This window comes from Mesoplodon densirostris, chromosome 19, assembly GCF_025265405.1.
Source record: "Mesoplodon densirostris isolate mMesDen1 chromosome 19, mMesDen1 primary haplotype, whole genome shotgun sequence".
Classification (NCBI taxonomy): Eukaryota; Metazoa; Chordata; class Mammalia; order Artiodactyla; family Ziphiidae; genus Mesoplodon; species Mesoplodon densirostris.
The window spans coordinates 55,555,209-55,843,566 of record NC_082679.1 but is presented as its reverse complement, the minus strand read 5'-3'; the positions used below and the strand labels follow the sequence as shown (position 1 = coordinate 55,843,566).

Below are 288,358 nucleotides of genomic sequence, written 5' to 3'. Positions count from 1 at the left end.
GGGCCTTTTATGGGATGAGAGAGCAGGAAGTAATACACAGCTTCTTCTGAGTTACACTGTTACGTTAAATCATCTCCATCCATTTAATTCAATTTAAATTATCAAGAGAAAGAGAGTAGACAGTACTGGCTGGGTTTTCAGACTCATTTCCCAGGAGAGGAAACAAAAGTTTCTACTTTTTTTGACCATTTGTGTGACCTACAAGAATATCTTTACTAACACTTGACGTACGTTATTCCTAATCCTCAGCACAAACGTTTGAAGAAGTATCCCTGTATCTACTCTACAGATAAGATTCAAAGGGAATCAGAGAGGTTAAGTAACTTGCACAGGATCACACAGTAGAGTTGCTGAGATTCAACCCTGGGTCTTTCTGATTCTAGTCGACCATCCCAGGCTGCTCTTGACGGTTCTCACTCAGCATAAAATGATCCCCTCATGGTCCAAACTCCACTTGGTTAATTCACAATTTGTCTTCTAAGTAATCTAATGATCCTTCTCTTATATTTTACAAAGTTTGATATCCTGAATCAAAAGGAAGAAATTCAGGGTGACAGCAAATCTCTCTGCCTGCCTACCATCTCCTTATTCTGCTGTTGCCCAGCATTTATTCCATTGTTTTTCTAGAAATAGCCTGGCATTATATTATATATTCGCTTATTTAGTGTCTGATTCCCTACTTGAATCTATGCCCTTCAAGAGCAGGGGTTTCGTATCTTCAGTTCCTAACAGAGGCAATTGATAAATATCTCTTGACCCTGGACCAGGGTCTCTATCTGGGCCTCAGTTTTCCTATCTGTAAAATGTGTTGGCACACCCATCAGGAATGTCAGTCACATAACATGGAGCTACAGGCTCGCTTACTACTCACATTTCGTTTCTTGCCCTCTTTCCTCAACCTTATTCTGACAGCAGAGTGTGATCCTCCTGACAATAGACCTCACTGATCAGCCCTTGAGATCTGCATTTCCTTTACTCTTCAGACTTGAAACTCAGCACCGTTGTCCCAGCAAAAGGACCTTGGCTCTTTCGCTTCATCTGGACAGCTCTTCTGGCATTCCACCCTGATGACATTGCCCAAAGCATGGAGATGAGCGCCCCCTCCTTGTTCATCGGGGCTCCCGGACCCCATGCCTGTGTGCATCTCCATAGCAAAGCACACGCATTCACCTCTGGTCCCCCGAGTGGAAGTCAGAAATGGCATCTCCATAATTTCTCACATCCATCCAATTCTTGCCATCTTTATCCTACCAAATCTCCCGCCATCCTTTAGTTCCCAGGGCAACTAACTCTAGTTCAGGTCCTAAGTCCTATCCCGCCATCCTCCTTCTTTGTCTTCCTGCATTCAGTTTCTTCCTCTCAGATTCTCAGGGAGTTAGTTGGTAGTCTACCTAGGCACAAGCGAGAACCAGAAGGATCTGGGTGTAGGGAGGCCCATGTGAATCTCTCTGTGAGCAGGAGGTCCCAGGAGCAGGGCAGCACCTTGCAGGACACTTGGGAGGTCTCCTCCCCCTGGAATGGGCTGTTCTCCACCCCATCTCTGGCTGCGTCCCCCCACGCTCCCCAGGGTCTAGCCACCCTGGACCACAACTGCTCCTCTTCTTTGCTCTGATTGTTTTATTTCGAAGGGAAAAGATAAATAAGGAACCCCTCACACCATGAGTCCCCACCCTCTGAGATCTTAGCCATATTTCAGGACCCAACTCACTGCCACTTTTTCCATAGTGCCTACTCTCATCTCTGTGGTCAAGATCAGTCTTTCTCCCTCTCCCTCTAGGCTCCTATTACATTTTCTGCTTTCCTTAGACGACAAATAGCATCTGCTTTGTATCATGTCTGGGGTCTGTCTGCCCCACTAGACCAGCAGTTCTCAGGTGAGAGCCTTCAGTCCTTTGCCAAAGAATCCCTCGGGGGCAGGGGAGGGTGCCTGTTACAATGCATATTCCTCAGCCTCCCTGCAGATGTGGTTACCTGTTCTTTGTGCTGCCCAGCATTTATTCCCAATCTTTCCAGAAACAGCATCCTAATTTCCCCGTGGGACGTTTCTCCTCCCCAATTTGCATTCAGTCTTGGCCCGGTAATCATGGAAGATGCTTTGCCGTGTCTCATCGAGGGACAAGAAAGTGACACATGTCATTCTCTTTCTGGCATTCTGAATATCAGGCAACAAAAGGACAGAAAAAGTTCCCTGAAGTTTCATCCATTTGTTCCTAAAATACCCACTGCTTTTTGCCTAAATTCCATTTTAAAAGGAAAATATGGAAAGAACTTATAATATCTCATGTCAGGACGACCTCTGTTATCTCATCTAATAGAAGGACAGCTGAACATCCCAGCCTCCGAAAAGACAGCTACCAGAGTCAGGTTTTGTTGCTTCTAATCTAAGAAATGAAAGATAGACTTACTGCAGAATTTTCAGGATGAGAACTAAGAGGAATGCATTTGTATCAGAACTTCCCCAGTGTTTTAAAAAACATACTTTTTATTTTGATATAGTTTTAGATTTTCAGAAAAGTCTTAAAGATAGTAAGAGGTTTCCCTTATACTCCACGCTACTGCCCCCCACACTGTTAACATTTTTCTTCTCCATTAGTTCCTGCAAGTTAAAACACCCACTGCAGTGCATTTGTCACAACTAAGAAACTGACATTGACCTTACTGTTCACTAAATTCCGGGCTTGGATTTCACCGGTTTTTCCACGAATGTCCTTGTTCTGCTCCGGGATCCAATCCAGGGCACCGTGTTGCATTAAGTCCTCATGTCTCTCTGGCCTCCTTATGTCTCTGACATTTTCTCAGCCCTTTCTTGTCATTCATAACCTTGGCAGTGGTGAGTTGCACTGGCTGGCTATCCTGTTGAATGTCCCCTCCTAGTGATTTGGACACCGAACCAGGCTCTGAGCATCTTGAGGACAGGGCTCACGTCTGCACCATCGCTATTACGTGCTGTGCGTTCTGTGTGTGCCTCGTACAGGGTGAGAGCTCAGTGGGTAGGTGTTGATGGCATGAACATGACTGCCTGTCTGGCCGCCCTGCCCCGTGCTGCCCTGAGTCAGGAACCAGACCTCGTGCATCCCTGCATCCCCGCGCCCCTGCCTGACCTCCGCGTGGTTTGTGATGGGACTTGGAGAAGCTCCCACTCTTCCTCTGATGGAGCTGACCGCCTTGACGTGGGTGGGGTTTGCAAGACAGACATAATCACACCATTACAGAGGGAAACTCTAATTGCAATCATCAGACCGCGTTTTGACATCTCTCTTCCAGTTCATTCATGAAAGTCTTGCTTGCAGCCCAATCAGATAAAAAGAAAGAGAGAGAAAGGGGCAGCTGGCGAGCTCTCATCAGACCCGGAAAGACATGCTTTTGCTTTAGGCATGTTTATAAATTTAAAAATATTTCAGATGCTTTGGCGATGCTGCTTATTCTGGTTCAGTGGGCAGGGGGAATGCGTGGTGGGGGGATGGTGCTTCATCTCGTCGAGCTGCTGTTGGATTATGGGTGCTCTTTGCTCTGCCAAAGGGGAAACGCCATGTGCTTGGTGTTGCATAGACTTAAGCTGAACTGACTCAATTCACATACTTTCTGAAAACAACAACAACCAAAAGCATTTATTGGGTAGAGCTTAGTGGATCTTCGTAACCGTATTAAGTGTGTCCTGTACGTAAATGTCTAATGCCAATACCATTCTACAAAGCACATAATTAATTTTAGTTCTGCTTTATTGACAAATAGTAAATGATGACAGAATAAAGGCTTAAGAGACCAGGAGAAAGCCCAAGATCAGAAAGCTCTCTGTGGCAAAATTGGGTTGGAAAACTCAAATCCTTATGGTGCTCAAGGCAACACTTTTGTCATTCCTCTTGAGACCCCCGGAGGCTGCCTGTCCCCTCTCCGGGTACACATGCACACGTGTGCTCATCTGCATCCCATTTATTACTTTTACTATAAAATAAACAAAATCAATATCTTTGCTCTTATTTTTGCAATTAAGTGCACTTCATATCCAGTATTCTAGAGAGCAGCAGTCCTCAAAATTTGGTCCATGCGACCGTTGCATCAAAACCCCGTGGGGAGCTTGTTAGAAATGCCTATTCCTGGACCCCAATCTGGACTTCCTGAATCAGAGCTCTGGGGGTGGGGCTGGAGCTTCAAAAGCCAGCCCTGCAATTGACGCAAAACTTATTAAAGCCTGAGAGCCTCCACCGTAGGGAAGGATGCAGGTGGGGGAATCGGGGTGGGGGGGGCGGCTTGTGTGGTTTCAGTTCTGGGAATTTCTAGCTGCTTGACCTTGAGCAAGTCAGCGCCTCCGCTGTTAAATGGGTAATTTCTCACTTCACACTGTTACTGTTAGGATAGTTAAGAGAAAATGTGGACCTGAGGCTGCTTTCCCTGAGGCAGGAGGCATCTCACAGTTCTAAACATACGAGAGAGAAGTCCATGCCAGGATACCGTGATACGGTGACGTTTCTCATCTGATGGCAAGCAGGCTCGGAGGTGGCTTCATACAACCATGTGTGGTCCAGTGGGATTGAAATAAAGCCTAGAGGGATTTGTGCTAAAAGGAAAAGATTGATAGGGAAACAGAAAAGCCAGATGGAATGTAATATTTCACAGCACAGCCTCTAAACCAGGATTTCTCAGCCTCAGCCCTGTTGATATTTAGGGCTGGATGATTCTTTGTTCTCGGGGGCTGTCTTGAGCCTGGTAGGATGTTTAGCAGCATCCCTGGCCTTAACCCACTAGATGAAAGCAGCATCCGCCCCCCCAAATATCTCCAGACATTGCCAAATGTCCCCTGGAGAGGTGGGGCTGGATTGGCCCTGGTTGAGAACCACTCCCCTAGAGGGAGGTAGAACCGGTCAAATCCTGGCCCTAGCACTTACCATCTGCGTGAACTTAGGGCAATGTGTTTAATCTCCCGAAGCCTCAGTTCTCTTAGCTATAAAATGAAGGGAGGATAATACTCTTAAGTCCCTACCCCACTGGGTTGTTGTAGGGATTCCACGAGAAAACGCACATCAAGAGCGTAGCAAAAATTATTGGCTCTGTGTTGTGTCTGTGTGTGCATACATGCGTGTGTGAGTGTGTGTGTGTGCTTTAAGAAGTCTTGGAATTTTGCCAGAGTTTAAAAATTTGAAATACACACTTCTCCTTTTCCTCCTTTTTGCAGAAAGTGGTTTTAAAAAATCTGAGAATTCTTAACTTCAGGCCTGAAACCAAGGATGTTATTACTGGGGTGGGAACACTGAAATGTCTGAACTGAACCACAGACAGGTAACTGTTGACACCTGATGTTCTATAGAATACTGCCATTTGGACCCAGCTCACCCCGAAACTTTTCTTCCTCCTGCAAGTGAAAAATCCTTCATCTCTCCTCATTGGAACATGCTGGTGGGACCCAGAGACAGAGGGGAGACCCAGGAGATGTTTGGGTTAACTCTCCCTGGTCTGGCTGTTTGAACGCTGATCCTTCAAGAGAAGGAGAGGGTTTTAACATTTGGGACAAATTAACCAGTTTGACAAAAGCAAAACAGTTCCCTCTTTTAAGATGAAGCACTCCTTAAGTGCCTATACTGTTTCCAGCCCAGACCGGACATTTGTCTGGTCTGAAGGGGCATTGGAACCCAACATGTGAGCCGATAATCAGCCGCCCTTCTCTTGTGGGCCCAGCTCTGCAGAGTTGAGTGATTAGGATCCGATAACGATCTCCGTCGAGACTGAACTCGGCCTGAACCCAGAGCTTTCCGCCTTTCCTGCCATTCCTGCGATGACTTTGGTGCGTCCTCCTACCTCCCCTCCTCCATTCATTTGAGCAGTTTCTCTTCTGTTGTTTCTCCCTCCATCACCATAATCTACACTTGATAATTTCCTGGCACCAACCCAGTTTTCGTGAATAATAATCAATAACCCAAATCCTTTCTTCCAGAATCTCTCCTCTAGCTTTGGGGAATGTCCCACCCTGCCTCCAGTTGAAATGAGCATCACAAGGAATCAAGTTGATGGATTTCTGCTTCCCTCGGCCTTTAGTGGCTTCCCATTGTGGCAGGATCATCTGTGGGTCACCCACCCTCTGATTAAATACTTCCAGAGGCGTGAAGCTCATTACCTTACAAAATGATGCGTTTCCTTGTGGGACAGTGTCAACGGCTGTTCTCCACTGTGGCAGCCTGATTATGTCCTTCCTAACACTGATTAGCATCTGCAACTATTTACTGTATTTACTTGTTCATTCGTTGACTATCTGGGACCCCTCTTCCCAGTGGTGGTCCACATGGACAGGCAACGTCTCGATCCAGTGCGCATTTGCATCCTCTGATGCACTCCTTGTATACTAGCTGAATTAAGAGATGAATCAGTTTTGTTTTGGTTTTTTAACCTTTCTTTCTTTATTTGGCTGCACCAAGTCTTAGTTGTGGCACGAGGGATTTTCGTTGCCTTGTGTGGGATCTTTAGTTGCAGCATGTGGACGTCTTAGTTGCGGCACGCATGTGGGATCTAGTTCCCTGACCAGGGATCGAACCCAGGCCCCCTGAACTGGGAGTGCGGAGTCTCAATCACTGGACCACCAGGGAAGTCCCAGAGATGAATAAATTAATTAAATAGTTCACTGCGTGAGACAGACAGATCTCCTGGTGGGCAGAGTTTATGTCTATATTCATATTTTACCTCCAGCATTTAGCCTAGGGGTAAAGACCTAGTACACGTGATGATGTGCGGGGAAGAATATAGATTTAGGAGTCAGATAAATCTAATGTTAAAATCCTACCTTATACCACTGGCAAGTGTCTTAGGCAGTTAACATTTCTGAGCTGTGATTGCTTTTATCTGTGAAGTTAGTTTTACTATAGGATATTACCTAACTCAAATATGAAGATTAAAAGACCTTTAAAAAGTACTTGGCAGTGCCTGGCACATACCAAGTGTTGGGTCAATGATTTGAATCACACTGAGAAGCCCAGGTGATTATTACCAGCATGGTCAGGAGAGACCCAGGGCCCAAGGGGAAGGGGTGTGGCCCATCCATCTGTCTCCTCTAAGCCAGACTCTGTGTCTTTCCAGAGATTAGCAGATTGAAATGACCCACTCATTTATTATTGAAAGACGTTTTAGTCTACCAGGCATCTCCAGAAGTGAGCCCACAGATGTGGTAGCATCAGAAAGGTGGGACCCCTCTGCTTTGGCCAACTGCCCCACTTAACTCATAGTATAATTGATTTCAAATGTGCATTTAGTTTCCTTTCCCTCCAACTTGTGGCTGCCTGGATTTTTAAACTATTTACTCCCCCAAATGTGCCTGGATCCTGGATGCTGTACAAATACAACAGACGCACACGCACACACACGCACACACACACATTTCAGGCATTTGTCTGTCACTGCTCTAAATTAAGAACAAATCACAGTCAGTTTAAATCTCCCAATTTAATAAACACCAGATCCCCTAAATGTCAGAGAGTCTAGTCTTTTGCAAAGCCTTTAACTTGTGGCTCATATTTGAAACTAAGGAAAAAGTGATAAATGACATGAAATAAAGAGACGGGGGTGTGGTGGGAGCATTTGGGTTACTCATGAGGCCAAGAATGTGAGGACAAGTGGTCTGGACGACATACAGGCCTTCTGGTCTCTGTGGATGCTGCCAGGGGTCTTCAGGTCCTATTAGGACAGCACGGACTTCTTCTGTGTTATGATGAGCGGTTAGCTATTGAGCAACCGGGATTTTCTTTACTAAGATGTTTCCAGAGTGGAAGGCCTTCCAATTCATAACAGGATGTCAGCTTTCCAGGACCCAAGGAAACCTCATGTATGTCTTCATTTTGCAAAACTCCATGGCAATTCTGACCATGGCTTGTACTATACCAAAACTCTGCTGCTTTTTTATCATTGTTGGTATTGTTCACGGGAAGAACTTTTACAGTAGTGTGTTTAGGGGAAAGGGCAAGGGACCAGGAGTCGATCCTAATCCTAGATCTTCCATAAAATTGTGTAGGTCCTAAAATAAGTCACTTCCTGCCTCTGGACTTTTGTTTCATCATCCAGGATCTGAGGAAGGGCTCCGATCAGTTTCTTTAAAATTGTGGTCTGTGCAGCATTTCAATGTTTCTAGATCTTAGGGCTCTCCATCTTCCACATGTGCTCCAACCAGGACAGTCTCACTGTGGTAGGATGAATAATGGCCCCCCAAAGATATCTACCTTCAATCCCTGGGCCCTAGGAATATGTTTCCTTACATGGCAAAAGGGACTTTGCAGATGTGATTGATCTTGAGATGTCAAATGATCCTGGATCATCCAGGTGCATTCAGGGCTCACAAAGCTCCTTCTTTTTTTTTTTTTTTTTTTTGATGATTCCTCCCACTTTATTTTTTTCAAAATTGTTTTGTAATTACTAGTAATAAATATATGAAAATTGTAACTGAAAATACATTACAAACAATTTAAATTACATATACAGTTGACTTTTTAAATTTATCTTTTACCTTGCAACTTTACTAAGCTCAGTTATTAGCTGTGGTTTTTGTAAATTCCTTGAATTTTCTATATAGACAATCATGTTATCTTCAAACAGGGGCAGGTTTATTTCTTTAAAAAATTTTTTTTTAATTTAAGTTTAGTTGATTTACAATGTTGTGTTAGTTTCTGGTGAACAACAAAGTGATTCAGACTATATACATATATTCTTTTTCAGATTCTTTTCCATTATAGTTTATTACAAGCTATTGAATATAGTTCCCTGTGCTATACAGTAGGTCCTTGTTGTTTATCTATTTTATATGTAATAGTTTGTGTCTGCTAACCTCAAACTCCTAATGTATCCCTCTTCCCCTTTCCCCTTTGGTAACCATAAGTTTGTTTACAATGTCTGTGAGTCTGTTTCTGTTTTGTAAATAAGTTCATTTGTACCATTTTTTAGATTCCACATACAAGTGATATGACATTCGTCTTTCTCTGTCTGACTTACTTCACTCAGTATGACAATCTCTAGGACCATCCATGTTGCTACAAATGGCAATATTTCATTCTTTTTAATGGCTGAGTAGTATTCCATTGTGTGTGTGTGTGTGTGTGTGTGTGTGTGTGTGTGTGTGTGTGTGGTATGCCACATCTTCTTTATCCATTCATCTGTCAATGGACATTTAGACAAAGCTCCTTCTAAGAGGGAGGCTGGAGAGCCACAGTGAGAGGAGATGTGGTGCAAGATGAAGAGTGAGAGAGAGATTTGAAGATGCAGAGTTGCTGGCTTTGAAGATGGAGGAAGGCACCATGAGATGAGGAATGTAGGTGACCTCCAGACGTTGGAAAAAGGCAAAGAAACAGATTCTATCCTAGGGCCTTCCGAGAGGAATCCTCCCTGCTGACACCTTCATCCTACGACTTCTGACCTCCAGATAATACATTTGTGTTGTTTCTAGCCACTAAGTTTGTGACAGTTTGTTACAGCAGTGATAGAAAATGAATACACCCACCTTTATTTGATGTACACATCGCGATTTCATCTAAGATTTCACTGGAGGAAGGATTGCAGTGGTTAAAAATGTGCGAAAGCCACCAGGACAATTGATCCCTGAGATTCACTTCCTTTGAAACAACTACGACTGGCTCCTTAGTAGCACAGGGTAACACTGGGGACAAAGAATGTAAATGCTTGAAGTCCACATGGGGAGGAACACGCCGTCCTTCAATGGGCGATGCCATTCTGTCACATCCCTCTCCATCATCAAGCCCGCTGTGCCTCGGGGACAGCTCTTCTCCTCCCTTATAGTTCAGGACATGGGAAGGACCTTTTGTTCTTCCAGGATGCCCTCCCTGAAAGGATAATGTAGGGAGCTCTTTTCCAGTCCTCTCTCAGCCATTTCCTGAAACAGCTCCAGGAAGCAACTCCTCTTTCAGGATACCTTCTCTGATAATCTCTAGCAAGTTCCCTGGGAGACTGCAAACTCCAGGAGGGCAGGACCGCTTCTGTTTTATTCACCATGGCATGCTCAGTGGCTGTTTGGGGAATAAATGGATAAAAGACCACTGGCCCTGGTGGGAATGCAAAATGGTACAGCCACTTTGGAAGACAGTTCGGCACTTTCTCACAAAACTAAATTTAGCCTTAGCCTAAGACTCAGCCATCGTGCTTCTTAGTATTTACCCAAAGGAGTTGAAAACTTGGAAGCAACCAAGATGTCCTTCAGAAGGTGACTGGACGAATAAATTGTGGTACCTCTGGACAATGGAATATTACTCAGTGCTAAAAAGAAATGAGCTCTCAAACCATGAAAAGTTTAAATGCATATTACTAAGTGAAAGCAGCTAATCTGAAAAGACTACATCCTGTAGGACTCCCAACTATATGACATCCTGGCAAAAGACAAAATTATGGAGACAGTAAGCAGATCAGTGGTTTCCAGGGGCTACAGGGGAGGGAGGGATGAATAGGCAGGGCATAGGGGATTTTCATGGCAGTGAATACACATCATTATCTATTTGTCCAAACCCAGAGAAGGTACAACACCAAGGGCAAACTGTAATGTAAACTCTGAACTTCGGGTGAGGATGATGTGTCCGTGTAGGTTCATCCGTTGCCACTCCGGACCACTCTGGTGCGGGATGCTGATACAAGGGAGGCTGTGCACGTGGGGACAGGGAGTATGTGGGGACTCTCTGTAGTTTCTGCTCAATTTTGCCGTGAACCTAAAACCACTCTAAAAAATGAAGTCTTTTTTTTTTTTTTAAAGCTGAAAAAAAGGACCTCTAAAGGCCATGGGTCTACCTGCAATTTTCTAACCAGACCATGCTTTTTGTGCCGTTCTGCCTTGTAAAAACTGTTACCCTAGGAGGGAATTCCCTTCTCTCATCCTCTCAGCTCTTCTGAGCGAGTCCCTCTTATTATTCAAGATTCTTCTGAAGACTTTTCTGATTCTCCCTCCTCCCCCCGCAGCCAGTCTTAGTTCTGTGCCCTCATTTGGTCCCCAATGCCCAATCAATACTTCCTGAGCTAATCTCTGCACTGTCATTATCAATATTTATTCATGTGACATATTAACCTGTGAGTTCTTGAAGAGCTAAAAATGTCCCCCGTTTCTGCATTCCATAGGTCCAACATGGTTCTTCACACAGGCCAGAGCTCAGTAAATGTTTGTTGATTGAATAAGCGAGGTTAAAAGACTTGAATGTGAAGATGTTTACCCTATATCTACGTAGCAGTTTAAATTCAGCTGACTGTCTTAATGTTTAGAGATTTGTAAATAGATCCTTTAAAAGAAACTTGGGGGGAAACATGGCAGGGGAGAGATAAATTAGGAGCTTGGGATTAACATACACACACTACTATATGTAAAATAGATAACCAACAAGGACCTAGTATATAGCACTAGGAACTCTACTCAATATTCTGTAATAACCTATGTGGGTAAAGAATCTGAAAAGAATGAATATATGTATATGTATAACTGAATCACTTTGCTGTACACCTGAAACTAACACAACATTGTAAATCAACTATACTCCAATTTTAAAACACTTAGAAAATGAAGTAATAATAACTGAAAGTCAAGGGACTTCCCTCGTGGCACAATGGTTAAGAATCCGCCTGCCAATTCAGGGGACACGGGTTCGAGCCCTGATCCCGGAAGATCCCACATGCCATGGGGCAACTAAGCCTGCATGCCACAACTACTGAAGCCCGCACGCCTAGAGCCCATGCTCTGCAACGAGAGAAGCCACAGCAATGAGAAGCCTGCGCACCGCAACAAAGAGTAGCCCCCGCTCGCCACAACTAGAGAAAGCCTGTGCGCAGCAATGAAGACCAACGCGGCCAAAAATAAATTAATTAATTAATTGAAAAAAATAACTGAAAGTCAATAGAATCAGTCATGTTAAATGAATTCTGCCTTCCTTGTTTCAGAATATTAGAGAGAGAAAGCTAAGGTTATAATATCTCTGGTTTTCAGCAAGGCATATGATAATCACTGAGAGAAATCAGAAAAATATGGCTGGATTATAATATATTGAGCGAGAAAGTTGGTATCCAAACTGAGGTCGATGGGCCACAGGTAACTGTAGGTGTTTGATCAACAGAGAGATAATAAAAGCACTCAGTTGGACCATTGTAGAAGGGAAGAGAACACCAGATGGGATATTGGACCAGTTAAGTTTCTTAATCTTCTCTCCATTCTTAAGAGTCTGTGATTCTGCATAAATGTATATTCAATCCAGGTACCAGAATTCTCAGATAGAAAAAAAACAACTACTTGATGCTCATAACAACAGCAGTTCTTTAGTCTTTTAGGACTTTATTAGCTTAATTCCAGCCAGTTATTTTTGTTATAGCTTTCATGAATCTAATTCAAAACACATTGTAAAGCGAAACATTTGCTGGGCTTGAGAATGTAACTAATAAAAAGGCAAATACACCAAGGTTGCCAAACACTGCAAAAGAGAAGTATATGACACCAGCTCTAATGTGAGAAATCGTAGAGCCTTATTTTTGTTCTCCTTTTTGATAGGAAACATAAGGGTTGTCTCATACTCTTGGAGAAAGGCCCTTGTGATACTTAGCGCTGACTTTACAAATTTCATTATTATCAGTTGAGAAGACCCTTCACACTGTGGCAAGGAGCTGGGTATAATCCAGGCACTGCCCTTGTCTCCCGGGAGCCCCATGCAAGGTTTGCCTCTCAAATTTAGTGTCCTTTGGCAGCCAGAGAAACCTCAAATCCTGTTGAAAAACCAAAACCTCACGTCACAGTCCCCAGGGTGATGCCAAGGTCATGCAGGTGGCCACAGAAGAGCAGTCACGAGGGCCAGAGTAGGTCTTGGGGTAAATGACCTCCTCTTCCTTTTCCTTGTCTGGTGCCCACTTCCTCCGTGGCGGCTGCCCCAGTCTGTGCACATACAGGCAGCCAAACCAGCACTCCCTTCTCAGGAGACCCTGGCGGATGCCCAGCAGACAGAGAACCCACCTGCCCATTCCTTTTGCAAGTAATGAATGGTTTGCCAAGTGAGCAATGGCCCCACTAGTTTATCCTTCTAAGTGAGACCCATTAAACATACTCAAAAGTATATCTTATTTTATCTTAAAAATTCAGTTGTGCAGATTTCAGTGCCCTTTCCATAGCTGGGGCACAATAGGTATATGTTGGATCACATTTCCTTGTTGAATTTCACTGGGTTTCCTGGAGGATGACTTTTCACTACTCCCAGTAGGAAGACAAAGCTCCTTAATATGGCTTCTGGGTCATAGTCTCTTCAAAGCATCTTTTTTTTTTTTTTTTTTTTTTTTTTTTTTTGCTGTACGCGGGCCTCTCACTGCTGTGGCCTCTCCCCTTGCGGAGCACAGGCTCCGGACACGCAGGCTCAGCGGCCATGGCTCACGGGCCCAGCCGCTTCGCAGCATGTGGGATCTTCCCGGACCGGGGCACGAACCCACGTCCCCTGCACTGGCAGGCGGACTCTCAATCACTGCGCCACCAGGGAAGCCCCAAAGCATCTTTTAACCTCTCACACCTGCCCTGCTCCTTCCGCCTGGAATATGCTGCTTTCCCTCCTCACCTGGTCAACTCCAGCACATTCTTCAGATATCACTCAATCGTCAGTTCCTCAGGAGAGCCTCTCTCCCTTAGTCCCGTTCACATACACACATTGTGTTCTAGCATCACTGTGCACCTCTGCTTTTTAAGCACTTAGTGATGTTCTAATTTTCCATTCATCTGGGTGATGACTGATCAATGGCCATCACTTGAACTGCACTGTAGTTGACATGAGGGCTTCTGTCTTTTTGCGTATTTTATCTCTAACATGTTACATAGTGGTTAGCATATCTTGAAAACTCAAGCAGTCTTTGTTGAATAATGAATGAGTGAATGAATGAATGAATTTGCTTTAGTTGCTGCCATCGACTTGTTGTGCACACCTCTCTGGGTTTCAGTTTTATTCTATGGTGTCAGGATAAGAATGCCTATACTTCCTACCTTATAGGGTTTGTATTAGAATCATATGCAATACTGCACAGCATTTGGCATTTTGTAGGAACTCAAATATTTGCTGAAATAAATGGCTATATTTAAAACATTTGGTAACATCTCACATTTGTGATGTACCTGACATTTTGTATTTTCTCTTGACCCAGAAAAATCTCATCCTGGATCTTCCTTTTCCTTTTCCCACTATAAGTTCACTGCTTGATATTTTTCTCCCAAGGCCTCTGTGTCTGCTAGGTATGGCTTTACAGCAATGATAATAATATCTTACATTTGTATATTTCATATAAGTTTATGAAGTGCTTAGCAGCACTGTTATACATTCCCATCAACAGAAGTGGATTAAAAAGAAAACAACCCAGTATATTCACATACGGTGGCTCTCCCTATCTGCAGGTTCTGCATCTGCAGATTCAACCAACTGCAGAACAAAAATATATATTTTTCAATTCCAGAAAGTTCCAGAAAGCAAAACTTGAATTTCTTGCATGCCAGCAACTATTTACATAGCATTTACATTGTATTAGGTATTATAAGTAATCTAGAAATGATTTAAAGTACGCGGGAGGATGCGAATAGGCTATATGCAAATACTATGCCATTTTATATAAGGGACTTGAGCATCCGGGGATTTTGGTATCAGCATTGGGGGTGGGATCCTGGCACCAGTCCCCTTGTGGATACTGACGGACGACTGTAATGGAATATCGCCCCCAAATGAGAACAAATAGTTAACGCTACTCAGGACCGTGTGGTTGAATGTAACAAACGTGATGTTGAGTGAAAGAGAGGGGCACAAAATAGTACACACCGCGTGATCCTCTTCATGTAAAGGATAAAACGGGCACAGTTCATCTTTGGCATTGGAATCGGGGTAGCGGTTACCCTTGAAGGGAGAGTTATTGGACCGGGGGTGAGGATGCTTCTGACTCAGGCTCTGTTTCTTGATCTTAGTGCTGGTTACACAGGTGTCCTCAGTGTGGGGAAATCACCAACAGGTACACTTCTGAAAGGCACACTCCTCTATGTGTATATTTTACATCAATAAAAAGTTCATGAATTGCTTTTCCATACGTGATCGAATTTCTCAGTTGACTTCAACTCTGAAACTGACAAGTATTTTTTTTTTTTTTTTTTTCGGTATGCGGGCCTCTCACTGTTGTGGCCTCCCCCGTTGCGGAGCACAGGCTCCGGACGCCCAGGCTCCGGACGCGCAGGCTCAGCGGCCATGGCTCACGGGCCCAGCCGCTCCGCGGCATATGGGATCCTCCCAGACCGGGGCACGAACCCGTATCCCCTGCATCGGCAGGCGGACTCTCAACCACTTGCGCCACCAGGGAGGCCCCTGACAAGTATTTTTAATTGCATTTTAGAGGAGAAAATGACACTTGGAGTGTAAACACTTTCAAGAAACTCGCATCTGTCACACGCGTTGTAGCTGAGATTGAAACCCAACTGTTCTTAGTCTAGAGCTCTTTCCCTTAGACCATATTATCCTCAGCAGGTTACAAAATACTCTTTCAATGTGCATGTCTTCCAAAGGCTCATAAGGAGTAGTGTATGCAGTGGTGGAAACCTTAGGTCGTTGCTGAGGGTCTTATCTTGGACAGGGGGTGGGTCTTTCTGATACACCCAGAGCCCACCACGTTGGTGGCCGCCTGCTTGGCTGGCCCCTACTTCTAGTTCAAGTAGAGTCGAGGGATATTCGATTATGGAGAACTCTCCCACATCAGCTGCTGATGGCTATGTAGGGAGGTCCTAATGAGTCCCAGAGATAGGGGCAATGACCTTGAGGACAGAATATGACACAGTGGTGCAGATGTTAAGCAGCTGGAACTCTCTCTAGCACATCCAGTCAGGTCCCAGAAGAAGCAGCGCTCTCTGTTCTTCTGCTTGGCATCCCCTGTGCTAATCCTTGAAATGGGAGAGGCGGAGTCCTGGCTTACACCTTATCACAGAGGACATAAGGGAGGAGAAGAGATTTTGCAGGGTTCTTTAAAGACACAAGGGGATTGGTGGTTGACAGGAGGAAAAAAGGTTTCAGATGTCAGTATACTACAAGAGTGGTCGAAGTTCATGGGAAAACTGGCTGCAGGATTCCACGGGTGTGGAGGACTCATAAAGGGACAAGGAGACATTTGAAACGTTTTCTTATGAAGATGGCAAATGTACAAACCTCATGAGATTTTATCTTAAGGTGTAGAGCTTATCAGCTATCAGCTCCCGGACTAGAACCCAAGGTTCTTTGCTTCTAGACCGGTGCCTTCTGTTTCAGTCATCTGCTGTGTGACCTTAAGCAAGTCCATGCACCTCTCTGAGCAGGATTATGGTGCCTGATACTAAAGTTTGTGGTTGTGCCCCTGATGGAGTTCAACCATGCATCCTAGCAACCACAGCCCCTGTTTGTAGATGAAAAGCAGAAAAAACAAGTTTGAGGGATCATAAAAATATGTTCCATTGAAGGAAAAATGAACATTCCACACTTCCCTTTGCAAAAACAACGGACACATACCTCAAAATATTCGACAGATCACATCGAAAGAGACTCCTTATTAAAGATAAATGCATAGCATTCTTTGGACTCCCTCTTTTCAGGAATTGAGATGATTTTTATTTGCTTTTGCATTGTTTGATTTTCTTACTATTTTCTCAAGTTGCATCATGTCATGGAACACAACTTGGACCTATTTTTGTGTTGGCTTTGCAAAAGAGCAATATTTTTCTTTTGAAAATTGAGGTTTCCTGAAATCTGGTTTTATTTTCCCAACATAAGCACAAAAGTCCCTATTTTGACTTTTTAATCTACCTTTTGCTTCTTCGTGGAGGTTAATATGAGGTTCCCTATGTCATTAAAAATAATGTGCTGATGCCCCTTGCAGAAGTTCACTAATCAGAGTTCATATTCCTTTCACACAAATATACCAACCTGTCAGATTTTCAACCTATTTAGAGAAGTCCAGCACTCATTCGTGGACATTCATCTTATATTTTGAGTAGGACGCCTTAGCTGTCATCCTTAAGTTTCAGCATGTCTTGACGCTTATGTTTTTACCTCTGGATGGCTTCAATCAGCATGATAGACATGAAACACTGGCTGTTGAAAGTGGGTTCTACTCCGGTGGACTACTGCTTATTTTGGCTTTGTCTCTCTCTTGCAATCTCATATTTTATTGAGCGCATAATTTCCTATCAGCTTCAGACACCAGAGTCACCAGCTAAGACAAAGTTGGGAGGCTAGTCTTTGACAGTGGGAAATTTGATTGTGCTTTAAAAACTCCAACCAACACACACCATATGCTGTCATCCAAAGGAAGACTTATGTCATGGTTTCAACTTCATGGTCTTCAATTTCAACATGACATGAATGATGTGGAAGGGAAGTCCATTTAGATGATAAGAGGAGGATAATTTGTACTGAGAAATTATTCACCATTGTGATAAATAATCCCTGGCACATAATAACAGAAAATCTCAACCCTTGAACTGAATTATATATAGATGTGTGCCTCATAAACAAGGTAGAAAATACATTTTTTAAACTGCTGTGTTTGCAAAATCCTTTCACATCCAAGCCATCCTCATTAATAATCATAAAGAAGCACATTTCCAAGCTCAGAATCACATTAATCTCTCCCCACGTGACCTGATCATGCACTTGAGGGAGAATTGCCTTCATGTGCACTATGTGTTTTTTCTTGTGTTCCTGGTGGACAGCTTGGAAATGCAGAGCAACGTGGGGTTGGGAGCAGAAGGAGAAACCAGTAAGATAAAAAATGAATTTCAAGAAAATTGGACTTTTTCTGATTCATCACTGAAGCAATAATGGAATGAAGAGATGAGTGGGTTTTTTCCCTTCCTACACTCAGGGAAGGTGAGAAGGGAATAATGTTTCTTTTCTTACTGATGATCTGTACCATCGTATCTGGAAAAGTTGATGGGGAGACTTAACAGGATTTTTCTTTTGAAAGCCTGTGCTTATAATTGTTACAGAGTTGGATTTTCCAAGGGAGGGAGGTTATCCAAGGGTTGGGAGACAGGAGAATGGCTATATACAAAACAGAATGTGAGGATTCCTCAAGAAGGGGGTAGGGATGGTGGTGGGGCAAGGAAGCGGTGGAATGAAGCAGAGGAAAAATAAGATGAACAAGCGAGATTGCCTTGTGTCTCTCTTCAAGGCTGCCTTCTGGAGGAGGATAAACCTTGGATGGTACATGATGACTAAGTGATACCTATGAAGGTTGGATGCCCACTTTGAGAGAAGTGAGGGGAGCTCCCTGGGGTCAAACAAATAGTCAGTGGAGAAATCTGCAAAGAATGTCTTCTTCTGCCAGGTGCTGCCATGTTGGGCTGCCTACAGATGTTTGGTACCCAATGATGGCATGGATGACCTAGACAAAGGGGCAATAGTAATAATGGAAACCCCCACAGTGGATCAAAATCAGGCCCCCAATCCATCTTCTTAGAACTGCACACACACTACTACCCTTCCCCCCATGTCAGCTCTGCTTCTGTTTATTATTTTAAGATGCTGTGTAAGATTTTGTTTGAAGACAGGATCCTCTTAATACAAACCAAAGTTTGAGAACCATTGAGTTCCACCTCTCTGTTTATCAGAGGCAGAGAATGAGTCCTAGAAAGTTAATCCCCATAATCTCCCCATGTAGGAGAAGGGAATACAAACCTGCTAAAGCAGGCTCTCCAATCATCTCCACTAAGACACCAGACATATGAATGAGCCAATTGGATTTTCCAGCCCTATCAAAGGCCCCAATGACTTCAGTCCCATAGGACATCGTGTGAATTAGAAGAATCACCCAGCTGAGCCCAGTCAACCTGAAGTATCTTGAGAGATAATAAAATTGCTATTTTAAGCCAAAATAATAATAATAATGCCAAGAGGTGGGAGGAGATACAGGGGAGGGTCAGATAACATTGTCCTGACTCCTCAGAGGTTATCACAAGGGTCAAATGAGATCAAGTGTCTGAAGTCATTTAGCATATACTCAAGCTTTATTACCCCTGTCACCTGTTGAGTAAGCACATCCAATATGTATTTTTTAAAATTTTTATTGGAATATAGTTGATTTATAATGTTGTGTTAGTTTCAGGTGTACAGCAAAGTGAATCAGTTATACATACACATATATCCACTCTTTTTTAAGATTCTTTTCCCATTATAGGCCATTATAGAGTATTGAGTAGAGTCCCCTGTGCTACACAATAGGTCCTTATTAGTTATCTATTTTATATATAGTAGTGTGTATATGCCAATCCCAATCTCCCAATTTATCCCTCCCCCCTTATCCCCACAATATGTATGTATTAAGCATTTATTGACTATTGCATCATCTGTTCTAAAACCTGACACTAGGACTCCTCTTTCAGGAAAGTTATGGTGAACTGCTGTCAGGTTGACTCAGGTTGAATTCAACAAAAAAGAGAGATTACCTGGACCTTGATACCAAAAGAAGGCTGTAGGATTTCATAGAAAGAGCTCACCTATGGATCAGAGGGCAAGGAACGTATAAGGGAACCAGGGGAGGAGAGGAGGATTGGAGTCAAGCCCTGAAGAACTGGCTAGAATCTAGGATCTTAGGACTAGAAGAAAGTCTGGGGACCTCCAATTCAACTTCTGCTCCACTGGAGGAAATTCCTGGGTGTAATCGCCACAGGGATTATCTGCTTGAGTTCTCAAGGATTCTTGCCTTATATTATCTTCAACACGTGCAACTTTATAAATATCTCCATTTCCAAGAAGGACAAAGCTCAGGAGTATTCAGTGAGCTAATGGGTCTACCCAGGCAATATGGTGAAGCTTTGCAAGTGGATGTGGACAGTTAGGAGCTAATGCTTTGCAATCACACCATCCAGAGTTTGAACAGTGACTTTGCCGCTTCACAGTTGGGCAGTTGATATAACCCCTCTGAGCCTCAGTTTCCTGGTGTGTAAAATGGGGGCCATAACCGTACATCCCATGTAGAGTTATCATGAGAATTAAAACAGAGTTACTAGACAGTGTTGTGAAGCACTTCGAAAAGTGTCCTATGTGTTCAGGACTTGACGAATGATGTGTTTTCAGTATCAGGGGAAAGAGAGGAAAGAAACCTAGTCTGGAGGCTGAGCATACACGTGGCTTTGAAGAAGGAAGTGCCATGATGAAAAATAGAGGATTCAGGATCAGATGCAGGCTCTGGGTGTTCAGTCTTGTGATGGACTTGGATTTCTTCGTGTGTTGCTCAGGGTTTCTTAGTCTCAACACTTTTGATCCTCGGGGCTGGATAATTTCTTTCTTGGTGGGGGGATGCAGGAGCGGGGCTGTCATGTGCATGATAGGAAACTTAGCAGCATCACAAACATCCTTTGGGGAACAAAACCGACCCTGGTTGAGAACCATCAGCCTAGCCATTGCCTGGGCTCGTTCACTGCAGCGATGCATGGGGCTCTCCTGTGGGAATTTTGGTGCAGACTTTCCTGTAGCAGCTCACAGCTGGAAAGTCCTTGAACGACTTCACCAGGGATATATAATAACTCAGCCCAAGACTGTCTTTCCCCTCCACCCCCCTTAATTCCCATGATTGTACAGTGTTTCTTTTCAGTTTTCAGCTCTGGGAATTTGTCTTTTCTCACTCGCCAAAGCCACAGCTCAGAGCAACCATCAGAAAATGATTAACACTGTCTGTCTGTGCTATTGAACAATCGCAAGGTAGATACGTCCCGGATACGGTTTGAACTTACTCTATGACCCCAGTGAAAGACAACGTGGTTTATATTTTTTAACTGTGAGAATTTCATGGGGAATATTTTTCTTCATTTTGTTTTCTTTTTAGGAAAACTAACTTTCTTGGTCTCCCTGCCCTGTCGTTCTCCTCTTTGTGTCATTTTAAATCATCACTTGGAATTTCAGTGAGGGGTTAGGGAGGTCTTAAAGAGGTCACCTGCTTTAGACGTGTTTGTATGGACGTTTTGAGTTTGGTCTAGCTCCTGGAGGAGTGGGGTGTGCTCCTTAGGGTCTAGGTTCCTGGATAGTATTCTTGGTGGGAAGAAGAAAGCTTGGGTATGCACTTGGGGAGGAACTGGAGAGCAGGGTGTTCATTAAGCACCAAGCTAAGCATCTCACTGCATTGTCTTACTCGACCCTCCCAAAGGTATTATGTGAAATAGGGATGACGGTAATTATACTACAGAGAAAGTGAATGAGGCTCAGGTAAGTGACCCGTATCACTGACCCTTTATCATATAGTTTGTAATCTTACCCAGGGATCCAGGCCCATGTTCTCTTATGCTACAACCTGTGTCCATTTCAGCAATCAACACGACCTCCACACTGCCGGGTGCTGATGTGTTAGGGTTACACATATCCTGTTCACATCCTTACTTGCCTTGAATATTAATGCCATTAGAGCCTTAAATCCATGAATAGACTCCCTTGCAAAGTCTGGCTGGGAGGACCAGGCAGTGAGTTTGGCTGAACTGCAGAAAGCCTGCAGGTGACCTTGCCTCATCTTGACGTACACACTATATACTCCAGCTCCAGGATTTACTAATAGTGGGCAGCTGTGGGAAGTGCAGAGGCAGACAGAAAATCCATTGGGATAGAATCCCAATTCTGGGATTCAAATTCAGATCTGTATGACCCTGGACAAGTTATCTCTTGGTTTTCTCTTCTTTGAAATGGGAATGATGATCGCAATTCATGGGCAAAGGGAGTACCTGGGAGAAAGGAAGTGCTCCATACATGGGTCCTTGTCTCTTTCTGCTCCACCTTTTTCTTGTTATCAGGCATCAACAGAGGTTTCTCCACCCACCTCTCCATACCTGTGGCCTGGACCTCATCCCTGAAGGCCAGTGATGATGCATCGCTCCCTCACTGCATCAGAATGAGCTGAGGTCCTGCCAATTTCTATGGGTGCTTCCATGAAGCAGGGCTCTTTTCCCACCACTCACTGGTCCTCCCAGACTTCGTCACCTTCTAAGTTTGGGGGACTCTCTCTCCCCGAGCTCTCTCCTTCCCTCTGCTTCCTGTCTGAAACAGCCTTGTCCACTCTGTTGTGTGGGTTCCAAAAGTCACCATGTTGTTTTGTCTTTCTTGGGGTTTGGGGTGGGCAAAAGAGATGCTGACCACTGTTGGTTCTTTTTCCTTTTATTTATTTATATTTGAATGAGCAAACACCTTTTTTTTAAGATGTTGGAGATAGGAGATTATTAATTAATTTATTTATTTTTGCTGTGTTGGGTCTTCGTTTCTGTGCGAGGGCTTTCTCTAGTTGTGGCAAGCGGGGGCCACTCTTCATCGCGGTGCGCGGGCCTCTCACTATTGTGGTCTCTCTTTTTGCAGAGCACAGGCTCCAGAGGTGCAGGCTCAGTAGTTGTGGCTCACGGGCCTAGTTGCTCCACGGCATGTGGGATCCTCCCAGACCAGGGCTCGAACCCGTGTCCCCTGCATTAGCAGGCAGATTCTCAACCACTGCGCCACCAGGGAAACCCAAACACCTTTTGTTGTTTGTTTGTTTTATGATGATAACTGCAGACAGTTGGCTCTGAATGCAAACATGAGGAGGCGTGGTCTGATCAAGAAACGTTTCCACCTTATTTCTGTTTAATATAGAAAACATTTCCACAGGGCATATTCTTTTTCTAGGCACTGTTCTAAGCACCTGACACATTTTTTTTTTTTTGCGGTACGCGGGCCTCTCACTGCTGTGGCCTCTCCCGTTGCGGAGCACAGGCTCCAGACGCACAGGCTTAGTGGCCATGGCTCATGGGCCCAGCTGCTCCCCAGCACGTGGGATCCTCCCGGACCGGGGAACGAACCTGTGTCCCCTGCTACGGCAGGCGGACTCTCAACCACTGTGCCACCAGGGAAGCCCTAAGTATGCCATCTTAAACACTGTGTTCAATCCTTGTGAAGATAGTTGTATGAAAAGTCTTCAGCACGGTAGAAAATCCATTAACCTATTACCAGATGTAAAATATGATTTAACTGCTTATTAAAAAGGATAAAATTGCATGAAATTGAGACCAGGCTGTTATTATTCTATTTCTAAATAAGTATACTTCTTAATGTGTGTGAGCCAGCTCCAAGAGCTTCTACCGTGGGAGCAATTAGAATTTGCAGACAACTGGTGAAGTTCCCTTTAGCACCACGTGTCTGGGGAAGGAAACCAAGGCAGTTCATACTGGTGGCCTTACTGAGTGGTTCCCTTCTTGACGCCTTTCTTTTCGTCAGGCTTGAAGTGGAAGCAGAGGACTCCTGTTCTCATCCCTCTGCGCCTCCCCTGAACATACATATTCAGAAATAATCTTCCCACACCTCCTTTATTCCCCTAACTCTTTCTGCTCTACAGACCTGGCAAAACAGATCCAGGGATTTTGTCTATTGATTTCATCGGTCAGTCATTTAACAAAACTCTCAAAATGAAACTCCCAAATAAATTTCATAAGAATTAAACAGGTAAAGATAAAAAATAAAATTATAAAACAACAACTTAGTTTTTAATTGAAAAGTGATATATGCTCATTGTAAGTTTGGGGAAAAAAGCAAAGGGTCTAAAGAAGAAAATACAAATTAACTATAATCCAGCCAATCAGAAATTTTCACTGTTAACATATGGGTGTCTTGTCTCCTCCACTCCCCAGGAAATGTATTCATTCATCCATCCACCCACCCACCCACCCACCCACCCATCCATCCATCCACCCATCCATCCATCCATCTTTCTATCTATCTATCAGTCAATCAATATGTCTCCCTCTGCCACACCCCATATGTGTATCATGTATTTGTATAATTTGATTGGTATCCCATTGTATAAACTAGTTTGAAATCTGCTTTTCTTCATCCACCTTTTTATCAGTAACACTCTTTTTAAATCTTCTGGTTATGTTTTTATTTATTTTGTTGAAAACCCCTTGAAATGTACAAATTTAAAAAATTTTTACTTAATAAAATGCTAAAAGTATCAATAACACTTTCTCATTTCGTGAAACAGTCTCTTAAAACACCCTCTTAGCTGGCTACCTGAATGAATGGGCCACAGTTTTTACACTGTTCCTCTCCTTGTTCCATGTCTAGCTTATTTCCAATGTTTATGCCAAAATAATAAACATTTTTCTATATATATCTCTGTCTGAGCTTTTTCCCTTTTTTTTTTTGTCTGTGTGAATATTTTTGTTACAAAGTACAGAGAGAGATGTAAGTTTAATTTTCTTAGGATAGATTTGGGAAAATCCCTGGGGAAAGCAAGGGATATTTTTTGAAGGATTTTATGCACATTATAAAATTATTTTCCAGATAATTTGTACCAATTCGCACTCCCATGAGAAGGAAATCAGAGTATCTGTTCCAGCTCTCTTTTGTCCAAAATGTTTGACTTTTAAGTTTAGTTTATTTTATAAGTAAAGAAGAAAATCTCATTTCAATTTGCATTTTCTAAAAATTCCTGGACACATACTCATGTCATTAGTCACTTTTGATTTATATTTTTAGGTGTTATTTAAAGTTTTATTTCTTTTTTTTTTTTTTTTTTTTTTTTTTTGCGGTACGCGGGCCTCTCACTGTTGTGGCCTCTCCCGTTGTGGAGCACAGGCTCCGGATGCGCAGGCTCAGCAGCCATGGCTCACGGGCCCAGCCACTCCGCGGCATATGGGATCCTCCTGGACCAGGGCACGAACCCGTATCCCCTGCATTGGCAGGCGGACTCTCAACCACTGTGCCACCAGGGAGGCCCTAAAGTTTTATTTCTTATTGGCAACTTGTATGTCTTGTGTGAATTGTCCACATTTTTTTTTAACATCTTTATTGGAGTATAATTGCTTTACAATGGTGTGTTAGTTTCTGCTTTATAACAAAGTGAATCAGTTATACATATACATATGTTCCCATATCTCTTCCCTCTTGTGTCTCCCTCCCTCCCACCCTCCCTATCCCACCCCTCTAGGTGGTCACAAACCACCTAGCTGATGTCCCTGTGCTATGCGGCTGCTTCCCACTAGCTATCTACCTTACGTTTGGTAGTGTATATATGTCCATGCCACTCTCTCACTTTGTCACAGCTTACACTTCCCCCTCCCCATATCCTCAAGTCCATGCTCCAGTAGGTCTGTGTCTTTATTCCCATCTTACCCCTAGGTTCTTCATGACCTTTTTTTCTGGTCCACATTTTTAATCAAATTTTTCCATTGGAATTTTGGGGCTTTTCTCATAAATTTTTATGAGCATATTTCCCAGTTTACTTACCTTTTAATTTTATTTATTAATTTTTAACACGTCTTTGGATAGAAAGTTCTGTCAGTGATCTTCCATAGTTACTTTAAAAAGGTTTATGCCTAGGCACATCTTGGTGAAATTTAGAAACAGATAATTTCTAATCCTTTTGAAAATACTGTAAATTGAAACTTCTGTGTTGGTACTCCCATATTTCTCAGAAAATATATGTCTCGTAATTCCTGTCTCTCTGTTTTTTCAGTTTGTTTTCTTGGAGATTTCCTCAATCTTTCTGCAAACTTTTCTGCGTTATTCTTTTTTGTACATGTTTTATGGATAAGTTTTAAAATTTCTTCGAAAGCTTAATAAAAATTTGCTCTTTAATTATCTTCTGTTCCGTGCGTTATCTCTATTTCCTCCAGGGTCATTTTTTTTCCTATTTATCTTGTCTTCTCTAATTTTTGTATTGGACACTTTTGTCAACTATCTACTGATTGGTATTTAATATTGAACTAGGGCTCTGTGTATCAAGGTGGGGTTTGTGCATAGGTGGGTTTCACATTTGGGTGATCAGAGACCTCAGTAACATGCTCTTATATTGGTTTTTCCTCTTTCTCTCTCTCTCTCCCTGGTCCCTCACTGCTTCTCCCTGGATTTCAATCTATCTCAAGTTCTTGTCTCAGGCTTTACTTTCAGGGCAACCCAAGATTCCTCAATAATTACCCTTCCATCCTCTTCTTTCTTTGTTTTTCTGTGTTTTCTGAAGACCCCTCTTCCATTCTCTTCCGTATTATGGAAGTACATTTAGAGACAGCATTCACTATCGTTTTGGTGTAAACTCAGTAAAGAGAGTTTTTTTGTTTTTTTTATTGTTTTGTTTTTTTCGGTACGCGGGCCTCTCACTGTTGTGGCCTCTCCCGTTGTGGAGCACAGGCTCTGGATGCGCAGGTTCAGCGGCCATGGCTCACGGGCCCAGCCGCTCCACGGCGTGTGGGATCTTCCCGGACCGGGGCACGAACGCGCGTCCTCTGCATCGGCAGGCAGACTCTCAACCACTGCGCCACCAGGGACGCCCAGTAAAGAGAGCTTTGAATATGTTATTAAATCATTGATATTTTCTATCTTCATTTTTAAAATTACTTTTGAAGGACTTCCCTGGTGGTCCAGTTGTTAAGACTCCATGCTTCCGATGCAGGGAGCACAGGTTCAATCCCTGGTCAGAGAACTAAGATCCCACATGCCACGTGACCAAAAATTAATTAATTAATTAATTAATTTTAAAAAAGGAATGATCTTATTGTAAAAGGAATATGAATTATTAAAACTGTATTTAAAGGAAATAAAAAATTTTTAATTGCTTTTGAGTTTAGAGTATGTGTTGCTATACACCTTTTGAAAGTAGGATTTATATCAGTTTCTGCCTGATTTATATTCAGTCTGCCTGATTCAGAAAATGTGTGTTGAATAAATGAGCATAGTCTCAAAGTCCTTCGGCCAAAGACCACCAGAAATATACCTAAAGTTGAACAGAATAGGATTTATTAACTGGCTATAATGAACTAGAATGCACACTGTTAGCAACTGTGGATTTTCTCAGTAAGAAGGTGTTAGAAGGCTTGTGTTATTTGATGGTGGGGAAAGTTCTAGGAAGCTAGAACCCTCTTCACAACTAGGGCTTTGCCCTAGATTGGATGCTGTCAGAATGTAAAGATAACTCTGTGATTACATGTCTTAATAGTTTCTATCTAGAAGATAAATGGACCAAAGCAAAGCTCAAGCTGTACTTGTAAAGAAGTAGCAGTCCCTTGTATTTGCCAGGAAGGGGTGATATTTGGTTTTCTTAATGAATGAATGAATTTTTATTATCATTTTTTGTTTGGAGAGTGTAGTTTTTTTGGTCTCTCTGCTCAGCCCTGATTATGGAGTGATCTTGTATTTGTCTTGCCCCATCACGATCATTTCCCCAGTGTTGGTGTTCTGTGAAACTGTTTGTGCTCAACAAGAATGTATCACAACTCGCTGCCAGTGCCAGGAGGCTCTTACCGACACCAAAGCATGGCTGATAGTACCAGCCCCGTCCCCAGATGTAAGGAGCTGCTTTTCTCTTTCTCAGCCTTAACGAAAGTTCTTTGCAAATTGTGATGTGATGTAATTTCCATGCAAGTTTGCTAGAGCAGTATTATATTATTGACATCAGCAGGCTTTAGAATCTGTTGTACTTGAGTTTTGAACTCCAGTTTTGCCACTTGCTAAATGTGTCTTCTTAACTCTCCTAAGCCATCAGGCTGTTCCATCCCATGTAAATGGTGATAATGATCCTCATAGAAATCTTGTATAAGGTAGTAATTGATAGAATATGTAAAGTATCTGGAAGACTATTTGACCCCTAATAGGCACATACACAGTATATGTTCTCTTCCCATCCTTTCTTTTCCCAGTTTTGATAAGAACATTTTCCTGAAAAGCCGTTGTCCATCAAGGACCTACCTGCACCTGAATAGCTATGAATACACCCCTCCTCCCAAACTCAAGTAAACATGTCCTCCTGTCTACCCCTCCCCCATCACCACCATTTTTCTTCATCTTCCTCTTAGTCTTGTTTGTGTGGTTGGTTTTCACTTTGACACATGGTTGGAAATCTGAGATCTCTTTTTTCCCCAGCTCAGATTTGTATTACATGTGAAATGTTTTGGATCTTTATTTTTCCTTTTTTCTTTAGAAGGCTGGTTATAATTAATCCTGCTGTACTTGCAACAATGGAAAAATTGATAGACATTTTAGGAGCCGCAAAAACCCAAACACAATCTCAAGTATTTTCTCAGAACGATGTACTTGTGACAATAATGTGTTATATTTAACTTCGAGCATCAACTTCTTGGGCGTAATTTTAGCTAATTAAAACAATACAGAAGGGTTTAGAAAAACGGGTGTGATCCTACAATTGTGTGATGGAATTTATGAACAGAATGTGCACATAACACCAAATTTGCTCTGATGCTTTTGGGAGGCACCAGAAGCAGATTCTGAGCAAGGATTTGAGTTGTTAAGCATTTCACGTTGGAGAGGAGAGTTGAGACAGGAAAGGGAAGACAGCTAATAAAGTACACGTTACCAATAACTCTCATGACCAGTGGATCTTTATCTTACTGGAAACCAGTGTAGAACAAATGCCTCCATGTAGCTTTCCTGGGATGGAAGCAGCTGGAGCACTTATTCACTAACTTCCTGCAGTCATTGGTTAATGTATGCTCCTGAGAGTAGCAGAAGCCAGTACTAAAGTGATGAGCCAGGACATAGAGTTGGAAGCCAAATGCTACAACATTGAACACAAATTTAAATTTGAGTCAGAAGTGACCTAACTGAAATGTCTTATTTTAAATGGCCCATAGCTTTTGAAGGCACATTTTCAGGGAGCAGCCATGATTAGTGAGAAAGATGAGGGCCTGAAGCCAGATGGGCTTGTTTCCAGCTTTCTCACGATGGCTATGTTGCTTGACTTCTTTGGGCTCTGGTTCCCTTCTACCTTCTGTGGTCATGGCCAATGTCAAGTGCAGGTACCATGCCTAGTGTGGGGTGAGATACTTCCCAGGCACTCAAGAAATTGTGATTTATTTTTTAATTTCTTCTCAGTAAAGAAAATTTATTTGCCATCAGGCACATGAAAAGATGTCCCACATTGCTAATTATTAGAGAAATGCAAACCAAAACTACAACGAAGTACCACCTCACAGCAGTCAGAATGGCCATCGTCTAAAAGTCTACAAATACTAAATGCTGGAGAGGGTGTGGAGAAAAGGGAACCTTCCTACACTGTTGGTGGGAATGTAAGTTGGTGCAGCCAGTATGGAGAATAGTATGGAGGTTCCTTAAAAAACTAAAAATACAGGGCCTCCCTGGTGGCGCAGTGGTTGGGAGTCCGCCTGCTGATGCAGGGGACACGGGTTCGTGCCCTGGTCCAGGAAGATCCCACATGCTGTGGAGCGGCTGGGCCCGTGAGCCATGGCCGCTGAGCCTGCGCGTCCGGAGCCTGTGTTCCACAATGGGAGAGGCCACAACAGTGAGAGGCCCACGTAAGGCAAAAAAAAAAAAACCCTAAAAATACAGTTCCCATATGATCCAGCAATCCCACTCCTGGGCATATATCCAGAAAAGACAAGCAACCTAAATGTCCTTTGGCAGATGAATGGATAAAGAATATGTGGTACATAGATACAATAGAATACCACTCAGCCATAAAAAAGAATGAAATAATGCCATTTACAACTACATGGATGCACTTAGAGATTATCATACTAAGTGAAGTAAGCCAGGCAGAGTAAGACAAATATCATATGATATCACTTATGTGTGGAATCTAAAAAAAAATACACACACAAAAATACATATCAACTTATTTACCATACAGAAACAGACTCACAGACATAGAGAACAAATAGAGAGTGACATGGACTTATATATACTCCCAAATGTAAAATAGATGGCTAGTGGGAAGCAGCTGCACAGCACAGGGAAATCGGCTCGGTGCTTTGTGACCACCTAGAGGAGTGGGATAGGGAGGGTGGGAGGGAGACACAAGAGGGAGGGGATATGGGTATATATGTATATGTATAGCTGATTCACTTTGTCATACAGCAGAAACTAACACACCATTGTAAAGCAATCATACTCCAATAGAGATGTTAAAAAGAAAAAAAAGAAAAGAAAACAAATGTATGGTTGCCAAATGGGAAAGAGGAAGGGGAGAGATAAATTAGGAGTATGGGATTAATAGAGACACACCATTATATATGACATAGATGAACAACAAGGGTTTACTGTATACCACATGGAACTATATTCAGTATCTTGTAATAACCTATAATAGAAAAGGATCCGAACGTGCACACCTGAAACTAACACAATATTGTAAATCAACTATAGTTTAATAAATAAAAGTTCATTTGGCCCCATTTGCTTTCGGAATTGGTTGAGAGAAAGCTAAAGGGGGAAAATGGAGTTTGAAACAATTGTTTTCACCTGTATTGGTTGCGCTTGTACGGTAGCATGCTGCTTCCCCAGACGGTACAGAGAAGGCTTCTAGGTTGCCCGAGTTGATGAGCCCCAAACTGCTGTCTTTTCTGCCACTGTTTCCAACTGCCATGGGTAGAATCCAATGACTCTTTGGGCCTTCCTTTCTTCATTAGTGGTTTCTGATTATTGAAATAAGACATATTTTTTTTCTCCCTCTGAAATCTTTTCTGATCAGGTGGTCTCAGTGATACTTTCAAACACATCAAACCCTGAGAAACTTTTACCTTCCTTTGCTCTTTGCTCATGTTTATTGCTGGACAGTCATTCCCCTTTTTCTTTCCATGTCACTTGATTGATAGATCATCACGTTTTTGTTTTTGTTTTTTGATCATCAAGTTTTAATTAGCCATAGATAACATCTATTACTACTACTGCTATTACTGTGACTGTGATTATGATGACAATGACTGTTACCAGTATTATTGCTACTGTTACAAAATGCTACTACTACTATCACTGCTGCTGCGGTCACCATTACTACTAGCAGTAGTACTAGTAGTACTATTGCTACTAATGCTCTGCTAGTACTAGTACCACTGCTGCTAGTTGTCCTTTAGCATTGTTATCACAGCATCTGGCAGAGATAGTGCAGCTAATGTATGCACATTGTTTGCAGGCTTAAAATGCTTATCCTCACAGCAGCATGAAACAGGCACTGTTCTTACTGCATTTTACAGATGAGGATTTTAAGACTGAGCAAAGTTAACTAACTTGTCCAGCAAGTTAGTCAAGATCAAGAGTCAGTAAGTGCCAGAATCATAATTTGATTTTAGACCCAGTTGACACCCATACTTCACTCTTTTTTAAAAAAAAATTTTATTTTTATTATTATTATTTTTTTTTTTTTGCGGTACGCGGGCCTCTCACTGCTGTGGCCTCCCCTGCTGCGGAGCACAGACTCCGGACGCGCAGGCCCAGCGGCCATGGCCCACGGGCCTAGCCGCTCCGCGGCATGTGGGATCCTCCCGGACCAGGGCACGAACCTGCGTCCCCTGCATCGGCGCCACCAGGGAAGCCCCCATACTTTGCTCTTAATCGCTACCCTTCACCCCTCTTTTTGAACTCCCCCTCTTGTGTTTTCCATTCTTTGTAGAAGATCAGGCTGCACTAGTGCAAGTCAGAAGGACTGAGTTTGCTAACGTGAATGTTGGTGCGACACTATTCAATTTAATACCTATTTAATAAAGGAAAAGGGCAACGGGAACACCGCATGACTTAAAAGTATGGTGAAGGCACATCGCTCCACATTCTCTGGAACAAACCTGTTAACCTCTCTGAAGCCCAGGTTTCCAGATCTATCATGCTGAAATAACAATAACACCTAATTTCCAGAGTAGTTCTAAGGATCAAAAGAATGGTCTCTTTGTGAAAGCCTTTTAGAAATGATAAGCCTATTCAGTCATAAGCTATTATTACTATAATAAAAATTGAGGCTGTGTGATGATCAGACAAAAAATGTTAAGTAAAGCTCATCAATAGAGGAAAGTAAGCAGTAATTTTAAACAAATTATTTGGTTGTTTTCTACTTCATTTTTTGTTCTGTGATCAATGGTCACATGAAAAATATGGAGGGAAGCTGTCCTTTGGCATTGCTGATGGTCACAGGCAGTGTGAGGATGACTAAACGGGCCAAAAAAAGTGCTGCATCTTCACTTCCAACTCCTGGCTTCTCTCATCCTTCATCTCGCCCACTTCAATGTCTAAGGGATGAGGTTGTCTCCTCCAGCTCTGTCTTGCTGGCTTCTTCCTGACCTGGGAAGGGCTTCTGACTCTTTGCTTTCCCACTCCTCCTGTGTTAAAGAATTTTCGAGCTTAAGAAAGATTAGGGAAGGATAAGGGTCAGAGCTCCTGGTGTTTCTGGCACTTTTCACAAATTAAGCATTATTTGCTGAATGAATGAATAGCTCTTGCGTTTTTACTTTAAGCAGGGACTTAATTACCTCTCCCTTCCATAATTAAACAAACATATTACAGATTAAGTACATATATGGTATCTCAAGAGCATAAAATATAGTCATTTATTTCAAGTTCAGATCTTGTCTTCTAATCTATACAGAATCTATGATGAGAATGTTTCCTATACTGTCTTCAACTTGTCCTTCTCCCATCCTTTAATGGACATGGCATATGACGTGGTCAGTAGAGACACTCTTCTCCTGGAATATTCCCCATGGTCAGTAGAGGAACTCTTCTTCTGGCATGTTCCAACTTCTCTCCCTTTTCCCTCCATGGCCAGTTGGATCACTGAGCTCCTTTGTTTCTCTTCTTATAGTCCCACTCCTAGTTGGGTTGTCCATCATTCTGTCCCACTTTGGGTAAGACTGAGTTGGGGTGGGAAGTGAGGCCTATGGTCTTCTTCATCGTATGCAGGATCCAATCAAATGCCAAGACTGACCTCCATTGAACAATCCTATTTTTACTTTCGGGGCTAGAGGAATCATTGATTTGCTTCTGTCTCAGTTATTTGCATTCCCTTCTCCTCCACTACTCCTTGAACTTAGATTTTGTCTAATGAAAGATGCATATTGAAGCTTGAAGAAGTTTAGTAGCTAATGCATAGTGAGTATTGGAAAATTATTTGCTGAATGAAGAAATAACAGTGTAGATAAAACTTAAGTAGTAAAGGTTTAGGACATTCAGCAGTTCCCATAAAGAGGAGGCTTTCTATCCTGTGTTTCCATCCCCTAGAGGGGTCTTTCTTTATCAGCCTATTATTTCAGTCATATTTGAGTGATTTCTTTTTTTTTTTTTTTTTTTTTGCGGTACGTGGGCCTCTCACTGTTGTGGCCTCTCCCGTTGCGGAGCACAGGCTCCGGATGCACAGGCTCAGTGGCCATGGCTCATGGGCCCAGCCGCTCCGCGGCATGTGGGATCTTCCCGGACCGGGGCACGAACCTGCGTCCCCTGCATCGGCAGGCGGACTCTCAACCACTGTGCCACCAGGGAAGCCCAGTGATTTCTTATTTTGTTGAATTCAGATCATGATTGAACAAAATGAAGAAGTGATTTAAACTTTCTTAGAATGATTTACCATATTGTTCTTTTCAGGACAGATGTAATTTCTGTTAGACTTGGATAGTGTATGGTCATGGGGCATATTTAAAGATTCAAGCTCAGTTTCCTCATTCTCATCCAAAAAAGGTGACCTGTCACTAGGTGGACTTTGGCCACCATCTAAATGTTGTTTATAGAGTCCAGAGATTGAACATCCCAGAGTGAATTGAGAAGATGGACCAAAGTGTCTTTTATACCCAGCCCTGAGATCCCTCTCACATGATTTTCCTTTGTTGTAGGAAGATAGGCCCAGATTTTTCATCATTAAGTTTTGTTTCATATGTGTTCAAGCAGATATTTAACCACAGAACTAAATTTAAGAAAAAAATTTTAACATCTTTATTGGAGTATAATTGCTTTACAATGGTGTTAGTTTCTACTTTATTACAAAGTGAATCAGCTATACATATACATATATCCCCATATCTCTTCCCTCTTGCGTCTCCCTCCCTCCCACCCTCCCTATCCCACCCCTCTAGGTGGTCAAAAAGCACTGAGCTGATCTCCCTGTGCTATGTGGCTGCTTCCCACTACCTGTCTGTTTTACATTTGGTAGTGTATGTATGTCCATGCCACTCTCGCTTTGTCCCAGCTTACCCTTCCCCCTCCCTGTATCCTCAAGTCCATTCTCTAGTAGGTCTGCATCTTTATTCCTGTCTTGCCCCTGGGTTCTTCGTGACCAATTTTTTTTTTAGATTCCATATATATGTGTTAGCATACGGTATTTGTTTTTCTCTTTCTGACTTACCTCACTCTGTATGACAGACTCTAGGTCCATCCTCCTCACTACAAATAACTCAATTTCGTTTCTTTTTATGGCTGAGTAATATTCCATTGTATATATGTGCCACATCTTCCTTATCCATTCATCTGTTGATGGACACTTAGGTTGCTTCCATGTCCTGGCTATTGTAAATAGAGCTGCAATGAACATTGTGGTACATGACTCTTTTTGAATTATGGTTTTCTTCAGGGTATATGGCCAGTAGTGGGATTGCTGGGTCATATGGTAGTTCTATTTGTAGTTTTTTAAGGAACCTCCATACTGTTCTCCATAGTGGCTGTATCAATTTACCTTCCCACCAACAGTGCAAGAGGGTTCCCTTTTCTCCACACCCTCTCCAGCATTTATTGTCTGTAGATTTTTTGATGATGGCCATTCTGACCAGTGTGAGATGATATCTCAATGTAGTTTAGGTTTGCATTTCTCTAATGATTAATGATGTTGAGCATTCTTTCATGTGTTTGTTGGCAATCTGTATATCTTTTTTGGAGAAATTTCTATTTAGGTCTTCTGCCCATTTTTGGATTGGGTTGTTTGTTTTTTTGATATTGAGCTGCATGAGCTGCTTGTAAATTTTGGAGATTAACCTTTGTCTGTTGCTTCGTTTGCAAATATTTTCTCCCATTCTGAGGGCTGTCTTTTCATCTTGTTTATGGTTTCCTTTGCTGTGCAGAAGCTTAAAAATTTTTTTAAATTGAAGTATAGTTGATTTACAGTGTTGTGCTAAATTCTGCTATGCAGCTAAGTGACTCAATTCTACACATATATACAGGATATTGAATATAGTTCCCTGTGCTCTACAGTAGGACCTTGTTGTTCATCCAGTCTATGTATAATAGTTTGCCTCTGCTGACCCCAAACTCCCACTCCATCCCTCCCCCACTCCTCCTCCCCGCTTGGCAACCACAAGTCTGTTCTCTATGTCTGTGAGTCTGTTTCTGTTTTGTAGATATGTTCATTTGTGCCATATTTTGGAGTCCACATATAAATGATATCATATGGTATTTGTCTTTCTCTTTTTGACTTCCTTCACTTAGTATGATAATCTCTAGTTGCATCCACGTTGCTGCAAATGGCATTATTTCATTCTTTTTATGGCTGAGTAATATTCCACTGTATATATACACCACATCTTCTTTATCCATTCATCTGTCGATGGACATTTAGGTTGTTTCCATGTCTTGGCTCTTGTGAATAGTGCTGCTATGAACATAGGGGTGCATGTATCTTTTTGAATTACAGTTTTGTCTGGGTATATGCTCAGGAGTGGGATTGCTGGATCATATGGTAGTTCTATTTTTAGTTTTCTGAGGAACCTCCATACTGTTTTCCATAGTGGCTGCACCAACTAACATTCCCACTAACAGTGTAGGAGGGTTCCCTTTTCTCCACACCCTCTCCAGCATTTGTTATTTGTAGCCTTTTTAATGATGGCCATTCTGAGTGGCATGAGGTTGTACCTCATTGTAGTTTTGATTTGCATGAAATTTAAAAATTAATTGTTAGGCTTCTACCTGTTTTATTTTAACCTGAAATGCAACCCATCTCTGTGTAATTAGGAAAAATCAGATAATATTAAGGAAAGCATTTTTTTTACTTCTCTTATTTAGACAAACAATTTATGGTTTAGTTAAAAAATATCATCTTCTTAGCTAAGATGTAATTATGTCCTGAGATCTTCTGGTGAAAAAAACAGTTAAATCTTTTTATAGAGAAAGTTAAGAAGATACATGAGCACCTTTAGAATAATAATGAATGAACAAAAGATTTAACAAAATGTTTCTCAAAAGCATCAAAATTGCTACCTTCTTCCCAAATTTTGAGATCTGGAAGAGTCCAGTTTTGAAAAGAAGTATATGAACTTGACAACAGAGAAGAAGCGTATAAGAGCTACAAAAATATCTATTGAAGGTTTTATTTTTTTCCTATCAATTACTTTCGCAGCTGAAGTTTCAGGCAGTGTCCAGCATGATTTTTAGGACTAACAGACAAAACTGGTCGTGCACTTTTGCAGCTTTTCCCACTCTATTTATGTATGTTTTATCATGTATTCCAGAGATCTCCTCTGTAGCATCTCTTTAGTTTTCCTAGCTTCTGCTTCTGGCAAACAAAATAGCAAAGTGTCTCTGGTGTGCGCAGCTGCTTTGTGGTGCTTCTAGTTTCATTTGCAGCATGTACTCACCCAGCTCCCTTCCTCCTGAATTAGAGCCCTACCCCTCTGTTGGGCTGTAAATCACTGATGGACTCGTTAAAGGAACACAAAATGTAACACACGACACTCCTCTCCCTCACTTCTCACTTCTCTAAGCTACCAATTTGTCTTATCCTTTATTAGGAGGTACCGTGATGGGAAATCATCTAAGATGCTGCTGAGGTTTGGGGGAGTAGTTGCAGGAGGCTGAAAGGCCTGACTGCCAAGAAGGGGACCAGAGAAAAAAGTGCAATTTTATGACTTGGCTCTGCTAAGAATTTAAAGTGGGAGGACTTTCTGAAACTCCTGCATATTTCAGCAGGTAAGAATTTGGCTTCCAGTTATGACTAGGATCAAGGGATGCTTGGGGTCTTAGCAACCTTCATGCCAAGGCATGGCTTTCTTTCTTTCTTTCTTTTTTTAAAAATTTTTATTGGAGTACAGTTGATTTATTTATTTATTTATTTATTTTTATTTATTTATTTTTTTGCGGTACGCGGGCCTCTCACTGTTGTGGCCTCTCCCGTTACGGAGCACAGGCTCCGGACGCGCAGGCTCAGCGGCCATGGCTCACGGGCCAGCCGCTCCGTGGCATGTGGGATCTTCCCAGACCGGGGCACGAACCCGTGTCCCCTGCATCGGCAGGCGGACTCTCAACTACTGCGCCACCAGGGAAGCCCGGAGTACAGTTGATTTATAATGCTGTGTTATTTTCCGCTGTACAGCAAAGTGAATCAGTTATACATATACATATACATATATCCAATCTTTTTTATTCTTTTCCCATATAGGCCATTACAGAGTCTTGAGTAGAGTTCCTTGTGCTATGCAGTAGATCCTTATTAGTTATCTATTATATATATAGTAGTGTGTATATGTCAATCCCAATCTCCCAATTTATCCCTCCCCCCACCCTTACCCCCTGGTAATCATAGGTTTGTTTTCTACATCTGTAACTCTATTTCTGTTTTGTAGATAAGTTCATTTGTACCCCTTTTTTTTAGATTCCATGTATAAGTGATACCATATGATATTTGTCTTTGTCTGACTTATTTCACTCAGTATGACGATCTCTAGATCCATCCATGTTGCTGCAAATGGCATTATTTCATTACTTTTTTATGGCTGAGCAATATTCCATTGTATGTATGTACCACATCTTCTTTATGGCTTTCTTAAATGGTGGGTTTCCAGGTTCTGGTTAAATATGACCAATGGTGAGAGCTCACTCTTTCCCCAAACATCCTGAATGAGTATCATGCTGACTAGTCCTTGCTAATCATAAATATAGTAATAACAGCAAACAACTAATATTTATTATGTGCATTTTTAATGTGTCAGACCTATCCTAAGCTTTTTGTTTGTATTAAGTTATTTGTACAGAGAAATGTACTAATGTCATTTCCAGTTTACAGACAAGGAAACTGAAGCTCACAGAGGTCAAGTTACTTACCCAAGGTCACATAAGGTCAGATTTCTGAACGTAGCCTCTAAACTGGTGGCATGTATGACCCAAATTCCTACTCATTCTTCCAAGCGAAGCCAAACTTCTCCTTTTCATCCTTGCACGTCCCTTCTGTGGGTCTGCTCTGGGGTTACAGGGATTAAGCCCATATACCTCTTTTCTTACTTGTCTTCCTCCTGAGAACATTTATAGGACACATCTGTGTTCTGACCCCTTTACATAGAGCATCTCGTTGAACCGATATGGCTATCCTATGAAATAGGCGCTAGTACTTTCATATTGCAGAAAACTAACTTATAATACTTTCTGTGGTCCCAGTTCTCTTCAGAGATGACCAATGGCCCTTTGACTCAAGCTTGAGTTAATCTAAGGAAAGGACTCTCCTTGGCACAGGAGAAAAGATCCATTCCCATCTCTTCCTTTGTTAAATATTTGATTTATTTTCTGGACAGCCTATGATAAAAAAAACCTTGGCTAATCATCTCAGAGTTGATTAATTTTTTTTCATGCACTTTGGGTTTTATTCATTTGGCACTTAATACACAAAGATATGCTTTGCCAAGAACATATGTGGAAGATACAGGCAACACCTGATTCGTTTCTCGGTTATGATTTGTCAGACCCTGCTGTGTGAAATCGTTGTATTTCAAGGAGTACACGTTAGGTTTCTAGAGGTGTCTTCGATTGGGGTGAAGAAATGAAACAGCAAAATCTGTTTACCTCTGGCTCCTCTTCAGCACTCCTCGAAGTTCATTTTGGATTTTGCTGCTGAATTATATTCTACCAGTTCCTATCTCTAGCAATGAACTATCTGTACAAGTTTCAGGTCAGTGTGCAGAGGTAGTAAGTCATTTTTCCTGCTTTTCTTGGATTCCCCCAGTAGGCCAAGTGAGAGGAATTTCCCCTGAATGCATAATTTACAATCTTCTCACAGATGATGGATTTACACTTTCGTGGTGAAAATGAAGCTCTCCTCCCAGCTACCAATTGTTTGGTGGTTTCACTCTTGAGAAAAGACATGTATTTTAAAAAACGTTAAGCTTATATTTAACCTAGCTTTGAGTTTCAGGAATTGCGAATTGTTTATGCTTACAGTTATAATATTGGATTAACAAACTGTTAATATTTTAAATATTTTGATAACTCCTTTACTATGGTAAAGAGAAATTGTTCAAACAAGAAGAGTCTATCAGAGATTCCCTTTTCATAGGACACGGTGATTAAAAAAAAATTCCTGAGAAATGTACTTTGATCTTAAAGTTTAAAAATCTAGCATAGACATCATTTTAAATGATTTTTCCCCCTTTGATGTTTCTTGTCATTAATTGACTTATGTTTATTTTTCTGTGTTCATCATGAGATCAGGAGAACAGCTCATGTATTCACTAGTATATCATGGATAAACACATAGTGGATACTTTATCATTCAACATTCAAACAATATTAAGAGTAAGTGCCTTCTGAAACAAAAGTGAGCTGCAAAGTGAATTTCTGTCCATTGATGTTCATTTTCTTGTATATTCTCTGCATAAAGCAGGGACTCTCTCCTAGCAAAATGCTAGGAGTCCCTTCTTCCCCACCCACCGCCCAGTCCTGTAGGCAGAGCCGCTCATAAGGTTGGAAGTAGCTCACCCTACATAGTGCTAAATTATCATGTGCCAATGGGAAAAATTAGCTATATTCCTGCCTTTTTCTTACCATCCCAAGGACGATTCTTCTACGTCAGAGTTTCTCAGCCTCGACACTGTTGACATTTGGGGCCAAATAAGTCTCTGTGGTGGGAGCCTGGTCTGTGTATCGTAGGATATTTAGTAGCACCCCTGGTTTCTACCTGCTGAATGCCAGTAGCAACGTCCTCTCCAGTTGTGACAACAGAATGTCCCCAGACATTGCCAAATGTTCCTTGGGGCACAAAATCACCCTTGCTCGAGAACCACTCATCTAAGCTCTTGTTTCCTTCACCATTTTGAGTTAGTAGGGGCAGCATTAAGAAACTTCTGGATTGCTGGTAAGCTGGACTTCCGTGGTTAGGGTCTGTGTGTCAGTTATTTCTCTTGGGCAGTGGCTGATGAGAGAAGGCAGTGTGGTACAGTGGAAACAGTACTGTCCTTGGAGTGGGTACCCCCATCTTTTCCTTGCAAAGTCTCTAGCAGTTTTCCTGACCTTTCTGAGACTAAGTTTCTTTTTATGTAACCTGGAGATAATAATCACTGCATTAATATGCCTGACTCATAATCCACTGTAAACATGAAATAAAATAATGCATATGAAAGGCCTTTGCAAACCCCAAAAGGTTGCATCAGTGGGTCCCTTGTCCGGCAATATAATGTTAGATTATTAGCGCGAAAGAGGTAGTGACAACACATTTGTCAAGTCCAATACTGTCTCTTCTATTCTGGCAAAGCCGTGTAGAAATTATTCACATGCCCAAATTACACTACAGCTTTGCTGTAGCATCAAAACAAATGTGCACATATGAGTGCATATAACTTGATGAATATGTAACTTGGATGACTATTTAGAAAATTGGGGGAAAAATGGTAAAGCCTGAATTTAACCATTTCTAGCAACACTTCAGAGAGCCCACACAGGGCTTTTATATGTCCAGAAGTGGAGAAGACAGGCTCGTTTTACATCAGAATGAGCTCCCAATGTAAATTGGTGCAACCTCTGTGGAAAACAGTGTGGAGGTTCCTCAGAAAACTAAAAATGGAATTACGTTATGATCCAGCAATCCCACTCCTGGGCATATATCCAGACAAAATTATAATTCAAAAAGATCCATGCACCCCCAGTGTTCTTAGCAGCACTATTTACAATAGCCAAGACATGGAAGCAACCTAAATGTCCATCAACAGAGGAATGGATAAAAAAGATGTGGTACATATATAATACAGTGGAATATTACTCAGCCATAAAAAAGAATGAGATAATGCCATTTGCAGCAACACAGATGGACCTAGAGATTATCATACTAAGTGAAGCAAGTCAGATAGAGAAAGACAAATACCACATGATACCATTTATATGTGGAATCTAAAAAAATGATACAAATGAACTTATTTATAAAACAGAAATAGATGCACAGACAGAGAAAACAAACATGGTTACCAAAGGGGAAAGAGGAGGAGGAGGGATAAGTTAGGAGTATGGGATTAATAGATACATACCACTATATAGAAAATAAACAACAAGGATTTACTGTATAGCATGTGGAACTATATTCAACATCTTGTAATAACCTATAATGAAAAAGGATCTGAAAAATAATATATATACATATATATATATATACCTAAATCACTTTGCTATACACCTGAAACTAATACAACATTCTATACTTCAATTTAAAAAAAGACTTTTACTCCAAAGTTAGTCTCTACTGCTGTTTTCCTAAAATAACTGAAGGGAAAATGGCTTGGATTTTGCCATCTCCAAATTACTTAAAACTGATGGAAAACTTCTTGACAGGGAATGGTTGACATTGTGAAAACACAGTTTAAAAAAATTCTGGGTTCAAATCTTGTCTCCTGTTAGTACTAGGAGGATATGAATATGAACAAGTCACGTAAACGCTATAGCCATCAGTTTTCTCATTCATTAAATGGAGATACTAATGCATATTTTGGAGGGCCGTTGGGAGGATGAAAGGAGAAAATAGCATTAAAAAACAGATGACTAATATAATAATAAGCTACTCCTCAGGCACCAGACTGTTGGTGTGAGAACACGATTTTGAACTCTACACAATTGTAAAGGCAAATCTGAGTGAACTTTTTTTTTTTAATCCCAGGCTTTCTTCGTGTGAGCAAGAGAGCAGAGAACAGTCCACTCTAGTTGTTCATCACTATTAACTGCAATGGTATGAAAAAATAATCACGACCGCCCCCCTTGACCATCCATGTCCCACATAGCACCAAAGATGAGAAGGAGCCTCTCAGATGGGAGGGGTTTGGAAGATCTTGTGGAGGAGGCTGGCTTGGAGGGGCAGGGCGGGCATGGCCCCTGAGTGAGACACTTCCCATGCATCAGGTGCTTCGGGAAGCATTCCTGTGTGTTTTTTCTTTTTTTTTAAAATTAATTAATTAATTTTTGGCTGTGTTGGGTCTTTGTTGCTGCGCACGGGCTTCCTCTAGTTGCGGCGAGCGGAGGCTGCTCTTCGTTGTGGTGCACGGGCTTTTCACTGCGGTGGCTTCTCTTGTTCCAGAGCATGGGCTCTAGGCACGTGGGCTTCAGTAGTTGTGGCACGCGGGCTCAGTAGTTGTGATTTGTAGGCTCTAGAGCGCAGGCTCAGTAGTTGTGGCGAATGGGCTTATTTGCTTCAAGGCATGTGGGATCTTCCCGGACCAGGGCTCGAACCCGTGTCCCCTGCCTTGGCAGGTGGATTCTTAACCACTGAGCCACCAGGGAAGCCCTTTTCTTGTTTTTTGAAACAAGTGGTTGTTGCATTTTCTTTGCAGAGCTCTTTGATGCAGAAAACATGACGTGCAGGAAAAATTCAATGTGTCTATGCCTCACCTAGCCAATAGACCAGGACTCCCTTGAAGACACATATTTTCTGTGTGTGCGGGCATGTGCACCTAGTTGGTATAACATACAGACCCTGGTATCAGATGGCCTGGGTTCAAATCTTGACTTCACCTCTTACCAAATCTGTGTCTTGTTTTAGTTATTTCATCTTCTCCACCCTCTGTTTCCTCATCTTTACAAAGATATAATAATAGAACCTACATTATAGCCTTTTGGGTGAAGATTCAATGCATTAGGATATGCAGAGTATATGGCACAGAGCCCTGAATAAATGTTTGTTGTTATTATTGCTTCACGTGGCTTTGTTGTTCATGTTCCCGAAATGACCTCCTTCCTCATATAAACCTGCCAGATTCCTGCTCATTCTTCCAAACCGACCTTGACTCTCACCTCCTGAGAGAGGTCATTTCCATCCCGCCTCTTCTCCTTTGGCTTCCAGAGCACCCCGGCTCGTTCCTCTTTATGGCTCCCTGTGTTGGATCGTGAACTTGAGGGCATTAAGCCCTCAAAAACGCGCCTGGCACAGAGTAGGGAGGCAACCAGTAAAAGCATGGAAGAGTGAGTGTGGAGGAGCAGCTCAGTGAATTTTGTTCAGTTGATTTCATCAAATGGGAGGAAATGGGTTGAAGCTAATGAGTGGGCAGTTACACCAACTAACTTTGAAAGAGTTGAAGAAGTTGGCACGGAAAAGGTGTGTAATTTTTTTACATTCATGTGCCTTTAAGAAAACGAGTCAGCGGAACCGAAAGCAACAAGGCTGTTAATTAACTCTGATTAGAGAATTTATTCTCAGTACTTTGTAGAGGGATAGATAATTGTAATGTTTGTAGTGAACAAATTACTTATCTCTTTGAGGCATTCCCACTTGGCTAAGCCCTCTTTGATCATGGAGACATATACACACAGGCGATCATGTATTCGTTTTACATATGAAAGCCTTGGGTTCCTTTAATCCTTATGGGACAGAAAGATTTATCAGTGAAAAACAGATCTGAACCCTACTGACCTCACCTCGACACAGAAATCCTTAATTCGGGTATAAGGACAGGCTGGAAAGAGCAAAATGCTTTTAACTAACGTCAACACACTCTGGCACTCTTTGTAATTAATCAGGGCAGAAAATTTGCAGACAAGAGAGTAACATAGGCCTCTGCAAGTCATATTCCTGTCTAATCAGCAATAGCACACACTTTTTCTTCACTCCACTTGGCGTTTCAAAAGGACCATCATTTGAAAATGACAACTGCTATTGTTGGGAATCGCTGGAAACTTGGTCAGCCTTTGAAGACCTAGTGTTTGTTGTTGCAGGCAAGGAATGGTAAATGCACTTTGGTTTCAATTAGTTATCCCAAATAATTCCCCCCCCTAGAAACCACTAAATCCAGACCTCTTTCTGTGACAAAGCCTGTCTCCATTAAATCTATGTATTATTTTATAACAAGAGAGTATAAAAGCATGAGAAAATGATGGCTGAGAATATAAATAAAAAACATGAATGTAAGAGTGGGAGTGTAAAAGTGAATGATTTTATTCGAGTGGTGCTTAAAGGGGGTGACTCCACATTCCCAGCACGTGGGATTACAGTCCCCACTGTGGTGAGAAGTGGTCAGGCTCTTGCCAGGCTAGAGTCTGGATACTTTCATAGTTTTATCATGAGTTGGTAAACCCATTAAAGATGACATCTTACAAGGAGAGGTGGTTAGCATTTTTAAGTGAATTGGAACACTTGAGAATGGTTCTCGTAGTTTTAATTGAGAAGTTATTTTTAAATGGCTTCCATTACTCAGATCAGGAAAGACAATGAGGCATGGTAGAAAGACTCAAGATAAAAGAGCCCCAGGGCTTCCCTGGTGGCGCAGTGGTTGAGAGTCCGCCTGCTGATGCAGGGGACACGAGTTCGTGCCCCCGTCTGGGAAGATCCCACATGCCGCGGAGCGGCTGGGCCCGTGAGCCATGGCCGCTGAGCCTGTGCGTCCGGAGCCTGTGGCCCACAACGGGAGAGACCACAACAGTGAGAGGCCCGCGTACCGCAAAAAAAAAAAAAAAAAAAAAAGAGCCCCAGGGCTTCCCTGGTGGCTCAGTGGTTGAGAGTCCGCCTGCCGATGCAGGGGACACGGGTTCGTGCCCCGGTCTGGGAAGATCCCACATGCCACGGAGCGGCTGGGCCCGTGAGCCATGGCCGCTGAGCCTGCGCGTCTGGAGCCTGTGCTCCGCAATGGGAGAGGCCACAACAGTGAGAGGCCTGTGTACCGCCAAAAAAAAAAAAAAAAAAAAAAGAGCCCCAGATGTTGGTTTTGAGGACATTATTTATATTTATATTTTGTACGAGCCTCAGTCTCTTAAAAACGTGAGGGCAAACATGCCCACTCTATAGGTTTCTTTGGGGACTAGATGATATTGTGCCCATAAAGAGAATACAGTAGGTACTTAGTGAATGATAGTGGCTATTATGTTTTTTATAACCATGAACAGCTCACTTATATTCTAGGTAAGAGGTAGTGTCTATAAGAATAGAAAAGAATACGTGGGCCAGAGATGTCAAGGAAATAGGTAGTGTGAAATCAAATGTCTTCTAAAAATTTTCTATAGAAGGTGGTGATGGTTACAATATTTAACAACTGGTATGACATGGGCACCAATCAGAATGGATGAAGGTCACACCTCTGGGGAGTGGGAATCGTGGGGGCCATCTGTGCCAGACTTCAAGCCTTTGGTTGCTGGATCACATGGAGATGTTGTTTGGGGCAGCTGGGGCAGCTAGAGGCTCTAGAGTGTGGGGGAAAGCCTTGGAGGAAATGGCTCTTTATCAAACTGTTTGGTTTTCATCAGGTACAGAAGTATTTCAATACGTAAAAAACCAGTGCAGACTTATCAATGCCTACTGGCTATCAGCCTTGTCTGTAGAGAAACTAATCATGAAAATACTGCTAGCCAGGTGCTGTAAGGATCCTGTGACATGTGCTCTGTTACACTGAAGTACAAGCATAACTCCACGCGGGGCTGGTCGGGGATGGGGGCAGCTTGTGAAGGGTAGGGACCAGGTTCCCAACTTCTGCTTATAATGAGGCCAGCCTGGGACTCAGATCTGACTCTGCTGTGTTTTGCTTTACTGTCAAGTAAAGTCAGACCTCCGCTGAGCTCTGATTCCCTCATCTGTATGGGGTCCTTCCCAATCCAGAAGCTCATATGATTCGGTCTTGTGGCAGCGCCACCTTCAGGAATCACGGTTTATCATGCACAGGCATTACTGGCATCAGCTGAAGGACACTGAACAGAACCCAAATACACAGCCCACAGTTATACTTACTAATCCTGTTTCCTCTTCCAGTCACTCTCCTTTGAACACTTTAGCATCCTTCTCTTAACTCCCCTCGTTGGGGGTCTATGTGTGTGTGTTGTATATGTGTGTACGTGAAGGAAGGCATGCACTGTAGGGAAAGAACCCTTTACTATCCCAAATATGCTCAGCACTTTTTTTCTTTCTAGCTCTTTCCTTTTAGCCCTTTATCATTTAACTCAAATTAACCTCTGATGAGCAAGAAAAAGGGGAAGAGGATATTAGGCTGATAATCAAAATATTTTCTTTGGCTAGTGGGTTGAAAAAGGAAGACTGGGAGTGTAAAATGGTGCAACCACTTTTGAGAACTGTGTGGCAGTTTCTTGAAAAGGTAAGCATGCACATACCCTACGACCCAGCAATGCTACTCCTAGATATTCACCCAAGAGAAACACAAGCATAGGTTCACACAAACACTTGTATATAAATGTTCATAGAAGCTTTACTAGTAACAGCCCCCCCAAATGGAATTAACTCATCAACCCATGAATGGATAAATGAAATGTGGAATATCTATGTAATGGAATACTGTTCAGAAAGAAAAAAGGGATGAAATCCTGAGACATGCTACAACATGAGAGACGCTCAACAACAGGACGTTAAGTGAAAGAGGTCTGATGAGAATGGCTACCTACTATATAATTTCATTTAGGTGACGTGTCCAGAACAAGTGAACTTATATAGCGAGAAATCAGGTTAGTGATCACCAGAACATGGGGTCAAGAGAGTTAACTGTAAATGGAGAAGGAGGGAAGATGCTGGGGTGATGAAAACGTTGCCTGTCATGATGATAGTGATGCTTACCTAGATGAATAACCTAATCAGACGCAGCATTTTATGGTATGTAAGTTATAGCTCATAAAGTTGATCTGAAATATTTGAATAAATAGCGAGTAGTGAACCAAAAGTTTAATACTATAGGTGGTTAAGTGAAGCCATGTATATGTTACCCAGAAAGTACCTGGAAGGTAGTAGGCTCTCAACCCGTCTTTCCTTCCCTTCCTGTTCCTGCCTGTGTTCCCAGCCCGTCTCCCTTTCTCTGTTCTTCCTCCCTCTTCTCCTTTCCTCCTCCATTCATCCCATATTATTTTCTGCTTGACAGTTCACCAGTGCTAATCTTTGCTAAGGTGTGAATGGCCAATAGGATGTAAATGTGTGGTTGCTCTCCAGGGTCCCTTAGGCAGGAACTCTTGAGTTGGTCTCTCCATGGCCGTTGTGAGGGATTGGTCCCTGGGGATAGAATTTTTTTTCTACATAGTAGACTTTGAAAGAGGGCTGTTATTAATTAGCCCAGTGTATTCTTGGCTGGGGAAGCGTAACCATTTATTTAGTAGAAAAACAAAGATAAATCTCCAGATAGGCACTCTGCATTAATCAGACAAGTGGAATTTCAGGCTTTATTTCTCATGTCGGCTCTTTGTTGCTGTAGGAGAGGGTAGCATTTGTGGAAAGACCATCACCTTTTAAGTCAAGCAGATCTCCGCTTGAGTCATAACACTGTTCGTTAGCTAAGTGACAGGGCGCTCTTAGCTTTAATTTCTTACTACGAGTTGACATTTGGAAACCAGGCATGAAAGAGGGATATGAGCTAGGCTAAAAGAAGTTCACTGTGAAATGAAGAGAAGTTTCGGTCTCCTGGGTGAAACTGGAAACTCATGACTGGGGCGCTAACTAGTCAGGGGACATACGGTTATACTAAAGGAATAGTATCTGAATCTGTTTGTATTTTTACTTCCTATTATATTCTTTAGTAAGTATGGTAATACAGACACAACCAAAAGTGAATTATAGCTAGGTTAGGTAACTATCTGGTTAGTTGCTGTGGGCTAGAACTAAAGATCCAGAATGTATGTTAAAAATTCTCAAACCTGACGGTCATAAAGCACTACTTTGTTCTTCCAAGTGTGTCTTTACATATATTATTCTGATGATCACAAAGGCTCAGTGAGGAAGGGGTCTGATGATACCACTCATCTGTGTTTTAAAGGCAAAGGAACAGGAGCCTTGGTATGTTAAGTGGTTATTCAAGATTCATAGCTGGTTCGTTGAAAAGGCTGGCCCAGTCTCCTCATCTTCACTGTGTGCTTTGTCATTGAGTGATGCTGTCCGTTCCCCCAACAATGCTGTTTTCAGTGTCATCCCTTGTTGTAGTCTTTGCCATCATCACCTGTGGCCCTTTGGATAGTGTTGGACTTTACAGTTCTGAGTCATGCGTTACACATTAGGTCACCTTTGCCTTCAGATGCAGAAACCTCTTCATAGGGGTCACACACCAGATCTTCATGTAGGCAGCCTGGTTCAGTGAAAAGTACATGGGGCTTGGGGATAGAGAGTCCTGGGTTGACCTCTCTGTCCTGATGTTCTCTATTTGTATAATTTTATGCAAGTTTCTTATCGCCACTGAGGCTTCCTTTCCACATCCTTCAACCAAATTCCCCTGAGGAATGAAATCACATATGCACAATCCCTGGCCTGGAATAATCCCCAACAAATGATGACTCACCTTTTCTTCCTCCCTGCCTACGCATTCCTAGCTGGGCTTCATCCTACAAGAAAAGTAACCACCAAGAGCAGAAGGAATGGAGCCAACAGGGAACCGACAGGAACCTACTTCTGCCTTCTTCTCGGGTGCTTTGAGAGATCTCTGCAGTTTACTATGGTTAATTTTCTGCCAGTGTTGATCATTTTGAGGAGTTTTTTAAACCCAAGAATGGCTTTCTAATTCTCAGAGGAGAGGCTGAGGTGGAAAATGAGGCAACTAGTTTATTTTCAGTTCTCCATCGAAACAGAGCCCCTGTTCCTTCTTGCTGTGTCTGAGGAAAGGTTTTGCTCTTCTGTTCACATAAAGATCAGAATTTAACCATTGATTTCTCTCCAGGGAAGACGTAGCAGAATTTCTAGAGGGTCTGGCTTGTAAGCATTCATTGTCTCGTGAGCTGCATGGAGCTTTAGAGGTTATATGGCACAATCCTCTTACTTTACAGATGAAGAAACTGCCCTTTGAGAAGGGGAAATGTCTTGTCCAAGTTCATCCAGGGAGAAACTCGTGTAACCTTTTGGCTCCCTTGAAACTTCTCCTGTAGACTTACTTCCTCTTTATGATGCAATAGTGAGAATAAAAATCCCAGAGGTGACTCTTTACATCATTCAAGAAGCCTTTTTAGCAACTTTATCAAAATGGGAACTTATCCATAAGAAACAAAACTATTTAGAAGAAGTTTAGAGACAGGAGTTTTACTTACTTCAAAGAGTGCTTGCTATACACAGTTAATTTACTTAACAAACCTTTTCTTTCTAGAGGAAGGTCCGTGGATGCACTTCCAGGGACTACAAACCCCTGAAATTAACTACAAAACTTTCTGTGTGTTTCCTGATGAGAGGGTCAGGTAGATTCTGCAGCCCCCGGATTCAGCCAAACATAACCTTCCTTCAAAGTCTGTACTACAGGGTAACAAAGGAATAATCTCTTGAGTATCTTTGGTTTTTAATTAGAGAAACTTCTAGATGTTTTTTATTAGATAAGCTTAAAATTGTGTGTGGTCATTAGTGGAAACTGGGAAACATGCAGTGGAAACTCCAATAACTCATCTCCTCTCCTGAAGTTTGGTTGGGCAGCAGAGAAGAATCTAGTAGAACCTTCTGACCTTCCCCTTCCCCCCTCGCTCACTTTCATCCGGGCGCCTTGTCCCTAATGGTCAGCAACATATCACTTCCAAGCCCGGCTGCATGACATTACTTCCCCTCTTACTCAGCCTTCTCTTTCCTTCCTTCTTTAGGAAGTTTTTCAACGGTAATTTTATATCACAAGTGATTTACTTACATGATGACTTTAAAAATCTTACACTTGAATAATATGTGACTTCAGTGTGTGTGTGTGTGTGTGTGTGTGTGTGTGTGTGTGTGTGTGTGTATGTTCGTCTTATGGACCTCTCTGATGTTCAGACTTGTTCCTGTCTCCTTCCCCAGGAAAATCTTTATCCAACTTGCCCTGCTCTTTTCAACATGAGAACCAATGCAACATGATATACTTTGGGAATAGTTAATCCACAGATATTTTGGATACCTCATATTTCTATCAGCGGTGGTTGGACCTGTGAAAAATAAAGATGGGCCAGACATTTTTTTAGGCTGCCATAGGGATTACAATTCACTTCCTGGCTCCCATCATTTGCCAAGCACCCACTATGTTCAACGTGCTGGGAATACGAGAAAAAACTCCACAAGACGTGCCTTTAACCCAGTGACCACGTTCTATGTATACACGTTGCAAAACAACCAATTTAGATTGTTTCGGTTTCTCAAGTCTGAAAAGTAATGAACATTTCTTATTTGAAGGTTTTAAAGTGTGAGGAACAGGGCGACCTGTGTGCCGGTTCTGATGAAAAACCCTTATAAGCTGGAGGTATCAATGAGGAACCTTCCTCCTCCGGAAGCCTTGGCCTCTGAGTGTCTGCCAAGATCCCCAGAGATCGGGTCTCATAAACCTTTGCTGTGTCATCCCCGCAGTGTCACCCCAGCTCCCCAAACTGGCAAGCCCATTTTCCTTCCCCAGCATCAGCCTGCCAGGAGCACTGCCTGTTTGCTGAGCTAGGCATCTGTTTTCACGCAGGCTGCTGGGAAGAGGCTGGTGCTGTGTGGCTTGTCACAGGTCCTGTATAAAGTCCAGCATTCTTGTTCATTTTTCTTCATTAGGTCTTTTGGCCAAAAGGCCTGGTAACCATGGATCAACTTTACCAGGAGAGCATTTCTATTTGCCAAAGTGTGGAAAGTCAACTTCATAGCAGCAGCCTTCACAAAGAAATGGAGCTCTTTATAACCCGTTAAGCCACTGGAGAGAGATTTTAGGGGGTCGATGTGAGAAGTAGGATGTCGGAGGAAGGTGAAGCATGCAAGGAGCTCCCTGACCCAGAAGAAGAGCTCTAAACACCCCAGCCAGACACATCCCTTGGTTGTCTGGCCCCTGCCTACCTCCCATCTCACCCCTGCCTTCTCCCCTCTTTGCTCTCCAAACTTCATTCATTCTTAACTACGGTTATCCCTGGGGGGTTCATTCCAGGACCACTCAACCCCATGAATACCAAAATCCACAGATGCTTAAGTCCCTTGTATAAAATGGCATAATATTTTCATATAACCTACACACATCCTCCTGTATATTATAAATCATCTCTAGGTGACTTGTGATACCTAATAAATGTAAATGCTATGTAAATAGTGGTAAATACAATGTAGGTAGTTGCTGACACATGGCAAATTCAAGTTTTGCTTTTTTGGAACGTTCTGGAATTTTTTTTCCGAATCATTTTGATCCGCAGTTGGTTGAATCCGCAGATATGGAACTACAGATAGGAGGGCCGACTGTACGCCCATCACGTTTGCTCTCAGTGCTAGGACTTTGCATGTGTGTTAGCTTTATCTGGACTGTTTCCCTCTTCCAATTTGGCTAACTCGTGATTCTCTTTGTATGTTTTCTGTTAGCAGGCCTTCTAGAACCTTACAGATGAGATAGATATGCCTCCTCTGTGCTCTCATAACCCTTTGTTCTTCCCCTTACGTAAAATGTATTCATCCCACCTAAGGTAATTGCTTATTTTTCCTCATAAACTCAGCGGAAGAGCCTGTTCTCAGTACAGAATTCAGGACGTGCCTCTTGGATATGTATGGAAGTATGATAAGATACTAGCAAATATCTTGGGATATAGAGTCAGAATTTGAACCCTTTTTTCTAGCTGTGTGATCTTGGGTAAGTTACTTAAAGAAGTCTCTAAAACTGCTTCCTTGTTTTTAAAATGGTGATGGCACCACGATCCTTGTAGGACTGTGGTAAAGATTAAAAGGAAACTCTAGGACGTGATGGATATGTTAATGGCATACACTGTGGTGATGGTTTCACGGGTATATATTTATCTCCAAACTCATCAAGTTGTACGCATTAAATATGTACAGCTTTTTGTATGTCAATCATACCTCCATAAAGTGGTTTTAAGAAGATTAAAAGGAGATAATGAGCATAATATATTTGATAGATATTATTCATAAATATTCAAGGTCAATTTGTATGGAATGGGCAGCAGCAATTTTAAAGAGTGTACCTCACCTTCTACAGGGATAAAGGAAACAAGATCCTCAAATGTGGGCATTATGAAAGCTCATCATAAGTCTTAAAAAATAAGTTCTTTTTTTTTTTTTTTTTTTTTTTTTGTGCGGTACGCGGGCCTCTCACTGTTGTGGCCTCTCCCGTTGCGAAGCACAGGCTCCGGACGCGCAGGCCCAGCAGCCATGGCTCACGGGCCCAGCCGCTCCACGGCATGTGGGATCTTCCCAGACTGGGGCACAAACCCATGTCCCCTGCACTGGCAGGCGGACTCTCAACTACTGCGCCACCAGGGAAGCCCATAAGTTCTTATTTTTATAAGTATGTACTGAGCATCTTCTGAGGACCCACATGCAATGTGCTTTGCATGTATTATCTTGGCACAATTACCTTGCAAGATAGGAGTTAATATCTCCATTCCATACATGAGAAAGAGTTTCAAGGAGAGTGTGTAACTTTCCCAAAGCCATGAAAATTGTAGACTAAGAATTTGGACCCGTGTTTGTCTAGTTTACTGTTTCACAATTGGGTGATATTCACCAGCCCCCTCTCGAGGGATCTGTGGCAATGTCTGCAGGCATTTTTCATTATCACAAACTGGGGGAGGAGGTGCTTCTAGTATGTGGGTGAAAGCCAGGGATGCTGCTAAACATCCTGCAATGTGTATGACAGCCGCCCTCCCGCAAAGAATTATCCGGCCTCTAAAGAAGATGAGGCACATATATACAATGGAACATTACTCAGCCATAAAAAGAAACAAAATTGAGTTATTTGTAGTGAGGTGGATGGACCTAGAGTCTGTCATACAGAGTGAAGTAAGTCAGAAAGAGAAAAACAAATACCATATGCTAACACATATATATGGAATCTAAAAAAAAAAAAAAAGAAAGGTTCTGAAGAACCTAGGGGCAGGACAGGAATAAAGACGCAGATGTAGAGAATGGACTTGAGGACATGGGGAGGGGGAAGGGTAAGCTGGGATGCAGTGAGAGAGTGGCATGGACATATATACACTACCAAATGTAAAACAGATAGCTAGTGGGAAGCAGCCACGTATTACAGGCACATCAGCTCGGTGCTTTGTGACCACCTAGAGGGGTGGGATAAGGAGGGTGGGAGGGAGACGCAAGAGGGAGGGGATATGGGGATATATGTATACGTATAGCTGATTCACTTTGTTATACAGCAGAAACTAACACACCATTGTAAAGCAATTATACTCCAATAAAGATGTTAAAAAAAAAAAAAAAGAATTATCCAGCCCCAAGTTTCAATAGTGCTGAGGTTGAGAAACTCTGGTCTGGTTTCACCACATGAAGGTTTTCCTTCTTTCACCCCAGAGATAAAATGTTATTTCATTAGTATGGTTTTGATCATATGGTATCATATAAGAGGGCAACGCCATTTCAGAAAGTTCTCTGTGCCAATAAACTCAAATAAGTCTGTGCCCTATATAAAGGGATGGAATAAAAATGGCCATGTAGACATTTACACACTGAACGACCCAATTAGAACTTTGGCCTGCTTATGGTTGAAAAACTCCACACCCAAGAATCTGATATGGGAGGGATGTGGAGTGTTGGAAGCAGAAGGAATGCAGACAGTGGTTAGTTCCACCCCCTGCTCTACTTAGTGGCTGATTGTCCTTGGGAAATTTCACAGGATTCGTTTTCTACATCTGCAAAGTGGGGATATTAATTCCTGACTCAAAGAGTTGATGGGAGGATGATGGGACTTAACGTAGTAGAGTGTTCAGCAAAGAATATGGCAGGCATATCCTAGGTGTTCCGTGGTACCCCCAAATGAATATCCTCTCTGAATATGGTTCTTTGCCCATCCTCTGCATGTAAGTGGCAGAAACTCACTTCATACCCAATGTTGACTTTGAAGACTGTGCTTTTCTACCTCTCCTTGCAAGCTTCCCAGCCCTCACCTTTGCCTGATAGGATTGGTATCTCAGGAGTTGATGAGGTACCAAAAACCCCCAAGAGAATGGTGACAAATGACGCCTCACTTGGGTAATATTCTCTCACATTCTTTTTCCCACTTACCCCTCATGCCCTCTTTTCACCAGCTGCTGAGTAGAAACTTCTCTGGTCACAGTGGGTGGGCAGAGTGGGGCACCTTTAGTGAGAAAGGATGCTGAGGACATGTGGTTTCTCTGGTCATCTTCACACTACACCTGGTGGATCTCCTCATTTGTCTTCACATATTGGGTATTCAACTGAGCAAAATGCCACTTAACCTACACCTCCGACCTGTCAAAACCTTTGGTAAGCACTGTATAGGCCTTATCCTATTTTATCATGGTGTCCAACAAGATATTCAAGAAATGTTTGTTAAATGAATAATTTATATAATAATCTTATGAAGTGAGAACCACACATCCATATTATACAGCATCTCAGAGAGGCTAAGTAACATGCTGAGGGTCACAGAGGAGCTATGGGGAAGGACCAGGACTAGGTCCCCAGTTGTCTGATTCCAAAGCCCACATTCTTCAATAGGACAAAGTATCAATGCTTAATGTGTAAGAGATGGCACGCTCTAACCAGTGCCTATTGGTGGTTGGAGTCATCCCAGTGCTGGCTGTAAGTACATCCCACTTCCTCTGACTTATGAAACCATCCCCTTCATACGTTCGCTTATTTAATAGGTATTGATTGAATTTCTACTACATCCCAGGTACTGTAAGAAAAGCAGAGTAAAACCTCTGCCCACATATAGTTTACACACCAGTGAGGTAGGAGGTGATGGTCCTTGAAGACAGAAACAAATTATAATAAAGAAATGCTGACCAAAGAGACAAATAAGCTACCCAGGTAGAGAATGAAGGAGGTATGCAGTAAAGCTTCACAGAGCAGGTGGTATTTAAACAGAGACTCTAAAGAAAAAGGGGCCAGACACACACAGAGGAAAATGCCCTGTGAAGACACAGACACACAAAGAGAAGAGAACCATGTATGATGGATCAGAGACTGGAGATATGTAGCTGCAAGCCAAGGAGTGCCAAGGACTGCCAGCCACCACCCGAAGCTAAAAGAGAGAGCATCGTCTGCCAGCACCTTCATTTTGGGCTTCTGGCTCCAGAGCTGGGAGAGAAGACATTTCTGTTGCTTTAACACTGAGTTGGTTGTTGTTTGCTAGGTGTTAGGGCAACCCTCAGAAATAAATACAGTAACTCATTATTTGCAGTGATTCTCACAACTGGTCACAGTCTATGAAAGCTAAGGACTCCTACTGGTGAATTGACCATCTCTGAGATGGGAGGGGGCTTCTCCTGAATCCCTGAGCTGGTGACAGGTACAAGAGGGACCCCATATTCTTTTCCATAGTGTTTATACACACTGCACTCTTCCAGAAGGACTCCAGAGTGCTTCTTCCCCAAAGGTGACTTTGCCAGACATCTTGAAGATTGGCCATCCCTCTGTCCTAGCAGCCACGTAAGCAGCGGGCAGGCCCGTCTTTGCAGCCTGGCCTCAGTGCTGACTATAGCATGAGCTGAGGGGCTGGGTTATACCTCTCGGCCCAGCAAAAGGCATTCTCAGTGCCTAAGATTATTGGCCTCACATCTTCTTTCCCTCCAAAAGGGTCAGAAGAGGGGGAAAATTGGGGTTATGCAGACTGCATCCTCTCTGTGGGGAGGTTTGCATTACCCTAACGTGGACCTCAGGTAATTAAGGAAAAAAATAAAGTTTCACTTGCCCCAGAGTGCTTCTTTGCTTGAGCAAGTGTTCCTTGTTAACTAAATAATTTTTTTTCCCATCCTGAATGGCAACTGCTTCTTCTTATTAGCGCATAGTTGCTCGTCTAAAGAATTGTTTTAAAGAATTGAAAGGGAATATGTTTCAAGAAGAGTGATGAATTTTCACTGTTGGCAGGAAAAGAGAGTCTTCTAGGATGCTAATTGCAGGCATGGATTCAGACAGACTTGGGCACTAGCTGTGTGATCTTGGAAACTTACCTTTCTGAGAGCAATAATTCCTAATTCATAGAGTTCCTTTGAAGATTCAATGAAATAATGCGCATAAGGCTCTCAGAAGTGTCTGCCATTCTTAAGCATTTGGTCAATACCCCATTATAGATATATGGCAGCCTAGGGAATCGTGGTGTTCGCTCAGGAACTGGGACCGGGTGGGAATGGCTTATTAGCGTTCAAGATATTTCCCAGGTTGCACTGCCCAAGGATGCACGAGGTACCAGAATGCCTACTGGTGTGCCACATGGGAGCATCTGAACTCTGTTTGGGTGCCATGAGACAAGTAGGATTCGTCTGGATTTCTCCGTCCATTCCTTGCTTCTCTAGGAAGCCTCCAGTGTTGTGGAGTCTGAGATATTACCCTACTTGCCGGCTAACAAGTTAGTCTGTCAAGGTTTCATGAATGTTGGCAGAAAACGTGATACTCCAGGGTCGGCGACAAAGGACTTTATGATTCCTGGCCTAGCAACCAGCATGAGCTTCGTGTTTGTGTCATCTTCCCCTGCCCTGGCACTCACGGGGCGATACAAAGAGGGCCACATGACACCTACACAAGTTGTAGGGTATGTCACAGAAGAGGAAGCTGATTTTTCCTGCTAGATAGTAAGCAGGCTGCCCATTGCTCCCAAGGGAGATATTATCTCTCTCTTCCAAATCTGTGTGCTGGGCATCCTTTAGAATATGGTACATAACAAAGTCAGTCAGTGTCCCTGCTGACAAGAGGTGCAGGAATGTGTAAGACTCAGGGAAAATCATCTCCCAACAGCACTGCCTATTCCTGTTCTGTGTTAACATGATAAAGCTCTAGTAGTCGTTTAGAAACTGTCCCCGTGCCACTCTGGTCTCCTCCCTTTTTTTCAGCCCCCTTCCTGCTTTTAATTCAGAGACAAGAGTGTGATGGAAAAAACACACTCCTTGGAACTTAGTGCAGCTGGGGTTACTGGTATTCACACTTTGATCTGCTTCTCATTCATTATGGAAACTTGGACAAGTGACTTCTTATCCCCAAGCCTCAATCTTTTCATCTGTGAAATGGGGATAAGAATGCCTACCTCACAGGGTGTAGATGTCTGGCACCTAATAGGTGCTTAAAGAATACTGCCGCTATTTATCACCTACACTGGCATGGAATTGCATTCTTGCCACGGGTCAGTCAAGAGAGGAGCAGACATTTTCTTGTGAGTGCCCCTGTCCCTACAAAGAGGACTCCAGAGTGGAGGCTGGTCTGAGGATGTGTGAGATATTTTTAACAGAGTTGCACAAACAGAAGCTGGCTTTCCCCACGTTTCCCTTTGGGCTCCCTAAGGAAGAAAGCTCACATGTCATCTTGGTGAGCAGTTCCTAGCTGGCCAACCTCTCCTCATCCTGAAGTAGGGCAGTTTCTTGGATTTTTATGTGGAGCTCACGTCCTCTGACCTGTGTATTCCTTTCCGTTTTCCACTTTGCCTCTATTAAGCTAATGCAAAACACCCTCCATCCTCCCACCCTGCTCCTCCCTGGCTTACTTTCTCATCACCTACGCCTCCCCGGGGTCTGCCCCTCAGCTTTTTCCCCTTCACTGCCACCTTTACTGTGCAGGCAAGTTATAACTCACTGTCAGCACCCCTCCCACCTTCCTTCCCAGAGACGCTTTGTCTTTCTTCACTCCAAATGGGCCTTGGCCAGCCTTTGGAGGGCCGGACAGGATGGGAGGGAGGGAATCAGACACACTCCTCCATGCCTGGCTCTCAGAAAGTAGGTAGCTGAATTCCTCCACTGGCCTCATTTCTGTTTTGCCAGTTTCTGTTGGTTTGGATTTCTCAGGCAGGGCAAACAGAATAAGCCCCCTGCTCCTTAAGGGGTCCAGACTCAAGAAGAGTTAGAGGGCTGCTGATGACCGGGGCTCTGATTCTACCCACGTCTTTAGGAGGAGCGGACCTGTCCCACGAGTATAGCATCTGTTTCCTCAGAAAGCATATTACCATCTGGCTGGTGACTGCACAAGGAGAGAATGACAGCTTCTCATACTGAAATCTCCTTTCTGATGTTTAGCTGGTCTGTAGCGTCCGATCCCTTTTTATGATGACTTCTGAGTACAGGTAGTCGTGGAGAAGGAAAGTGTCAGTTCATTCAAACAAAACTAATCACCAGTTTATCTATCTATCCATCTATCAATTTATACACCTCTCTACCTATTTATCTACCTGCCCATCCCTCCCTCCCTCCTTCCCTCCAACCATCATATCTACCTGTCTATCTATCTATCTATCTATCTATCTATCTCTCATCTATCTATCATCTATCTATCTACCATCTGTCTACATGTCTTTCTATCTATCTATGTATCTGACAGTCTATTTCAGATGACCTAAATATAACTGTGGTGTTGAGGATGAATGTCTGTATATTCTGTTCTTTCTTTTTTTTTTCTGATAAGGAGAATCTGTATGGTTCAAAGTTTTATAGACATTAATTAGTTTCCAGCTTCTAGAAAATCCTGGCATTCGTGGCATTTGCTATTTTGCCACACCTGGAATATCTGTTCTGTGGGTTTCAGATCAACACTGGCAAATATTCATTGGCCATTCAGGGTTGTGGTATTAGAATATTAGGAGTTTCATTCAGAACCTTCTCTTAACTGGAAGCTTTTCTTTTCCACTTAAAGAAGAAAGTTTAATTTTTTGTTTAAGGAAAAAATACAAAGCAACTCTGAGGTCAGGGTATTTGTCCATTCTTTTGTCAATGAAAGCGGGGAATGGGGTGATGGATGCCACGTCGCTACGTGTTCTCACGAGAAGAGGCAAAACCAAGACGTGCTAGGGAGTGCATGACAACAAGTGGGAAGAACCACTGCCAAAGAGGGGTCCAGGAAAAGCAAAGGGCATGACAGCAGTCCTGAGGGGGCCATGCCTTTACCAGAACAGTGCTAGGGAGTGAGAGCTGTGTCGCAAGGCAGGGTAGAAGGCTCATCTTCTGAGCAGTGTCAGATTTCATGGATTGAACTAAAGCCTCCTGCAATCCACTTTTCAGTGGCTCTGGAGTGGCCGGAGAGCCTAGGGTGCGCTCAAGTGGCCTCAGTTACACAAAGAGAAGGGGTGTGAGGGTTGGAGGTGTCTATAGAGATCTACCCTCAGATGCTGCAAAATTGAGAAAGAATCATTTACCTGTGTTCATCGTTCTTTTTGGAATAATATAAGGAGATTTTAAGCCACAAGTGTAGAAACAGAATGTTGACTTATTGAAACACTTGGTTACTTAAAAACTTCCGTATGAGAGGTCGAGGGGTGTTTGTTTACGTTAGGCGTGTTATCTAATCCTATACAATAGCCAGGCACGGCAGTACTTGCCGAAGGAGTGAATAACAGGACTAGACTGTAGGCGAAGGTCCCAGTTATTGATCTGCTCTCATCTTCAGTCCAACAAAGCTTAGTGGTCTGGGTCATTTTCTAATAGGGGATGAGGTGATCCCTTTAGTCATCCAGGGTCCTTGGTTTGATGTCCCTCCCATTGTCTGTCCTTCCTCCCACCCCTTTTTATTGAAATCTCTCCTCAGGAAGGACACAATTATTAGGCTGTATCTTAGTGTGGTTGTAAGTTACAGATTCTGCATGGATGCTGCAGCCTCAGGTGCACTGACTCATTTATAATTGGGAACAAAAGACTTTATCCCCAAGGATTGGATGTCAGGAGACAGAATGGGATAGAAAAACTGAGGATGACCTCTGACCAACAGTCAGCTAGGAACTGAGGCCTCTTCCTGGTTCCCCCCAAACTTACGTCTTCTCTGTCTGCCCTCAGACACTTCTTTGAGTCTAAGTTTTCTCATTTACAAAGTATGCTAGTTATATCAAGGTCAGATGGTTTTAGAGAGTAAAATGGCAAAAAAACAAACAGATCTGTGTAGAAAATACCTGGTATAGTTCTTGGCACATGATAAATGCTCAAAATGGTAGTTATTGTTACCGATATTTTTATGATCACAATCAATATTAGGGACTAGGTTAAAAGGCTAGAAATAATCATGTAGTAAGCCTTTCTAAAATATGTTAAGTTTTATTTTAAAGCTTTGTAAAAGACAAGTTTTCACTACGCTGAAATACATTGGAGATTTCATTTAAAATATGGTTCATCGTAATGTAAGTTTTTGCTTTAAAGATTACAGAGAAACTTGGCAATAAAGCAGTTCCTTTAAGAACACTGATAACTGAGTGAAACATCATCAGCCTGGGTGTTCGAACATAGGGAAACAATCCTAACCAGACAGAGAAATTCACACTATGGGAACCCGCCTTCTGAATGCAAGGATGCTATTTTCCTCCTTGACTTTCATGTTGGAATTTAAGTTCTTTTGAAGACAGATGTATCCAATTCAGGCTGGGGTTCAAAGACCATAACATACGAAATAGTCTAAGAGTCAGGGGTGTTCAGGTTTCTAATTTCTGGGTGGACATGTTGGAACTTCTCACCAACTAGAGGATGGCCGAGTACTGCAAACATTCCCGCTGAGATTCAGGCAGCCAGAAGTTCAGCTGGTGTTTACATGAGCTGAAAGGAAAAGTCAAGGTGAGCGGGGAATAGCTTGAGTGCTAGGGAAGGGCTTCTCTGCTCTTTTATGTGCTCTTCCCAAGTGTTTATTGACCACTGCTGGTTGGTCACCTTGCCCTGTACTCACAGAGGAGACAGCAAGGAAGACTCACAGTCTGCCACCAAGGCACTCGCAGTTTAATAGAAGACTCATGTTCACAATGATAATACTCGCTGCACATGCTACTCAAGTTAAGTACAAAGGGTTACAGAAGCACAGTGTGTGTAGCTGCTTAAGTTTTTAGGGATTCAGAGAAGGCTTCTAAAAAGGGGAGTTGCGGGCCTCCCTGGTGGCGCAAGTGGTTGAGAGTCCGCCTGCCGATGCAGGGGATACGGGTTCGTGCCCCGGTCTGGGAGGATCCCATATGCCGCGGAGCGGCTGGGCCCGTGAGCCATGGCCGCTGAGCCTGCGCATCCGGAGCCTGCGCGTCCGGAGCCTGTGCTCCGCGACGGGGGAGGCCACAACAGTGAGAGGCCCGCATACCGCAAAAAAGGAAAAAAAATAAAAATAAAAAAAATAAATAAATAAAAAGGGGAGTTGCATGGACTGAATATTTGTGTCCCCTCCAGATACATATGTTGAAGCTCTACCCCCAGCCCCAGTGAGATGATATTTGGAGATGAGGACTTTGGGAGGTAATTAGGTTTAGATAAGGTCATGAGGGTGGGACCCTCCTGATGAGATTAGTGCCCTTCTAAGAAGAGGAAGAGACACCAGAATTTCTTCTCTCTGCCATATGAAATACAGCAAGAAGACTGGCTATCTGCAAGCCAGGAAAAGGACCCTCACCAAGAACCAAATCTGCTGGCACCTTGAGCTCGGACTTCCCAGCCTCCAGAACCATGAGGAATAAATGTGTGTTGGTTAGGCCACCCAGTCTATGGTATTTTGCTGTAGCAGCCTGAGCAGACCAAGACAGGGTAGCATTAGATTTAACTCTTTTAAGGATGCATACAAGCTCAACAAGAAAGAAGGAATGTTTTTAGCAGAGAGAACAACACATGGAAGGGAGTATGGACGAGCACAGCACAGACACCACATCTGACTCATTTTTCCTCACTATATAGTGAGAAAAAAGAGGGATGAAGTAGTACCAGTTGTGAAGGGTTTTTGTGCCAAGCTGAGGAGTTTGACTTCAACTTATGGGCAGATTAGTGGGTTTCATCCAACCATGTCACACCCCTAGTTTACTACTTCTGTGCCCTGCGCTTACCTCTCTCATAGTACTTGCTATAGGGTGTGCTGGGGACTAGTTATTTATTTGTCTCTTCCACTAAATAGAAAATTCCTCGAGGTTACAGTTTGTGGGGGTTTTTTCCTATTGTGGGGCAGGGTTCCAGACAATGCCTAACATGTAGTAGGAACTCAATAAATAAGTATCCGACAGGTAAACACATTAGGACTTCAAGGAAAGATGACATCTCAACAGGGGCCTGGGTAGAGCTGAGAGGAGAGCTTTCTAGGCAGTGAGAAGAGCAGGCATGATGGCCATAAAGCTTGTAGTCATGGTGTGTTTGAAGAAGACAGAGAAGACTTATGGTCTCTCCCCATGGTCTATGGGGAGGCTGGAGAGTGGTTTAGAGATATAGGACTTGAATGCCTGTTTGGAAATGCATTGACCTCAAATTCTTCCTCTGCTTCGTATGAGTTCCTAACAGCAGACAGTGATAGTGTCAGGTAGCCTCATAGAGGACCCCCAGTACTCCCCACCTCCTGGTACTCACTCCCACTGAGTGTGGGCAGGACCTGTGACTTTCTTCCAACCAACACAATATGGCAAAGGTAGTGGTATGTCACTTCCAAGGTCAGGTTATAAAAGATTGTGTTATCTGTCTCACGTTGTCTTTCTCTGACCTGCATCCTTGCTTTCATGCAGCAAGCTGCCATGTTGTGAGTTGACCTAGTGGTGAGGCCACATGGCAAGGTCTTGAGGATGACCTCTTGCCAACAGCCAGATAGGAACTAAGGCCATCGATCCACAATCCTCCTGAACTAAATTCTGTCAACAACCACATGAGCTTGGAAGCCAGTCCTTCTCTGGTTGAACTTTCAAATGAGATGCCAACCCTGGCTCGTGCCTTGATTGCAGCCTTATAAGTCTGAAACAGAGGGCCCAGCTAAGCTGTGCCTGGATTCTTGATCTATACAAACTGTGAGATAATAAATGCATGTTGTTTTAAGTCACTAAGTTGGTGGTAATTTGTTTTGTAGTAATAGATGACTAACACAGTGATGTTCCAAGGTCCACTGAGACAGAAAGGAGTGTGTGGGATGGGAGAGAAGCTTCGGGGTGGCCTAGCCATTCAGCAGCTGCTTCCAGGAGCATTGGACCTGGCAAGTTTCTGGGTGTGGCTCTGTTGTGATGTTAGCCTAGACCCACTGCAGACAGCTCTGGCTTTGTGGAACTTCGTGGAACTTGGGAAAGAAGCTTCTCCTAGAATGAGTCAACCAATCCAAATCTTTGCTCCAACTCTCACGATCTGTAACAGGCACATCTCGTGGGATCTTCTAGCATCACAGTGAAATGGAAGCACCTACTTAGATTTCAGCCAACATTAGAAAGAACAACTGCTATCAACCCAGCCTAGAGGGTTGAAGCAAGGACTTGGCAGGCCAGACAGAAGGAGAAGTTTAAGAAAAATATCACAGGGCTCATTCAGAAAATCTGTTTTCCACTGACTGTTTTCTTGGGTCTGAAGGAGTCTGAAGATAAATGCTGCAAATAGCAGAGGTCTTTTCCTCTATCTGTTCTGTTCTGTCTCTGAAGTTGAAGGACTCAACTTGCTGTATTGTACGCATTGAACTTGAAAGAAAACCAAAAACCTAGTGAATGCCAGGTATTTCTTCTCGATTCACCCTTAATGCACTTCTGAACTCGCCCAAAATATTGGGATTCTCTCTCCAAATCATGCTTAGTTGATGTCTTAACATTTTAATCAGGGCTTATTTAGCTTTGTAGAGTTTGAATTTTGCTCCAAGTGAAGTATTTGGCTCTGAAGCTGTCTTTTGGGAGTACTGCACATGCTGGAGAGCTTTCCTCCAATAACACATACGTAATTGTTTTTATCGCTTTTATATATTGGGGTTCTAGGTAAGATTACATTTGAAAAACAAAAAGACCTCCAGTAAGAAAATGAAAATAAAAAATTTTAAAGTGTTGCCCAAATCACTGAGTTTGAGCATCTGCAAAAGATGATAGCCCTCTAAACCATGATATGGTGTACTTAATTTAATATTTAAAATTATAATTATTAATATAATTTATTGAATGCTTATCTTATACCAGGCACCTGGGTGAATTTATTTCGGGCATCAGTGTGTCCTTTATTTCATACAAACGTATTTTAGCCCCTACCAGAGAAGGAAATGGCCTCTGACTAAAAGAAACCAAGGCATCTTGATCCCTGCTTCTGAAGGATCTAGTGCAGGGGCAGGTGACACGGAGATCACTGTGACCAGCAGTCAGGCTCACAGCAGGCGCCAGGTGGCCAGGGGCTACCCCCGTTGACTGGAATAATTAGAAGCACCTCCTTTCACTTTTAAAAATATCCCAGTTTGGAAGATAAATTTTATGGTCCACCCAAGCTAAGGCTAATAGGCCAAAAGTCGTATGTGTGTGAAAAGAACTGCCTTTTGGTAAAATCACTCACATTTCCTGCTTTCACGTAATGTAAACAAAAGTTGATCATCAACATTTATATATTTAATTTACATATCAATAGATTAGGTTCAAATCTAGGGGTTTTACCCTGCCATAAACTATTGGCAATTTTCTAATTCTCTTGACAAATATATAAAATTAGTCTTGGTTTACCCAGGTCAAGGGAAAATGCTATTTAGTTGACTCACTTCTTCTAGCTCTGACCGTTTCCCAGTTGCCATGGATAACATTCATCCTTTGGAGAGCATAAGTATCTGCTTTTCTATATGGAGATGATGACTCTCACGGATTTCTGGGGAGGGAATCTACCACCCACACTGTACTTTCTTTTACTTTCTACTCCTCCAGGAATAATTGTGAATCAGAGAATAGCTATATGGAAATCAGAGCTGAAATGGCCTATAAATCACACGTGTTATCGTTTCCCCAAACTGTGGTTGATTTATGATACACCCTAATGCTTCATTGCTATGGCCACACCATTCTCTTGATATGAAATCACATACGTACACCATCGGGGACCACTTAAAGGCTATACAAAGGGAGACATAAAAACAAAACAGAGTCAAAGTTGGAGATGCTGAGACACATACGGGATGCAAACACATCAGTGGAAAATCTGGGGGAAGCTGGAAATAAATGTTCACAGCATAGAGAGCAAGGGAGACAATCGTTTGGTCAACACTGGATTATCTAAGCTAATGGAGAATGGAGGGGTTTATACCAGTCTTGAAATAATCAAATGCTCATCTCTAGGTACGAAAATGCCCCTATGACTTCATCCTCGGGCACTCTAAGCAAAGGAATTGTCAAGATTAGCTGCCAGTCAAAACTGGTCAAGGTTTCCCTTTGGCATAAAAACGTGTTGGGGGAAAGCTAAGAGCATGGCCAGAGAGAGGAAGACTAGAGGAAGTGGGGCTAATTAAGAGTCCTCTTCCATCCTTTTCTAAGCTAGGCATTGGAGATCCGGGGATGAATTTGGGGAACTGCCCATACCCACGTTCACCCAGATTAAAATTGCAGAGCTGGGGTTCAGCTGCCCATATCCATCGGCATTACCCCAAGAACATACTTCCTCTGATGAGTCAGTCTTGAGGCTTGCTCTCAGTGGAATGTCCTTCATTAAAAAAAAATCTCCAAGCCCCACGTATTCCAGAAACCTGTCTGGGATAATTTTCGAAAATACTGCAACAAAGAGAAACAGTCAGTGATGAAGTCATGAAGGAAGCTAATGGGAAACCTAATTGTCCTCCTTTTGGGCTGCCATGAATTTTCTCTCCCTCCAGGGCACGTCTGGAATCAGCTAAAGCCCATCAAAGCAGCTCGGGGGATGGGTAGAGACAGAGAGAGCGAGGGATCTGGACCGTGCTTACCTCCACCAGGGCAGCCCTGTCTCTTCCAGCAGCCTGTCTTGTCCAATTGTGAATGATTTTGCTGCTGATTGTTATTGGGAGATGATTCCACACTTGTGGGTCTTCTCCCTTCACATGTTCTGCCACTTAATTTGTTTCATTTTGCCTGGTTACTTGTCGTCACTTTGGGAATTGAGCACAATGTCTTGGTCAGATGGACTTGAGTTCAAGTCCTAGTGCTGTCTCTTGTAAGCTGTGATCAAGTTAGCTAGTCTTTCTGAGTCTCAATTCTCTCACCAATATATAATGGAGGTAATAATATCTACATTGTAATGTACTTATGAGAACTGAACAGACATAAATAATCTGGCATATTGCCTGACATGTAGTAGGCACGTAGTATGACTATGCGTGTGTGTGTGCGTGTGTATGTGTGTGTGTGTGTTTGTGTGTGTGTATTAGTCAGGGTTCTCCAGAGAAGCAGAACCAATAGTAGGCATATATCTTCCTTCCTTCCTTCCTTCCCTCCCTCCTTCTTTTTCTTTCATCATATATATAATCTATCTAATTAATCTATCATCTATCAATCTAATCTATCCTCTATCTATCTTTCTACCTATCAAGAGATTTATTTATTTATTTATTTATTTATATTTATTTATTTTTTTTGCGGTACGCGGGCCTCTCACTGTTGTGGCCTCTCCCGTTGCGGAGCACAGGCTCCAGATGCACAGGCTCAGCGGCCATGGCTCATGGGCCCAGCCGCTCCGCGGCATATGGGATCCTCCCGGACCGGGGCACGAACCCGTATCCCCTGCATCGGCAGGTGGACTCTCAACCACTGCGCCACCAGGGAGGCCCTATTTATTTATTTTTAATATTTATTTTTTTGCGGTATGCGGGCCTCTCACTGTTGTGGCCTCTCCCGTTGCGGAGCACAGGCCTCGGATGCGCAGGCTCAGCGGCCATGGCTCACGGGCCCAGCCACTCCGCAGCATGTGGGATCTTCCCGGACCGGGGCACGAACCCGTGTCCCCCGCATTGGCAGGCGGACTCTCAACCACTGTGCCACCAGGGAAGCCCCAAGAGATTTATTTTAAGGAGATGGCTCATGCAACTGTGGAAGCTTGATAAATCAAAACCTGCAGGGTAAGCTGGCAGGCTGAAAACCCAGGAAGAGTTGCACTTCTGGTCCAAAGGCAGTCCTGCTGGCAGGATTCCTTCTTACTTGGGGGAAGTCAGCCTTTGTTCTATGAAGGTCTTCAACTGACTGGATGACGCCCACTGCCATCATGGAACGTCATCTGCTTTACTCAAAGGCCATCACTTTAAATTGTTAATCTCACCCAATAAACACCTTCACAGAAACATCCTGAATAATGTTTGACCAAATATCTGGGCACCATAGCCCAGCCCATCACAGCATGTACCTTTTTAAAATTGGGACCTGTGTGGCTCCTTGCATGCATCAAATAATTATTTGCATCAGATAATTGTAGGCAGCCTAGACTTCCTAATAACTTTTGAGTAGTCACTGGCTTTCTGTAGAAAAAAATTTCAGTAACTTTGGCCAGTCATTCCAGACCCCACATTTTGGATCTTTCAAAATTTATTCCACTGTGGTTGTCCATGCCAAATCTTGAGTTAAGCAAGACTCCTCTCTCCAGCTGACCTGAAGCAAATCTTTTGGAGGGAAAAAAAAAAAAAAAGAAACAACCAGAAAAATGAACATGTCTAGGCAGAGATAGATGCTGAAGAGAAAGTAAATCCATTCACTCTTTCCTCAGCGACATGTGATCACTCTGGCACTGTAAACTCTTCATTTTGGCTTTATTGGCATCGTGCCATGGCTTTGATGGCAAGACCACAAAGCTTTGTCAGTTCCTTGAGGTCTACAGGACTTCTCAGAGTGGATAGTGAGCTGTCTGTTCTATTACCACTCTAACCACGTGAAGCATATTTGCCAATCATGGTGGTCTTTGGACCCCCTTGAAATGGGCCTTTTACATATATAAGGATGGGCTCAGTCCAAAGGACTCTTGCACCTTCAGATAAAGTCACTAACATTGCAAACCTGGGGTGCAAGCCTGCGTAGATCATGGGTCTTATTTTCTATAACTTGCCTCTTGGCTTTTGAGCCGTTAACCTTGGCTTCCTCACTTGTCTGTCTCAGATTATGGCGTCTCTTGGTGTCACTAAATTATATAAGTCTTTGACCACACCCTTGAGCTGCCTCCGTAAAGGAATATGTTTAAGGGAATGCTGTGCTTCCCTGGCCCTCCCCTACTTATGGTTTTTCACTCTCTTGATGCCAGCAACCATCTTGGAAGATCAAACTGATATGGAATGAGATAGGGCAAGCTAGATAGACAGCTCCTTAGATATTTTAGGTTGTTTTTAGACCGTTATTCCAGATTGACCACATCTCTGTGGATTCCTTTGTGTAGGAGTTTTCCTAAAGAGACCCACATGCCAAACGTTTTTCTGGGGTAGCCAGTGTTTCTACTTTTTCAGCTTTTTCCATCTCTGTTTTTAGCATACACTTGAAGGGGAGGCTTTCTCTCTCATCTCCACATGGCCTCTCATATGTCTAGGCCATTTGCCTAAATTGCCTCTGTCTTTCCTACAGGGCTACCTAAAAAACTCTTACTCATCCCATCAAGTTTAGGTCAGATGGATGGAAGGAGCCATGAAGATCTCAGAGGTATCCCAAAGTTTTAGTGCCAGCTTTACCACCAACTTGCTGTGTGACATAGATCAATTTGCTTGCTTTCTCTGGGGTTTTCTCATATGTCAAAATGAAGGTGAGTTTCAGTTGATAAGCAAGTCCTTACCTGTTCAAATAATCTGCACTTTCAGGATGCTGCTAGGTTCCTATGGGGCAGGTAGCTTCCAAGCAAAGATTCATCCCTTTTTTTAAAAAAACTTGTTCATGAAGTTTATTACTGTCTTTATCTGAAAAATCTTCATAGAAATTGTGGTTTGGTTTATTAACGCTCAGCAGCCCATTCCTGAGCTCTAAGGAAGCTTGTCTTCTTCTGAGCTACCCAATATTTCTTCTGGGCAAGTGACATTTTGGGTCGGTTCCACCTCTTCTTTTTAATTTCTTTCTTAGGCTTCTTCTCATACACTGGATTCTCTCATATTGCAGCATGAGCTTTCTTACACATCTCCTCCATCATATCTGGAGTTACTTTGTTCTTTATGTATTGAGAGAATTGTTTTTTGTAAGCATCTTCCTCTTCTTCGATCAGGTAACGCATATAATCTGCAACATTCTGCTGCCCCATGATGTGCTTTCGGTGTACCTCAGCATTGAATTCTTTGCATTCTGAATCATAACCAGGGAACCGTTTGGTACTGTGAGGGATAGATAAGCCTCCATCGACAGCTCCCTTCAGGGCCCCCAAAACTTTATTCCCAGTAGTAGTCCTGGCAAGCCCTGCATCCAAGTAACAGGTGAAGGCACCAGGTTGACCATCAATGCTTTCCACATTGTATTCATCTCCAGTCACCTCGACTTGGCCTTCATAAATTTTGTCCATACCAAACCTATTAAGAAGCCTGTGTGCCAGCAGCAGGCCAGTACAATATGCTTCAGCATAATTTGTCAGGCCAACCTTCACTCCATACTTTGAGAGTTCGTGAGCATAAGCTGCACAAACTATCATATCTCCTTGTATACGGGCATAAGCGATCTGACAAATGTTATCTCAGTTACACGAACTATCATTCTGTATTTGGGTGTGTTGTAGTTATTTTTATCTTGGATTACCAATCGTTTCCAAGCATAGTAGTCAGTTTCGCCTTCTCACCGTCTTCTAAATTTCACTTGGTATCTCTTGAAGTAGGCCTTATTTTTGACAACTTTAACAAACCCCATCCTGTAGAACAGAGGCCGTAGCCGCCACTGAGCTGCAGAACGAGCACGTCTCCGGGGAGGAAAAAAATAGATTCGTCACTTTTGTATGGTCTCGGCATCCGTCAACAAGCCCAGGTCATGCTGTTATACCAGCTGCGACTCAGGCAAAAGTCTAGCTCTTTCAATGATGTTTTTTGCCTGATTCACTGGGATGAGAAAAAGAAACATTAAACTCTCAGAAATCCTTCTCTCTGGAATTCACACATCCTGTGAAGGCAGCTTAGCAGTATGGTCAGGACCATATATACCTTGGTGACACCAACAGACACCGTAATCTGAGAGATACAGTGGGAAAACCAGAATCAGTGTATCAAAAGCCGAGAGGCAGGGCACGGAAAGTAAGTCTTGAGACTCATATACATCCAATATTGGAAAAGACGTAAGGTCAGTGACTTCACCCTGGATCAGAGACATCTTTTCCCAGTGGACATTCTACACTTACTTGATTCCCCTCTGTGATGTTCAGCTTACTACATGCCAAGGCAGTCCCTGCGACTGTTGGAACACTGAGAAGGAATGATGGTCAGATTCTACCAGAGCTGAAGCCTACATGGTTTGAGAACAGAAACAGCCGTGATCTTAGATATTTGTAGGTCCACCAGTTAGGAGTGTGTGTTCTGCCTCCAGTTGCCATGAGCATAATACCGAGTAAGCCACATGCTAACCACATGGCTTTGTGCAAAATATTGAATCTCTCTTAACCTCAGTTTTCTCACCTGCAAAATGGGGGTGATTATGGTACCAGACTTGGAGTATAGTTATGAGGTTTAAATGAGATGATAAATACCCACTGCATAACACAATGATTAGCATAAACAAATCACATTTACTGAACACTTACTCTGTCTTGTAGCACATCAACTGCCATCCAGAGGCTGTCCATTTTCTTCTCTTCAGCAGATTAGGACAGACACCAAAACATGTAGCCACCAAATACATGAATATCATGAAAAGGGGATTGAGTTTGGAATCAGAGTAATTCCAAGTCTCAACTCTGCCTCTTGCCCTGGCTGGTTTGCCTTGCCTTTGCTTAGTCACTCTGGGTATCAGTTTACCTGTAAATGAGAAGTTGTTACTAGGTCAACATCACCCACGTTGTAACAGTCTTGAGCAGCTTGATCCCTTGAACATTCCAAACAGAATAAATTGTTTGAACAACATTAAATCTAAGCAGTGAAATAATTTTAAAATCCTTCTAAGTGTTTGTGTGCATTTTCCCCTGGGAAAATCTGATCTTTACCTTCCTATTTTCCAACCTCTCCACAACATTCATGCACCCCGAATTTAAATCACTGTCCTAGAAGCTCTCTAAGTTTTCTTTTCCAGCCTAGAAATGTTCACACATTATGCTCATGAAGAACAAACAATGGAAGTTATTATTCAAAAATTATTGTAGGGCTTCCCTGGTGGCGCAGTGGTTGAGAGTCCGCCTGCCGATGCAGGGGACACGGGTTCGTGCCCCGATCCCGGAAGATCCCACATGCCGCGGAGCGGCTGGGCCCGCGAGCCATGGCCGCGGAGCCTGTGTGTCCGGAGCCTGTGCTCCGCAACGGGAGAGGCCACAGCAGTGAGAGGCCCGCGTACAGCAAAAAAAAAAAAAAAAAAAAAAAAAAAAAAAAAAAAAAAAAAAAATTATTGTAGACACTTATTCATCTGTTAAAAAAATTACAAGAAAATTACATTGAGGGGAACAGTGGTATAATATTTCATATGCTCTTTTGGTAGTATATTTAAAAATAAGTGAAAGTCAACATGCAGTGGAATAAAAGCATGGTGGATCACGACTAATATTCATTATCTTACAAAATTTGTGCATGCACTGAACTATGGTGGATTCATATTATCCACCCCACAAAGAATTGAAAAATCACTAAGCCCACAAAAATTCCATTTGTCCATAGTGTTTGCCCTCACTTTTCCTTCTTCTCCACCCATTGATCAATGGCTGCATCTTTTCCTTATCAGGCTCTACTTCATAGCATGGCCCATCTCAGACTGGATAAAGAAAGGAGGCTTGCAGGGCCTCCCTGGTGGCGCAGTGGTTGAGAGTCCGCCTGCCGATGCAGGGGATACGGGTTCGTGCCCCGGTCTGGGAGGATCCCATATGCCGCGGAGCGGCTGGGCCCGTGAGCCGTGGCCGCTGGGCCTGCGCGTCCGGAGCCTGTGCTCCGCAACGGGAGAGGCCACAACAGTGAGAGGCCCACATAACACAAAAAGGAAAAAAAAAAAAAAAAAAAAAAAAAAAAGAAAGGAGGCTTGCAAATATCTGAACAATAGGCTCCATGAGCTGGAAGACTTCTTACCTCCAGTCCCCTAAAGGCTGCATCTTTGCCCCACATTTCCTTGGCTTCCACCTCCCAAAGGCAGCAAAAGGAAACAACAGCTATCACCCCCACCAAACTGTGTCTTTCTGAGATGCAGCTGAATAATCAATTAGCGGCGGTGAGTGTATCTGAATTTCCCTGGCTGCCTTCCACATGCCTTCCAAACTTCAAAGTCTCCAGGAGCAGGTCTGCAGGGCCCTCCTCCCAGACGTTCTCACCATCCTGTCACTCATCCCGAACCTCTGAGGCAGCTCCTGCCCTCACCAGCCACACTTCGCTTCATCCATCCTTTCCACAAGGTGTCTGGAAAGAAAGACCATTGTTCCCTTGAAAAAAGGACCAGTTAGTAAGGAGAGACAGGGCAGACAGCAACATTTGGCAAATCCGTGGCTCAGGGCATGGACCAGAAGCTATGAAACAGATACTTTAAACAAGTTTTCTTTTCCTTTTGATACATTAAGTGGCTATATGACAATAAAGCAAACAGATCCAAACTGTGAAGACCTTCTGTGAGAAAACAGAACCCTGAATGCCCTCCTGTTTCCATGTGCCCAGAATGCACACGGTTAGAAAGGGCAGGGCATCTGTGCTTCTGGTTGTTTGCAGAGTTTACTGTAAGAAAAGTCAGAATATCAAGCGATTGAACAGAGGCATCTTGCCAACTGTGAGAGCAAGCTGGGAAACAGTTTAAGGAACAAAAAAATTCTTGTCTGTGAAGATGTCCAGTTTTTCTGAGTGTTGGTGTGGATATTTATGTCACTTTGGGGAAAATGATGGCACAGACGGAATGCCTGATAGGAGGGTGGTTGGCAGGCAGATCAGACAGCAGGTTGTAATGGTTCAGTTGAAAAACAAATATTGTTTATGTAACAGGTCGCACACCCAGGCCAAAAGAGCCCTGTTAAGACAACATTTTCTAAGACATACGACTTAACGGTTTTTGCGGTTTTTTGCTTGGCCAAAACTGAGGATTCAGACAGACCTGTGTTGAGAAAGTTGGGTTAACAATTCTCAAAATCAGCCAGCTCTAGAGGTGGAGCCAGACTCTAGTGTCCTCATCTGTAAAATGGGAGCTACACTTGTTCCCTTCACAGAGCTCTGTGATGGAGACAAAATGAAATAATTACCAGGTGCCTGATAATGGGATTTTATTTGTTTATTCTGGGCTCCTAGGAAAAGTGATAAAGTCCACCAAATAAAATATGTTTCAGAAAATCTTTGGAGAGAATCTTTAACCTGAGAAGGTATGATAACAGCAAAAAGATTGTAACTAAGCCCAGTACATAGTTACTGAATTCCCACCATATGTGAGGCACTGGGGACTGAGATTTCTTGCTATTTCATGCATTTGAAACATAGGAAGTAGGTTATTTGTTGCCTGGGTTGAAACAGTGGAGGGAAAAATGGGGAGTGATTGCTAATGGGTATGGGGTTTCTTTGGGGGTGACAAAAATACTCTAAATGGTAATGATTGCATAATCCTCCAAATATGGTTAAATACACTGAGTTGTATACTTTCAGTGGGTGAGTCGTATGGTATGTGAAGTATATCTCAATACAGCTGTTAAAAGCAATGTAGAGAAACAGTATAAAACTAAAAGAAAAAAGAAAACAAAAGAAACAAGAATAAAAAACAAACATAAACAAGTCTTGGGCAGGAATATACCAAATTGACCTTGTTCCTATCCTCATGGAGCTTTAAGTCTTGAGGAGCAGCCACACATCTGCTCGTTGGCTAAATAAATAGAGGGTTGGATAAAGGATAAATGGGTGTAAATCAACTATGTTTCAATAAAATAAATAAATAAATAAAAGAATAAATGGGAATAGGGCCATGATTCTACTCTGTCTACTGGAAGTCACCCCACAATGAGCATGTTCTTCTTTTTCATTTGAGCAGTGGTCCTCCCTGAGGTCAGAGACTATACTTAATAGTATAGTTCCTCACAGCCAAGTTTGGCCCTGGGACTCAGTTCTGGCCCACAGGATGTGAACAGAGACCAGGTGGACACTTCTCAAGTCACATCCCTTAGAGCAAGCTCTGCTTCCTTTTCTACTCTCTCCATGGATGGGAAACCAGCTTCAACCTTGTGAACTTTGTAGATGGTAGAACATCAAGACAGAGGCCTGGGCTGCTTACTGCTCTAGGTGGCCTTACTGTCTTCTTGCATCGTTTGCAATGAGAAATCTGCCTACATCCTTATCTTGGTTTTTCTGTCCATAACATGGCTCTTTTTCTCTGACTGCTTTTAAGATTTTCTGTCTACCACTGATTTAAGCAGACTTTATGATTTTGATGATTTTAAGCAGGTTTTGATTGTGATGTGCCTTTGTCTAGTTCTCATGTCTCTTGTGCTAGGGAAACATTGACTTTCTCAGATCTATAGGGATATAGCTTTCAGTTTGGGAAAATACACAACTGGCCATGATTGCTTCAAATATCTTCTTCCCCCATCTATCCTCTTTTTTTTACAGAATACAATTATAAATCTATTAGGCTACTTGAAATTGTCCTTCAGTTCACACTGATAATCTTTTCTTTCTCTAATTCTTTTTTTTTTCCTCTCTGAGTTTTATTTTGAAGAGTTTCTATTGCTAGAGTTCCATGGTCACTAATCTTTTCTGCTATGATGTCTAATCTCATCCAGTGTATTTTTCATCTTATACACCGTAGATGATTTCATCTCTAGAAGTTCAACGTGGCCTATATATATATATATATATATATATATATATATATATATATATATATGAAGCAAGACCTTCTTGAGTACTCTCCCTGATGCCCCATGAAATATGAATTCTCACTGGGGAAAAAGACATTATTCCTGGCCCTGTGTAAGTACCAGGCAATATTCCCTTTAATCCTTTTGGTTGGTTCTTTGCCTTATTTTGGGTAGTTTCCTTACAGACATATAATGATTATGAATATGCAAGAAGGACTGCCTGCTGATCTTTGGGGTTCTCGCTAAGTGCAGCTCTTTCCTCTCCAAAACCCTGCCCTGTATATGCTAGTCATGGTGGTCTGCACACTCTAGCTGCCTTGATCTCCGTGGACACTCAGCTCAATCATCCAACTCAAAGGTTTCACCTGGGATCCCCCTTGTCAGAAACAAGCTGGGGCAATCGTAGCATTAGCTTCATTTCTCTCCCTCTTCTCAGAGATCACTCTCTTTTGTCACTTGGTGTACAATGCCTTGAAAATATTTTTTCCATATATTTTGTCTCATTTTGTTGGTTGGTTTGTTTCAAGTGGGTGGGTAAATCTTGTTAATCCATCTTGTCTGGAACAGAAAATATGCTTTCCAGTATCTTATCTAGTCTTATCAATGAGCCTTTGGAATAGCTAACCCCACCCCCATTTACCAGAAGAAGATGAGGTTCAGACAGGTAACATAAGTTATCTAAGCTTACACAGCTTGTAATCAGTAGGGCCCAGATTTCGTCCTAGCTTTGTCTCTTGGAAATAGTTGTTTATACAATTTCATGGTCTCTGCGTTCCCTTCACTTAAAACGCTCTGCGGTGGTCGGAGAGGGGTTAGGCTTGAAAGTAGGCCACAAAATACTGTTTGGAACCCTGTAGGCCAGTTCCCTGCTCCTTTAGGGTGTGAAAATTAAGTCAGGGTGGAAATTTGAACACATGGTTCAGACACAGGGTCTACACAAGTGACAGTCATTTCTTCCTTTCTCATAGCAAACAGTCTTCTAGCTCAGTGGGTCTCAGTTGAAAACAAACAAACAAACAAATGAACTCTTGACTGGGGAGGATACACAAAGTTTTGAGTTTGATAAAATTGAGAAAATAAAGAAAAGATTGAAAATTAATCTACTTAATTCCTTGCCTGAGATTCTGGCATGTGCCCCCAGTGAGAACCATCAACATGTAGAAATAAATTCTTCAACGTGGAGAATTTCATACTCTGAGTGAAAGTATACAATTAGTTTTTACTTTCAGCACCCTCTTTTCTTCCATGGATATGCTCACCTCCACTCACTGTGGTTCAGCTGAGACCTGGTTGGGCATATAATGCAGACCCAGCCAACCATTAGAACCACTTTTCTCTAACTGTGGCAATTGGCTGCGTCCCCTGCCCCAAGCTGAGTCATTCCAAGTTCTTCCCTAGGACTTCGTTCATCTAGGGCTGATAGAAAAGGTGTTTTGTCTTTGGGGATACAGAATTAGAAGGCATGAATCAGAATTATCTGGGAGCCATCTCCTAAAACATGCAAAGAAAGCTTGTGTGCAGTAGGAGTGAATCCAATGAGCCACAAGAGAAACACAACCAAGAATTAGAGTACAGTGGGGATGGAGGCAAGACATCAAAAAATGTAGGTCATCAGAGTCTAAGCATTCATGATCTCCACATCCCATAGCACTGCAGCCAGTACTTGGACTTCCCAGTTGCATGATCTGATAAATCCTATCTTTTAAAATTGGTTTGAGTTGGGTTTCTGTTACTTACAACCAAGAGAGTCCTGGTGAATAAAGAGGAAGTAATTTACCCAATGTAAAGATTCTGAATTAGTAGGGGGGCTGGAATGAGAATTCTACTCATTCTATTTCAAATATATCAGGCAAGAGAGAGAATTCAGGACCCTGTTTCTTTACATCATGGTGAACAAAGTCTGCCACATGCACAAAAACTACTGACAGTTTTTATCATTATTGACATGTGCACGTCAGAACCATAAAAGCTTAGTGTCAGGCCCATTCTAAGGGTATTATATGACCGTTCTGCAACCTGTGAGGAAGATCTTGTTATGGTCTCCCTTTTGAAGATGAGGAAATGAAGGCTTGAGGAGGTTAAGTGCCTTAAATCCAGAACTGGTTAGTGTCAGAGCCAGGATTCTCAAATGAAGGCAGCCTGACTTCCAAGCCATGCTCTTGACGGCTGTGCTGTCTTGCCCCTGAGCTTGTGTATCAAAAGCCTTCTGCTTCAGTACCAGGTGACATCAGGAAATGATTTTTGACCAGTCTCTGACAGCACAGTATGAATTTTCGTTCTATATCAGGCACTTTCCTCCAGATTTCTCCCTGAAGAATGAAAGAGCAAGAGGAAGCCTCACCTCAGAGCAGAGGAGGAGAGAGGCACAGGATTGTTCCCCCTCTTGTAAAGCTGTCTTCTCACAGTTCTTTATACAAATGATTCTTCACCTGATGTTTGCTACATTTAAGAGAGTGCTGGTCAAGATTGCTGAGAGTGAATTCTGGTACACAAGGGAATATCCTTAACATACCTTTCCAAAAAGCTGTATGATCCCATCTCAGGTGCCGTTCTAGCAGAATTTAGTTGCCGTTCCTGCTGATCTAGCGAATCGGAAACAGATCGATGTGGTTTTCCTTCAGTGACACCAAAGCACTTATTTTACAAACTCCTCAGTTGTCCTGATCACCATATGAGAAAAGAAAAGCTCAAAGGGAAAACACTGAGGTCATCTTTGCAATGTTCTGTATCTGAATATATACACAACATCCATGAGTCAATAATATACATGTCCCTCGAAGTGGACCAATGCCTGTTTGGACAAGTGAGACCAGGAAATAATTTTCCTTATGGCCATTTTTCATTTGAAATGGTTGTTGCTGTTGTTGTTAAAAAGTAAGTCAGCTTTTAACCATCAGTGGGGCCCGATCTAAAGAAAACGACACAGACGCCTCTGGCATTCACTGCAATGGCTTTTGGCTTTATCAGCAGTAGGGTTTAGACAAGTCCTGCTGGGACAACCGAGGAGAACTCGGTAGGGGCTGCATGTTTAGACAGGGTGGGGCTGGGAAGCAGTCACAGAAGGCCCACCCTGGGTCTGGGTTGTGGGAACGATAAACACAGAGTAGACTCCCATGTCCTAGGGAGGAAGAGAGCATCATCAAGCTCTTTGGAAGAACGGAACCGCAGGGTCTCCTGTGGCTTTCCTGTCACCTCATCCCCGAGTTCATCACCACACGTGTCTTTCTCAAACACCAGATGGTGTCTGCCTCAGAGCGGGCAAGCTGAGGTGCCTCTTCTCCCAGTTGGCCAGTACCTACGGGCTAGAGTTCACAGGAAGAAAGTGGATTTGGAACTGAGCAGAGTGGCATGTTGCCCCAAACCTGCTTGGGTAGCTTTTCTCAGCAGCTGGTGAACAGGGAGCCATGAGCCCTTGTACTGGCCCTGCTGTTTAGTGTCCCTGTAAATTTGGGCAAACTCGATGACCTCTCTGAGCCCCAGGAATCGCATCTAAAAATGAGTGGCTATAGCCTGAAGGAACTTTTGAGATTCTCTAATTAAAACAAGCCATGATTCTAAGAGTGAAAGGACCGTCCAAGAGACCACTCTTCTCTTGCGTGTAGAATTTTCCGGAGAGTCAAAATTCCCCATGTTTGTTCTCGACCCTCGGGTTGGAAGTAAAGGGACAGAAAGTAGATGAGAGGGAAACATCAGAATCTCTCAGGACATATTCAAAGGACCCTGGGTACTAATGTTTCCTTAATATTTGTCTTTAAACCAATTCACTCTTTTTTCCACAATAAAAGTACTTAAAAAGTAATCCTTGTATCATTTGCCATAATAAGAATTGTTAAACATCGTATTATTTTCATTGTATTTTTTTTCAATCCCCTTCTAATGAGACACTGTTACCAGCCAAAGGTTCTAGCCCCAGGCTTGTTCTTTCTTTAATGCTTGCTAATCTCTCTTTTTCATGGAGAGGTATTAAAAATCTACTAGTTCCAGGCCAAAATATTTCCCCCTGATGTAACCAGCAAGTGAGAAAGTGAGTCCCTTTTCAATTCTGTTCAGTTCTTGAGATTTCACTATTATTTCGTTCGCACACTTCCGAAAATCATCTCCAAAACTATCAGTGGTGCCTGGTTAGCATTTTCTGCCCTCGGGAATGGGGAATGCAGGCTCTCCCAAGTCTAACCAGAAATCCAATTAAACAGTTTAATCCTTGGTAGGGTGAAATCAGTCCTGGCCATGAGAGGGATTTCCTTGCAAAGGGCAGGATGCTGTACTTTTATCACTGTTTGCTTTGGTGCAAATTTTATACAGGTCTTCCATAAAAATTAATTATTCTCCAACAATACCTGTCCTGTCCAGTACTTCCTGGAGAGCAACAGAATGGAAGCCTCAGTAACTAGGACCAAGATTTGGACAAGCCATCCCTCTAAACCGTTTTGGAAAGTCATCAAGCTTCTTGAGGACTGGTGAAGTTTATATTCTTACATACCTACTGAAATCAGGCTCTTTCTAATCACACAAAACATCCATGAGAAAGTCCACATAGGTCGAAACATGACACACAGCACTAAAACTTAAAGGCAAAGAGGTTTAATAGAAAAATCCCTGTTTTTCTTTCTAAACAGTACATTTTTTTTTCTTTTCTTTTTTTTTTTTTTTTTTTTTGCGGTACGCGGGCCTCTCACTGTTGTGGCCTCTCCCGTTGCGGAGCACAGGCTCCGGATGCGCAGGCCCAGCGGCCACGGCTCATGGGCCCAGCTGCTCTGCGGCATGTGGGATCTTCCCGGACCGGGGCACAAACCCACGTCCCCTGCATCGGCAGGTGGACTCTCAACCACTGCGCCACCAGGGAAGCCCCTAAACAGTACATTTTAATATCGGAGTGTGTTGATGAGCACTTGAGAAGGAGGATACTGTTACTGTGTGAAAATGGCAGGAAATGCTGCTGACGAGTAATGGACTTCAAGTGAACAGGGACACAGGGATCTGGGTCTTCAGGACCATGGCTGCTCCCAGACCAGGGGCTGTCTAGCAGATCAAAGAGCTGAGGTTCCATGATGAGGCATAAGGGTCCTGGTTACGGGGGTCTGTAGTCCTCTGGGTGTCACTCAGGTTTTCCATTTTCTTTATCAGGGAGGATGTCATAGTGGTGGTGGGAAGGATCACTCAGTGAACCACCTGAACTCGGGAGCTGTTCAACTCATCATCTCCTTTCAACCTTATCATGATCAAATTATGTAGATCTGGTGATTCCACTTCTACATTAAAGACTGAAGCTCAAAGAAGTCAGGATGCCTACAGTGACAGAGTAAGTTATGAGGCGGGGAGCCCAGTCCTCAGAGTCAGGCTTGCTCCGTTGTGTTTCCTGAAATCTTCACCCCTATTTGCCTCTATGATTGAATCTGCCTTTCCCATCCCTCCGGAAGCCCTTCATCCTCTGCCATGGGTGCTTTGGTTCTGTGGAAGCTGCAACTGGAGCATTTTCAGTACAGAAATGTTATGTTTCAAAGACACTTATATCCTCCTTACACACACACACACACACACACACACACACACACACGATCTATTTGGAGGAGAGTTTACTAGTGTTCCTTAATGGAACTTTGAGTAAATTATACGGGACATTTTTCTACCCATAGTGACTCAGAGAAATACATGTCATTTTGAAGATTTAGAGCTAAAAAACAAAACAAAACAAAACAACAACAACTAAAAAAACAAAACACAACTATATCTTTGCTAGAGAATACCTACTGAAGACAGAAAAAGAAAGCTTACTCTAATTTGACGATTTAATGAGGGAGTTTGATGTTACATATGAAGTTCAATTGCTATAATTTGTCATGATGCCCTAGAAGAGTTAGGAGATTCTGGCTACATTTACTATTTCTGCCATTTAGTAAGTTTTTATTGAGCACCTACTGTGTGCCGCACACTGTACCAGGGATACAGGTGTGAATGAGCATTAGGGAAAAAATACAAGCTGTGATGGGAGTCTTTCACAGGGAGCTTAACCTTGTCTGCAACTAGAAAGAAGACATGATTTTTAAGCTTGCTTCCAAGGAAGAATATATGCAGAGTCAGAAGTTCCCAACTTAACAAAAATTGTATCAGTATACCGCCAAACTCATTTAGAAATAAAATTCAAGTAGGGAAAAAAAGCTTCTTAAATATAGCATCAGTTATGTCAACCATTTGATAATAGATGTCTAATCTGGGAGAAGATTAAGGGTGTTGCCATAAATCATTTATTCACTTGTTTCCTTTTAGTGGTAAAATATTGTAACAAAATTTGCCCTTTTAACCATTAAGTGTACAGTGGCATTAATTACATCACAATGTTGTGCTACCATGACCACTATTTCTAAAACTTTTCCATCACCCCAAACAGAAACTCTGTTATAATTACACAATAACTCGTTTTTTCTTCCCCTGTTCCTTAGAAACCTCTGAATCTATTTTCTTTCTCTATGAATTTGTCTATTCTAGATATTTCATGTAAGTGGAATCATACAATATCTGTCCTTTTGTGTCTGGCTTATTTCACTTAGCATTATGTTTTCAAGGTTTATCCACATTGTAGCACATGTCAGAACTTCATGCCTTTTGATGGCTGCATAATATTCCATTCTATGGATCTACCACTTTTGTTTATCCGTTAATCTGTTGATAGACACGGGTTGTTTTCACCTTTTGGCTATTGTGAATAATGCTGCAATGAGCACTGGCATACAAGTATCTGTTCGAGTCTGTTTTCAATTCTTTTGAATTGTCGTTTCAATGCTTTTTGGAATTGCTGGATCTTAATTCTATGTTTAGCTTTTTGGGAAACCACCACCATTTTCCACAGCAGCCTCAGTATCTTACAGTCCCACCAGCGATGTTCGCAGGTTCCAATTTCCCTACACCTTCACTAACACTTACTATTTTCCATTTTTTGATTATAGCCATTGTAGTAGACAAGAAGCGATATCTTTGTTTTTGATGTGTGTTTCCCTAATGACTATGTTGAGCATCTTTCCATGTGATTATTGGCCATCTGTATATCTTCTTTTGAGAAATCTCTATTCAAGTATTTTGCCTATTGTTTAATTGGGCTGTTAGTCTTTTTGTTGTTGAGTTCTAGGAGTTCTTTATGTATATATATATTTTAATATATAATATATTATAATATATTATATATTTAATATATATTTGGATATTAGATCTTTATCAGATATACGATCTGCACATTTCCCCCACATTTTGCAGACTGTCTTCTCACTTTCTTAAGAATGTCCTTTCGTTCATGAAAGTTCTTAATTTTGATGACATCCTATTTATCTATTTGTTGGTTGTGTTGCACATCCTTTTAGAGTCTGTATTAGTTTGCTAGGACTACTGTAACAAAGCACCTCTGGCTTTTTGTTTTGCCATAACAGAAACACCTTTGGTTTCCTTTGAGATCTCTCTCTTTGGCTTGCAGGTGGCTGCCCTCTTGCTGCCTCTTTACCTGTTTTTCTCTCTGCACACGCACATCCCTGGTATCTTTGTCTGTCCAAATTTCCTCTTCTTATAAAGACACCAGTCATATTGAATAAGGGCCCACCTATACAACCTCATTTAGCCTCCATGACCACTTTACGGATTCTATCTCTAAATAGGGTCACATTTTGAGGTACCACCAATCCATCCCATAAGAGAGTCATATCTAAGAATCCATTGTCAAATCCCATTCGTTGAATTTTGCTTTCAACAAATACTTATTGACTGCATAGCCTACGGCAGAGAATGTGCCAGGAACTAGATACGTAAGACAGAAAGACTCCTGCCCACATGAAGCTCACTTTCTTGTTAAAGGAGACAGAAAATAAATAAATAAATAACATCTGACATTTTATAAACATTTTTATCACGGGGCTTGTAACAAGTCCTGCGATTAAAAATAAAATACATATAAAAAAATTTTTAATTAGATGCCAGAATATAATAGGATAGAGAGTGACGGGGGGAGAGAGAGGGTACTTAAAGTGAGTAATCAAGGAAGCCCTCTCTGAGGAGTTGATATTTCACCTGGCACCTGAATGATTAGAAAGGACCTGTTATTGAAAGACCTAGGAGAAAATTCAATCTTAACTGCATTGAAAACCATACTCTTAAATCCAGACCACTTGCTCATAGTAGCAGAGGTGAGATTTGCACCCACGTCTCCCAAGTTCCTTTTGAAACAAATTGTATTGTGCAACTCAAGATTAATCAGTCAGTTTGAACGACTCAGTAGTTTATCACTAGCGGGAGAAAAGGTAAAGGGTAAAAAGGGATGTGATTTCTATTTATTTATGTATCAAATTTAAAGAATCTTTGGCAGCCGTGAGAGGGTAATCAAATGACATATTAACTTGACCAGTATTTTGACAAGCTGCCCTGGAATGTAGGTTCCCAGAATTACTTAAAATCAATAAACAACATTCCTTGCTGGGGAAGGTGGCAGGCACCCTGATCAGCTATCCTGGAAAGGAAAGCAATGCATGCATTCCAGGCTGGCCGAGGGCTGGCCACATTAGGATTTCTGGGTGGCCAAGGAGAAACAAGAAGATGCAAACGCACGGTCTTTGGTGAACTCGCCTGATGCATATCGAAATGACAAATTGACTCTTATAGTCCCCAGTGCCTGATGGCAAAACACAGTGTGAGCTCAGTGTACAAGTGGCACTGCACTCTTGCTGGATTGCGAGGAACCCAGCCCAGCTCTCAGAGTCCTTCTGGAGCCCAGACCAAACTCTCCTCCTTGAGAAAGCACCGCCCAAAGAAAATCTGCCCCAACACACTGTCTTTTCTCAGAGCACAACTCCCAGATCGTTGCATTTCCCAGCACAATCTCAGCACAGTACTGTCTATAAAATAGATAAACAACAAGGACCTACTAAATAGCACAGGGAACACTACTCAATATACTGTAATGACCTATTTGGGAAAAGAATCTCAAAAGGAATAGATACATGTGTATGTGTAACTGAATCACTTTGCTGTACACCTGAAACTAACACAACATTGTAAATCAACTACACTCCAATGTAAAATCAAAAAGTAAAACAAAATAAAATACAAAGAGTAAGAGAAGACCCTTCTCCAGGGAGAGAGTTTATTTCTGATTCCCTAGGAATCCATCTTCTTTGCGCTCTTCTCTAACTTGAGCAGCAGAGACAATGTCTCTTTGGGGCTTTGCTGAGTCTTAATCACCATGAACTCCACCACCCCGCTTCTTGCCCCAGGCAGAGTGTTTTAACCCCAGATTCATCTCTCTGACCTTTGCACATAGCATTTTGTACACTCAGGGCATTTTCCATATTCTGCCTCCTTTTTCTGTGGGGTTTTTTTTCCTTTATTACCCCTCCTCAATTACATGTCTCTGAATATAAGGGCCATGTCTTATTCATCTTTGCCTGTACCACCACACCTACCATACTTGGAACAAATACTTTCTCCATAATTTTTTTTTTTAAACAGCAGGCAAATTCAGTGAGTTTTGAAAGCTGTTTCACTGTTTGCCTTTACAAATTGAGAGCTGCCATTGTGGGTTTCTGCATAGCTGTCATAAGCCAACTCTCTGATAAATGTACTAGGTGGATACTATAGAAAAAAATCATGTAAGGTTGCCACATCAGAAAATCTCATTGCCCTATTTCAAAAGGAGAGGAACAAAACTAAGTAAAACAATTTTGTTTTTAATTTACCACCTGGGGAAATTGATATAACAAATGTCTACTGTCTAACCATCCACAAGCCACAAATATAAGACTCGATGGGACAAAGACAAAGAAAAAAGTTATTAGAACAGAGCATTTGAAAAATGAACAGTATATGTAACGCAGGTGTAGTTTTAACATATCTGTGTGTGAGCGGTAGCACTATAAATTATTTTAAACATAAATAGTAATATACATTAAAAGGAGTGAAAATACTCATTTGCTTAGACCCAATTCTCTGTGTCAGGGGAATTCATATCAAGGAAATAATTCAAATAGATAAAAGGCAATTCTTTACTAATAGAGACAAGATTTTTTTTCATATCTATATAAAAGTTAAATTTACAAATTATATAGTTGTTAGACTTTCAGTATTTTAAGATCAGCATTATAATTCAGGCAGCTGACATATCAAACTTTGCTTACTTCTATCACTAGAATATGAAACAGCACAAGCTAGGATATGTTTTGATACTAGTTTAAAAATGCAACTGTAAAGGTACGTCAGTGATTACCAATAGCCAAAATATGCTGGTCTGAAATGAAACTTCATGGATCTGTCTTCTCACAGCAAAGAAAAGATCAAATACATTTTTGTGGAAACTTTCCTAGATAGGAAAAAAACAAAAAGTGGAAACTTCCCTAGATAGGAAAGAAGATAGTGATCCCATGCAGCAAAGCAGGTATCTTCCTTCAGGGCTTGTGAAAACAATGCTGAGATGTGAAAATTCATTAACATAATTTTCCATAACCTTTGAATTTTCTTAGAGACCAGGAAAGATGCCATTAGGTTAGAAACACCCAGTGTTCTAAGAGGGGGACTATTGAAGTCACTTCTAGAAACCAAATAAATGACTTAATCTTTTGAAGGAGAAATAATCTTCTCTAAAGAGCCTAGTGCCTTTTATTAAATTGATGAGCATTTACAAATGTGTGTTGATATTAAAAGGCAGTTTGTTTTTGTGCCAAAATAACTCTACATACATATGAGTGGTTTTCCTACGAGGCTGGTGAGTCAGGGGACAAATGCGAACTGGTGTCAGAGAAGGATTTGATAAAGTTGGCCTGATGGTTGTGTGTGTGCAGGATTATGACATGGAAACTAGATGATGGGACCCCTGAACACAATCACAGATGATTGAAGAGGTTGATTGATAACTTCTTATCACCTTGGTGGGAGGTCTGCAGCAGCATGACGTGGGGATCACTCCCCGACTCTGTCCTGTTTGTCATTTTTTTTTACCAGTTACTTGGGTTGAAAGTATGCTTATCACATTTTCAGCTGCCACAAGGTGGGGAGGGGTTGCTAATAGCACAGATGACAGAACCAAGACACAGTGAAATCAACAGGCGAGAACAGTGTCCGAAAATGGAATCCAAATAGGGAGAAAAGGAAATCTTGCTTTGGGGGCTAATACTAAAACCAATAAGTTTACCATGGGAGACATGAGACCTGGTGAGAAAGCAGGGACACGAGGTATGATTTTTTTCCATGCATTTCCAAATCAAATAAGGATCTTTGAAATCATGAAGACCTTGAAATTTTTAAAATCAGGGTGTTTATGTCATGAAGTCTGATGGTTCTACCTTCCTTTGCATCAGACTGCCCCTGGAGTACTGTGGGTAGATGACAGCCTCGCATTTCAAGGGGTTCACTAAAAAAAAAAATAGAGAGAAATCAGAGGAAGGTCGACAAAAGAGTGAAAGGGAACAGAAAGCCAAACGGTACTAGATTGTTATTCTGTGCCTGGCACTGTGCTATGCTGGAAACTTTATATTTTATTTCCCCAGAGCCCTATGACATGGGCTGTGTTCATCAATTTATAGATGAAGAGACTGAGGCTTAATTTAAGGAAATTGTTTACACATTAAAGTGTAGCAAAGGGCCCCATGGAGATTTGAATCTGGGTCTATAAGTTGCCTAAACTTAAGCTGCTGTGTCTCCTCCAGAGAAGCCATCCAAATTCATGGTGGACACAAGCATTGTCTTACATGTATTTTAAGCCTTAGCACATGGAAGAGGAAACAGACTGAATTATGTGGGTTTCCAGACACAAGAGCTAAGGCATTTGGTACAATTTCATGGAGCAACTAATTTCTGCTTAATTTAAGGAAGAAGTGTTACTGAGAATTATCCCACCGTGCAAAGATCCGTCCACATAAATCTTGAATTTCCTTTTACTGGAGCAGTTGAAGCAAAGAATAGAAGGTCATCTATCACGGATATGTGGAAAAGATTCCTCTCTTTCTGAGCTCAGAGACCTGCACCATCCTTTCCAACACAAAAAATTCTGAGTCAATAAGCCAAGCCCACAAGAAATTCAACTATATTCAGAAAGGACCAATTTGCCAACTTCTCTGCTTTAGTACTTTTGAGCTCCTGCTGTTTAATCCCATGTAACATTCCAGATTGCTGGCATTTCGTTTCCAGCCCTACAACTCACTGGCCCTGTGACCATACATAGATCAGGTTACCTAACCTTTTCAGTGTCATTTTCTCCACATGCAAATGGGGACGATAATACTGCCTTCTTCAAACGGTTGTGCAAACATCAAATAAGACATTCATTTTTTAAAAATGCTAAGCACCGTTCCCAGATCATAGCAAAATCTCAGTCAGTGTCAATGATTGATAGTAACAGCATTGGGACTGCAGTTGTGATAAACAGAGTGACTTACATTTTGTTTTTCTTTTCTATTGTTTAATTCTTCAGCAAGGATATGAAGCTCAATGAGGCAGTTTGAGGCTCAGATGGCCCAGAGTATCCGAGGGGCTGCCTGTCCTATTACTCCACTGCACAGTTTATCTTAGAATCAAGTCAGCCCCTGGCACAGTATCAGCAGTTCTGGGGAGGGACCCAGACATTGAATTCCACTGGGTTTCAGGACATGAGTCAAGGACCAAGAACCCCTTCCATGGGCACCTTTTATCTTCTTGCTATTTTTGTTCTTGAATGTCTTTTTGATCATTGACATTTATACGTGAAGCATGTTCATTTTAACACATTCAACTAGTTTGGAAGTATGTAAAATACAAAATGGGACTCCACCCTGCCATGTACTGACCCCGGACCCCCAATCCCCAGCGCCCACCTCCACACGTGCGCACATCCCCAAAAGGACAGCTTGGTTGAGAACTTGATGTGTTATCCTTCCAGATTTTTTTTTTTTTCCTTTTCAACCACAGAGTTCCCACTTTGCTATTTCATTTATATGCTCAACAATCGTGAAGTGTCGCCACTTTACATATGGCCATAAGAATCAGAGCGGGCTATTCTCCTACAGACAGTAAGTAGCCATTAGGGTTGGAACTCTGCTCTAAATCTGCTGATTCTTGTCCCAACAGAGGCTGCCTTAAGGTTGTTTAAACAGCCTTCTGGCTTATGGCATAAAGAATCATCAAAAAGATTATGCAAGCAAAATTGAATTCATTAGTATTTGCTTTGAAGATTTTACATGGAAGAGACTACTAATTTATAGAACTCTGTAGAGAAATATATAACCAAAACCTTTATCATCCAAGAATGTGTCATCATTATTTTCTTTTAAAATGTAAGACAAATAATAACACTTAAAATTTTAAGAGGCGATTTAGACATTTTGATATCTCATGTTTAGAATAAAATATGATTTGATAGACCCTCAATTTCTAGTTAGTTTAGTGTTTTCCTACCACCAACTTGTGGGAGGGGTTCAAAACACTGCAATTCACGGGAAGAAGATGTTTGTCTTTTTCCATAATGCTTCCTTTTTTGAGAGTTGTTTATTTAATAATCAGAATCAGACTCTTTTTTTTGCCGGCTTGGCAAGTGGCTACCAGTTTCGGATCCATTCTGATTTGATTAATTGGACCGCAGAGAAGATACTGGAGCAAAACTGACTAGAAGTTTCCTTTTTTGAAACTAAACATTTGTGCTTTGCTGCATTTTTTTGCCTGTATACATGAGACCACAGTGTTATATGTTCCTAAGTCCACTGTTGAATTGAGAACATTTTGGGTTTTATTTTGTGATACCTTCCCTTCCTGATGGATAACTTTTTGAATTTTAAATTCAGTGCTCGTGGTACATGAAATTTTCAGACTCAGGATGACATGTCTGTGACAGGTCCTTGGTGTAGCTGGCGGCCCTTTCATATGTCACAGGATGCCATGTGGTCAGGTTATACAGACCAGAGTTTCCCAGGCAACCGAGTCATGCCCTATGGGGATTCCTTGGGGAAGCTGAAAAAAGATGTCAGAGATGAGAGGTCTGGAGCCACCACGTCTCAAAGCCATTGTTTGCTTTCTTTTGTCTTCTTCCCCGCATTCCCCATCATTCTACCGGAGTGCATTGTGGGAAATGCATTCCATCACTGGCACTCCAGAAGGTTCTTGGGGACAAACAGAATTTTTTTTTTAATTTTATAGATTTGTGCTTTAAACTAGTAAGATATTCACACTGGATGAAATCACTTTAAAGTGAAGCATTGTAATGTGAATCAAGGTACATAAAATCATTGTAAAGTGAATCAACTTACATACAAATAAGTAAATAGCTCAGGTCATACACAGATTTGGGGAGAAAAAAGAAAGAAAAATTATGAGGTTGGCAGAGAACAATTGGACTCAGTTTCCAGAACTTCTATCATTCTAGTTTTTCTTAGTCCTTAACGACAACGATGGATGATACCTAACACTTTATTTTCCTTCGAATTCACAAAAGTTTCACATCTATCGATGCCTATCTATGTAACGGTATGATCGTCCTTGACTTTTTTTTTCAACAAGGAGGAAGAGTTATTATTTGTTGACTGGAGGGAGAGAGAGACCTACAAAATTGCCTCCTGGTTCATGTCAAGAGAGCTTAGTCTGGAGCCTGATAAGCCTTTTTCTTGTTCCCAGCCTCATCATTCACTAGTCAAGTGGCCTTGGGGAGTTCTTTGACCTCTCTGTGCCTCAGTTTCTTTCTCTGTACAGATTTTTTTTAAGTCATGAGCTTGTACACAGCAACTGGCATAATCCCTTCTTATACATATTCCAGAGCAATACTTCCTTAGAGAATAGCCTCGTAACAAAGATCATCTAATCTGTCTTAAAAAACAAAATCTTGCTAGGTTGAAATCAAGCCTCAGTTTTTTTGTTTGTTTGTTTTCCAATTTCTTCAAAGAGGATAGAGGCTCAAAATAAATGCTCAAGGTTACTGGATGGAATGCAAAACTCGAACACTTTTTCCCCCACCCCCGACTCTATTACTGCAAAGTGGATCTCGGCAAAATAGTCCTTTGAGAAAGGGGATTGATTTACTCCTGTAATAATTCCAAAGATAATATTAAGAGTCTTTTCTGTGCCATGCTCAGGGCAACGATCACTAAGGTTTGTTGCTCATTTGCTATGTATGAAACATTACATCACATAGTTCTCACGATACACGTGTGAGATTTGGACTGCTTTCTCCCTGTTTTACAGATGGAGGAACTAAGGCTTGAAAGGAATAAGTAACTTGCTCAGATGACAGAACAGGTTTATCCCAGTGCAATCTGCCCTACTCTCACCACCACCCCCGCCTTTCCCTCCTTCTCTTCTTTCTTCTTCATGTTATTATACAAACCTTGATGGAGCCCTTGCTACACGTGAGTCACACATAGCAGAGTCCCTCCAGGATGGATCCTGAGACCTATTGTCTTCTCATTCTAGACTCTGTGGCTTCAACCCTGAGACACACGCATGTGAGTCACTTCACGTCACTTCACGTTTTGATATCTCCAGCCTGGATCTTTTCTCTGAGATCCTGCTCCAGGCATGCACCTGTCAGTCTCAAGGACAGGCCAGACTCAACATTTGAAAAGCTTCTTTCTTTGTGTCTCACCTCTCAACTCACCTTGTCTCAAACTAAATGCTCTTCAGAGATGCCACCTCACTGAATGGTATGCCCGTCCCTCTAGCTGCGAAGCCAGAAACAGCACTCGTTCCAAACACTTTTGTGTCTTTTTTTTTTTTTTTGCGGTACGCGGGCCTCTCACTGTTGTGGCCTCTCCCGTTGTGGAGCACGGGCTCCGGACGCTCAGCCTCAGCCGCCATGGCTCACGGGCCCAGCTGCTCCACGGCATGTGGGATCTTCCTGGACCGGGGCACAAACCCGTGTCCCCTGCATTGGCAGGCGGATTCTCAACCACTGCGCCACCAGGGAAGCCTGGAAGACACTTTTGTCTCCCTGCCCCCAGGATCGGCTCTTGCCAATGCCTCTCACTTCCTTCCATGTCTCTACGTCTCCACCTTCACCACCCTGGCCTCCCGACCTCATCTCTGGCCTCCACAACAGCACTGCCATCCTAATTGTACCCCCGACCCTTGTTCCTTCCCAGTCCATCCTCCACACGTCAACCAGACTGGGATTTCTCCCAGTGCTGATTTCCTCATGTGGCCGCATCCCTGTCTTCAAGCTTTTCAGTGGATGCCATGGATCTTGTAATAAAGACCAAACCTTTAACATCCTTCCAAGCCTCTTTTATGCATCCTGTCTCATCATCCTCTGCCCTTGGATCTCTGCATGTCGGCTACCCTGATCTTCTGTCAATCCCTTAAATGAGCCACCTTCATCTAGATGCCTTGACACATGCTGTTTCCTTTGCCTGAAAAGCCACCTGCATTCCCAAACTTACCAACATAATGTCTATATTCCCTTTATATCTCAATGAGCAGAGCTTCTTTGCTGAAGCTTTTCTTAATCTCCCATACTGGATCAGGTCTGTCGATTTCATTCACAGCACCTTGAATAACTGATGCTTATATACTTATCTCTGTGCTTGACTAATACCAGTTCTCTTGGCTAGAAGATGAGCTTGTGAGAACAAGGACAGTGTCTCTTCAATTACCATGATATCTTCCCATGCCAAGCCCAGAGCCTAGAACATAGTAGTAGCTCAATAAATATTTGAACCAATATGCTGTGATGAAACAACGATTATGACATCATGAAACTGTCTTGTGTTCTAGTTGTCGGTGAAAACACAATCTGTTTCTAGAGCAGGGATTCTCACACTTGAGTGATGATCAGAATCGCCTGGAGATCTTGATCAAACAGAGTGCTGGGTCCCATGCCCAGAGTTTCTGATTCAGTAGGTGTGGGTTTGTGCACAATTTGCATTTCTAATGAGTTCCCTGGTGATGCCGCTGCTGCTGGTCTGAGGACCAGGCTTTGAGAACCATGGTACTACCCCACATACATTTTTAGAAAACAGTTACTACCTCAGTGTATTCCAAACATATTTGAGAAATCACCCCGTCTTCGTTTACTGCACTACGTACAGCCTTAGATGCTCTGGGAGATGAACAGGTTTGCTCTTTGCTTAGTCATTTCCAGACCTGGGAGAAGCTTCATACTTCAACCACTGTGCCTGGCGTTGCTCAGGGATTCAATATCCAGCAGGGATTTGCTTTTTAGCAGGACTCTCCTGATTCTCAACAGGGACAAGTGCCTGCAACTGACAATAAAAAGGAGAGGGAGGTTGGGGAGGCTTAGGTTTCAAACATCTTTCAGTGAGGAATTAGTTTTAAAGAGACACACAACAATAAAGCATACTCTGAGTCCAGACACCATCATTCACAGCAATCTTACCCTCTGCAACTGGCTGCATGCCAGCTTGGAGCCAGGTGCCTTTGTTGGATCTGAGTCAAGTGCCCTGCGGCCACCTACAGAGCGCTCAGGTAGGATTCTGAAAGCCCCTCACCTCCATCCGCTCTGCTTGATTACTATTTCAGGTCCCACCAAAGGACTCCCAGCTGGCTGGCCAGGATCCAGAGGCTCAGACTTGCCCCTCCCATCGTAAGAGCTGCCCTGGGGAGGATGACCAGGACCGGCGGGGGAGGAATGACGATTGCACTGCCTCTTTGCTTGGAGCGCACCTCAGAGAGGTATTGTTTACACATGATGAGTTGTTTATAGCTTATTATCCTGGGCCCAGTGGCTTCGGAAAGAAATAGGAGGGCCAGACAGTCGAAGCAGAGATACAGGTTTTAATAGGAAGCAAAACGGCATCATAGACCCTTCTGGGGCGAGGTGGGATGGAGTGAGGGATCACCTGTACACGGAGAGGGGCGGGTATCACATGTCCTGCAAGCAGGTGAGCTCACTGGTTCTAAGCTAGCACCACAAACAGATGCTCGAGTTCAACTCCGAGGACAGGCAGGTGACACGCTGCTTGCGCAAAGGGCATGTGTTTGAGGACTTGCATGTCTAGTTGAATCGAAGACAGATTCGTGGGTGTTTTATTAGACCTTTAAACGTACCTAGCATGGTGGTCATGAGAATGCGTCTCACAGACGTTCAGCTCCAGGGAAGGGAACCAACCGAGGGCCCAGCTGCTGTACACTGAAGTCCCTTGCTGCCTTCGTGCCAGGCCATTTCCTTGGGCTGCTTCTAACCAGTGGGTGCAGCAGTGACAGTACGCAGGCCCATTCCTAGGAAACACAAGACGCCGCTGCCGGCTGACTTGGGCTCGAGGCCTCTTCCCTGGCCTTCTGGAAGCTTCCTTAGACTGCACAGAAGTCTGAGTGCATCCACTCAACCCTCCTTCCCTCTGTCCTTCTCTTGGGGTCAGAGCCACATCAGGGGCTGATGGGTTTCTCAGACATCCTGGTTCCTCCCTGTTTCTTCTTATAAACATGACCCCTAAAATCCTTGCGGACTTACTCCTTCTCAGAGGATCCTGGTAAAATGAGAGGGCACAGAGGAAAGAGAAACAGTTCCTGAAAAGGGGTGGACTGAGATGCTCAGAACTGGAGATATTTCTTTTTTCAGTTGGTCCAGTCTCTCCTCATCAGTATTGTTTACCAGGATTCTCTCTCTGTTTTCTGCCATCCACTAAATCTCCCCTTCCCAACACACAACACAGACACACACACATGCACACACACACACATGCACACACGCATACACATAGGCTCACACACATGCTTGTCCTCCTAAAAAGGGTCTGCAACAAAGGTTCATCCTCCCTGGGGAATAATTTGGCATTCAATATTTTCTACAATCATGACCACTTTTTAGGCGTCCTGTCTTCTCTCTTTACCTCAAGTGACAGTCTAGCACCTGTCAAACCACCCACCATAGCAAAAGTCATTTTCAAGCCTCTAGCCTGAAAGCCTATTATATTCATGGAGTCATTAAACACAAAAAATGAGATCACATAAGTAATCTTTATAACAGCCCTAGGAGGTATATACTATGATTCCCAATTGCTTTTTACGTGGTAGGCAATTGTGTGTGATAGTTAGGAATCAGGAAACCTGAGCCAGACCCTGTGTTGCCTTGGGAAAGTTACTTAACCTCTCTGAGCTTCTACCCTATCATCTGAGATAATGATGTTACATAGTTATTGTGAAGATTATAGAAGATAATATTAGATATGTGAAGAGTTAACATAGGACCCTACTCCCTTTAATGCTCAATGGGGTTGACGATTGTTATCACAAAAATAGTTATGGTAAGGAAACAGGAGCAAGTTTTCCAACCCTTAGTACAAGGTATGATACACAGACAGTACTTAATAAATATTTGCTAAATGAATAACCTTTAAGATCAAGGTTTCTCAACTTTGGCACTGTTGACCTTTCGGACCGGATAACTCTTCATGGCGGGGGTTGTGTTCTGTGCAGTGTAGGATGTTTAGCAACATCTTGGCCTCTGCACAATAAACGCTGGTAGCAACCCCTAACCCAGTTGTGATAACCCCAAAAGTCTCCAGACATTGCCAAATGTCCCCTGGGTATAGGAAGTGACCCCGGTTGAAAACCACCATTTAAGATAGAATTGACATAGCCCCTAGATTTCAGAGGCTCAAAGTCCAATAGGGAAGCCATCCCACCTTATTTTACTTTTTGATTTAATTCATTATGCTGTAACAGAGCAAAATACTGTAACCGAGCAGGACCCTATGGGGCCTTCCCGGGAGAGACCTCGCCCCCATATCCTCTGCTGTAGCTCCACTCTGACGTACCTAGATAATAGTATCTGATGCACATTCCCTGAGTTGATTCACAGATGCTAAAACCACCCCCAAATGGAAGATTTAGCTACTTGATGATCATGAGCACGTAGCCCCCAGACCTACTGGAACCTACGTTTTGATAACATTAACCCCTGTGATACCACCGTTACCTCACCATCAACCAATCAGAGAATTGTGCATGAGCTGATGGCATACCTGGGATGCCCCTCCCTCACCTGGCCTTTAAAAATACTTTTGCTGAAACCCATCAGAGTTCAGGGTTTTAGATCACAAGCCACCTGTTCTCCTTGCTTGGCACCCTGCAATAAACACTGCACTTTCCTTCACCACAACCTGGTGTCAGTAAGATTGGCCTTACTGCGTGTAGGCGAGTAGACCCAAGTTTGGTTCGGTAACAATACTGAGTGTTTAAAGATCAGGGAGAAGGGTCATCAACCCATTTGGAGGGGTTGGGGATAGTTTGAAAGGCTTCCCACTGAGAAATCTGAGCTCAGGCTCATGCCAATTATGGTCTATTGGATCAACCTTTATACACAGACCCATTCGGTCAGTCTGAACTAATGATGAGAAGATCTGGCTTGGTTTCACTCCTAGCTCCATGGTTGAGAGAATGTATTCTAGCTTTTATATATTTTTTTTCTTTTTTTTTTTTTAAAGCACGGGCTTAGTTGCTGCACGGCATGTGAGATCTTCCCAGACCAGTGCTCGAACCCATGTCCCCTGCATTGGCAGATGGATTCTTAACCACTGTGCCACCAGGGAAGCCCAAGCTTTTATATTTTAAAAGTTAACAACAGGGACTTCCCTGGTGTCCAGTGGTTAAGACTTCGCCTTCCAATGCAGGGGGTGCGGGTTCGATCCCCGGTCGGGGAGCTAGATCCCACATGCCTCACGGCCAAAAAATCAAAACATAAAACAGAAACAATGTTGTAACAAATTCAATAAAAAGACTTTAAAAAAAATGAAAAAGAACAATAATTTTTTATCTTAAGCCTAAAATGATTATTCCTATTTCTTGCTTCTGAGGGAAACAGCAGTCTTCAGAACCATGAGGAAATCAATCTCTTTCCAGCTTTTCTTTTTTTGTGGAGACTAGGTAAGCAGAAAGGAGATCTGAAACATCAGTGCTTTTGTTATTCTGTTCTACTGAAGAGTAAAGCAAGGCATGAAAGACCTTCTAATTTTCAAGAGCCCATTAATGGGTTATTTGATATGCTAAGATAGGCCTGGACTGGGGCGGAAGCTAAATTATCCTGCACAAAAGGTAGGGGAGAAGGAAAGTCAGAGAGAGAGAAGTCTTTGGGTTTCGGGAGATGGCACACAACCTGGTGGGTGGCCAGGTGACTTGTAAGAAAAGAATATCTGGTATCACTTTAAATCAGCTTAGACCTCTGTGATGTAAACCCCTCTGATGGTGGTGAGGGTTGTACAACATTGTGGATGCACTGAATGCCACTGAAACATGCACTTCCGAGTAGTTAAAATGGTAAATTGCATGTTGTGTGGACTTGTGATGCTTAATTTTCTGTGTCAACTTTTTTTTTTTTTCAATTTATTTTAGGCTGCGTTGGGTCTTCGCCGCTGCGCGTGGGCTTTTCTCTGTTTGCGGCCAGCAGGGGCTACTCTTCGTTGTGGTGTGCAGGTTTCTCGTTGTGGTGGCTTCTCTTGTTGCAGAGCACGGGCGCTAGGTACGAGGGCTTCAGTAGTTGTGGCGTCTGGGCTCAGTAGTTGGGGCTCGTGGGCTCTAGAGAGCAGGCTCAGTAGTTGTGGTGCACAGGCTTAGTTGCTCCGCAGCATGTGGGATCTTCCCGGACCAGTGCTCGAACCCGTGTCCCCTGCATTGGCAGGCAGATTCTTAACCACTGCACCACCAGGGAAGCCCTTTGTGTCAATCTGACTGGGCTAAGGATGCCCAGATATCCCATAAAACATTATTTCTGGGTGTGTCTCTGAGGGTGTTTCTAGAAGAGATTAGCATTTGAGTGGGTAGCCTAGGTTCAGAGATCAGTCCCCACCATTGCCTGTAGGCATCTTCCAATCCACTGAGGGCCTAAATAGAACAAAAATTCCCAAAAGTGGGTGGAAGGGTAAATTCCTTCTCTGGGCTTGAGCTGGGACATACACTTTCCCTTGAGCTTAGACATCAGCACTTCTGGTTTTCTCAGGCCTTTGGACTGGGACTTAGACCACTGGCCCCCGCCCGGTTCTCAGGCCTTCAGGCTTGGATTGGAATTGTGGCACTGGCTTTCCTGGGCCTCTAGCTTGCAGATGTCAGATCGTGGGGTTATGAACTGGTCGACTGGACCCGTGCCAGGGTCCTATCCCAGGCCAAGACCCCTTGTCTTGGCCAGGGAGGTTCATTTTCCGCTCGGATTCGCACAGCCAATAAAGAAACCAATGCTGAGACTGGGACAGCACAAGCTTTATTCAACAGCCAAAAAGGGAGAAGCAGGAACTTAGCTCGTAAATCAACTTCTCAGCCCAATTCGGGGGGAGACACCAAATGTATTGGAGGGTTGAAGTAAAAGGGGGGCATTGGAAAGAGTAGGAGGAATATTCATGAGTTGTCTGAGAAGCTGGGTATGGTTTGGACCCAGAACTGAAGCCATTCTCCTTTTCAGTCCTTACATGGGCTTTTCTGTTGTTGTCATGGCAGTCGTCAACGTCAACCGTCATGGCGTCTGTGGGTGTGTTATTTAGCATATGCGAATGTATTACAGTGAGCGTGTAATGAGGCTCAAGGTCGACTGGAAGTCAAATCTTCTGCCATCTTGGGCCTAGCTGGTTCTAACCAGTTCTTATGTTTTTTCTCTTTGCAGCTTCATCCTGAAACGTAGATAAGAGCAATTACTTTCCATTTGAGGGAGGGGCAGGGGTATGATTCTCGGGCAACAGGCTTGGTAACAGTGGGGCTTCTCAGCCTCCATAATTGGGTGAGCCAAACCCAATCCATCATAATAACTGCCCTATGTATCTACGTGTGTCCTATTGCTTCTGCTTCTCTGGAGAACCCTGACCAAGATGGTATTTTTCCACAATCAAAAATAAAAAGCATTTGGGTCCCCAAACTTTAGTGACAACTGCTACACACACACATGCCTTTCTTGAGTGGTTTCGGGCAAACAAGAGATGCTGTGTTCTGTGTCTGGGTTGATGCAGGACAGAGAAGAGGAGAGAACAGTGGAGTAGGTGAGAGCCGGGGATATAGTGAGTTTGGGGAGAGCCCGGGGAGACACGAGAGGCAGAGTCTAGAAGTCATTCCAATTCTGGCAAAGCCACTAGGCTTCCAATAGTATTGGGCTGGCCAAAAAGTTCGTTTGGGGTTTCCTGTAAAATCCTACAGAAAATCCCGAACAAACTTTTTGGCCAAGCCAATACAAGGGAGTCAGGGATCACACAACTTGTGGTCACATTTTAAGGGAGAGGGTTCATCTAGTCATCATCTGGCTTAGCATAAAGATGGAATTAAAAAGGTTCACAGACTGTAATCTACGTGCTAGCTTAGAGTTTAATCAATTGCTATTTATATTAGCAATCTCACAGGGCTCTTATAAGGGTCAAAGTTAAATAGCTGTAAAAATCTAATACCTACCAATTTTAATGTTGGATGCTACCTTTTCACACACTGTTTCCTCTCTTTGCACCTTTTTTTTTTTTTTTTTTTTTTTGCATTACGCGGGCCTCTCACTGTTGTGGCCTCTCCCGTTGCGGAGCACAGGCTCCGGACACACAGGCTCAGCGGCCATGGCTCACGGGCCCAGCCACTCCGCGGCATGTGGGATCCTCCCAGACCGGGGCACGAACCCGCATCCCCTGCATTGGCAGGTGGACTCTCAACCACTGCGCCACCAGGGAGGCCCCCACCCCCACTTTGCACCTTTTAAGTGGTTCACTTGTCTTTACATTACATTGCATCCATTTGATAGTTACTGTCTTTGGCTTTTGTTTTCCATGTTTTTGCCCTCAATTTCCTCCTCCCTCCAGCAGGCCCCTGATTTTTGCTTCTCTTAGTGCCTTTCCCTGATCATTTGCGCATAGAAATGCCATCTTGCATCAGGCCCGTGGCTTGCCAGGTGAGTATTCTGGCACCCAGGGATAATCCGGGTGAATTAGGAAGGTGTTTTGCAATGTGACTCTGAAAGTTCAGGATGAATTTCAAATGCTGTCCATTCCCAGCTAAGGTCTTGTCTGGCCAAGCCTTCAGGGATGGCTCCACAGACGTCTGCTGCTGGATCCCAGGAGCAGAGTGTCTTCCTCTGTTGAGACTCCCTGGAAACCTGAAACCCCTGCTGGCGTGATGGGGGACGGGGGCGTGTGGTACCCACCGGCCCAAGGCTTCATGCTACCCGGTAAGTTAGGATGCGGAGATGAATCTGGCATCTGAAAAACAGTAGACCCACTTTCAAATTCTACCCCTGACACTTACCCAACTTATGTCAGCGAGGAATTACTTTTTTGTGCATTTGACATTCTTACTTTCATTTTCCAGATGAGGCAACCATGCTACAGAGTACTTTAACGCTTCTGCTCTTTAAATGTTCATGTTACCAAGTCTAAGCTTGCTCTGCTCGCTGCACAACAGGCCAATAAATTGGGAGACAAGGTGTTGAGGCAAGGAATAGAGACTTTATTCAGAAAGCCGGGCATCTGAGATGATGGCAGACTAATGTCCTAGAGTACCATCTTATCGGGGTCTGGATGCCAGTTTCTTTTATAGAACAGAGAGGGGGAGGAGGTGAGGAAGTAAAAAGGCCGTAAGTCTTGCAAAATATCTCCTGGTTTTGGCCATCCTAGGGGAGGGGATGTGTTAATTTCTTCTTTTCTGCGGCCATTCACAGGTGGGCAGGGTCAGGGTGTTTCCCTGTATCCTGAACAAAGACACTTTAGTTTAACATTCAGGCAGGGGGCAGGGTTCCCCAAGGGAGGCCATTATGTGTGCCAATAGCTATAGACGGAACAAAAGCAATGGAAAGCAAAGGTCAGAGTAAAAGAAACAGATCGAACATGGAGTCAGATTTTGTTCTTCCCTGTTACATTCATGGGGTTTGGCCCACCACCAAGGAAGCAATTAATTAGTGGGAGTAACTTCTCTTGTTTTCATTGTCGTCACTACTGTTTCTTTCTCAACCAAACTCGAGTCTCTGTCTACCACAGTGGAACTTTCTGAGACATATGTTTGCTTTGTGCTTCAATTTTCCTAGTTCTACATTATTAACTAAACCTATGATATCCTTCATACATAAAATTAAAATTTTAATTGGAGCTCTTGGGAAAAATATATGGCCTCGTGAATGTAACGTTTTGTGGGTGCAATCCACAAAAGGTTTTAGGTTTGTGAGTGAGAGTACTCATGAAATTCAAAGTAGAATGAAAGGTATTTATGGAATATGTATTCATTGGGCACTTAGCTTTTGCATGGTACGCGAAACGACACTTAGATGCCAAACTCATGCCCTTTGAGTATGCGGCTGTGTGTCTTCAAATGGATAAGGAGGAAGAATGAAGGGAGAACCTGACACACTTGCGTCATCATCCTGGCTGTGTCTCACTAGCTTAGTAACCTCGGCCGGTGACCTTACCTATCCGTGAACCCCAGTTTCCTTCTGTGTTAAAGGGGATTAGAATAACCCCCTCGGAGTGCTGTTGGAGGATTAACTGAGGAACCCTACAGAACAGTACCTGGCAAAACGTTTGGCCCAGTGTAACTCACAGAATATGAGTCCCCACCTCTCTTCCCCATTCTGGGGGCAATGGTGTCGACGTCCCTGCTGCTGCTACTGTTATAGCTTCGCTGTCCTACAGCGAGAGAGCTTCCAAAGTTTTGCTAAGTGTGTTATGTTACACTCCTCTGATGGATTACGTCCCAACCATTAACAACGGTGGTGCAGGGAATTTTAATACCTGCAACATATTCTGTTTATAATACCAGTGAAACAAAGCCATTCACAAAAGCATATTGAATGCAATTCTCAACTATATAAAACAGTGCTTCCAGAAGGAAGGTACCATGATATATGTGGTCATCTTTGAGGGGTGGATGATGAATTACGCTTATTCTCTCATCATACTTTATTTTTCTGAGGTTTTCAAAAAGAGCTTGTATTGGTTTTGTCATCATTAAAAAAGAAATACTTATTACTGTTTTTAACTTAAGCCAGATCTGCAGACCTTCCATACTGAGTCTACTTGTCAGCTCTGTGGTGTACGGGGCAATTTATCTGCTTTCTTTCTGGCGGGGGGGAGGGGGGTTTGTTTTTGTCTGCATTCTCTTTCTGTGCTTTTAAACCAGAGAACTGTTTCCTAAGGAGAGCAGTGTGTTCAAAGCTGCACGTCTGCGAGAGATCTTTCATTTACTGTACAGTTAACTCATTGGGCAAAGCAATATTTAGGCAATTCTGAAGAAGGTTTTTTTTTTTTTTTTTTTTTTTTTAGGCATGAGGGAGCGTGGGGTGGGGGGTTTAATTGTAATGATTTTCCTCTGTGTCATTTAGCAGTTTTCCAGGGCTTTTCATTATGGCAGCACTGGGCCATTTGAGGTACCTGCTTTCTAATCAGCCCTGGCTGCCTTCCAGTCAGCCTGGGCGGAAACTCGCTAGGCACAGGGTTTAATTGGGGCCACCCACCATGGAAGCGCTTCCCCCCTTTGTCCGGAGAGATGGAAGCTCTTAATGTAATGCACATAAAAACGTCCAGTACTGCAGAGCAGGCACCAGGGCTCTGATGTCCCAAGGCTGTTATTATGTCCCAGTTCAATGTCAGGTTTTCAGAGAGACTCCATCCAATCGCGGGGGATGCTTGAACTCTCAGAAAGAGAGCAAAAGAAAATATTGGGTTGCAGTCTGGACACAACCCCTGATGTTTGGAACCTCTCTAAATAGATCCCAGACTCCTGTAAAAATTTGAAATCACCGCCCTCCCATCCCTTTTACAATGATTCTTCTGGCACCTTGGATGCCTTCAATTAATTCCTTGCAGAAGCCAGTTGAGTTCCAGTCCTTGGTTTTAAGTGATCAGCCTCTTGAAATGGTGCCTGGTAGCCTTTTGGAAACGCCAGCCTCAGGCATGGTGGGGACCAAGTCACTACGCAGCTTCTGGAAACAGACTGCCTGCGTAATGGGGTGCAGGCCCCGTACAGCACTCCTGGTGGGCAGGTGATTGTGTAATTGGGTAGATGGGGTGTCTCTCAGCCCAGATCAAGTTGGTGGTTCAGGTGATGCAGGTTAATCAAGGGAAACAGAACTTCTTTTGTGCTTAAAATTGGAAATGTTTAATTTGGATGTGACTGTGGCATCTGCCGGCTTCCTATGGGCTGTGCTTCCCAGGATAACACAGTTGGCATCCTAGAAATAGAGTGGACCTGCTTTGCCCACCCCAACCATCGTAGGGAGAGGCATGGAGAGAGACAGGGAGAGCGAGAGAATGAATGCTAATGAGACTGCCACTTACCAAGTGCTTCATCTAGCTCCGCACCTGATGGTCATGGAGACCCCTAGCGCTCTCCCCTCCATCCCTGGGAGACAGTACTGTTTTTATTGCCATCTTGTAGATGGGGAGACTGAGGCTTATAGAGGGCACGAGATTATCCAAGTTTACCCAGTGCTGTCACCATCCTACCTGTTTGACTCTACAGCAGCCCTTCTGAAACGTTCATGTGTGTACAACCACCTGGGGACCTTAGTCTCATGCAGGTTCTTGATTAGTGCAGGACATGATTCAGGGCCGAGGCTGGAACTGAGATGCTGCAGGTGATGAGAAGCCTGATGGTCCGGGGACTGTACTCTGAATAGAGAGGAAACAGACAACGGTTGGGTCTTGACTAGCTGCATTTTACATTCACCTGGAGCCAGGGGGCTTTAAAAATACTGATGGGCATTCAGACCCCCTAATTCAGGATCTCTGGGGTTGGGATTTGGCCAGTGTGCACCTAGGTTGAGGCCATCTGCAGAGCTGGGGAGTCCTATGGCTAAAATGATCACGGTGAGCCTCAAGGCCCTTAGGTTTACTTGGACAGCAGCGAGAGTGAACGGTTTGTTTAGGAAGGGATGGGGAAAAAAGAAAGACCACTGTGTCCTGGAGGGTGAGGGACGGGGTACAAAATGAGGCCAAGCTGGGGAATAAGGGAGGGAGTGAAAACCAATCAAAAGAGCTGGAGCTAGTTCACAGGCAGGTGTGGAGCCAGTTGGGTGGTGGATTCTACTCGTCACAGGAGGTGGGAGTGATGAGGTTCCCTGGTTGGGACTGGCCAAGGAGGGCTGTCTCAGCAGCCTGGATTGTTTTCCTTCTGGGCAATGAGGTTTCCATTCAACATAGTATCACCGTGAGTGAGCCCTGTTCCTGGTACTAGAAACAAAGATGTCGATGGCATCGTCTCTGCTCTAAGCAGGCGGTGACAGTTGGGGTGGGGTCTGGCCTCCACTGTGCTTGTCTCACTGACCGATCAGAGGCTGAGGGAATGGTAGGTTGTAGGACACAGGGAGGTGGACTTAACCCAGCCAAACTCAGCCCAACCCACCCAGCCACAGTGACCAGGGGAGGCTGTCCTAGATGAGATGCCCCTTCTCTTCAGTCTCAGGGGTGACAGATGCTGAGGGCCTGAATTAAAGCCGTCACAGTGAGGATGAGGGACTGATCTTGAGGCATCCTGAGGTTTGATGACCAATATCTCCCCCTCCCCATCTGAAAAATACAACAAGCTAGTGAATATAACAACAACAAAACCAAACCACGGGGGGAAAGCGGTGGGGCGGGGTGGGGGTGGGTGGGATGAATTGGGGGATTGGGATTGACATGTATACACTAATATGTATAAAATAGGTAACTAATAAGAACCTGCTGTATAAAAAGTAAATAAAATTCAAAATAAAAAAAAAAAACCACACGCAAAAAAACAGACCCACGGATACAGAGAACAAACTAGTGACTTCCAGCAGGGGTGGGGCACTATAGGGTCGGGGAGTGGGGTGTACAAACTACTGGGTGTAAGACGGGCTGCAAGCATGTATTGTACAACACGGGGATATAGCGAGTATTTTGTAATAACTGTAAATGGAGTGTAACCTTTAAAATTGTATAAAAAATAATTAAAAAAATAAAAGAAGTTGATCAGTGGAAAAAAATAAATCTCCCCCTCCCAGCTTTGCCTCCCAAATTCAGGGGAGATGCCCAAACTTCCCAGCTTGGGATTCTGGGCAGATGGCGGCAGACGGAGAGTAGCTGATGGTTCACGCTTGGTGCCTTGTTGAGTTTAGGTGCCTCTGACGCAGCCAGTCAAATTGCCCTGTAAGTGGCTAGAAATATGTGTCTAGAGCTTGGAACAGAGATTTGAGCTGGAAAAAGAGATCTGGGAGACACCGGCACATCAGATGGGATGTGAATGTCCAGGAACGGAAGAGGTGATCTTATGAGAAAAAGACAAGGGGAGGGAATGGAAGTCTGGGGATGCCAACCTTTAAGGGACATAAAAAGGGTGGGAAATTTTTTGATAAGTAAAAATTAAACAAGAAAGGAGAAAACAGGACAAGGTAATGACCTGGAATCTGAGCAGGTGAGAGGTTTTTGAAAAGGAAGCAGTGACCGTGAATTTCAAATGCTACCACACTTTAAAGACGATACACTGCCAAGGGCTCAGTTTCTCTCTCTCTCAAACATTTTTAATGGTTCTCTCTGAGTGAAAGGAGCAGGGTTTACACATTTTGATCTCTCTGTATTTTGTAATTTATTTTTTTTGTTGAAGTATAGTTGACTTTTTTCCCTGTAGTTTAAAATAGCTTTTCTTATCTCATGGTTATGAAATTACCCTTTGGAGTCTGGCCTTGATGGGGACAGTTTCAGGAGGCTGAGGGCAGAAGAAGAGAAGGGTAAATGACCAGTGCATTTACCTTCACCTACACGGTCCAGCCTTTTGAAAGAGCACTCCGAGAGGTGGGAACACATGGGAAGGATGCTGAGTACATGGGGGGAGATGATGAAATTGGTCCTTTAGAAATTGTAATGCAGTACTCAGCAGTGGGTGGGATGAATCTCTGCTCCCATTCACTTCCCCAAGCCAAGATAAGGAAAGGCTTAAGAAAAGATTGCAACCCAAGCTGGGCACTGTGGATGGCTGTGTCTTGCCTGGGCTTGAGTTGAAATGAAATCCAATAGGTCCTAGGCTTCTAAATCCTGCCCCCAAAGGAGTCATTAGCCCAGGGGGGCACTCTTGTCCTAATTTGCACAGCTTCCAAATTTTGGCTACTTTCCTTTGAATGCTGGCTCCGAAGGGCACACCATTTTTTTTCCATTTAGTTTTTATTTTATATTGGGGTACAGTTGATTTACAATGTTGTGTTAGTTTCAGGTGTACAGCAAAGTGATTCAGTTATACATACACAGAGAAAGACAAATATCATATGATATCATATCATACTCTACGTGGAATCTAAAAAGATGATACAAATTAACTTATTTACAAACCAGAGACAGGCTCACAGACTTCGAAAACAAACTTACGGGCGCACCATTTTTGAATGCACACCCAAGCGCTGTGTCTAGGAGCTGCAGCCCTTAAATCTAATGGAAGATATCAGGATCCAGCCTGGAGTTTAGATGAAAGAATATTCAGATGACATCCATCTCTAAGCAACAGTTCACAGCCGAAGGAAGTGGAGTGGCTACAGGAATAAGGTTCAAAGAAGTTCCCCAAAAAGGGGAGAAGAGCTATCATTTAACAAGCACCAGTGGTTTGGGGTTCTGCATCAGACATTTTGTTTTATTCAACCCTCATGAAAAAAAAGATGTGAAATAAGGATCGTTCACCCTGTGTGACAGATGAACACATAAAGACGGCGTTCAAGGTCACATAGCAAAAATACAAGAACTACTTTGACTGAAACCCAATACAAACCAACTTAAAAGGCAAAGGAATTGGAAAGAGGTTTCTTGGCTTAAATGGCAGTGATTTCAAGGATTAAAGGAGCAGGTACAAGAATCATGGTCTCAAACTGGAGCGTGCATATTTTCCTCTTTCCTTCCTCCTCGGTGGATTTCATCTTTGCAGCTCAAGAGGATGGCTGCTGAAATATCCAGGCTTTAATCACATATCGTGACAACCTCAGCTGAAACATGGGTTTATTCTCCCAAATTGTGTAGATCAGCACCAGTAAATGATTCTAACAAGTCACACTTGAGTCCAGACCACCCCCCACCCCCCACAACCCCGCTTTGGCCAAACATTTTTTGCCCACAAGAAAATGTTATTATGTTTGGGCAGGTCTAAATCATGGATTAAACCAGAAGAATGGAGATGGAAATGTTTAGAAGGCAGATCACTCTCTCCAAAATTCAAAGATCTAATCAAATAACAAATTCTTCCTGCTCGTAACTGTATCAAGGGGCCAATCCCAAGCCCGTCCTTTATTCTTTCTATTATACTTTGCTTTCTCCGCGAATAAAAAAAGAGTCAAAGGCATCTCTGAAGCTTTAAACCCTATTGGCTAGGAAGCAGTGCTGGCATTCACATGGAGGTGTAAGTACAGTGGGCCACAATTACGGGTTTGTAATATATTTAGTTACATCAGAAACACCCAGGTGTTGGTCCAAAGACAGATGTCTGGGCCTCATCCCAGACCCACTTAATTGGAATATTCATAGGGATGCCCAGAAATGTCAGTTCTAACAACTGCCCAGGTGATTTTGATTAGCAGTAGTTGTTCCCAATCTTGGCTGTCCCGGGCTTCGGGCAGATGGGCCCGAAGCTTAAACCTGTGAGTTTGGGAGTCATCAGGGCCGATGTCTAAGCCTGCGCGTGATGAGATCTGGTGGTTGAGAAGGAGAGAATACTTCATGTAGACAAGAGTCATTTCCCTTTCTCGGGCAGCCTGAGATTTTCCAGAGCTTTGGCAAGATATATGCTCCATTCTTTGCTGCACAGAGAGCACAGAACTTGGCCTTGAGTTCGCCTGTGGGAATAGGGAGTCTAGTTGTAATGCTGCCTCTCCAGTCTGGAACAGACAAGCTACTTTTAATTGTAGCGCTTGGGAAAGGACTGAGAATAGAGCCGTGAAGCAGCACATGTAGACAGAGCAAGGGAAGCTGAGATGAATAGAGAAAGTCTTAACATAGAGACAGTCAGACAAGCGCAGGTTGCAAAGAGAAGAAATTGATGCCAGTGTCCCAGGAAAGTGGCGTGAATGACTAAATATGATTTGAGCTGAGAGAACAGTTGGTAGTTCCTAAATTGTGTTTGCGGATGATCTCCTGTCACTAATGAAAACCGGTCTATGCATGTCATTTGCTTGAATTTCACTCTTTATTTTGCATGGTGAAGGAAACACTTTATCTTTCTGGATGGTTATCTCTAAAGAAGATGCTGCTCTGTCTTCCTCCCTCTCCCCCTCCCCACTGGTTTTGAGGACACTGTTGTAACTGCACCTTGTTTTCTGAGACATTGGCCAGAAGGCAGCCCTTGCCTCTCAGGGCTCAAGGATGGAAATCCATTTCCATCTCTTTATTTTTCTTTTTGGCTACTGTGTTGAAATAAGTCCTGTTTACTGTTTCTAGGTTACCCTGTTCTGGGTTCGGATACTTGGCTTTGGACATCTTTCTCTCTGGACATGAAAATGCCTTCTACAGGAAACTGTCAGGAACCTGTTAAATAGAACCTGACAGACCACCCAGTGCAGCTTTAAAATGCCAGAGGAGGGGTAGCCTCCCTCTGTGAACGTCGGCTGTGATGGGAGAGGGGCTAAATGTTTCTTTCTTTCTGTGGAAGAGACCCTTGCATCCTCATGGAGCAGAGATCAAGGAAAAAGTGAATCAATAACAGGGATCACCATTTATTTCTTGCTCTGACCAGGAGGAGGTATGTGACATAAAGCATATTATCTTGAAAAAGAGGGTAAACTTATGTCAGTGTAAAAAGATGAAAAACCAATACCTAGAACTGTACCACTGATTTTAAAGGATGGAAAAGAGTGAAACTGTGTGATCTCTCCCTTTCCATTTCCCCACCATTCCCTCCCTCCCTCCCTCCCTTCCTCTCTTTCTCCTTCCTTCCTTCCTTCCTTCCTACAAATACTTACTGAATGTCTTCTCTGTGCCAGGCTCTGGGCTAAGTATGACAGAATACACCAGGACAGGGATAATTTTTTTCTTTCCCCCATTTGTTCATGCAATGTTTGTATCCCTCTCCCAAACTCATATCTTGAAACCTAATCCACAGTGTGATGGCATTTAGAAGGGAGGGCTTTGGGAGGTGATGGGGTCATGAGGGCTGAGGCCTCATGAAAGGGATTAGTGCTCTTGTAGGAGAGATCCCTTGCCCCTGCCACCTTCTGAGGACACAGCAAAAAGGCCATCTATGAACCAAGAAGCAGGATCTCACCAGACACCAACCGAATCTGCTGGTGCCTTGATCTTGAACTTCCCAGCCTCCAGAACTGTAAGAAATACATTTCTGTTGTTTCTAATCACCTAGACTGTGATATTCTGTTATAGCATCTCAAATGGACTGAGACAGATTACTATGAACTTTAGATATTCTTTATAGTGTCTTAGATTTATAGTTTTAAAATCAGCTCAGATTTAGATTTCCAAGTAATTTAGAAGCTGGTGCTCCTTTGCAGTTCACAGCTGAAAGGACCATGTGCTCCCGACTCTCTGTCACCATCTAGAGGCAATTTATACATATTGCAGGGCTAGTTCCTGGGATATCGAGTGTGGAAAATCATCCCAGAAGTTGGGGCTTGCAGTGTTTGTGTATCAGCCCTACAGAATAAATTGGACCCAGTTATCTGCAAATGAATGGAATGGGAAGTTGCTCACATAGGAGTATATGAGACGGGGGTCTTGATTTCTGTACCAAACCATGGAGGGTCAGGATCTCCTGGGTGCAAACGTTTCTGAGGGTATGGGAGAAGAGCTGTAAAATCAGTGGGGGATGGGACACTTAGATGAAGTTCAAGAGGAGGCCTCTGGTCCCTCAGCGGTGGGCACTCAACAAATACTTGTCCAATTGAATGAGAAGCTATGAGGCTCCAGATCAATGGAGAAAAATGCCACAGAGTAGGACTGGAGTCCACACTATTCATCCAGGTTCTCACTAGAGGTGATTTAGTTTCCCAGGGACATCTAGTAACATCACAACATTTTATCACAATTGTGAGGGTGCTACTGGCATCTAGTGGGTAGAGACCAGGGATGCTGCTCAACATCCTACAATGCACAGGGCAGCTCCCACCACAGAGAATTATCCAGCCCCCAAGGTCAATAGTGCAGAGGGTGAGAAGCACAGGTGAGACGTGTTCTCTGAGACTCAAGCCCTGACCATGGTGAGGAACCTCTACTCCTGGTCGCAAAAGAGCAAGACCAAAGGGGTGTGGATGACTTCATGCAAAGGTGTCTCACTGGAGAGATGCAGATCAGGGACATGGTTTCATTGGGCCAGTGTGGGCACACCATGTACCCCTCCAGCTTCCTTTAGAAGCATAAAGCACTGAAGTTACCTGTGTCAGAATCACCCGCAGCTGCTTGCTACAAACGCATATTTGGGCCCAACACCAAATCTACTGAATCAGAATGTCCATGGCTGGTGGCCCAGGCATCTGTATTTTAAGCCGGCACCCTGGGTGATTTTGATGCACATTCAAGTGTGACATAAGATGGATAAGTAAAAGAAATTCCGGGTATCATCTGTTCTTATTTTTAAAGCCCACTTATAAAGGGCTCAGAAGAACATTCACTTAATCCTTGGGATATCCTTTTGCTATATTGTGCTTAACTCCTGTTTTACAGATTATAAAATGGAGGCCACAAGAGCTTAAACAGATTACGTCACGAAACCCATGTGATTTGTTTAACCTAGATTTTCTCACTGTGAGGCCTTTCCAAACAGAAGCTGTGCCACCTTCTCTACTTTTCTAGCCCCAGCTTTAGATCTTCACTGATGCATCCAGTGAAACAGACTCTTAACACACACACACACACACACACACACACACACACACACACACACACACACACACACACACACACACACACACACACACACACACACACCTTAAATCTAAGTTTCTTACATGCTTCACCCACAGCCTACAAGGTCCTGTTGACCTGGCCATCTGCTATTTGTCTCTCCCTCTGGCCTGTAGGCCTTCCATCATGGCAGGTACGTTTCCTACTTCAAGACCTTCGCTTACACTGTGCTGTGTCTCCGGACATGCAAGACCTCACTCCTTTCTTTCTTTATAAAACTGACCCACTCTCTTTGGTCCTTTTTGAAATGTCAGCTCCTAACAGACATCTTACAGTTACACACCCACTCTTAGACCCCCTCCAATTAAGTTAGATTCTGCTGTTATTCTTTCTAATTTAGGACCCCATTCTTTTCCTGTAGAGTATTTGTGATCATTTTGGTTCTGGTATTGTCGAGTTATCCCTTGAGGGTCTTTTCCATTAGCCTGTGAGGAGAATATATTTTGTTCATCGCTGCAAACAGTGGGATCAAAAGATCAAATAAATGTGGTGTGTAAATCAGCAGGCACACAGCAGAGGGGATGCGCATTCATGGTGAAGGCAGCAGTGTTATGTTACGGCTCATTTCTGCAGGTTGCGGGGTCTGGGGCAGGATTCAATCTTGAGGAGTTGGAAACGCGGTCACTTGAAGAGGTGAGGCCACCGCCGGCCAGCCTGGGTTTTCACACGCTGCAGCCGGTGGCAAGGCTCTTGCTTCCAGCCCTCCAGGCCGCCTGAGATTTGCGAGTTACCGGGATTACTTTTTGGGTAGCGAGGTACTCTGGAGCCCAGCCCAGCCCAGTTTCCTCAACCTTATCAAGGGGTTAATAAGGCCCACCTTTGCAAGGAGAGGGTCCGAGGTGAGCGAGATAAAGCAGAGGAGGACAGCTGGAGGTACTGAGAGCGCTAAATACCTGGGCTGTCTCGCCAGGAGACTTGTAAAACAGAAGTCTGCACCGGCAGCGAGAGGAGCCGCGCCACTCACCTGAGCTGCCGCCTTGCTCGGCTCATCCCTCCGTGCGCTTCAGTGACGTTTTCCCAGCCTGGCCCAGGGCGCTCCCCTCCCTCCCTCGGCGGTCGCTCCCTCCCTCCCCCTTCCTCTCCCCGAGCCTCCCCTCCCCGTGCGCCCCCTCCCTCGGAGCGGGAGCGGGGAATCCCACGCCCTTGCACCAGCCCGGGGGCTCGGACGGGCCCGGGAGCCGCTGGTCGCCAATCACCGTGCGGTGGAGAGGCGGGCGCTCGGCTCCGGCGCGCTGGGGGAGCCAGCTGGCTCTGCTGGCCCCGGGAGCCTCAGACTCTCACACCCGACACAGACAGACGCACGGACGGGAGGGCAGGCGCGAACAGAGTCCGCCGGCCGTCTGCGCTCGGAGGCGCGCGCCAGCCCTGGCCCGGGGCTCCCCCGTGCCGCCTCCGGGAGCCGCAGGCGGCGCTGTTCAGGCCGGCGCCGGCGGGAGGGAGGGCGCGCGGGCGGCCGGAGCCGGGGAGGCCCGGCGCGCCCGGCCCGCGATGTGAGCGGCGGCGGCTCCCACCTGGCGCCGCACCTGGAGCGCCGCGCTCCGGGGCGGCGGGGAGGATGTGCGCCGCCCGCAGCCGCCGCGCCCGCACCTGACCATGGAGTGCGCCCTCCTGCTCGCGTGCGCCCTCCCCGCCGCCCGCTCGGGCCCGCCGTGGGGGCCGGCGGGACGGGGGCGCGTGGCTAAGGCAGGTGCCCGGCGGGGAGGCGCCGATGGCGGGTGGCCGGGGACCCCAGCCCCGCCGCGCCCCTCACGCACGGTGTCACCTTTTCTCTTGCAGGCGCTCCAGCTCTGCTGCCTTTGCTGTGCGTCGGTCGCCGCAGCCTTAGCCAGTGACAGCCGAGGCGGCGGCGGCAGCGGATTAAACCACGGTTCGTATTCGCCCCCCCCCGCCCCCCCTCCACAGGAGAGCCTCTCTAGGCACTTTGTCCCTTCCTTCCCCCCAAAGAGAGAAAGGGCAGACGAGGCCACCCCTCCCCCCCATGTGGCAGGTGTGCGCGCGTCCTGGAAGCGGTTCCTGTTTGGAGAGGGGGATGTGGCCCGGACTCTGAACTTATCGGAAGAATCAGTGCCTCAAGCTGCAAGTCACATAAATGAGAAAACAATACTTTCCCTCGTTCACAGACGGCTGGTTTAAAAAAAAAATTCTGTGCTGCGGTGAGAAATTAGAAAGTGAGTGGATATTGACCAGGTAGCTGATATCAAAGGGCACCTTCCTCATCTGCTTCCTCTTCCGGGAAAGGACATGCCTCCTTCTTCCCCCATCTTCCCTCCCCCCACTTCACTCCTGTCCCCTTTCTCCCTTTCCTTCCTTCTTTCTCCCTTTTCTCTTCCCTCGTATCATTGATTCCCAAAGATGACTTTTAGAGAGAGGAAAGCAGGTAGCCTCTGGCAGGGTGGGGGGGGGCGCGGGGGGGTTTGCTTTATCTCCTTTGAAGTTCCCTCGCTTCAGACTTCCAGAACACTCTTTACTTCTGTCATTTATTAACTTCTCCCTGGCACCTGGAAGGAAAATCCTTGTTCCATTGTTCCCATCAGCTCCTGGAGAACAGCTGATTCCTGATCCAAGGTTTCTATAGCAAGACCTTGATGTCTAGCTGGGGTTTTATCATTTTTTAGTCTTGCAGGGTTATCTCCTCTCAGGGGACCAGGGATCATACTGGGGAGAGGGGGGATGGCAGAGTCATGGAGAAAGGCTGTGCCGCCAGGGAGTGGGTGAGTGAGGGGACAGAGGAGAGCCAGGAATTTGCCCTTGAGACATTCACCTTTTGTCCAACCAGAAAAGCTGGCTGCAGTTTCTAAAACAACCCCTCATTGTTTCATCAGGGCCAAATGGCTGGAGGTCCCCTCCACTCCAGCTACCACCTGTAAGGACCTCATCTTTAGGTAGCCCCTGAGCCGATTCATCAGATCACTCACTACAGGGGCTCTGACGGCCCCTCTTCCCATCAGGGACTGAATATTACCATCAGCTGCTTGTTCATTCTCCCCTTGGAAACAAACTAGTAGCAGGTGTCTGGGTGGGGGGCTTTGCAGGCTGATTCTGCAGACCGCTGGCTGGTTAAGGCTTCTGCGTGTTCTCCCAGCTAAGAGCAGGCAGAGTTTCAGATGGCTTTGGTCAAGGAGGTAAGAATCAGCTTATAGAGACTGTGTCTGAGCACATGTCAGGGATGGTTTTCACAATTAGGTTTTAGTATGGGCAAGGGAGAAGGTGGTTTGTCCCTAGGAAAAAGCTGTGTTTAATCAAAAGCCACATACCAGGAAAACAGCATAGTAGCAATTTTTAAGAGAAGAGAAATCATGTATATCCTGCTCAGTTTTTTTAAGGTTCAGAGAAAAACATTTTTTTCAATTGCTTTTTAATATGCATGTCAATTAGATAGTATTTCTAGTTAAAGGAGTGAAGAAGAAAATGGGGAGGACGGCAAGAACATTGTAAGAATGAATTTCTCAAGCAATGTGAGTAACAGATGGTTCGTACACAGAACATAGTTGAAAATTATTGTCATATTGGGATTTTTTTTTCTAATGTAGGACCAATTAGAGTATCACTCGTTGATCCCTGCTAGCTACAGGGCTTCTGTTCATTCCTTAGCTTTTTTCTTTCTTTTCTCTTCTTGTTTTTTTTTTTCTTTTTTCTTTTTTCCGGTTGTTGACTATTTTGGGAAAAGGGAAATTCCTCTTGCTTTTCCTCCAGTAACCAAGGACCCAAGTGACTCAAACATGCCTCTTGGTTACTCAGAATCTTTCTAAAGACGGTCCAAATTAGTTTCCCGTTCTGTGCCTAGAAAGTGGAAATACAGAGCGTTTTTTAATGGGCAGAGGGCATATTCCAAATCATCTTGTGGGATGATACTTTTCAGTTTCAATGTCGTGTGATAGAAAACAGTTTGCTGGCCTCGTTTTTTTCAAGCAGCAAATTGTTTAACTTCTCTTCTCTGGGACAAGCAGTAATTAGCGCTGCTCTAGGGAGCAACAGTGAAGGTATTTTTAAACACGTCTTTCCAGGTGTCCCCTGATCTGACACGCCCCCACCAACATGTCTGAGCAATTTTCAGCAACAGACTGTAGTGGGAAGTTCTGACAATTTCGAGGCATTTTTATGTATCCACTCTATTTTACGCTTACAGTTAAATGGAATTGTCCCAGGGAAAGCTCCTTTGTAAAACGTTGAGTGATAACAAGTGCTGGAGTTTTATTATCACATATAATTAATATTGGAAACATAAAACTACAGTTACTTGTTAATTACCTGAGACTTCATCTCAAGTTACTCAGTGCTGTGAGTTACATTTGAAATTTAAACTCTGTCCCCCCCACCCCAGTGCTCCCAATGTAGTTTAAACACAAAGGTATCATCTTGGAAAAAAGTGTTCCTTTCTTGGCTTTGTGGTTTTTATAGTTATTAATACTGTCTCCCCCAAATCAACTTTTATGTATGGATGACGCTATGACTAATATATAAAAAGTCCATCTCTCTCTGCAGACCATGAGAGTTGTGGCATTTTCCATGAAACATTCTTGACATTCAACAAGATGGTGCTTGACTCTTAGTTTCTGTAGGAATTGCTGTGGCAGAGCTAATTGTCAAGATCACAGAATTCTCCTTGTCATGAGCTGCTCTGAATTATATGTAGTTTAGGTGCATGGCAATAGAACAAGTATCTTTCAGCTGTGTGTTGCTCTTTGCCAGCCTTTTGGAAAGGGACCCTCGGGCACTGTGGGCTGTGGGTGCTGACAGCGAAACCTTTCCCGTTGCAGATTACGTCTTTGTCACGCCGGTAGAAGTGGACTCGGGCGGGTCCTATGTTTCACACGACATTTTGCACAACGGCAGGAGAAAGCGGTCGGCGCAGAGTGCCAGCAGCTCCCTGCATTACCGATTTTCAGCATTTGGACAGGAACTACACTTAGAACTTAAGCCCTCGGCGATCTTGAGCAGTCACTTTATTGTCCAGGTACTTGGAAAAGATGGTGCTTCAGAGACTCGGGAACCCGTGGTGCCAAGATGTTTCTATCAGGGATTTATCAGAAACGACAGCTTGTCCTCCGTCGCTGTGTCTACATGTGCCGGCTTGGTAAGCACCCCCTGCTCCCTCTTGCCTGTGTTTTGTGTAACTGGAATGAACAGATGTCTGCAATCCTAAGTACTCTTGCAGCCAGCTCCACACATTCACACTGTCAGCTTTGATACGTATAATATTCTCAATTGAATTAATCTAATCTGCTCCCAGAAAAAGAAAATCTATCTAAAAGAACTTTAATTACCATTTAGAACGTTCTTTTGATGTTTAATGGTCTGGGCCTCTTCATTTTCCATGTTTGAGATGATCCCCCAAGGAAATTAATTTGATGGATGCCATTCGCTTTGGAAAGTCTTGAGAGACCAGGCTTTATATAAATCTAACAAGCTGCGTGCCTCTACAGTGCTTTGAAACAGGGAAAACTGTATTTAATGCAAAAGTGCATTCACTGCCCTGGGAAGCCCAACCTTCCCTGTGGAAGGGAGGCCTCTTGTTTTCTTTCAACTAATCTGTTCATGTTGTCCTGCTCGCATAAGGCGTCCTTTTTGAGTGTGTTGTGGTGTGTTCAGGGGCTGGTGGGATTAAGTGTGGCATCCGGGAAGGCAGGACACTTAAAAACATTTGGGACAAGCGTTATTTCCTCTTGTGTAATCCTCAACTGTTGGGCTCGAGACCAAGAATATTGGTATAAATGATGCTTGTCTCAGGATTCAGTCATCTGTGAGACAATAAATGGTGATCTGGGTTGATTTCATCTTGTGTTGCAATTGAGAAGTGTCTGTAATGACAAAAGAGTTTGTGTGTGTTGAGACACACCATGGTCATGCTATGGTGTGGCTAGAAGAAGGAAAATGTGAGAAAGCCCAGCTGAGGATGTAGTTAGTGTAAAGTACATGATACATCATGACTGAGCAAGAGGGAGGGGCTTAGGTGCTGGTGAATGAAGACTCCCATGTTCTTGGCTAGCTGAAACTTTATTTAACTTTTTTGTTTTCATATTGTGACTTGACACGTAGTTAAAATCTTTTATCACAACCAGAGTTACGATATTTTTTCGTATGGTCTTTAAACTATAGAGCGAAGCAAAGATTTAACAATTCCCGGCTAAGCTGGATCTGTTTAAATGAACAATATGGCTTACTAGTGACCTATATATTCTAAGATAGTTACACACACCTAGGCAGCCCGCACACACGTGAATATATCTTGTTTTTGTTGTTTGGTTGGTTTGGTTGTCATAAGTCTCCTGCTCGTTTGGGAGCATCCTCCTCTTTTCCCTCTCTTCTGTCTATTCCAGTATCCTTATGTCTTCAGAAGGAGGTTAGGCCCTCCATCACAGTGGCTTAAACTATCCCATTCCAGATAACCCAGTGGTTAAGAGTAGTCTGTCTGGGCTTCCCTGGTGACGCATTGGTTGAGAGTCCGCCTGCCGATGGAGGGGACACGCGTTCGTGCCTTGGTCCGGGAGGATCCCACATGCCGCGGAGCGGCTGGGCCCGTGAGCCATGGCCGCTGAGCCTGCGCGTCCAGAGCCTGTGCTGCGTGACGGGAGAGGCCACAACAGTGAGAGGCCCGCGTACCGCAAAAAAAAAAAAAAAAAAAAAAAGTAGTCTGTCCGAGTTCATCTTTCATACCAGCCCTTACCAGTAGGACCTTGGGCAAGTTATGAATCTCTCTGTGTCGTAGTGTCTCTCTCTCTACAATGGGAATAACAGGAAGGTTTACAGCACCGTGGGGATAAAGTGACTTCTTACATGGAAAGTGCTACAGCAGCTCTTGGAAGGAGCTTATCTCCCCGTGGTTAATGCGCTCAATATTCCACTTTCTGTGAGTGATAGGAAATCTGACCAATTATCCCATATTCATAGATGTTAGGTTGTTTCTCCTAAGAAGGAGATTCACTTTTGAACAGGGAATGGCCACTTAACACATAGAATGAGGCAAGTTAAAAAGTTCCATCTTTGGGCTGAAGGTGAAAGAAGTCATTGGCAACCACATCTGCCCGTGTATAAGGCCGATATAATTTTTTTTCTTTGCATACCAATCTGATTTTTGTTTGTTTTTATCTTTTTAATTCAATTTTTATTTTATATTGGACTGTAGCTGATTTACAATGTTGTGTTAGTTTCAGGGGTACAGCAAAGTGACTGAGTTATACATATACATATATGCATTCTTTTTCAGATTCTTTTCCCATATAGGTTATTACTGAATATTGAGTAAAGTTCCCTGTGCTATACAGTAGGTCCTTGTTGATTACCTATTTTATATATAGCAGTGTGTATATGTTAACCCCAAACTCCTAATTTATCCCTCCCTCCCACTTTTCCACTTTGGTAACCATAAGTTTGTTTTCAAAGTCTGTGAGTCTGTTTCTTTTTTGTAAATAAGTTCATTTGTATCCTTTTTTTTAGATTCCACATATAAGCAAAATCATATATTTGTCTTTCTCTGTCTGACTTACTTCACTTAATATGATCATCTCTAGGGCCATCCATGTTGCTGCAAATGGCATTTCATTCTTTTTTAATAAGGCTGTTATAAATTGAAATCATGAAACTCACAATCTGTTCCTACTTTTCAACAAGCCAGCCACATATACTTAATTAACTTTAGTTCTGTAGGCCTCAGTTTCCTCTCCTGAGCCATGTGAAACTATTTCTAAGACCACGGCCATCTCCAGGCATCTGACTCCAATTATCCAATCGTTTGGGCCCATGGGGCATGGGGTAGGGAGAGGATCAAGCTTATCCCCCTTGCATTACCCACCTCCCCAAGTCCCTGCCGAACAACAGCAAAATACAGACACAGCCATCCTCAATCAAACAATAAGAAAAATAAAACAAGAGGACAAAATCACGAATGAGAAGCTGAGACACTGCTCTGTATTAATGTCTGTAACTTCTACTGAAGTATAATGTATATACAGAAAAGTGCGAAAATGTATATACAGAAAAATGCAAAAATCGTGGAGTACAGCCTAATGAATTTTTACAAAGTTCACATCGCTGTAACCAACAACCAGATCAAACAGGACATTACCAGTGTCCCAGAAGACCCCTACCGCACATCCCCTTCCAGTCACTGTCCACCAGAAGTAACCACTATCCTAATTTGTAACATAGCTTAAGTTCGCCTATTTAAAATTTTTTTACCTAAGAGAGGGTCATACAATAAATCCTCTGTATGAATATTCTACATTGTTTCCATCTAATTGTTGGTGGCATTTAAATTGTTTCCAGTTTGGGGCTGTTAGGAGGAGTAATACTAAACATTCTCGTCTATGTCTTTTGGTGAGCTTATGGACACATTCTGTTGGAAACATACCAAAGACTGAAGTTGCTGGGTCATAGGTTAATATATATGTTCTCCCTAAAGCAAAATAGCGGTCAGTGTGGTCAGTGTTCGTTTGTTGCTTTTGCAGCTAGCCCTTACACAGGCAGCATTCACCCTAAGCAGGGAGAGTGGCACCACCCAGCGCATTCCCCAGGAACTGCACTTACCACTATTTTCCTAGGTTCTGCCAAACAGCTTTTCAGAGCGGTTGCACTCATTTACACGGCCATCAGCAGTGTATAAGAGTTCCAGTTGCTCCACATTCTCATCAACACTTGCTGTTGTCTGTCTTTTCCATTTTTGCCACTCCCATTGATGATGTGAAGCAATATCACACAATAGGTTTAGTTTGCATTGTTCTGATGGTTAATGAAGTTGAGTATCCTTTTTTATGCCTGCTGGCCACTTATATACCCTCTTTTGTGATATCATATATGGACAAGAAGTATTATATGGGTTTTCCCTGTTATCTGAACGTAGAGTGTTCCTATGAAATCTTTTGTAAGCCAAAATTACAAAAGCAAAGAAGCAATTACCTTAGGACACATCTTGGCAATGAATGCACAAAATAAATTGACATAAAGCACAAGTGCTCACATAGTTCAGAGCTACAGTGGCTTGATGCAGAGATTCTTAGTGCAGTTCCTGGGGAAGGAGCTGGGTGGTGCCACTCTCCCTGCTGAGGGTGAGGCTGCCTGTATAAGGGTTAGGTGCAAAACCAGCAAACAAACACTGACCACACTGATCGCTATTTTGCTTTGGGTTTTTTTTTTTTTTCCCATAAAAACGAAAATCCTCTTTGTATTTCCTTTGGTCAGCAAAAAACAGGTGCTAATTGCGTTTTTCGTAAAAGCAAAGTGACACAAAGCAAACTTGTGAAAGTGGAGGACTCCTGTAAATGTTTTCAGCCCAAATTGTGGTGCTTTTTCCTTTCTTTGTGAATAGAAACAAGACTTCTGAGCAAAAACACCTTTGCCAACTTAGCATCTTTGATATCATGGCTTTGCATCTCTAACAGTGCGTTGACCTGCATATGAAACACTATTGAATAGCAATAGTGAACCCTGGGAAATCACTTGAGGCTCCACATTGAGGAGTCACTTCTCTAGGCCCATTGAGAGATGGGGATGGAGGGAAATAATCACTCCAGGAGGAAGAATTTTTCCTTCTAGCTACCCAGAACCCATGAACACTGCTCACCTTCTTTGGTCAAACAGGGGGTTCCTAAAGTGAATTAGCAAGTGCTGTAATGCATTCAGAGTAGTGTATGATTCAAGGGTTCAGGAGATGGGCAGGTCTCTAACATGCTTGGTGGATGGGCAGGTCTCTTACATGCTTATCAAAGTTCACAAGCCAGAAGAGATAAAGGACTCTTCTTCCACGAATACAGAAACTGACATGAGGTGAAGGAAACTGAGATGAATCTTCTTCCACCTGAAGTGTCTGCATTGGTGTTTCACCAAGAGGGCGTCTGGCAACTGGCATCAGAGTGACTTTCAAGGTTCTAGCAATTTCCTAGTGTGCATCAGTGTGTATTAAAAAAATGATAAGTCCCCTTTAGATAATAGAGTACTGACAGGAAAGCTAACCATTATCTTGACTTGCTAGGGAAACCCCAAGAGCAATTGAGAAAGGGTGGAGGGGTTCTAATAGTGAAATATATTTGCATACATACATATTCCAGTTAGAATTTCTCCAGCAGGGAATTTAATAACTCAGAATTAAACTGTACTCAAAATAGTCTCTTAAAATGTACCCCCCCCACACACTATGGGTCTCATTTTATTCAGGAGTTAAGTAGGCAGTTATTTACTTGGAATAATCCATCAAACAGGAGTTGCAAACTTCCATGAGTGAATCCTGGCTACTGTTATATCTGGAGGGGGTGTTTTTAAAAATTTTTATTGGAGTACAGTTGCTTTACAATGTTATGTTAGCTTCTACTGCACAGCAAGATGAATCAGCCATACTTACACATATATCCCATCCCTTTTGGATTTCCCTCCAATTTAGGACACCACAGTGCATTAAGTAGAGTTCCCTGTGCTATACTGTATGTTCCCATCAGTTGTCTATTTTATACATAGTATCAATAGTGTATATGTGTCAATCCCAATCTCCCAATTCCACACCTCTCCTTTCCCCCTTGGTATCTGTATGTTTGTTCTCTACGTCTGTGTCTCTATTTCTGCTTGGCAAATAAGGTCATCTATAAGATTCTTCTAGATTCCACATATATACTAATATACATTTGTTTTTCTCTTTCTGACTTACTTCACTCTGTATGACAGTCTCTAGATCCATCCACGTCTCTACACATGACCCAATTTCATTCCTTTTTATGGCCGAGTAATATTCCATCGTATATATGCACCACATCTTCTTTATCCATTCCTCTGTTGATGGACATTTAGGTTGCCTCCATGCCCTGGATATTGTAAATAGTGCTGCTATGAACATTGGGGTTGCATGTGTCTTTTTGAATTATGGTTTCCTCTGGGTATATGCCCAGTAGTGGGATTGCTGGGTCGTATGGTAGTTCTATTTTTAGTTTTTTAAGGAACCTCCATACTGTTCTCCATAGTGGCTGTATCAATGTACATTCCCACCAACAGTGTAGGAGGGTTCCCTTTTCTCCACACCCTCTCCAGCATTTATTGTTTGTAGATTTTTTGAAGATGGCCATGCTGACCAGTGTGAGGTGATACCTCATTGTAGTTTTGATGTGCATTTCTCTAATGATTAGTGATGCTGAGCATCTTTTCATGTGCTTCTTGGCCATCTGTATGTCTTCTTTGGAGAAATGTTGTTTAGATCTTCTGCCCATTTTTGGATTGGGTTGTTTGCTTTTTTGATATTGAGCTGCATGAGCTGCTTGTATATTTTGGAGATTAATCCTTTGTCAGTTGCTTTGTTTGCAAATATTTTCTCCCATTCTGAGGGTTGTCTTTTCATCTTGCTTATGGTATCCTTTGCTGTGCAAAAGCTTTAAGTTTTTAAAATTTTGAATGCCTTTCAACAGGAACAAGCTCTCTCCAGCTCACCACTGCCCCCTATGTCTGGCTGCCTTACATACACCCTGTGAAGGTTATCTAGGTTTGCAGAACTTTGTCCCAGAGTCTCAGGGTTGCAGATGAGCCCAATCTAATCACTGTCTGCCATGCACGTTCTTTTGACCATATCCAGCTTCTCCTTGACCACCATGTTGATGAAACTGTCATTACATCCAGGAAGCCTATGCCATTGTCAGGAGACCCTTCATCTTGATGTTGAACTACATTCAACCTGCCATCTTATGACTTTCACCTGTATTTCTTAATTTCGTTTTCTGGGATGCTAGGACAAACCTGTGTCTTTCTTCCTACATAGGAGATCTCAAAGACCCTTTTGCCCCCAATTTTTCTACCTCGGCATTCCTTTTTCAGGAAGACGGTAATTTTCAGAGTGTGGTCAGCTGGATTAGCTTAACTTGAGGTGTTGAAAATGTCAATGTCTTTACATACAACAGAAGGTCAGGGAGGCTGGGCCCAGGAGTATGTATTTTTAATTCTCCAAGTGATTCTAATACATATTAACATTAGAGAACCATTGGATTAAGACATTGGACATATAGGCAAGTTTTTTTCTTAATTGCTGTTGGTTTGACAGACTGAGCCCATTTCTGCAACTTAGTAGAAATGTCACATTTGGAGAACTGACCGGAAAGATACACTGAATGACTCTGTCATTCAACTATTGATGGGCTTCTGTTATATCAGGCAGTGTTCAGGGCACAGGGTGGAAAAAGCTGCAAGCAAGGTGGATGCTGTATTCTGTGTCACTGGATTTCATTCTAAGGAAGAAATGGAGTGGTGATATTAGACCCAGAAATGCTATTTTATTTTGAACCAGGCTGTGATTCAGCAGAGCCCTGGAACAAAGGGTTCATGGAGTATGGTTTTAGGTTAGGATGTTAACAACTCAGAAATGTCCTATGTTAAAGACATTTGCTTAACTCTGTTTAAAAAGTTTCCCTAACTTATTTGACTGTGGAAACTTTTTTTTCAAGGAACCTCTCTTCATAGTCTGGTAGTGACAAGAAAATCACCAAAGCACTAATTCCCAAAAGAGGTACTATAATATTATATATTGATTTCTAACTAAGAGGTATTCCAGCCATAAAAGGGTTTTATGACCCTATAAGTGGTATCATGGTCATATATTCCAATAAAATTCGGGCAACTCTTATTAAGCAAATGTCTTTGCTCTAATACATTTCTCACCTTTTTTTTTTTTTTTTTTTTTTTTCTTTTTGCGGTATGCGGGCCCCTCACTGCTGTGGCCTCTCCCGTTGCGGAGCACAGGCTCCGGATGCGCAGGCCCAGCGGCCATGGCTCACGGGCCCAGCCGCTCCGCGGCATATGGGATCCTCCCAGACTGGGGCACGAACCCGTATCCCCTGCATTGGCAGGCGGACTCTCAACCACTGCGCCACCAGCGAGGCCCCATTTCTCACCTTTTAATGTGCTAATGTGCATTGTGAAGCTCCAAGAGGCGGAATTGTGATACTAATTTGACTACTTCCCCATCCCGTCTTTTAAGCCATGCTTCCATCCACAACTTGCCCAGGGTTCCATGGTTCACCATGAAAGAACAATTCTTAGGTCTGAGATTATTTGTACTTTATTGGTACCAGATGAATCCAGTTACCGCGTACGTCTTCCAGTTGGGAAAATGCACCTCTTGATTAAATTCTGGACACTCAGCTCCAATGTGAAGATCAAGCCAAGAGGCATGCAAAAATGCCACCCGTATAGCATTTCTGCCCAGATCTGTGATACGTGGGTACTTTACCTCTGATTAATCACCTCAGCAGGGGGCCCAGCTGGCGGGAGTGGTAGAAAGCTGTGCTGTTCCTTTGGCATCTTCTGTCCAGACTCTGATTAGGATCCAGCCTCAGCATCACATCAGGGGCTCAGAGTGGAATATGTATCACGAAATCCCTCCAGCCTTGACTGCCAATGCACTGTCCAATTTTGTCACTTGGTTTTCCTTCCTTTGCTTTTGCTTTGTCTGCAACAATTAAACCATAATTGGTGTTTCTCTTCCATGGCTGGCTGCCCTAATGTCCCCATTGTCTCTTTCTTAGTGGTGGCCTTTTTGGACTATGACGGCAGGGACCCATTCTCCGGAGAGCCTAGGTCCCTGAAAGGAGCTTTGGAAGCAGTTGGTTTCAATAGGCAGTAGGGGAACACTTTGATCTCCTTTTTTTTCAGAAGTATTTTATGACTCAGAAAGCTCAGCCATTGAGTTGTCTGTTGCTGGTCGCCGGCTGCCCGGTAGTCTTTAGAAAGATTTCCATTCATAAAAGGGCTGAAGTTAAATGACCTTAGTCCAGACAGGCAGAAAGAAAGCAGGCTCTTCTGCTTTGTGGGGCCTCGTTAACCAGCAGAGGTTTGCTGCGTGACACACACCCCCTTGGAACTTTTTGGTCACTTGAGAGGATCACGTGAGGTTAAGGATTAGACTGGGTTCTATTTACAAGTTTTTGGACACAGGCTGACCCAAATCAGAGATGTTTTCTTAGGTTATGCCTTGTTTCATCAAGGGTAAAAAGATTTTTTTTTTCCTCTTTCCTGTATGCTCCTTTCAGACATGATGTGTGAAGATGATTATTTGCTCATAACAACACTTTTAGCAAAATGCCAGTCTTTTTCTTAAAAAAATTGCCAAAGTGTTCTGATGACGGGATTTATGATGTACACTAAAGTGGAAATGCCTTTGAACTTAGCTTTCAGTCTCCAATCCTAAGTTTTGTTTTTAATCATGAAAGACTCTTTTTAAAAACAATTACAAAGAAAAATCTAAAATATCAAGATTCATCATTTTGGCAACTGTGTGTAAAGTATCTTGTGAGTTTTATAGATATTTTGACTGTGTCGTGTTTCCTGAGTACCAGTGTCTCTAGAAAAATTCAGTTCTCTGAAGACTAGGAAGCGTGTTGTATATTGAACTCGTTCTTTGTGTTATTTTGATATTTAAAACAAATGTAAAGTTCTTTCATCCTAATAAAGCATATCTAGGTTTCATTGAACAAAAAGCAAACAAAAAAACCCACCAAGGTTCTTGCCAGGGGGCGGGACCCCCAGGCTGATTTGAAGGGTGCTCTCATGGGAGGGTGAAAGGCTGTTCCTTCCTCCCCATGCTCTCTGCCTGTTAGAGGATGGCCACTGAAGCATCCATCTCCCCAAGGGCCACAATTGTGAGTCTTGGGCTCTGCGCCTGAGTTTCCTCATCTGTAAAGAGATGAGAAATGGGCAGTGGTAACTCGCTCTCTCAGGATTGTGACGAGCTGTGAATGAACTCTATCCTCAATTATTCTTTTCATTGTTGTTTGTTTTTGTATTGAGTTATAGTTGGTATACAATATTATAAAGTTACAGATGTTCAATATAGTGATCCACGATTTTTTTTTTTTTTTTGCGGTATGCGGGCCTCTCACTGCTGTGGCCTCCCCCGTTGCGGAGCACAGGCTCCGGACGCGCAGGCTCCGGACGCGCAGGCTCAGCGGCCATGGCTCACGGGCCCAGCCGCTCCGCGGCATATGGGATCCTCCCAGACCGGGGCATGAACCCGTATCCCCTGCATCGGCAGGCGGACTCTCAACCACTTGCGCCACCAGGGAGGCCCCGTGATCCACGATTTTTAAGGGTCATACTCCATTTATAATTATTATAAAATATTGGCTATATTCCCCATGTTATACAATATATCCTTGTAGCTTATTTTATATGTAATAGTTTGTACCTCTTACTCTCCTACCCTTATATTGCCCCTCCTCCTTTTCTCTCCCCACTGGTAACCACTAGTTTGTTCTCTATATCTGTGCGAGTTTACTTCGTTTCGTTATATTCACTAGTTTGTTGTAGTTTTGAGATTCCCTGTGTAAGTGATACCATACAGTATTTGTCCTTCTCTGTCTGACTGACTTCACTTAGCATAATACCCTCCAAGTCCATCCATGTTGCTGCAAATGGCACAATTTCATTCTTTTTCAGTAGTATTCCATTGTGTGTGTGTGTGTGTAGAGATACACACACACACATCTTCTTTATCCATTCATCTGTTGATGTACATTTAGGTTGCTTCCGTATCTTGGCAATTGTAAATCATGCTGCTATGAGCACTGGGGGTGCATGTATCTTTTTGCATTACTGTTGTTGCTTTCAGATATAGACCCAGGAGTGGAATTGCTGTGTCATATGGTAGTTCCTTGATTATTCTTGACTTTGGTCTCTGAGAGGGTCTAGGAAGGAAATGGTAATTGAAGCTCCTGCCCTGGAGCCTTTTCAAGCTCGTCAGAACAGGAAATGAGCCCTTGGATGTTGGCAGTCATCCTGGTGAGAGTCCTGGGGGTTTTGTGGGGGAAGGTAACTACTACTTGATCAACTATGAAGACATAAAATGAGAGGAAGATAAAGAATCAAAGAGGAAGGAGCAAAGAAATCGATAAAGATGGGGATCAAGGCACATAAGATAAAGCAGGGCAGTGTAATGGCTTTGAACTCAGACTCTGAAACCCCAACTGTGGTCTTTACTGTGCGACCCAGGTCAAATTATTTACCCTCTCTGGGCTTAATTTCTTCCCTGGCCAGATGAAGATAATGGTAGTTCCTCCCTCAGGTTTATGGATGCTTAATTGAAACAAAAATGGTCCGTGAACAATGCTAAAAAACAGTGCCTGGCACATAGTAATAATACTGATAGTGTGGTAACATATCAAGTAGTAATTGGTATTATTGTAGCAGAATTGGCTAATGCCAATCCACCTTACTACCCACAGACAGTAAAGTTTTAGTCTAGATATTAATAAGTTTATATTGATTGAGCATGTATTGAATTATTAAAACTGGCACTGTGGAGAGGAAGATTCAGCTAAGACACAGATGAGGCCTTAATGGTATTTAACCACCAGTCGGCATATTGCTATTCAAGGTCTAAAGTAGCAATTTTTCTTCCCCATGCGCTTGAAAAAGTCTTGGGCACTTTGGAGGGGAAAAAAAACTACATATATTTAGGCTCCGCCTCTGAACATTCAGTAGGTACTACGTAGAGCCTGTGTGTCCACTTGAATAAAGGAAAGAAAAGCTTCGCAGAGGGTTCCGGGGGCACTGGGGACTGTGAATCGTTGTCCTAAAGAAGTCCGCAAAGAACCTTCTCCGGGGAGATAGAAGACTAGTGGAACATGCTTTTGGAGAATTGTTTTTGCTTTTGGAATGCATCACACCTTGTAAGTGTGGTCATCGATGCTCTGACTGGCATTAGGCAGTGTGTGTACTAAGGGGGGCAGGTAGGGGTGGCTAATGTGAATCCAAATGTACAGATGGTTCTTGTTTCTATATTATAGGACTTCTCAGTGACAAATATTAGAACAACTCCACCTTGAACTTGGTTAAGCATAAGAAAATATATTTTTTGGCCCTGGGATAAACTTTCTTCACTCTCTCTCTCTGTCTCTCCCCCTCCCCCTCCCCTCCCTCCCCTCCCCTCCCTCTCCCCCTCCCCCTCCTCCCACCCCCTTCCTCCTCTTTCCTTCTTCCCCTCCCCCACCTTGTACTAGATGACTAGCTTTCAGCAAGGCTGGACCCAAGCCACCCAATGACATAATCACTGCCCTCTTTCTATCAGTCTTTCAGCTCTTTTTGCTCTTCCATCTTGCCCTCCTGCGTGCAGGACCACCCGAATTCCAGACGTGATTCAGACGTTTCACTGGGTGCCTGGTACCTCGTGTGACTTACGGAGCAGTAACTCCGCAGTTGTAACCTATATCCTGCATGAGAACAAGTGGGTGGGGCTCTGGGCTGCATTTGCTCTCCCACCCGTCAGTAAGCCTCAGAGGGCCACAGTCAAACCATCTGTGTGTCCAAACAAGACTAAATCGTATTTTGGTTTCTGTATTGGCATGTGAATTAACGCACAGAAGGAGGTCTGGGATCATGCACAGCAAGCCAAGAGCTCCACAGTTACCTCTCAGTTTGAAGCTCTTTTTGAAACCAGAGTTGATTCTTTCTGTTGTGTGTGTGCCCTTAGAATGTACATAAATGTGTTAGCCAGTACTCTTTCTGAAGCACTTTTTTTTTTGGTGGAGAAGAAGTGCTTAAAAATAATGTGTATCTTGGAGTTCCTTATCACGACATAAGCATCTGTCTTATTCTTTTAACTGCTGTATATGTAATCATTCCCTTCAGATTAATATATTTGTTTCCAGTTGTTTTTTTTTTTTTTTGCTGTTGCTGAAAGAGCATGCATATATATGGGTCTTCTTTGTGTGTGTGGCAGGGGGGGTTATTTTTTTAACATCTTTATTGGAGTATAATTGCTTTACAATGTCGTGTTAGTTTCTGCTGTACAACAGAGTGAATCAGCTGTATGTATACATATATCCCCATATCCCCTCCCTCTTGAGCCTCCCTCCCACCCTCCCTTTCCCACCCCTCTAGGTCATCACAAAGTATTGAGCTGATCTCCCTGTATATGCGTCTTCTTAGTTGCATGCAATTCTGTATTTTATGAGAGAGACAGACAGAAAGACCTACTCTGTGAAAAGCTGGGATGCCAAACACATATGGGATATAAGCTATGGCCGGAGATTGACTTGCTGATACTGACATTATCCACCCAATATCACTATCACCTTGGTTGTGTAACATGCAAAGTTACTGAGAACTCACTTCATTCTTTGTTTTCCATGAGCCTAAGACAGTGGCTTAGAAAACCAGTTCTCTCCAGTGGAGCATGTGTGCTGGTAAAATTGCATGGTTTCCCACCATCAACAATAAACAATTTAAGAGAAAACAGTACTGATTAATTCCTGAAGTCCAAGTACAAACAGGCCTAATGTTAACAGTGCACATGAAGGCTCTCATGACCCAAAATATTTGCCTGGGTTTCCTGCACATCTCTGTCCACAAACCCAGGAGTTGCTCCTCAGTTAGATCAAGTTATTCCCATGGAAGTGCGTTCCCACGGTTTTTTCTATCCAGTTACGGGGCCCTGTACACTCAAATACCATAACACAAGTCTGGTGAGAGTGTTCTGCCTGGACTGCATGCTCACCTCTCCTGAAGGGATGCCTTTGATGTATGGAAGGATTTCATGTTCAGCTGAATTCTTTTGATTGCTTATTCATGCCACTGAGCTTTGAAATATCTTATCTGCCCTTATTACCACCGCAAGTCAAGGGGGCATGCTTTCTAATATAAATTATAAAGTGCACATCACTAATTTACTAGAAGCCAGCTATGTGCACACCCTTCTTTAGAACCGGCACTTGAAAGGGATTGAGATAAGCTAGTCAAAGGAGATTATCTCTCTCATTATTTACTGAGTTCTCCCACAGCAGAGTGCTGTTCGAGTGTCTGTGGGTCCATTCTGTGACTTTACAATTCCTCAACTCCCTTTCATATTTTACTTTGTCACTTCGAGGAGGCGAATGAAGAGTTACCTCAAATGAATTTCTCTGTCGATAAATAATGAACACAATTTTTATTTCTACCTTGATGGTCGAGTTGAGGTCTGTTGTAGGCAGCACAGAGATGTGGCTGAAAGAAAACATTACTGAAATGCGTTCTCCCTCTTTAAATATGCTAATGTATTTTCCTAAGGCTTAGTCTTATCTCAGGGTTTGACAGTCATTGTTTTCCTGTAAAAGGCACTGAAGTAAGATGAATTCCAGTCCCTTTAAAAGATTCCTTTTGTGCATAAAGCACAAGCTAATTTCTGTTTAATATTATATATTTAGCCCTGTCATTTATGATAAAATAATATCTAGATCAGTGAGTCTCAGCATATAGAGCTTTAAAAAAATGTAGATGCCCAGAGCCTACCCCAGGCCAATGAAAGCAGAATAGCTGAGGAGGAGGCCCAGGTATCTGTGTTTTTAAAAGACTGCCCAGTTGATTCTAGTGTGCGGTCACGTTTGAGGACCCCTGCTCTAGATAAATGTCCTCGGGGGCTTTAGAGATGCTGTGACCTTAGAAATGCCTTGTGCAGTAATTTAAGAAGGCAGGATGGTATGTTAAAACGCATGGGGTTTTAGAAGTTCATCTCTTTCACTTAAGAGTTACATGATCTTGGTGAAATTATTCTTTTTAAAGACATTTTATTTTTTTATTTTATTTTTTTTTTGTGGTATGCGGGCCTCTCACTGCTGTGGCCTCCCCCGCTGCGGAGCACAGGCTCCGGATGCGCAGGCCCAGCGGCCATGGCTCACGGGCCCAGCCGCTCCGCGGCATATGGGATCTTCCGGGATCGGGGCACGAACCCGTGTCCCCTGCATCGGCAGGCGGACTCTCAACCACTGCGCCACCAGGGAGGCCCAAGACATTTTATTTTTAATTAATTAATTTATTTTTGGCTGCGTTAGCTCTTTCTTGCTGCTCGTGGGCTTTTCTCTAGTTGCAGCGAGCGGGGACTACTCTTCATTGTGGTGCGCCGGCTTCTCATCGTGGTGGCTTCTCTTATTGTGGAGCACAGGCTCTCAGTGTGCGGGCTTCAGTAGTTGTGGCATGTAGGCTCAGTAGTTGTGGCACATGGGCTTAGTTGCTCCGTGGCATGTGGGATCTTCCCGGACCAGGGCTCAAACCCATGTCCCCTGCATTGGCGGGCAGATTCTTAACCGCTTCACCACCAGGGAAGTCCAGACATTTTATTTTGAAATAGTTTTAGACTCACAAACAGTTGCAAAGATAATATAGAGAGTTCCCATGTATCCTTCACCCAGCTTTGTGACATTATCAAATTATCTGAGAATCTAGTTTCCCTGACTGTAAAGCAGAGATAAAACAATAATAATAATAAAAAAAAAACCTTCAAAGTGAAACCGTACACCTAAGGTTGGGACTTGAACCCAGCCAAAACCGACACTGGGACTTGAACCCACTGTCTTTTAATTGAGATCACACACGTGGTCTCAGGACTTAATGAAGCTCCCGTTCTTTCTCTAATTGCAGAAAGGATTCAGTGAGAAAAAGTCATGGGTAAGAAGCGGATTTATTTAGAGAGATACACTTTCCATGGACAGAATGTTGTCCCTCTCAAAAGGCGAGAACGGCCCTGGGAGAAACACACTCCACAGACAGAGTGTGAGCCATCTGAGAAGGCGAGAGTCCCCGAAATATGGATTGGTTAGTTTTTATGGGCTGGGTAGTTTCATAGGCTAATGAGTGGGAGGATTATTCCAACGATCTTGAAGAAGAGGCAGAGATTTCCAGGAATTGGGCCACGCCCACCTTCTGGCCTTTTATGGTCAGCCTCGGAACTGTCATGGCGCCTGTGGGTGTGTCTTTAGCATATGCTAATGTATTACAATGAGTGCATAATGAGGCTCAACTGGAAGTCGAAACTTCTGCCATCTTGAACCTAGCTGGTTCTAACCAGTTTATGTTGTATCCTCAAGGGCTATGTCATTCTTTTAGAGGTTGTGCCCCGCCCCCTTCCCTCCTGTTTCAAAAGGGTTACCATGAGAATTAAATGAGATAATGATAACATATAAAAATTGTGGGAGTAGAATTCTAAATTGGCCCCCAAGCTTCCCAGCCCCTGGTATATGCACACCTTCTCCCAGTGATTCGATCAACTGCTAATTTAGGTGCTGCTGGGAAAGGATTTTGCGGATGTAATGAAGGCTTCAAATCACTTGACCTTAAGACAGGAAGATTGTCCAGGTAGGTTTGACCTATTCTGTGATCACACAGAATCAGGAAAGGCAGAGAGGTTTGTAGCTAGGGGGATTTGACAGGTGAAAAATTCTCCATTGCTGGCTTTGGAGGTGGAGGGGGCCACGTGGCAAGGAATGCAGGTGGCCTCTAGCTGATGGCCAGCAAGGAAACGGGGCCTTGGTCCTATAACTAGAAGGGACTGAACTGTGCCAACCGTCTGAATGAACTTGAAAGTGGATTCTTTCCCAGAGAAAGGAATGCAGCCTGGCTCAGGCAGAAACCCTGAGCAGAGAACCCAGTCACACTGTGCCCAGACTTCTGACTTGCAGAACTGTGAGCTAATAAATAGGGGTTATTTTTAAGCTGCTAACTATGTGGTAATTTGTTCTGTAGCAATAAAAAACAAATGCAGAAAACGTCTAGAGTGCTTACTCTGTAGCTGGCTCAAGCACACGGTCCCTTCCCTTTGCAGAGTCACGGTCATCTGAGGTCATCCATCAGCCCCTGACGCTGCCTTGTGGGGCAAGTAGGACAGTAGGTCCAAGGAGAAGCAGCAAGCCTCCTTCGATTTCACTGTTTACAACTGCGTAGGAAATTGTGATCTGTAGCCCGCGGTTTCTCAGGGCACCATGGACACCACTGAGACGGGGGGAGGGGAGTTTGCTGTGCATGGTAGGATTCTTAGCAGCACCCCAGGCCTCTCCCCACTGGATGCCAGTAACACCCCCCTGGCTGTGTCCAAAAATGTTTGCCGACATGGCCAGGTGTTCCCTGGGGACATCATTGTCCCCAGCTGAGAACAACTGATACGACACAATCACAAACTGGCCTCTTTAATAGAATGCATTTACGTAAGTTTATTCTTTTTCAGTGTATAGTTGTTGATCTCAGTGCCATTAAGAATAATGATTTTAGGTACTTCACCTGCTTTTGAGGAATTTAGCCCAGGAGATCGAGACGAACGGTGTCTGGGGGCTGGCAGGTGGATTGGGTGGCAGCAGGAGAACCGTCTGGAAGTATATAGACAGATGTGTATTGGCGTTTGAATTTCACAGTATGCCAACCCAGCCTGCTGAAAATAACTGGGTCTCTGAAGGCACAGGGGTATATTTATAAGAAAATGGACTCTTGTATTCTTATGCGGGAGGGAGTCTGACCATGTGGATGTAGGTTAGAAATGTGGATTCCATTTCTGGATGTGCATCTGAGCTTAGAGAAGAGTTAAATATCCTGTGTGCTCTCTTGATCTAGAGGACTGGGGTCAGTGGGCAGTTCTGGGGATGGAGGGAGAATGTCCTGTATGTTTTGTGATTGTGTGTTCAACCCTAGGAGCCTTGTAAAGGTGTATTAGATTTTTGTATCTACTGCATGGAGTTGGGCAATTTATTATACCTTAACTTCTTAGTACTTGGAGAGGCAAGGTACCTGGAGGTGTTTGGAGAGGTAGGAGCTCCGTTTTGATTGGAGTGCTAGGTAAGAAACCTAATTCCTATGACCTCATAGTCATAGACTCACCAGCTGACCTGATCATTGCATCTATTTCTGTCATCCCTTCTTTGAATAGACCCTTCATCTAAGAGTGAGGAGTACATTGGTCCTATGTAATTTGCAACATTCTTTAAATTACTCAGCCTCTTTATGAATATACCAGGGAAGCAAAGTCAAGGTCCCTTTGGGGCTTGTATTCTTAATTCTCAGTAACGAATTGCTGACATTTCTTCTTTCTTTTCTCTCTATTCCTTCCTCTTTCCCACCCATCTACTCATCTTCTAACCCAAAACATTTATTCCCAGCTTACTATGTGCCTCAGTCCTATCACAGACTATGGAAATACAAAAATGATAATATGGTTCTTAAATTTTAGGATATTCCAATGTGAGAGTGGGGAGTATTGTTGACAGGAATATAAACACATAAGGACAGTGTAACAAAATTAATATAATTGCTAAGGTGTGTTTAAAGAACCATGAGAGCACAGATAAAGTGATGAGACTAATTCTTAATTCGATGGGCAGGCAATTTAAATGATCCCATTAGCCCATGAGGATATATAAATACCAGGTGATCTTATGCACACGACTGTGTAAACTTCATTGCTCACAGGTCAATTCAATACCCGATTCCAGCCACTTCTTATCACCTTCCCTGTCACCACTGTGATCGAAGCCACTCTAATCTGGATTCCCACCGCAGCTTCCAATCTGATGATTCTCTTACGTTGTGTCCCTATGAGGTGTTTTTCTCAAGTAGCCACATGATTTCACCTTCCTCTTCTCCACCAGCTAATGGCTTTCCATTACCCATAGTATATAATCCAGATTTCTTACCATGGTCTACAAGGCCCTGTGTGATCTGGCTCCTTTGGCCTGAAGTCCTATATCTTCTCCCATTGTAAACTCCACTCCAGCCCTTCTGATATCTGGGGAAGGAGCAAAGTGCAGTCACAGGAGTGGGGGCCTTTGAACATCCCCAGAGCCCCCCACTCCTGTGATTGCACTTTGCTCTTCCCCCAGATATTCACCTGGTTTCTTCTGACACTTCTTGGCACTTCAGTTCTCTGTGCAAATGTCATCATTGCAGAAAGTTCCCCCCTGACACCTGGTTACTCTCCCTCCCCTGATCTTGCTTTATTTTTATTCCTACTCTTTACACATACTACCTGACTGACTTGTTTATTACCTTGCATATGCTGCCTTACGCTCTTAAATATCTGCTCCTTGAAGACTGGAGCTTTGTCTCTGCTGTTCCACAGCTGTGTCTCCAGTGGCTAGAATAATCCCTGGCCACTAGTAGACACTGGATAAACATTTGTTATGTGAATATATGTAATTAATATGCTGGTAATTTAGAAACATACATCATTTCTATGTTTGGCATACATCAGGAATTGGGTATTTCTTATGCACGCATGCATTCATTGGAAAAACTCATCAGTTGTGTAGCTTTTATATGCAGGTTAGATAATGGAGACTGAGAGAGAGCAGTGGCCACCTATAATTTTCGTCTGCCCAACATCTGTTTCCCCAGTCTTCTGGTAAAAACATTGAAGTTTTCCTTGGGGACCTACCTTCCTTACCTGTGCCTTGGAATTGGGTGGAGGTGACTTGTTTTCCATAGTGACCAGTCAGAACATCAGCTATCCTTGACTTCAGTGATTGGTTCAGGGGTGAACATGTAACAGGATCAGAGCCAATAAAATCAATTCTGGGACACCTGGGGGAAGAAGAGGGGGTGGAATGTAAGTCCAGAGTTGCAGCCATCTTGTCACCTGATAGTAAAATCATCACAGCCTTGATGTCCAGTTATGCCTGAAATTAAAGTGTGTTGGCCTTTTCATTTGTATGAACCATAAACCCTCACCCCATTTTTTGGATTAATCTAGTTTAACTTTTTTCCCTTTGAAATGAAAGTCCTAACTGTGGTAGGGATGAACAAGTTCTGCACACTTTCTATGAAGAGCTCCTAGACTCCCAGAGAAAATAAGCTTAAGGCAGCCAGGCATTCAGCATGGAGTAGCCGACAGGTAAATGCAATGGGCAGCTTGCCTACGCATTTCATTATCAGCATTTCTTGGGTGTGATGCCCACTGCACAGAGTCTGACTGCCTCTAGAATTGTCAGTATTTGTTCCTTACGGTGCATCTTGGATGCATCGTCTAGCTTGTTGATTCACTACTTTATCTGTCAGTTGTCTTTTTACCACACACCTCTCTGTGTCCACCAACCATGACTGCACAAGGGTTTCAAACAGCCAGTACAAGTGAGCACGTTGTATGCCTGTCAGTGAGCAGTTGGAGGGAGATGTAGCCTCCATGGTCGGCTTAGAGGATGACTTCACACTCTGAAACCACTTTTCATTGATTTCTTGGGACGATGACATGTGGAACGTTGTTGTAAAGCAGGAATGCTTATTGATGCATTACGTGGTTCAGCGTTCATACGCCGTTCATTTGTGTCTTGGAAGATGTTTATTTTAATCAATCTAACTTTAGTCTGCAGTGGATTTTTTTTTTTTTGAAATGATAACAGAAGTGGTTTTGTTCATCCCATGAATTCTTCTGTTTCTTTTTTATGATGCATAGAATTCCATCTCCTCTTTGCTCTGGCACAGTGCTGTTCGATAGAATATAATGCGAGCCAATGTGTGTAATTTCAAATTTTCTAGTAGTCATGTTAAAAAGAAAGTTAAAAAAATGGGTGAGATTTGTGTTGGTATTCTATTTGATTTAATCCAGTATATCAAAAATGTTATTTCAAAATATAATCAATACCAAAATTATTAATGAGATATTTTACACACAAGTCCTCAAAATCCAATGTGCATTTTACAATTACTGTGCATTCATTTCAGACCAGCTACATTTCAAGAGCCTGGTAACAGCTACTGTATTGGACCGGATAGGTCTATTCATCTCCTATCTTGAAGTTTCCTAACATGGACAGCAAAAGCAAACAGGCAGGAAAGATTCCCTTTTCATTGACTAGTTGGCTAAAATTCCAAACAGTATTTGTAGAACAGCTCCAGTTTTTATTTAGATACTCTCTGGTGTGGACATGTCGATAACTTTGACTCAGAGACGCCTCACCATTACGTAGTTACGTAGAGAATTGTGCAATCTGATGGCGACAATCAGATTTAAAGTACAGATGCTGAATTAAATATTTCTCTTGAAGATAAGTGAAAGATACTATGTTTTGAAAATTTTCAGAATATACACATATATTTTCTTCTAATTATACTTGGTCCAAACCTGCTAGTTTAATTAACGTTTGCTCTTTTTTGAATGGAAACCTCTTTATTTCTTCTCATCTTTCTAGTTTGTTTTCATTATAACTTTCTTAGCTATACTAACTAACATATTTAGAAGCCAAAGTAAAATTGGCTTTAAAAGATTCATGGTCAGGACATTAAAAGTTAGTGTTACATTTCTTATTAGGTTCCCCCTCTTACAGAGGGTTCCGTGGCACATCCAGATCAGTGACGATTCAAAAACCCATTGTATCTGATTTAGAATCATATTTAATGTATCATAAAATGTAGTTACCCCATTGTATTTCTGCTCCAGCAGATATCTGAGCCCATTTCTGGCAGCATGACTCCCTGAAGCCAGCGGCTCCCACAGAGAGGTGGGAGCTGTCAGCAGAGGGAAGGGTTTATGCAGGCCCTGGCCCAGCAGTGGCTTCTCCAGCTGCAGAGTTCAAGCTGCCTGACCCTGGTACTGAGGGTCTAGCCCTTGCTGAGTCCTGCCTGCCTTAGGCCAGAAAAGTAATTAATATATACTTTGTTAATACATTTAATATATATAATATATTTAATATATAGTATATTTAATACATATAATATATTTAATATGTATTATAACATTGTGTGTATGTATGTTTATATATGTACATGGGTATGTGTGTATGTATATATATGGAATTGACCCTTGCAATATTATATATATGTAAGGAATTGGCTGATGCATTATTATATATAACTAAGGGACTGACTCATGCAGTATTGTATATATGTAAGGAATTGACTCATGCATGATAAGGGCTCGGAAGTCAAGATTTGGCAGTTAGGCAGCTGAGACCTCAGGGAGCCCATGGGGTGAATTCCAGACTGAGTCTGAAAGCAGAAAACTGATGTCCAGCTCAAAGACAGGCAGGGAGAGAGAGCAGGCCCTCCCTTGCTCAGCCTGCAAGAATTGACTGAGGCCTACCCACACTGGGAAGGGCCTTCTGCTTTCCTCAGTCTCCTATAACTCACACCTTCATGTCCTCTAGAAGCACCCTGGCAAACCCACCCAGAATCACATTTCACCAGCTGTCTGGGACCCCGTGGCCGAAGTTGACACAGAAAATTCACCATCACGGGGTCTCTTCACTGTCCTTTGGCAAAGTTGACTTTACACCCCTTCTTCTCATAACATACACAAGCTGTGCTTTTACTCTTAGTAATGTGATGATTTCAGTAACGGCCGTCTCCTGGGCTAGATGGCAAGTGTCCCTGAGAGTGTGAACTCTGCCTTAAAAATCTGCTTTCTCGTCATTGTATCTCAAGGATCTGTTACAGTGCCCGGCACTCACTCTTTCTTCAAATATATATATTCAAGTATAAACATATACAAATGTTTTTCTGCATTCATGATAGAGTAATATAATCAAATAATATTTTAAGTATTAAAAATATATCCAGGGGCTTCCCTGGTGGCACAGTGGTTAAGAATCCACCTGCCAATGCAGGGAACACGGGTTCGAGCTCTGGTCCGGAAAGATCACACATGCCGCAGAGCAGCTAAGCCCATGTGCCACAACTACCGAGCAGGCACTCTGGAGCCTGCTAGCTACAACTGCTGAGACCTCGTGCCACAGCTACTGAAGCCCACGTGCCTAGAGCCCGTGCTCCGCAGCAAGAGAAGCCACCGCAATGAGAAGCCCGCGCACCGCAAGGAAGAGTAGCCCCCACTCGCCACAACTAGAGAAATCCCGCGTGCAGCAATGAAGACCCAATGCAGCCAAAAATAAATAAATAAAATTAATTAATATAAAAAATATATATATATCCAAATGACTTCACTCACTTATCAAATATGTATTGAGTGCCAACCAGGTCCACCCAGGAGGTGTTCAGGAAGCAGTATAGCCTCGCGGTCCTAAAAGGGGACATTAGTATTAGACTGATTGTAGTGTGAATCTGAGGACACCACATGTGAGCTGAGCAACCTTAGCTCCACTGTGCTTCTCATTTTCCTAATTAACAACCTGTGGAGAAGGTCACCTATCTCTTAACGGTTGTGTTGTCTTACCTTCTTCATGCAGAACACATCTCAGGATGCACTGGAGAGGGCAGGCATCTATCTCTTAATCGTTGAATGTGTAATTTTTGAGTGCCCCCTGTCTGCCAGGATGCATTCTGGGTACTGGAGATAGAGCAGTGACTAGAGAGAAGTCCCTGCCTTCATGGGACAGTAAACAAATGAGTGAACACATCGTATGTCAGAAGGTCAAAGTGCTACAGAGTGGGTAAGGCAGGTGGGGAACGCTGGCAGGATGGAAGGCTGGAGAAGGAGGCGTTTGTTCTTCCCTATCGGGTGGTCAAGAAAGGTCTCACTGATGAACTGAAAACTGCACGGAGACCCAAGGATGTGAAGGAGCCAGTGGTGACCGTGCTGGAGAAGAGAACCCCATGAGAAGAGGCGGTGAGTGCACGTGCCTTGGGGTGAATGGGAATAGGTGGTGTGTTTCAGGAGCCCCCGATACTCAGCGGACATCTTCCATCACCATAAATCATTGCTACCACACTCTTCTCTCCTGCTCACCACCTAAAATGGGTAGGCAGTGGGTATTTATGCCTCAGTGACACTTTGCAGGAAAATAGGGGTTTCAGCTGGAATAAGAGGGCCAATTTGAAGTGAGGGTCTTCCAAAAGTTCTAGGTAAACAGGGAGTGTCTGAAAGGCCAGAATATTCTCTTGGTGGCCACACTCTGAGGTATGAGGGCAATAAGGAAGGTTTTGGAAAGGTTGACTATGCTGGACACATCCTGTTGCCATATTAACTGGGAGGAAGAGGATGCTCTCAGCTTCCCGTACTCAGTCCTGGGTTTGGTTCTAGCTAATTCCTGAAGACGAGCCTCCAGTGTTTGAGTTGCTCTTCCAACTTGCTAATGTGCGGTTTTTTTCTTCACCCTCTAAATAGGGGTTAAAGTAAGGGGAAAGGTCATTGGCCACCTGCTGAGATGGTCTGGGAGCCCAGAGACTTGTTTCTAGGCTCAGGACTCTTACTACCTACTCTGTGACCTTGTGCAAATCATTTCCCTTCTCTGAGCCTGGCTTTCCTCACCTCAAACTGGAGAGATGAGGTTAGAGAAGCATTTCTCAAACTTCAGTTTATTTGCATAGGCATTGTTTGCTGTACTTGTTAGAAATTGAAATTTCTAGGCCCTACTTCAGATCTGTTAGAATCTCTGAGACTGGGGTCCTTGGCGTCTGCACTTTCAATAATTCTCATGCTCACCACATTTTGAGAATCGGTGAAATGAAAAAATGATAGCCTGGGGCTGGAATATACAGCATGTTTGACTGTAGTTAATAATATAGGGCTTCCCTGATGGCACAGTGGTTGAGAGTCTGCCTGCCGATGCAGGGGACACAGGTTCGTGTCCCGGTCCAGGAAGATCCCACATGCCGCTGAGTGGCTGGGCCCGTGAGCCATGGCTGCTGGCCTGCGCGTCCGGAGCCTGTGCTCCGCAACGGGAGAGGCCACAACAGTGAGAGGCCTGCGTACCACACACACACACACACACAAAATATATATATATATATATATATATATATTTATATATATATCATATGTATGAATGTTGCTAAGAGTAAATCTTAAAAGATCTCATCACAAAAGAAAAAATGTAACTGTGTGCGGTGGTGGAGGTTAACTAGATTTATTGTGGTGATGATTTTGCAATGTATACATAAATCATGTCGTATACCTGAAACTAATATAATGTTATACGTCACGTTTCAGTTTAGAAAAATGTTGCCTGGCTCACACATTTGGGAAAAAATTCTAATTCCTTAGAGGAAATATCTTTTTCACACTTGGGGTTGGGATCAATCAGTGGGTCATGAATCAATTTAGTTATGATGAACGTTAGTAAGAGGAAATATTACAGAGGAGTGTAAACATAGGGTAGAGTAGACAATACCAGATTAAATGGTGTCTAGGAAGGGTAGTTTATGACATTTTGCAGTGTGGGTGTGTATGTGTGCATTCACTGAGTCAGGTTATAAAATGTGTGGGTGTGTATGCTAATTTTTTAGATATGGTGTTTAGTCAAAATGGTTTAAAAGACACTGTTATAGAGCATCCATATTTAATGGCTGTGATGTGGTCTGTGTCATTATCCCTCAGGAAAGTGGTATTGTGTGAGCCACTAAGGTCCAACCCAGACAAACACTGAGAGTTGTGCTATGGTGAAATTAACAGGAACTATGGAGTCATTGAACAAATGTCTTTTTTAGCACTGATAGGTCTTAAAGATTACGTACAGCTCTATACACTTATGCCATTTTCCCCCCTTCACTCCCAAAGTGCAAGTAAGATTTCCATTAAGTCGTTGAACAGAAGTGGAGCATTCTTCCTCTCCTGGTAGCAAATGCTTGCCTTTCTTAGCCCAGCTTTTAGCTGAGCTCAGATTCAAGACAAGGCTTGTTTGACCAAGTAAGACCCGTCGGTGCGCTTTGCCGTAAATGCCATAAACGTGTTGATTTAAGGGTTTCAGTGTATACTGTAGGTCATCAAGCCCCAAACAGAGCACACAGCTTTTGATCTGAGGATTCAGTTCTCCATTGTAAATCTGTCAGCCTCGGCTGTTGAGTCAGCTACTGAGGGCAGAATGTCTGTGGGGCTATTTATCCTGTCATATCAGCTTAGGTGAACAGTTTTTTGTTACTCTCTGTGGAATAAGCCAGTCCCCGTTAACTGTTCCTTGTGACTCCAGCATAGCTCTTATCTCCACTTTCTGCTGTTGCCTGTGTCAGTAGGACAGGGCTTCAGGCGATGTAGCTTTAGTCTCGAGTTTTTGCCTAAATGTTGCCATTCAATTTACAAGGTGATTCTGAAATCCTGCATACCACTTCTCTCCTTTAGAGGACGTTTCTATTTCTGCTTTACAAAAAAATCGAAATAGCGTAACTTAGACGCACGAATAATGAATATGTAGTTCACTTAAATTTTGTGAAGTGGCCGCTCATGTAACTGCCAACTAGATGGAATTAGAGGATCACCAGCATCCCCGAAGCCCCTCTTATGTGTCCCTTCATTACGTAATTGCCTCACTGTTTAAAAACAATCGTTATCATGACTTCTATGACAGAAGATTCCTTTTGTGTGTTTTTGAACTTTGTTTAAACACAGTCTACGGAATGTTCTTATTTGACTAGGTTACTTTGTTCAGCCACGTGTTGTGATAGCCACCCATCTTGTTGTACACAGGTGTAGTTGATTCACTTTCATTGCTCAAAGTATGCCATTACATTAATTGCCACACTATTCTATTGTTGATGGACATTTGGGTTGTTTCTGGCTTTGGGCTATACAAATAAGGCCGCTGTCAGTATTTTTTTGCAGGTCTTATTGTTCAAAGATGTAGCCATTTCTGCTGGGTATCTAGAAATGGAATCTCTGGGTCATAAAGCGTGTGCAAATTCAGTTTCACTAGAAGCTGTCCATTTCTGAAGTGGGTTTACCAATTGACATTCCTGTAAGCTGTATATGAGTTTCACTTGTTCCTCATCTTTGCCAGCACTTGGTGTTTGTTTGCTTGTTTGTTTTTTCCCCTTTTTTCATTTTAACAAAGCTGGAGTGTGTGGAGTATATCATACTGTGATTTTGCATTTCCCTGATGACTGAAGAGTTTATGGACCTGTGGATAACTTCTTTTATCCAGTGTCTCAGTTGGGATTTTTTTTTTTTTTTTGCCATTTTTCAATTGGTTTATCTGGAGATGAGATCTCTTTTGGATAAATGTATTTTCTTCCACCCTCTGGCACATCTTTTTACCCCATTAATGGTTTCTTTTGATAAATAACATTCTTAATTTTAATGTCTCCCAATTGAGCAGTCTTTGGCATCCTCTGTTAAAACCCTTTCCTATATCCGAGATCATAAAGATGTTTTCCAATGTAAAATTCTAGAAGCTTTATTTACCTTCACACTTAGTCTATACTTGGAATTTATTTTTATGAATGGAATGAGGGGTGGGACAAGATACCTCTTCCCCCAATTGGATATCCAGCTGATATAGCACCATTCATTTCAAAGATGATTGTTTTAAGAGTACTGCACTGCAGTGGTATCTTTCTTGTGAATCACGTGAAAGCATATGTGTTGTTCTGTTTCTGATTTCTCCATTTTATTCTATTTTTTAAGTCTTTCTTCAATATCACACTTTATTAGTTACTGTAGCTTTCTAACCTGTCTTGATATCTAGTAGTGTAAGTCCTACATCTTTGTACTTCAAGATTGGCTTGGCTATGTTGGATTGTCTGCGTTTTTGTATGCAGTTTAGGATCAGTTTGCCAATTCCCATTAGAATGCTGCTGGGATATTTACTTGGATTACTTTGAGTTTATAGGTTAATCTTTACAGTATTACTTTTCAGTGCATAAATATGATATATCTCATTTGTTTAACTCTTCAAGTTCTTTCAGTAATGGTTTGTAATTTTCATTATAGAGGTCTTGTGTTGTTAGATTATTTTTCTTGACCAATGTTTTCAATGCTGCTTGAAATGAAATATTTGTACTTATTTCATTTTCTAAGCTTTTGCTACTGATAAGTAGAGTGAAATTGATTTTTGCATATAGAGTTTTATCTAGAAATCCTTCACGTCTCAATTTGAGAAACTTACTTATAAATCTTTTGATTTCTCTATATAAAACCGTGTCTTTGAGTGAGTTTCTCCCAATCTTTTTGAATTTACTATTATTATTATCATCATTATTTTATTATTATTTTGCCTCTTGCAAAGTCAAGGACCTTATGTACGATGAAGTATAGAAGTGATAATATTAAACATCTTTGTTTCAGTCCTGATATTGGGGGGCAATATTTTTACTCTTTCACCATTTAGCATGATGTTAGCTGTAGATTTCTTTGTTGATATACTTCATCAGATTGATAATGTTCCCTTTATTTGTAGTTTGCTAATAAATTTTATTTAAAACATTTTTAGCATCTGTTGAGATCATATGATTCTTCTACTTTTTTCAGTAAATATTGATATATTGATTTTTTTCAAATGTTAAGCCAACCTTGCCTTCCTGGAATAAACTTTACTTGGCCATGATGTACTATCACTTTCAATCATTGCTGAATGTGATCTGAAAACATTTGTTTAGGTCTTCCCATGGATGTTTGTGAGAAAAATTAGCCTGTAATTTTATTTTCTTATTACATCCTTGTCAGGTTTGGGTAACAAAGTTAGGCTGGTTTCATAAAATGAATTGAAAAAAATTTTTTCCTACTGCTTTCCTTGGGTTTAATTTGCTGTTCCTTTCTCTTTTTTTAGTGTGGAGTCTTAGATCATTGCTTTTCAACCTTTTTCCTTTTCTAATATATGCCTTTAAAACTCAACATTTCCACATAAGCACTACTTTAGCTATATATAACAAATTTTAATATGTTAAATCTTTATTGTCATTTATTAAAAATATTTTATAATTTCCCTTTGGATATCTTTTTCAATCAAGGATTATTTTGAAGTTAATTGATTAATTTGAAGACATTTGGAGGCATTCCAGTTCTTTTTGTTTTTGATTTCTGGTTTAGTTTCACAGCGATTTTAGAATATCCATCCACTTTTCCACTCTGAAATTTATTGGGTCTTGCATTATGGTCTGGGATGTGGCCATTTTTAGGTTCAAGATAAATGTTCCATATGCACTTGGAAGGAATGTGAATCTACTCATTGTGTGTACAGTGTTTTATGCATCAATTTTGTCAAGTATATTAACTGTGCTAGTCAGATCATTTTTGCCATTACTGATTTTTCTGGCTTCTTGACCTTTCAACTTTTGAGGGATGTACATTAATTTGAGTCTCTCAATATGATTGTGAAGGTATCCATTTTTTTGTTAGTTTCATAAAATTAGCTTTATCTATTTTGAATTTCTGGTATGAGCTAATACAGATTTAAAATTTTTATCTCTTCCTGGTCAATTAAACCCTTTTAAGGTATGAAATGTCTCTTTTTATCTATAGTAATGCTTCTTGCCTTAAAGTCTACTTTGATTAGTACAGCAACAGTTTTATTTTGTTTGATGTTTTTGTGGTCTAACTTTGTTCCATCCATTCACTTTCTACTTTTTTGCCCTTAGTTTTAAGGTGAGATATTAACCGATTAATTAATTTTTAAAAATTAATCAATTTATTTATTTTTGGCTGAGTTGGGTCTTCGTTGCTGCACGCAGGCTTTCTCTAGTTGTGGTGAGCAGGGGCTACTCTTCGTTGTGGTGTGCGGGCTTCTCATTGCGGTGGCTTCTCTTGTTGCAGAGCACGGGCTCCAGACCTGCGGGCTGCAGTAGTTGCAGCACGCAGGCTCAGTAGTTGTGACACATGGGCTTAGTTGCTCTGTGGCATGTGGGATCTTCCCGGACCAGGGATCGAACCCGTGTCCCTTGCATTGGCAGGTGGATTCTCAACCACTGGGCCACAAGGGAAGCTCCTGATTAATTAATTTTTAATTGAAGTAAAATTGACTTACAATATTATATTGGTTTCAGATATATAATATAGTGATTTGATATTTTTATACATTACAAAATGATCACCATGATAAGTGCAGTTACCATATGTCACCATACTGTTAATATATTATTGGCTATATTCTCTATGCTGTACATTTCATCCTGCATGATATTTATTTTATAACTGGAAGTTTGTATCTCTTAATCTAAGATGAGTCATTTATAAACAGCACATAGTGAAGTTTTTAAAATCCATTCTGACGTTCTTTGCATTTTAAATGGAGTATTTTGTTCATATATTCTTAATATAATTACCTGTATATTTGGTATTAAATTTACTAGCTATTTGTTTTCATATTGTCCCACATTCTCTGCTTTGTTTTTTCTCCTTTCTTGCCTTATTTTGGATTAATCATTATTTTTATCTCTACTGTTCTATTTTCCCTCTTTCAGCTTATTATATGTGAATTATTTTTTAATTCTTATAACGATTATCCTAAAGATTTCGACATCTATCTTTGTTTTGTTAGAGCCTAACATAAATGAATACCTTTACTACTTCTGTTATATTATAGTAAACTTAGAACACTTGAAATCCATCTGCCCTCAGCTAGGTTATTATTGTCAAGTATTTTAACTTTATATATACTTTAAATTCAACAAGATATTATCACTATTGCTTATACCGTTAATATTCACTTAGATTTACCCACATTTACCCATTTCACTTTGTAATTCATTCTCTCTTTTATTTCCATTCTTCCATCTTGGAATGAATATGTGTGTGTGTGTGCATTTGTGTTGTAAGTGTGTGTATTCATTCATCTATGTCGTGCTGAAGAAATCTCATTAATGTTTATTTTAGTATACATCTGATGGTGACAAATAATTCTCTCAGTGTTCATTTGACTGGAAATGATTTTTGATTTTTCTGTCTCCAGTGGGTTTAGAATTCCAGGTTGGCCTTTATTTTCCTTCGGCTCTTTAGAGATGTTAATCCATTATCTCCTGGCTTCCATTGTTTCTGTCAAGGCAACTACTGTCATTCTTACTCTTGCTTTTCTTAAGGTAATATATCTTAAATTTTTTTTATTCTGCTTTTAAAATATTTTTTTACACCTTTGGTTTGCAGCAGTATTACTATGATGTGCCCAGATATCTTTTTCTTTTTTATTTCAACTTCTTGTTCCTTATAATGCTTCTTAGATATGTGGCTTGAAATCATGTTCAGTTCTGGAAAGTTCTTGATCATTATCTTTTCACATGTTTTATGTTATGTTGTCTCACCTCCTCTTCTGAGACTCCAACTGCATATGTATTACACATAGATTTTCATAAAATATACCATACCATGTATATTAAATATTTTCTACTTACCTGTTTTCCAAAATGTTAATCCTCAGCTGTATCTGAATCTTTTAAAAATCCATCTGAGTTCTTAATTTGAATTATAACTTCTAAAATTTGATTTTTAAAATAAATTTTGGTTTTCTAGTGAAATTTTCTCACTTGCTACTTATTATTATTATTTTTTGAACATGTTCACCACCACAGTTACTTTAATGTCTGTGGCTAATAACACCAATATTTGCATCACTTGTGGATCTTTTTCTAGGTTCTGGGGTTCCCCCACACGCCCCCACATCCTGCTTCTTGTTATGCCTTATAATTTTAATTAAATGGTGAATGTTATGTATGGAAAAAATGTAGAGATGCTAGTTCAGCCTTCAGCTTCTTGAAACAGTTAGGTGAGGGTATATCCGTTTAATTCAAACAACAGTTTTGAGGCTGAACTGCAGTCTTTTTAAAGTCAACTCTACTTCCAGCATTCCCCTGTACCTAGCATGTTCACCTCCAGGTGTCTCAACTGAAGACTGAGAGATGTTTACCAGTTTTCTTCTTCCACGATGATTAATGAGCTCAATCTTCTCAATCTTTTACCAAGGCCTTAGTTTAACTCCCTCAAACTTTGAGTTGTCACTTTCTGTTTGGCTTCTCTGAATCATCACCATGTATGAGTTAGCAAATTCCGCAAAGAGAAAAGCATTTCAGACTATTGCATTCACTTCTTTGTGCTCTTCTCTATGGAATGTTGGCACTTCAAGTCCTAGATATTTTGATAGACCCAAACACAAGTTTCAGTCCTCCTAGTTTCTTGACTCAGCAGAAAATTAGGCTGAGGTTTCTGTTTCTTACCATCTGCTTTAAATTAGTCTTTTTAGCCTCTTCATTGAATGTCTTGAGGGGAAAATAATGTAGAACGCACAGATCACTTAACAGCCTTTTCCTTCCCTCTGGGTTCTTTACCCTTTTGGTCCTGGGTATCTTTATAGTTACTTAAAATCCTACAATAGATTTTGGGGGAAGGTAGACATCTTATAAAGCTTATCTACTTGTTCTTAATGGAAAGGACAGTGTACTACAAGATAATCTCAATTTATGTCTTCATTGTTTTACTATTGAATTATTGAGGGCACTGTAGAAAAGAGAGAAAAGTAAAATTTGAGAATGATGAGAACAGCCAACGTACACTCCTATTGTACACCTATTTGGTGGCTGGCTTTATGGGGAACTGAGGGACAAAGAAACCACACAGGTATTGAAAAGAGGAGTAATTATTTTGCATGTAACGCTACTTTTTAAATGAAGAGTTATACTTAAGGTAGTGGAACATTTCATTTCCTTATCAGCATTCCTTCTGTATATAGCTAGTAATTTTTAAAGTGTTTTTCTTGGTCCAGGGTCTGAGATTTTAAGCACTATACTGTACTATATTTCAATGTATAATAATGGTTTTTCCTTATTTTTAATATGTTCTAAGTGCTTTACTTAATTATTCATTTAAGTCTTATAATAACTGTGTTACAGAGATTTCATTATTATCGCCATTTTACAGGAGAAGAAATGAAGTATTAGGTGTTAGGAACTGAATGTTTGTGTCTCCCTCCATTCCCAAATTCAGATGGTGAAGCCCTAACTCCCTAAGTGATTGTGTTTGGAGATAGGAAGTAATAAAGGTTAAATGAAGTCATAAGAGTAGGGCCCTAATCTGATTGAAACGGTGCCCTTATACAAAGAGGAAGAGACACCAGAGCTCTTTCTCTACCATGCCGAGGACAAAGCAAAAAGGTGACTGTCTGCAAGCCAGGAAGAGCGCTCTCACCAGGACCTGAATTGGCTGACACCTTGATCTCAGACTTCCAGCCTCCAAAACTGTGAAAAGATTAATTTCTGTTGCTGAAGCAACCCAGTCTGTTATTTTGTTATGGCAGCCTTAGCTGACTAATGTAAGAGGTTAATCACTTAAAAGCCTCTCATGTGTTGAGGCAGAGGAATAATTTTTGTAGGAGTAATACTGTTTTCTTGTTAATAACACACTGGATGAGTTAATTTCCTAAGCAGTATACTTGAACATTAAGTGGAGTTGAAACCTGATTATAGCCTGTCTGCTCGGTTGAGAGCATTAAAATGTATCTGTTCTGTTGATGATTGAAATCAGGGCTGCACTGGACGATGGATTGGACATTGCAAGATGTTCTCCCACATGGGTTGGAGAGGTGCTGAAGATATTGAAAAGAATTCCATTGTTTCAGTTTGATTTTCATTCAGGATTGAAAAGTTTGGGATGCATTTTTCCAAGAGCTGCTTGTCTGGACATGAATTTCGGTCCACTTAGCTGTCAACACACCACTGGGGTGCCCAGATTTTCTCTCCCACTCCCAGCACAGGGGTGGCCAAATGCTGCTTCAAGACAAAGTCTTAAACTAAGTCTCTCTTTTGCATTCTCCTTGTCTGGATTTCAATGTCACTTTTAGTCAGAGCTGATCTGCCCAAAATCAGTTGGAATTTTTTCCTCACCAGTGGCTCAGACAATTAACAGCAGTGCTAAAAAACATATTTCTGGAGGCTCTGGCCTTGCCTTTCATTAAGATTTTGTTCAAACATCCTTTTCATCAAGAAATCTCTGATGCTCCCACACTGAGTTAAGGACTCAAGCTTTGTGCGTTTGGGGCTTACCTTGGTCATCATGCTGCATGGCAATTACCTGTTTACTTAGCCGTCTCCCTGACAGGTAACTCTTTAAGGAAAAAGACCAGATTAAAATCTTTGCAGTCTTAGAACCTGGCATAGAATCAGTCACATTAGATGCAAAGGATCACAGAGTGAACTGGGTAAGAAATACATAGAAAAGTAGATGGACAGAATGACCTGAATTGAGCTCTGAGAGTTTATAGCTTTTCATTATACAAACAGAACACACAGAAACCCCCAGCATTATTAGCTACCCCATCTCCATGTATTTGAGAGTCAAATCATGATGACTGTTGTTTCCCAAATTGAATTTTTTTTTTAGAGTGAGTGAGTATTTTTTTTATTTTTATTTTCTTAACAACTTTATTGCAATATAATAGCTTTACAATGGTGTGTTAGTTTCTGCTTTATAACAAAGTGAATCAGTTATACCTATACATATATCCCCGTATCTCTTCCCTCTTGCATCTCCCTCCCTCCCCACCCAAATTGAATTTTAAACGATAGTTAGCCTTGGAGTTTACTGTAAATTTTCTATGGTTTTGTTTCTTCTCTTCTCATAATTATGTTGCTGTTATTGGTTCAGTTATTAACTTAGAAGCCCTGGATCCATATAATATAGTCGGACAGAATTGAGGTTCACCCTCAAAATCCATTTTCTCTCAAACGTAAGTTTTTCGTGGCCCTGAGACCTTCTCCTCCCAACCTCTGTTCTTGTCCCTCTGAGAAGCACCTCCTTCTCCCTGGTCACAGGCATCCATTGTGTCATGGAGCTTTATGATGGTTGTAGTAGGAATGCAGAGCTCAGTTCAAGCTCTTGATTCCTTCCTTCATAGCCCTTTGCCCTTCTACTTCCTCCTCCTCGTCCTGCAAGGAGACCGTCTTAGAGGCCAAGACTTTCAAGTCACAAGAACCAGCATCTGAAGCATTTTCAGAGGTTGTACCCTGAAGAAACCTTGCTCCACATCTAACTCCAGTTCTTCTTCAGACCTCTCTTCCAAGTCACGCTCTTAGGAAAGCCCTCTTTCCAAACTAGATTCGTTCAAGTCCCTTCGTTTTACTTCTTTACACCTCCCTGTCTCTTCCTTCCACGATTGTGGTCTCCATTTGTAATTAGTATACTCTTCATCGTGTGAGTCTTTGGTCATTGTTTCTCTCTTCTGCCAGACCTCAAGGACTGCGTTTTGCTCATGTTATCTGGCACATACAAGTACCCCACATAGATATTTTGAATGCAACAATTACTCCGTGTCCTGCAATAGATAATAAACTGGCTGGGATGTGAAGATCGTTTAGACATTGTTCAGAGGACCTGCTCAGATGGCAAAAGGCTGTATTCCAGGCAAAGGGATCCAGATATCCAGAAGCAAAAGGACTTCTAGCCATATTGGTCCCCAAGACCTCCTAACCCCCTTTCCCAGCCTCATATATCATATGCAGTGTGGGGTAGTGGGTTGAAAGCATAGGTTCTGAACCTAGACTATCTTAAGTTCAAATCTCGTCTCTGCTACTTAGGATTGTGACATTGGAAAAATGGCTTGAATCTTCATTTCTTTATATCCCGTCTCCAAATATGGATAAAATATTCCTTCTGTCTAGATATCATTATGTGGATTAAATGATGTGACTCAAAGAAAGCATACTCAATAAATGCTTGCTAGGGCTCTTCTGGTGGCGCAGTGGTTGAGAGTCTGCCTGCCGATGCATGGGACACGGGTTCTTGCCCCGGTCCGGGAGGGTCCCACATGCCACGGAGCGGCTGGGCCCGTGAGCCATGGCCCCTGAGCCTGCACGTCCAGAGCCTGCGCTCTGCAACGGGAGAGGCCACAACAGTGAGAGGCCTGCATACCGCAAAAAAATAATAATAATAATAAAATAAATAAATAAATGCTTGCTTTATTATTCCCAGTAATATCAAATCTTAGCCCAGGGATAAAGTCTCTCCAGACTTGTGTTTACTGTACACCTCTTAATGGTATCAACACCTCTTAATGATAAATTCCTCTACTTTCCTCTCTTTATCTATGTGATTTTGGCCAAGGTACTCAGCCTCTTGGTGCATCATTTTTCTTAACTATAAAGTTGACATTATTATTATCAATCTCATAGTTGTATTGAGCATGAAATTGAGTTAATGCATGTAGAGAGGTTTAAACAGTGCTTGGCACATAGTAAGCAGTTAAGATATTAGCTTCCTTTGTTATAACTTATAGTAATTATTAATAACATATCACCATGTGACTTTTGTCCAGTGATTGCTTCATGTGTATTTGATAGAGATTGTGTTTTTATGGCATTGTGGGGCATTTTCCATGAGGAAGCCAGATGCAGAGGTAAAGAATTCAGGGCATTCAACCATGGCTGGAGCTCTTGGTCTTGAGCCAGGCATTTCTTAAAACTGCAGAGAGTTAGGATAATTTTGTAAGAATAAGAACTGGAAAGTTAAAGCTTTGTTTTTTGGGGGGCCAGCAGTGCTAATCCAGCCTTCCTTTCTTTGTTTCATAAAAATGTATTTTCTATCTAGTCTTTAGACTAATGATCCATGTTGATCAAATGCAGATTCATATATCAAGGGGATGAGAAGGCACAAAAACATTCTTCCACTTAAGGTTGATTTTTAAAGTTGTTTACATTCTGCTTAAAGCTGGGACTTAAAACTTAATCTCAGAGTTTAAAGCCCATCAGGAACCGCAGCCAGCACTCAAAAGTGGGCTCCGTTCTCTGCTTCCCATGCTCGGACGCTCCAGGTTGCACTCAGGGGGTTGTGGGAGCCTGGAAGAGCCCCCTCTGTGCTAGAATCTCTCTTTAGAAAGGTGCTCGCAGGACTATCAGGGTAATGAACCCTGCTATCCCCTGCAGCTGCCTTCAGGAAGAGGACAAGAGTGATCAGAGGTGGAGGGGCAGATATCTCCCAGTAGAATAGCCCTCTCTTTGGGTGGGAAGCAAGTGTTGGGTCATATTTTGTGCTGTAACAGGAAACTTAGGAAATTGAATATTTCATTAAATAACTAAAGTTCTTTTCTACCTGTGTTTTTCCAACTGTTCTAGAAGGATACAGAGCTTGTGAATTCTAGTGTCTGATGAGGACAATATAACACAGTGATTAAGGGTCTGGAACCAGAACAGGTGCAAACCCCAGTTCCACCATTTGGTGGCAAATGACTTAAATGCTCTGTGCCTCAGTTTCCACAACTCTAAGGCAGAGTCAGGGACCTCCCTGGCAGTCCAGTTGTTAAGACTCCACGCTCCCAACGCAGGGGGCACAGGTTCGATCCCTAGTCAGGGAACTAGGATCCTGCGTGCTGCGCGGCGCAGCCAGGAAAAGAAACAAACAAACAAAAAACTAGAGCAGAGTCAGTAATATCACCTACTTCAAAGGACTGATGAATTCATTTAAGTAAAACTCTGGTAATGGCACCTAGAACATAGTAAACATATTAGCTCTGATTATCTTGCATTATTCTGCCTTGACTCTGTCTTAATTTGGTCTCTTTTAAAGCAGAACTTGAGACAAGGATTTGGGTGCAGGTAGTTTATGTGGTGGGTGATCCCAGGAACCAGAAGTGAGAGAGAAGGGAGAAGGCAGTAAGGAAGGAAAAACGATAGTATTAGGGTGCTTTCTAGAGGATTCTTCTGGGGATACAGTGAGCTCCATTCAGCCAAGATATCTTGAGAAGCACAGGAATGCTTCCAGGAATTCTCCCTGGAGGATGACGTTTATTGAGTCCCATCCCCCATTAGTTGAGGATTACCCTGATGGTCTTAACTCAGTCTCTCCTCAACGCTGGGCTGGAGGATGAGTGGACTTCGGCATTGAAGAAAGCTACGGGGCAGACATGCAAAGATACACGGTGGTTTGAGGTGGGATGTGGCCAACTGGATGTAAACCTGAGCTCACTCTGAACTGTCCATTGCAGTGGGGCTGAAATCAGAGGGGGCTCAAGGGGATGTGATGTGAGGCCCCAGAGGGGTCTTCTATGAGGTCCTGAATCAGAGGGCGAGTTTCTCCATTGTGTGGTGTCAGAAATTCCATTTTCAATTTTAGTAGCTTACTTGAGAGATCTGACTACAGGCATTGATTCACTGTAACCAGTGCCACTGTACACTTCTTAGTACCAGAAAATCTTTCTGTTTATTGTAAAGAGATATATACCTGGCCAGGTATTTGTATAAGCCACTGTTTTCTTAGAAGTAGGCCGATATAAATTTTTAGATTGTAGATAGCAAAGTTATCTGTAATTATATATGTGACAGAATTACTTAGGATGATTACAGTTGTTGTAGTAATTATTATTAGTAGTAGTAGTAGTAGTAATAGCAGCAGCAGTAGTAGTAGTAGTAGTAATTAAGTCATGGTTGAATGCTGAATAGTAACTATAGACATGTATTATGTATTGAGTGCTTGGTATCACCCAGGTACTATGCTCTGTATCTGGCAGTATTAACCTACTTGCAGCCCAAGACAACTCTAGGAAATGTATAGGCACAGACTTGTGGTTGCCAAGCGGGGAGGAGGAGTGGGGGAGGGATGGTTTGGGAGTTTGGGGTCAGCAGAGGCAAACTACTATACGTAGAATGGATGAACAACAAGGTCCTACTGTAGAGCACAGGGAACTATATTCAATATCCTGTGACAAACCATAATGGAAAAGAATGTGAAAAAGAATATATATATGGATAACTGAGTCACTTTGTTGTACAGAAGAAATTAACACAACATTGTAGATCAACTATACTTCAATAAAATTTTTTTTAAAAAACTTGTGACCAAAGCTATTACATCCTCTTCGTTGCTAAAGCCGGCACATTCCTCTCAGCCCTTAGATTATCCAGCCTTTCCAAAAGGTTTGGCAATTTTGGCCATGGCTTTCTGGAAACCCTCCATTGCCTTGGATTATGTGACTATGGACTCAATATGTGCCAATACACGTTGCTTTTTAAGATACATTATTCCAAATCTAATACTATTATTTCCACCAGTAAAGAAGAAAAAAATAGCTTTCAAATCTGTTTGGGACACGGGAAACATGTTTTAGACATAGTTTTAAGGCATTGATTAGATCTTGGTTTCTCAGCCTCTGCATGATTGATATTTTGTGCCGTGGAGGGTAGAGAGCTGTCCTGTGCATCACAGGATGTTTAGCTGTATCCCTGGCCATCCCCCTAGATACTAGTAACACCCCCTCCCCCTGGGTTTCCTGGTGACTGCTTCTTCCTAGTTTCTTACCCTTATCATTGTTTACATCAGGTGTCCCAAATTTCACATCCTGGGCCCAGGCAGGATAAGCAAGTATATAAAGCAATATCAGTGCACCAATGCATGGAGGGGAGGGCACAGGGGACCTGTGGCAAAGAGGGGCTGGGCCTCAGCTAAAGAGGGAGCTACTTGTCACCTCCAGGTTCTCAGGAATGTGGCCCAGTGTTGCCAGCTTCCTTAAGTTTCCCAGACAAGCCATGCATCTGGATAGTGTGTGAAATCTTCCCGTGTTTAATGCGGCCAACTTATTCTGTGTTATCAGTGTGTAGCCACCTCTGCCTTCAATATCAGAATTTCCTGGGGATTTTAAAAAAATAGGCTCTGTTGCGACTTCCCTGGCGGTCCAGTGGTGAGGACTCCACATTTCCACTGCGGGGGACACGGGTTCAATCCCTGGTTGGGGAACTAAGATCCCGCATGCCATGCAGCACGGCCAAAAATAATGATAATAATCTCTGTTTTCTTCTCATGCTCTGTATAGTGGCAAACTTACCCAGTTTCTTGGAGTCAATTTACATATACATATATATATTTTTTTCTTTTTTGATGCAGGCCATTTTTTAAAGTCTTTACTGAATTTGTCACAATATTGCTTCTGTTTTATGTTTTGGTTTTTTGGTTGCGAGGGCTGTGGGATCTTAGCTCCCTGACCAGGGATCGAACCCTCAGCCCCTGCATTGGAAGCTGAAATCTTAACCACTGGACCGCCAGAGAAGTTCCTCTTGGAGTCAATTAACATCAATAAACTAATGACTGCAAATTCTACAAGGTCTGTATGTCTAGCCAAGATGATTCCATTCAGCTTGTCAAACAAAAGGGCGCTCTTCGGAATGGAGTTAATTGTGCATTTCTGTGAATGTATTAGCTGCTGGGTGATGGTGTGGATGAAAATGATGACGGAGAAGAAGATTAATATGATGTATTAATATTCTAGCCACAGCATTTGATAAGTCTGACATCCTCTTATATTTGTACTTAGGAATATTGGGGAAATGAGGATCCTGCCCTCCTTCATATATATATATATGAAGTTACATATATACACTTATATAGGAATAGATAAAAGTTCCTTCTTTCCACATGGTTGATTTTTCTTCTTTCCCATGTCCAAAACAGATTTGAAAATGACTTTTTCATCTTTACTGGTGGAAATAGTAGCATTAGACTTGGTATAATGTGAGTACCCTGAACAGCAACGTAGATTGGCACAGGCTTAGCAGACAAAGCTGGGGTATCCTTTAATATGAAACTCTCTGAACACAATCATGTTTTTGGAATTCACCTGGTCTGTGACTTTGGTTTACAAAAGGAACCAATCCCCGTTTCTGACACGCTTTCTCGGAATCCAGACTTGCCCTGTGTGCTGGAATTTAGAACCTGCTCTTTGCAGGTTTTCTCTTGACCTCTTGCCTTACCTTCAACATTCGTTTCTCCATTAAGATCTTTACCTTTGAATAGTTCCTGCGGTTTTGGTCGAAAATGATTTTTCAACCTTGTGATTCTGATAACAACTTCCTTCAAAAATTACACTAATCATGTGAAACTGGTCCATAACCCATATGGCATCTGGAAATAGTTATTTTTAAATGACTTTTTGCTGAAGTATAGTCATAGTTTTGTAGAGAGGCGGTGATCTGTTTTTAATTAGCAGCAGTTTGAAACCATATTGATACTTTTTTATTTTTCTGCTGATATTTCAAATTTCCCTTTACGGCAAACACAGTAAGTCGATTAACCTCTTGGCTTCCCTTGCTGTCAAGTGGCAAAGCTTTATTTACCCAATGGGGATGTCTGGAGATTAAAAATTCTTTGATTCTGTGTAAAACTTGGATGGAACGTGTTGGAGAGTTCTAAATTGTTATGGTTTAGTGCTCGAGCTTGGTAGTCCAATGGCTAGTGAAAAGCCTGGCTTCCCCTATCAGCTGGGTGGCCCTGGGCAAGTCGCTAAACTTTTTCTGAGGCTCGGTTTTCTCATCTACAAAATATTAATGGTATTTTTCCCACCCGACAGTGCTGTTAGAAGAACTAAATGAGATTAAGCACCTTGGCACCCTGCCCAGCTTGTAGTGATAAGTGCTTCATACACATTAGAAAGAACTACTACTGGGCCTGGTACCTGTAGTTACAGTGGTAGGAATAATAATTCTGTCCATCACATTTCTCTAGAGTGGATCTAAACATACCTAAAGGCTTTCCCAATTCTGATTTCTCCAGCGTCCTGTTGGTTCATTCCATCCTTTCATTAATTTTATTAACTCCTACTCGCTGTCAGGGCCTTTAGGAGATGCTAGAGATGGAATGATTGCCTTTTAAAAGGTAGCTTCCTGCCCTTGTGGACTGCATAGCTTATAACCTTGTCAGAGTGTCTATGTCCATTCAAGAATCCTAGAGCCATGCAATTGCAACTTTGGTAAGTGCTTCAAAAGAAAGGTGCCTGATGCAGTGAAGGAATGCTTGACTCAAAGGGGTTAAGAGGAGGCATGTGCCTATGACTTTCTGCTCATTGAGAGCCCAGACCCACCCAAGTGGGAGGACCATGGGTTTGTAACTTATGTGCAGGTGGTCATGTTATCTTACAGCTTGGCTGCCCACCCAAGTGTGAGGAGGACTGAGTTGTTTCACCTGTGGAGCTTATAAAAGCACAGATGCTAAAGGACCATCCCAGATTTGATGAATCCCAGTTTATCATGGTGTGGCCTGTGCAGTGATATTTATCCCAAGCTCTCCAGATGATTCCAAGGCATATTGCCTTAGAGCATCAGCTTTCTAAAGGCAGTGACTACATTTTTGTGTGTTTGGACCCTTAAGCCACAGATCTCTATTATATTACCAATTCCCAAAAGACAAGATTGGTTTTCAGTGAAAAGAGAAGAATAAGAAATATATATGCATTATTTTAAGTGTGTGTGTGTGTGTGTGTATCTGTATCTGTGTGTACCTATTCTTTGTCACCCATTGGTGATAAAGTGTCCTAATTTTTATTTTATGAAATGATGTTGCTATAAGATGGTAGTTTGGGGAATAAAGGCAAAAATTACATGTAAATATTAATCAGCTACAGTTTCTATTTCCAGTCCAAGAATTCCAAAAGTCTAACAACTCCTTGCTTTTCATGCTATGTATTTTCTTGAAAATTTCCTTGTAAATCATACTTTGGGTGGAAACATTTTTTCAGCAGCAGAATTTTTATTTTTTAATGAAGTGTAATTGACATATAGCATGTTAGTTTCAGGTGTACAACATAATGATTTGTTATTAGTAGCTATTGTAAAACGTTCACCATGTAAGTCTAATTAACATCCATCCCCACACATAGTTAACAAATGTTTTTCTTGTGATGAAGACTTTTAAGATTTACTCTTATCAACTTTCAAATGCAATGTAGTGTTATTGACTATAGTTGCCATGGTGTAGGTTACATCCCCATGATTTATCTATTTTATAACTAGAATTTGTACCTTTTGACCCCTTCATCCATTTCGCCCACCCCCTGCCAACCATCAATCTGTTCTCTGTATTTATGAGCTTGGTTGTTTTTGTTTTTTCTTCCAGATTCCACATATAAGTGAGATTATATGATATTTGTCTCCCTCTGTCTTATTTCACTTAGCATAATGTCCTCAAGGTCCATCCATGTTGTTGCAAATGGCAGGATCTTATTCTTTTTTATGGCTGAGTAGTATTCCAGTGTGTGTGTGTGTGTGTGCGTGCGTGTGTGCGCGCACGTGCATTTCTTACATCTTCTTTATTCATCTGTCAGTGAACATTTAGGTTGCTTCTATATCTTGGCTATTGTAAATAATGCTGTAATGAACACAGGGGTGTGTGTATCTTTTCAAATTAGTGTTTTTATTTTCTTCGGATAAATACTCAGAAGTGGAAATGCTGGATCATCTGGCATTTCTATTTTTAATTTTTTGAGGAGCCTCCATACCATTTTCCATAGTGGCTGCACCAATTTATATTCCCACCAACAGTGCACAAGGGTTCCCTTTTCTCCACATCCTCGCCAAAATTTGTTATTTTTCATCTTGATAATAACGGGATGTTATTTTATTCTTATTCATAAGGTAAATCAAATGCAGTTTATCTTAATCTCCAGCAGATCATTTTTCCTCCTCCTTTCTGTTTATTAAGGTATTTAAAAATATTGATCAGTTCTCTTGACACAAATTTCTAATGCCTATGTTACATTTGCTTTCTCCTAAAACTTTCTTCTTGAAATAACACTAATGACTAACATTTTTGTCTGTACCAGGTATTGAACAAATATCAAATTCTCATATCAGCCCCCAAATAAAGCTATTATTTTCTCATTTTTTAGATGAGACCACTTAAACTCAGAGAGATTAAACAGCCTCTTAGCTAGTGAAAAATGTCACTTAGGTAGTGACCAGGACTTAAAACTAGGTTTAAATAACTCCTTGCCTATTCTATGATGGTGGGCTGTCTCCACATACAAAGCAATGAATAGTCTGTAAACAAACACTTAAATTCATAGGGCCCTATATGTGAAGTGAAAAATCTCTCAGAAGTGAGATCAGTTTCCTTCCCACCCACACTCCACCCAAATGACTGCTAAAGTTGTATTTTTAATGTACAGTGATATCAAGTTTAATGGATACTGGGGGATAAATCTTTATACAAAGCTTTATACAAAGCTGATGGACTTGAAAAAACAAAATCATTGTCAATCTTGTGAAACCCTGTTAATTTGAATCAAATATCTTGGCAACAGTAATCCCACTGCGCTACGTGCAGGGTTCATAGCCAGAACCAAGTGCAGTGATGCAAACCTGGCCTAAATGAATCCGACTAGACGGATATGTCTCCATGTGTGGCTTACATTTGCCAGAGATACTTGAAGAAAGAATGGATCTGGAGTGAGAGTCATATGAGAAGCCACTGGACCATAACAGGCTGGGCTCATGGAGGGTTTAGTTAGGCTGCTTTATATCGTAGTTTAGGGTTTAGACAACTGTCCACTGGGCTATGCATGATCTCAGTACGAGCTGCCTGGCCCCTGCTGGCTCAGACCTACCCCGTTCTTCGTTTTGAATGGACTGCACTTCCCCAAGCAGCCTTTCATTTTGAGACCCCTGCATTAAGCCCGTGGAGACTGTGCTGAACCAGGTGACTGGCTTGAAAGTGTGCACATTGGGTTCTAAGCACAGCTTGGCTTCTCTCTAACCTCACAAGCCACACCCTCCTCTGGACATCCGTTTTCACCTCCATGGTGACCAGACGGTGACTAGGACCGCTTTCAGTTTTAAAGTTAAATAGTATCCTTAAAAGTACAGCTGACTTTTGATGAAGTTGTGATCAGCACATTACTCCTTTTCTGGTATCCACTGATTTCTTACTGTGGGTCCTTTTCCTTCTTTAATGACTGCCTTTCCCTGCTCTTTTAGGTACATTCAGCTCTCCATACTGTCTGAAAATTCCCCCTGCCAGCCCACTCATCAATCAGCATAGAAAAAGATTTGATAGTTGCCATTTATACTTTCTAATTTAATGCCTCATTAAACTTAATCATAAGTGAAATACACCATTCCTATTACATCTTTTAGCACTTAATGATATTTTGCACAAGGATCTGCCATCTAGGATGTAAATTCCATAAAGACGGAGGCACTCGTTCATGGAACAAATATTTTTCATGCCAGGAGCTGACTAGGCACTGGGAATACAGCAGTGAGTCAGTAGAAGTGCCTGCCCTACTGGAGCCTAAACTCAGTGGGAGGAAATGGACCCTAAGCAAACACATTTATAATTATCAGAAGGTAAAATGTTAGGAAGGAAAGTAAAGGCAGAGGATGGGCATGGGGAGGGGTGGGGTGGGAAGTTCATACAGGGTGGTCAGGGAAGGTCTTGCTGAAATTGACGTGAGCAGGAAGGAAACGAGGGTGCCAGCCAAGTTGGGGAGAGTGTTTTTGGCAAAATAAACAGGACTAACAAAGGCCCTACACAGGAACATTATACTTGGCGTATTTCAGGATCAGCTGTCAGGCCAGTATAGCAGGTGCTCAGTTAGTGAAGGACAAGCATTACAAAATAAAGTCAAAGAAGAATGGGTGAGTTCAGATCATGAAAATCATGAAATTAACATGACACCGCCCAGGTAGGCCATGATGACCACTTTGACTTTTGCTCTGAGCTGGACAGGAGCCACCCAAGAGTTTTGAGCAGAGAAGGGAAATGATAACCCTTGACCTGGATTATCTCCTTTCCCATAACATTACCAGTTGTGCCCAGCATGTAGTATGTGCTCAGCAATTTGATTAAATGATTCTCATTAGTTTTGTTCAATTTCCTGTACCATGACTGGGTATCCTCCATATGGAAGGGACTGCTTTTCTGGTACTGAAGTTTCCGTGAACATAGGTAGTCAATGGAATTATTTTCTTAGTTAATAGCAGTGTGAATTACATTTTTCAAAGCCAAGGCACATTGTCCAATTCACCAAGCCACCTTCTCCCCCCTTGGCTGGCCCCTGCTTGAAGAAAACAATACCTTTTCTTTCCGTTCAACTTGAAACCAAATACAGTTGTCATAGTTTTTGTTACTGTTTTCAGATGTTATCGTTCGCATTAATTCTAACCCCAGCAGATTATAGGTTGTTCATAAGGCTCTTTGCAGGTATTAAAAGGGAAATTGGTAGAATCTTCACTGACACCCCCTCTTCCCCCTTCCCCTGGTTGTGGGTATTGATACTTTATCAGGAACACCCAAAGAAGGACTTGTTATTTGATGTGCCTAGGTCCCAGCTTGTTTGCAGCAAGCCTTTTCTAGTTTTCTCTAAGATGGAGGAAACATAAAGGGTTGGTTTCTAATCCTGCCACTTTTCTCTTCCAAATGCACGTATGCAGTGGCATTTAATTTATGCATATAGGTAGATAGAGATTCCTGTCTTTAGAAGTAGCCTGACATCTTTTAGGTTAAAAAGGAAAGCAGGGCCTCCCTGGTGGCGCAAGTGGTTGAGAGTCCGCCTGCCGATGCAGGGGATACGGGTTCGTGCCCCGGTCTGGGAGGATCCCATATGCCGCGGAGCGGCTGGGCCCGTGAGCCATGGCCGCTGAGCCTGCGCGTCCGGAGCCTGCGCGTCCGGAGCCTGTGCTCCGCAACGGGGGAGGCCACAGCAGTGAGAGGCCCGCATACCGCAAAAAAAAAAAAAAAAAGGAAAGCAAAATATAAGTGCGTGGGATCATGGACCATCTACTGGATAATGTTGATGTAAGGATGGCAGCGTAGTGTGTCCAGTACAACTTTCTGCGCTGTCCAAGGTGGTAGCCGCTACTGCATGTGGTTAGTGAGCACTTAAAATGCGGCTGGTGTGACTGAGGAACTGCACTTCTGTTTCATGTTAATGAATTAAATAGTTACATGTGGCTCGTGGCTCCTGTATTGAGCAGAATAGATTTGGTGGGTTGTAGGAGTTGTCTACAGGAAGTCAGCAGGGCGGGGTGACTCTTTAAAAATTGAGACCAAAGGTTCTTTTTACCTTTGATCTACCCAGTTGCCTGCAAAAGAGATCCGAGTACCTTCCTTAACTACCCATTCCCAATTATTAAACCCTTGTAAGTCTACATTCTTTTTTTTTTTTTTTTTTAATTTGCCTGCGCTTTTCCGTCTTTACCACCATGACTTAATTTCCGTTGCCATTTTCTCTTGCAAAACCCCAGGCAGTAGCCTCTGCTGGATTTCTTAATCTCAATTCTTAACTTCGTTTTGATCCATCCTCCACATTGCAAGCACATTAACTCTCCTCAGGATTAAATCCCCAATTAATCTTCATGTTTTGAAGGATAAAGCTCACAGTCCTTAGCTTTAATGAGCTGAATGGCTTTTTCTCTTCACAAGTTGTAAAATTCTGGCCATTTCTGTGTCAGCTGAATGTAAGTTTTCCTAAGGATGTTATTTTTATTTGGAATCACGTGTGGGTACACATTATCTTTTTCGTATTTGGGGACTTTAAAACATCTGCCACTTTCCACTTCCAAAACCATATGCGTGCCAGTGCACAGGACCATTCTGTGCTTGATGTATCCAGGAGCTGCAGGCAACGGAGCCTCTCTCTCTTTCTTTCACCTTTGCTCCCTCCCCTGGCTATCCTCCTCTGCCCCCTACCACCACCTTGTTCACCTGGCCTCCCTCAAGATTAAAGACTAAGCTTAGATAGCCCTTCTTCTAAGAAGCCTTTCTAAGAATTTGTTGGGTGTCCTTCCAGTGGTCTCCCAAGCTCCTTGGGATGATGGGGGCGGAGCAGAAGGAGACTGTCTTGGGATGTCTGTTTAGCTGCTGGTCTCCTGGTCAGTATCAGAGCACCTGAGGCAGGGCCGGAACTGTTTCGTTCCTTATCTCCAGGGCCTAGGTTAGCATCTAGCCCGTTGTAAATACTCAGTATTTGTTGAATGAATTCATCTGACAGTCACATGCTGTCATGTGGGGAGTTTTCCAGACCCCAGCCTCCCCCGCCCCACACCCCATCAAAGTAACAAACAAAAGAAAACCCAACTCCTCACGTAGACTGGAATCCTATCAACATTTTGTGGAGCTGCTAATACCATGTTTGGGATACTTTGGTTTTTGCTTATTATTGAATCACACCCTGGGTTCTCCAGGTAATGACTACTTAGGTGACGGCCAACAGTGTCATTAGTGGCTGCTACAAAAGCGTCATGTGGACATTACTCATCCAATCAACGAATACTTACACATCATCTGCCATGTGCCAGACGCTTTCTTTTATTGAAGTGTAGTTGCCGTACCATATTATATGTTACAGGTGTGTGATATAGTGATGTGTAACTTTTAAAGGTTATACTCCATTTATAGTTATTGTAAAATATTGGCTATATTCCCCGTGTTATACAATATATCCTTGTAGCTTATTTTTTTACCTAATAGTTTGTAGCTCTTACACCCCTACCCCTATCTTGCCCCTCCCTACTTCCCTCTCCCCACTGGTAACCACTAGTTTTTCTCTATATCTTTGAGTCTGCTTCTTTGTTATATTCACTAGTTTGTTGTATTTCTTAGATTCCCCATGTAAGTGATAGCATATAGTATTTGTCTTTCTCTGTCTGACTTAGCATAATGCCCTCCAAGTCTATCCAGTTGCTGCAAATGGCAAAATTTCATTCTTTTTTATGGCCGTGTAGCAGTCCATGGTATATATGTACCACATCTTCTTGATCCATTCATCTGTTGATGGACGCTTAGGTTGCTTTCATACATCAGACACTAGTCTTGATGCTGGTAAGCTTAAGGATGAAAAACGGGCCAAAAACATACAAGGTCCCTCCTCTCTGCTACCCCACATGCTAGAAGGAAAGATAAACAGCCAGTCTGTCGGGAAACACGATACTTTTAGGCAGTGAAGTAGCAACTAAAATAGGCCAGCCAGGCACTCACTGTGTGTCAGTCACTATTCTAATATTATACTAGAATATTAATATATTATTAATGCTAATGTTAATATTAATTACCTGTAATAATTATTGATGATTAATATCTTTGCTCAGAGAAAGTCTATATCCGTCATTTGTCCTCAGGAAACTGAGGCGCAAGCAGTCAAACAGCTCAGCCTACGTCACAGGTCTTACAAGTAGTGGAGCCAGAACTGAAACCCAGACTTTTGGTTCTGGTCTGTGGCACAACCGCAACGCTGCCTGCAGTGAGGACATACGAGGGGTGTTTTTGATTAGATGGTCGGGAAGAACTTCCTGAGAAGGCGAATCCAGAGTTTCGGAGAGCAGGGCTTACAGCGTTCCTAGTGGGGAAAGCCCGGAATAGGTCTGGCACGTTGAGAGAACCACAGAAAGACCCGGCTGCTTTAATACTTCTTTAGAGGGGAGTGTGGGAGGTTGGTGGGGGCGGGCGAGCGTAGTGGTGAGAGAGAAAGTCAGAAAGAATATAAGAGCAGGGCTTCCCTGGTGGCGCAGTGGTTGAGAATCCGCCTGCCAGTGCGGGGGACACGGGTTCGAGCCCTGGTCCGGGAAGCTCCCACATGGCGCGGAGCAACTAAGCCCGTGCGCCACAACTACTGAGCCTGTGCTCTAGAGCCCACGAGCCACAACTAGTGAGCCTGCACGCCACAACTACTGAAGCCTGCACGTCACAACTACTGAGCCTGCGCTCTTGAGCCTGCGAGCCACAGCTAGTGAGCCCACATGCCACAACTACTGAAACCTATGTGCCAAGCCTATGTGCCCCAACTACTGAAGCCCACATGCCACAACTACTGAAGCCCACATGACTAGAGCCCATGCTCCACAACAAGAGAAGCCACCACAATGAGAAGCCTGGGCACCACAATGAAGCGTAGCGCCCACTTGCCGCAACTAGAGAAAGCCGGCGCGCAGCAACGAAGACCCAGCGCAGCCAAAAATAAAACAAATAAGATATATAAATTAAAAAAAAAAAGAATATAAGAGCAGGCGCCATCTTTCTCACTCAAGCTCTGTAGATGAGTCCACAGCACCCAAGTGAAGGCAGCAGCCATCGGGTAAATAAAGAAACTGCTGGAGAGCAAAGTTATAATGCTACTCATAGTCTTGGTTGTTGATAGATCATGTAAAGATGTTAGCTGTGATCTCAGTTCACGTTATCTTAGCTATGGTTGGAGAATCAAATAAAACTTTTTTTGGCAGACGTTAAAGAACTCAGCATCCTGCTACTGATTTTCTCAGTGTGATCATGGTAAACCACTGATATGCAGTCTGTAATCTCTGATTAAAGCAGAGATGTGACAGCAGGAGTAGTTCACTTTAAACTGCTTTACATGGAAATAAAAGAATGGGTTGTGGAGTAAATTGCAGTGTGTGAAGCACGAGCAGTGAGTTACGATAGAGCCGTCTTCGTGCCTACACTCTTAAACAGTGCATTTTGAGAGAGCTTCCAAGAACCTAGTTACCTGGTTGGTTGGTTGGTTGGTTGGTTTTAATTTTATTGAAGTGTAGTTGATTTACAATGTTGTGTTCATTTTTGCTGTACAGCAAAGTGACTCAGTTATGCATATATATACAGTCTTTTTCATATTCTTTTCCACTGGTTTATTACAGGATGTTGAATATAGTTTCCCATGCTATACAGTAGGACCTTGTTTGTTTATCCATTCTATATATAATAGTTTGCATCTCCTAATCTAGTTATCCGTTTTTATCAGTAATCTGGAAGCCTGTACATACTTGGTTTATTGAAATGCAACTTATCTTAGTTCAAGAGTGGCCTAAGCCATCTGACATTCTGAATAACTTTGTAAACTGATCCATGGCCCATGACAGACTAATCTGTAACTACTAGCATTAGATGGAAGTGACCCAACATGTGGTAAGAAAACCTCTTCCTGTCTTCCTGCTACTCTGTGCTTGTAACAGGAAGGGAACTTGCATGGAGGTTGCATAAGCCAAGGAAATCTGTGAGAGTGTGAGGAAAAACTTGGAAATCATGGCGTACGCGCAGGTAATCCCTCAGTTATATGTTAATGAGTTAACAAAATACGCGTTGGCCTTACATCCTATGTCATTTTTGTCTTTCTGAAGCTGAATCTGGATGGAGGGTATTCACTTCATTGAAGGCAAACAGTCCTTTGCTATTTTTGCCCCCAGGCTCCCTCCTCCACGCCCAGCATCTGTTTAGAGTAGAAATTTGGATGCTACGGAAGGCAAGTTTGGTTCACAGAGCAGAAATGTTTACCCAACTGCAGGCTTCTGTAGTTTGTTTCCTGCACGAAGGTACCGAGTATTTGCAAACACACAGACCTCACAGGGTAAATAAACTAGGCTTCTCTTCCAGCCTTCTAAGAAAGCTGTTTATCTACCTGCCTCATGAATGTCTGTCACCAAGCAGTGTGCTTTCCAGGGGTTTCCTAATGTCATCCCAAGCAATGCTGAAAATTAGAATTCTCTTATTGTCATTTTACGGACGAGGAAGCTCAGACTAAGGTAGGTCATGCAAGGTTGCAAAGATTTTATGTGTTGGGTGAGAACTTGAATCTAAGTCCAGACTCAGAATCCCAGCTCTTTTTCTTTTTGCTCAGTATAGACTCTTTATAATCAGGTATATTCCTCAGTTATTAGGTTTTTGTGCGACAGGTTTTGGGAGTTAGCCTTGTCCTAGGTGATCTGGCAGGGTGTGAAAGAAGGATAAAGAACTGCCTTGGAAAATAAGACGTGACTCTTATACAAGCCACGCATCACATGCAGGTTGAATTAGGGCAGAGGTCACAAAGGCAGATGTCCGCAAGAACCAGACTAGTAGTGTCGTGAGGGACATGGGACAGTGGGGAGTGGTGAGGACTGTGATAAACTGGAAAGTATCCTATATCCTTGCGGGGCAGCCACTCCTTAGCAGGTGCCCAATACACATTAGAATTTCTGACTTCCTTGAATAATTGGATGAAATGACAATATTGGGTTCAAATTCCTACATGGGAGAAAACGTTAACACAGAGTTGAACAGCAAAACCTACTGAGGAGGAGTTATGTCAACAGGATGGTGGAGTAGAAGTTTCCAGTGCTTGTCCCCTCATAGAACATCCATCCACGCATGGAAATATCTTCACAAAAGTGAACTTAGATGAATTAAAGACTTAAAAATAAGACCAGAAACTGTAAAACTACTAGAAGAGAATACAGGTAAAATGCTTCTTGACGTTGGTCTGGGCCATGAATTTTTGTATGTGACCCCAGAAATGCAGGCAGAAAAGGCAAAAACGGACAAATGAGTGGTTGAGAGTCTGTCTGCCGATGCAGGGGACATGGGTTCGTGCCCCGGTCCGGGAAGATCCCACATGCCACAGAGCAGCTGGGCCCGTGAGCCATGGCCGCTGAGCCTGCGTGTCTGGAGCCTGTGCTCCGCAACGGGAGAGGCCACAACAGTGAGAGGCCTGCGTACCGCAAAAAAAAAAAAAAAAAAAAAAACAACGGACAAATGAAATTGCAACAAATTAAAAAGCTTCTGTATGGCCAAGGAAACAATGGAAAAAGTGAAGAGACAATTCACAGAATGAAAGAAAATATCTGTACAACGTACATCTGATAATTGGTTAATATCCAAAATAGGTAAGGAACTCACCTCAATAGCAAGAAAACAAATATCCTGATGAAAAAATGGGCAAAGGACCTGAATAGACATTTCTCAAAAGAAGACATACAAATGGCCAACAGGGCTATGAAAAAAATGCTCAACATCACCAATCAAGGAAATGCAACTCAAAACAACAATGAGGTACCACCTCACACCTGTTAGGATGGATATTATCAAAAAGACGAGAGATAACAAGTGTTGGCAAGGATGTGGAGAAAAAGAACACTGTGGATGGGAATGTGCCATCACTAAGGAAAACAATATGGAATTCTTTCAAAAAACAAAGCAGAGCTACCATATGATCCAGTAATTCCACTTCTGGGTAGATATCTGAAGGAAATGAAAACGAGGATCTCAAAGAGATGTCTACACTCCCATGTTTATTGCAGCAGTGTTCACAATAGCCAAGATGTGGGATCAACTGAAGTGCCCATCAATGGATGAGTGGATAAAGAAAATACACACACACACGTGCGCATGCAATGGAATATTACTCCGCCATAAAAAGGAAGGAAATCCCGTCATTTGCAACCACATAGATAAACCTGGAGGACACTATGCTAAGTGAAATAAGCCAGACACAGAAGGACAAACACCGTATGATGTCACTTGTATGTGGAATCTAAAAAAGTCACACGCATAGAATTGGAGAATAGAATGGTGGTTGCCAGGGACAGGAGGGGAAATGCAAAGATCTTGGTCACAGGGTACTCAGGCAAGATGAATAAGTTCTGGGGACCTAATGTACAGCATGGTGACTATAGTTAATAATACTGGATTGTAAACTTAACATTTGCTAAGAGAGTAAATCTTAACTGTTCTCAGCACATACACAAAATATATGGGAACTCTGTGACATGATGGGTATGTTAGCTAGCTTGACTTTGGTAATCATCTCACAGTGTATTTGTATATCAAAACATCGTGTTGTACATCTTAAAGATATACAATTTTTATTTGTCAATTATACCTCAGTAAAGCCGGGGGAAAAGAATCCTGCTGAGGGCCAGGTTGGGCCTGGAGGCATCAGTTTGTAGTCTCTGTTCTAGAAGATTGGTCTTCAAACCCTAGGCGTTCAGACTCTAGAAGGGCTGAGTTGAGTACACGTGTCTTCATCTTTCAGCTGGGTGTTCAGCTGGGTTGAAGATAGGACCTCAGGGCTCTAAAAGGGGTCTGCTATTAGGCGACACAAACAATGAATAACGTTCCTTGCTATGTGTGTACCACGCTGTCAAGCGAGTTTGCTATCCTGTGAGGAAATTGTATTTGGCATCACAGTAGGTTACCTGCGTGTCATACCAACTGATAAAAAGAATAGAGTGTCAGATGTGGAAGGGCCCTTAAATCATCAAGTCCAATGTCTTCATTAAGTATACGAGAAACTAAACCATCTGCTGCTTGTCAGTTGTGAGACGTTGGGTACCTCCTTTGTTCTCCCTTGATCCCATTTCCTTTCTCTGTAAAATCAGGGGGATGAAATACACAATTGCTAACACCCCATAATCCTGTGATTATTTTCCTTGGTTTTACCTTAAGGCAGGGGGTGAGGAGGGAAAGGAGAAGATAAATAACTGAGGAAAATTGGGACCAGGCGTTTCCAATATGGTGTCTCTGGCTCCCACACCCCACCCCTGGGAAAACTTGGGAAGTCCAGTCAATCATCCAGCCTCTGTGTGGCTGCCCAATGGGATGCCACCACGTGGCGGACGTCATCACATCACTAACAGCTGGTTACTGGCATGGCTTCCAGCTCCAGCTGTCTTTTTAACAAATGAATGCTGTCAGTTCCAAGGGAGGTGGGGAAAGGTGGGGTGGAGAGTTTGACATAAACCATCACCACTACAGAAACAAGTAAAAACATGTGTCTTCCTGATGCTGTGCCTCAGCAGACAGCCGCCTTGAGAATGGAGGAACATCACTTATTCCAGAAACGGTTGCTCCACTATCTTGTAAATACAGCAGACACTATTTATACAGCTCCAGCTGAATCATAAGACTCATGTCAGATCTTCGTTGTAGGGAAATCACTGTGTTCAGCAAACATGTATTAAGCACCCACTACATAAATACTCTCCAAACTCAGAAACCAAAGAAATTTGGATAGTGAGAATTTAAATAGCAAGTCATACCAATAATGTATTAATTATTTTCAGATAGTGAGCAGTTAGGATTTTGATAGCCAGAGATACTAACCTTATATGAAGTATTCATCTTAATTGACACAGAGTTTAGGTGTCAATACTTGAATACCTCTAGCTAATAATATTTAGTCTCTTTTAAAAAAGAAACCTGAAGCCAAAGATGTTGCATAGTAAGAACTGACAAACTAGATGTCAGTTAATATATGCTCATTATGTAATTTTCTTTTCTTCTCTAAATTTTTGGCATATTTCCCAATAATGCCAGGCAGAATACAAAGTGTCTAATCAGTTTATCTGTCACCGTTAACAGGAGGCAGAGGGTCCCAGCAGCTTGGGTCCAACCGGTTTTCTATTCCATAGATCGACTCTTAGGGCTTTTCCCTTCAAAACCTTCAGTGGTCCCTCACTGAACAAGAGTTAGAATATTATCCTCAAGAGGTGGTGTGCCCTGACTTTGCACTCCCACAGCATTTTGTGTATTCCCTCATTCATTGCAGGATGGTGGAGAAGCCTACTCCAGAGGCAGGCAAATCAGATGAATCAGGAAAAAGGTACAGTATGTCTGATTAGTTGGTTATATGTTTGTCTCCTGTTGTAGAAGCATCCTTAAGTGCAGGCTCCGGTGTCCTTTTGTCTCCTTTCGTACCGAGCATGTTTCCTTGTTCCTATAGCTCATTAATGGATTCCACAAATATTTACAGAGCATCTACCATGTGCCTAAACGCCGACCATATGAAAATGAGCAAGAGAGAGACAAGCCCTAGGCTTTAGGGAGCTAACAGGAGTAACAGGCAATAAACACATAAGCAAACAGCTTACACAATGGACCGTCAAGTAGGGATAAGGGCTGTACAGGAAAATAAAGCTGATTGAGATGGAGAGTGACAAGGTCTGCTTTATTTTTATAGGATGGTTCAAAGAGGTCGCCTTTGGGCAGAAATCTAAATGAAGTGAAGTAGTTGGGAAAAAGAACGTTCTAGACACACAAAACAGCAATCACCAAGTTCCTTGCATGGGTTGGCTGTCCTGTTAATGGAACAGCAATGGAGCCAACGTACCTGGAGTTCAGTAAAAGAGGGTAGAAGGTGGATCCACATTTCTTGTTCTGGCACTTATCTTGTGATAATACAGCATGAATGTGACCTGTTCAAAGTGATGCTTTAGAAAAGTAATTTCGAAGCAGAAGAGGGTGGGGACTGCCAACAGAGAGATGAGATAGGAGGTCACTGCTTTATTCTCCACCTGGGGTGACACAGGACTAAGCTGGAGTGAGAACACAGAAGGACAGAGTCTGGAGCTCAGAGGTCCCTCGTACATCGATGTTGTCAGCACTGCGAATCGCGTAGTTCTGCGTTCTGTAGGACACTGTCTGAAGAAGATGGGATAGTGAGATTGGGAGCCCAAATTTAGATTCTGAAATTGACATTAAAAAACGCAACTTGGATATTAGTTCTGAACATCTCCTCCCAGACATTTAGCACACCCCGTCCACCGTCTTCCAGAGGATGCTGACATGACATGTGACGGAGGAGGACTGTTATTAGCAGACACAGCACCAAAGCCTCCAATGATCTGGGGGAAAGGCAGGCTGCATGGGCCCATGTGAAGTTTGTGGCACATCTGGTTTCTATTAAATGCAGACATGCTATAGCTGTCTCTCCTTGGTCACTCACAATTAACCAACAGCCGATACAGCAGTCACGTGTTTTCCAAATGACATCTTTCCTTAAGCTCCCTTTGAAATGATCTGATTCTTGAGAGAGAGCTGGAGCAGAGGGTCATGTGACCCAAAGCTGTCAGATGGCTCCTACCTTCGTCTTCCCTAGATGAGAAAATCTTCATGACCGCACTGCTTGTAAGGGTCATGTAGCTTTGACATCTGTCTTTCTTGTTGATTGTCAAGGTATAGCTAGCTGTCTGAGGGGCTGGGAAGATAGGCTTTCTCTTTTCCTTATTACTCTGTAGATCTCTCCCAAAGACGTACGAGTTGCCTATGACGTCCAGGGTGTGACATAGCTGTTGCAAAGCCAAAGAGCCCAACACTGCTCGGAAAGTACTCACAGGGCACTAGAAGAGAGCAAACCAGAGCATTGCAGGGTGTAATTAGAGCTAGATCAGGCCTGTCCAGTAAGGCCACATTTGGAGGTTGAGCCAGTTTTCTCCAGATCCATGGAGACGCTTTGTCAGTGAACACCGTTCAGCACCCTCTCTTTGGGGTGACAATGGAGAGGAGAAGCCAAAAGGATGAGTCTCTGATTTTAGTGCCACTTGCCTCCAGCTTCCAGCCTCCATTTCTGGAAGGTCTGAGTGTGTGGCTATCTCTCTGTGTCCTTCAGGTCCCTCTGGAATGGAAGTAAAAAGTCATTGACAGGAAGTTAGGACCTAGGTTAAGCGTGCCTGGAAGTGTTGTGTTCTTAAGTGTCAGTTGTTTGTGCTGCTACCCTACTCCCTGCAGAAACTTATATCCTTTCTGGAATCTTTCTTTTCCTTTTTTATCTAGCTTTACTGAGGTATAATTGACAAATAGAAATGTAAGCATCCACTGAAAAAAAAATTGCACAACCTAAAAGTTGAGAATTATGTTTTATTTGGTGGACAAAACTGAGGATTTAAGCCCGGGACACAGCATCTCAGATCGCTCTGAGATTGTACCAAAGAGGTCACGGAGGAGCCTGGGTATATAGGAGTTTTTGCAACAAAGACCAGGTAGACGGAACATCGGAAGATGACTATTAATTAAAGAAAACCAGACCTCTTGAGTTAAGGAATTTAGCGCTTCTCTATGTATGGGAAGATGCAAGTGTCTGGGCTCCTTGAAATCTTCCCTTTGATGTGCACCTCGGCTCTCTGGGGCCAGCATCCTGTGCTTTTTCATCAAGTCTCCTCAGGGGGTATCACTGGGGGTGGCTACAGTGGCTGACTGCTTGATGGCGGGGGTCCTGTTTCCATCCTGAGTTTCCTCAGGGCTCACCATGGGGTCGGCTGTCATGTGATGGCTGGATGGCTTGCAGCATCCTTTGTTTACTGATAGGGCAGGCAACACTTTTCATTCACATAAGATATTTAAAACGTGCAATGTCATGACTTGTATATACACTCAAAGGATTCCCCTCATTGAATTAATACATTCATCACTGCACATATTTACCTGTGTGTGTGTGTGTGTGTGTGTGTGTGTGTGTGTGTGTGAACATCTAAGTTCTGCCTTCCTAGCAAATATCAATGACAGTGTTTCTGGAACTTTTCTTTTTTTTTTTTTTTTTTTTTTTGCTGTACGCGGGCCTCTCACTGCTGTGGCCTCTCCCGTTGCGGAGCACAGGCTCCGGACGCGCAGGCTCAGCGGCCACGGCTCACGGGCCCAGCCGCTCCGCGGCACATGGGATCCTCCCAGACCGGGGCACGAACCCGTATCCCCTGCATCGGCAGGCGGACTCCCAACCACTGCGCCACCAGGGAGGCCCTGGAACTTTTCTTGACTCCTAGTAGGATGTGTGTTTAAGAGTGAGGGAAGGCTGTGGACTCAGACAGCCCTGGAACACCGAGAGGTAAATACAAGTACCCATCAAATAGAACTGCTCTAGGGGTCAGATGAGATTTTGCAGGTAGAATGCTTTGCACAGAGTCTGGTACGTAGGAAATCATGAACTGTTCCTCCAGATGGAGCAGTAAAGGAAGGTGGAGAGAGAAGGAGAGAGACTCCCCAACACCTACAGATCATGATTAAACCAGTTGGATTAATTTATAAATGTGGAACCATAGATTGTGACTGCTTATACAAACTGAGTGCATTTTTGAGCATTTAATGTTTTTGAAATTACTACTAAAATTTATACAGTTAGGCCAGGGTAAATATATCAACCATTTTGATATTAATACATTGTTTTAAAAAGTTTCTTAGAGGTATTTGCCCTTCTGAGAATGGGCACAGGGATGGAGTTGGACAGAATTGGCATACACCCCTCATCCCCATGTTGAGTTGTGAACCACTGTATTCTGGTCTCATGAGATTTGGACTGTCGAAGTCATTAAGTGTTTATTTCACTAGGTTGTTAATTTGCCAAATAAAAAAGTTTCATCAGCATGTTATGAATATCTGTTTAGAGCTGCTTGAATGGCATAATCTTTACCAGTAAAGATGGTTATGGTTGAAATGCTTTGAAGAAAGGGGCTGAGTTGATTCATCTCTGAGTCAGTAGCATAAACCATTGCACACGGTCAAAGCCGCCTTAGTTAGTATTATTTGGGAGCCAGATTTGGTTACTGTAAGTGAAAGAAGAAGATAATTTATTTTGAGCCTACTGGAGTATTTGAAGAAGTAGCCAATCCCTGGCTAGGAAAGAAAAAAAAAAAAAAACAGGCATTTCTAAGAGCTCCTGCAGCAAGATTTTTGGACCTTTTTTCAAATCCATGATTATCAGTGTGATTCAGAAAGCCACAGGGACTGAGAGTGCCTGGAGGCTCTACCTGCCTGGCTGAGGTCAGGGGTCACCTGGGTAAATCATCTTTGCCCAGTGATGCAGCTGCATGTACCACAGGCATAGTGCTCAGGGAGCATCTCTTGAACGGCTTGGACTGATCTGCTCAGGTGTTCACTGGGAGGAGGTGGGCCTTACCTGTCCCATCTGAACAGATGGCCAGCTTGTAACGTGAGAACACTCGTCCACAGTTATGGTGCATTCTACCCTATACTCCAGAATGTCTGCTTTGCTTTTTTTTCTTTTTTCTCCCAGCAGCAACCATCCATCTAGTCTTTAAGGCTGATCAAAAGCATCCTTTTCTCCATGACGTTGTCTCTTTTCAAGGAGGGCAGGTGGGTAAGAGGTTGGGTTTTCCGAAGGCACTAAGCATAGACTTAATTTAACTAAAGAACATTGTGGAGGAGAAGTTGATGGGCACAGAAAGCATCATGTAGCGGAACAGTCCGTGATTTCATTTCCCATCTCTCTTCCCCATCCCCATCAAAACCAACCACCAAATCAAAACTAAAACCTAGAATTCCAGCAATTCTCCAAGGTAGAAAAATTCATGATTTCACCTCAGTCTTTAAATACCTTCAGTTATGTTTGCAAGAATTTCATTAATATGTCTCTTTTCAGGTCTTAAAGCCTTGTTCAGTCCTTTCACTGTTTTTCTCAATAATAGAACACTGATGCCACTTCCCAGAATCTCAGGTCCAATTGAAGGGGGAAATTTTAATGCACCTGTTAGAACAGGGCCCGGCTTCTCTGCTCTGTTCCCGCAAATAATCAAATATAATAATTATTACAACAGTAAACACATTTGGAGTGTTTTCTTGGCAAGAGCTGTTCTCAGCACTTTAAAAGTATTAACTCACTTAATTCTCTAAAAACCCGATAAGGGGAGTGCTATTATTATTGTCGTTTTACAAATCAGGGACTTGAAAAATGAGAGGTTTGTTCTTGAGAGGTACGTAAACTTCCTCAGGAGATGAGAGAAAAGCTGAAAGGGGCACTTAACCATCACAGGATTGAAAATACACTGTGGCTCTTATTAGCTTCATACCCCCTCCTCTCTCACCAGGCTGTGAGGAATTTGGGGATATTGATGGTATCTGATTAAATTTTTATGGACTGGGCTTTACAGTTTTTTGTTTGGTTTTTTTTTTACATCTTTATTGGAGTATAATTGCTTTACAATGGTGTGTTAGTTTCTGCTTTATAACAAAGTGAATCAGTTATGCATATACATATGTTCCCATATCCCTTCCCTCTTGCATCTCCCTCCCTCCCACCCTCCCTATCCCACCCCTCCAGGCGGTCACAAAGCACCGAGCTGATCTCCCTGTGCTATGCGGCTGCTTCCCACTATCTATCTACCTTATGTTTGGTAGTGTATATATGTCTATGCCACTCTCTCACTTTGTCCCAGCTTACCCTTCCCCCTCCCCATATCCTCAAGTTCATTCTCTAGTAGGTCTGTGTCTTTATTCCTGTCTTACCCCTAGGTTCTTCATGACATTTTTTTTTCCTTAAATTCCATATATATGTGTTAGCATATGGTATTTGTCTTTGTCTTTCTGACTTATTTCACTCTGTATGACAGACTCTAGGTCCATCCACCTCATTACAAATAGCTCAATTTCGTTTCTTTTTATGGATGAGTAATATTCCATTGTATATATGTGCCATATCTTCTTTATCCATTCATCCGATGTTGGACACTTAGGTTGTTTCCATGTCCTGGCTATTGTAAATAGAGCTGCAATGAACATTTTGGTACATGACTCTTTTTGAATTCTGATTTTCTCAGGGTATATGCCCAGTAGTGGGATTGCTGGGTCATATGGTAGTTCTATTTGTAGTTTTTTAAGGAACCTCCATACTGTTCTCCATAGTGACTGTACCAATTCACATTCCCACCAGCAGTTCAAGAGGGTTCCCTTTTCTCCACACCCTCTCCGGCATTTATTGTTTGTACAGTATTTTGAAGAAAGATTACCATGTATATGACTCTGGAAAACATAAATTCCCTTCTAAGTCGTATTTGTAGAGTGAGTCCCATTGATGTTCATATTAACATCAATGAATGGATGAGAAATGCTAGATTTTTGTTGACATACATATTTTTGGTTTTTTTCTCCCAGCATATGAGATTTTTTTCCCCTTTGACGGTAATAGGGAATCGTGAACACACATTCTTTTTTCAAAGTGTGTGTCCACGTGTAAGGGCCTGTTGTCTGTTGTTCCAGCTCTGCATGTGTAGATGCATATGGCAAAAAAATTCTATTTCAGTTTCTTAGGATTACGTACTTTATAGAGAACTGAGGATGTTTTCAGGGTCCACATGCTCTTGGCAAACTTTTATCAGATTTTGTCTCTTCTCTGATCATGGGACTGGAAATGGTTCCACATGTTTTTCACCTGGAACCTGTTTTGTTTGTTTGCTTTTTAATATACTCTCAAATCCCTAATTTTCTTTTAAGAGTCATTATGGCTCTATTTTTTATGTTAGCATTTACTGAGCAATGCACAGCTAAGCACAGTACCTGATAAATATTCATTTATTTAACCAATGAGAAACCCCCAAAGTAGGGATACTTTTATTTCCATTTCACAGATGGGAAAAAGAAGGGGAATAAAAGCAAACAGAAGTTCAGAATGCTTAAGCCCAGCTACCAAGCAGCAGAGCTTAAATTTTACCTCTAAACTCTTTCATTTTTATATTGAGTGCTTCCCTTAATGCATTGTCCTTGTACCATTCCATTTTACCTTGATAATATTTGTTACTTCTTCACAAAATCCTAAAATATTCTATTGCCGATGGTTTTCCTCAATTAAAGTCTTTCTCAGACTTTTCCTTACCTCCTGGTCTTTCATTTCTCTGATGCTTTCTTTTTCTCCTTCCCGAACCCCTGGACGGTGGAATTTTGTTTCATACTGGTGACATTTCTTAAGCTTTTCACTTATTCTGAACTGAGATTTCTCCTTTGGAGTGTCTTCATATATATTGGACAACAAATCAATTATTATTTAGTACTATTATTTAGACAAAAGAGTGGGGTTTTGTTTTGTTTTTTTAAGAATGTGATGTCTTCACCTCTCCCGCCCCACTGGGAGTTAAAGTAGTTGTTTATTTTTTTTCCTGCCAGTTTTATTGAGATATAATTGACATACAGAACTGCCTAAGTTTAAAGTGTAAACCATAATGGTTCGACTTAATACGTCATGAAATGATTACCACAGTAAGTTTAGTGAACATCTGTCATCTCATATAGATACAAAATTAAAGAAATAGAAAAAGATTTTTCCTTTGTGATGAGAACTCTTCAGATTTACTCTCAACAATTTTCATATATAACATACAGCAGTGTTAATTATGTTTATATGTTGTACATTACATCCCTGGTACCTATTTATCTTATAACTGGAAGTTTGTACCTTTTGACTGCCTTCATCCAATTATTCCACCCCCCAACCCCTTGCCTCTGGTGACCACTCATTGGATCTCTTTCTTTATGAATTTGTTTTTGAAGTAAAATGGACCTACAACACTATGTTAGTTCCTGGGGCACAACAGTAATTCAGTATTTCTATACATTTCAAAATGATCACAGTAAAACTAGTTATCATCCCTCATCATACAAGGGTATTACATAATTACTGACTATATATTCCCCAGACTGTACTTTTCATACCCACAAGTCATTTATTTAGTAACTGGAAGAAGTCTGTGCCTCTTAATAGCCCTCACATAGTTCTCTCCCCCTGCGCTTGGCAACCACCTGTCCTCTGTATTTGTGACTCTGTTTCTGTTTTATTATGTTTGTTCATTTGTTTTTCAGATTTCACATATAAGTGAGACCATACAGTGTTTGTCTCTCTCTAGCTGACTTATCTCATTTAGCATAATACCCTCTAGGTCCATTCATGTTGTTGTAAAAGAAAGTGATGTCTTCAATGAAGTCACAGTATTTTTATGTTGCTATAGTTGGAGATACGTTAAAAATTTTTAAAGTGAAAAATAATTTGATTATTGATAACCATAAATATATGTCTTTGCCATTACTTCTCCAGCCAGCCTCATGGGGGCTACTTTGTTGTTCTGTCAGTTAGTCCTTTCTAAAAATAGAAATAGATTAGTGATACTGCCTGTGGAGTTCTTTTTTAATTATTATTTCATTTGAAGTTCTGCTTCATTTTTTTTTTTTTTAAGCCCTGCCTTCCCTGGCTCTTAGCCTCATTCTCCCATCTTCAAAGGCAACAGTGTTGCATCTCTCTGTGCCTTTACTCAGTAGTCAGGACTTCCTCTGACCACAGCCAAGAAATGTTCTCTCTGATTTTTTAAAATTAATTAATTAATTAATTTGTTTATTTGTTTATTTATTTATTTATTTAGGTCTGTGATGGGTCTTCGTTTCTGTGCGAGGGCTTTCTCTAGTTGTGGCGAGCGGGGGCCACTCTTCATTGCAGTGTGCAGGCCTCTCACTATCGCGGCCTCTCATTGCAGAGCACAGGCTCCAGACGCGCAGGCTCAGTAGTTGTGTCTCACGGGCTTAGTTGCTCCGCGGCATGCGGGATCTTCCCAGACCAGGGCTCGAACCTGTGTCCCCTGCATTAGCAGGCAGATTCTCAACCACTGCACCACCAGGGAAGCCCCTGTTTCATTTTTAACAAACCTCATTAACCCATTAAGTCTTTGGTTTTTGATTATTTAATGTGTTTAAGTGTTGGGATACAAGTCACGTAACACACAGACCCGGCCTTCAGGGAGCTTGTCTTATCCTAATTTTCATTGATCTTTAAGGCTGTTCACTCCTAACTTTTTAAAAAAAATTTTGCCTTCATTCCAGCACTTAATTCATCAACTGTTTCTAGAATCTGCAGTCTCCATTTTTCTGTTAAATCTAAAGCCTTTGGTAGAGTTCAAATATGACCTATAGGGAGGGAGTTTTAAATGGAAATTGAGGGAAATTTCTTTTTTTTTTTTTTTCTTTTTGCGGTGTGTGGGCCTCTCACTGTTGTGGCCTCTCCCGTTGCGGAGCACAGGCTCCGGATGCGCAGGCCCAGCGGCCATGGCTCACGGGCCCAGCCGCTCCGCGGCATATGGGATCCTCCCAGACCGGGGCACGAACCCGTATCCCCTGCATCGGCAGGCGGACTCTTAACCACTGCGCCACCAGGGAGGCCCGAGGGAAATTTCTTGAAGTCTGATTTGTACCTGACCTGAGTCCTTTGAGAAAAATTTAGGCCATTGAAATCTAAAGTAGGAAACAACTGCTAACAAATAAAACATATTCTCTTACAGTATCTCCTTTTTAAAAGTATAAAATGGAAAAAATCTGACCAAGAGTCAATAATATATTCAGATCAGATTTTATCCACTGAATTTTTAAACTTAGCAGCTGAACTACAGGACTGAATTTCTAGGTATTCAAATTGGAAGAGATTGAACCATATTGATTGGAAGAGATTGAACCATATTGATGGAAAAGATTGAACACGTGGGAACAATATTCAGTCCAGAAGGGGAGCTGGGAGCAGCTGTCAGCTTAATGCACCCATATCTCCATGGACCTGGGGCCTTTCCTGTCCTTCTAGCCTAGGGGACGCCTAAGGGTGTCCTCATGCTGCAGCCTCTGCTGAGTGGACCTCTAGGTCTCCACCAGCCTCCTCTGCCTGGCCAGCTTCTCCTGTCCTCAGTTCTGAGCTGTCCACCTCATAGTTCTTTCTAGGTTCCCCCTGCATGAACCAGGAAAGGGCTTCTGGGCTCTGTGAAAATACCTGTCCTCAAAAAAACTTCCGAAAACAAACTTATGGTTACCGAAGGGGAAAGGGGGTGGGGGAGGGATAAATTAGGAGTTTGGGATTAGCAGATACACACTACTATATATAAAATAGATAAACAACAAGGTCCTACTATATAGCCCAGGGAACTATATTTAATATGCTATAATAAACCATAATAGAAAAGAACATGGTAAGAATATGTATGTACATATATATGAATATGTGTGTGTGTGTATATATATATATATAACTGAATCACTTTGCTGTTTACCTGAAGCACTGTAAATCAACTATATTTCAATTTAAAAAAATTTTTTCCTAAAAACCTTCCAAAATCAGTCTCCCCTCTCCCCTCACTCTTTCTGTTATTTTCTCTCCTAGAACCCTGCTTGTTTTCCTTCATACTTGACACAAAGGAATATTTCCTACCCAGTTGTGATCATTACTTGTTTCATCCCTGCTTCTCCTATTTAGTTGGAAGCCCATGGGACCACAGATCCATCTTGTCTTCCAAGCCACATTTTGTCAGAATGTCACCTGTGTTGTCACTCAAAATGCTTCATACATTCTACAGTTAAACAGATGGCTCCTTTTAGAGGTACTGGGTTTATATTTTTAAACTATAAAATGTATTTTTGGTTAGACTCCACTGTTTTCCATCAAACCAAACCCCCCAAAAGAATATTTTTCTTCCTTAATATCCAGCCCTGTAAAATGCTGGTTTTGCTAAAGAATTATTCTGAAGTTTTGTCCTTGTTGTCCTAAACTGTAATATAGAGGGTTGTTTGGGCCCTGTGTGTTGTCCCAATATAAGATGCCAATTTTTTTTTTTTTTATTGCTCTCTTAATGCAGAAGTTGTCACTCTGCATTTGAGTTGCCTACAGTTCTCCAGAAATAACGAGAACAGAGAAAGCTTCTAAACCGGTTAGTCCAGTTAAGGCAGTTGAGTGGCTTAAGCCTTTGATATGAGTTTAACCAAGTTAGGAAGTTAGCGAGACTGCAGAGCTTTCATGGATAATTCCCTATTTTTTTCCCCCCTTTAACTGTTCACTCTGTCTGCTGGGGATTGTAAATGGGGTCTTTTGTCTTCCCGCAGCTTGGCGAGGTGAGGGCACTGGGAGGCTGGGCTTAGATGTGAGGGCCCTGCTCAGGGAAGGGGGGCCTGAATCCCACCTGGGCTCCCAGCAGAGAGTCGCTCACAGGGTGGCTGTGAGGTTTAACTAAGGTATTACAGGGAGGGCTCCTGCCTTCACACACTGTTACCCCAAAACTGGATTCGCCTCTTGGTGGGTGTCCAGCCAATAGACACAACCAAGCGAAGGGGGTATCACTACTTTCAGCAAGTGAGGACAGCACTGGGGGTCCTTCCCAAAGCAGCCATCTCCCTGAACAGCACAATTGGGGAAGCTTGAAGCTCAGGGTACATGCGTATTCATGAAGGGGCTTGACAGAGAAGAACTCAGCACAGAATTGGGGGCCAAGGTCGACAGTGCAAGCTTTAGTTGATTGAAGTCAGGCAGGTCAACGTCATCCTTCCATCCTCCACCTGACTTGAGGTCTTAGTTCCTGCAGAACTCAAAGACAAAACTTATGTATATCCCTTGAGGAGGGTCTAGGACTCTGCTTTATCACTGCACTGTTATTTGACTGCCTTTCCTCTGTTCCTGCATTCCTTTGTTCCCTTAAGATCATTGGCTACTGAAACCTGTTCAAGGGCAAGCATGGGGGCCAGGCTTAGATCACAAAATGGCTTCGGCCAAAATGGCTTCTCTTACGTCAAGAAAGCCATGCCTGGTTCTCTTTCTCCAGGGACCCCATAACCGATCTGCTTCCAAAATCTGTAATATAGAAAGAGTTCAAGGTTTTTATGAATTTGAACATGTCGCCTCCCAGTTCTGGTTTCCCTGCCTGGAAAGGGAGGAGAGTGCTGGCATGCCCACCCTCAGCATCCCCTCCACTCTGAGATTCTTCAGTTCACTTATTCCACAAATGTATGTAGGATAATAGCCAATTATTTATTGGTTGGTGATGTGTGGCATACACCAGGGATGCCAGCGTACAACTGGACGTTTAAACTGGACATCAGAGGTGGTGGGAAGTTTGCATTTTCTTTGTTTCCTTCACTGAAGTAGGACACACAGCAAATAAACTGTGGCCTGAAATACGGGAAGTAGAGAGGGTAGTTTTCAACAGCATCCTGAGTCCTGTCTCTCTGGGAAGATGGTATTGAATCTAAGACAAAGCAAAGAGCATCAGAAGGCCAAGCAAGTGAGTCTGTGGAGGAAGAAGATGGCAGGGGAAAAGAAAAGTGTGTGCGAACTCGGTTAAGAGTTTGTAGGCAAGGAATAAAGACACAGACGTAGAGAATGGACTTGAGGACACGGGGAGGGGGAAGGGGAAGCTGGGACGAAGTGAGAGAGTGGCATGAACATACATACACTACCAAATGTAAAATAGATAGCTAATGGGAAGCAGTCGCATAGCACAGGGAGATCAGCTGGGTGCTTTGTGACCACCTAGAGGGGTGGGATGGGGGTGGTGGGAGGGAGACGCAAGAGGGAGGAGATATGGGGATATATGCATATGTATAGCTGATTCACTTTGTTAAACAGCAGAAACTAACCCACCGTTGTAAAGCAATTACACTCCAATAAAGATGTTAAGGAAAAAAAAAATGTGTAGGCAAGGAAAGGAATTTTCCCTTTACCCTTTTAGGTTCTTGGCTGAGACCACGCCCCCAACTGTAATAAAGGAGAGATTAACCGGAGAAAACAAATAGACGTTTAATAACAAGTATACCTCCTGTGTGCATGGGAGATGCCCAGGCAAGCTGAATAACTCCCCCATAAGGCCCAAGCCATCCCCCGCCCCCTTAAATACCATCTCCAGCTAAAGACAATAGAAAGGTTGGGGTAGGGGGTGACAGTTATAGGAGCCTATCAGGCAAAGCCCAGTAAACAAGGGTATGGCTGTTATGCAGACTTAAGGCAGAAACTTCTCAGTTGATAAGAATTTCTAGAGTTTTAGTCAACCTCTCCTTCCTGGTAAAAGAGGGAGGCCCCCGACACATGGACTTTTCCCTTATAAAAGTGAACGATCCGGGGCTTCCCTGGTGGCGCAGTGGTTAAGAATCCGTCTGCCAATGCAGGGGACACGGGTTTGATCCCTGTTCCCGGAATATCACACATGCCGTGGAGCAGCTAAGCCCGTGCGCCACAGCTACTGAGCCTGTGTGCCACAACTACTGAAGCCTGTGCGCCTAGAGCCCGTGCTCCGCAACAAGAGAAGCCACCGCAGCGAGAAGCCCGCGCACCACAGCCAAGAGTAGCCCCCGCTCGCCGCAACTAGAGGAAGCCTGCGCACAGCAACAAAGACCCAACGCAGCCAAAGAAAAAGAGAAAGTCAAAGACGTGTCCTATTCAGGATGGTATGAAGGAGAGGGGACAGACACAGCTGCCAGGCTCCAAAGGAAGCAGATGGTGGAGAGATTCGTGGGCCAGGAAAAGGGATTCGGATTTGAGATGAATACCAGGGCGCGTGAAGTGAGTTGATTCATGTTGGCCGAGGACACTGGCCAATGTCAGGAGACCATACTGGAGAAGATGGGGGATTTGGAAGATTCAATAGAAAGTGTCCAAATGAAGGATGAAAGTATCTGCCAGCCTGGCACTGGGCTGGTGGGGGGGACGGGCTGCTCTGAGATACAGCCTAAGGTGTGGTGGGTGGGCAGGATTTCTGAGATCGTGAGATTTTACTTCTTTAAAGTTTTGTTGCCAGTTGATTCTCCCATCCTCTCTATGACAGCAGGAAGGTGAACTGCTTCATAACTTTGTATCTCTTTGTGCCAGTGCCTAGAACAGGGCTGTGAATTAGATGCTCAGTGTGTTTGCTGAACGAAGGAAAGTATCATGCTGGTGCTGCAGACCATAAGACAGTCTTGTTTTTTTTGTTTGTTTGTTTTGTTTTGTTTTGGCTTGGTTTTGGGGGGGGGGTTGGCCACACCACGAGGCATGCAGGGTCTTAGTTCCCCAACCAGGGATCGAACCCGCGACCCCTGCAGTAGAAGCGCGACGTCTTAACTACTGGTCGGCCAGGGAAGTCCTCATAAGACAGTCTTTAAGAAGGCAGCCGACTTCTGAAGTGGAAGGAAAATCAGGACCACATCACACATTCTGGGACTCCTTTTAGGAGTGAGAAACTGAATCATGACAGAGGGTTAAAATAAGGTCTGGGGACAGCCCCTCTGATGCCACCCATCCACCCCACACACGCCTCTGTGTTCCCTTGGTAACCTGCCCTCACCCTGTCACCCCCTTACATCCTTGAATATTTATGTGTCTGGCTCCCCAGTAAACTGCATTCTGTGTGTGCGTATTTCCTGCACAGGTATGTGCTCGCAGTTACCTGAATGCCTGGCACCTCGCTGGTGCTCAGTGAATGTGGGTTGATTCACTCACTCATTATTGTCAGTCATCCAAACTGCTGGGATTGAGAGTGTTTAAAGGGCTTCTGCAATGGTTATTTTATCTCCCCTTGAAAGGTGGTCAGGGCAGGAAGAATTCTCCCCATTTTGCACATGAAGAAGGTGGGACCTGAAGCACTGGGTCACAAACTCTGTACTTTGGTGTAATCCTTGGAGCAGTTAAAAGAATTTGTGATACATGAGTCACAAGAGATTCGGTTTTTAATGGTATGGGATTCTGTCTGGGAGTGAGTGACACGTGTGTGTGTGTGTGTGTGTGTGTGTGTGTGTGTGTATTTAGATCAGCAGGCATTTCCTATGTTCAGCAAAGTTTAAGAATTGCTGGCCTGTGTCAGTGCTTTGCAAACGTTAACGGGCAGATACATCACCCGGGATCTACGTAAAATGTAGATTCTGAGTCCGCAGGTCTGGGGAGAGACCTAAGAGTCTGCATTTCTAACCAGACCCCCCCCCACTCCGGCTGAGGCTGGAGCTGCGGGTCCACAAACTACACTTTCCATAGCAGCGCCTGGAGATGAGGGAAATTCTGAGCCAGATGCAGAGAAGAGAGAGCGCGAAGCGTGCAGGGAAAAAGGCAGGGGTGTACTGTGGCCGAAATATCAGGTACAAAGATAGACGTATTGTGCCGTGAACTTGAAAGTGACGTCGTGATCGGATGGGCTCGCCCCAGTCCCCTCTTTCTTCTCAATTTAGCAGATATGTCTCTTCGTGATGGTGCGACCCATTGGATTCCCCAGACCTCTACTTGGAGATAAGTGATAATCACTCACGTTGCAATCCGTGCTACTTCTTTTGTCGAGCGCTTATGAAATCAAGATGGAATGTCTTTGTTTTTACTGTCTACACTATAAGCTCTTTCAGGGTGGGGCTGTTTTTCAATTCATCACTCTGTCCTGTGTTTACCACAGTGTCTGCCATGTCCTAGATGTGGAGACTCCCAGGATGTCACATGGCTTAGCCCTTGAGTCCCAGACATCAAGACTGGCAGCCTAGAATTGTAATTAACAGTACTGCCCCAGCAAGTGGAGAATTCTGGGTGCCAGTACTAGCTTTCCTACTTACTACCTTAACCAAAGTTTTCTCATCTGTAAAATGAGGGTAATAACAGTTGCCACTGCTCATGGTGCAGATAAAACGACATGATACACACCAAGCATTTAGCACAGTACCTGCACACGGGAAGAAGCTGATAAACAGTTGCTGAAAATCAACACATCAAGAAAGGGATGCGTGGTATCCTTAATGTGTTCTTTGTGTTTGGCTTTTTAGTCAGGTCTCATAAGGACACGAAAAAATGAATTCCTCATCTCGCCATTACCTCAGCTCCTGGCCCAGGAACACAACTACAGCTCCCCTGCAGGCCACCATCCTCACGTGCTATACAAGAGGACGGCCGAGGAGAAGGTCCAGCGTTGCCACGGCTACGTGAGCTCCAGCGGGAACTCTGCTGGTCACCCCCCAAGTCGCAATCCCCACACATCCTGGAGTCCAGAAAGAAAACATCACCATGGAAGGTTGCAAAAGCAGCATTTTTGTGGACGACGCAAGAAATGTATGTAAGGAAACTTTTTCTTGTTCTGTTCCTCTCTGGGGCCTCAACAGGTTTCCCCAAGTACCATCGGGTGTGCTGACTTTGCAGGTTAAAATTGGGCTACACTAAGCCCCCACTGAAATTAATCTTGGAGATGAACCAGAAATCGTCCCTGTCAGACAAAAACTGGGTGATCATGTTTTCTAAGTTAAACTGGAAAGATTTATGTTCCTCTTTTAACATCTTTTACTTTTTAGTCGAAGGTCCCAATATTATTTTAGTTTCTGTACCCGTGAGAAAAGGACCCAGTCTTCCAAATGATGAAGGAAATCAGAGGTGAATTCCCAGGTGCGGTTGGGTGTTCCTTTTGAGGATTTGAGAGAAAGACTTCCCAGTTAAGAAGATTACTGGCACCTGATTGGAGGTGGCGATGAAACACAAGGACCCTTGGACTTGGTTTGTGACCCGGGCCCAACCGTCTGCATTTTTCAGACCAGCAGTGTCCAATAGAAATATAACACCTGCCCCAAATGTAATTTTACATTTTTTAAATGCCACATTAAAAAATGTTTAAATGGATAATTAATATTAATAATATATTTAACACAATATATACAAAATATCTCAACATGTCATCAATATAACCAATGAAAACAAATTAAAATGAAGTATTTTATATTCTTTTTTCATATTAAGCTTTGGAAATCTATTTATTTAACACTTCGAGAACAATTTCAAATCAGACAATAAATTCTCACCAGAAATACTTAATCTGTATCTCGATTTCATAAAATTTAAAGTTCAAGTTTAAAAGTAGACTTACATAGTCAGACTGTTCCAAATATGCTTAAGGTTTTCAATAGCTGAAACAAATATTATTTTTTAAGTGTAAAATAAAATTCATAAAAATGAAATAAAATTAAAAATTTGGTTCCTTCAGTGGCACCAGCCCCATTTCAAAGTCTCAGGAGCCATGAGCAGCATGTGACTAGCCAGTTGGACAGAGCAGCCAGGTGATATCCACGGAGAAGAGGAAGTGGTATCCCTGCCATGCTGATCGGGAGCAAAATGCAAGACACTTTCTACCATTTTAATTGGTTTTGGGGATTTGGGTGTAACTGAAATATCCTTTTTAAAGAACATCTGTTTGGCATGAATTTATAATAGTAGTGGTATTAATTAATGATAATAATGATATTTATAGTGGCAATGATATGTCTTTGATATGAGATGTAAAAGCTAATCTTTAGAGCAGCCTTATGGTTGGATATTATACTCTTTTCATTGATGAGGAAATTGAAACTCAGAGTCATTTATCAAAATGGCCTACTTGAGGTTTTAAATCTAACTCTCAATGATTTGATTTTTTAATTTCTCTCTGGGGAACATTGACTTCACTATAATGACTATACCAGTTGTTAAAGTATTAAAATATATCTCTATTAGTAGTACATACTGTCCTGAGCTTTTCAAATGCGTTTTCCTTCCCAGCAACCCTTGGATCTGTCACAGTCCATTAACTAAAGGGGTCGTGCTTAATTCAACAGGTACTTCCGGGTCTCTGCTCAGAGACTGTGGCCAATATCCATGCCTGCACCTTATCTATTACAAAGTATTAATTTTAAATATCACTTCTGACTATGCTGTCTCCCCAGCAACTAAATTAATATCAGATCAAAGAGCTCTTATTGACCACTTATTTTGTGCTACATCAAAGTTTGTGTTGATGAAACAAGAACATGGGCAGTGTTCTACAGGATACATATTTCTAAATTTTATTTAGAAAATAATATACAAAGTGTGATAATGAATTCAGAAGCAAAGGATAATGTCTTGTTTCTGCAGTTTCTTAGCAATAAAATAAAATGAGCATTTCCTTCCCACAATACTGATTTTTCTTGACCCGCTCTTCCAACTAGAATTGTAACTTGTTTTCTTTGACTCTTTAGAAGAACATTTTTGAGTTACTGAATCCATTTGTCTGTCCATCCATCCATCCATCCATCCCTCCATCCAACCTTCTTTTTTTTTTTTTTTTTTTTTTTTTTTTTTTTTTTTTTGCTGTACGCGGGCCTCTCACTGCTGTGGCCTCTCCCGTTGCGGAGCACAGGCTCCGGACACACAGGCTCCGCGGCCATGGCTCGCGGGCCCAGCCGCTCCGCGGCATGTGGGATCTTCCGGGATCGGGGCACGAACCCGTGTCCCCTGCATCGGCAGGCGGACTCTCAACCACTGCGCCACCATGGAAGCCCCATCCAACCTTCTTTTGAAAGAATCTCTCTTGACCATAAATTAGGTCCATAGCCCCAGAACAGGTACCAGTGGCATCATTTATCAGGAGACGAGTGAAGTGTTGGTTACATGGTCTCTCTCCTCCCCTTGTTTAGATTTCTGTCTGTCTCCCCTGGATGATCTCTGCTGATAGCCCTCCAAATGCTCTTATGTTCCTTGTAGATGCCCCCAAGCCTCCCACAGAGGATACCTATCTCATGTTTGATGAATACGGGAGCGCAGGGCGGCCCAGAAGATCAGCTGGAAAGTCACAAAAAGGCCTAAACGTGGAAACCCTTGTGGTAGCAGATAAGAAAATGGTGGAAAAGCATGGCAAGGCCAATGTCACCACGTACATTCTCACAGTCATGAACATGGTAAGGGAGACTGTCAGGACCCCAACCCCCTGTCTCTCTAAGATAGCTAAAAATCATGGAATTCCCTCGCGCGGGTTGAATAGCAGGTGTAGCCACATGATTCTATTGAAAAAAATTAAATTTGGAGGGAATTGGCTTCATACATACATGTATTTGGTAAAATCAAAACGTACATGCTTATATGTATGTCTGATCTCCCCTGGCAGTTTTGGAAATTTTCAAATTTTGTTTCTTTTACTTGTTTGATTTCAATTTGTTCCAACAGGTTTCCAGCCTCTTTAAAGATGGGACCATTGGAAGTGATATAAACATTGTTGTAGTCAGCCTCATTCTTCTGGAACAAGAACCTGTAAGTGCCAAACTTCATTTACTTCGTCATTCATCCTGCCATTCAGGATACACTTATTGAACACCTACTGTGTGCCAACCCATGTCATTGTCATTAGGAATTCAAATTTGAAAATTTCAAATTACCCTCAAGGAAAGTACAATCTAATAGGGTTGTGCATTTAAATACTAAAACATCACAAAATAATGATTTATATATAAACATACAAAATATATATGCAATATATATTTTTCAGTATACAGTGATATCCAATATGATTAAATGTGCATATATAATATGAATATAAAAGTAAAATATAGATACTATGTTATATAAATATTATGGAAGCTTCACAAGGAAAGTGCATTTGGTAAGAGATTTAAAAGTTAGCTGGATTTTGCAAGTTGGAGATGCTGGGTAGGTACAAAGGGTATTTTGAAAATACACTGAAAATAAGTCATCTGAAAATTCTGGTGGTAAACCTACGGTCTCCCAAAACCAACCACCTTAGGTACTACAGAAACTAAACAAGGAATATTTAACTGCCCTTGACTTGCTTACAGTGAGGTGCAAGACAGAACATATAATAAAGTGTTAAGTTGCATGGCACCTACTGCTTTGTAGTGTTTTGATGTTGAAACTGTATTTTCTGAGGTGGGGATTACCAATACAACTATTTTTAAGTCCCCTGAGGCTTTTCCTTTCCATCTGTAACTCCAGTAATGAATGGACAAAGCAGAGAGTCAGAGACCAGACAAAAAATGAACCTAACTGCCCAGGTCTATAGCGCTACAGAGGTTAACAACGTATCCAATTATTCTTAGAATTTTGGAAGGGCAGAAAAGGTGTGTGTTGTTTGGGAGACCCTTCTGTCTAACTTACTACTCACACTTTGCTCAAGGACTCAAAGTCAGCAACGTCCTAATTCACTGATAATTAAAGATTTTGCCTAAAACCCCTCAATTCGACCCAAGTCAGTAGTTCTGAGAAAACATTTTGATTAAAATTATTTGAAGACTAGGTCCTTTCTTACTCTTTAGGATATTGTGGCTAATTGTTTCTTCATCCATTCATTGAGCTTTCATTTTATCGATTGATGGATTGTAACCTATGATGTGCCGAGCCCTTGGCTGGAAATTTTGACATAGGGGTAAATAAGCTATGGTCAGTACCGTCCTCATGCTTTGTTGAAGAAGCCATGGAGCTTTATCCCCATTAATTAATCATTATGTTCTAAAAATAATAACAGTTCTATAAAGATGGTACCAGCATGAGATGAACAAAGGTGTTTCTAACTGATGCCAGTTTATTTGTTGTAGAAACACAGTTGGTCATAAAGCACACTACTGAAACTCTGTAGTAACTATCAATACTGTGAGCATTTACCCAAAATATTTTTAGTTTTTTTTTTTTAACACCAGCCTTAGCTCAAATGTTTTCCACTGCTGACCCTTCCCCCAGAAACAAGGTGCTTCTGTGTTTGCCTGTACCAATGGAATGATGCAACATTCTCATCTCCGTGACAAGTTCACACTTTAATTTGTGTGGGTTTCCCATAGGGAGGATTATTGATCAACCATCATGCAGACCAATCTCTGAATAGTTTTTGTCAGTGGCAGTCTGCCCTCATTGGAAAGAATGGCAAGAGGCATGACCACGCCATCCTACTCACGGGATTTGATATCTGTTCCTGGAAGAACGAACCATGTGATACTCTAGGTATGATATGAGCAAATGCTTCATGCTCACCCATGTTAGCTAAAAACACAGTCTGGAAACTTTCTATTGAGTGGGTGGCCCTTAGGATCCTTAATAAGGAGACTTAATCTGCAAATTGTGGAGTATCTGCATTGTACCCACTGCCGAATATTGTTCTTTTTAACTGAACTCAGTGTGGAATGGGGACCTCTTTACTTTATTCCTGTTGTGTTTTTCTTTATTAAACCTTTTGATCATCCTTCAGGCATGAGATAAATTGTCATTTAACTACACACGTTGTAGGTTATTCCATAAGCATCTTGACTGCAGAACTGGATAGCTGAAAAGAACTTGACTGGTCTCTGTGGCATTCAACTATGCCCCTAGATAGCACACTTCTTTTAGAAAGTTACTTGAACTTTGCAGGACTCAGCTCTTCCATATTTGTACAAGACAGTGAATAAGGACTCTATCTTTCACATCTATATTATATTTTCTCGTATAGTCTGTTGCACACAGTAGGAATTCAACAATTTTTTAAAATGAATTGATGCTCATCTAGATCGGGGTGGGCAAATGTTTTCTGCAAAGGGCAAGACAGTAAATATGTTAGGCTTTGCGTGTGTCATACAAGCTCTGTTGAAACTACTCACTTCAGCTCTATTAGTAAAAAAGACAGTATGTAAACAAGTGAGCATGGCTGCGTTCCAATAAAACTTCCTTTACTGAAACAGGCAGTGGGAACCATATTTTTCAGACACAACTGATAGTCCAGATGGATGGTAAAAATGTGGGGGTACTGAGAAAAGTTTACATGATTTACTCCCATTTTTCCTCAAAATATATTTTTCCTTGAAGTGCTTTATAATCATTCATAATATATTAAAGATAAAAGTAGATTAGACTTTTATGGGCTTCCCTGGTGGCACAGTGGTTAAGAATCCACCTGCCAACGCAAGGGACACGGGTTCGAACCCTGGTCCGGGAAGATCCCACATGCCGCGGAGCAATGAAGCCCATGCGCCACAACTACTGAGCCTGTGCTCTAGAGCCCATGAGCCATGACGACTGAGCCAGGGAGCCACAACTACTGAAGCCCGAGTGCCTAGAACCCATGCTCCACAACAAGAGAAGCCACTGCAATGAGAAGCCCGTGCACCACAACAAAGAGTAGCCTTCACTCGCCACAACTAGAGAAAGCCTGCGCACAGTAACGAAGACCCAATGCAGTCAAAAATAAACTCAAAATGGATTAAAGACCTAAATGTAAGGCCAGGCACTATCAAACTCTTAGAGGAAAACATAGGCAGAACACTTTATGACATAAATCACAGCAAGATCCTTTTGGACCCACCTCCTAGAGAAATGGAAATAAAAACAAAGGTAAACAAATGGGACCTAATGAAACTTAAAAGCTTCTGCACAGCAAAGGAAACCATAAACAAGACAAAAAGACAACCCTCAGAATGGGAGAAAATATTTGCAAATGAAGCAACTGACAAAGGATTAATCTCCAAAATTTACAAGCAGCTCATGCAGCTCAATATCAAAAAAACAAACAACCCAATCCAAAAATGGGCAGAAGACCTAAGTAGACATTTCTCCAAAGAAGATATACAGATTGCCAACAAACACATGAAAGAATGTTCAACATCATTAATCATTAGAGAAATGCAAATCAAAACTACAATGAGATATCACCTCACACCAGTCAGAATGGCCATCATCAAGAAATCTACAAACAATAAATTCTGGAGAGGGCGTGGAGAAAAGGGAACCCTCTTGCACTGTTGGTGGGAATGTAAATTGATACGGCCACTATGGAGAACAGTATGGAGGTTCCTTAAAAAACTAAAAATAGAACTACCATATGACCCAGCAATCCCACTACTGGGCATATACCCTGAGAAAACCATAATTCAAAAAGAGTCATGTACCACAGTGTTCACTGCAGCACTATTTACAATAGCCAGGACATGGAAGCAACCTAAGTGTCCATCGACAGATGAATGGATAAAGAAGATGTGACACATATATACAATGGAATATTACTCAGCCACAAAAAGAAACGAAATTGAGTTATTTGTAGTGAGGTGGATGGACCTAGAGTCTGTCATACAGAGTGAAGTAAGTCAGAAAGAGAAAGACAAATACCGTATGCTAACACATATATATGGAATCTAAGGGGAAAAAAAAGGTCATCATGAAGAACCTAGGGGCAAGACAGGAATAAAGACACAGACCTACTAGAGAATGGACTTGAGGATATGGGGAGGGGGAAGGGTAAGCTGTGACAAAGTGAGAGAGTGACATGGACATATACACACTACCAAATGTAAAATAGATAGCTAGTGGGAAGCAGCCGCATAGCACAGGGAGATCATCTCGGTGGTTTGTGACCACCTAGAGGGGTGGGATAGGGAGGGTGGGAGGGAGGGAGGGAAGAGATATGGGAACATATGTATATGTATAACTGATTCACTTTGTTATAAAGCAGAAACTAACACACCATTGTAAAGCAATTATACTACAATAAAGATGTTAAAAAATTCTCTGTAATGCCTGTATTATATCCTATAAAATAAGTTTATTTTAATAGTTCACCATTAATCACAGTCTTCAAAACACGATACATGACTGAGAATCAACTGTTTGGGGTATTGTTCCATAGGTTGGGTTTTTATGATGGGGGTGGTATACATTCAGTCATATTCTGAGCTTGGAATTTGCAAAGTGACATTTGATAGCCCAGTGCATTGTTGCTATTTTGAAGAGGGATTCTGAGAAGAAGTAGTTTTATTAGTCAGAGACCAAAATATATGGAAAGGCTTGGAGAAACAAGTACAGTTATGTTAGGACATAACCCTAACAACTGGTCTATAAGTCACTTATTTAAAGCAGCATGTCCTAATGCAAAGAACATGGGTGTTGACTTTGAATATGTCTGCACTTAAATCCTGAGTCTAGAATTTATGACTCTGAGATCTTGCGCAAATTAATTCACCTTTCTGAGCCTCAGTTTCTAATATATAATTATACACACGTAGATGTATATGAGGCATATAGGACAGTGTATGGTATTTAACTGCCATTTATTTAGCGTTGATGATGATGGTGCCATCCACGATGTTTGCCTCTACATTAGGTTTACCAGATGACCTCACTTACATCATGGCAGCAAGGTGGGTGCAGTCAATTCACAAGCATATATTTCATACTCTTGGGTACATATCCTTTTTCTACTAGTTATGAAGACCCACACTTGGGAAGAAAGACATTCAACACTATAATGTAGTTCAAGATAAACTCGAGAACAGGCTGGAATGATTTTATAACTGCTCTTGGAAGGAGGTAGTTTTGGGGAAGAGGAACATTTATCACATTATAATGAATAGGAGAAAAATAAAGTTAATCTGCTAACACTCTTTAGGCCTTTCCATGTTACCTGCTTTAGAAAAAAATGAGGATACGTCTCTTAGAAAATATACCTTGTTTTCTCTTAGAAAATACACCTTGAGCTTTGATGCTAATACTACCGTTAAGTGACTATTTTACATTGGTTTAGCTATCATTTTAGCAATTGTTCTGACCCAAATAATGAGCTTAGATCAGGCATATAAATATCGTGTGACTTGCTATCCTTCCTATATATAAAATGGGAATTATAATACTCATACTGCCTTCATACAGTTGTTAGGAGGGTCAGTTGATGACAATATCTTTTAAAAGCAAGAAAGTATTAAGTCCTACTCTCATCTATTTAGAGAGGGCAGAGAGGTGTATACCTTTAGTGTTTTTCTACCAAAAAAAGAAAATACATTAATCCTTTGAACTAAAACTGTGCAGAACATTTTGAGGGCATCAGAAATGATCAGGTATCTGTGTGTGTTCCTTTTGAATTTGGGTTTGAAATTGCTCTTTCAACAGGGTTTGCCCCCATCAGTGGCATGTGCAGTAAGTACCGAAGTTGTACCATCAATGAGGACACGGGACTTGGCCTGGCCTTCACCATCGCTCACGAGTCAGGGCACAAGTAAGCGACCCCTTGATATAACACTTTCTATGAAAACCAGTTGGGTGATTCATTGACATTCCTCTAATGATTATTATTGAACTGGGTAGAATAAATAGGATAAATCTTGTATAAAGCTTAGAATAGTACCTGACTAGAAGAAGGGCTCAATCAAAGGCCAGTCATTGTTGAGGCTTTTGTTAAAGAACATTTGATAGCTTCTCAGTGTTACATTGTGTGCATAAATGGACTGCGAGTTATCTAATGGATCCTCTGGTCATTTAGGCATGTGTTTATTTTCTTCCAAGTTTTGCAGCAGTAAAGCTACTTTTAGTTCATTATACTACAGAAATAATCATGGGGACATGTCAATTCCTAGAATGTAATGACATGTTAATTGTTTAAAAACTTTTGTGTATGCTGTATGTGTATGCTGGATATTCTTTTCCTCGGTGTCATTGCATGTCCTTAATATTCTTTTAATTTAATTCTTTTGTGAGAATAGGGTTAGAAAGGAGGAATAAGAAATCTAAGAGTAATGAGATGAATGTATTTTATGAAGCATATAACCTGGTAAACATACAGTTCTACAGAGAATTTTCAAACATTATTTAAGCAGTAGCATCTATATTGGAATAAGCATACTGCTTCACAAAATGACTGTTTCAGAGTGTGTATGAGTTTAGGAGTGTATGTGTGTGTGTCTTGTATTCAGCATTTATATTGAATGCTCGTTTTCAGAGCATTAGTTAATTTCTGACTTAAAAATAAAAGCAAACATGATCTATTTTGCAACTATAATTTATATTTTGGTATTTTGGTATTAGTGTGTCTTGTGAGCTATTTATTATCTTCAGAAAATTTGAATCTTGACCATTACTGTTATCCAACAGTCACCCAGCATTTTATATCTATGCACAACTGCTTTCATAGCAAGATATGAATGCACCAATTTTATTGGAACAGTGGTGCAAAAATGCCCATTAGGCACAAGGTCCCTTTGATAAGTGCAGAAAATAAAATATCTAAATTTGTTTCACCAGCATGAGGTCCACATGAACCAGTCTCTCACCTTTAAAAAAGTATTGGCCTTTAGGGACTTCCCTGGTGGCACAGTGGTTGGTAATCCACCTGCCAATGCAGGGGACACGGGTTCGATCCCTGGTCTGGGAAGATCCCATGTGCCGCGGAGCAACTAAGCCCGTGTGTCACAACTACTGAGCTTGCGCTCTAGAGTCCGTGAGCCACAACTACTGAGCCCACGTGCCACAACTACCGAAACCCACGCACCTAGAGCCCATGCTCCACAACAAGAGAAGCCCGCACACCACAACAAAGAGTAGCACTCACTCGCCACAACTAGTGAAAGCCTGCGCACAGTAACGAAGACCCAATGCGGTCAAAAATAAATTAATTTAAAATAAATAAATTTAAAAAAAAACGTATTGGCCTTTAAAAAATGTAATCATCTTTGGTCGTGAGTTAAAGTTACCAAAATCAAAATCCAACACATTAGTAAGGAAAACCAAAGACATTCTCCAGGTGGGGTGAGGAGAGTTCAGAGGTAGGAGGAAGAACAGATATAGTGGAAAGTACATAGTCAAATTCTAAGTAACCTGGCCTAACAGACTTAAATTGTGAAACAGACAATTCATGAGATTTTGACAAGATTTTTGACATGTGCTAAAGAAAACGCATGTTATCTTCTAAAAGGGTGTTCAATCAAAGTAAATTAGAAAATTAAGAAATTTCAAGTTCAAAATTCAATTCAAACTTGGTTTTCTTTTGTCTGTAAAACTACAGTGAAATGCTGATTTAATGACCTTCTCCTCTTAGAGTAATGGCTTTGATCTCTCCCCATCTTATCCCCATCTCTGTGATTCTTACCCTTTCCTGTGGTGCTTTACATGTAAATTTCCTTCTGCTTTTAACTTTCACAAATATATTTAGAAAGAGTGTCTCCCAAACAAACCCCCTTAGTTTCCTGGTTAGGTACAACGATGAACTAAACTGGGCAAAGTGGAGGATGGGAAAATGCTTTCCCCGAGTGTGTTTTGAGGTTAATTAATACCTATGTGTGAATCCGTCACCTCTAAAGCCCTGGGGTACTCACTGATAGGACCACAGTATACCGCCATCTTGCCATTCCTTGCCTGATAAATTGGGAGGAATGATGGGAAAACAGCTAGTTTGCAGACATGGGTCACAATAGGATCATATCTATGGTTATAATATGGTTGTTTATTTGGAATAGGCTACCTTCGAAGGATGGCTATGTTGATAAATTATTATATCAAAGTAGCATGCTTATTTCCACAGAAATCCTACCTGCCTCTTAAAAAATATGTTCTTTTTTTTTTTAATTTTTTTTTATTTTACAAATTTAATCAGTTATACATATACATATGTTCCCATATCCCCTCCCTTTTGCGTCTCCCTCCCACCCTCCCTATCCCACCCCTCCAGGCAGTCACAAAGAACCGAGCTGATCTCCCTGTGCTATGCGGCTGCTTCCCACTAGCTATCTACCTTATGTTTGGTAGTGTATATATGTCCATGCCGCTCTTTCACTTTGTCACAGCTTACCCTTCCCCCTCCCCATATCCTCAAGTCCATGCTCTAGTAGGTCTGTGTCTTTATTCCTGTCTTACTCCTAGGTTCTTGATGACATATTTTTTCTTAAATTCCATATATATGTGTCAGCATACAGTATTTGTCTTTCTCTTTCTGACTTACTTCACTCTGTATGACAGACTCTAGGTCCATCCACCTCATTACAAATAGCTCAATTTCATTTCTTTTTATGGCTGAGTAATATTCCATTGTATATATGTGCCACATCTTCTTTACCCATTCATCCGATGATGGACACTTAGGTTGTTTCCATTTCCGGGCTATTGTAAATAGGGCTGCTATGAACATTTTGGTACATGTCTCTTTTTGAATTATGGTTTTCTCAGGGTATATGCCCAGTAGTGGGATTGCTGGGTCATATGGTAGTTCTATTTGTAGTTTTTTAAGGAACCTCCATACCGTTCTCCATAGTGGCTGTACCAATTCACATTCCCACCAGCAGTGCAAGAGTGTTCCCTTTTTTCCACACCCTCTCCAGCATTTATTGTTTCTAGATTTTTTGATGATGGCCATTCTGACTGGTGTGAGATGATATCTCATTGTAGTTTTGATTTGCATTTCTCTAATGAGTAAAGATGTTGAGCATCCTTTCATGTGTTTGTTGGCTGTCTGTATATCTTCTGTGAAGAAATGTCTATTTAGGTCTTCTGCCCATTTTTGGATTGGGTTGTTTGTTTTTTTGCTATTGAGCTGCATGAGCTGCTTATAAATTTTGGAGATTAATCCTTTGTCAGTTGCTTCATTTGCAAATATTTTCTCCCATTCTGAGGGTTGTCTTTTGGTCTTGTTTATGGTTTCCTTTGCTGTGCAAAAGCTTTTAAGTTTCATTAGGTCCCATGTGTTTATTTTTGTCTTTATTTCCATTTCTCTAGGAGGTGGGTCAAAAAGGATCTTGCTGTGATTTATGTCATAGAGTGTTCTGCCTATGTTTTCCTCTAGGAGTTTGATAGTGTCTGGCCTTACATTTAGGTCTTTAATCCATTTTGAGCTTATTTTTGTGTATGGTGTTAGGGAGTGATCTAATCTCATACTTTTACATGTCCCTGTCCAGTTTTCCCAGCACCACTTATTGAAGAGACTGTCCTTTCTCCACTGTACATTCCTGCCTCCTTTATCAAAGATAAGGTGACCATATGTCCGTGGGTTTATCTCTGGGCTTTCTATCCTGTTCCATTGATCTATCTTTCTGTTTTTGTGCCAGTACCATACTGTCTTGATTACTGTAGCTTTGTGGTATAGTCTGAAGTCAGGGAGCCTGATTCCTCCAGCTCCATTTTTCGTTCTCAAGATTGCTTTGGCTATTCGGGGTCTTTTGTGTTTCCATACAAATTGTGAAATTTTTTGTTCTAGCTCTGTGAAAAATGCCATTGGTAGTTTGATAGGGATTGCATTGAATCTGTAGATTGCTTTGGGTAGTAGAGTCATTTTCACAATGTTGATTCTTCCAATCCAAGAACATGGTACATCTCTCCATCTATTTGTATCATCTTTAATTTCTTTCATCAGTGTCTTATAATTTTCTGCATACAGGTCTTTTGTCTCCTTAGGTAGGTTTATTCCTAGATATTTTATTCTTTTTGTTGCAATGGTAAATGGGAGTGTTTCCTTGATTTCACTTTCAGATTTTTCATCATTAGTATATAGGAATGCCAGAGATTTCTGTGCATTAATTTTGTATCCTGCAACTTTACCAAATTCGTTGATTAGCTCTAGTAGTTTTCTGGTAGCATCTTTAGGATTCTCTATGTATAGTATCATGTCATCTGCAAACAGTGACAGCTTTACTTCTTCTTTTCCCATTTGGATTCCTTTTATTTCCTTTTCTTCTCTGATTGCTGTGGCTAAAACTTCCAAAACTATGTTGAATAAGAGTGGTGAGAGTGGGCAACCTTGTCTTGTTCCTGATCTTAGTGGAAATGGTTTCAATTTTTCACCATTGAGGACGATGCTGGCTGTGGGTTTGTCATATATGGCCTTTATTATGTTGAGGAAAGTTCCCTCTATGCCTACTTTCTGCAGGGTTTTTATCATAAATGGGTGTTGAATTTTGTCAAAAGCTTTCTCTGCATCTATTGAGATGATCATATGGTTTTTCTCCTTCAGTTTGTTAATATGGTGTATCACATTGATTGATTTGCGTATATTGAAGAATCCTTGCATTCCTGGAATAAACCCCACTTGATCATGGTGTATGATCCTTTTAATGTGCTGTTGGATTCTGTTTGCTAGTATTTTGTTGAGGATTTTTGCATCTATGTTCATCAGTGATATTGGCCTGTAGTTTTCTTTCTTTGTGACATCCTTGTCTGGTTTTGGTATCAAGGTGATGGTGGCCTCGTAGAATGAGTTTGGGAGTGTTCCTCCCTCTGCTATATTTTGGAAGAGTTTGAGAAGGATAGGTGTTAGCTCTTCTCTAAATGCTTGATAGAATTCGCCTGTGAAGCCATCTGGTCCTGGGCTTTTGTTTGTTGGAAGATTTTTAATCACAGTTTCAATTTCAGTGCTTGTGATTGGTCTGTTCATATTTTCTATTTCTTCCTGATTCAGTCTTGGCAGGTTGTGCATTTCTAAGAATTTGTCCATTTCTTCCAGGTTGTCCATTTTATTGGCATAGAGTTGCTTATAGTAATCTCTCATGATCTTTTGTATTTCTGCAGTGTCAGTTGTTACTTCTCCTTTTTCATTTCTAATTCTATTGATTTGAGTCTTCTCCCTTTTTTTCTTGATGAGTCTGGCTAATGGTTTATCAATTTTGTTTATCTTCTCAAAGAACCAGCTTTTAGTTTTATTGATCTTTGTTATCGTTTCCTTCATTTCTTTTTCATTTATTTCTGATCTGATTTTTATGATTTCTTTCCTTCTGCTAACTTTGGGATGTTTTTGTTCTTTCTCTAATTGCTTTAGGTGCAAGGTTAGGTTGTTTATTCGAGATGTTTCCTGTTTCTTAAGGTGGGATTGTATTGCCATAAACTTCCCTCTTAGAACTGCTTTTGCTGCATCCCATAGGTTTTGGGTCGTCGTGTCTCCATTGTCATTTGTTTCTAGGTATTTTTTAATTTCCTCTTTGATTTCTTCAGTGATCACTTCGTTATTAAGTAGTGTATTGTTTAGCCTCCATGTGTTTGTATGTTTTACAGCTCTTTTCCTGTAATTGATATCTAGTCTCATAGCATTGTGGTCGGAAAAGATACTTGATACAATTTCAATTTTCTTAAATTTACCAAGGCTTGATTTGTGACCCAAGATATGATCTATCCTGGAGAATGTTCCATGAGCACTTGAGAAAAATGTGTATTCTGTTGTTTTTGGATGGAATGTCCTATAAATATCAATTAAGTCCATCTTGTTTAATGTATCATTTAAAGCTTGTGTTTCCTTATTTATTTTCATTTTGGATGACCTGTCCATTGGTGAAAGTGGGGTGTTAAAGTCCCCTACTATGATTGTGTTACTGTCGATTTCTCCTTTTATGGCTGTTAATATTTCCCTTATGTATTGAGGTGCTCCTATGTTTGGTGCATAAATATTTACAATTGTTATATCTTCTTCTTGGATTGATCCCTTGATCATTATGTAGTGTCCTTCTTTGTCTCTTCTAGTAGTCTTTATTTTAAAGTCTATTTTGTCTGATATGAGAATTGCTACTCCAGCTTTCTTTTGGTTTCCATTTGCATGGAATATCTTTTTCCATCCCCTTACTTTCAGTCTGTATGTGTCTCTAGGTCTGAAGTGGGTCTCTTGTAGACAGCATATATATGGGTCTTGTTTTTGTATCCATTCAACCAGTCTGTGTCTTTTGGTGGGAGCATTTAGTCCATTTACATTTAAGGTAATTATTGATATGTATGTTCCTATTCCCATTTTCTTAATTGTTTTGGGTTCGTTATTGTAGGTCTTTTCCTTCTGTTGTGTTTCTTGCCTAGAGAAGTTCCTTTAGCATTTGTTGTAAAGCTGGTTTGGTGGTGCTGAACTCTCTCAGCTTTTGCTTGTCTGTAAAGGTTTTAATTTCTCCATCAAATCTGAATGAGATCCTTGCTGGGTAGAGTAATCTTGGTTGCAGGTTTTTCTCCTGCATCACTTTAATTATGTCCTGCCACTCCCTTCTGGCTTGTAGAGTTTCTGCTGAGAGATCAGCTGTTATCCTGATGGGGATTCCCTTGTGTGTTATTTGTTGTTTTTGCCTTGCTGCTTTTAATATGATTTCTTTGTGTTTAATTTTTGACAGTTTGATTAATATGTGTCTTGGTGTATTTCTCCTTGGATTTATTCTGTATGGGACTCTCTGTGCCTCCTGGACTTGATTAACTATTTCCTTTCCCATATTAGGGAAGTTTTCAACTATAATCTCTTCAAATATTTTCTCAGTCCCTTTCTTTTTCTCTTCTTCTTCTGGAACCCCTATAATTCGAATGTTGGTGCGTTTAATGTTGTCCCAGAGGTCTCTGAGACTGTCCTCTGTTCTTTTCATTCTTTTTTCTTTATTTTGCTGTGCAGCAGTTATTTCCACTATTTTATCTTCCACCTCACTTATCCGTTCTTCTGCCTCAGTTATTCTGCTATTGATCCCATCTAGAGTATTTTTTATTTCATTTATTGTGTTTTTAATCGATGCTTGATTCATCTTTAGTTCTTCTAGGTCCTTGTTAACTGTTTCTTGCATTTTGTCTATTCTATTTCCAAGATTTTGGATCATCTTTACCATCATTATTCTGAATTCTTTTTCAGGTAGACTGCCTATTACCTCTTCATTTGTTAGGTCTGGTGGGTTTTTATCTTGCTCCTTCTCCTGCTGTGTGTTTTTCTGTCTTCTCATTTTGCTTATGTTACTGTGTTTGGGGTCTCCTTTTTGCAGGCTGCAGGTTCGTAGTTCCCGTTGTTTTTGGTGTCTGTCCCCAGTGGCTAAGGTTGGTTTAGTGGGTTGTGTAGGCTTCTTGGTGGAGGGGACTACTGCCTGTGTTCTGGTGGATGAGGCTGGATCTTGTCTTTCTGGTGGGCAGGTCCACGTTTGGTGGTGTGTTTTGGGGTGTCTGCGGACTTTTTATGATTTTAGGCCACCTCTCTGCTAATGGGTGGCATTGTGTTCCTGTCTTGCTAGTTGTTTGGCATAGGGTGTCCAGCACTATAGCCTGCTGGTCGTTGAGTGAAGCTGGGTGCTGCTGTTGAGATGGAGATCTCTGGAAGATTTTCGCCGTTTGATATTGTGTGGAGCTGGGAGGTCTCTTGTGGACCAGTGTCCTGAAGTTGGCTCTCCCACCTCAGAGGCACAGCACTGACTCCTGGCTCCTCAGTTTGGGATGATTTGTTGTCTATTCATGTATTCCACAGATGCAGGGTACATCAAGTTGATTGTGGAGCTTTAATCCGCTGCTTCTGAGGCTGCTGGGAGAGGTTTCCCTTTCTCTTCTTTGTTCTCACAGCTCCTGGGTCTCAGCTTTGGATTTGGCCCCGCCTCTGCGTGTAGGTCGCCGGAGGGCGTCTGTTCTTCGCTCAGACAGGACAGGGTTAAAGGAGCAGCCTCTTCGGGGACTCTGGCTCACTCAGGCCGGGCGGGAGGGAGGGGGACGGAGTGCGGGGCGAGCCTGCAGCGGCAGAGGTCGGCGTGACGTTGCACCAGCCCGAGGCGCGCCGTGCGTTCTCCCAGGGAAGCCGCCCCTGGATCCCGGGACCCCGGCAGTGGCGGGCTGCACAGCCTCCCGGAAGGGCGGTGTGGACAGTGACCTGCGCTCGCACACAGGCTTCTTGGCGGCGGCGGCAGCAGCCCCAGCGTCCCACGCCCGTCTCTGGGCTCCGCGCTTTCAGCCGCGACTCGCGCCCGTCTCTGGAGCTCCTTTACGCGGCGCTCTTAATCCCCTCTCCTCGCGCACCAGGAAACCAAGAGGGAAGAAAAAGTCTCCTGCCTCTTCGGCAGCTCCAGAGTTTTCCCGGACTCCCTCCCGGCTAGCTGTGGCACATTAGCCCCCTTCAGGCTGAGTTCTCGCCGCCAGCCCCAGTCCTCTCCCTGCGCTCTGACCGAAGCCCGAGCCTCAGCTCCAGCGCCGCTCGCCCTGGCGTGGGAGCAGACAATCCTCTCGGGCTGGTGAGTGCCGCTCGGCACCGCTCCTCTGTGCGGGAATCTCTCCGCTTTGCCCTACCGAGGTATGTGGGGAGTTTCTTGCCTTTTGGGAGGTCTGGGGTCTTCTGCCAGCGTTCAGTAGGTGTTCTGTAGGAGTTGTTCCACGTGTAGCTGTATTTCTGGTGTATCCGTGGGGGGGAAGGTGATCTCCGCGTCTTACTCTTCCGCCATCTTACCCGGAAGTCGATAAAAAATATGTTCTTAAGAGACACATTTTACTCCTCTAAATAATTAGGCTAAGAACAATCTAAATCAATGATAAATTGGTATCCCTCCATTCTCTACCTCCAGAGAAAAGTCAGAAAAAGCTTTTTTGGGTACTGAATTTTTTGGAGTTGACCTAAGAAGCTTATTTCCCCATCCCCTTCCAGTTTAATATGGCCTGAAGTAAGCTCTGTCTTTGTGGTGTGTGTATTCTATGTGCATATAAACTTTAATGTCACATTTATGCTACCAGTTAGGAGATTTGGGAGTCATTGAGGTGTAATGTATATGATTTCTAAGTAAACCACCTAAAATTATTTTTACTCTGTTATTGCTAGAACCTTCTTTGGTGAAATAGGCCAAATTAAAGTCTTCTCAAAAAATGCATTCAAAAGAAGTCCATCATGCACCTTCAGTAGATGGATTCAACCATTAATTTTCAAAGCTGTTTATGACTGTAGGTAGGGGAATTTAATTATATAAAGAGTCTGTGATTTCAGCAATAAAGTGATCATCATTAGAAGTTTATATGTCACACTAATGCATAAAGAGTCAATAAACAAATATAATCAGGGCTTCCCTGGTGGCGCAGTGGTTGAGAGTCCGCCTGCTGATGCAGGGGACGCGGGTTCGTGCCCCGGTCCGGGAGGGTCCTGCATGCCGTGGAGCGGCTGGGCCCGTGAGCCATGGCCGCTGAGCCTGCGCGTCTGGGGCCTGTGCTCTGCAACGGGAGAGGCCACAGCAGTGAGAGGCCCGAGTACTGCAAAAAAAAAAATATATATATATATATATATATATATATATATATGTATATATATAATCAGCTTCTGTCTGTACTTAACTCCTACTCATTCTGAAATTTCTTACCACAGTTCCATATGGGTGACAAGAAAAATATTTTTGCTGTTTGGAATAAAAGAATTTGACTGTCTCATCATTTTAGTTTAACTTGGAAATCTTGACCAAAATTTTCTTGCCCTTAAAATCTGTAGCACGTATATCATTCTTTGATTTTGTGGCCAAGATATAATATTAAAAAGCCCTTAGCATTCTTTAGAATTTTCTACATGAATTTTACAACAATAGATAGTACCTCGTTTTGTCTTTCCCTTTTCTTACAATGTCTGTGACTGTCCCTCACTTGGGTTCCCTGATTCTCAATACATCTTTTTCTTCCTCTGCTTATAGTTTGGGAAATGGGTTCCCAGAAGGCTTTCTGTTTTCTTCTTCCTGTTTTAGTTTCGGCATGGTTCACGATGGGGAAGGCAACCCCTGCAGGAAAGCAGAAGGCAACATCATGTCTCCCACGCTGACCGGAAACAATGGGGTGTTCTCATGGTCCTCGTGCAGCCGGCAGTATCTGAAGAAATTCCTCAGGTAAGACAGGCCAGAGCCAGGGGCGTTCCCAGGTTTGGAGTAGTGACCGTGAACGGTGCTCAACAGACATGAAAACAAATACTTGGTGGATTGATGACGATGATATTGTCATGATTATTGTTGAAGAAATACAGTGAAGGTCTAATATTGTGCTAAATGCTCCTCATATATTGCCCCATTCAATCCTCACATCATCCTATTATTATCCTCATTCTAGAGTTGAGGAAATTGAGTCTTAGGGAGGTTAATTGTGCTTAAGGGTCTATAGCTGGTAAGTTGTCAACATAAGACTCACACTTAGGTCTGTTATGACTCCATGGTCTGTGCTTAGAACTCTCTCTCCTCTATGATGTCCAGAGGTTGCTGGATATATTGCCTTTTTACTGTAACTAATTATTTTAATCTAATCAACTCAGTCATAAGAGTATTAAAAGCACTAAAATGGTGTGCTTGTGTTACAGTGAATGGAGCCTTGTGTTGATTGGCTCTTTTGTTTGAAATGGCCATGAGCTAGCTCAGTGTCCAAGAGACATCCAAAGGGCATGATGATAGCTCTGTAAAATCCCTTCAATAACTCAAAACTCCTAGATTTCATTAGTAAAATGGGAGTTAGGAAGGTAGCACTATTTGATTCATAGTAAACGATGAACACAAACTTGAAACTCTTCGACATTTCCTTTGATTTCCTTAAATATATTTGACCATTTTACAACACTAGAGTTGTGGTTAAACATCATGTATTGTATCATTTTATATGTATGTAGATATAGCTTGTTAATCTAGGTTGACTCGCAAGAACACTCAGGTTCTTATCGCATCTCCCTTTGACCAGATATTAGGGAAACTAACCAAGTTTCTTTGAGAATTATTATTCCCCTGGTGCTTTTTTGTTTGAACCTGTGCCAGTGCATATTATTTGCAGATGTTTACAGAATTAGCCATACACACAGGCAAGGCTGATTCAGTGGAAGGGTGTCTAACCAAATGATGCCCCAAAGGATAGTAAAAAATTGACATGCCTCTCGCTATGTGACTTTCTCACATAGAAGATTTTCTAATTCATTTTAAATTTATGATCCGGGGCCTGAAGTTATCTCTTCTATTTCATGTGAGAATGGAATCAGTAAATATTATAAATCAAGGTCAATTTAGTATAGATTGAACTTCCATCATTTTTATGATGTAGTTAAATGCTTTTTTGTGTATAATAATAATAACAGCAACAGAAGCTAACTTTGAATGCTTCCTACACTGTGGTGAGCATGTTACATTGTCTCGCTTGATGTGTTAACAACTCTTATAGAAGTCAAATTATGTCAGTAATGAGATGTATAAGAGTTGATCTTGATTGCATGGTTGACTAGGACCCCCATCTGTCTGACTCCAAAATCACACGTAACCACCGTACTGTTTTACCTCTCAGTGACATCCTAGTTTAATTACTTAAGTAAGTGGAGATAAGGTGCTTTCTATGAAAATCCATCCCATTAAGACTGATTTTTTTTTCTCAATGCATCCTTTGTCCTGATTCCCTGATTTGTTTCAAAATCTTTTTCGTTTTTTGCTCATAAAGATTATTTGAGGTAAAATACATCTTTGACCACTGCCCCATTGTCTGTAAAAAATACAGCGTGACTTTCAACTCTGTGAAGACAAGTAACTGTCTCTAACTAGTTTATTTTGTAACTTTAATACTCACCACAGAGTAGGCACTCAGACAAATTTGTTGAATATTGTTGAATGAGACTATTGGGGAAAGTTTTCAAATATACTGACTTCTCCCATCTCCTAGTAGGTCAAGCCTCACAAGTTGGATGGCTATAACTTCCAGTACCATGTACAACACTTTGCAGTTGTGTAAATTTCATCTTCTTAGACGGGACAGGACTCACTCTTTTAACTTTAAGCATGTACCTATTTCTTTGCCATGTTACATTTTTCTTCACATGAATGCATTCAGAGGTATGGTGTTTTGTGTGGCCAGATCACAGATAGACATGGTAACTAATAAGGACGTGTTATCACTGCAGTACACCTCAGGCTGGGTGTCTGGTGGATGAGCCCAAACAAACAGGACAGTATAAATATCCGGACCAACTACCAGGACAGATTTATGATGCTGACACACAGTGCAAGTGGCAATTTGGAGCAAAAGCCAAGTTATGCAGCCTTGGTTTTGTGAAGGTATGTTTGCTTGTGATTTCAAACTTACATTAAGATTCTATCGTGTGTCTGTGTATCTACCAGAAGTATAAACATTTGGTTTGCTAAGGCCAAGGGTTAGAGTCTGGGTTATCTCTAAAATGTCATCTGTTTGGCGTGATAATTAAGTGGCAATTTTACTGTCAGTGAATTATCCAGGCTTATCCCCTATAGACCGTGCCTGGTTTAAATACCATCTGACTGCGTCCTTGAAAGAAAATTCCTCCTCTGTAGACAAAGATTTTATCACAAGTAGTAAATCTAGATACGGTAGCTTTTACCTACTGCTCGTAACTGTTTTTGTTATCATTGTTTCATATTCCCTTTTAATGTAATTCATATAAGATCATCACCACCTCAGAAGACATACATATGCCTTTTACAGTAATATGAACATGATCATTGGTAGCTAACTTTTTTGTATGTGTCTTGAGTAATCTTAACACTTTTTTTGTATGTATGTTGAGTAATCTTTTGTTTTTTTGAGAATCAAGGTGTATCTTGAGTAATCTTAACACAATTTTTGTGTCATCTTTCATTCAGGAAAGACTTACATGTTTTGTAAATAAGTTGATTTGAATCATTTCTTTTAGATTCTCTGCATATAAGCGATATCATATGATATTTGTCTTTCTCTGTCTGACTTACTTCACTTAGTATGATAGTCTCCAGGTCCATTCATGTTGCCACAAATGGCATTATTTCATTCTTTATTATGGCTGAATAATATTCCACTGTGTATATATACCACATCTTCTTTATCCATTCATCTTTGCTCTACACCCGAAAGTAACACAACATTGTTAATCAACTATACTCCAATATAAAATTAAAAGTGAAAAAAAAAGAAAGACTTACCTTTCTGTGAAAAAGATATATGGGAAAACGCAAAAGTTCAGGACGTAGAAATGGGAGAAGCATGGTTCCAGCTGGTTGACAGCTACATCACTGACCATCTCAACATCCCTAAAAAGTAGAATCATTTTTAAGTTGGTTAATTCCTAGTATCCAAAGAGAAACGTGGACATTCTAGGTATCTGGATACATGGAAATTTTGGAGATTTATAGCTCCTCTTCCCCTCTCTATTCCTATTCCTTCTCCTCCTCCTTTCTTCTCCCTCTTCCTTTTTCTCCACCACCATCACCACTGCCATTACCACCCTCGTCAGCAACCCCACCGCCATCGCGATCACCATGACTACTGTCCTCCGTCACCACCATCCACCATCACCCCCAGCAATTGCTAAGTGAGCCTCTGCTCACATAAGGCATTCCACTTAGAGACTTAGTTTACTTCTCCTCAATCTTCACAAAAGCCTTTTGAAGTGAGAATTATCACCCACTTTTTAAGTGGAGCTCAGAGAATGTATTCCATTTGCCCAGAGCCACAAAAAAAAGCTTCCTTGGTGGAAGCTAAACAAATTGCATCACCCACATGGATGTTAAGCTTCCTCCTCTTCATTTGTTAACACCAGTGTTTCCTAAACGTCAGCATTAACATTCAGTCCTTAACAATTACCTTTATTAGTTGTGCCATATCTCTGTATTATTTTTCACTTGTTGCTTTTCTATGAATCAACTCATTAAAAAAAAAAAAAGTCCAGTCCTAAGAAATAATAACCACCAAATCGCCAGTTTGATATAGGATTGCATATTTTTCTAGTGCAATTTAAATGCATAACCATTAGAAAAGTTTATGCATACACCATCCACATTTTTTGGTGTATCCTCCATGGTATGTGGATCTTAATTTGGCAAACGCCTAGTGAGCTGGAGAAGGCTGAACACGGGACAGATTTGGGGGGACAGCTGGGGAATTTTGTTTTGGACATGTTAAGTTTGAGGTGCTTGATAGAGTTTGATATGCAAGGACCATTACCATTTTGAGTATGTCACGTTTCCCCAGAAGGGGCATCCAATCTTTAGAATACAACAGGAGAAGGTAGCCAACCAGGGACAGAACAGAACAACATACGGCATTGAGACTCTTTCCTTAAAGAGTCACATCCTGGCAACATGAGACCTTTGGAGTCTCCGTGGTTATTCTCCTTCCCCTTAAATTATGACTTAAGTCTAGGGAATTATATAGATAAGGAAAAGTTAGATGAATAGGCTGGGGAAAAAAGAGGGAAGGATAAGCCAAAAAGTGCAAACTCTCCTTTCTGTTTACTTTGAAAGGAAGCCTTCTCAGAGGGCTCTCGGGTCATCAGAGCATGTCGTTGGCTCTAATTACGTTTGACTTCTGTACTTCACCACAGAAGAAATAACATGTTCATACAGCCTGTCGTATTTCACTCTGGAATCCCTGTGCTTTTGTGTTTTGCTTTATTTTCCTGGTCTTCTCCAGCTGCCCCCTTTCCTTAGCCCTGTGGCTTGGCATTGGCTGTGGAATGAGGGGGTCTCCTTTGCTTTGGTCCACCCTGGGGTCATTTTGGCGGCTGCCGCATAGGCTCCGGGTGTGGGTTATGGCTTTCCCCTGGCTGTAAGAGGGAAAACAATTTAATTCTGAAAGCCTTTCGAACTGCGGCTTTGTTTCAGTGGTTACCTCCCTTACCTCCATTTTGATGTAGATTGTCCTTTTCCCAGCTTAACTTGTCCCCCCATGACCCAATAGGGGAGCACACGGAGATAATGAACCTCATTCATTTTGTTGGAAGGCTGCCTTAGGCTTTCTACTAATGTCAGTAGCAGTTCCACTTCCATGGGAAATGTTTCCATATTGTGTCTTCTGAGCTGTATTGAGCTTTGGATATAGTATGTGTGGTGCCTCTCTGGGGCCGCTGCTGGTGGTGGTGTTTCCAAGCAGTGTCCTAGAGGTCCTTCCCTTCTCTTTTTGGGAGAAGAATTTTACGGTCCGTAAGACCAGGCTCACTGCCTGTATCTCTCGTTTCCTTGTGTTTTCTTTTCTCAGTCCCGTGGAACACTTTTTTTGTGAAATATTTCTAAGTATGTTCTTGCCATATTTTCTAACCATGAAATGGCTATTAACTGGAATGCTTGGAGAATCAGGTGCCTGCCTGGTTCATTGGATTTTCAGGAGTACAACACGTGACCACGTGTTGTACACGTGTTTTGTATCCTCGCTCATTGCTACTGTTTTCCCCAAAATAGATGTGTTCACTTTCTACCTTAGTCAATAGAATGTGGTGAACAAACTGGAATGACTTTGGCGATTCATGATTTTGACATTCCATTAATGATGTCATTCTGAAAAGCAACTCCACCTTTTGAGCTGGAAGAAATCTGGTTCAGTCCCCTTCCTTTATTTTTTTATTTCTTTTATTTTTGGCTGCGTTGGGTCTTCATTGCTGTGCCCAGGCTTTCTCTAGTTGTGGCGAGCGGGGACTATTCTTCTTTGAGGTGCGCGGGCTTCTCATTGCGGTGGCTTCTCTTGTTGCGGAGCACGGGCCCTAGGCGCATGGGCTCGGTAGTTGTGGCATGGGGGCTCAGTAGTTGTGACTTGCGGGCTGTAGAGCACAGGCTCAGTAGTTGTGGCGGACAGGCTTAGTTGCTCCGCAGCATGTGGCATCTTCCTAGAGCAGGGTTCGATCCCATGTCCCCTGCATTGGCAGGCAGATTCTCAACCACTGTGCCACCAAGGAAGTACCCCCCCTCCTTTATAGATAGGCAGCCAAGGCCTGGAGAAGTTGAGAGCTTTCTAGCATCCATTGATGGCACATCCAGGTCCAGAGCAATGGTCAAGGATCCAGACTCTGAAATCAGGACAGTTTGAGTCCTGCCTTTGCCACTTACCAGCTGGGAGACTTTACAGCTTGAAACTGTCAGCATCTTGCTCAGTTTCCTCATCTCAATGAGTTTATAAGAGGAATTACTGTTCACCACTAAATGGTGTTAACGACAGTATTTATTTCCTATGCCTGCTGTAATAAATTTCCACAAACGTAGTGACTTAAAACAACTCAGATTTATTTTCTTGCAGTTCTGGAGGTAGACATCTGAAATGCATCACACTGGGCTAAAATCAAGTGTTGGTGAGGTCGTGTTCCTTCTGGAAGCTCTAGAAGAGAGGCCATTCTCTTGCCTTCTCCAGCTTCCCAAAGTGGCTGGCGTTCTTGGGTCACGGCCTCTTCCTCCATCTTCAAAATCAGCAACACCTCCCTGAGTCCTCCCCCTGCTGCCATCTCTCTGGTCCTCTTCTGTCTTCCTCTTCCCTGTTTAAGGACCCTTGTGATTACCTTGGGCCCATCTGGAAAATCTAAGCACTTCCCCATCTCAAGGTCAACGGATTAGCAACATTAATTTTATCTACATCTTTAATTCTCCTTTGCTGTATAACCTAATATAGTCACAGGTTCCAAGAATTAGGACATGGTTGTTTTGAGGGCCATCATTCTGCCTACTACAATCCAGCATGAGAGTTAAATTATTTCATAGGCCTAGTGTAAGAATTAAATTGTCAAATGCTTGAAAATTATTATAAAGGTGAAGAAGGAATGATGATGATCATTTACACCATTTATCCTTGAGAACAACCCTGTTGAGGCATGTGCTAATTTTATCACTTATTCACAGGAGAGAAAACTGCAGTTTAAAGGGCTTCTATAGCATGTCCATAGGTCCTGCAACCGGGAAATGCAGGACAAGGATTTGAATCAGACATGCATTATTCCAGTCTTGGTCTGTTCTGCTTAAATGATGATGATGATGATGATGATGGTGATGGTGGTGATGATGATGGTAGTGATGATGGTTAGAAACCAGATCTCTTAGTTAAAAGGCAAATAGTCTCCAAATTAAATATTGTTACCTCCCAGTCATTACTAAACACACATGACTATATGGGTAGTGTAGAAATTTCCTGCTTACATATTTGCTAGGACATATTACTGGTTACCTTGCTACTACTAACTTCACTTGACTCTACTTTCTGGATAATGTCCCATTTTGGCCACCTGAAAATAGAATGTTTTATACAACAGGTTTGAATATTTTTGTTTTTATTGTATCATCACCCTTGCCATCTCTTTCTTTCCTTTCAGGACATTTGCAAATCACTTTGGTGCCACCGAGTGGGCCACAGGTGTGAGACCAAGTTCATGCCTGCTGCGGAAGGGACCGTTTGTGGCTTGAGTATGGTAAACTGCATACTTGTTAGTTTTTAGTTCTAGAGACTCAGTACAGTGTAGAACCCAAACTATTTGTACTGTGACATCAGACTGGAATGCTTTGGCTTCATCTGTTTTCTGACTTTGCTTTCAATTAACCAGCATTCTTTAGCAGCTATTCTAAAACTCAATGCGAATATAACCAAGTTGGCTCCATCTTTTCAGAAGGTTTCTTTCCTTTTGCCTTTGTTTTCCATTTTTAGATGGAGGCTTGGGTTCAAATGTTTCTAGTTCAATGAGCTGGAGCGTTTCATTGTTTACTGTTTGCTTTTTAAACTTGATTCAGTGTAGACAAGCCTTGGGAAGCAGATCTTTCCTTTAGTAGCAAAGGAAGGACTGTGCCTCCATACAAAGCCTGTGTGATGCACCTCACAGGACCAATCACTGAGCTACTGACATGCCCGATAGCAGCATCCTGTCCCTTATAGCAACATATCTTGCAGGGCAAGCTGCATCTCCATCTAGGTTGTACAGAAAGTCTTTTCGCTTGCAATATCTTCAACCCTAAGAACCATTTCTATTATGAAAGATTATGGGAGATTTCTGTGCTTTGAAGGAAGGACTCTCATATATGAGTTTCTATTTTTCTTCCCCTTTCCCAGTAGAGTCTGGAGGGAAAGATACACTTGAGGTCCCAGTAAAATGATCCAGATTTGAAGCATAACTTTGAAATACCATGACAGAGAAGCTGTGAACAATGAGAGAGCTGGAGATATTGCAGGTTTTTCAGTCTCTGCCATTGGCTCTCTTGAGACAGCCAAGCCTGTAGAAAAGAATTGGCCACTTAAATTGAATTCAATTCCATCATAATTTCTTGACCACTAGATATCAGTGAAATATCTACAGAGATAAATAAAACTCCATTTTATCTCTTCAAACATTTACAGTCCAGTGGGGGAACCTGCACAGAAGCCAATAACTTTGGTTCTTTTTAAACACATCTTCTTGAAGTGCATAGCTGCTATCGAAGCCCAAGTGAATAAGAAGTGAATCCTGCTTGGAAATAGGGGTGCAATTAGAATAAACTACGATGACTGGGTGCCCCAAGATGGCTGTTGGAATTTGAATTTGAAGTTCTTCAGTTGGGTGAAGGAATTTGAATTTGAAGTTCTTCAGTTGGGTGAAAGAGAGACTTTTTCAAAGAGACCAGCAATAAAGACAAAGACACAGACACACGAAATAAATGAATATTCAGAAGATGCTCTCTGATATTTGTTAAGGCATTTCTTCAATACCTCTAAAAAGATTTTATTTTTTAACTCTTTTTGTTTTAAAGAAAATAAACATTAAAAAAATTGAAGCATCATATGCGATTTTTAATCAGATGTTCTGGTCTTAGGAAATCTCAGTAAGGATTCTCAATGAAAATATGCAGAAGGGTGTTTTAGCTGTGGTGATACAAAACAATGAATTAATTGAATATGTAAGTACTGCTTACATCATTTTTATTTTTGGAGTGTCAAAGTTTCAAACTTGCAACTTGAGTATTAGTGGGCATTCTTTCATTAAGAAAGCAACAGCATTAAACATGAGAGGGATGTACGAGAAAAGATTTATATAGTGAATGAGGAAAATAAGTGATAAATGGCATAGATCAAAGGTCTGTTATGTAAATACACCCAGGATCTAGTTCGACAGGGGCTAAACTACTTCTGGATTAGACTTAAGTTAATATAGCATGAGATTAATCAAGCCAGAAATTAGAAAATAGATGTCCTTAGACCACTGCCCCCATCTCACTATTTTGAAACACCAGACTATGGTTATATAATAAACTGCGGAAAAGCCCTTACCTGTAAGGTCACCCTCAGTTGAGAGCATTCTGGTAACTTCCACCCAGCTTCACTCCAGTATAATTACACTGTGCTCATAGATATGGTTCTTGGAGTCTTCTTTCCCTAGGGGATGTAATTGGCTATTCATTAAACTGTAAACTCCATGAGGCCAGGGCCATGTCTTGTAGAGTAGCAGTCACCCTATGTTTTGTTTCTTTCATTGTAACTGAAACCCACCTGAATCCTTCCTGCCCCCTTCTCGCTGGTCCTTCAGTGGTATTTGTGCCACGAATACTGGGAAACATGTGAGGATATGAAAGTCTCATACTTCTATCTAGGTTATGTGTACGAGGAAAGAAAGGTTTGTGCTTGCTGTCTATTATAAAAGGTATTTGCCCAAGTCATGGCCATTTAATTTGAAATTAGAAGCAGTGATAGAAGTATATATGAATAGATCCATATAACTATATATGTATATATCTTACATATTATGTTTTATATGTAATAAGCATGCAGATCGTGCATGTATGTTTGTATATTCCTATGTATTCCTGATTTCTCTACTGATTAAAAACGCCAGAGGAGACAAATCTCTGAGCAGCTTAACTTGATACTAGGATGAATGCTGAAATAAAAGAAAGGCAAATTAATTGAAGGATTGGAACAGATTTCAAAATCATATTTCTAAAAAATAAAAAAAATTCGACTTAAGATGCATTGGTCAGTCATTTGCCTCCGAGATGAGTAGTAAATATGTCCTTAGGCTACTGAGTTTAAATCCGGTCTCAGCTAGTTGTGTAGCTAGTTGGGTAGTTTGAGCAAGTTAGTATTTCTTTGCTAAATTTCTCTCACTCAGAAAATAGTTATTAACTGTGACGTGCTTTGTGAAGGTTATTTTAGATACTGCATATGAAGTTTTCCCTCATCTTGCCCCCAGCACCATTGTGCACACAGAGAAGCAACTTAATAAAGTGTAGCTGCTGTTGTTGTTATTATTGGCTCTTGTTGTTATTTTGTCCCAGCCACTGAGCTCAGCGCCTGAGAGACGCAGCCATTCTTGGTGGGGAAGATTCAGGTTCGTGCTTATGGTTGACAAAATCCTCAAATGACCCATTGCTTCCCCCGTCAAAGTTCTCAACAACATTATATGATTTCATGCAAACTCTGAAGTAGCAATTAATCCAGGGAAAAGAAAAATGGAAAACAGAAGAATTCATCAGCACATGGCAAGAAACTGAAGGAAGGAAGCCATCTCTTGACCTAGTCAAAGCGCACTAGCAACCAAGCCTCACAACAAACCGCCACGAAGCCAAGTGTATCACGGGGGAAAAGTGGAGATTTGAACGTGAAACCAACTCCCCGTAATTCTGTAACCGATCCCCACTCCTCGGCAGAACCTGGCACGATCCAAACCCCAACCCTTTGGATCTAATTGCAGAGGCTTTTAGGCAAGTGTGCAATTATGCTCTAAGTCATGCAGAACTTGCTCGTAATAAAAGCGCCGCAGGGGGAAAAAGGAAAGCACTCCCAGCGGTGAGTGCAACCCCAGAGGACAGAGGTGACCCACAGAACTGGACTGGATGACAAAGAAGAACTCAAATGGAAAGGTCAGCACAGAAAACAGCTCTCGGACTGAGCAGATCACCAGCACATGAGAGACCCAGAGCTGATTCAGAAAAGACACTCAGTTCAAAGTCATCAGAGGGTCTGACACAGGGACCTTTCATACAGAAGGGCAAAGGTGTCATCTAAAAGCACAATTTGTGTAGCCTGAAAGCTACTCGGTTTCAACAGAAATGCTCTATAGGGATGATTTGAAATAAAAACGTATGCATACTTGTATCTGTCTTTCGGATGTGATAATCATGATAAATTCTGTGTTCGTATCTGAAAAACTGATTCTCCTGGAAGAAAAAATGAGCCCAAGGGTTCTCTGAGCCCCGTTGTTTCCAGATGTCAAGGGAGGCTCGCCTTCGTGTCTGCGCTGCCTCCGTAGGCGGTAGGGTAGATCCTATCTGAACAGGTCACCTGGACAGCTCACAAAGCCTGTCCTGTCATACTCAGCCTTTTGGTGACAAATGCCCCTTCTCCCTAGATGTCAGCCTTTCAGAATGCACGTGGCGAAGGCAGGGTACCAGTGTGTATGCACAGCTAGCGAAAGGGATGCTATCAAGGCATCTCCGCGTGCTTTCCCCAGGTGGTCTCTGAAAGTCACACATTCTTTTCACAGTGGTGTCGGCAAGGCCAGTGTGTCAAGTTTGGGGAGCACGGGCCTCGGCCCATCCACGGCCAGTGGTCCACCTGGTCGAAGTGGTCAGAGTGTTCCCGAACGTGTGGTGGAGGCGTGAAGTATCAGGAGAGACACTGCAATAACCCCAAGTAAGGCTCTGACACAAAGTCAGTATTTGTAAGGCATGAACCTTCAGCCTGTTACATATTGCATCTTTGTCTGTCTTGTTTATACCTGTTTTTAAGTGTAGTTTTCTTCCATCTGCTTAATAGCAATCAATGAATGAGGGTTTTACTGCTTATATGTAAAGGGTGTAATGCACTGGGGGAGGTATGACGGGCAGAAACCTCAAAACAGCAAAGGAGTTATTCTCTGTGTGACTCTGCTATCACGGACTCCAGTAATGGTGTGAATTACTTTCTGCATCTAAATTAGAGCTGCATGCCTGGGATGTTGTAGAACAGAGAAGCTTGGCTGGTAGACTCGTGTGTGTGTGTGTGTGTGTGTGTGTGTGTGTGTGTGTGTGTGTGTGTGTTGCAAACTGATGAACTGGAGAAAGTTTGCTGATTTTTGCCTTACAGGAATGTACATCAGCATGTGTTGACAGATCAGCCTGACTTTTCAAGAGAAACCAGAAATCCGAAAAACTGTTGTGTGAAACTTCCCAATTTTTAAAATATTGACAACAAATTCAATTTTCTTTAGAAAAATAAAATGCTGGGAGGACTAATCCAAACATCCCTGGGTTGAGATTGGCTTGTGGGCACCATCTGCTCTGGTGGTCCTGGGAGTCTGAGCTGCCCTCTGTGCTCTGTGAAATGAAGGTGGTTTTAGGTTCCTTTTATCTGCTCTAATTTGCATGTGAAACAAGTGTGAGATGTACAGTTCCTGACTGGAGTGGTGATGTCCAAAGAGCTCAGAACTTGGGGATGGAAAGATAGGACTCCACATCCTGGGTCTGTCACTTATTAATTGTGTGGCTTTGGGAAGATCGCTTGAACTTGGAGGTTGGGTTTATGTATAAAATGGAGATGACAGCGCCCACCTCACATGGTTTGGGGGAATTAGAGATTGTGTCTATAGAATTCCCAGCACACTGGGGAGCATCCATTGGGCATTTGGCAAAAGGTTCTGGGGTCCGTGTGGTTTTCATCATCCTCATCCTAAACTCGCCAGGAACATGGGTAACAGAGGGTCAGTCCTCAGAAACAGTGGGCAGAGGCCTTCCTGATGAAATTGGACTTTGGAGAAGGCTATGGGGATGAGAAGAAACTGATGGGACCCTGAAAAACTAGTGGATTTAATTTTACCACACAATTCGGTTGGTGGCATAGCATGGAGGTTGAGAACAGAGACTCTCAAGCCCAGGAACCTAAGTGAGCCTCCTGGTCCACCCCTTCCTTGCTAGGCGGCCTTGGACGGCTAACTCTCCCTGCTCTGGGTCCCTCATTTGTAAAAAGGGGATAATGATGGGACCTACCTCAACTGAGCTGGTACCTGTAAAGGGCTTTTCAAATTGCCTGGCACATGGCAAGCATTGCATAAATGTTTGGTGGATTGCAAATTTTTTTTTTTTAAGATGTTGAGGGTAGGAGTTTATTAATTAATTTATTTATTTTTGCTGTGTTGGGTCTTCGTTTCTGTGCGAGGGCTTTCTCTAGTTGTGGCAAGCGGGGGCCACTCTTCATCGCGGTGCGCGGGCCTCTCACTATCGCAGCCTCTCTTTTTGCGGAACACAGGCTCCAGACGCGCAGGCTCAGTAGTTGTGGCTCACTGTGGCCTAGCTGCTCCGCGGCATGTGGGATCTTCCCAGACCAGGGCTCGAACCCGTGTCCCCTGCATTAGCAGGCAGATTCTCAACCACTGCACCACCAGGGAAGCCCTGGTGGATTGCAAATTTAAATAAATAATGAAATTAGAGCAAAAGGAAATTTTTGAAAAGACAAATTGTACTTCATCTGAGCCGGGTCAAGAGGCCAGTTTGTTCCAAAATGTAAGGGAGGGTTTGGAGATGCTTTGACCATGGTTTGTTAGGTGCTTGCAATATCTCAGGCTGATCTAGGATCGCTCAGCTTTGGCACTCTTAACATTTTAGGCTGAAAATTTTTTGTTTGGGGGGTTTGTCCTGTATGTGGCAGGGCGTTTAGTAGCAATCCTGACCTCTACCCACTTGATGCCAGTAGGATGAGTCCCCCTGCCCCCAACCTCCAAGTTATGGCAATGAAAGTATCTCCAGACTTGGCCAAGCATCCTGTAGGGGGCAAAGTCGTTCCCAGTTGAGATGCTCTGCGCCTATGAGACCCAATAACTAGGTCTCGTGGTAGGGAGGCTTGTGATCCGTTTGCAGTTTATACCAGATTATTAAAAACACCCTCCTCATACTTTGAATGTAGCCCGTGTCTTGGATAGAATTGTTAAAATCATTGTATTACTTTTCATTTTTGCAGCATATTTCATGGATCTGGTTCTCATACATCGCAACATTTTACAATCTCGCTACTTTCCCAAGAAAGAAAGAGATTACCTAATTTAATAACTCTGCTGGTGAAGTGTATGAATGACGCCCCTGAGATTTAAATTAAAACCTCTCGTATCTGTGGGATTGAGAACACTCATTATAATAGGGCATTGTTCGTGGAAATAGCATACGGTAACTTCAGAGATGCCTATAAAAGAATTAATCACTGGAGTAGTTCCACTTGGTGCAGTTTTATCATTTTAAACAAGATTAAGGCTAATCAGGATTCTGTTTAATTATGCACGAAGTCACAAAACAAGTAAATGATTGGCTGCTTCGAGACAATTGAATCAGTTCTCCGTTCTTATTTCACATTGTTGTCGTAAAACTGTATTTTTCTCCCTCTTTCAAGTTACTTATTTCTCGCTTGCTTCAGTTTAAACACTTGGTCTGTTCAGATCAGCCTAACCATTTCATTTTTTCCCATGAAAAGCAATGTGAGCATTTCATTGCACAGTAATGATGGTTTTCTCAGAACATCGTTTGTTTCATAAAAAATGAATCATGTCTGGTTGGGTCATGGATTTATCCAACTTTTCAGCTTCAAAAGAATTGAAAGGTTATCTGGTTCTGGAATGGCGAATACCTGGCACCTATGGTCCGTCTTCTTTGTCCCATGTCTGTGACAGACCTTTTTAATTGATCAAAGCCCCCTCTTTTCTGCTGTTCCCCACTGTGCCTCAGGAGCCTTCTCAAAAGACTTCTCCAGGCGTTTGCTCCCAATCAGGTTAGAACAGATACGTGAGTTGAAACCTGTTGTTTCATGTAGTGATTCTGCAAATGGGTAGCCAGGGGAGACAGAGGGGCCCATTCAGAGGAGCAGCTCTTGCTCGGGTCACCGAGCTGGACATGGTAGAGTCAGACCAAGATCCCACTGTCTTCATCCTTACAGCGAACATTTTTTCTGGGTCCCTGGAAGAGGACCTCGTGAGATGCCTATACACTCTGTTCAAGAAAATTAATAGCGAAAATTCAAATAGTAAAATGCAAATAGTGATAAGTAAACGTGCTAAGGCATTCTAGAACTCTCCTAAAACATGAGTCAACTTGAGAAAGAATATCATACCACTAGAGTCACAGTGCCAGGATAATCATTGAATCATATCTCTGGCCCATTTTTCAACCAGTAAATTCCGGGCTGAGCTGATTATCAGAATCACCAAGTGTGCTTTAAAAAACACTGACTTCTTGATATTCCTCATCATGTATTTTTATTGAGAAAGCCTGCAGAGGGCCCAGGAATATTATTTATGTATATGTATCCGTGTGTGTATGTAAATCATGTATATGTAAATATATGTATGTATAAATATATATGTGTGTATATGTGTATACATATGTGATATATATACATATATATATATATTTTTTTTTTAAACAGAGCTTCCCAACCGATATTAATGATCAGCCAGTCAGCCAACAATAACCATTTGTAGTCAGGACTTGGTAAATTATGCAGAAGCAAATATGGGTATACTTTATAGTAGCTTAATACAAAGAAAAAATCAGGTGCCTAGATATTTGTTTTCTGTTGTTTTTTTTTTAATGATAACTCATTGTACCAAGGGACATCATGGTAGAATTTTCTGTTAATTTATCTTAATACTCATGTTCAAAGCTGCAGAAAAAAATGTATCTGTAATTGAGGATTTGATGGCAAAGTCCAAATTTTTTCCAGTCATTAAAAGTAGAAAGCACTGTAAAATAGGTACAATTTATTTGTGCTAGCTAGGCTGGGGACTCTGCCCTAAATTCTTTACCAACATTCTCTCAGATGATCATCACAGCTGTCCTCATTTTACAGATTAGGTGGTTAACGAAAATTGCCTAAAGTTGAGCTGGGCAAGAGCAGAGACTGTTTCAGTTCAGGTCTGCTTCACTGTCCAAGGCCAGTTCCCTAACCACTGGACACCACTGTCTCCCTCTTGGTCTTCTCATGCCCCCCCCCTCTAGCCTAACTCAGTTAAATGCATGCCGGGCAGAGCAGGACCAGCAGCCAGGAGAGCCCAAAGGGATGAGGTTGAGCTCTGTTCTGTCTCTTTCTAGACATGTGACCTTCACTGAGCACATTTTGGTAGCTCTATTAGCTGTTTCTCACTTCATCTATAAAATGAGGGAATGGCTATATGAGTTTTGAGGTCTTTCCCATGTTACAGTTTCTGAGTTGAAGAAGCCACACATGGTCCTCTTTCACTTTATTGAATCTGGGTAGTCTAAACGAAGCTTAAACTCTCCGACAAGAAAGGCTTACACTGAGAAAATTTTAATTATGACTTATAAAGATGACCAGGAAAGAGTAAGGCTCTCTTATGGCACTTTAAGGTTTTTCTAAATGCTTTTCAGATAATGATTTAAGAAGTCTTCAGGGATTTAATCTAGCACAATGACTGCTGAATGTTTTAGTAGTTGTTCCAGAATGTTTTGAAATAGCTTAAAAATCTCATTCTGGCGCTGTGACACCTCCCGTTTCTGTTGAATCCATTTTAGCATAGGAGAATTTGATAAAATATGCTGAAGCAAATCCAGGGGTGTTTTATAGCATTCTTGTGCTTCCTAAAGAGACAAGGAATTTTAATCACAGAAATTTATTAACTTGGAGCCTTCTTTCATGTTACATGTTTGCCTTGAGCTTTTGTACGAGGTGATCCATAGTTGGGATTTAGCCTTAGGAGAAAACTACAAAAATGGAAATGAAAAGAAGCAATTGCTTTGTGCCAGGAGTAAGCTGGGTAAGATGTCACTGGTAACTTTCAGTGTGGTTGACGTTCCTTTTATTTTGCTTTCTGGTTTTTGCAGTCTGCGTAGCAAGATCTTAAAGAGCTTGCATTAGATCATAATTATTTATGTTCTAATGGGATTCCCTACTCTGGAAATCCATTTCCCATTGTGCTTGGCAGGAAAGGAGCAGGCCACCTGCAACGTTAAAAAGCGATTATGCAGATGAAAACAAGGACATGTTTTTCCCCCAGAGTTTAGAATCAATTAGAATAAAGCACACGTGAGTCTGACAGTCATCAAACTATCAGCTCAGTGACTGACAAAGCTGGATTGGAAAATATGGCATGTAATATCCTCAGTGTCCTGACCGACCTTCTACGTCAGGGGTCCCCAGCCCCCGGGCTGCGGACTGGTACCGGTCCACAGCCTGTTAGGAATCGGGCCGCACAGCAGGAGCTGAGTGGCGGGCGAGGGAGTGAAGCTTCATCTGCCGCTCCCCATGGCTCGCATTGCCTCCTGAACCATTCCCTGCCGTCCGCCCCCCACCCCGGTTCCTGGAAGAATTGTCTTCCACAAAACTGGTGCCAAAAAGGTTGGGGACCACTGTTCTACATCACAGCAGGTGCATGGCAAGTTGTAGGAAGATTACGGGAGTGGTCAGAGATGGGAGACAAGCTGGGGAGGAGTTGGGTCTGCGTTGAAAGAGCTTTGATGCCAACATGTGGGGCGTGTGTGTTTGCATGTGTAGCACACAAGCACACATCTACATTAACAAGAACATTTAGATGTGTTTACAGATTTCCCTAACGCATGAGGTGATAGGATGAGTGTCAAGAATATGCCTTCATCAGTCTTTATGGAAATCGCCAGAATGTAAAAATTGGCTCAGAGGTGGCAAGTAAGTTTGGTCTAACATGGCAATTGATGAGCAGTGGTAGTGGCTACCCAAGGGCTCTGTTGAGAAAAGAAAGCAAAGAAAAAGAAAAATCCTTGATTGATTAGTTCTGTCTGCCATGGGTATAAGAAGGGTTGGAACATAAGGGTAGTAGACTACGTATTTCCATTTGTGTAATGGACCGTATGCACTGCGTACACTGTGACCATGATCATCTTGATTGTCCCTCCTTATATTACTGCCTGTGACTAATAGCCTTTTGGTTGCTAGTATTAAAGATCTTGAATTTTCTTTTTAGGCCTCAGTATGGTGGCAAGTTCTGTCATGGCTCTAGCCGCATATATCAGCTGTGCAATATTAACCCTTGTAATGAAAATAGCTTGGATTTTCGAGCCCAGCAGTGTGCAGAATATAACAGCAAACCTTTCCGTGGATGGTTCTACCAGTGGAAACCCTATACGAAAGTGGAAGGTAATTTGGTCTCTACGAACCTCAAACAAATATGTCTCTATGTGAACAGTAACGTGAATGAACAACACAGAAGAAATTGCTGCCTGTGTAAAAAAGTTTCCATGTTTACCTTTCATTCCCCAGACCCGTCCTGGCCCAGTTTTTCATTCACTGCTTTAGGTTTTGTTTATTTTTCCACACTTTTTTTTTTTCCCACAAGGCACCCCTTTCCTCCCACATGTATAAGTCGAAGAGTTCATGTGTTTGGAATGTACTTACGTTTCTAAACTTACCTTTGACATTTCAGCAATTAAGTCTCCCAGGGATGTTAATTGAAATTGGTATGAATTGTCTAGACCAAAAACTCATGAAACCATATATGCCCCATAGAGACACCATACTCGGTACCTGAGGTGGTAGATGATTACAAGCATGGAAAGGCCTATTTGCAGAGTGTACACACACACACACACACACACACACACACACGCATCATGAATAAAAAATGTCTCTATATTAAGTTCTTTGTACTTATTATACCTTAAAGTAATGGCTTGTATTTGATCTTTTATGTTCATTTGATTTGATTTTGGCTCAGCATCAAAATTTATTTTAGACCATCTGTACAAAGTACAAGTACCAAATTTAACATACTTTGTGTTACCTGTGCAGAATAAGCTGTCACCATTCTGGTTGTTTCCTTTTCATTTTTTTCCATTCACTTGCTTTATCAAAACTCACCCACTCTTCCTTTGGAAAAGGGATTAACGTGAATCCCAATTGTACATATGCAGAATGGGAAGAGACCAAATTTAATGGTAATTCATGGGAAATAAGATGGAGGGCTGCTTCTGTGTGAAAGCTCAGAATGAACCTATATAATCAGTGACCAAAAAGAAGCTAATGTAATCAGAGACATCGTTATAACAAGTAACATCTCCAAATCAAAGGGGATGGTACTACAGCTTTGCTCAACACCAGCCCAGCCGTTGCAGGAGTGTGAATCTAGTTCTGGGTCCAAAAGCTGCTTGTCTAAAAGCACAAATTGGGACTGACATTAAAATTCTGAAATCTGTGTCTTAGGAGAAAGCAGTGAGGGACTGACAGATGTTGACTGTAGGAGAGAAACTAGTTACCTTCAAAAATTCAAAGAGGGATTGAACAGAGGGAGATTTCAATTTATTGGAAATTGCTTCTGAAAACAGAATTAATTCACATGCTCAGAAATTCCTATGGTTCCTATGGCCGTGTCCTCAGAGAGACCTTCCTTCCTGTCATTTTCTGAATCCTTTGCCCTGCTTTATTCTTCATTGCTCTTGGTGCGAGAATTGATATTGTATTGGCATTTATTCATTATCTTTCTCCCCACAAGAATTATTAGGTTCCCCAGGGTTGAAGCCTTTGTCCGTTTTGAGTATGCTTGTATCTCTCTCATCTAAGAACAGCGCTTGGAACATATTTATAACTTCTGGAACAAATGAATAAATAAATATCAACTGTCCTTAATGGAAGCATGTCCCATCCTGAGCAGTGAATGCTCTATCACTAGAGACATTCTATCAGGAACTAAGAAATTACCTAGGAAGGGTGCCATGCAGCAGGTTCCCAGGACACTTAGGATAGCTGCAGTTGCTGTCAGTTCTGACACTTGAAGACTTATTTTCTCTTGGCTGTATTTGCCCCTAATTCCATGTTTCTCATCTATGGTTCTTTCTCCAAGACTCTCTTGTCCTTCCTTTGCTTTGTCTTCTTGGATAATCCTTGGTCTTTCCCACGTCTTCCTTTAAATATAGTGTGCACAGAATCTGTGGTTATCATCCTTTAGATAAGTTGTGGGTTGAATACATAAAGAGAAAGTGAAGCAGCTAAACTTTGTGACTTATAAAATGGTTTTTGATTTCACATGTCTTTCACTCATATTATTGCAGTTTTTACCAGGTAGGGAGCCTGGCATTTCATTCATTCACTCAACAGATGATGACTGAGTACTTACTGCCTGGGAGACACTCTGCTAGATACAGAGGCGAGTACATTGAATAAAACAGAGACCCCAGGAACTTCCCTGGCGGTCCAGTGGTTTAGACTCTGTGCTTCCACTGCAGGGGGCATGGGTTCTATCCCTGGTCAGGGAACTAAGATCCCACATGCCGCTTGGCCAAAAAATAACAATAAAGAATAAAAAACAGACACCCCAGCCTTAGGGTCGCACATCCTAGAGTGGGAGACAGAAAAGTTAAGGCCTTCTAATCCTTCCCTCTTCTCCTTTTGATACTTATTTAAAATCGAAAAGACTGACCATGATTTGAAGGTCTGTGCCATTCATGCAGTTTGGGAAAAATCAGGGGAAGAATTTATTCATAAACGTAGACAGTCTTTGTCTTCCAGTGATGAGTTTCCTTCTTTTGTCTTCCAGTGATGAGTTTCCTTCTTGTTTCTGTTTTTTGTTTTTTTTGTTTTTTTTTTTGCAGTACACGGGCCTCTCACTGTTGTGGCCTCTCCCGTTGCGGAGCACAGGCTCCGGACGCACAGGCTCAGCAGCCATGGCTCACGGGCCTAGCCGCTCTGCGGCATGTGGGATCCTCCCGGACCGGGGCACAAACCCGTGTCCCTGCATCGGCAGGCAGACTCTCAACCACTGCGCCACCAGGGAAGCCCCTTGTTTCTTTTTTTTTAATTGAAGTATAGTTGATTTACAATGTTGTGTTAGTTTCAGGTGTACAGGAAAGTGATTCAGTTGTGTGTGTGTGTGTGTGTGTATGTATACATATATATATTCTTTTTCAGACTCTTTTCCATTACAGGTTATTACAAGATATTGAGTATAGTTCTCTGTGCTATGGAGTAGGACCTTGTTGTTTATCTATTTATATATAGTAGTGTGTATCTGTTAATCCCAAACTCTTAATTTACCACCCGCCCCAGCTTCTTTGTTTCTTTCTAATAGACTAGTTCCTAAACTTTCCCAGGAACCTGTCCTGGAAAAACTGAACTTTCTAGAACTTGTTAATTCCTGGGAATGAGGGAGAAAAAAGAGGGTAACATGTCTTCCAGCTCCCTAATCTCACATGCACAGGGTAGGGGGCGTGAGATAAAACTTCTATTAGAAAGAATTCCTAGGTGAGAAAAAAAATGCAATCCATCCACATGGCTGCATATTTGGACCATAATAATTTCACTGCCTTCATATTTTTGACTTTGTCTTTTATTGAGAGGTTTTATGAAGCACAACCGTTTGCAGGCTGTTTACACATTTGTTGTAAAACTGTTATCAGGGATATCACAGAGTCGCACATCAGGTCTCATGGGAGAAACGTCATCTGGAATTCCTGGCCAAAAAAGAACTCTTTCTATTGGAGAAATAAGCACAATAACTCCTCTCTGAAAACAAGTGCTCTATAGAAATAATACTTCTTTGTTTTTCCCTGTGATACCAGAAACTTCTCAGGGACTTAATGATCAATAAAAATTACATTTTTTTAGCCTTAATGTTTAGTTTGTTTGCTTCCTCCTCCTTTTAATGATATGCTTCTTTTCTATATGTTTTATAAGCATTATTGACCATATGCCTTTTTTCCAAAGTGCCTAGAATTTTCCCTCTTAACAGACTGAATAAAAATGTAAAATAATCCGTGTCCTAAATCACAGTCAGCAGACTATATGACCTGTGGGCCAAATCTGGCCCGTTTTTTAAAAATAACACTTTACTGGGACACAGCAATAGTCCTTCATTTACATATTGTTAATGGCTGACCTCAGGGCCTATAAAGCCTTAAATATCTACTGTCCAAGGAGGGTAGTGACACAACCCACCAATCACGTGTATTATGGCTCTTACTCAGGATTAGAAAAATAAAATTCTCATGTATCCATGTTAAAGCAGAGTTTATATGGATTACTAAAAGGAATTTATTTATTTATTTATTTATTTATTTATTTATTTATTTATTTTTGCGGTATGCGGGCCTCTCACTGTTGTGGCCTCCCCCGTTGCGGAGCACAGGCTCCGGACGCGCAGGCTCCGGACGCGCAGGCTCAGCGGCCATGGCTCACGGGCCCAGCCGCTCCGCGGCATATGGGATCCTCCCAGACCGGGGCACGAACCCGTATCCCCTGCATCGGCAGGCGGACTCTCAACCACTTGCGCCACCAGGGAGGCCCCAGGAATTTATATTTTTAAAAGCCACACACATCTGCCCTCGGGCACACCCTTGCACACACACCCTGCCAGAAAACTGTGTAACATCTTCCGTCTTGATCATAATAGCTTTCTAATTAAATTTAACTCATCTTTTCGGTACTCGTGTGATTTTCCTATGCTTTCCTCTTGACCATGACCTCTTTTGATCTCTTTGCTTCTAGAGGAAGACCGATGTAAGCTGTACTGCAAGGCTGAGAACTTTGAATTCTTTTTTGCCATGTCCAGCAAGGTGAAAGACGGAACTCCTTGCTCCCCACACAAGAATGATGTTTGCATCGATGGGATGTGTGAAGTAAGAGAACATTTCTGCTTCGGGGTGTATGGTCACGCTTGTGTTGCCTCCTACCAAATGCACAGCATGAGAAGCGTTCCAAGAGATTCTTGGGTCTGGATAAAAGCAGGTGGTGTAGCGGAAGAGGGTAACATTTTCAAGTTGGATGTGAGTTTTATCTCCAAATTCCCTCTTAATTTCTGCGTGACCCCCGTCCAGTGTTTTGAGTTTCCTTTTCACCCTTTCCACATGTGGAGATGATGATATATCCTACTTTACACAGTAGTTGTAAAAATTCAATTAGAATGTAAATAATAGTAGTAGTAGGCTTTTCTTTCGTGTTCACTCAGTATTTTCACTATGTGATTAGAGCCTCATAAGTGTGTTTGGAAATAGCACTTCTGTTTATTTCAGATTAGTTTTTCTTTTTCTTCCGGTATCCACTTTCTCTTTTGTCTTAATTTGATGGTGAGCTCTGTGATCTTTTAAGGGTTGTGTGTGTGTTCGTGGTGGGGAAGGGGGTGGTGTCCCAGAATTTTTATGTTTCACTGGTAGAGCTGGCCTGAATAAATTCCCCTCCCATTAGGAGCAATGGTGACGTTTCATTCCAGTTTTACAGATGTCTGTAAGTTATGGAACTTACCTAATCTTACATCCAGTCATGACAGAGGAAGTATTTGAATGCCTAGTCAAACTTGAGACTTTGCTTTTAACCATAAAGCTGCCTTACCTTCCTAATGTTCAGTAAATATGGAAAACCATGTACCTCTTGGTTATTCTAAGCTACTGGCTTCTCTAATCTTTGACTTTTCTCCCTTTTTTTTTTTGGTTACAGCCGGTGGGATGCGATCATGAACTTGGCTCTAAAGCAGTTTCAGATGCCTGTGGTGTTTGCAAAGGTGACAATTCAACTTGCAAGTTTTATAAAGGCCTGTACCTCAACCAGCACAAAGCGAATGGTAAGTAAGTGATGCTGCAAAATCAGTGCTGTCGTTGCTGGGACACACCCTTTGCTGCTGAACAAACTTAAGTCACGCTAAGTACGCTTGAGCCTTTTACGAACTCACCTGACACACAGTAGATGATGGCTTTTGATGCTTATGCCAGAGCAAGGGAGGATTGGTGGGTTTTTCGTGTGAGCAGTTTCATCAATACATACATCCCAGAGGGGTGTTCAACAAATGCCTTTCTGCTTAGCAATTTCAATATTCTGACCAGGCTGCCCTATGTCCCACGTGCATTTGTTAAACAAAGAATGTATTATGGAACTTAAATGGTTCACACTTACAATGTTAGATGAATATTTGAAGCAATTCACTCACTATCTTGAGTAGAATTGAACTTTGAGCCCTGTCTTCTGCACACCACTGTTGAGAATAGGTGGCTCCCAGTTTTTTCCAGGTAGATTAAAAATAAAAAGCACCCTTGAGTTGCGTGGCCTTTGTGGTTCTGGAAAAGCGAAGAGTGTTTTCTGTCCACACACATGTGCTTGGGAAAAGTTCATCCATTTTCTCTCTCTGGTGTTCCTACCAGTTGGAAAATGAAATAGCTGAGTGTTTTCACTTCATAAGAGTAGAAATGAATGTCAGCTGATGATCAAACACCCCACTCTGTAAAAATGGCCACTACCTGTCTCTGAGCCCATCTCCAATGCACGATGTGGATGTCAGAAATATTCTGTTCTTTTCCACTTAGAATATTATCCGGTTGTCACCATCCCACGGGGCGCCCGCAGCATCGAGGTCCAGGAGCTTCAGATATCTTCCAGTTACCTCGCCGTCCGAAGCCTCAGTCACAAGTATTACCTCATGGGGGGCTGGAGCATCGACTGGCCAGGGGAGTTCGCCTTCGCGGGGACGGTGTTTGAGTATCAGCGCACCTTCAACCACCCGGAACGCCTGTCGGCGCTGGGACCCACCAATGAGACCCTGGTCTTTGAAGTAAGTAAAGCCCCTTCTCTTTATTCAGTTCTCAGTGCCTGTTGCAGAATTTATAGTGATGACCCCGATTTGAGCTAGCTTAAAAAAAATCCTAGTTCAAATTTGTTTCCTAATAGGCTAAATGTCAAAGTGCAAAGGGGAAGAGACAGCAACTCCATTTGGGGGAAGAGGGCAGGGATCCAACGGGTCCCGGAGGGAATGTGTTGATGTTCACATGCAGATGCCAACCTTTCACGGGTACACTTGGCTGTTCTGAATGCTGAGGAATATACAAGGAATCGTCTTTACATGATTCCACTTTGTCTGTGTCTGCTGTTGGGATCATCCATTGTGGCTGTTCATCACACAGATCCACTGGCCTAGGAGGCAGAGTGGTGTAACAGAAAGCACACTTGCTTGATGTCAAGAAAGTTTTAGTCATAGCACACCACCGTACTTTTGTAAGCTATCATTTCTTTAGAGGTGAGAAAAGAAAAAAAATAAGTGGGTAATGATGTGGATAATAAAAACAGCCACCATGTCTGCAAATGACTCTGTAACGCAATTATCATTTGCGTTACATTATCATTTGGGTACATTTTCTTTGGTCCTCGTCACGTCTCTGGGTTTGCTTTTTCCAGTTTGTAAAATGGGGCTGATCGTGCGCTTTCAGAGGCACGTGATTTGCTTGAGGTTGTGTAGAAGTCGTGGCCACCATGTACTGAGGACTCATATGACCAGGCACTCCTGTTAGTCACGTGGAGTTTCAATTTCTCACTTGCAATATTGGGATAGAAAACCTACCTTCACTGACTTGCCAGAAAAATAAGCAATGAAGTGTGAAGAAATGTTAAAAGATTTGCCTAACTCACATAGCTAGGAAAAAAGCAGAGTTGGAGTCCAAATCTTTTCCATCTACAAGTATGATATCTACTCTCAGTCCAGTCATACTGCTATGTTCTTCTGGAATCAAGGAAATATAAGCTTAATTCAACTATTATTATTATTGTTATTATTTAAGGTACTAGTCTTAAACATTTAATAAGGAAGATGAATAAAAAAAGATAGTTTAAAAGTATGACTACATATAACGTTTTTCCCCCTTGAAGGGACCTATTTTATTTTAATTTTTGCTATGAAATACATTTTTTTTTTTTTTTGGCTGTGTTGGGTCTTCGTTGCTGCATGCGGGCTTTCTCTATTTGCAGCGAGCAGGGGCTACTCTTCATTGTGGTGTGCGGGCTTCTCATTGTGGTGGCTTCTCTTGTTGTGGAGCATGGGCTCTAGGTGTACGGGCTTCAGTAGTTGCAGCACACGGGCTCAGTAGTTGTGGCACGCAGGCCCTAGAGCGCACAGGCTTCCGTAGTTGCGTTGTGCAGGCTCTAGGGTGCGTGGGCTTCAGTAGTTGTGTTGTGTGGGCTCAGTAGCTGTGGCTTGTGGGCTCTAGAGCTCCGGCTCAGTAGTTGTGGCGCACGGGCTTAGTTGCTCCACCACATGTGGGATCTTCCCCGACCAGGGATAGAACCCGTGTCCCTTGCATTGGCAGGCAGATTCTTAACCACTGTGTTTTTTATTTTTTCAAATTTTTATTTTATATTAGAGTATATTTGATTAACAATGTTGTGTTAGTTTCAGGTGTACAGCAAAATGATTCGGTTATACATATACATGTATCTATTCTTTTTCAAATTCTTTTCCCATTTAGGTTAATACAGAGTATTGAGCAGAGTTCCCTGTGCTATACAGTAGGTCTTTGTTGGTTATCTATTTTAAATATAAGTGTGTACATGTCAATCCCAAACTACCAATCTATCTCTTCCCCCCACCCTTCCTCCTGGCAACCATAAGTTCATTCTCTAAGACTATGAGTCTATTTCTGTTTTATAAATAAGTTCATTTGCATCTTTTTTTTTTAGATTCTCCATATAAGCGATATCATATGATATTTGTTTTTGTCTGTCTGACTTACTCCACTTAGTATGATAATCTCTAGGTTCATCCATGTTGCTGCAAATAGCATTATTTCATTCTTTTTTTTTTTTTTTTTTTTTTTGCGGTACGCGGGCTTCTCACTGTTGTGGCCTCTCCCGTTGCGGAGCACAGGCTCCGGACGCGCAGGCTCAGCGGCCATGGCTCACGGGCCCAGGTGCTCCGCGGCATGTGGGATCTTCCCGGACCGGGGCACGAACCCGTATCCCCTGCATCGGCAGGCGGACTCTCAACCACTGCGCCACCAGGGAAGCCCTATTTCATTCTTTTTAATGGCTGAGTAATATTCCGTTGTATATAGACTAAACATAACTTTGGATTCTAAGTCAGATGTTGTACCCATCGTATGGTTAAGAGTACAGACTTGTAATTAGCTATGTAACTTGGACAAGTATCTTCACCTCTGTGCCACTTAATGTCCACATTTGTAAAAATGGGCAAACAATACCAGCTAACTGTCAGTGCTAGCGTAAGAAGAATTTAAGATAACTTCAGTGCTTACAGAGTGCTTGGCACATAATGTTTCTAACTGTTACCATACTTCTGCCTTCTGAGCATATAACAGATATATTTTTTAAAAACCTAAACCTCAGACCATGACGAGCAAACTGGCAACCACAGGGCAAATTCCAGCTCCCAGATCTTCATAATTTTTAAAAAAATGGATCAGAGGTTTAATATCAGGTGATTTCTTATAAAAATATAGATTTTGACATCTTTTACGAAAAAGGAACTTCTGGTCCCAGTAGATATTTGAGTTTGCAACCCTGGCCCTAGGTCTTGACCATGAGTTAATTTCCCATTATCTTGTGAACTTGAGATACTAGGTCCTGTCATCTCTGTGTGATAGAAGGTCCCGCAACGATTTCACAATTGAGAGCAGCTGTCTTTAGGAAATATTCTTCCAACCCTCTGAGGTCTTTTTTTTTTTTTTTTATATTGGAGTATAGTTGATTTACAATGTTGTGTTAGTTTCAGGTGTACAGCAAAGTGATTCAATTATACATATACATGTATCTATTCTTTTTCAGATTGTTTACCCATATAGGTTATTACAGAGTATTGAGTAGAGTTCCTTGTGCTATACAGTAGGTCCTTGTTGGTTATCTACTTTATATATAGTACTGTGTGTGTGTGTTAATCCCAAGCTCCTAATTTGTGTGTGTGTGTGTTTACATATTTATTTTTTTAACATCTTTATTGGAGTATAATTTCTTGACAATGGTGTGTTAGTTTCTGCTTTATAACAAAGTGAATCAGCTATACATATACATATATCCCCATATCTCCTCCCTCTTGCGTCTCCCTCTCACCCTCCCTATCCCACCCCTCAAGGTGGACACAAAACACCGCCAAGCTCCTAATTTATCCCTCCCTGCCACATTGCCCCTTTGGTAACCATAAGTTTGTTTTCTAAATCTGCATGATTGTTTTATAAATAAGTTCATTTGTATAATTTTTTAAAAATTAGATTTCCCATATGAGTGATATCATATGATATTTGTCTTTCTCTGTCTGACTTACTTCACGTAGTATGATAATCTCTAGGTTCATCCATGTTGCTGCAAATAGCATTATTTCATTCATTTTTATGGCTGAATAGTATTCCATTGTATATATGTACCACATCTTCTTTATCCATTCCTCTGTTGATGGACATTTAGGTTGCTTCCATGTCTTGGCTGTTGTAAATAGTGCTGCAATGAATATTGGGGGTCCATGTATCTTTTCGAACCATGGTTTTCTCTGGATAAATGTCCAGGAGTGGGATTGCTGGATCATATGGTAGTTCTATTTTTAGTTTTTTAAGGAACCTCCATACTGTTCTCCATAGTGGCTGCACCAATTTACATTCCCACCAACAGTGTAGGAGGGTTCCCTGTTCTCCACAGCCTCTCCAGCATTTATTGTTTGTAGACTTTTCGATGATGGCCATTCTGACCAGTGCGAGCTGATACCTCATTGTAGTTTTGATTTGCATTTCTCCCGTAATTCGTGATGTTGAGCATCTTTTCAGCCATCTGTATGTCTTCTTTGGAGAAATGTCTATTTAGATCATCTGCCCATTTTTTGATTGGGTTGTTTCTTTTATTTCAGAAGATGAGATTAGGAACAGCAAATCAAATTGGACTATTGTTAGGGTAGTTTGGAGCTCAACAATGAATCAAGGCCCTAAAATCACCCTGTAATTACACCTAAGGCATAGGAATTGAACTTTCTGGTTAAAGATTTTGAGACTTTTTATTCAGTCCTAATTTTTTAGGTGGATATGTTTATTTCTTTTCTATCAAGCATTTGAGCAGCAAACATCTTTTCCATTTCTTTAGAAAAGGTATATTTTCTTTAGAGAGGTATATTTAGCTTGCAAGTGTTTAGTTTTAGAGCAACATGGTTTCATTAGTTTTGCCACGAGGCCTTTGATCCATCTCTAAGCAGATGTATACAAACCAAGTTCTGTGGCTAGAAAATTACCAAATTGGAAGGTGGGTGTCTCTCAGGGCTTCTGCCCCGGGCAACCAGAACTAAGTCCAAATGATTCCTCATAAGAAATATGTGTTTTACTACTTGATAACAAGCAGCCATTTTTTGTTGTTGCTGTTTCTCTGTCCAGTTTTCTTCATAATCACAAAGCCATTCCGGTAGGTTTTCACAGTTCTGTTTGTAATTTAAGGTTTGCTGTTAAACATACCTTATCTGCAGGAAAACCACAACAAAGAATGAGACAAGAAGTGACGGAAAGTGCAAAGCAGGATCACAGAGTTCCTTCTGACTTTCATCTTTAGAACCTGAATGTCCCCTGTCATTGTCCGTGTTGATCAAATTGACCAGATAATGGCCACATTGTCACCGAACGCTGTGCCAGCCTGAAGCTGAGAATTTTTATTTGGGCTTTGCTTAATTGAAGCATAACTCCTTATCTCACTCATCTCCATTATTTAGTGCTGATTAAAACTACATCTTTGGGGCCTCCCTGGTGGCGCAGTGGTTGAGAGTCCGCCTGCCGATGCAGGGGATACGGGTTCGTGCCCCGGTCTGGGAGGATCCCATATGCCGCGGAGCGGCTGGGCCCGTGAGCCATGGCCGCTGAGCCTGCGCGTCCGGAGCCTGTGCTCCGCAGCGGGAGAGGCCACAACAGTGAGAGGCCCGCGTACCGAAAAAAAAAAAAAAAAAAAAAAAAAAACTACATCTTTGGACTGTTGACCAGGTCCAAACATTTTCCTGATGATTAGGAGCTATTTTTGAGAAATGGAAGGGTGGCCTCAATTGGTGATGGAGCTCTGCAAAATCGGTCAGGTTCGTCATCGATTTTCTTACAAGTACAGGGAATTCTCAGGCGGTCCAGTGGTTAGGACTCCTCTTTCTCTCTGCCGAGGGCCTGGGTTCAATCCCTGGTCGGGGAACTAAGATCCCACAAGCTGTGGGGCACGGCCAGAAAACAAACTAAGAAACAAACAAAAACAGCTGGATTGTCCTTGCAAATACAGACAGCTCCTCAGGGGAAAAAAACAAACACACAAACAATCAAAATGTAAGGATAAATTATTGGATAGATCTAGTAAAATTATAAAAACATAAAGTCTTCCCCAGGTTCAACTGGATATGTACGGTTTTATAAAATAATTTTCCCTACTATATAAATAGGGTAAAAACTATAATAAGATCTCTATAAATACAAAATTGTAGTTTCACCACAATGCAGTAAGGTCACATTTGCTTAGCTGTTGTTTTTACAAAGTCTTACTTTATGTATACATTCTACTTACAGATTCCATGAAAGCTTCAATTGATGTCCTAAGAATGTGACTTGTCTGAAAATATTCCAGAGGGAAACATGCATGATTAATTGGTCATGCCTTGCTTGTATTTTTTAAAGGAGTTATAGTTTCATTCAAAACTTGCAACTATTTTAGGAGATTTTTAAAAATCCAATCCAGTAACCTCGTATTATGTCTATTTTATCTTTTCAAAGAATTTGGGCTAATGGCTTTAATATTTAAATTGTACTTTATTGCTCTCAGGAGAACATCATCAAATTTCAGGTCGGTTTTTATCGCATGCTCATGCCTTTCCAAAATCGAGAGAACACAGTGACTTTAAAAACTGAAAATCACAATAAGCGATAAATTACATTTTCCAAAACTAGGCTATATATCAACATCCAAGTAATCCATGGCCTTCTTCTTTAAAGGAAGTTAAATAAAGTTCATATGCCTTTCCATGCAACTATGAATTGAACCAAAATGAATACTTTTGGAGCCAAAAATATGTTCAGTCCAATACGAAAGTTGAATGTGTTTCACAATCCTGTGGGATGATAAAAGTGGGAACCTACCAAAATGGAAAGTGCTGTTCTATCCACAGAAAGTATAAGTCTGTGAAAGAAAGCACTTTCTCTCTTGGCCGCTTAAAATGACTGCACGTTCACTGAGCTCGTATTATAGTGTAAAATTCAGCAGAAGGGTGTGTTTGCCAGAACACATGAGGATGGCAGTGTAAGGATAATGTCCCTTTTTATATCGCATTCATTTATTTTAATCAGATCCTCCCAATATCTTAGCTAAGTCTTATCTTCAACTACTTTGGCATGTGGTGATTTAGGTAGCTACCTTCAAAGCAGTATTCCTCTGTTTATTTTCTCTTGACGTCTGATAAAAGAAAACTGGACTTTTCTTGAGTGCCCATTTGTGCCCAGCCCTATATAGACATTGGAGATGTACCAATGGCTAAGACATAAATCATGTCACCAAATCATTATAGTCTCAGGTCTTTAAGAAATGTAAAGAGCGAGTTTTGGTAGGTTGATCCTTCTTTTTGGAAGCAACGTGGGTTTGAACAGGGAACATCTCTATACATAGTTGGTGATACAGGTCACTCAGATACTACTCTGTCACTTTGCATGAGTCACTTAAACTAGCTGAGGCCCAGTCTTCTCATTTGGGAAATGATTTCCCCAGACTAAACTAATATCTCCTACCCTGTCCTGTGACACTGTCTTGAAGCACTTCTAAGCACCTGAAACCCTATATTGCCGAAAGAAGACTTAACTCCTCTTCGTAGATTCCACAATTGGCATAATATCTGGAACATCTTGGTCACTCAAAAACAAAAATTTACTGAATGAATGACATCCAATGATAAAATTCATTCATTCATTTAAAGAGTATAAGGACGTCCCTGGTGGCACAGTGGATAAGACTCCGCGTTTACAATGTAGGGCGCCCAGGTTTGATCCCTGGTCAGGGAACTAGATCCCACGTGCATGCCGCGACTAAGAGTTTGCGTGCCACAACTAAGGAGCCCACGAGCCGCAACTAAGGAGCCCACCTCCTGCAACTAAGACCTGGTGCAACCAAATAAATAAATATTAAAAATAAAATAAATAAATAGTAGAATCTTCTTTCCAAGTTGAAAAATCATACATGGAGACAATAAATGAAGTGCAAGGAGACTTTCTCTGACCAAAGTCAAGCGTGACAGGGCCCAGAGGCCAGCCTCTCCTCCCCATTTCTGCCTTTCTGTCCCAAACCACAGTCGTAATCTGAAGTTCTCTGAAAGGCTTAGACTTCTGCGGTACACATTTTAAAAACCACTGGATTTCGTCATCTCTTAGGACTAGTCCTAGAATTGTCCAGTTGAAAGTTAAGTACAGTAAAGGGCATTTACATATTGAAATTTGATCTCCTCAGTTGCATTTGAGGAATCGATCTGCTTTCTAAAAGGCTTGCCTTTCCCAAAGTGAATAATTTACACAATAAGAACTTGCTGACCAGTTAGCTCACAGTTGACTTACCTTAATCTGGGAGAACAGCAACGTGCCCTCCCAGGGTGGTGGGCTTAACAGATCTTTTCACTTATTTCTGGGTGTTTTCTAGTGCAAGGCAGGGGTAATGCAGTCCTGGGACAGACAGACTGCTGTCAGTTAACCTCAAGAAATAAGTGCATGGCCTGACACAAAAGTGTCTTCTGCTTCTGGTTATTTTTAATGTCAAAACTTCACAGAATGTCTTCATAGGGAAGCTCAGTTTAAATGGGAAACAGATTTTCACTTTTATCACCAAGTCATGTGCCTGCCCGATTTTCAAATACAGTCTCTGTTACAAACCTTCATTCTTCTCGGAACCCAGATTCTACATGGTCCAACATTAGCAACAGGTGGATGTCAATTTAGACTGAGCTGGCCCCTTAATTTCCTCAGTGGCCAAGAGGAAATTCCTAAGGGTAATCAAGGATTTATATGATTGTCTGAGGTCTTAAATTTTTAGGCATTATTTAAGTCCATCAATCAACTTTTTATTTTGAAGTACAGACATACATATACATGTAAATGACTTGGAGAAATGGAGCTAATGTTCATGACCCTGTATCATATTTCTGCATTGCCCAGGGGAAAATGACTCACACACGTGCACACCCCAGCACAAAAAGAAATCAATATTGATTTGGCAACCATATACTTTCTGAGATCACTACAGACACAGTTATTATAAACTAGATAATTTCCACATCTTTCTTTATTTCAGCTTATCCCCTACAACATGAGTCTGGCATAGAGTCTAAGGAATTTCTCATTGAACTAGTGCACTCATTAGTCATCTGAAAGATTTAAAAGTCAGCTTATATTTCAATAGTCTTCAGGATACTACGCATAGACCTACCGTATTTATTTTACTGAGTTTGGGAACACAAGAAAAACTAAATCTTCTGCACATAGCTAAATTTGTGTGTGTGTGCACGTGTGTGTGTGTGTATGTGTGTGTCTTGTACAAGGCATTAAATTTTGAAGTGGTAGAAATGTGAAAACTGAAGTTCAGAGTTGAAATTTACACATGCCTTCGTTGAAAAATAATCATTTAATCTGAAGTAGATGTCTATATGCTGGGCGTTTTGAGTATGGCTGAAAATTTAATGTTTTTCCGTTTTGAGATTGAGCTATAGGTAACGTAAGGTCACTGGTTTTGTCCTTTGTATAACTGCAGTGCCAAAGGCCCTTTTAAGATATACTTTTAGGGAGCCTTGGCAGTGAGAATGAAAAACACAAAAATTCTCTTTTTTTTTCATGACTAGTGAAGGTGTCCACTTAGAGATGATACATTCTTTAGAAGTGACTGAAGATCAGCTTTTTTGCTAGCTGATGCACCCTCTCACACTCTCTCTCTCCCTCCCCCCTTCTCCCCATCTCCCCCTTCCCCCTCTCGTGTCCCTCCCCCCCCTTTTCTTCTTCCTCTCCTTTATTCTCTTTCTCTGTCTCTGTCTCTCTCTGTCTCTGTTTCTCTATCTGTCTCTCTCTCACACACAACAGTGAATGAGTCATATTCTCCATCAAACTTTCATGCAGTTGGAGGGTAGGTGAGGAAATTCATCATGAGTGTTTCATTTATAAAGTAACTTCATCTCCGTCTGATAAACAGTGAGTCAGGACGACATGATAACACAGGTTGCTAGTCTAGGACCGAAATATGATCCCCTGTGTTTTTACAGCATTCCTTTAAAAAAAAAAAAAAAAAAAAGTCTTAAAAATGAAAGCCCTCCTTTATGTTAAGGAGTTTTTTTCTCTCTCTGTTAAGAGGCAAAAGGGGATGTTTAACTCTTTGAAAACGCTTTCCCAGTTAATCGTGTACCAGGAGAGAGTCCTGCAGCTGACAAATACAGCAGCCTTTGTAATGACAGTAAGTGAGAAATAGGTTAACCACAGGCCAGTTTCAAGGCAGAAAAAGACATCTAAAGAAAATTACTATAATAAACAACTTCCTCCGCTCTTTGGCAAAAGGAGATGATGGGGTGGCGGGGGACCAGGTGGACAGGCACATTGATCACTGAGTTGACAACGTGCAAGCATCGCTGGCAGAGACTTACCTTCTCAGCCAGCTCCTTCCTCGTGACCCTGCTGTCTGCATCCCCCGCCCCCCGCAAGGGGAAGGGGCTGAAATGAGTAAAGATGTGCCTCACGATAAAATCAGTGTAAGGGAAAGGAGATTATCCAAGGAGCGGGGATGGAGTGAAGACACAAAACACAAAAGAGGCAAAGAAGTAATGGAGAATAAATTCAGAACAGATGATAGGAAACTCCAGACTCCAGAGGACGATTCAGATGTGCTTTCATGATGCCACGTCGTTTGTCTAGAGATTGCCATTTGCTATTTGAAGTGCAGGCCTCCAGTTAATTCATGGCAAATACTTCTGTGACAGGTCGGAGAACACTATTTCTCTTCACTAAACTCTGAGGAATGTTGATGAGTTGAATTAGAACTGTAGTCGGGGTTCAATGTGTCAGCCCACACCTTTGAAGCTGCCTCACAGATGTACTTCCAAGGCCCCGATCGGGGTCTTTGTGGTGCTGTGTCTTGTCAAATCCAACTCACTCACACCTAATAGCAGTGGTGATACCTGGTCATGTTTTTCAGGCTTTGAAGCAAACAAGAAGGCAAAGACAACTGGCTGATTTTTTCACATCACGAGGCTTCCAAAAAATCACAGGATTATACAAAAACAGGCATTCACACTACAAAACTATCCCTCCCCTGACTTAGCCAACACGTAACGTACGGTGAAATTCATCATTTATCGGAAGGGGTCAATCTATAAAGTAGGTTGTATTTCAGCGGTTAAAACAATGGTGAAATCCAACAGTTCTATAAATGCAGGGGAAAATGGATTGAGGAGATTAAACATCATGTATCCTTAAGTCAGATATTAGCGTGTTCAAGAAACATTTTCAGGTTGGAACCCGATAGCACAATGTAAATGTTATAGCGTGCTCTTGGATCCCGGTGAGAACGTCTTTTCAACAGTTCATCCAGTTTTTAGAACTTTAAATTAGAATCCTAGATGTGACATTTCAGAGCTGGAGATGCAGTGTCCCAAGAGTTAAGATGTCCAGTTTGGGAGTCGGACAATATCAGAGACGTGAGTTCCCAGTGTTGCTACTTACTAGCTACGTGGCCTTGTGTATTGGTGCGTTCATCTACAGTACTAAGATATTAACAGCACTGTGCGTTCCTCCTGGTATTGTTATCAGCTTTATTTTTTTTAATATTTATTTATTTGGTTGCCTCAGGTCTTCTTTGGGGCAGGCGGGCTCCCTAGTTGCGGCTCGCCGGCTCCTTAGTTGCGGCATGCATGTGGGATCTAGTTCCTGGACCAGGGATCAAACCCGGGCCCCCTGCTTTGGCAGTGCAGAGTCTTATCCACTGTGCCACCAGGGAAGTCCCGAGTTTTGTTATCAGCTTTAAATGAGATAATGCTTGTACAGTGCTTTGCCTGGCATAACACACTAAGTATTGCTGCTGTTATTTTTTTAAAGCGATCAAGTACATTACTGAAGACAAGAAACAAGCTTCCAAGCATGCACTAAATAAAAAGTCGGTCTTCAGAACCTATGCATAACTCTTTAGTTTCCATGGGAGAATTAGGACAACTTCCTTAAAAGGAAAAATGGGCCTTAAGTAATGAAACAAAAATGAAGCTGATTGAAGGCATTTATAGTTTGCTCATTAAAAATTAAAAGTGGGAGTGACAGAAAGCAAGCTGTTTACCCAGGATTGTTCAATGTGTCCTTTGTTTTGACTTCGTGCGCCCCAAGCGGAACCTGCATCCCCCTTTCTTCAGAGGGCAGTTGGTAGAGTCCAGCCCCCGTCTGTGGTTTTCCAACTTAAGAAGCTGTAAATTTTATAGCTCCGCACCCTGCGGTCAGAGCTGCTGAGTGCTGTGTCTGAAGTCAGGTGGTTGGTGTGTTAAAGGTAGACACTGAACGGTTCTACTGAGGACCTGGAAGCATTTAAGGAGGTTGCTTGCCAACTGTAAGTTAGAGACCCAGTGCCAGTTGGCTGCAAAATCCTCTGGACTAAGTCCAGTTAAGTAGACTGAATTGCTGGCAGTCTTTCCAAACTTGTGCGTTTCACAGCTGGGCTATACAGTCCGATGCGCAGCACGGGGCGTTATTGTGATGTTGTGCTACGATGGGGGGTGGGGGAGGGTTGTGGCATCGATGTGACCTGGAGGGCCTTTGTGTTCTCCACTAGTGCTGAAAAAAGTTATTGACTGCGCTTGACAGGGTCACTGAAAATATTTCTAAATAGATGTGAGTGATGGGAATTAGCATTTTCAGATGACGTATTGTTTCAGATGTGTTCGTTCCTCGGCATCCACAGAGGCAGTTAGAATCTTAGCTGTGCGGTTATCACACATCGTCCCACGGTCCTGCTGCTTCCGAGCTTCGGGTGGGTCGCACTGTCTGTGGTCAAGGTGACGGTCATGGTCACACTGAGGTACTTAGGTGTAGCCAAGCCTGCCAAATGAGTGGGTGTCATCTCCACTTAGAGGAGTGGGCAAAGTCATTGTTAGACGACAGGACCCTTTAGAATTTGGAACATTTTTAATTGTGTCTCAAACCTGATGCAGGTGAGAAAACCTCAGCCTTAAGGTTGGGCAGAGGTGGCTTCATGGACGTGGGACCCGCAAAAGTCACAGGGGACCTTGGACCCAGAAGTGCCTTATGTTTGGTTTACTGTTCTGTTGTCACCAGCTTGAACTCCTTAATCTTTTTTTTTTTTTTTTTTTTTTTTTTTTTGCGGTACGCGGGCCTCTCTCTCTTGTGGCCTCTCCCGTTGCGGAGCACAGGCTCCAGACGTGCAGGTTCAGCGGCCATGGCTCACGGGCCCAGCCGCTCTGTGACATGTGGGATCCTCCCAGACTGGGGCACGAACCCGTGTCCCCTGCATCGGCAGGCGGACTCTCAACCACTGCACCACCAGGGAAGCCCCTTAATCATTTTTTTTAAACGAGGGGCCTTGCATTTCCATTTTCCTCTGGGCCTCGCAAATTATGTAGCCATTCCTGAGGGTGGGATTGACTTTTTTTTTTTTAAACAAAGTCCAGTCTTTCTTCAGAATGGGGTAAAGAAGGGACGTAGAGATTCTTTCAGCCAGACAATCGGTCTATTTCCAAAGGATTGGCTATTGCAAGCATCAGACAGTAAAAGATAAGACAACTGCTGTGTATTCCATTCTTGGTTACTTTGTTCCTCATACAGGATTAGAAAAAGGGCAGAGAATGCCTAAATTATCATAGAGAAGCAAATAATGTAATTGGCAAATACTCATCTTTTATGTATTTGATCTTGGTGTCTATTTGTTTAATTACTTTCTTTAAGAAGGCTTTATGAGCTGATGTTAAAGTAAATTCTAAAGTCAGCTTTCTGCTGGTTTATACAAATATTGTCCTTCAGCCTATGTGATTACACATAGAACTCTCCTGTGACCTTACAGATACACAGACATTATAGTGAAGCCGTGAGTCATTTGATTTCTTTTAAAGTTGAGAGTCTTATTCATTTGTGCATTCAATGAATGCATTAATATGTCCAACAAAAAAATATAAACAATATGTCCTGTAGGCCATTGGCTATAGAACTATACTAGTAATATGACAATAACCAGCTACGACATATGTTATGAGTTAGTCATTTAAAGTTGCATAATTTTGTGCACATTTACAGTAAATCGTGGGAGTTATTTCTCTTCTTGACATGGCTGCATAAGTAAGCTTCTTTTATTACCTTGATAGTATGAAATGGAGTAGTTGCCTTCTTGCTATTAACTACTTTTAGCTCAGACGTTTTACTTTTCAGAGGATCTTTACATATTTTTGCTTCACCTAAGGGAAGGAATGTGGGAAACTCAACATAAAAGTTTGCCCTTGGGCTTCCCTGGTGGCACAGTGGTTGAGAGTCCAAGTGCCGATGCAGGGGACACGGGTTCGTGCCCCGGTCTGGGAAGATCCCACATGCCGCGGAGCGGCTGGGCCCGTGAGCCATGGCCGCTGAGCCTGCGCGTCCGGAGCCTGTGCTCCGCAATGGGAGAGGCCACAACAGTGAGAGGCCCGTGTACCGCAAAAAAAAAAAAAAAAGTTTGTCCTTTTGGGGGGAATAGAAATCCTCAAAGAAAACAAATTCTTTTGTGGCTTCTTGGTGGGAATCATCACCAAAATACTTCATTAATTAAGTAACAGCTACACAGTTTCCTTAGGTAGTCACGTGATCCCCTTCCCCCAAGTTCACAGTAACATTTGATTTCCCTTGGCAGGTTATATGGCACTTTGTTTTTAACCTCTTAAGTAACCATATTATTTTTAAGTGTGGATGTGTCCATCGCCTCCGCTAGAGACTATGGCTTCTCCTCATCCCTAGAGAGCCATGATCGTGGAAATCCAAAGAGATGATGGTGGTTTAGACCAAGGAAGCAGCAGTAGCCATAGATAAAGTGAGACGTGGTCAGATTTGAGTAATATTGGAAGTAAAGATAACACCATTTCCTGGTCGATTAGGTGTGGGGTGTGAGGAAAAGAGAGGGGATCAACTTTCTATTTTAGCCTGAACAATTAGGAGGATTGGGTTGCCATTTTGTGAGGCTGGGAAGAACAGCCTTTCAGAGAATAGGGAGGAAAATCCCGAGTTCACTGTTAGACTTTGTTATACCTTTTAAACATTCAAGTAGAGATGCTCAATAGACAGTTACCTATGTGAACGTGGAGGTCAGAGGATGGGCTTCATTTCCAGCTGTCCCATAGGGTAGCCACTGCTCACATGTGGTTCTTTAAGTTTAGATTTCGATTAAATTAAACATAATGTTTTATCCTTCAATCACAATGTATACTAGTGCTCAAGAGCCACATGTGGCTTGTGGCTGCCATATGGAACAACACAGGTTTAGAGTATAATACTTGTCATCATTGCAGAAAGTTCTACTGGAAAGCGCTGGTGTAGAGTTACGAATTTGGGAGTGGTCAACCTGTAGATTGCACTTAAACTACAGGACTGGATGAGATCATCTAGAGGGGTGAGTACAGACAAACAAGAGGTCGAGAGGTTGGGAGTCACTTTGACACTGAATCATCAGGAAATAAGCATTCAGCAAAAGAAACTAGGAATGAAGGTTGGTCGGTAAGTAAGGGAGGAAAAGAGCTGAAATGATGGGTTTCTAATGGCGAAAACAGGAGGAAGTGATCAGCTCTGTCCAGTGCTTGTGATTGGCGGAATAAGACAAAGCCGTTGACTGTTGGAAATGACAAGGTGCCCTTGAAAGAGAGGTTTCAGTGATGTGGTGGGGGAGGGATGCCTGAGAAAGAGGGACCATGGGAGAATGAGGAATATGTGGAGATCCAAAGTCAAGACAACTCTTAGAGGGATTTTTGCTATAAAGGGAAACAGTGAATGTGAGCCGGAAGTGTATGTAGAGATGAGATCATTTTTTTTCCTCTTGAGATGAGGGATATAATAGCATGTTCATGTGCTTCTCGAATGACCCAGTAGACAGGGACATTTCAGTAAGGTTCAAGAGAGAGGGGACGACACTAGCAGTGATGCCCTCAAGTAGGTGAGGGAAGACGGGATCCAGGGCAATAGTGGACAACCCGGCTGAGCATCCTGGGAGGAGCCAGGACAGGACAGCCTGGGTAACAGAAGGCGAGGAGGAATGTGTGGGTCCAGATGCAGAGACACATTTGATGGGAGAGATTGCCTACGTTCTCTTCTTGACGGTAGCATCCATGATATTTTATGGATTGCTTTACTGGAAGCCTAGGGAAAGTTGACATCTTGGTTGTTTTTGTTTGTTTAATAGTGATGACACTTTGACCTTCACAGTCCTTTTTTTTCCTCCCTCTCTTTTTTTTTTTTTTTTTTTTTTTTTTTTTTTTTGCGGTACGTGGGCCTCTCACTGCTGTGGCCTCCCCCGTTGCGGAGCACAGGCTCCGGACGCACAGGCTCAGCGGCCATGGCTCACAGGCCCAGCCACTCTGCGGCACGCGGGATCCTCCCAGACCGGGGCACAAACCCACGTCCCCTGCATCGGCAGGCGGACTCTCAACCATTGCGCCACCAGGGAAGCCCTCTCCCTCTCTTAAATGCATCCTGCTATTCACAGCAACATCTTAAAATTTTTACAGTGAAACCACATGCCAGGTATGGCCTAGGTTCTAGAATCTGTCTAAAAGGTAAAAGTAGAATATATTTCAAATGCTCATTGAAAATGTGCTAAACCACCTTCAATCACCAGAACGTAAGTCCTTGACATTCAAAAGGCAAGAACTAAAGTTATTTTTTATTTTCTTTGCATTTCCACTGGGGATCCCTCTCCCCTGCGGCAGTGGAAGTCAGGATCTAGTCTGAATGTGGGGTGGGGTGGTACTAGGAAGCGGAGCTAAGTGAGTGGATTTCTGTCTCTATCACGCTTGCCCTTGAACTTGTCTATCTTCTGTGCATGCGTGATGCAACTCCATTGTATTGTAATATCATCCTGATCTTGAGCCTTAGCTCACTATAACTCTGATACATTTCACCTGTATTTTACTGCCATGCTTGCACACGTGGTGCGCTGCGTTATTTTCTTCCCTACAAGATCTCTGCATTACTACTGCGTAAAGAAAATAGCAACCAAAAGTGTTACATTTGAGATATCACTTTAAGTCAAGGAGAAATTGAGTTGAAATATCCATGAGCATCAGTATTACCTTCTGAATGTGAAATTCCTCTCAAAATTCTAGCTTGATTGTGAACAAAGCTCTAAAGTGTCTCTGTTCACATAATATCACATGAAGACATTAACAAAAACACTGCAAAACATCTCAAATAAGGAAAGCATTCTATTTATTCAGAATATATGAAATGTTATAACATAACTGAACACATGATTCCAAGAACAGTTTGTATCACTTAGCTGCAAAAATAAAAGCAAAGACTAGAAAGATCCTCGGAATTCAAAGACTCCTAAGACCTTGGTTTTGAGAAGGTTTTCATTGGTGACTAATGAGAATTAGGCATTTGTTGATTTTAGTGGTACAACCTATTGTGTTTTGTTTGCTTTTTGTTTTGGATGGGGGTGAGGGGAACAAAGACCCATCTATTAACAATTTGGTTGTTTCTGGGAGCCACCAGGATTTGTTTTGTTGGATGACAAATGGTGACTACACCATGGAATCTTCAGAGCAAGCCATAATACTTCTGGAGACATTTAAGCTAATAGCAGAGTGGGAACCATTTTGTAGTATCCTAAGGAGCGGTCTGGTGTAAGGAGGTCCTTGAACTAATGCCACCCACCCAACTTTAATTGAGGTGGGATCCCACCAGACAGAGACAGGAGTTCCTTTTTTTTTTTTTTTTTTTCTTTTGCGGTACGTGGGCCTCTCACTGTTGTGGCCTCTCCCGCTGCAGAGCACAGGCTCCAGACGCGCAGGCTTAGCGGCCATGGCTCCCAGCCGCTCCGCGGCATGTGGAATCCTCCTGGACCGGGGCACGAACCCGCATCCCCTTCATCAGCAGGCGGACTCCCAACCACTGCGCCACCAGGGAAGCCCAGGAGTTCCTATTTTTAACTGGAAACCTGCTTTGCTTCTTGGCCATGAATGCCCAGTTCTGGTGGTAACACACGTTTTTCACAAGACACGGGTTGGGAGAAAACCAGCTGTTTGTATTCATGCTTTGAGCTTGAAAGAAAAAACAAAGAGAAGTAGTTAAGAAAAGAGAGGATCAGGGCTTCCCTGGTGGCGCAGTGGTTGAGAGTCCACCTGCCGATGCAGGGGACACGGGTTCGTGCCCTGGTCCAGGAAGATCCCACATGCTGCGGAGCAGCTGGGCCCGTGAGCCATGGCCGCTGGGCCTGCGCTTCCGGAGCCTGTGCTCCGCAACGGGAGAGGCCACAACAGTGAGAGGCCTGTGTATCGCAAAAAAACAAAAAAAAAAAAAACAAAAAACAAAAAACAAAACGAAAAGAGAGGATCAGGAAGGGAGGCAAATAATGTGTTTGCCTACACCAAAAACCAAGTGATATCCAGACATAGAAAACAAACTTATGGTTACCAAAGGGGAAAGGGGTGGGGGGGAGGGATAAATCAGGAGCTTGGGATGAACAGATACACGCGACCATATATAACATAGATGAACAACGAGGCCCTACTGTAGAGCACAGGGCACTCTATTCAGTATCTTGTAATAATCTATAATGGAAAAGAATCTGAAAAAGAATATATATACATAACACACATATGCGCGCACACACACATATATATACACACACACATATAACAGAATCACTTTGCTACACCTGAAAGTAACACAACATTGTAAATCAACTATACTCCAAGAAAAAAAATAAAAAGGTGATATCTTACAGTCTTTAGGCACATTTTGCTGGAGGGCCTAAATTCTATTTTAATCTCATTCACTGGTCACCTGTGTGATCTTGCACAAGTTCATTCTTCTCAGTTTTTTTTTTTTGATGAAAAAATAGACACCTACATTATAGAGTTGTTAGAGGACTCTTGAAGTAATGCATAGAAAAAGCCCGGCAGAGTGACTGACACCTGGGAAGTGCCAGTAAATGATGGCTCTTATTTTAGTAGTCAGACCTGATAGTATCAGATTTATCCCAAGTCCTTGCCCTTTTGAGGTCAAATCCATTCCAGTATATATATTACCAACCACGACGTCTGATCATATTTCTTTTTGTCGTATGTGCTCATCCTGGTACACAGTTAACAGACACCTTACTCTTTGGGCAAATTCTCTTTGGAAATCCTATTGGGAATCTGCCTGGATTCTAAGGTTGATGATAGCGATTCTAAGTGGGGTATTCTAAGGTTTTCTGAGTGCTTTCCTTGTGTCTAGCATCTACTGGCATCCAGGAGAGGGATTGTAAGTTGTGGGCCAGGATAAATCATAAACATCTATATACGCTGATTCAAGTTCAACTGTTATCTGTGGAGCACCAGTATGTGTTAGTCTCATGCTAGGCTTTCAAGTTTAAAGTGAAGGTTGAGACCTCATAGTATAACCTCTCCTTCAACATAAGGTAAAAATCTATTTTCTTGCCTTATTCATTGGATATGCCTAGAACTGAGGGTTGTGGGCTTATAGCAAATGTCCTGTTTCCCTACTGTCTTTCTAAATCACAGGTCTGATGCTCTAGAGGTACACATTTTAAAGTGTCATGGGCAAACTTTAAATCAACATAAAACATACTTGGGAACAATGATGTGAACCAGCTTTGAGGTCAAAATGGCATGCAAATATCTCTAAAATGTTCAGTGAGATTTCTGGAATTCCAGGGTCTGACCTGTATCTTGATCTCTGATTTGTATCTTACACTGTCCAGATTCTGATGCAAGGCAAAAATCCGGGGATATCTTGGAAGTATGCACTTCCCCAGGTCGTGAATGGAACTCAGCCAGCCTCAGAAAGACACAGCCACACCTGGAGCACAGTGCAGTCAGATTGCTCCTTCTCCTGTGGTGGAGGTAGTTGATTTCCTCACCGTCTTCCATGTCTCTCCTCAAATAGGGTCTTTCACTGGTTTGCAGGGTGGAAATAGAGACATAGATGTAGAGCACAGACAGGGACACCAAGGGGGCAATAGTGGCGGGTAGGGGGTGGGTGGTGGGATGAATTGGGAGATTGGGATTGACATATATACACTAATATGTGTAAAATAGATAACTAATAAGAACCTGCCATATAAAAAAATTAAATTCAAAAATTCAAAAAAACATTACAGCAACAGAAAAAAAAAGAAATTATGTTCTTCTGCTTCAAAGTCATCCATGGTTCCTCTCTGCACTTGGATGAAACCCACGCTCCTCGTTGTGGCCCACTGGACCCCGCATGGTCTGGCCCCCACCTGCCACCTCAGTTTCCTTTTGTAGAACCCCGCCACCTGCCCTGTTTTCAAAAAAAAAAAAAAAAAAAAAAAAACAGGTTCTTTCACTCCAGATGTCTTTCCATTGTATAGTTTAAATAAGCAACAAAAGAACTATCTTTATGGGAACTGTCACTGTAAGAAAAAATATATATATATTATTTGTACTCTGCGGGGATTTTCCTATGTAGAAAGGAACCCACTCACACAAATCTCAAGTCAGCCACAACCAGGACTCAAAAGTTATGCATCTGAAACTTACAAGGGAGGGAAATATAAAATATGTGTCCATTTCTTGTAAGGATTGAGTCATTGATGGATTTTGCAGCTCACAGCTTCGTGTCTTTCTGTCCTGACTTTTCTGTTGTTGTCAGCCTCCCAGTGGGACTCAGAGAAGGTAGGGGCAAGACAGTGAAAACACACGCAAGGCAGACTTAAGACAGCGATCTGACCCGTGGAAGCAGTGGCATTCCGCAGGGAAGTGGATTAAATCCGAGAAATAGCCCTTGTAAGGAAGGGAAGCCCAGCCATCCTCTCAGTGCGTAGACGGGAGGCGTTTTCTTTAGGTCCCAAGTATCACATATTGGCTGGTGAGTCCATCTGTGTCCCACCTGCCCTTTGGGAAGAAGAATGAGTCCATAAATGAGTCCGTGAAACCAAAGCATGAAGGTTGGTCCCTTACTTCCTCATGCTCAGAGCACCTGGTGACAGCGGGTCTCCCCACTGTGTCCATCCCCCTGAGCCAAATGGGGCATCTTGGGACCAGAGACAGAGCAGAAATACAGAAAGGGAAGAAATTCTGTCTTCAGCTGCCCACGCTAGGTAACAAAATATGAGGAAATACTTCTTTTTAAAAATATATATGAAATAATTAAAAGGGAATATATTTTTCATTAATACACATTTTAAAAGCCATATGCTATAAAGAAAATAATCTCCCATAATCTTTTAATCAGCAATAGGCAATGTTAATACTTTGGTCTATATCGTATTCTTTTTCTTAAGCAAACATAAAAACAGATGTGTTTCACATACTCAGACACATGCCACACATGTATCATCTTATGTTCTTTTTTTAACGGAACAGAAACCATAATCTTTATGCTGTTTTTCACGTAGTCTTTGAGCATGAGCAGTTGTTCATGGATCAAATGCTCTTTGAGATCATTTGCAATAAGTTCCTGGTATTCCAGAGAGAGCACAGGTTCCTTGGGAAAGAGAGAGATTCAATCCATTTTCCATTTACAGGGAATAAATACAACCAAGGGGAGGATACTGGACAAGTGCATTATGGGATTCTCCTTTGCCTTGAGTTAGCAACACCTTCGTGTGACTCACAGACCATAGCAAGTCGGAAGTCTAAGAGAAGACAAGTCCAAATGAATACGTTCTCCAGAAGCAGACTCTTAACTTTAAACTTTAGGGAGTCCCAATATTTTGATCAGTTCCTCCTGAAAGTAAACCCCCTTCAACCTAATCATTCTAGCAGGAGTGACTTTCCACTGTTGCTCAGATTCCATTTTAAGGAAAAGTCCATGTGAATAAAGACAATGGAAAGAAGAGGCAGCGTTCCTATGTGGGGAGCTGACAAATACAGTTAATCACACACAAAATAAAGTGTATCTTGATGAGAGGCCCTGAAATGAATATTGAAAATAAGGCAGTGGGGTGAACAGACAGAAACAAAAAACCAGAGTCCTTGCGGACAAGTATGAACACATATTTCAGTGAGTTCAACTTTTTGTTTATATATGCACATACTCTCAGGCAAGTGTAGAAGATGCTTCATAAAAAAGCAAAATCTTAGAGTTTCCACACATAATTCCCCCAGGATTTTTCTTTGCACAACATTTTCCATTAGATATGTGCAGTGTGAGTTAAAGCTTGTGGGATACTTCCCTCAAACAGATATTGCCCTGTTTTCAAAATTGTTTTCAGTTTCAAAATATTGCCCTGCCTTTATTACTATATCGTTCTAGAATCCATGGCAGTCCTGAAAACTAAGATGCTACATGTTAAAAAGTATTAAAATATGAAAACTATTATCTTAGGGGGGGCGTGGCATGAGGGTGGAATTCACATGAGTTGTAGATTTTATCAGAAGGAAGTGTTTTCATACAATATTTAGGTTCTGTATCTTCAGTAAAATATCAGAACCCTGGTAAACCCGAAGCTAAACTTGGAAACTAAGTGGAATTGGTTATCTGCAGTTTTCACTTTGTAACTTCTGATGTCTTATTAGGTTACATAAGTGTCAAGGCCATTTGCTTACGGGATCAAAACACTCAAGTCAATTCCTCATTCTGCAGTGCAAGAGCCAAGCCAGCAACTGAACCCAAAATGTGCAATGCCTTCTCCTGCCCTGCCTAGTAAGTCATCTGGAAATGTCTTTCTGGTTGCATCTGTACTTGTGTGCCTTTATTGTTGATAGGAGATGGTTGAAGCCACTGTCAATGCCTCTGATCAAAAGTGATTCAAAGATAGATAGAATACCCCCCACCGCACCACCCCCCCAAAAAAGGCAATATAAGAAAGGAGACAAGAGTTGCAGTTAAAATATATAACTTGAAAAACACAGATTTGCTTCAGACACTCAGACTCTGGCTATGCCAACATAACCTTGGGGTAAAAAAAGGCATAAAGGCATCTTCTTTCAACCGTTTCATAGAGACCCCTCTTCCCTGAACTAAAACAGATATTTAAATAACACAGAATCCTATGTTAGTTAAATTTCTATGTGGTTGTATGCTTAACTTTTATAGAGTCATCCAAGAATTTAAAAATCATATTACTCTGCAACCCATGAAAGCCCAAATGCAAATTACACAGTAGCAAGACACAAAGTTAAAAGGAAGGGTGTAGGGCCCAAGTGGTAACCCCATTTTTGATGAAGAGACACGGTGGGGAGCTCAGTGGGTTTGCTTTTGGATGGACTTTAGCCACACTACTATTTGAACGCTAATTTTAACTAATGTTCCCGGCCAAATGGAGTCTCTTCTTGTTTGATTTATCTTCTGCCAAATGTATTTATATAGAGTTGACAGGGTTTCTTCTACAGCACTGTTGTGTTCCCTGCTGTTTCCGATCATCTTAATAAGTAGTGTTTGCTTTGTGGTGATGCGATTATATTGCACAATCTTTTTATATACATACATTTTTTTCCCTTGTAAATAGTGTATTTGTCATAATCGTTTGGGGCTTCAGCTCCCCACCAATCCCCTAGGCCCAGTTGTCAACTCAGTTTTTCCCTTAGAGTTTGGAACCAGCTGTATCCTGAACACAAAAAGGAGAAAGACATGTGGGGGACTTCCATGGAATTTTCTCCCTTGCTAAGAAATGTCTGGCTCTAAAAATATCCCGTGGCTCTAGGACGTGATAACCAGACAGTGTTACCGATCCTTGTGAAATAATCTCTCCCTTAGATGGGGGTGTGTGTGCGCACATGTGTGTGGACGTTTAGGTGCTTGTAGGGATTGTCAGTACTCTTGAATGACAAGCTAATATTTTCTTATTTTAAGCCTCCTTTCCATCATTGTTTATCTCCACCAAGAAAAGAAAGGAACCCCATTCGTATGTACATCCATGAAAAGGGAGAGAGAGCGTTGGTCATGCTTAACTCCCAGAACTTTCCTGATGGCTCCACGTAGAAATGATATTCGGTGCAGTAACAAGTTTGCTGGCTCTTTAAAAGTAGAACAGCCCCTGCAGTGACTCTACAGAGTTGGAGTGAAATGGGCAGTATCTTTTGCTTCTTTTCCCTTTTATGCCACCCTATTTTTTGGGTGGGGGGGCTCGCAGTGAGAGGCATGCAGGATCTTAGTTCCCTGACCGGGGATCAAACCTGCGAAGTCCTAACCACTGGACTTCCACGGAATTCCCTGAAACCCTATTATTTATCTCAGTATTTCCTGTTGAATAATGGGACCTTTTAGGGACTATTCTTCCACAGAGATATACTAGAAATAAGGGCTTAGACTATTAGAGTTCTAAGGACAAAGGAGTTCATCTGATCTAACTCCATTATTTTCCCATGTAATGACCATGTTATGTGCCCTACGGTACGCCAGGTCCTCAGCTGAGGGCTGGAAGATGGAGATGAATAGCTTTTAGTTCCTGCCAGCAATGAACCCACCACCGAATGGAAGAGGTGGATGTGTAAACAGATAACTGAGATGCAGTGAGATATGTGCTATAAAAATGATAAATATAAAAAAGCAGTAAGAGGACTTCCCTGGTGGTCCAGCGGTTAGGACTCTGCGCAAGGCATGAGACACGGCCAAAAAAAAGGCAATAAGGGAGAAAATGGAAAGCGGAGGAATCAGGTCTGTGAGGTCGGGGTTGATTAAAACTAATAATTTCATGATAATATATATCTTTTCTTTGCATCTTACTGTAAGATAAAATGATTATACACATATAAGGAATTCTTTTATTTGGTATCATCTCTCTTTAACTAAGATAACATGGATTATGCAATGTTTTAGAATACTTAGAATCCTAGAACTCATGTACTAAATTCTCTGGACTAACAGAAAGGTCTTTAACCTCACACCTCAGGCTTGTGGGGGGCAGGGGAAACCAGAGCCAAAATCATAGGACTAGGAAGATGCAGAAATGCAGAGGTGTTACAAAAACACATTTGGTCTCAGTGATGTTTTTATGCTTTCAAATGATACTTAGAATATTTGTAAACCTAGAGCAGTTTTAGACATTGACGCTTTGAAACGTATCATGATCCTATCTGGTGGATCTTTTTAATGCTAGGCCTTCAAATCAGAGAATTTCAGTTAATCACAGGCAGTTGTTGACAAGGATTCTTGGTTAGAGTTGATCATTCTTCAGTGTACACCAAGTCTCAAACAGCTGTGAAAAACAAAAAAGTGACCTGGCAATCTTTAAATAAAGAACTCGAGATTATATCTCTAACCCATCAGTAAAGTTTAAGGCTAACCAGAAAAAGTAGTTGGAGGAACCACCTACTTAGAAATATTCTTTGTAAGACCCTCTCTGAATGCACCCCTCTCTCTTTCAGATGCTCGCACGCACACACGCACACACACACACACACACCCCCCTCTCTCCCCATCACTGACCCCTTGTTTCATTAGTCTCATTATTGTACTTTTATTAACTTCTTTGTAGCAATTATCAGAAAGTATCTTCTTTGTTTGTTCACATAGCCACCTCTTCCATAGGCTTCTTAATGGGAAAAGCATTACTTCATTCATTTTTTCCAACCCTAATGCCTAGGAGATCCCATGGCACAGGGTTTAAGATCCCAATTGGCTGAATGAATGAATCGCTCACATTTCCAAATGGCACCTGTTTCTTTGCCTGCAGAGGACAGGAACGTATTTTTCCCTAGAATTATGTGGTGATTAAATGTGATTCCCTACAAATGGACCACGTTCACATAGGCTTGAAAATCTATAAAAGCAGAATCAGTACGAATTGGCCATATTGGTTCTACAGTTGACCTGAGGCTTTCATCAGGTGGTTAATCTTTCACATTAACTGCTTTGGAATTGATGATCCATAGTCTTAGCTTCACCAGAAGTAATTTTGTCTTTCACTGAAAGCTGGAAGCCAGGCGAATGGAGCGTGTGCAGCAGGTCATGTGCGGGGGGCCAGCAGAGCCGGAAGGTCCAGTGTGTCCAGAAGAAGCCCTTCCAAAAGGAGGAAGCGGTAGTGCATTCTCTCTGCCCAGTGAGCACACCCACTCAGGTTCAAGTCTGCAACAGTCATGCCTGCCCTCCAGAATGGAGCCCTGGGCCCTGGTCTCAGGTAAGTGGGAAAGGCTTGGAGTCATTGGTCTCGTTCCCCATGGAAAAGGAAGGTGACAAAAATATGGGTGGTATCTTTTTTCCCCTAAGAGTGTCTCAGCTGTTGATACCTTTGTGGGAATCACACTGACTTAATGTGAAATGGGGCATTTTAATTAGCATTTGGAGTGATGCTTATGCAGCCGGAAGTGAGACCCCCCCCACCCTGTACCACAGCTTAGAATATTTCAAAGTCTAATCTCCTAAAAAATTAGAATATGGAGGCCATTTAGGCTAGACTAGTGAGTGTTGGAGGATTGGCAGATGAAACTGGCTACTGAATTCTCCAAAGCAAACGGAAAATAGCAAGAACTAGGCATAGAAAGGGTATGTAACTCTTGCTTCAAGGGCGAGAGGTGCAGTTATTAGACTGCAGAGAGGAGTTGGGCGTGAAGTTGGCTCTTGCCATGAACTCCCAATGAAAGGTACAAACTCATGAAGTTGGAAGAGCCCTAGAACTGCCTGACATTCACAACTCAGAGGGTCTCATCTGGAGGCAGTTTGCCCCCCAGGGGAATTTGGCCGTGGAGACGTTTTGATCGTCACAGCTCTGGAGGATGGTGCTACTGGCATCTGGCTGGTAGAGGGAAACACCCTACGATGCACAGGGCATTGTAAAAACTGTCTGCCCCCCGCCGAAATTATCTGGTCCAAAATGTGCCAAGAACCCTGGTACACAGCATCCTTGCAGGTAAGAGCCCAGCCTCTGCCAAACCATGGATGGCAAGCCGGTTTTAGGGATTAATGCAAAGAAAATGCAGAGGTTTCATCACCTGAACTATGAAGCCAGGTAGGAGCCCCTGACCACATTTCTACCGAGTTTCTGCATAGGGTGCGTTACATCCTGGAGAGTACTGATTTCGGATGAAGTTTAGCCTTGCACCCTCACACCCCCTTTTATTTGACAACTAAAACCAAAGATGTCCTTTTGAGAACTTAATACGAAAGGGGTCCTTCAGAACTGTGATAGCAACCGGTTCTTCCATTAGAGACCATGGCTCTGGAAACCATTTGGGAAGCAATTTATGCTGGAAAAAAATCGCGATAAATAAGAATTCTATTGAATAAGAATTTAACTACTTGGATGTTATGAACATGAATGAGAGATGTTTAGGGGTGCAGAGCCCTGGTCTGATATCAGACGAATTTGCCCATCTCCACAACTTGGCAGACGGTCGACTCATCTTGGTCAAGGTACCTGAGCTCTGTGACTCTCAGACACCTCCTTTGTAAAATGGGATAATAGCAATTATCTCATGGGCTGGTTAGAGGGTCATGTGATATAGGCCCTGGTATACACTGAGGTATATCATCATGCACAGAAGGCATTAAATAAATGTTCTCTGCTGCGGTTTGCAGAGAGATGATTATTATGATATCATCCTGTCTCCATCTCCCTTAGAAATATGAAGAATGAGAATTCCCATTGGTCCCCTGAGCAGGCTTGGAACGGTGCCCCAGATGTTTGCAAACTCACAAAGAGTCAAGACAAATGGGACCACATCTCGTGCGGCCCTTATGAGAGGCGAACAAGAAGACTGTAAAGGCCAGGGAGGGGACACGTCCCTTGAGGGCACACCCCAGCCTGGGGCCAAAGTCTTCTAAGTGATCTTGGCAACTTTTGAACTACAAATCTGAAATCCAGGAGATTATTTGCCGCCTTACATATTTCACAGTTCTTGTGAAGGTCAGGACAGTACGAGTAGAAGAGTATGGGCCCACCGTGCATAGTTACTCCCAAATACTTGATGAGTGTTGACTTAATTTTTCCCCAAGAGTTAGCACAATGCCCCGCCCAGAAACAGCAGATGTTAGGGGCAAGAATTGGACACTCCCACCCCATTTTTATAAATGTCACGGTCTGTTGCCGTCCCTATTGTACATATTATACTTTGCTATTATCCTCCTTGTCCAAAGCACTGACAGTCCTCCTTCACCAATGCCCAGACTGACTGCCTCGTGCCAGAGAGAGATACAGTTACATCAATGAATAGGCCCTGTACCATTTTCCAAATTGTTATCATGTGTGCTGTGCACAGAATCCCTCCCTTCTCCATTAAGAATAAAACTTGTCTTCAGACCTGGGGCAACACAGCAACCCCTGGGCATTCAGAATGTTGAAAGGGAACACTAATCTGTACTTAGAGGCTCTGGATGGAGGAAAGATTTATTCTGCTGGCTGCAAGGGATTTTATTGGGCATTTGGTTCTAGTGCTTAAAAATTGCTTTGTAAACCCTTCATTAATGCATTCACCTGGAATTCACCTGGAAGACAGTCTTTTGAGACTAGCATGTACATGCCTTTTTTTAAATCTCAAGTGTTCTAAGACCTGTGGACGAGGGGTGAGGAAACGTGAAGTCCTGTGTAAAAGTTCTGCCACAGTGGAGGACGTCCCTGAGAGCTTGTGTGCCAGCAGCCCGAGACCAGAATCGCAGGAGGGCTGCGTCCTAGGACGATGTCCCAAGAACAGTCGGCTCCAGTGGGTCGTCTCTTCGTGGAGTGAGGTATGAGTTTAGATGTAGTTCTGCGTTTTATTGGGAATGCTCAGCTCATCCCCCAGCATCCAAACACTCAATGCTCCTTTCTGTTCCACACATGTATACCAAGTGGCTGCTTATTATTCATTCTTCCCTGCTGATTTCTTCCTCACATATTAAAAAAGCACGCATCACACTGATTGGGCAATGCCTGGGCCGTCGAGGTACCAAACCACATAAAACGTGTGTATAAAAATACAGGTGGGACTTCCCTGGTGGCGCAGTGGTTGGGAATCCACCTGCCAGTGCAGGGGAGGCAGGTTCGAGCCCTGGTCCGGGAAGATCTCGCGTGCCGCGGAGCAACTAAGCCCGTGCGCCACAACTACCGAGCCTGTGCTCTAGAGCCTGCGAGCCACAACTAGAGAAAGCCCACACACAGCAATGAAGACCCAACACAGCCAAAAATAAATAATTTAAATTAAAAAAAAATACAGGTAAGGTAAGCAGAGTGCTGTGGTAGAGGTCTGTGATTCCACAGGAGAGCCTGAGGTCCACCCAACCCCCGCGTCAGGAGGAAACCTTGGCAGAAGAGACTTTCCAGGGAGTGTGAGCCTGAGGGATGGGCAGGAATCAGGCAAAGACAGGGCCAGGGCTGTTCAGACAGAGGGTGCACCCTATGCAAGGGAGAGACCGGAGAATATAGCGCAGTCAGGGCGGAACGGGGCAGGGGGTCGGGGTGGAAGCTGGAGGTTTCATCAGGCACAGATCGTGAGGGCCGGGGGTGGCGGGCTACAAATATATCCTATAAAGGTTGGGGAGCTATTTAAAATTTTAAATAAAGCAGTGGAACAATCAGGTTTTCATCTCAGACAGAGGGGAACCCAAAGCCAGAGGCAGGGTAGGCGCTTGCCTGGATATTGCAGTGATGAAAATGGAAGATGAAAGTTTTCCAGGGATGGCAGGAAGCAGGGTCTTTGAGAGTTCCTAAGGAGGCCAGCTGGTACCTTCAGGCATATGTTGGGTAGGGGAGAGGGAAGATTTAAAGATGCCTCCCAGACTTCTAGCTTGGGAAAATCCTTTGAGTTCACAGGCATAGGAAACATGAGAAAAGACGCCAAACCAGAAGTGTACATCAGTAATATATAAGGCGAGGTCTCTGCTCCTATGGAGTCCACTGTCTGGTGAGCAAGACAGATGCCAAGAAAGAGAAAAGGTCACTAGTGGGGATGGTGAGGTCCAGTAGTGGAGGGGCTTCTATCCCAGCAGCCTCTGGGTCTTTTCCATCAATGCCCTTTGATTCTATGTAGATGACAAGTATAGAGCAACACGTCCGCCTCTCTCCTCCTCGCTCATTTTCTTTAAGAGACATTATAACCTAATGGCTAAAGGCATGGGCTTGAATCAGACTTAGCCCATTAAAAAGCAGCCTTCAGTGATTACTACAGGTGTGACCTTGGGCTATGCCTCACTTTCCTCCTTGGCACCTTGAAGCCAACACTTGTACCTCCCTCCCTCATAGAGCTGCTGTAAGTATAACCTCAGTGTTCTCCTTCATTATGTATTTATTTTATCTTTATTGAAGTAGAGGTGATTTACAGTGTTGTGCTAATTTCTGCTGTACAGCAAAGTGACTCAGTTATACACATGTATACATTTTTTTCTATATTCTTTTCCATTATGGTTTATCCCTGGAGATTGGATATAGTTCCCTGTACTATACAGCAGGACCCTGTAGTTTATCCATTCTAAATGTAATAATTTGCATGTACTAACCCCAACCTCCCAATCCATCCCTCTCCCTCCACCCCTCTGTTTTGGCAGCCACAAGTCTGTTCTCTATGTCTGTGTGTCTGTTTCTGTTTCATAGATACGTTCATTTGTGTCGTATCTTAGATTCCACATAGAAGTGATCTCATATGGTACTTGTCTTTCTCTTTCTGACTTATTTCACTTAGTATGATAATCTCTAGATCCATCCATGTTGCTGCAAATGGCATAATTTCATTCTTTTTTACGGCTGAGTAATATTCCATTCATATATGTACCACATTTTCTTTATCCATTCATCTGTCAGTGGACATTTAGGTTGCTTCCATGTCTTGGCTATTGTGAATAGTACTGCTATGAACATAGGGGTGCATGTATCGTTTTGAATTAAAGTTTTTTGTCTGGTTATATGCTGGATCATGTGGCAATTCTATTTTTAGTTTTCTGAGGAACCTCCATACGGTTTTCCACAGTGCCTGCACCAACTTACATTCCCACCAACAGTGCAGGAGGGTTCCCTTTTCTCCACACCCTCTCCAGCATTTGTTATTTGTAGACTTTTTAATAACGGCCATCTGACCAGTGTGAGGTGGTACCTTACTGTAGTTTTGATTTGCATTTCCCTAATAATCAGCGATGTTGAGCATCTCTTCACGTGCCTATTGGCCATTTGTACGTCTTCTTTGGAGAAATGTTTATTTAGGTCTTCTGCCCATTTTTCAATTGGTTTGTTTGTTTTTTCTGTTGCTAAGTTGTATGAGCTGTTTGTATATTTTGGAGATTAAGCCCTTGTTGGTTGCATCATTTGCAAAAGTTTTCTCCTGTTCCACAGGTTGTCTTTTCAGTTTTTTTATGGTTTCCTTTGCTGTGAAAAACCTTGTAAGTTTGCTTAGGTCCCATTTGTTTATTTTTGTTTTTATTTCTATTGCCTTGGGAAGCTGACCTAAGAAAACACTGGTATGATTTATGTCAGAGAATGTTTTGCCTATGCTCTCTTCTAGGAGTTTTACAGTGTCATGTTTTATGTTTAAGTCTTTAAGGCATTTTTCATTTCTTGTTTATTTGGGTTCTCTTTTTCTTCTTGGTGAGTCTGGTCAGAGGTTTGTCAATCTTGTTTACCCTTTCAAAGAACCAGCTCTTGATTTTACTGATTTTTTTCTACTGTTTTTTTAATCTGTTTTATTTCCTCTGATCTGTATTGTTTCCTTCCTTCTGCTGCCTTTAGGTTTGTTTACTCTCCTTTTTCTAATTATTTCAGGTAGTAGGTTAAGTTGTTTGAGATTTTTCTTGTTTTGAGGAAGGCATGTATTTCTAGGAACTTCCCTGTAAGAACTGATTTTGCTGCATCCCATAGATTTTGTATGGTTGTGCTTTCATTTCATTTGTTTCAAGGTATTTTTTAGTTTCTTTTTTGATTTCCTTGTTGACCCACTGGTTTTTCTAGTAGCACATCGTTTAGTCTCCATGTAATCGGTTTTTTTCTTATTTCTTTTCCTATGGTTGATTTCTAGTTTCATGCCATTGTGGTCAGAGAAGATGCTTGAAATAATTTCTATACTCTTAAATGTGTTGAGGTTAGTTTTGTGCCCTAGTATGTGGTCAGTCCTAGAGAATGTTCCATGTGCACTTGAAAAGAATGTGTATTGTTTTTTTTTTTTTTTGGATGTAATGTCCCGAAAATATCAATTAAGTTTAACTGTTCTATTGTATCATTTAGGATCTCTGTTGTCTTATTGATTTTCTGTCTAGAAGCTATGTCCATTGATGTGAGTGGGGTGTTCAAGGGAGAGATTGACAGGAATACAATAATAGTTGGAGACTTTATGTCTGTTAGTATTTGTTTTATGTCTGTTAGTATTTGTTTTATGTATTTTGGTGCTCCTATATTAGGTGCATATATGTTAAGGAGTGTAAAATCCTCTTCTTGTATTGATCCTCCTATTATATAGTGTCCTTCTTTAAAACAGAGGCCATAAAGAAAAAGTCTATTTTGTCTGATACAAGTATTGTGACTCCTGCTTTCCTGTCGTTTCTGTTTGTATGAAGTATCTTCTTCCATCCCCTCATTTTCAATCTATTTGTGTCCTTTGCCCTAAGGTGGGTCTCTTGTATTTTAATCCAGTCTGCCACTCTATGTCTTTTGATGGGAGCATTCAGTCCATTGACATTTAAGGTAATTATTGATACATACGTATTTATTGCCATTTTAAACCTTGTCTTCCAGTTAATTCTGTTTCTTCTTTGTTCCATTCTTTTTCTTTTTGTGGTTTAATGATTTCCTTTTATTTTATGCTTGTGTTTTCTTCCCTTTGGTTTTTGTGAATCTATTGTACATTTTTGATTTGTGGTTGCCGTTTTTCAAGTATGTTAACCCCTTCCTGTATCTGCTTGCTTTAGACTGATAGTCAAATAGGCTCAAACACATTCTAAAAAAAAAAAAAACTACATTTTCTTACTGTTTCCCCACATTTTATGATTTTAATCTCCTTTTTTTACATCTTCATGTTTATCCTTTTGCTGTTCCTTGTGTTTAGCATTGCTTTCACAGATAGGTTTTTGTTTTCCTTTTGATCTCTATATTGAATTATTTAAGTGGTTTACTTTCCATTTGTGATTTCCTCCTTCCTATATCTTCCTTTCTGTTTAGAAAAGACCTTTCAGTATTTCTTTTAGGCTAGGTTTAGTACTGCTGTATTCTTTTAGTTTTTGCTTGTCTGAGAAATTCTTTCTCTCCCCTTCTATTCGAAATGGTAATCTTGCTGGGTAGAGTAACCTAGGTTGCAGACTTTCCCCTCCAGGACTTTGCTGCCGGAGAGTGCACTCACAGAGAAAGAAGCTCCTATGGCAGTCTTGCCCCCCTTCCTAGCACACCCCTCCCCCCAACAATAGTGCCTTGCCTCTCTAATGGGCCCAGGCTTCTTTCTGTACTCCCTCAGCTGGGGCATACCATGCCCTAGCCCCCTCTGGGTGTCTCCAAGCAACCAACCCCAGTCCTCTCCCTGGGTCTGACTTCCAAATCCTGAGCCTCAGCACCTAGCCTGCCTCAGCAGAGGAGCATCTCAGGCTAGGGGGTGCCGGGCAGTGGTGCCAACCCTCCATGCAGGTCTCTCTCCTCTTTGCCCTCTACAAACTGGTTGCTGTGCTCCTCCAAGGCTCCAAAGCTTCCCCTCTGTCCTGGTTGACCTCCCTGCCCATGAGGGGACTTCCCAGGGCGCAGAAAGCTTTCCCCTTGCACAGTTTCCTCCCAGGGGCACAGATCCTGTCCCAATTCCTTTCTCTCTTTTTTTTCCTCTTTTCTTTTGTCCTACCCAGTTATGTGGAGATTTTCTTACCCTTTTGAAAGTCTGAGGTCTTCTGCCAGGGCTCAGTAGATGTTCTGTGAGAATCATTCCACATGCAGGTGGATTTTTGATGTATTTGTGGCAGAAGGTGAGCTCCACATCCTGGTGTTCCAGCATCTTGATCCTATCCCTGTCCTTCATTATTTATGATGGTTACACTGATGCCAGTTCTTACTGATTTATTCAGTTCATCAAGGCTTCGTACAGTATTCCATAATACTGTTTAAAACAAAAACAGGTTTTCTCATACTCTTCCTCAGCCTCCATCCTTCTCTCTTTGTTTTTCCTGCCATACCACAGCTGCAGGTTGTATCTCAGCCAAGACGGAGCCAGGGTAACAATGAAGGGAAGTTACGTGTGATCTGATGGTTCTTCCCCTCCCCTGCCTCTAACCCCAGTCTCCCTGCTCTGCTTCCGTGGCACACCGACCCCTGACTCTGCAGAGAGGCCTCAGGTATTCCTGGACATCCAGTCACTACACAGAGACCCTGATCACATCCCCTGCCAATCTTGTCGTTCTCTGACTTTGTCTCACTCCCTCCACGTGGCACCTCGTGGTCCTGCTGGGCAGGGCCTCATTTTGTTTTATGGTACTGATGAATTCTGTGACCTTGGGAAAGGGACTCCGATTCTCTGGCCTCTATAGCATGAGGGACTGGGTGCAGTGCTTTCGGGATCCTGCTGTGGTGTGGTTGACCTGCTGCAGTCCCATCCCTCTGATTACACGTGGATGGTGCATCCTTAGGTCAGAACGCATCTGCTCAGCAGACTTTAACAGTGGAGCCTGCACACTGACGCCTCTTCTCGGCCCCTAGTGTTCCGCTAGCTGTGGTTTGGGGGTAAGGAAGAGGGAAATGAAATGCAGCGAGAAGGCCTTCCAGGGCAAGCTGATAACCTTCCCTGAGCGACGGTGCCGCAATATTAAGAAACCAAACCTGGACTTGGAAGAAACCTGCAACCGAGGGGCGTGTCCAGCCCGTCCAGTGTACAGTATGGCAGCTGGGTGGTATTCATCGCCATGGCAGCAGGTGAGCACAAACAGATTGAGGGGGTTTACATTTAGGGGAGAGTCAAAAAAAGGAGGCAGTTTACAACTGCTGCTGTTACCGACCTGTCCAAACAACCTGAGCTCCTTGGCCAGCTCCACTGCCCATGTGGCCCTGGGCAGATTCCATCATCTGTGAGCCTCCATTTTCACCTCTAGAAAATTGAGATGATAATATCTTGCAGAGCTTGGTGTTTTTTTTTTTCTATTTTAATGAGTAAATAATATAAAGTCCTTAGTCCCAGGGCCGTCACATCGTACTGATGTTCAAACCATCATGAGAGTCTTCTGTATTTTAGAAATGCTGCTTCGAGGCTTGATGCGCTTGGTTTTTATGTCACGTTTCTGAATAATATAATAGCTAACATTTGTCAAACCCTTTCTATGCTACAGACTATACACGCATCCTCTATGCCCTCCCTTCATCCTGGAAACAGTCTTATCAGTGGGTATTATTGTCCCTATTTTGAGGCAGGTAAAGCTCAGTGACTTCAGCAATTCAGCCAAAGACACCCAGCTTTTAAACTCAGATGTTAGAGACACCCTTTTCCTCGAAAGACTTGGAAGCAACTTTAGACACACTGCTTTGGGCTAGGATTGGTATGGGATGCTAAGTGTTAGAGAATAATATGCCCTCAGGAATCCAAAGCTGTGTTTTGGTCCATGCGTTGTTACAACCAATGGGAGTCACATAGCTCTTCAGAGACCCCACTGGCTTGAGAGGTGCTACGCACCTCATCGTGCAACACAGGAGCCAGGTAGGTTTGGGTATGTATTTGGGAGGCTCTGGGAACTAAAACATGGAGGAAAGATCAGGAAATTAGCATGATTGCATGTCTCTAATTGACTAGGCTCGTACTAGGTGCTATGCCTATTGCTATGAATTCCTTTTCAAAACTTTTATCATTATTTTACTCTTTTAACACATTTGGAAATCGATTCATGTAAAATCATTTAGATCAGGGATCAGCGAATAATTGCCAGTGGGCAAATCATCTCACCCAGCTGCTGCCTGAATAAACTTTTATTAGCACACAGCCATGCTCATTTGTTTGTGGTGTTCATGGCTGCTTCAGTGCTACAAAGGCAAAGTTGAGTAACTGCAACAAAAATCGTATGGCCCATAAAGCCTAAAATGTTTACTACTGTGAGAGGAGAGTTCCCCAGGTGACAGAGTAGGAGTTCACCCCCTCTCATGGGCACAGCAAAATAACAACTATTTACAGAACGACAATTGACGACAAAGACCGGAACCTACCAGGAAAGATCTTCTGCAACTAAAGATGTAAAGGAGGAGCCACAGTGAGATGGGTAGGAGAGGCGGAGTCGCAGTATACCCCCAGGTGGGTGATTCACAAATGGGAGAATAGTTACAGTTGCAGAGCTTGTCCCCAGGGAGCGAGGGATCTGCACCAGGAAGAGGAGCCTTCAGAACATTTGGCCTTGGAGGCCAGTGGAGCTTACTCTCAGGAGTTCCGGAGCACTGTGGGAAATAGAGACACCGCTCTTAAAGGGTGCACACAGAATCTCACGTGCTCTGAGACCTAGGGCATAAGCAATGCTTAGAAAGGAGCCTGGGTCAGACCTACCTGCTGATCTTGGAGAGTCTCCTGGCGAAGAAGGAAGCAACTGGAACAAACCCTGGATACAGACACTGGCCTCAGGCATTGGGGGAGCTCATTCTACCACATGGACACTAGTGCTGGCAAGTGCCATTTTGTAACCTCCCTCTAGCTGATTAGCCGAGGGATCCAGCCCTGCCTACCAGCCTTAAAGGCACCAGAACTGGGGCACCTCAGGCCAAGCAATTTAACCGGGTGCAGATACTGCCCTACCCACCAGCAAAGAGGCTGCCTTAAGACTCCCTGGGCCCAAGCCCAGCCTCCCAGTGAGCCTGCTCTAGCCTCAGAACCAGCCTCACCCACCAGCAGGTGGACAGCAGCCTCAGGACAACTGCAGCCATGGCAGGACCCAGCCCACCCACCAGCAGGCCAACACCAGCTCTGAGATACCTTGGCTGCCAGCTGCCCTGGGATCCAGCCCAACTCATCAGTAGGCCAACACAAGCTGTGAGACATGCCAGACCCACAGCAGCTGTGTCAGAAAATGGCTTTACCCACCAATATTTAGACACAACCTCTGGGACCACTGGACTCTGCAGCCAGACCCCAGGACCTGACTTTGCCTGCCACTGGGCTGGCACCAGCCCCAGGACCTGGCTGAATGCACCAGTAGGTGGGCGTCAGCCCTGGGATCTCCTGGACCCTGACCCTGCTCACCAGAAAGCCAGCACTAACTCCAGGGTTCTGCAGCCAGCCACCTTGTGACACAGCCTCACCCACCAGTGGTCAGCAGCCTCTGCACAAGGCAGGGCAATAAAAGGAATCCAAATTGGAAAAGAAGAAGTAAAACTGTCACTGTTTGTAGATGACATTATACTATACATAGAAAATCCTAAAGATACACCACCAAAAAAACTACCACAGCTCATCAATGGATTTGGTAAAGCTGTAGGACACAAAATTAATATACAGAAATCTGTTAAATTTCCAGACACTAATAACAACCTGTCAGAGAAATTAATCCCATTTACAATTACATCAAAAAGAATAAAATACCTAGGAATAAACCTACCCAAGGAGGTAAAAGACCTGTACTCATAAAACTATAAGACACTGATCAAAGAAATTGAAGAGGTCATAAACAGGTGGAAAGATATACTGTGTTTGTGGATTGGAAGAATATAATTAATATTGTTAAAATGATCATACTACCCAAGGCAATCTACATATTCAGTGCAATCCCTATCAAAATACCAATAGCATTTTTCACAGAACTGGAACAAATCATCTTAAAATTTGTTTGGAAACACAAAAGACCCTAAATAGCCAAAACAGTCTTGAGAAAGAAGAACAGAACTGGAGGTATCATGCTCCCTGACTTCAGACTATACTAAAAAACTATGGTAATCTAAACAGTATGATACTGGCACAAAAACAGACACATGGATTAATGGGACTGAATAGAGAGCCCAGAATTAAACCCATGCACTTAAGGTCAATTAATCTACAATGAAGGAGGCAAGAATATACAGTGGAGAAAATAGTCTCTTCAATTAGTGGTACTGGGAAACCTGTACCACTGCATGTAAAAGAATGAAATTAGTACATTTTCTCATACCATATACAAAAATAAACTCAAAATGGATTAAAGACCTAAATGTAAGACCAGAAACCATAAAACTCCTAGAAGAAAACGTAGGCAGAACATTCTTTTACATAAATTGTAGCAATGTGTTTGTGGGTCTGCCTCCTCAGGCAAAGGAAACTAAAGCAAAAATAAACACGTGGGATCTAATTAAACTTAAAAACTTTTCACATCAAAGGAAACCATAGACAAAATGAAATGACAACCTACTGACTGGGAGGAAATATTTGCAAATGATGTGACTAATAAGGGGATAATATCAAAAACATATAAACAACTTATACAAATCAGTATCAGAAAACAAAACAACCCAATCAAAAATGGGCAGACAAACTGAATAAACATTTTTCCAAAGAGGACATGCAGATGGCCAAAGAGTACATGAAAAGATGCTCAACATCACTGATCGTCAGAGAAATGCAAGTCAAAACCACAGTGAGGGGCCTTCCCTGGTGGCACAGTGGTTAAGAATCCGCCTGCCAATGCAGGGGACACGGGTTCGAGCCCTGGTCCGGGAAGATCCCACATGCCGCAGAGCAACTGAGCCCATGCGCCACAACTACTGAGCCTGCGCTCTAGAGCCCATGCGCCACAACAAGAGAAGCCACCACGATGAGAAACCCACACTGAAGAGTAGCCCCCGCTCACCCAGCAACTAGAGAAAGCCCGCCCGCACACAGCAACGAAGACCCAACACAGCCAAAAATAAATAAAGTTATATTTTTTAAAAAAACAGTGAGATGTTCCCTGACACCTCTTAGTATGGCTATCATCAAAAAGAACACAAATAACAAATGTTGGCGAGGATGTGGAGAAAAGGGAACCCCTATACACTGTTGGTGGGAATGTAAATTGGTGCAGACACTGTGGAAAACAGTATGGACATTCCTCAAAAAACGAAAAATAGAACTACCATATGACCCAGCAGTTCAACTCCTGAGTATGTATCCAAAGAAAATGAAAACACTAATTCAAAAAGATACATGCACCCTAATTTTCATAACAGCATTATTTACAATAACCAAGATATGAAAGCAAACTAAGTACCTATCAACAGATGAGTGGATAAAGAAGATGTGGTACATGTATATAATGGACTACTACTCAGCCATAAAAAAGAAGGAAATAATGCCATTTGCAGCAACATCAATGGACCAGGAAGGTATTATGCTTAGTGAAATAAGTCAGATAGAGGAGGACAAATACTGTTTGTTATCACTTATATGTGGAATGTAAAAAATACAGAGAACAAACCAGTAACAGAGTGGGAGGGGCATTAAAAGGTACAAACTACTGTATATATAATAAGCTACAATGACATATTTTACAGCACATGGGATATAACCAATATTTTATAATAACTATAAATGGAATATAATCTATAAAAATTTTGAATCACTCTGTTGTACACCTGAGACTAATATAATATTGTAAATCAAATAAAAATATTTACTTTCTTGCTCTTTACAAACAGAGTTTGCCAACTTCTGGTTTAAATGGTTTGATAACACTAATACAGCTATATTTGAATTTGGGGCTAATTCCAAAACTCATACTCTTTACCTCAACGTATTTTTTCCTCTCAAATGCCAATCCATATAGTGATGCTTGTCCAAGATGAAGTCCTCACCTGTCCACAATAAAATAAGAAAAATAATAAGGATAATGTAGTGAATTTTTTAAAAGCAAAATACATATAAAAATCTATTTAAAGGGCTATCTTTTCCCCTGATAATATTTTCTTGTTTTCCAGGCACAGATATCTTTATATGTGTGCCTGGAAAAAAATAACTTGACAGTCCTTATTAGTCTTTTTTTTTTTTTTTAACTTTAGTTGGACAGTGAAATAATTGACTTCTAGGAAGCACCATATCCACCATGCTAACTCAGAATTCAGCTGGGCACAGAGGGCATAATTCCAAAGCTGTCTCGGAGAGTTATTTCTTTTGCTGTCCAAGTTTTGAACTATCCCCTCCACTATCGTATCTGCAGAGATTGCCTGGAATTCTTTAAATACTGTGATGAATTGCCTAGATGTGTCTCTATTTGTTTCTGCATTCTTACAGCAGCTTCTATATTTCTGGAAGCTCTCTTCTTTATGAGTCACTTAACCGGGAGACACACACTGTTGGGGGAGATAGATAGCATTTGCTTAAGAGCCTTTTAATCAGATCACATGGCTCCCATGTGTTACAAGAGACTCAGTGGACCACGAGCACATTGTGCCTGGCTCTGGACAATCCCTGTTTTATGGACAGGCATCTTGGCAATGTCATGAAGCCTGGGGATTCCTTTTATCTGATGTCACCGACATCAGACAGGACACCATCCCGATTGTTCCTGACTCCTTCCTCTTTTCCCTTTTCTGCAGTGCACGGTGACCTGTGGAGGAGGGGTCCAGACCCGATCAGTCCACTGTGTTCATCAGGGCCGGCCTTCCTCAAGTTGTCCGCTCCGGCAGAAGCCTCCAGTGCTGCGAGCCTGTAATACAAACTTCTGTCCAGCTCCTGGAAAGAGAGGTAAAGGACCCCACGTGCCAGTCAGTTTTACTGCTCTTTGGAATATTTTTCAAAAGCCTACCATATTTGATTGCACAGCTTATGCATTGCACAACTCTAGGGGGTGCCATGCACATCAAAGTCTATGTGAAGAGCACTCCTGAGAGGTGTACAGGGCACAAGTCCAGGAACGTTCCTGCTCAGAATGATCTTGTTTGCATGGGTATGCAAGGAACATTTAATTCTACAATTAATGGCATTTTAGCCGTTAATTTTTACTTTGAAAGGATGAAATGGCAATGCTGCAAGGCCCGTTTCTTAAACTAAATTTAAATTGAAAAAAGTAACCACCATGTGCCAGAGCCATAAAAAAGAATGAAATAATGCCATTTGCAGCAACCTGGATGGACCTAGAGCTCATCATGATAATTAAGTCAGACAGAGAAAGAGGAGTATCATATGATATCACTTATATGTGGAATCTAAAAAAAGAAATGATACAAATGAACTTATTTACGAAACAGAAACAGTCTCACAGACTTTGAAAACAAACTTACGGTTACCAAAGGGGAAACATGGGGAGGGAGGGATAAATTTGGAGTTTTGGATTAACATATACACACTACTATATGTAAAAGAGAGAACCAGTAAGGACCTACTGCATAGCACAGGGAACTATACTCAGTATTCTGTAATATCCTATATGGGAAAAGAATCTGAAAAAGAATGGATATATGTATATGTATAACTGAATCACTTTGTACACCTGAAACTAACACAACATAGTAAATCAACTATACTGCAATATCAAATAAAAATTACATTTAAAAAAAGAAAGAAAAAAAAAGTTGAACAAAGTAACCACCGTATGCCAGAGATTATGCAGGTCCACGGGAATGCAAGTGTGAACAAGAATTGCCCTCTAGGAACTTACATTTTAATCGAGGCGACAGATAAATTACAATTGCAGTGAATATGCATTATCCTAGCACTACACCTTGAATGTTTTTTTTTGGTTCAAGTTAGGTCAAATGAAGTACAGTGAGTGCTGATGGAAAAATGGGAAATTCACTTGTCTGAGTGAACCATATTGTTCTTCACTAGTCCATCGTATTTTAAAGTAATCTGACAAACACCAGGAAGTATTTCTTCAGCCTAATCAGATTTCCTTGTGCCCAAGAATCATTTTCCATCGTGTACCTGCTGAGTTTTCTCTTTATCCAATCACAGCTTTTTGAAAACTGTCCAATCTCTTACCCCAGGTTTTCCAATTTGCGGTGAATCAGGTTCAGGCCTGTTACTCACTTCGTCTTCACTGTCCATACCACTTCCCATCTCTAAATTGATGTTGTTGTTTATCTCCTTCTTATAGCCTTAGCTCCAGGCATCAATTTTCTCTCCTCTGCTCTTTCTCCTTTCTTATCTGAGGTTTGCACAAGATAAGAAAACCAATAATATAGCAGTTGTTCAGAGCCAGATCACCTCTAAGGCAATGTCAGAATCCTACAAACCTGCAGCCTTTCTCAGCAGAAAGCTTATAGGGGAAGAAGCAAGTGGTCATATACTCCCAGACTGACGACTCCTTTCCTCACCATCGGTGATTTTTCACTTTCACGCTTTAGTCAGTTGGCCACAGATGAACCCACACATACAAAGGCTCAGCCTGGAAAGGCCACAAATAAAGGGCATGCCCCCTCAGTACTTCAGAAAGGCCAAAGGCCAGTGGCCAATCCTGAAAATACTCAAGAGCACGTATTTCCTGGGCAGGACTGTGAGGTGGGGAGAGTCAAGAGGCATGCTAGGGGCAAGGTGGGGGGGAGGCTATTGATGTTTATGATTTTGTGCACCCATCACCACACATGGCACAGAGTAGGTGCTCAACACGTGTTAAATGAACAAATACAGGAGTGTATAAATAAAAGACTGTGTGTTAAGTACTATTGTTTTACCTTTAGCACTCTTCTAGGGATAAAAGAACATGGCAGGGTCTTGTTCTTAAGCCACAGGGAGCTCAGTGTCTCAAAAGAGGAGAAAGACACCACAGCAAATAAAACAGGTGGAACATCCCTAGCGTTGTGACGGCAGTGAGCTCTAGCTGGTTTGCAGGGATGGTGCGAAGTGAAAAAGGAGGAAAAGGCTTCCTAGAAGAGGGACTCCTCTCCATGCCTCTTGACTGAGTCAGGTCTCCTTTTAGAAAGAGGAGTCAAATGAGAAGGCAAATATGAAGGACACAAGCCCAGGTGTTTCTCCCTGGCCAAAAATGGGGGCTATAGTCTTACTAAGTTGGAGATTTCCTCTCAGTTCTCCCATTCCCATCCCCAAGGTAAGGAGGGTGGCATGCACACACTACTGCCCAGAAGTCTTCCTTCTTATGTTGCTGGCTGGATGCCCACTGGGGAAGTGATTTGAGTGTATTTTCGGCCCTGAGTTTTCAGGAACTGTGAGTGGGCAGTAAGCATTCCCGCGGGGATACAGGGAAGAGGTTTCAGTTCTCTGAATCTTCTCTGAGACCCCTGTGGGGGGCTGCATACTCTGCTAGGCACTGTGAGAGTTTCAGAGATACAGTCTTGTCCTCAAGGAACTGACAGTCAGCTGGAAGTTTTGAGGCATTGCAGTAACTCATACTGGACCCCAGAGCAGATGTTTCCTCCATCCTGTCTTCCAGGACAGCCAAGCAGGTGTGACATCCCTCACACTCCCCGCCATGCTGGCAGCCGGTCTAGGGCATTCACCTCATACCATCATCACTGTGGGATGCTTTACCTGGATGTATTCATTGGATCTCCACTTTGGGGACCAACCCTATGACTTGGTATTACACATATTTTATGTGTAAGCCTTATTCAGAAAAGAGCAAAGCCCTGGGCTGTAACCCCCAGACACTTGTTGGTCACACTGCCCTGTAACTGGTAGCAGTCTGGAAGATGCCTGGACTGCAGACTAGTGAGATGAAGTTGGAGGTGACTAGACACACAATACTAACAAGCTACTCCTCATGGAAGTCCTCACGTCTTCAAGTCGGGAGGGGGATGCGTGGGCAGCACTGTACAATAAAAGGAGTAAGGACTCTGGATTCATAAAAATGGATTGATATAAAATAGATAGCTAGTGGGAAGCAGCCGCATAGCAAAGGGAGATCAGCTCGGTGCTCTGTGACCACCTAGAGGGGTGGGATAGGGAGGGAGGGAGACGCAAGAGGGAAGAGATATGGGAACATATGTATATGTATAACTGATTCACTTTGTTATAAAGCAGAAACTAACACACCATTTTAAAGCAATTATACTCCAATAAAGATGTTAAAAAGAAAAAAAAGGTGGGCCTCCCTGGTGGCGCAGTGGTTGAGAGTCCGCCTGCCGATGCAGGGGATACGGGTTCGTGCCCCAATCTGGGAGGATCCCATATGCCGCGGAGTGGCTGGGCCCGTGAGCCATGGCCGCTGGGCCTGCGCGTCCGGAGCCTGTGCTCCGCAACGGGAGAGGCCACGAAAGTGAGAGGCCCGCATACCGCAAAAAGAAAAAAAAAAAAAAAAAGAAAGAAAAAAAGAAAAAAAAGGTTAAAAAAAAAAGAATAAATAAATAAATAAATAATGTTGGTGAATTTAAAATAAGAATCTGGATTATTAAAGTTACAAATCTTTGGTCTTTATACCTTTAATAAAACATGCATCTATTAATAATGGGAAAAAAATGGATTTGAGTCCACGTTGTGCCACTTACTGTGTGGACACGGACCAGGTTTTAAACTTTCTGAACTATTTATAAAATGGAGAAATAATGCTTACCTTAAAAGGTTACTGAGAGTTAAATAAGGTAATTCAGTTCTTTATACTTACCTATTTAGTGCTTACTGGGAACCAGGGACTGTTCTGATGTCTGACTGTAGATAGAGCAGGGAACAAAATGGGCAGTTTCACCTTCATACCTGGAAACAGACAACCAACCAACCAATTAATGTACAATGTTATATGACAAAGTAGCAGAGAATAAAACTGAAGAAGGGTGTATGACAAGAGAATAATTGGGGTTGAAGAGGTGGTGGGAAAACCAGTTTAGATAGAATAGTCAGGCAAGGCCACTTTGATGATGCGATATTTAAACAGAGACCTAAAGATGACCTAAAGGAAGGTGAGCTATGTATGCATCTAGAAGGAGAGTGTTCCTGGCAGAGGGAACAGCAAATGTAAAGGCCCTGAGGCAGGAATATGTAAATCTGATCAAGGCAGGACAGCAAGACACCTGGAGTAGGATGAATACAGTGAAGGGGGGTTAAGCCATGAGCTAAAAGTGGTCCTGGAGGCCCTGTAAGTTACTATAAGGACCTCAGATAAAACTCTTGAGTTAGACAGAAGGCAACAGAGAACTTAGAGCAGAAGTCCAGGTGGATCTGACCTGGAGGCTCACTGGCACTTATACTGAGAAGAGGGCAAGGGACCTAGAACAGAACAAGGACTTGTCTGCTCTTTGCAGAAGGCAGCTCCAACAGTCCGGCGAGGGGACGAGTTTCCACTGGGGCGGTCGCAGGTGTGGGAGGGGCTGGATGCTGAGTGTATTTTGAAGATGAAGCCAAAAATATCTGTCAGTTGTTTGCATGTAAGATGTGAAGCTCACTCTAGGGTCGTCCTTAATAGTGTAAATAAAATACCTGACTCATACAAGAAGCTCGAATAACAAGCTACTAGTAATGATCATGGTAACTATAACCCAGCACAGCACTTATACTGATAGCATCGTAAGACCCCTCACGTCTGCTTCGGGACTTACGTTTAGCTTATAGCACAAGCTGTAGATACCTGTCAAAATTCCATTCTTATCTCGAGAGGGGTAAGTGATGATAAACAGTGCAGTTAGGACCATGCTTTCAGTGGTCTGTTTTTATCCTCCAGTATTTCCACTGCATCAAGAAGATAATCTCTACAATCTAAATAGAAACTGATCCAGACATACATTCTGATTGATTAGGGTACATGCTAATGGGGTATAAGACACTGTACAAGTATATATTAAAAAATAATTGAACTTGAAGATGTATAAATAGACACATAGGCAAAGTATTCATCTCATGTCTAGCTTCTATCTCTAACAATACATCCTAAACCAGTCTCCTGGTGCCCTACCTCCACTCCTATAGAGGTCCCCATTTCAGTAAACATGACCCCATTCTTCTAGATGCTCAGGTCAAAATCCTAGAGTCATTCTTGATTCTTCTTTTTCTCTCATACCCTTTACCAACCTTTCAGTAAATCCTTTAGACTCTACCTCCAAAATATATCCAGGACTTATTGGAAAGAAAATAACAACTCCATTTCATCCTTACACCCAAGTTGACACTTAGTATAGTTTCAGTTGGTTGTTTCAGCCATGAGAGGTACAGGGAATTTATTTTTTCAACAAATACTTTTTGAGTAGCTACTCAGAAGACACTAGATGTCGAGAACAAAGCAGTGAAAATAAGTAGATAAAATCTCTGCTCAAGGATCTTGCACTCTAGAGAGGACCCAGATAGTTAGTAAACATAATATGATAAATGCCAGTCAATCCAGTGTAGAAAAATAAAGCAAGGGAGGGAATAGTTTGTCCTTCCTGGGAGGCCAAGGGGCTTGCTGTTTTTATAGGGTGGTCAGAGAAGGCCTTACTGATCGGTGACCTCTGAGCAAAGACCTAAGGGAAATGAAGGGGAGGTGTCTCAGGTGTCTTAGGGGAACCAGATCCTAGGGCCTCGTCAGTCATCGTAAGGACCATACCTTTCACTCTGGGTGGATGGGATCCAGTGGCAGAGTTAGGGGCAGAGACATGACATGAATGGATTTCTGTGTTAAAAGGATCCCTAGAGCTACTATGAGACAGAGGTGAAGTGCGTGTGTAAAAGGGAGTTTTAGGCAGAGGAACCAAGTCTTAAGGAAGGGAAGAAGGAACTGTAGGCAGTTCTGAATCGCAGGAAGACAGGATACAAATTGGGAGCAGCAGGAAAAACAGAAGAGCGGCAACCTTTCATGACATGTCTAAAGGCACACAGGGGAGCCACTGAAGGGTGAATTCGGAAGGGACGTGATCAGGTGCCTGTGGGCAGAGTGTGGTTTTGGGTGAGTTGAGGGTGACTTAAGGCTTTCATAGAGAAAAAAATTCCAGCTATGAATGAGAGTATAGGGTAGACCCTAAATATTTCTGAAGTCAAAAATCCTTGGGCTTCCCTGGTGGCGCAGTGGTTGAGAGTCTGCCTGCCGATGCAGGGGACACGGGTTCATGCCCCGGTCTGGGAAGATCCCACATGCCGCAGAGTGGCTGGGCCCGTGAGCCATGGCTGCTGAGCCTGCGCGTCCAGAGCCTGTGCCCCGCAACGGGAGAGGCCACAACAGTGAGAGGCCCAGTACCACAAAAAAAAAAAAAAAATCCTTGAGAATCCAGTAGAATGACTGAACCCTAACTCCTAAAACATGCATTTATGTTTACATAAAGAAAAATTTACATACAACTTCATGTGCTTTCTGTATCTCCTGAGGCCCTTTTGGGTAAAACCCTTTGATGCCCAATGTTCTGCTTCCAATAGATAATCAGGTCTGTTATCTTAAAGAACTAAAGAAGTTTGAAAAGATTGGTGCTGACTTAAATTCACTTACTTGCAAATTGGCCATGAGATTTTATTTAAACCTATACAGAATGTCACAGCTAGGCCTTAAACCCAGGTTTCCTGACTCCCAATATATTAGGTTCATTGCTCCCCAAAGTAACATGCCTGGATTAGCAGCAGCAACCCTGGGGTGCTTGTTAGAAATAAAAAATCTCAGTCTTCACCCCAGACCTTCTGAAGCAGAGCTAGTGGTTGAACAACATCCTCAGGGTATCCCTAATGCACTGTTCTAGGGTACGTCCCTTGGAGGCAAAACGGTAGTCCCCGGGTTATTTGGGAGGGTCTGACATTAATCTCAGGCTGGATATGACTTTTTTCAAACACCCACTTTCCCCCCACCTGTTTACATTTTGTTAATGGTTATAGTCCCTTTAGGTGTCTTAATCCTGCTTTCCCCACCCTCCCACCAAAGTCCTAATGTATAATGTAAGAACCACTCAGGGGCACAAGGCAAGTCGACCCCAAGTCTTTGTTCTCTAGGCCCTGACCTTAAGAAAAAGGCTAAGAACCTATCCTAACGTGCTGCATGTCTTCTCTCACCTTAGAGGATCCATCCTGTGTAGATTTCTTCGGCTGGTGTCATCTTGTTCCTCAGCATGGTGTCTGCAACCACAAATTTTATGGCAAACAGTGCTGCAAGTCATGCACAAGGAAGAGCTGATCTTGACACCCTTCCAGCCCGGAAGGGCCAGGGTCTTACCTCCCAACCTCCAGAGAGACCAGCCACATTCCCATCGAAAGCTGAACACTGCACACCACATGTGAGCTGACCGCAGTGTTGGAGGGGCCCGCTCTCAAGTACAGACAGGCTCCTTTTTCAGTTCCCCAATGCACATGGTACTCAGAAGCACTTGAAAATGGGAAGCGATGACAAATCTGATTTACAAAAACATAAAACAAAAAGAGAACAGCTTTGATTTGCACTGTTACACGCAAGAAGTGATGACTTACAATGAGATAGAACAAATTGTGACAAAGTGAGACGCTTGTTAACTTTGGGACAGACCCCCCCCACACCGTGAACCTCAGAGGGTTCCATGACCAACACGTCAGTTTTGAAAAGGCCCTTTAAGACTTCAAGTCAAAGACTGAGACTTGGAGCAATCAAATGTGGACGGAACACACTGCCTAACTTCCTTGGAGCTCACAGTTTGACCCAACTGTGGACACCCCAAACCAGAAGTTATACAAACACCAGATGGTGCTCGTGATTGTGCTTGCTGCTGGACTAGCAAGCTTCATGTCCTGTTTATTTGGGGTGTGTGTGTGTGTGTGTGTGTGTGTGTGTTATTTTTTTATTATTTTGTTTAAAGTATATTCTACTTATAGAGAGTCTCCAAGACTAAAATTCACAACTTGAAAAGGAATATTCTGAAAACAGGGCAACATGAACTAGTTAAGATCACCACTTAATTGAAATTCACACTCTGAAAAAAAGGAAAAAAAAAAACAAAACACTGTTGCCCTACACACTCTGCCAACCTCATAATTTTTGGTGCTAATCGAACAAGTACTCAGGAGCCTCAAGTCTGCTCTTTGGGCATCACAATTGGTGAGATGTTCATTTCTGGTAAAAACCTAAGAGGAGCTAAACAGCAAAACAGCCCTGTTTTGAAGGAGAGGAAAACATCATTTATAATGCTCCCTACGTATTATCAGAGATGCTTGGAAAATTAAAGGCCGCTTGTGGTTTTTTTTCCTACCAACTGACATGTTTAAATTTGCCCTAGGATTTAGTTAACAAGAAAAACGTCACAGTAGCAATAGAAAAATCCATCTGTCTTCTTGCTATGTGAATATTAATAAATCATAATATGCCAAGACCCTTCAACGAATAAGAGTGTTTTATAATCTTTCAGATCATATTTTCAGGGTTCAGAAGCCAGCTGTTGGTAGGCACTAATGAGCTTAAAATTGTGCTCAACTGGAAAAATACCACAGTATTTTGCCAAAACCAAAGTAACTTACAAGACTGTGTCCTTCTGTAATTTTTTGAGATGTGGTTATTAAGGGCATATTTATATAATTCTACTCGATTCCTCAATGTCTTTGATGAATGTAACCCAATTTCACTGCTTTAAAAAGTCTCAATTCAAACAGGGATTTGCCAGCTCAGCACAACCAACCAGACAGTGGTTTGTTACATTTAGAGCATCCTTTGCTCCTTTCTAATTAGAATCATGCTTTCTCAGATCTCAGAGAAATAATGATTAGAATATTCTCTCAATCTCCTTGGCTTGGCCGAGAATAATGGCCATGTTATCATTAAAAAAATATATATATATAGTGCCACATCACCACCCCCTTGCCCTCTGAAAAACTGCAAGTTGTTTCTTTATATAATTATCATTATTTTATGGAGAATTAATTTATTAATTAATAGCCTATTCTTATGTGTTCTCACTTGCTTCGCTAAGTGATATTAATTCTGAGGAAAAATGTTGACTAAATAAACATGGGTTATAGAGAAAAGTCAAAATATATGTGTAATATTTAATTATTTTATAAGTTTTATAATAAAGTGTTCTGTTTGTCTTTGAAACTTGTTAAGTTCTTGAATAAATTAGTGAGAAGCCAGTGATTACCAAGGTGATATAAGTGTATAAATGTTGATTAAGAATCTCAGAGTAATTTCTCCAAAAGTTGAGAAAAGGTTGGGGGTAAGATATTAATTAATCATTTTTCTTGTCTGTGTATGAGAAAATGACAAACCATCAAATGCTGGGATGAAATACATGACATTTACCATCTTAGGGAGATACTGAATTATTTTTTTTCTACTCTTAATAGTCATGTAATCATTTATTTATGGAAATCATCCAAGTTAGATAAACCATAAATGTAGTTGCATCTCTTTTTTTTTTTCTACTTGAAAATCTTTTTGCAGAAAGAGAGGGAAGGGAAAGGAGGAGGGAAAGAAAAAAAAACTAAGTAATAAATTAAAAAGCAAATTGCTCTCAGGTTTTTGAAACTTTGAATCTTCAGACCAGAGAAAAATAAAACTATCTGGGCAAAGTAAGTCCAAATGACCTGAATAAACAGTATTTTTTCCTACATGTGTGAGATATATATATATATATATATATATATATACACACACACACATATATATACACATATATATATGTATAAAACTTATGCATGCTATTTTTAAAATATATCTAAGAGGATTTTTAAGTGAATTATTGCTATTTGGCAGACATAAAAATTATGGTTAATAATGAAAAATGGAATAGATGGCGGATAAGTTACCTTTCTACTACCTTTTGTTAATAAAATATTATTAATAAAAGCAACCATATGTTATCTTATTTAATCCTCACAACAGCCTAGTTAGGAAGATACTGTTATCTTCCCTTTGCAGATGGGGACTTTGAGATTCACAGAGATCACACATTTGGCCCAAGGGCACATGGTCATTGAGTGATGGGTCAGGACTCAAATCCAGGTCTGTCAGACTTAAAAGGTTATTATTTTGTCACTGTGCTGCATCACCCTGGGAAAGATTTTTAAAAAGAGAGAGACAGAGAAAGAAAAACAGAAGTCCATCTAAGCCTTAGAATTCTGTTATGGCCCCTGAGACACACGTGAAGAGGGTTTGACAATAAATGATTTAACAATGAAGAATTATGGGGAGAGCTGGGATGACTTAAGGTGGGGAATTGGAGATGGGAGGCAATACATTCCCACTTAGCCTGTCTTTTCAATAAAGGATGCTTAAAGACTTGTTGGGACTTCCCTGGCGGTCCAGTGGTTAAGACTCCGCGCTTCTACTGCAGGGGGCGCAGGTTCAAACCCTGGTCGGGGAACTAAGATCCCACATGCCGTGCGGAGCGGCCAAAAAAAGATACCTAAAGACTTGTTGCATAAGTCTTCATTCTTTAATAACTGTTTCCCTCTGGGATGGTAGTGTTTCCTGGGCAACAGGACCTCAGTGTTGGGAGCCTGCAATGCCAAGTCCTTTAGGATGGAGAGAGAGAGTGAGGAACAGTGCTCTTGGCATGGATTCTATATGCCGACTGTGGGGAAGGATTCTGTCACAGCAGTGTGCATCATGCAAGAGATAGTTTATGGAATTAACTGCATAGAACCCATTATTGCAAAACGTGATACATTGATAGAAAAGGCCACTTACATATGTCCTATATGGGTTTATTTTGGAAACTAAAAATTTGTTTACAGATTCCATGTATCACCTGCCTTATCTTTCCCATAAGACCTTAAGTCCTCAATTCCTCTGTGGTCGCCACGGATGCTGAGGCTCTGAACACCTCATCAATCACCCCTGTATCTGGGTGATTTTTACCTTCGTCCTCCGCAGGAGGAAGTGACTCTTGAACTGCTGTCATTCATTTACTATAATCCTGAGTTTCCCTGTAAGCACAAAACACCTCTCCTAAATGTGTTATTTAAATTTATTTAATTAAAAGTGATGTGATCTAAAGAAAATACTGTTTAAAAAGTAAACTTTTTATAACTCCTGTAAATGGAAAATGTATATTATTTCCCATAAATGAAGACAAATAAAAGCCCACGGAATAGTATTAACATTTAAATTTATTTTAATTAAAAATAAAATATAGTCACTATGACTGGCTCACAGAATTCATATCTAAGAAAAATTTCTCACTGAGAGTAAGTGACTGTTCCTAGTTCCTCAGGAATATTCAATTTAGCATCATTAAGCTTAAGATAAAGTTCTCTGTCCATAAGATTATTTAGGTCTTGAATCCCAACTCATATTTGTACATAGAAAAGGCAGATTATATCCATTTAACTGTGCCTATGCTGATAGAATTGGACATTGAGAATCATACTTGACTTTTGTTCAACAAATTTTTGTGCACAAAGAAGACATTAGGAGAAATATCCAGAACGTATTTTTCTAAATGTATCCAGTTATTTGTTAGTTTCTGCAAAACAATGGCAAACTGCCTTACCCAGTGCACACAACCAGCATCCGCTTTGAACACTATGAAGAGATACTTGCAAAATATTTCTAAGTGTTTTCCTAAACTCTGTTTCATAATGGACACAGCTGAGTTCATAACCAGGCCATTCAATAACAAAAAATAATTTATACAATTGTTGGTTGGTAAAATGGACAAGTGATGTTCATGGATTGTTCCCAGCATGCTAACTGGGATGAGAAAGAGGCACCAAGGTCTAGGAAAAGGAAATCCTGTAGGCCATTTGTCCCCAACCTCCCTGTTTCCTTATTCCCCTCTTCTCTTCTTCCTTCCATCGCCTTGGCATCCTGATTTAGGCTGCCTCTGCCTCATACGGGTTAGGACATCACCTGCTGTTGCACCAGAACGCCCATACGCCATGTTGGAAAGCACTACTCTAAATGAACACTTGGTACGCCTGAATCCTCCATCCCCGTGGCTAACAGACTTAACTAAAACTGGTGTGCAGTACAAAGAGTAGCCCTTTCTCTGTGTTAACAATCAGAGCCCTGGAGGAAATGGCCTTTCAAGGTGAACCAGGGCCAGGAGCTTTCCTGCCAGAGACAAGGCCCAGACCTGTTTCTCTCTCTGACTTCTCCTCTCTCTTCTTTCATGTGGCCGGAACACAGGAAGGCTGGGGCAGCCCCCCACTTGGCAGAAGGTCTAGGTAGTCTACCATTCTTGCAGATTTCCATTTCATATACCAAGGGGCATAGTACCTCCCATATCTTGGAAAGAGGGTCCTCTCTCCCCTGCCCCATCCCCTTTGAAAGCCAAGTTGTATCTAGAATAAGTCTCAGGACAATAATTTCTAAATCATGAGCTACATTACCATCACCTAAGGGTATTTTACATAGAACTTCCCAGGCCTCATTCTAGAAATTTAATTAAGTAACCTGGGGGTAAGACTTGGGCATTTACATTTTAAAAGGCATTCAGGTTGGACTTCCCTGGTGGTGCAGTGGTTAAGAATCTGCCTGCCAATGCAGGGGACACGGGTTCGAGCCCTGGTCCGGGAAAATCCCACATGCTGCGGAGCAGCTAAGCCTGTGCACTACAACTACTGAGCCTGCGTTCTGGAGCCCGTGAGCCACAACTACTGAAGCCTGCATGCCTAGAGCCCGTGCTCCGCAACAAGAGAAGTCACCGCAGTGAGAAGCCCACACACCACAATGAAGAGTAGCCCCTGCTCGCTGCAACTAGAGAAAGCCCGTGCACAGCAACGAAGACCCAACGCAGCCATAAATTAACTAATTATTAATATTTTTTAAAAGGCATTCAGGTTTCTTTGAGGAACAGCTAGGTTTGGAACCACTGGTCTAGGGCAAATAAAGAAGTGCCTTGGGTCTGTCTTATGCAGGCAAGGGAGTCCCCTAGGTACCACGCCCTGCAGTGCAGCTCTGCAGTGGTCTGGGCCAAACTCAGCTGAGAATGAAGGGCCTTTGGCCTATTCTCATTCTTTACATGTATGTTTCACCTGGAAAACTCTTGTGACGGTAAATCGTGTGTCAAGAAAAGGATTTGCAGGCAGGGACCACCTGCTCACCTTTTTCTCTCTTCTCATTTCCAAACATGTCAGTAGCCTACAGAGGGGTTTGGCGGGCAGTGGAACAGTATTGAGGGAAATTAGCCATTTCCCTCAGTCAGTCACATGCAAGAGCTAGTGTACTGTCATTTATTTTCTTAAAAATGGTGGGGGAGGGAGGGCCTACCATAGAGAAGCCAGTGAAATCCCCATCGGAAAGTGTCTTTTGGCAAATCACTCCCAGCGCTCTTGTGTGTGTGTGAAGAAACGCACAGTGCATGAAAACAGTTGTACTCCTGAGATCCAGAGTCAAGGTAGAATGAAGGCTTCCGTCCTATTTCCTGCCGGGTCATTAGGTGCCAAGAGGTGAATCAATCATTTTTAGGAATGAGGCCAACTGTCACTTCCTTACAAACTGCAAAAAATGCATTGGCTGACTCAACTGAGTGAAAATGGTAACTTCAGCTTTTGTCCAACAGAAGACAAAAGAAACAACATCTTTCATAATATAGGGAAGAGCTGCTAGGAGGATGCTTTGGGGCCATGCTAAAGAATAAACAGCTTAATTCCATGGTTTGTGCTTTTCTGGGCCTCTTATTTTTCTTGTTTAAAGGCTAATTTTATTAATTTATGGGTTTTTATTTTTAAGATTGGGTCCAGATATTTAAAATGAACATGTCTGTCTATTTATATATCTGCATCATTTTAAAGCAATAAGAGTTATTGTTATTGTATACAGTGAATTTCTGCCTTTGTTATGATACCCACATTACCCAGAGCTTTTATTACATGCAGATATGTCGGCAGACTTCACATTTTTGTGGAAGTTAGTATTTGTTTTCACACTAAAATCTCTCTGACATAAAATCACATGTACTCTCTTGTAGTTCGCTCTACCTAAACTAACATTTTTTCCTGCATTTTTGCTATCTAAAACATATTCATCCTTCAACAAGCATTTATTGAGCAGCTACTACAATGTGAGATCCAAGCATAGAAACAGATCTTGTTCCTGACCCAAAGGGACAGATTCTTAAAAATATGAGACGCTCATCCACACAGAAATCAGGCAATGGTCTAAGGTCATATAGTCCTAAGATTTTTTTTAAATTCCTCACTTTTACATTCACCCCACTCAGCATTTGAAAATGCTTGTTTTCAGCCTGTATTATTGTCACTATCACATAATGCAAATCAGGATCATGCAGATGTAGAAGGGGGGGTCCCCTTCTAAAATAATAAAATTACCCAATTATAATTAAGCAGAGTGGCCCACTTGCAAATTAATGTATAAAAATTATGAACTGGAAGAGAATTTAGTTATCATTTCATTCTCTCTCGTTCACAAATGTAGAAACTGAGACCCAAATATTTGAGGGCCTTTCCTAAAATTACCCAGTGAGTTAATGGTAAGTCCAAGAGTAAAATCAGATACAATAATTTTTATACAAGTATTCTTTTCACTGTATTATAAAATATTTGATTTTTCACTTGATAAGTAAATGCTTTTATTGACAATTACTCTGGAGACTTCAGAGAATTTTAATGAGTAGTGAGTTTCAAATAGAAACCTAGTAAGAAAAACTGCTGAGTTCATATGATATCTATGGTATTTAAGTTCCCCTTCCTCAAAAGAAATACTCTGGGACCATAAGAAGCATAAAGATGTTGTCATACTTCCTCTCTGCAGGGCAAAAGGGACTTCATGAAAGAACAAATTTTTTTTTTTTTTTTTTTTTTGCGGTACACGGGCCTCTCACTGTTGTGGCCTCTCCCGTTGCGGAGCACAGGCTCCGGACGCGCAGGCTCAGTGGCCATGGCTCACGGGCCCCGCCGCTCCGCGGCATGTGGGATCTTCCCGGACCGGGGCACGAACCCGTGTCCCCTGCATCGGCAGGCGGACTCTCAACCACTGCGCCACCAGGGAAGCCCAAGAACAATTTTTTTTAAATATCTGACCCATTTCCTTTCCAAAAGGCTGGTGTTTTCAGGGAACTGAACTACTGCTTTGCTTTGAGCTATGAATTAGTAAGGATGTTGAAGGTGACAAAACTTTGTAAATATACTAAAATACATTGGATTGGACACTTTAAATGGGCGATTTTATGGCATGTAGATTATACCTCTTTATTGAGATATAAAATTCTGTTTAAATAAGAATATGGTTGAAATGAGGACTGTCTTTGCTCACGGCTAAGATCACATAGGAACTTTGCTGTGTAGCACTAATTCTTCCTGTACTGTTCACACCCCATTTACTTGGTTCAAGAGTGCCCCAAACCAATTTTACTTACAGAAGGGGCAACTTCATTCATCTATTTGCTATTTCACTCAACCAGACAAGGGTAACGTTCAGCCACTGTCCTTGGTACTGAAGATATAATTAGAATGTAAGGTCCATGAGGGTAGGGGATTTTTCTATCTTGTTTAGTATGGTATTGTCATTACCTACCATTTCTTGAATGGATGATACACAGGGGAACAAGACAGACATAGTCTCTGCCTCTTCAAACTTGTAGTCTAGGTGTTAGGGATTCAGAAAATTAAATAGCGTTTTTACTATAGAATTGAAATCATCTATGAAAGAGAACTCTGCGGGGCCAGAAAAAAGAGCACTAAATCCTATTGTTTCTAAAGTTTTTTTGTGTGATTATTTCACTTGATGGCTGAGATGAAAAGCTCAATGTTAGCACTTGTTTTAAACATTTTCTAAATGGATTCCCTTATACTCTTTCAAAAAGGAGAAACATTCACAGTATCAATATTTAGGACACAGATAGGAAGCATGTTTTGACCCAAATGTTATCATGAATCAATTATGTTTCAAATGGCCACATATGCTAAGTTAAAAGAGTAGTTGGATTTACTGTATTTGATCTGTTAATAAACATAGAACAATTGAAGCAATCATAGTTAAACCCTCCTGCCCCTGCTTGGATTGTATGAGGAAATTAAGCAGCTTGGAAGTCAACCCTTCATTTTTATTGGGATGTCACTGAAGAATAAGGACCTGTCAGGAGCTAGTCTGTTTCTGCTGGACAAGAGTAAGGCGGGAAGCATTTTTAAAGTTCTGAAATCTGGTTGTAGAAAACAGTTGGGAGGATAGGGGCTACCCTTGGCATTATGCCTTACTCATTCAATCTACTCTTTAAGAGTTTGGCAGGGGCAGCTACATCTGGCATTTCTAGCCACCTCCATCCCCCCAAAATTATGATAAGGTTGGAGTTGGAGAGGGTGGAAGGAAGAAAAAACTAATCTGATCTTACTCCCTTCTTCCTATCCCACACATTAAAAGAGAAAAAGAAGTATACCTGAGGGAAGGTGTTTTGGACCCAGTATTCTTTAATATCATGTGCATTCTATGAAACGGATTTTTTTAATGCTTTAAGAGTGATTTGATGAAATGTGAACGTTTCATTTATTTTCATAAAATTTTCCTAGGACCTACTTGGAAAACCAAAAATAACAATGTAATAAGATACTAGAGTGGGAACAGCAGGGAGAGGCAATGATGATGTGATGATGATAATAATAATAGCTAACATTAATGCACATCTGCTATGTGTAAGGAATGTACTTGGTATTTTCCATATATTAATCTCAATTTCTGTAGTTATCTGAATCTTAAAACAACAATGTAAAATAATTATTATTAACTCCCCTAGTTTTTCATAAGAAATAAGGCTCACAGACGTTTTATACGATGGCATTAGATTCATGGTGACACTATTATGTTGATTAAGAGCAAGAAATTTGCATCTACACAAACCTCAAATTCATATCCTGAATTCCCTCTGAGAACCCACCTCGTTAGTGGCAATATCACTTCATTTCTTTGATTCTTAATTTCATCATCTAGGAACAGACACTGAATCATTTATTCAACAAAAGTTAGCACCACTTGTGCTGGATACTACAAGGTTAAGGAAAAATAGACAGAGTTCTGCCCTCTTTGGGTTTATATTCATGGGTGAATACAGCTATTAACCAAGGTATCGGGACTTCCCTGGTGGCGCAGTAGTTAAGAATCCGCCTGCCAATGCAGGAGACATGGGTTCCAGCCCTGGTCCGGGAAGATCCCACATGGTGCAGAGCCACTAAGCCCATGCGCCACAACTACTGAGCCTGCACTCTAGAGCTCGAGAACCACAACTACTGAAGCTCATGCGCTCTAGGGGCCCACCGGCCGCAACTACTGAGCCTGCGCTCTAGAGCCCGTGAGCCACAGCTACTGAAGTTCATAAGCTCTAGGGGCCCACCTACCATAACTACTGAGCCTGAGTGCTGAAACTACTGAAGCCCGTGAGCCTAGAGCCCGTGCTCTGCAACAAGAGAAGCCACCGCAACGAGAAACCCGCACACTGCAACGAAGAGTGGCTTCTGCTCGCCGTAACTAGAGAAAAAGCCCACACTCAGCAACAAAGACCCAACGCAGCAAAACAAAAAATTTTTTAAATAAATTAATTAACCAAGGCATCTCATAGACAAACATAAAATTACAACCATGATAAGCACTAAGCAGAACAAGCATATAGTTGTCGCAGAAACTACATGGTATTCTAGCCATATGAGCTTGGAACCCTTAATCAATTTCTTGCACACCAGTCTGTGGTGTGATTTTACTCCCAAAGCCAGCACCTGCATTTATTTTTCTTAAGATCATGCTCTCACTGCCAGCACCCACTTTGCCTGCAAGCAGAGAAAACCACTGGAAATTTATTCCCTGACTCAACCCTGCACAAACCCTCAACCCATATATCATTCATTCATTGTTGACTAACCTAGTCAGCAGTAACTACAGTGACTAGAATTGTTTGAATGCTCAGTAAGGTACTGTTCACTAAATGGGAGGTCCTGACCCATCGTAATACTGAACAAATGGTACCTATAAAAATGACAATCAAGAAAAAGAAGACAGAATTGTGAAGAAGGCAACAGATGCTCTTGCAACAGCAAAGGAGATTTAAAGGGTAAAAGAAGAGTTTTGTGATTTTGAAGCTTTCCAGGAAATAACTTGAGAAGCAGGTTTATTCATGGCCAAGATTTCTTGAGGCCCTGGATCATCTGACCCTCAGCTGACAGCGTCCTGGCACAGGTGCACGGCTGAGGATCTCAAAAGTCTGAGAGCTGGCAGCCTGGGAATGGCCACCTGCCCAACTCCTCCTTTTCCCAGAGTGGGAGGAAGTTGGTTCCTGTGTGATTATTAATTAAATCCTGACTGGGTGGGCACTTTTAACGTCTTTTCCAAGGGGAGCCTTGCTAGCAAGATCTCATAACTGAACTGCAGCCAGCCTCAGTCAAGGAGCAGGAAACCACCTTTGGCTGGGGCCAGAGCACTTGTTCTCCATCCAAATTTACTCACCCAGGTAGAGGTCTGAGCTGGAGGTCAGCCTGCGATTCTCAATGGATCAATTGTTTCCACCCATCTCCCCTCTGCAAGGTCCGGAAGACATGAAATAGGATTGGGGGGAAGATTAATGTGTTTCTGTACCATATTGTCTATCTGGAAGGCACACTCTGGGTATTGTTCCTAGCACAAAGCGTCTTTCAGAGTTACCCTGTAAAAAAAAGTGCTTTTCAGAAGATTATGTTTGGGAGTTAGGTGTCTCGGTATCCCCAGGACAAAGTGGCAGGGCGATTGAGCAGTGATCTAGATAATCTTATCAACTCAGATAATTCAGATGTTGGTTTTACTGCCTTCAAATGCAGTAGCCAGATAATCATCACCAGCTAGTTCAATTCCTTTCTAAAGCCTTTACTGCTGCACAGAGAAAAGTGGGCTGATAATTAGCAAACCCCAATCATGTGCCAGATATTGTCCTATGCTCTGTTTCTGCATTCTCTCCTTTAATTCTCACATCAAATCCCTTATTATCATTTCCTCCCTTTTAAGGACGAGGAAACTGAGGTTCGATAAAGGTAAATAATTCTCTTAAGATCACAGAGCAAAACATGATATTGCTGGGTTTAGAATATAAGTCTGTCTCAGGTAGTAAAATCTTTCGACTTAGGAAAGAGAGGAGCTAATTAAAAAAAAGAAAAAACAACAAGCCAATAATAAGATTTGTTTAAAAATTGCCCTGTGACTTCCACTTACATGATGATGGTTTAAGTCTTCTAGAGACCAAGTCTCAATCAAAAAAACTTTGGATAAAATAGGAACAGCACTAGCCTAACGATCTTGAGTAAACATAAACAGGCACATTGTTGAAGGGACAAGTGTGGAGAAGCAAATAGCAAACAAGTTTCTTTTCTTTTCCTTTCTTTCCTTTCCTTTCCATGAGGAAGCTCAGATATTAGCCTTAATTTTTAAAAAGGCTATAAATCAGCTATTTCAAATATTTCAAAAATGAAAGAAAACCACGCCTGAAGAAGTAAACAAAAGTGTAAGAGTGGTGGTAAATTATGAGAACAATGGTCCAAGTAGAGAATGTCAATAAAGAGGTTGAAATTATTAAAAAAACAAACAAAAAAAAAAAGAAACAAAAATTCTGGAGTTTAAAAAGTCCACTAACTGAAACAAAAAATAATTTACTAGAGGGGCTAAGAAACAAGTTTGAAAGGCAAAAGGAAGAAGCAGCAAACCTGAACACAAACCAGTTGAGATTATTATGGTTTTGTGATACAATTTGAAATCAGAAACTGATGACTCCAGCTTTGCTCTTTTTTATCAAGATTGGTTTGGCTCTTTTGGGTTTTTTGTAGTTCCATATGAATATTAGGATTTTTTTTTCTATTTCTGTGGGAAAAAAATTCCATTGGAGTTTGGATAGGGATTGCAATGAATCTATAGATCACTTTGGGTAGCATAGACATTTTTAACAATATTAATTATTCAAATCCATGAACATGGGATATCTTTCTATTTGTGTCTTCAAGTTCTTTGATCAATTTCTTACAGTTTTCAGTACATAGATATTTTAACTCCTCAGTTAAATTTATTCCAAAGTATTGTATTGCTTTTGATGCTATTGTGAATATAGAATTGTTTTTTAAATTTCTTTTTCTGGTAGTTTGTTGATAGTAGAGAAGCACAACTAACTTGACCTGGTGAGGAGAGATCAAGGTGGCAAAGGAGGGGGACCCTAAGCTCACTTCCCCACACAAACACATCAAAAATACACCTACACATGGAGTAACTGTCACTGAAAACAAACAAGACTGACAAGGCCAAGACTAAAAACAGGTTTTACCTGACTTGCAGTCCCAACCTGCTTTCTAAGAGCTCTGTTGCCTCTCAAAAATAATAAATTCAGCCCAATTCTCAACAACAAGTAATGGAACCCGATATTCTAGTGACTGAGGATCCTGAAGCCATGAGTTTCATTACTTAAAGAAAGAGATCTTAAGATTTGCTGTCTCTCTTCCCTGAATTGATTAGCAGATATTACTAAGTGCATTAATGACTAAGTGCATTGCTATGGTGCACTGAAAAGAAGACCACATTGGAAGCCAGAAAATCTGGGGTTTAGGTTTTATTCTGCATTAATTCTCTGCATGAACTTCATTTATTCTCATACCCTTCTTGAACCCAGGATATCATGCGATCTTGTGATTCTCAACCCTGAATGCACATTACAGTAATGTGGAGAGAATGTAAAAAAGATTATGCCCATGCCTCACCTCCAGAGATTCTGATTCCACTGATTTGGGATAGAGCTGAAAGTTCCCCAGGTTATTTTTATATTCAGCAGGACTTGGAACCATTGATCCAATTCCAACAACATTGTAGATGAGACATTTAAGGGCTCTTCCAAGCCCTTGAATCTTCCATAATTTTACGGTGGTTTCCAGTCTCTGGAAATCTAAGAATGACTTCAGCCTATTGTGTAAGTGGCCCAAAAGTGCAATTGCTGAAGAAATTTATTTATCTGCCCTGCGTGGGCTCAAAAAGCAAAGATTGAAAACATCTGTGCTGAGTTATTAGTTGCCTCAGTGACATGGGACACAACGAGGATGGGGGAAGATGGTCCTCAGGGAACTTGTTGGAAAACTCAAATCAAACCTTTTTAGATGTATGTCACTGTTGCTATGATGCTAGCAGCAAACATCCTGCCTACACTCTATTGGTGGGTTTGGTACAACAGGCAGTAGAGTTCTCTGGCTCCA

The 288,358-nt window shown here is 42.2% G+C and overlaps 1 protein-coding gene and 1 pseudogene across 2 annotated transcripts; one reads left to right on the top strand and one right to left on the bottom strand.

The window, feature by feature from the left end:
• Positions 1 to 68,207: 68,207 nt before the first annotated feature.
• Positions 68,208 to 69,145, bottom strand: LOC132480067 (large ribosomal subunit protein uL18-like; annotated as a pseudogene).
• Positions 69,146 to 110,527: 41,382 nt separating this feature from the next.
• Positions 110,528 to 274,436, top strand: ADAMTS18 (ADAM metallopeptidase with thrombospondin type 1 motif 18). Of its 2 annotated transcripts, XM_060083773.1 has the most exons (23): positions 110,528 to 110,617; positions 110,711 to 110,801; positions 113,692 to 114,008; positions 183,741 to 184,023; positions 186,457 to 186,650; positions 186,916 to 186,999; positions 188,538 to 188,697; positions 192,604 to 192,709; positions 202,878 to 203,015; positions 205,046 to 205,199; positions 210,218 to 210,313; positions 214,349 to 214,497; positions 220,778 to 220,950; positions 225,289 to 225,419; positions 226,234 to 226,357; positions 227,094 to 227,338; positions 246,451 to 246,592; positions 249,233 to 249,359; positions 252,570 to 252,774; positions 255,132 to 255,317; positions 261,214 to 261,426; positions 267,022 to 267,169; positions 274,321 to 274,436. In XM_060083773.1, the coding sequence occupies exons 1-23, from the start codon at positions 110,528 to 110,530 to the stop codon at positions 274,434 to 274,436; spliced, it is 3,672 nt and encodes a 1,223-aa protein (XP_059939756.1). The 2 variants fall into 2 exon arrangements, with proteins under 2 accessions (XP_059939756.1, XP_059939755.1); XM_060083772.1 differs by having other exon boundaries at positions 110,528 to 110,801.
• Positions 274,437 to 288,358: the final 13,922 nt, after the last annotated feature.

What these genes read in the sequence shown, in the direction of transcription:
- ADAMTS18 (XM_060083772.1), top strand. Translation starts at nt 110,528, where the DNA reads ATGGAGTGCGCCCTCCTGCTCGCGTGCGCCCTCCCCGCCGCCCGCTCG. An exon ending in CGGCAGCGGATTAAACCACG is followed by an intron (nt 110,802 to 113,691) that starts GTTCGTATTCGC and finishes TTCCCGTTGCAG; the next exon opens with ATTACGTCTTTGTCACGCCG. An exon ending in TCCAGCTCCTGGAAAGAGAG is followed by an intron (nt 267,170 to 274,320) that starts GTAAAGGACCCC and finishes CTCTCACCTTAG; the next exon opens with AGGATCCATCCTGTGTAGAT.